General features: G+C 33.7%; 1 protein-coding gene, 1 long non-coding RNA gene and 3 other non-coding genes across 7 annotated transcripts; 4 read left to right on the forward strand and 1 right to left on the reverse strand.

Annotated features, from left to right (window-relative positions):
- Positions 1-17,251: 17,251 nt before the first annotated feature.
- LOC143240623 (sushi, von Willebrand factor type A, EGF and pentraxin domain-containing protein 1-like) lies at positions 17,252-195,838 on the reverse strand. Of its 3 annotated transcripts, XR_013021864.1 has the most exons (21): positions 195,586-195,838; positions 177,374-177,601; positions 170,206-170,379; positions 164,336-164,509; positions 156,135-156,314; positions 128,226-128,317; positions 123,545-123,698; positions 110,322-110,504; positions 109,201-109,271; positions 101,027-101,141; positions 93,134-93,397; positions 81,122-81,298; positions 67,754-67,876; positions 59,856-60,146; positions 56,674-56,832; positions 51,606-51,737; positions 44,253-44,435; positions 39,649-39,828; positions 24,577-24,765; positions 21,564-21,651; positions 17,252-18,289 (listed from the first exon to the last, which is right to left on the reverse strand). XR_013021864.1 is itself a non-coding variant. In XM_076483363.1 (20 exons), exons 1-20 carry the CDS (start codon positions 195,644-195,646, stop codon positions 18,078-18,080), a joined length of 3,342 nt encoding a protein of 1,113 aa, XP_076339478.1. In that variant the 5' UTR covers positions 195,647-195,838; the 3' UTR covers positions 17,252-18,077. The 3 variants fall into 3 exon arrangements, 2 of the variants coding, with proteins under 2 accessions (XP_076339478.1, XP_076339492.1); XM_076483363.1 differs by lacking the exon at positions 21,564-21,651; XM_076483377.1 differs by lacking the exons at positions 21,564-21,651; positions 170,206-170,379; positions 177,374-177,601; positions 195,586-195,838 and adding an exon at positions 169,888-170,024.
- A 10,245-nt stretch (positions 195,839-206,083) lies between these two features.
- Positions 206,084-236,889, forward strand: LOC143240631 (uncharacterized). The gene is made up of 5 exons (XR_013021868.1): positions 206,084-206,284; positions 209,174-209,303; positions 215,775-215,930; positions 225,875-226,030; positions 235,936-236,889. It is a non-coding gene; the product is annotated as an uncharacterized LOC143240631 (long non-coding RNA).
- On the forward strand, positions 219,991-220,182 carry LOC143245703 (U2 spliceosomal RNA). The gene has a single exon (XR_013025682.1). It is a non-coding gene; the product is annotated as a U2 spliceosomal RNA (small nuclear RNA).
- On the forward strand, positions 230,090-230,281 carry LOC143245714 (U2 spliceosomal RNA). The gene has a single exon (XR_013025688.1). It is a non-coding gene; the product is annotated as a U2 spliceosomal RNA (small nuclear RNA).
- A 3,267-nt stretch (positions 236,890-240,156) lies between the features above and the next one.
- Positions 240,157-240,348, forward strand: LOC143245670 (U2 spliceosomal RNA). The gene has a single exon (XR_013025653.1). It is a non-coding gene; the product is annotated as a U2 spliceosomal RNA (small nuclear RNA).
- Positions 240,349-245,833: the final 5,485 nt, after the last annotated feature.

The raw sequence follows: 245,833 nt of genomic DNA on the forward strand, positions 1-245,833 counted from the left end.
GACTATTAAAGAAAATAAGCGGGTCCAGTGAGCCTACCTGCCTGCTGAAAATATTGTAAAATGACCATTTGTTTCAATTAATTTGCACAAGGATGTATCTTTCAAATTTGTTTGTCTACCTCTAGTCAACTTTATACTTTAAATATTTTGTCAAAAACACACAAAAAACGCAAATTCCGTGGCATTAATTCAGTTTTAAAGGGAGATAAATTTTCCCAAGTGGTGTGTTTAGGGATTTTAATATTCCTCTTCGTCCCACTTGTAGTAGAATTTTTTGTCGTAATTTTCGAGAATTTGGGTTTGATTTTAGGTCTGGCTTGTTTTAGTGTTGCTTGGTTGATATTTAAGGTTGTATTTGTTTCAAAGAAATGCGGATGGAGGTGTCAAGTCAGTTCAAGGTAGCCGAGGGAAGGCGATCAGGGCTTGTGGCATGACATTGTTCATGTATGGTCGATGACATGATTTGACGGAAGATAGAAAAGAAGGAAGACGACGAGCATTCATCAAACATCCTGTGATAAGGGTCACGGAGTGGCTGGGATTAGCAAATCCAATACCACAGCTAGGATCAATAAATCCCAGTGCCTCAGAGTTTGCTGTGGGAAGAAAGGGGAGTACCTCGAGAAAACCCACTTTCACAAGACTGGTGCCGAATGTTCTACCTGTGCCCAAAGCTGAAATGAAGGAGGACATAAATAATAATTAGTACCTTAAAATTGTATGTTTGTAAAGTGTGGTTTGTTGTTATTTTATAATGTCTTGGAAGCCATGAATATGTTGTGTGTGGATATTATTTTGTGTGGGGAGCTTGTTATGCTATGCAACTTGGCAGTTTAGGAGTTTCGTTTCTCTGCTATTTCATAATAATTGCGAGCTAATGTTGTTAGGTGGTCCTTGAGTAGTGGTATGTTGCAAACTTCATGCATGAAATTGATTGGAGTGAATTTGAGTAGCCTAAGAGCCATTCTTAGGATTGTTTTGTTGGAGTTGGAGTGTTTTGTATTCTTTGGATGTTGTGCGTGATTTGAGAGCCATATATGTAAGCATTATATATTTTGATGACGGTATTGGGTGTGCATCCTTTATTGTTTCCTGTAATAAGTTTTAAGTAATACATTCCCTTGCTAACTGATTTGTTTATGATTTTGAAGTGTTGTGTCCAGGAGAGTCGTGTGTCAAACGTTATACCTAGAAATTTTGCATAAGAGCTTAACTATATTATGCTGTTGCCTAGTTTTAGATTTTTTTTTAGGTTCTTGTAATGTTTGTTTAGGCCGCGTGAATGTGATTGCAGTGGTTTTGTGCGGATATAGAAGGACTCTCCTATCGTTACACCAATTAAAGTTAGCATTTGTAGTTCTTGAATTCTGTTGCTTGCAATTATTGGGTTGCGTGACACACTCCAGGCAGCTACGTTGTCAGCGTACCGCAAGAAGTAGGTGTGAGTCAAGTTCTGGAAAGATATGTTGTTCACAAATATTATGTACAGTAAAGGTGGTGGGACAGATTCTTGAGGAACACCTGCAGTGATATTGAAGGTCTTGGATGGAGTGTTGTTTATTTTAACCACTGCAATGCGGTTAATTAAAAAGTTAGAAATCCTTCTGATGATTCCCTGGTTAGCGTTTAGGGAGTATAAGCGATATCCAATGGCATTGTGCCATCTTGAACCAAAGGCTTTTTTGACATCTAGGAGCACTGTAATTGTTGTCTGGTTGTCATTGGATGACTTATATACAGATTCTGTGAGTCTGGTTAGGTGATAAGTGGTCTGTTTTCCATTCTGTGAGAACTTGTTAATATCGGGGTTAAGATGATTGTTTTTACAAAATAGGAGCAAATCTTCTTGAGATTATTCTTTCTATTAATTTTCCAATGCAGCTTAGTTGACTTATCGGTCTGAACTTATTGGGGTTAGAGTTTCCTGTGTTTGTTTTAGGAATGACAGTTATTCTTGCTTTCTTCCAGGCGTCGAGGAAATATCCTATCAGGAGGAAAAGATTCATGATCTTGATAAGGTGTTGGTAGAGGTTATTGGAGGCCTTTCTTAAGATGATATTTCTGATGCTGTATTCTCTAGGTGAGGAGGTTTTTAGTGTTAAAAGATTAGTTTTTAGTTACCCATTGTGATTTGTCTTCCAAAAACGTCATGAGCGTGTGTTACAGTTGAGTTTGCAGTAATGTCAGCCGGAAATTTGTGTATAAGATAGGTCTAGTTAAGACGTGGTTGTCAATACTTTGTTTCAAAGGTTGGTTGAAATATGGTGAGTTTATATCAGTGAATGAAGTAGCGTAATAGTCGGCAAGTAAGTTTGCTTTATTGATGTCGGTTTTAGCGGTTATGTTGTTATTTTTAATGTGCTGGAAATTGTTGTTGTTATTTTCCCCCATGAGTGATTTGAATCTTTTCCAGAATTTTTTTTTGGCTTGTCGTTACTGCTGTCTAGTGTATGGCAGTATTTTAGCCAGTTTTCATTTCATTGGATGTTTATGTTGGGTTTAATTAGCTCATGTGTTTTATTTATTTTTCGTTTTAGCGATTATTTTCTGGTATAAGTGCCTGAATCTTCTGCATTTCTTAATGTGTCAGTGTCCGGTGTTGTACGGAAGTGTTTTTGTAGGATGAAGAAATTACTGTCTCTGTGGCTTTCGAGATGGCAGTAGTTACGTCATTAACGTACTTATCAAGGTCGTGTTTGTGACAATTTTAGTTTCTTCTGGTAGAAATGTGGCTAGGGTGCGGTTGAAAATTGTCCAGTCAGTTCTTGTGTAATTGTAGACCTGTGGGAGGTCTGTTTCTACTTCCCGTTTGTAGTGCGAAGTGTTGAAAGAGATTGGAAAGTGGTTGCTCGTTAAGTCAAGGTGGACCTTGATGTTCCGAGAATAGATAGCATGAAGTAAAGAGTATTAGTAAGGTCAAGAACGTTGTAGGTGTCTGTAGCTGCATGACTGTGTGTGGAAGTGCTGTCTTTGATGACGTGCATGTTATTGTTCTTGAGCAGCGTGTGGAGGCTAGAGCATCTGGAGTTTGTTCTATGGCAATGGGAGTCTATGGGGAGAGGTTAAAATCACCAACTTAGGCGATTCTGAAATTAAAGAAATTAAAGTTAAGTTGTTTGCTGGGAGAATCATACATGGTAAGCATGGAAATGGATTTGTTGTTGTTGGTCCAGAAATTACATAAAATGCTTTCGTTAACAGTTGAGGAAATGTACAGGCTAATATTTTGTTTGAAATAGATGGAAATAACTCAGGTTTCACTAGTTCTTGTCGCGAGAATCAGTTAACCTGTGTTGTTAGATGTCGAGTGGATCGTTCGCCACGCTGGCGGGTGTTGGGTACATGGAGGTGAGCCCGAAACACTCAGGTCAGTGATGGAAGCCGACTCTTTGAGAAAGGAAAGACATACATGGTCAAGTACTGACTTGTAGTCTGGCGACCACACAAACTTGATAACCCGAAGTAATGATCCGAAGTCGCCCAATATAGGTAAGAGTTTAAATTCCGAGCAGAAATCGAATATAGACTACAGCCAAGTTCCAACTGCAAAGTCAACACGTAAAGTTAAAACATTGATATCATTGGCAAATGTCATACATAAAATAATGATATGTAATAGTTCCTCTAGAACAGGGTTCTGGGTGATAAAAAGCTATCCTTATCACCCAAGCCCTTATCGTGCTTAGAGCAAACATCTGTGGGAAGATGACGTTTAAAAAGTAGGAAAATAATAGGTAAATTTTAGGTAGGGTTACGTAAGCGTGTTGCCCACGAGAATCAGTTAAAGCAAAAACAAATAGGAACAGAATGCACACAATAGAAGAATAACTTACAGGAATAGCTAGGTTCGCAAATGGAGACAGACTTCATGGAATCAACAGAACTACTAAAGCATGAACTAGACCAATTATATAGTAAGAGATTGGAAAGTTTAAAAATAAGAACAGGTATAAAAGACGGAAAACGAAGAAACATTTAACGGTAATTTCTACAAAGAGTTCAAAAGCAAACTAAACAAATCAACAATCAGTGATATCAAAAATAGAGAAGGTACAACAGTTATAGTATACAAAATGAATGAGTAAAATAGTCATAGATACTATAAAGAATTATACAGCACCAATATAATAGAGGAAAGTAAATAGGAAGAAGTTACGAAACTTCTTCCCACACTTCCACCTGAAGTAGACTATATAGCTAAATCACTGACAATAGCAGAAATCAGTTATGCAAATCCTAGGGAAGAAAAAAAAGCCCCAGGACCAGATGGACTCCCAGTTGAGTCCTATGAACGGTTTTGGGACATAATAGAAACACCATTTGTAACTATGCTAAACAATAGTGTAACAAACAATAACTTACCTCCTTCCTAACAGAAGGTATAACCAGTTTGCAGTGTAAGAAGGATTCTTCAGATTTAATCAAATATTACAGAACTCTTACACTCAGCAAAGTTGATTATAAAATACTTACAAAATGCTTAAACATTAGAACAATAAGCGTTCTAAATACATGCATTAAATTAGCAAAGACAGCTGCAGTCCGGGAAGAGATATTTTTTTTAATGTCAACATGCTCTGGGAAAATAATACAAATATCAAACAGCAAGGGCTCTCCTACTGGTATGATCTCAATTGACCAGGGAAAAGCCTTTGATAAAGTAAACCATAGCTTTTTATTTTATGTACTAGGAAAATACAGATTTCCACAAGAATTAATAACTTGGGTTAAACTAATATATAAAAATGTCATTGCAAAAATAAACATTAATTGACACTTGACATACAAGTTTAAAATTGAATTGGGAATAATACAAGAGCGTCCCTTTTCCTCTATACTCTATGTGTTACTCATTGAATGTTTCCTGAGTAGTGTTAACTGATCCGAAAATAGTCAGAGTATACATTCCACGTAACTATGCCATTCAGCAAAAATGTCTTGTACATACTAATAACGTAACTATAACACTAAATGCAGAAAATTCAATAACTCAAAGTATGGACACATTAAATATATTCTGTAGTGCAAGTTGTACCAAAATAAATAACGGAAAATCAAAAGGATTCTGGTTAGGAAGATGGAGAATCAGAAATGACTCTCCAGCAGACATCAGTTGGATCAAAAATCTCATAAAAATATTAGGTATCTGGTTAGGTCCCTACGACCCAATAAGCTATAACTGGCAATTAAAAATAAAAGAAATAGCAGAAAAGATAGAGGAGTGGAAGGAAAATGACTTATCTCTAATAGCAAGAGCACAGACCATAAAACAACTAATATGCCCCAAACTAACATATCTAGGCAGAACACTATCCCCTTGTGAAACATATTACAAAACAAATAAACAAAATAATATGTAGTTTTATATGGAACTATACGACTGAACGCCTAGCCAGAGAAATAGTAAACCTCCCGATCAATGAAGGAGGCCTAGGTTTACCCAACTTCAAAAAATGATTTAATAGCAATTACAATCACTAACATGTGCAAAATCATGGGGTCTGAACACAACTGTGCATTGTTTTACAACTACACAGTTGGGTTCAACGACAAACATTTTGCAAGTAAAATAAAGCCACTAGCACTATACGCAGAAAAACCACCTACCTATCTAAGCAAAACAATAAACATGACAAAAATGTGATGAAAGAAAACCGCGGAATTAAATTATATGACATGAAAATAGAAAAGACATATGAAACTATAAATGAAAAACAAAAGAAAAAATAGTAATAGAAAACCCGCAAATAAATTAAGAGACTTCATAGCAAAAATAGAAGCAAGATTTAAACTATAAAACAGCACACAACATAGTAAGTACAAGAGACAGATTAAAAATAGGCAAAAACTAACAACAAATAAATGCCCGTACTGTCAGTGCATAGAAACAGCAAAACATTATTATCCTATATAAAACCTTTTTCCCAGTAAAATATAACCAAAAAACTTTCATTTCTCTTTCTTGTGAGTGAATTTAAATATCAGACCTGGTTCGCAAGATGCAAAGCAGTGTATGAAGACACAAAGGAAAGCATACTGATGGTTATGAGATGAATAAGATCAAACGCCAGAATAAGGTTAAAAATCGACCAATGTCGATTAACAGAAGAGGAGTTTAGCAAGAGATAGCTCTGGAAGAGTCATGGATATTCGAGAAAAAGGATGGATTCATCGACCTCAAGTTCTAAATTCACAACATCGAAGCAGACATTACTTCCTGACTTCAAGTGGACGATGGAGCAGATACCCACGGCGGACCAGCCAACACTGGAAATGCAAGTCTGGTTGTGAGTGTGTTTGGGTATTTAACCTGCGCAGGTGCTAAGACAAATGACTCGTGGCCCATAAGAATAGTGAGTTTCACTGCAAAGGCTGAGTTGTGTCTTGTGTTTTCCAAATGTGCTTTCTATCTTAACGATATCAAACAGGAAAACCAGAGGCAACTAAAACAAGGAATCACCAAAAGTAAGTTCCGAAGAGTGACACCACCCAAGGTAAGTAAAACATTTTTAATACTAAGTAATTATGACTGTGGTTGCAGGGTAAGGTGGTGACATGCTCTGCTCTCCTCACATAGTAATAGTGTAACTAGGCTAGTTATTGTGTTACCTGAACCTCTAGACAGGAGACGGGCTGCACAAAATAGAGTTTGGAAGCCTACTCCAAAAATACAAGGAAAATCCTGCATCATTCGGGGCCAGGGGCAGTGTGATTTGTCCTTGGTGACGGACTGCACAGGTGCGATCCCTGTACGGTTGGCTGCTGAGTCGACAGATCACCATGCTATCTGGTACTGGGTGTACGGAGGTGAGTCCGAAATTTTCGGTTCCGCGAAAGGAAAGACCCCCTGTGCTCGGCTGTCTCTGCTCCTGTCCACTGTTTTGGCTTATAGGGCTAGAACACCAAAAAGAATATGTGATTTCGATGGTGCCAAGAATTGAATCAGAATATGGTAACCTGGCGAGCTCGATAGTTTGGAACAATGATCTGAAGTTACTTAATATAAGTAAGAGTTTAAATTATGAATTCAAATCGAGAGAAGACTGCGAACATGCACCAGCAGTAAAACTGAGAGTTAAAGTTAAAAATTGTAGGTCATTGGCTCAAAGTGTAACAGATAATATATTTTATAGAATAAGTGACAGCATAAGATACTGGAGGATAAAGAAGAATCTTTATTCCCAAGTATCAATAGTGCTTACAGCAAACATCTACAAGAAGATAGCAGTTTCAAGTAAATAAAAGATAGGTAAAATTTAAGTAGAAACAAGTGAAGCGTGTTGTCCACAGAAACATCGAGAATCAGTTAAAATCAGGTAAACTAATGTTATTTTTTCTTTCGCCAATGTTTGAGATACGATTTCTATGTATGGATTAGCTGAGGTTGACAATTTCAAATTTTTTGGTGTGAAGACCTCCTTGACAGTTTATGTGTAGGATGCTTAGTTCGTTACTGGTTGCTCAGTTTTCCGCTTTTGAGCTCCTATGAACAGTGTGATGTGGTGGAGTTTTTAATTGGGTATCATGAAGTAGTGTTTTGCTGTTTCGCATATGTGTGACATCAGTCCATCGAATTCTGCTAGTGTCATTGTGCTTAGGGGAGGAATCATGCAAAGTCGGTTATGAAGGCTATTAAGTTGACTGTGTAGTCACCCAGGTTAAAGTGGTTGTGTTTTGTTGATTCCTTAGTGTCTCCAGATATTGTTGATGCTTAGGTGCTAATGTTATTTTTGTGTTTGTAGTGAAGGTTTCTATTCCTATGAAGATAAAGGGTTTTGGATATGTGTGTTGGGTAGGTATAGGTTGTTCAATATTGGAATTTGAAAATAGATTTATTAAAAGAGGCAAAGTTTCGTACTGTGAAATATAGTTGTGACAGTTGTGTAGTGTTGGGTGGAGTGAGTATTGGTCTGAAGGAGATAGTGTTATGCTCAGTGGTGGTTGTGTTGTTTAAACGATTTCTGGTTCTTTGATATTTAGGGCATGCCTTGTAGCTAGCGGCATGTGTTCCATGTCAATTAGCGCACCTTACTTCTTCACGGGGTTTGGAACAGTTTTCTACCTCGTGGGTTCCAGCGCATCTGACGCAGCTAGCATTGGCCGTGCAGCTAGATTTCGAGTGCCCGAATGTTTGGCACTTGAAACACTGCAAATCTGTCTTGGGAGGAAGGTTTGCAGTTCCAGTCCAGTAAGTCTGGAAAAACAGGACACAGTCATTTGCAAGTAGAGAGTCGTATTATTTTTAAATTTCAAAGTTGATTTGAACAAGAGGTGTTGGTTGTTTTGTTTTAAATGAGATAATTATCTCTTCTCTCTTGGGGTGAACCTGCAACTTCTGTATCTTCTCTGGGGGAAGGGGGTGGTTGACTCCCGGAACTGCAGCGGACTGACGTGTGATCTCCCTGTCTATCGTCGGTGCTTCAAGGCGGCGTCAACCAGGCACCTGATTATCACTTTGCCTTTTGTTACATGCCATAATTTCTCGTACAAAGTTAACTAATTTCGTGAATGGGGTGAAGATAAACTGAAGTTTCTGACCATCCAAGGTTATTCCTTCTAACCCATTCATGGCCGTAAAGATCTGAAACCTAAATTACTGCCCACGCTTGCTTTTCACGACACTTACCTTAAAACAGAAGGCTTTCTAAACCTCTTCTTCTACACTTGTGGTTGTTTTTCTTTTATTAATAAGCAGTTGTTATCCGTTCTAGTTTACTAAAAAATAGTGATTTTTTGGGGACCCTGTATAAGGTTGTATCTTTTACAAAAACATCATAATGAAAGTATAAGAACAAACACATAATTATATCATATCATTGTAAATTTAATACTAAATTGTAAAGATCATTAATTTATACTAGACTGTATATAAGCTAATAGCTATGTTGTATACTGGGATTGGATCTATCTTTTAGTATTAATTTAAAATTGTTTTCTCAGTTAATATTAACTCTTGATCAAATGAACAAAAAACTACCTACAATAACTTTATATACTCGTTTCTCCTCTGATTTCTCTAAGCCTGCTCCCATGGCTGTGGTTTCGCTAGATAGTAGATAGGGACAGTGGGAATCTCGTTGATCCATTCATGCATGTCACTAATTAGATGGCGAGGCATTTGGCTACTTTAAGATGTACATGAATACTGAAAGTAACAAGTCTTTGCGAACCAATGGGCTTATTAGATAAATCAAAATTCTATGATATATACATACTTAAGAAATAACTTTTTTACAATATAATAATACGTACAGAAAAACAAAATTAAATTTCAGGCTTAAATATCCCTTAACATTTTAGCAAATTATTATAAAAAGAAAAGACAAAAAACAAAATGTTATTTAGCAGAAGTTATAAACATGAGATACATCTTTTAATTACACATCGAGTTTAGAAGCATTTCATGATAAATTGTATGAATGAAAGCTGCGTAAAAATTTTAATAAGAGAACAGTGACTGTGTTTGTATTTTATATTATTGCTTTGATGTCTTCCACGAAAAACACATCTCAAAACTGAAAAACATATTACAAAAAATATATCTCTACAGGGTGGCCCGTAAGTCCCTACCCATCCATATGTTATATTCAATTACGCATGTATTATAAATTTGTTTCTTTTTTTCAGAGAAATATGGCCGATGTAAGCCCATTTACATTTGAAGAACATGGCGTCGCATAATATTATGCGGCGAGAATGAGGGACAGCACACAGATACACTGGATACATAAGATATATAGATGGGTAGGGACTTACGGGCCACCCTGTATATTACTTAACCCAAACCAATTTTACTGTAATTAGATAAATAACTGTATGTAAAATATCGTGGTACATTAACAATACTATGAATAGATATATCTTGAAACTGCACGTTCCATCTAAGATGATGCTAACGGTTTTGGATCAGGATTAACATGTTATAAAACGTACAAGTTAAACGGGTTGTGGTAAGAACAAAGAATGCCATATCTCCAAACAGGTCAAGGCCATGTTGTTTTTTTTTATCTAGTAATATCCGTAATAAGTTAATAAACTTGCTCATTGTCACGCAAAATAATAACAATTAATTATACTAATGCTGTACACTAAAACACAATTTATGATAACATAAACATTGTCCTCGTAAACGTTTATGATAAATGCGTATTTGTATAATTTAACAAAGACAACGTGTAGTTAAAATGTCCATCTAAACAACGTTAGTGCCAACTGCAAAAAAATATTTAAGGTACAGGGAAAAGTCATATATATATCCTAAAAACGAATTTAAGAAGCCTTACAAGTTGTATGACATATCCACTGAGAGCACTTCTTATATCCTCCAGTGTGTTTTGTAAGCAACGAAGCACAATTGATTCAATATTTTACCACTGTTCATTGGTAATATATTTCGCAAATATAAGGGAAAACATTTATTACTAAATTTTGTTTTGCTTATTTATTTGGAAGTAAGCACAAAGCTACACAATGGGCTATCTGGGATTTGCCGATTACGGGTATCGAAACTTGGTTTCTAGAGGTGGGAGTTGGCAGACATATTACTATACCACTGGGGAGCTTATCGCTAAATAAAACCGTTATGTAGTGCTAGCTATTGAACTTGCAAAAAAGACAACAAAATAGGGATGCAAATGCACATATGGTTTGTTCATCTAATGATAACATAGCAGCCTTAGCTCTCTCGTCTATAGACAGCTTGGTATTTTAATAGAATCTCAGCTTTTGTCATTATATCTCTTCTTTAGTTTATTTTATAACGCTACTTTTATAACAATGTGCAATATAGTAAAATTTTACGATTGGAAATTGTTTGTTTTGCCATTAGGTTGCTAGGCCTGTTTAGAAAGGTTAATGATGATAAACAAAATTTATTGGTTATTTGCTGGTTTGTTTTTAATTGGGATTCTCTGGATAGCTGAAAAGCGACATATATGCTGTAGACATATCTAGTTTCTGATGACCCTTATGCGTATTTATTTTATTTTTTACTCCTTCGCTTGCAAAGATTTACTAATGTATATAAGATTTCAATATCGATGTTGTTAAATGTGTATTACCACCTATTCTCTAAATTTGTAACAGATTCTCGAGCGTAAGAATCAACAATGTACAATGTATCTAAAATACTAGTGATTTCCGGTATTTTTGCCAGTTGAACTTTCTAGAACCTCGCCTTAAAGTTGCAATGGGCTCCATATAATATACACGAGTTTGCTCACACATTTCCACATGTTAAGTATTAGCAGTATAACTTTTCATACAGCATGTGTATCGTCAGAGAATTAGGTAGACGTTTAGTAAAGGATACAAGTTTTTTATACACAAAAAATGAGAATTTTTAATGAAATATTCGAAGTGATTTCATATTATGATCAAAAACTATTATTCTTTAAAAAAATCTCGGATATCGTTTGCGTAATCTCTAAAAGCTCTTAAATGAATTTCAAATGTTTGTTTTCAGTAAGACCTAATATTTTACGTTATTTTCTTTACCCTAATTTTTTAGGGTCTGTCACTTGACAAACCTCGTAGCCATTATAAAAAATTAGGAAATAAAGGTAAATTATACTTTTTTGTGTTAGAATGACGACATATTATAACACGAAAATACAAATGTTTAGTCTAAGTACATTAAATCCCATAACGCTATATATTTATTATATTTTATTCCATTAATCTTCCAGTCATGAAAGCTAACATTACATAACTTGCACTGACGTGATGCACGTGTACCCATGTTACATATCCAACAACAAAAAACTGACTTTAGTCTTCCCTGTTTTGGCTGTGTTTTAACGGATTAGTATTTTGCAATATTCAGTCACATTTAAATTATTATACATTATATACGTATATAGATTATTAATATTTAGAGATAAAATATTCAGATTATTTTTCTTAAAATATGGAACATTAAATAAAAAATAAAGCAAACAATTATCTCCTCTAACTGCGACATTTGAACTCGGTTGCTGCAGAACATAGGTTGCTAAGTCTTTTAAAAATTTGCATATAGCAGATATCAAACCTTTTTTTTAAGGTTTCGTATATACAGTTGAATAACCAAAAAATAATTAATTACTATACTGATACCCTAGGATTCCATAATAATTCATTAAGCTTAGTAAGTATGATGTATTTACGTTTTAAAAATATATAAAACTTCGAGCAGACTGAAGACACTTACTTTCTTGAAATCTTGGTTCGAAAGAACATAATTTTTCAGAAATTAAAATGGCAAAGAAAACCACTAAGGTACATTCTAAGCTGTCGATTGGTTATTCACATGCCATATATTGAAATAAATGTATATAAGGGGCCATTTCCAAAAGTGGAAAGAAGTAAACTGTGTTTGATTCAGTACATAAAACTTATCTCAGCGAAATAAAGAGATATAAGGTTCTTATTTTATATTCCAGCTTTTTAGTACTGGCAATTTGAGTTTCTAATTTGTATAAAACTATAAACTTAGTATTTTGACATAACAAACATCTAATTTTAAATAGTGCTGCATTCAACCTACCACGAGACTCACTAAAATGTATATTTGTGTTTTTTAACATTCACTTTTGAATTAGAAAATAATTTATATTTAATATTAAAGTTTCAATTATAATCTACAATTTGATTCCAAACTTACTGACATAAATTCCTAAAATAATAGTTCATTAAACTTTGGAATACAAGACAACAAACACAATGGCATGCCTTTGACCCATGACTCATATCACGGGTTGGGCAGTACGAGAAACCGTTTGGAGGTTGGGCCGCGTTCAATTCCCAGCATGGGGATTAAACTTTTTCTTGTTCCTCAGGGGCATCAACCCAACCATTCAACTAGAATAAATCAAACAAGCCATCGAATGTCAAACCCAGACCAAGGTATACACTGTACATCGAATATTTTCCAGACAGACCAACCTGCCCACTTATTTCATGAAGATAGTGACAACTTCGAAGTATAGTGCTGACTGTATTTTGCATAACGGGTGTTACTATCACATATTTCACTTCAGTGCCGAACACCCGCATCGCCGATCCTCCAACTCGTGGTCTAATAAATTGTCCAGACAACATAGACAATCAACGGAGAACTTTCAACAGTCAACCACTGAAATAACACCAGATCCAGAACCAGCCAGGAAAAATATGAAAGCAGATTCATGTAACTCAACTTCCACGTCTACAACTTCCACTGCCAGCAACGTGCCAAGACTTAATTATCCAAGGAAGACAAGCAATAGCTCCTGCCAGACCTCAGTTCTAGCTTCACGAAACACAACCACCAGCCAGACTCAAACCATTCACATTACAACTATCGATGCATCAGTTCAAACAGAGAACCAGTCCACAAGCACTCAAAAGACACAAACGAAAATTGAAAGAAGAAACAAATCATTACAGGCCGATAAAGAACAATTAACCGAAGAACAGCCAGTCGACTCACCACCATGCTCACGTTTTTCTCTATCACCTCTGGGCATCAGGTATTAACACAAATTCAACCTGAAGTTCCTACCTGTTATACAAGACCACAGCTAGTAGTGTTCCAAGTCACCAGACAGCAAGCCACTTCTATATTTTTGTTACATAGTGTTACCCTTGTCATGTTTCAAAATGAAACATATATAAATTAGGACCTCATAAAGATAGTCATGATATGATTGTTCATGATTTTGTTTTTAAACATTTTAATGTAAATACATCCATAATAGATGTGTCTTTCTGAGCAGATCAGGTTGCAAAATCTTTATTATGAAAAAATAAATTAAAAAAAAGAATTATTTTGTCCAGCTTTTTTATTATAACAACGTTACTGGGTTAATATTTTTTTGTTAAGACATGTTTTGAACTCATGGTACTATTGAAACTATGATATTATGTAAAAACACATTCTCTACTTTGTAACATCCTTCATGGTAGCCTATCGTGATGGCGTAGTAACTCGTCACTAAAGACAAGCTCTTTGGCACCAAACTCAGAACTATGGCCTCGTCATCTTTGATGACATCACCCCTTCTCTCCCTTCCATGAAGAAGCCAATCAGCGCGTGTGTCTGAAGTGTGGGGCTTACTATTCTCCAATAAACACGTGATATTAGTTTGTTTGTTTGTTTTTGAATTTCGCACAAAGATACACGAGGGCTATCTGTGCTAGCCGTCCCTAATTTTGCAGTGTAGGACTAGAGGGAAGGCAACTAGTTATCACCATCCACCGCCAAATTTTGAGCTACTCTTTTACCAACAAATAGTGGGATTGATCGAAACATCATAACGCCCCACAGCTGAAAGGGCTAGCATGTTTGGTGCGACGGGGATTCGAACCCACGACCCTTCGGATTACGAGTCAAACACCTCAACCACGTGGACATGCCAGGAATTCGTGATATTAGAGGGGAACCCCCGAAGTGTGTGTGTGTGTACAAAAGGCAGAACAAATAAAGGAAAGCTATTAGTAATGTGAAAAGTGAGCATCCATTGGAGATAAATTTCAATGTTAAAAAATGTCAACTTTCGATGATTGAAAACAGCTACAGAAAGTAATTCCTATGAATAAATTGAGCATACATCCTTGACTGGATTTAGTATATTCCAAAGTACAATTTAGAATAATTTTAATATTTTTTATAATATATAGGCACATGAGATATGCAACATTTGGAGTCACAATTGATAATAAGTTATTAAAAAAATCATCCTATTTAAAAATAAAGGCAATATTTGGAATACTTGACTTGTAAAACGAATTTCTTCTAACTTTGAAAAGTGAAATATATGTTGTAGTAGCATTTTGTGGCATACTTCTAACCTTCCTTCAGCTGGAAACATTTTTGAATTGTTCAAAATATGTCACAAAATTTCGTCAGACTTCATTTCAATTACTATAAATTCAATACCTTTTCAAAAATATCAAATTAAAACTCAAAAAGACAATAATGCATGGGAATTAACAAGAAAATGGTAAAGACTAAGTTAACTATGTGTGCAATTAATCTTAAAGTGTGAGCATAAGAGTGAAATGATACAAACTTTGTTTACATGTATTTGTAAACAAGTACAGATCATTTAAATATATTTATAATACTACAAGAGATTTATTTAATCACCAAAATTTAGTACATCACACAATATTTATTACTGTTTTGACAACCTGTAGTTCAAATCTTTCTCAATGTTTATGTAATCTAGATTTATCAGTAAGAGTGTTGGACATACACAACTGTTTGATGTAAATTCTATATGAGAATGATGATTTAACTAGTTTTGAAGCAGAAATGTTAAATTTAGTATTTTCAGAATGGATAATTTATTGCAGGTTTGCTCACATAACTGTTTACAAATCTATTATTCTGTAGTTCAATTGCTGTGAATTTATGTGATGCTCCTGGAATATTCCAAACTGCTCATTGCTTCATGTGTGTATTGTTAAAATCATGAAGTTTCATCATGTGCAGAAAGTTCTAGACTTCAGTTGGACAATATATATACACTGCTGGCCAAAATCTTATGGCCAATGAACATAAAGAAAAAATATGCATTTTGCATTGTTAGACTCAACCACTTATATGAGTAGAGCTTCAAAAGATGAAAATAAGAAAAGGTAAAATAAAAATAAAAAACTTTTTTTACCATGTAATAGGGAAAATGTGAACACTATGAAATTAGACTAAATACTAGCTAGTCAAAAGTTTAAGACCATACTGAAACGAAGCATTAATCAGTAAACACGTAACGAAATTTAGTCATTTGTGTTCAAGTATTAGCATTATTAACATCTCCCACTGACATCTCCTGTGTTACATTGGGTAAAAAGATGGCAAAGGCTAAAAAGTTGACAAGGTTGGAACGTGGCAGAATTGTGGAGTTGCAAAAGCAAGGTCTCTCTCAACGTGCCATCGCTGGTGAGATTGGGCATAGTAAAACTGCTGTTGCAAATTTCTTAAAAGACCCTGAGGGATACAGAACAAGAATTTCAAGTAGTCTGCCCAAGAAAATTTCGCCAGCATTGAGCAGAGGATTTGACGGGTTGTCTGGTAAGACACCAGCCGATCGTCAAACCAGATTAAGGCCCTTATGGACAGAGAATGCAGGTCAAGAACAATAAGATCACATCTATGAGAGAAAGGTTTTAAAAACTGTAAATGTCTTCAAAGGCCAAGCCTCCTTCCACACCACAAAACAGCTTGGTTAAACTTTGCTGAGAAGCACCAAACATGGGACATAGAAAAGTGGACAAAGGTTTTGTTCTTTGATGAGAAAAAGTTTAACTTGGATGGTCCAGATGGCTTCCAACATTATTGGCATGATAAGGATATCCCACCAGAGAAATTTTTTACATGACACAGTGGAGGAGGTTCCATCGTGATCTGGTGTGCTTCCTCCTTCCATGGAACAATGGAGCTTCAGGTTATACAGGAACATCAAACAGTGACTGGCTACATGGGCATGTTGGAGAGAGCATCCTATTTGACTTAAGGCCCTTGCTTGTGTGGAAATGACTGGATCTTTCTGCAGGACAAAGGACTCTTTCATGGTGAACAACGTGATTCTTTTGGACCATCCAGTGTGTTCGCCTGAACAGAACCCCATTGAAAATGTTTGGGGGTGGATGGAAAGAGAAGTCTATAGAAATGGATGTTAATTCCAAACAGTGCATGATCTTCATGAAGCCATCTTCACCATTTAGAATAACATTCCAGCCAGCCTTCTGCAAAAGCTTATATCGACCATGCCAAAGCGAATGTTTGCAGTTATTCGCAATGACAGCTGTGCAACTCACTACTGGGACCTCTTGTTGGGCATTTCCTACCCTGTTTAGGACTTCTTTTTGGTATGGCCTTAAACTTTTGCCCAGCTAGTATTTAGGCTAATTTCATAGTGTTTACATTTTCCCTATTAAATGCTAAAAGAAGTTTTTATTTTTATTTTTATTTTTCTTATTTTCATCTTTCGAAGCTCTACTCAAATAAGTGGTTGAATCTAATAATGCAAAATGCATATTTTTTCTTTATGTTCATTGGCCTTAAGATTTTGGCCAGCAGTGTATATATATATATATATATACACATGTATATACATACATATATGTTTGTTTGTTATTTTAACTCAAAACCAAGTCGTACTGTACTGTTCATGTATTGTTGAAATTTATCAACAACATTACACAGACATCTACTGTAAAAATTAGCCTCCTATAAAATTGACAAAGAGCTTTAGATATATAATAAAAAAGGCACATTGAGAGCCAATGATCTTTAAATATTAGTTTTTATTATTGATACATTTTATTTCACAATTAAAAGTTTTGAAATAAAGTGAGGAATATGTTGTTAAAATGTTATTTATAGATTACTAAAAAGTGTTTTTCTAAATTTTAATGAAATGTTGTCCATACAATTAATGAATACTTTTGGTAAACATTCACATTCACTCATTTTCAATTATGGCTGAATAATCAAATAAAATAAGTAAATGTAGAAGCTAATTTATGTTCATGTATTAAAACCATTCCTTAACACTTATTTTATAAAATATTAAATACATATATTTCATTAAAAGCTAGAAAATTGCATAAGAATTCTGACCTTGCATTTTAAACTTTAAAATTTTAACATTAAAAACTACTTGGAAATATTCAGTGAGTTCAAGTACCTTAAATGATCTGTAAAACAATACAAAAATGAGATCTGTGTTCCTAAAATAACTAGCTATGGATATTTTAGTTCAATATTTCTATTCATGTGCAATGTAGTTACTTAATCAATTGTAAACTTGTGTTTCAGAAAACAGTGATTGCATATTCTTATAATCTATAAACAGAGAGAAATTAGGTTCATAAAATCAAAACTTAAATGTATTCAATGATTTTATATTTACCTTTTTTAAACAATTTTCTATTTGTGAAATAAGCACTTAACTCAAGAAAATACAATTTAAGTTTTTAAGAAAAAGAAATTCTTCTAATTCATAAAAACTTTTATGAAAATACAACTGGATATTTGAAAGTAAAAAAAGAAGAAAACTAAATGCAATCTATTAGTATTAATGACAAATACCTCTCAAATACATAATATATCAAGACATATTTGTTTTGTTGACACAGTTAGGTAGAGAACTCTGTGACCAGGTGAAGGACAAACAGATAATCTGAAAAACATTATTTTCCACATATTGTCCTTCAGGACATTCCAAGATCATAGCTTCACCAAAGAGGTAATATGGTTTTGGATTTTTAATGATAACAGAAGAACCAGGGGAACTTCTCAAAGGTCGACATCCCCGTTCACCTAATGGAAAACAGTAAATATACAAACACTCCTATAAAGAATAATTTCTAAACAAATTTCATGTATATTTATTTTATTAAAAAAATACACAAAACGTTCTGGAATGTATTGCTTTCTTAATTTATGTAACATATTTTTATACAAACATTCTAAAAATCTAAGTTAAAAAAATTTAATACAGTAAAGGTTAGATTCCACACCAAAAATTGTAAATCTCATTATTTACATGGGTTTATGAAATATACATTTTACAGAATTTCCATTCTCATTGTATAAGATACATACATGGCTATTACACCTGGTTCATACAATATATTCCTACACTTTTAGTATACTTATATTTGCTTATGGATACTGATGCATATTTTAAAAGAAAATCCTGAATGCAATTTGTTTCATTATAAACATGGCTGTTTGGTTATTACAATATACTATTTATAAAGTTTTACAATACTATTTATATTTGTTCGTGGATACTGATGTTTATTTTAAAAAAAGGATTCTTAAATATCATTTAAGTCATCAAAAAGATGGCCATTATCCTTGGTTAAAATATCATTTACATATATTTATAATAATATTTGTATTCTTTAATATATCTTGAGGAAATACTATTATTTGTCATTTGATTCACTATAAACTTGGCTATTGTACCTGATTAATACATCATTTACACACTTCTATAATAGTATTCCAATGTTCATATTTATTGAAGGATACAGACACACTTTTCAAAAATCCTAAATGCCACTTGACTGAAAAAGACTAATAGAAATTCTACTGCATTATATATCATAAAAACAAACTTTAGTAAATACACTAAACAAAACTATAATTTTTGTTCAATCCAAGCCATTTAAACCAATATTATTAATTGAATAAATAAAATGTTTAAGACCCTTTTAAGCTTTTCAACAACATATATCCCACATGTTTGTGGAAGAAACTAATATTATAAAGTTTATGATTAGATATTAACTTAATATTTAGGGAAATCAAGGAACTTGTTGATCCATCTCAGTTGTTCAATTATCTAAGTTATCATAAATCAAGAATAAAATTCATTAAAGCCAATATCTTATATATTTATCAAGCTTTCTCTTAAAACTAAGTTAAATTTACTATCTCCGCATCATTTAAAGGCAACCCATTCCAGAGACCAGTTAACAAAAGAAAACCTTTAACTAAAAATGACTCCAACCTTGCAAATATTTCTATAGTTGTACTTTCTTGTAATTAGATATAAAAAAATGAAATATGAACACTATCAATTCCATTTACATTCTTAAATGTCTCAATCAGATCCCCATTCTCCAACTCTTCTTGGTTCAATAGAAAAGAATTTCAAATAACTTAATAACTCTTAGGTCAAATCCTCCATCCAAGACACCATTCTAATAATCCTCCTCTGAACTTTATCCAAAAATTCAATGTTCTTACTAAGGCAAGGAGCCTAAGACTGAGCACAGAACTCCAAATTTGGCCTAACCAGTGACCTATACAATGAAATTATAACATCTTTAGGTGTGTATTCAACACTTCTGTAGATACAATCTAAAATCCTGTTTGCCTTACCTGTAGCAACAACATACTGTTTGGATGGCTTAAGAGACTGATCAACCAATACACTAAGATCCTTTTCTTTCATGACATTAAGATTATTCCAATCAAAATTATTCTTAAAATTCAAATAATGAAAATCCAAATCTTGCATTTATTATAATTAAATTCCATCTGCCATTTGTTTGCCAAACTTACCAAATGATATAAATCCTTTCATAAAGCAGCAGCATCTTCTTCACAACTAACAGCACCCAAAATCTTTAATTAATTTATTAGTCATTCATTTATCTATGACATTGATAGAGACCAAAAAGAGCAAAGGTCACAAGACTGAAACCTGAGATATCTCACTTGTAACATTAATCCAGTTTGACTGAACTTTATTTATAATAACCCTCTGCTTCTTATATCCAGTTAATCTTCTATTCAATTAATTAAATAACTTATCCCATGCCTTACGTGCATGGGAGGTCAAATGACCCTCCACTCTGGAGAAATCCATATGCTCTCAGAGGGAGATTAAAGAAAAAAAAAGGGGGTAAGGAAAGACGAGGAAAAATACTATATTGAAGGAAAATGGAAGAAATATGGATCGGATAGAGAAACAGAAAAAATCACTGTAAGAATATCAAAATTAAGATTTGACTTTTGTTTCTTCTTCTCTCATTTCCTTACCATTGAAGCATGAATGCATGCACATCAGTAAACAATTGAACAGGGGATCAAGCAAGATGATGCAATGACCAATGCAATTCTGTATCAATTTTTTTTCTTTAATGTATCGTTACAGCTGAGTAATGAATATACAGAATAAAGTTTTCTTCTTTTTTTTTAATTAATATCTATAAGTTGTTACTTTTTTCTGAGAATCATCGCACTGAAAATTTATGTTTATGTTTTTTTGATTCTTAATAACAAAGACATGATGTTACATTTTTGTAGGGATCAGGGTACTAACCCCCCAGTTGGGAAAACTGTCCTGCATGCCTGACTTATCCCTCACACCTAAGGAGATAATTTATTTTACAAGCCTTTTATGTAGTACTTTGTCAAATGTTTCAAAATCCTGATATCATACTTTCCAAAACTTTTCCCAAAAATGAGATAAGACTAATAGGCCTAAAATTACTGGAGCAATTTGCATTACCTTGCTTGAGAGGAGGAGTGAAATTATATAATTTTCAATCATTAATCTCCTTCAAAATCCTTGGGGAAATATTATCTAGTCCAGGAGCCTTATTTATTTCTAAATCTTCCAAAATATTCTGAAGAAATTAAGAATTAATACAATCGTATTGTCTAACCTTGTTTCCATCTATCAACTGTTCAAGATGAAGAAAACTACTAAATCAGAAAGAGGCAGAATAACCTGGCTATGCAATCATCAGGTATAAGCCTTTGTTTATTGTCTCTCAAGGGTCCTATCTTTATCCTAACATTTTGTTTATACTTAATGTATGTAAAGAAATCTTTACTGATAATTTTAACACCTTTAGCCAACTTTTTCAAACATCATTTTAGATATTCTGATTTCAAGCTTGACCAACTTCTTTTTTATCTCAAATAGTCTTCAGTATCTCCCATGAAATCAGTTAATAAAATGTTTTTAAATTTATGATGTTTTCCTCTAATTTCATCTCTCATACTCTTTGTGAGCCAACCTGGTTTTTACTTGCAGCCACCCTTTTCTTTCAAAAATAAATATATTTACCTTGAATATTTAAAAATTTTCCACATTTGATCAGTGTCTTGAAGTAACTCAGCTGCCCAATCCACTACAAATAATTCTTGTTGCATTTCTTCAGTTAATTTGAAATTTGCAATCAAAACATTATTATTCCTGATCTTCATATACAGCAAAACATTGAACCTAATAAAACAATGATCACTTGCACCTAATTGTTCCTCAATTTCCATCCTCTCAACAATTTCTGTATTGGAAGTTAAAAATAAATTTGAAATAGCATTATTTCTAGCAAATTCCTTGACTAATTGTAAAGAAAACCATCTTGAAAGGTTTTCAAAGACCTTACTCCCTCATGATTTGACTCTCAGCATTTTCCAATCTATATGCCTAAAATTGAAATAACCCATAATTATGACTTCATTAACAGCTAAAACCTTAATCCCATTGTAAAAGTTTTCTACTAATTCCATCTGTATTATTTAGTGACTGTAACAAATTCACACTTAAAGCCTTTTCTTTTTATATCTACTAATAAAGACCGAAATGGATTCAATCTCATTGCCTTATCTTTTATATACTCAACTTCAACAAGAACTAGCTCACATTTTGCATATAAAGCCACTCTTCCCCTTCTCTCTTGTACTCCATCCCTATTAAATAATCTATAACTCTTATTTCAAATTAATTTCTGTCATCAAAATCATCTACATGTAATCATCTTTCAGTTATTCCCATTATATCAAAAACTTCCATTTGTACTTGTGTCTTAAAGCAATCTATTTTATTTCTTACACTTTTAGCATTACAACAGTAACAATTAAGCCTAACCTTTTCTCTACATTTTATATCTTTTGCATTAAATTATCCTGGCTATTACCACTGTCTAGCTTTAATTTAAATTTTCCCTTAAAGCTGAGGTAAGAGCCTCCACAAATCAGCCATACCCAATAACATTCAATACCGACATTGCTATACCAGTTTATTTCTACATTAAAATCTGATTCTTATACTTCACGCATAGTCTTGTACATTTTCAATTCACTGTGCAGTCTGAGGAAAACAACAACCAACAACCATATATTGGTCACAAATGTAAACATTTCTGATTTATTTGATCTAATATATTACAATAATAATTATAACAGCTTTAATAAATTGAACCTCAACCACATTCTTGTTTTGTATATTCCTATACGTTTACATTTTATAGCACATTTTAAAATATAAATGGTGTTTCAAATTCATAAAAAATTCTAATTCTTATTATGCAGTGTGTAAAAATGTACATGTGTTTAAGACATTTAATTTATTCTATCTCAAATAAAAAGTCTGGTATAAATGTATTAAAAATTAAGATTAAAAACTGCTAGATATGTACAACTGTTTTAATTAAACTATAGTCAAAGTGCTAAATTTAGTTATTTTTAGATATGATAGTTTATTGCTGGTTTGTTTATGTAATTGTGCAAATCACAATTTTAGTTCAATTATTGTAAATTGGTGCATGTTATATTATCGCTTCATGTTACTAGAACCTTCTAAGTTTTTCTTGAGTATTACTGGATCATAATATCTTGTAGTATGTGGAAAGTTCTAGGCCTCAGTCTGGCTACATATGTGACTCAAAAACAGTCAGAAGTAAAAGAAAAGAGCAAGTATGTTAGTGAGAGATACATTTAGATAGATCTAGACTTTGTGATTGCAAGTTAAGCTGAAAAGTGTGTATAGTGGCAATATTTAATATTTAAAGTGAAATTATCATAACTGTATTGCATTAACAGTGTAGAGAAGAATAATTTAGCTTGTAGGTTGGTTCTAAGGTGACTGAACCAGCTGTGTGGACATTTGACAAAATAAAGACAATTATTTAAAGCTCTGGATATAATTATGATAACCAACAGTGTAACTGACATTTGCATGCATGTTTGACTTATTTTAATGGTATTATAAAACAAGTTGACTATGTGCCATTTGTTTAATGTTGAAATTTATCAGCAACAGGTCATAGAAATCTACTGTAAAGAATCTACCCATATACAACTCCTGAAAAAAATTAAATTACTGGTAATTTTTATATTTTTCATTTACTGAATATAATTAATCTCTAACCTTTCCTTCCAATAATATTTTTCATATAGAGGAATTCACTTTTATGAACTGAAGTTATTTAACACCTTGTTTTTGTATAGACAATTTGAAAATACCAATAGACAAATGCACTAAAAATTCAAACAGTGAAACATTTCAGAATATATAAATAATTCACAAATATGATAATTTAACAAGTATTTAACAGAAATGCTAAAACTTAAATTAAGTTAATAAAAATAATGAGCAGTAAAATACACACTGTAAAAAACCATTTTAAAGTAAATTTTATAAAAAATTAGGATAATATTAAAATAAATGTGGCCACAAATAATTTGAATGCATAGTTATAATGATGGTTAAATATAAATGTACTCTAAGAGGGTACTGAGCATGACAGAAGTAACTAAACTTTTGACTTTCTTTAATACAAACAAGGCATTCCAATAAAAAATAAACTTACAATGTGATTGATGTCTCCAAAAACTATGTATTTTCAAATAAATTGTCACAAATTGAAAATTTGGTTTACAGAATTTCTCCAAGTAACTCAAGTTAAGTAGTCAATCTAATTGTGTTCATTTTGAAAGTGATCTGAAATTAATTTGACCTGTATGTTTTGTCATATTTTCAATGTTGTTAATGGTTGTATTTGGTTTTATTTTCTTTGAAGTATATTCCTCTAACATTTGTAGTATAGGTCTTCCCATGAACTAGTCTAAACTAATTGCATGCTGCAGTACAAAGTTATCAATATAATAAACGTTTATATGATAAAAATGAGATAAAAATCAATAATATTGCTAACATACTTTCAGAAACAACTAATTTTAAAGAATTTAATAGTTACTATTATATTACATTATTTACACAAGCATATTTGTCAATAAAAAAAAACAATTTAATACCAAAAGAAATGCAACTCAAGTGCTTTTGTAACACAACTTACATTTCAATTCAGGTACATGCCAGTTACCTCCTGCTAAACAATATACAGCTGTGGGTTCCACAATTATAAATTCTTCATTATGACAAAACACATCTACCTCTTCATTTGTGTCATAAAACATCTTGGTGACATTTGGAGTTATATCTGGGGGTAGCTCCTTATACAATGTTTCTACTTTGCACTTGGAACCTATCACATGGGAACCAAATAAACTACTTGTTTCAGATGTACTACAAAATGCTTGAAATTAAAAAAAAATGTTATTTCTGGTAAGGAGCTTTTTATTCTTTGTTACAAAACTGACACAGGTGATAAGACACTTCAGAGAATTTTATTTAAAAAGTTACAATGAATTTACTAATTTATCAACTGTATATAGCATCTTATATAAAATAATGTAACTATATATGAATTATAAAATTTTAAGAACAATGAAAAAGATATTCCAACTTAGAAACACATTTCAATATTAATTACATGAAAAGTTTCAGAATTATAGAAAAGGTACATTCTGATTTAAATTTATAATCCTTCTTAAAGAACTTCAGAGCTCATATGTGACATCAGGTTCAAAATACTGCTTAAGAAAATTACATATCACATCTGATGTTAGATTTATAATCCTGTTAAAGAACATGAGCTTATCTCCAATTCATGTACATTATGGTGTCAAGTAATTTCTGGTAATTCATATCTTGTAAAATTATTCATCATTATTATCATTTATTTATTTTTCATCAATAAATGATCACACTTCAACCATCTGCTTTTACTTAATGATATTATAAGTGAAGTAACAAATTAAAACCAGCAATTTTTATTTAATTTTTCTAAATTTAATGACATGAAAATGTTATCTTTTGACTTGCTTTTTAATAAGTTGCTTGGAACTATATATGTAAAAACTTCTCGTTTGGATTGAGAAAATTTTTTTTCCTAGAGGAGTGAACAACATTTCGATCTTCTTCGGTCATCATGAACCTGACGATGAACGAAGAAGGTTGAAACGTTGTTCATTCCTCTACGTAAAAAACATTTTGTAAACCCAAATGAGCAGTTTTTACATATATATATTTCTCTATAAGTGGGTTTTCTCAACATCACTGATTTGCTTGGAACTGTTTAATTATTTAGTTGTCTTTTCAAACAAATACACAATCTTTGTATCCTCTTGTTGACAAATTGTTAGAGCTGGAAGCTAACAGTTTCCTCTTTTCCAGTTCAAAATTCTTCTCTTGAATAATTTTTAGATTTCAGATTTGTGTGTAATAGGTTTAATAATATTTGGGATTTGCTATTTTCCTATTATATTCAAAAAGATATTTCCCTCTTTCAGTAGTTCCTCCATATTTTGCATTTTAGGCTTGACTTCACTCTTTTACTTCAACAACTTACAGCCTCTTAGTGGCATAATAGAACGTCTGCAGACTTACAAGACACTATTATTGGTGGACAGAGCACAGATAGTCTATTATATGGCTTTGTGCTTAAACAACAAACAAAACAACAACTCATTTTAATTTACCATAAATTCTCCACACACTCATTTCATATTCACATTGGAGATTTTGAATTTCCAAGACTGGATTATCACTTGTACTTAATGGCATTAGAAAACAAATGAATATGGATCAACTAATTGTAAAGGAATCACCTAAAAAGATACCTACAGCATGTTATAAATCAGCTGCACACTATCTTGTAATGTGTGGATGGGTATTCAGTGGTAAAAGCTATCCACATAACCCAGGCAAAAGTACACAATATAATGAAGAACACTATACCTGAAAAAGCAGCAAAAGTTGTTTCTGTGACATGTCCAGGACCAACTGTAGAGGAGAACACTAACTGTATGGATGGGAAGATAGAAAATGGCAGCACATGTTGACAATCAGAACTGTAAAAACTCTCATGCTAGTTTTTACTGGTCAATGAGTATAAACCTTTTCAATAGTGGTAAAAGACACTTTATTAAACATTTTTTTAAGTGATTCATGATCATTGCTGGGCACTACATCAGAAACAAGTTAGGGAGCAGAAAAGCACATACAACGGGCTTAATATAGGACCAATGCACCCTTTGTACCACACAGAAAGGTGGGATATGTACAAAAGCAAGGCCAAGAGATGAAGGTTAAATGGAAAATAAAATGCATATTCATACTATTCCATATAAGAACATACTATTCAAGCCACTAGTTTGTTTATTTTTTCTTATAACAAAGCCACATCAGGCTATCTGCTCAGCCCACCGAGGGAAATCGAACTCCTGATTTTAGCGTTATAAATTCGGAGATATATCACTGTACTAGTGGGGGGCAAGCCACTAGATACAATACCTATAGAGTTTTGTGATTATATTATTAAAAAAGGTGTTGGAAAACTATCATCCTTTGGCACTATGTGGTTACAGAAAGCACGTAGTGAGTGTAGTATGTTTAGTCCTGACAGCCTTCTCACAGATCCTCTTAGAATAAAAGCTATGTTGCTGGGCTGTTGTCAGTGTGCTTATTCATCAGATAGAGTATAATTGAATGATAAGATGATAACATATGAGGCTCAAAGATTGCTTTAATATAATATATTCAACTCTCTGTATTTCTATGATCATAACATCAGTATTTATAGAAATACTTATCATACTCGTGTAATCTAGAAACACTTTAATTTTCTTAAAACAAAGGATAACGTAGGATATAATAAGTGCAGTTATTATATTTCAATGCAAAATTCAATTTTTCAAAGCCTGAAAATTACACTATAATCACTGATATCAGCTACTATACACAAGTTAAACACATTCTATTTTTTACTTGTGTTACAGAAATGCTATATCTATAGAGAGCATAATCATGAAAATACTTTTATTACTCCATAAATGACTATTAAAATAAAAAGAGAAACAAAAAGTAATAGAAACTGAAAGCTAAAGACTCTGAGTTATAAGTAAAATTAGTATCCAGATACAACAAGTATATATTGCTTATTAGAAAAGGAGAACAACAACACAAGTCACAATAAGTAAAAAAAAAAAACAGAAGTATGATTTGTTTGTATCATGTTTTTAACAAACTTCCTTAGGAAAATTTGTTTTTGATTACTCAGCTTCTTAGCTCATTGAAACACCCAAAGTTCCAAATGACTTATCCAGAAATTGAATAATAGGGAATCAGTACAGAAATATGACAGAGATATACATAAATATAAATAAAAAAGGAAACAATATAAAAGTATCATTAAAAATATTTGAAAAACTCTTTATTGCTGTTACTTTAAAGAAAATAAATAAAATCATAGATATACAGACATTGTTGATGGCCAGGGAAAAACTATATGCAAAGAGAGTAAGATGCAGAGAAAACTTTAGCAAAGGAAATGAGTATAGAAGTAGATGTAGGCTTAATTGTTGCTTTTGTAATCTTAGAAGTAAAGCAAATAAAATAGATGGTTTTAGAGCACTAGTAGGAATGTAGGGTTTTGATGCAATATGAATAACTGAAACATGGTTAAACACAGATGATTTTGATGACAGAAATTTCTTTGAAATACAGGGTTACTGGCTATTTAATATGGAATGTAGGATTTTGATGTAATATGAATAACTGAAACATGGTTAAGCACAGATGATTTTGATGACAGAAATTTCTTTGAAATACCGGGTAACTGGCTATTTAATATGGAATGTAGGATTTTGATGTAATATGAGTAACTGAAACATGGTTAAGCACAGATGATTTTGATGACAGAAATTTCTTTGAAATACAGGGTTGCTGGCTATTTAATATGGAATGTAGGATTTTGATGTAATATGAATAACTGAAACATGGTTAAGCACAGATGATTTTGATGACAGAAATTTCTTTGAAATACCGGGTAACTGGCTATTTAATATGGAATGTAGGATTTTGATGTAATATGAGTAACTGAAACATGGTTAAGCACAGATGATTTTGATGACAGAAATTTCTTTGAAATACAGGGTTACTGGCTATTTAATATGGATAGAGTATTAAAGACAGGGTAGGAGTGGCTTTACATGTAAAACGTTTTATCCTGTTTAAATTGGGGATATCAAAGATAATAGAGAATTAATTCATTTGAGTTTCTATCAGTGGATACAAAGGGAAAAGGCTTTTAGTGGAAATTTGTTACAGACCACCAAATGATACTGATGAAATTAGTGAAAAACTTTCACAATGAGATTAAGATTTCAGCAGTTAATGAATTCATAATTAATTTTAGGTATTTACGTTGGGAACTGCTAGAGTCAAGCCATAGGAAAGGAAGGTTTCTAAAAACTGTTCATGATGGCTCTCAAAATTAATTAGTCAAGTAATTTACCAGAAACAATGCTATGTTAAATTAATTTTTAACTTCAAATACAGAAATGATTGAGAGGGTACAAACTGGGGAAAATTTGGGTGCAAGTGACCATTGCTTTATTAGGTTTAATGTATTACTACATATGGAGATAAAAAGTAACGATATTTTGGTTACAAATTTCAAAAAAGCAAATCTTGAAGGGATGTGACAAGAATTATCTATTGTGAATTGGGCAACTGAGCTATTTGGAGACTTTGATTAGATTTGAAAAAAAATTTCAAGATAAATTTTTAAATATTCAAGGTAAATATATTCCTTATATAAATAAAAGGGTAGCTGCAAGTAAATATCCAGGGTGGCTCACAAAGAATTTAAGAGATAAAATAAGATAAAAGCATCATAAATTTAAGGCATTTAAATTGACTGGTATGACAGGATACATAGTAGATTATATAATATCAAGAAAGTGGTTTAAACAGAAAATTATGATGTATTAGAAAATGTTGCTGAAAATGTAAAACTTAACAGTAGGGATTTCTTTAAATGCATTAAGTGTAAACAAAATGTTAAAAAGGGGGTTGGGCTCTTGAGGGATAATAAAGGATGACTGGTATGGATGGGTTATTAAATTTGCTTTTCCTTTGGTTTTTACTAATGAAGATTTAGCAGTATTCCACATCTTGAACAGTTGATGAATGGAAACAAGATGACTGCATTAAATTGGGAAATATAAAAACGATAAGGCTCCTGGACAAATTAATATTTCCACAAGGGTTTTCAAGAAGGTTAAAGATTTAATATGCGAGTCACTTACTAATATTTACTGTCAGTCTTTGAATAGTGGGCAGGTATCAGAAGTTTGGAGGTTAACTAATGCAACTCCTCTTTCAAGGGAAGTGAAAAAATTGTTTCAGTAATTATAGACCCATTAGTCTTACATTAGTTATAGGAAAAGTTCTGGAAAGTCTGTTAAAAATGCTTTGCAAAGACATTTAACAAGTTTAGAATTTTTATTGGATAGTCAACATGGTTTCACTAAGGGAAAACCTTGCCTTACAAACCTTTTGACATTCTTTATAAAGGTTACTGGTTACACAGATGAGGGCAAGGTTGTAGATCTGGTGTATCTGGATTGTCATAAATTAAGTGACAAGGTGCCATAAAAAAGCTTTGTATAAATATTATCTCTACAGGTGTATGAGATAAGTTGGTAAATTGGATAGAAGAGTGGCTAGATGGAAGAAGGCAGAGGGTTATTATAAATAAAATTCAGTCAAACTGGATTAATATCACAAGTAGGATACCTCAGGGCTCAGTCTTAGGACCATTGCTAATTTTGATTTACATTAATGATGGAATGGCCAATAAATCACTTACATTTGCTGATGATATCAAGGTCTTGGGTGTATCTTGCTGTGAAGAGGATGATGCTGATTTACAAAAAAATTAGAGGATTTATGAGTTGGGCAAGTAAATGACACATGGGTTTTAATTATAATAAATGCAAGATAATGCATGTGGGTTATAATTTGAATTATAAGTTTAACAGTGTCATGAAAGAAAGGGATCCTGGAGTAATAGTCAATCAGTCTCTACAGCCATCCAAGCATTGTGATATTGCTAGTAGTAGAGAGAATAGGATTTTAGATTGCATATACAGAAATATTAAATACAAGTCTAAAGAATTTATAATTTCATTGTACAGATCACTTGTTAGGCCTATTTGGAACAAAGTGTTCAGTCTTGTGATTCTTTCCCTGAGACAAAGATTGAATTGTTGAAAAAAGTTTACAGAAAGTTACTAGAATGATGTCTGGGTTTGAGGGGTTGTCACACAAGAAGGTAAAATCTCTTAAATTGTTTTCTCATGGGGAGGGGAAGAAGAGTTAGGGGGTATCATACTGAGGTGTTTAAGGTTTTAAGGTGAATTAATGGTGTTAATGTACCATCTTTAATGTTTAACAACAAGAAGAGAGGGACTAGGTGACAAATGTAACTTCCTGCAGGGTAGGAGGTCCTCTTCAGCTGAGATAGTTTCATTTTTCTAACAGGGTGGCTAACATTGTACCCTGGGATCTTTTTAATTAGTGCAGTGTTTTTTGTTTATTATTTTTTAATTTATATTTGTTTTGGCTTGTTTTTAGGTTATAGCAAACTAATATACACACACACACATACACACCACTGGATAAAAGGCTTGTGGTCTTACAGAAACACCTCATCTTCAGATAAATCATTATAAAAGCATACAGATAGTGCTAAGATATAAAATTCTTCATACCTGACCAGACAACATCTACTACCAGGTGGGATCCTGAATTATGGTGTATATCAAGAAATAAGTCACACACACATAAAAAAGTGATGATTTATGCCAGCCAAAGGTGAGCAGACATATTTAGAATTACCAGAGGAAGAAGAAGACACCTACCCAAGGAAGACACAGCCATGTTGTGTTGCAAAAGAATGACAAATTTATTTGGAGTTGTTAACACATACCTTCCTGCATGACCTCTTCTGAATGACAGTAGTATCAAGCAGCTAAAGATTTAGTTAGATGATGAATTTGATATGAATTACAATATGTAGACAGAGATCTGCCAGGAACAAATCAAAATATACCAGCCATATGAACTGAAAAATCCAACCTGTGAGCATAATATGTGAAAGATAACAGGAAACATTGGAACATTATGGAACAATTAGACAGGAATAAGAACAATACAAGCCAAATAACATGGCAGTGGACAAACTGGATGAGAATACAGGTGGGAAAAGGAAGGTAAGAAAGTAGGCAAAAAAGGCAAAACAACCTTCCCAGGCAACCAAGGGCAAGGAAATGAATGCTTGATCCCAACAGTGAATGACATTCAAGGAATGATAAGGAATATCATAAGTATTGCAGTAATAATAACCATATGTCAAGAGAGGAAGGATTTAGGCCTTAAGAGAAAAATGGTACAAAAAATAAATTGCAATGAGTTCAAAGGGAAGACGAGACATGAAGAATAACAAGATTGCAATCCAGAAGAACAAAGGAAAGTGGTGATTGAACCAAACAAAAGTAATGGGAAAACCAAAATAAAGAGCAAGAGTTGAAACAGACAAACCCTGATAAAACAGCCAGATGAAGAACTGGGACAGGTGAAGAACAGAAGTAAAGGAGGGTTGATAGCAATGGGAAATAGACCAAAGACAGAAGCAAGACCTGTGCTTCTTGTACATGAACAAAGAGGAAGGTCAAATAGTACAGGAAAAAATAGACATGACATGAAGAATGAGTCCCTAAGCTGAGACATGGGACCAGATAAAAGTCGCATAGAACAAAGATGTGTGGTGACGTCAGGACAAAAAATGTCAGATCGTGGTTGATGGAGTAGCAAACAGGATAGAGAAAAGGGCAGGGTCTGTTGCTCCAGCAAAGGCCAGAGCATAGGAAACTATGTCTGAGCCAACATATCTGGAACAACCAACAGAACACAACAAGGATTGGTTGAGATAAGGGAAAAGACCCAGAAGAGGAGTCAAATCAGAAAGTAGGCATAGAATTGGATAAAAATCACATGGAAAGATGAATGTGGTGACAATGGAATGAAAATATGTCGGATTGTGATTGATTGAGGAGCTGGCACGATGGCTGTAGTCATTGACCCAGTACACAAAATCCAGAGTCTGAACAGACAGAGAAAGGTATTTGGTTTCCCCTTGCTTGGTGATAAAGCTGAAGACTGGTGTTCTCCTGAAAATTTTAGCAAAGCTTAGAGGGCAAATGAATATAGAGACAAAGTTGTACCATTTCAGAAACTATTATTATAAACTGTAAAAATAAGTTTAGAACAGACTAATATTTATGAATATAATTTTATGTACACATTTGAACTGGTGTATTTATTGACAGTTTAAGTTACAAAAGATGAAAAATTATGAATGTCACCAAAACTATTATAATATCTATTTTTGTACTCACCATTATTAATTCTATAAATAACAGCTGGGTGAAATACCCCTGCTCATAACCATAAATATATCCATGGGAGTAATTATACTATAATTTTTGATAAAGAATGTGCATCTTTACAAATTTTCACAGGTTATTGGTACAAAGCTTTTGTACAAAAAAAGTCAGTTTTTAGATTAAGTATAAGCATTTTTATTTAAAAAGTTTCTGATGAAATGTTTTACTTCCATAATGTTGACTATGCACTAAGTAAAGAATTTTGATTTTATGGTTCAAAATACTTTCTTTTTGTCTGAAAGTTGTCAAATTTTGTTTGTGCAATTTCTATGTCCTACTAAGTAGCCATCAAACATTTTAAAAATAAAACTTTATACTTATTTCTTATTTTATCAATCTTAATTTTTTTATGGTGTTGATTAATTTGATCAAGCTTGTAACCATTACAAAAATTAGGAAATAAATATAAGTTACCCTTTCTTTTATTCTATAACAGGGTTCGAAATTTTCTATTTAAAGCCAGACATGTCCGTTAAAAAATCAAGTTTGCCCGGCACTTTCCTGTCTATCACCGAACATCATGACCGGTGGTCATATTCCTAACATATCAAATACAAATACATCGTTCCCTCAAAAATAAGTGAGGCAAAAGCGGTGTATGCACAGCCCAAAGATTTTGCTTAAAAGTATATTCTATAATGAGTGGAAAATAATACAAAATGTGCTTTTTAGGTCGTCTTATCCATGTCGACTCGGAAAGTCATGTGACTGACAAACATTCATGACGATCTGACCATGGCGTCTGATAGTAAAAAAATGGGAAAGTCTCACGATCTATTTCAGTTTGGCTTCATGAGCAAGACTAACGAATCAGAAGACAATACTATGGAACCATGAGTGAAAAAAACCCAAGCTTGTTGACCCAAGCCCAAGTGTTAGAACAAAAACTGTTACTGCTAGTACTGGCACTAAGCCTACTCGTCATTTCCAGGATGAATGGAATAGAGGCCGACCATGGCTGGAGTATAACAACACTACCAGACTGATGTTTTGCTCCATTTGTCAGGAATATGACCAAAGTAGTGGAAGGCAGAAGAACACCTTCATAACAGGATCTTCCAACCTGAGACAAGTTCTGTTAAGGAGCATGAAAACAGTTGCACCCACAGTCTAAGTTGTCAAGCTAAGACAGCAAAAGAAACACCTGATTTAACTCCCATGATGAAAGAATTGAGCAAACTTAACCAGACTGAGAAAGATCGTTTGCTTGTGCTGTTCAGGACTGCCCTATATATGGCTTTGAATGCCAAATCATTCAGCGATTTTCAAGAGCTTCTGTTGCTACAGGAGCACAACTTTGGTATGAACTTAACAGAACATTATGCCAATGACAAACAAGCAGTTATCTTTACGAAGTATATTGCAGAAACAATTAGAATTAATGTCAGATCTCGTATGCACACCTCATTATTCTTTGGCATTATGACTGACGGCTCAACAGACACTGCCAACAATGAGCAGGAGATAGTCTATGTAAGATATTTGGACAGTGACTGTTACCCAGTAACCCACTTCCTGTGTCTGCAGTCAGTTGAGAAGGCTGATTCTGAACACTTGCTTAGTTCAGGTAAAGGTTTCTTAATTACCTGGGATGAGAATTTTCTGGATTTATCCTGAATTCCTAATTAAGAAAAATTAAAATGGACAATATTTCATGTACATTTGTGTTTTAATTCAGGTTTACGTAGTCATTCCATTATTAATATACATCAGTGCAAACTCAAGCATTTTTCAATTGATTTAAACCAAGAAGAACTATGTATTTACCACTGACAGAATTGGAGCTTAACCTAGCACAACTAGCATAACAGATAATGGAGCAATTGAATTTTCCAAAGTACAAATTTACATTTTGCTTTTTTTTTTACAGAAAATAACTAATATTGGGTACTAATTTTTTGTACTTGCAGCATTATCCATATATAGCAAGTTTCCCGACTGGCTTGAATCAATTGTATGCCTGACAGCTGATGGGGCAGCTGTCAATTTTGGCACAAATAAAGTACTTGTCAAAAGACTGAAGGTGCAAAAACCTTATATGATAGGGATCCACTGTGTTATTCACAAATTGGAACTTGTAATTAAGAAAACCATCAAGGATATCCCTTACCTTGATAGTATCTGAACCTTTTTAGAAAACCTATGGAAGTTTTATGACAATTTGCCACAGAACTGGGCTGGCCTCAAAGAAGCTGGTAAAGCCAACAACATTGTTGTTAGAAAGCCAACAAAAGGGACAGGAACCTGGTGGGTGGCCTACAAAGAGCGAGCTCTGGAGTCAGATTCTCATAATTGGCCAGCTCAGTGGAGCATTTGTATCAAGTAAAGCTACATGACAAAGGGGAACATGGACAGAAAGCTGCAGGATTATACAGTACTTTGACAAGCCTTAAATTCATCCTGTACATGTACATACTCTTGGAAGTTCTGCCTGTTTTGACATCTCTTAGTCTCAAAATGCAAGACAATTCTGCTACTGTGAACATTGTTTCTGACAAACTCGCTGTTTCCAAAGAGAAGCTGGGCAATCTGAAACATGTTGAGAGATCTCAGAAAATTGTTAAAGTGATCACAACATGTGAACAAACTGGCAAGTGGTTACTTAGAGGAAAGGTGATTGCTATTACTGGTCAGACAAGGGCCAGAGGCTTAAAAAGTGCCACAAAAGAAACAGTTGCTCAATCTATGGCTGAAGAAACTGCCATCTTCATAGGTAAAATTGTCACATATCTGAATGAGAGATTTGAAGAATTTGATAAGGATTTTATTGGTGCCTTTCAAATTTTTGAACCAAGCAACTGGCCTGAAAGCAAGGAAGCATTGTCATCTTATGGCCATAATGAACTCCAGACACTATTGGACCACTTTGATGCTCTGCTAGAAGCTAAGGGTTTCAACATTGTAGCTGATATTTGCCAAGCTGACTTACACAAGACACTGCTCAAAGCCACAAGATTTTCCAAATCAGATGAGTTCCTGGCTAGTAGTGCAAGTGGATTGTGGGCCCACATGTTAAGTCAAATTACTGTTGAGGACAGTAAACCTTTCCCTGAATCAACAGTGTTGGCCTTGGTATGCCTCATGCAAGTAATTTCCGTGCCATCTGCTGAACCAGAATGTGGATTTTCCCAGATGGCAGTTATTAAGGATGACTGGCTGTCCAAACTAATAAATTATTCTCTTAATGACTTGATGACAATAAAATTAGCTAAGAATAAGACCTGTTATCTTGCAAGCACAGAATTACTGTGCAAGTCTATAGAATCCTGGTGGAAGGAAAGTAAAAAAACTAGACGATTTGTGAGTCCACATGGAACTCACACACGTAGAAACAATAGAGATACTGAGTCTACATCAGCTGATGTCTTAGTGCTGGATGACTAAATCTACCAGTTTGATTGATGTGTCATTTTTAATGAATACAAGGTTTGTTGCCACTTGCTTTGAAATAATGTTTCAGTGCCATAAATAAAATGATTCTGTTTTATATAATAATTGTCTCTACTTGATTTCTTGTTTTCGGTAATGTCTGGTGACAATTTTGAGGTGTCCTGCTAAAATTTCAAATGTCTGGCAAGTTTCACTGTCCAGCAGGACATGTATCCTGCTGAAAATTTAGAATATTTCTACCCCTGTATAATGACCGCAAATTGTGAAAAGAAACAAATATTTACTCTAAGTTGTTTAATTCTCATAAAAATATACATCTATTTTTATCTATTAATTTTTTTGCTTTATTGACCTTTGAACTGTGTCCAACTAGAAATAATCCAACACAAGTTGAAAATCATGCAGCATGCATGCAGTTTGTATTACCATATCAAATAGCACAATGCTTATTTTGCTTTCTAGCATACCCTATGAAAGATATTATTTAATTTTATTATTTTACCTAAAACATATTTTTATGATTGATTTTAGTTACTTTTATAACAATAAATAAAGAAAACAAATAAAAAATAACCTCAAAATTAAATATCAAATACCCTTTTCAGTGATGTCGAGAAAACCCACTTGTAGAGAAATATATATGCAAAAATGGCTCGTTTGGGTTGAGAAAATATTTTACGTAGAAGAGCGAACAACGTTTCGACCTTCTTCGGTCATCGTCAGGTTCACAAAGATGACCGAAGAAGGTCAAAATGTTGTTCGCTCTTCTACGTAAAATATTTTCTCAACCCAAACGAGCCGTTTTTGCATATATAAATACCCTTTTCATTGAAACTTTATATTTTATTTGTTATTTCCTCTACTGTAACATTATACTTGATTCTTCAAATTGTATAAAGAAAATAAAGGTTTCAGTGTGGAAAATAAGACTTAGTACTGTTATATTGATCAAAAGTTTAAAATAGACTATACTTCTCACCTTTTCACACTTATTTTCAACAATTTTATTATTAGAAGCTGACCTAAAAACTGGATGAAACAGTTTGGACAACTAACTTCCAAAGTAAAATTCCTTAGTTTCTTCTAATCTTTTGACATCTATTTCTTATGTTTATCCACTGTTACCAACTGAATTAGAAACCTGCTGATTATATAGCAATGAATTATTACTTCTTACTTAGTTTGATCCTGTCAAAACCAAAGAAGCTAATGTCACATAATTTCCAAAACTTTCCCTGGTTTGAAAATACAGTGGCAAAGGATTTAACATGTTGACAGTATAAGTGTCTTAGGTACTATAAAATGTTTATGTTATCACACTGTGGAAAGTCTGTGGATTGATCCAATAAGTTGATAAGCAGATGCATCTTGTAGATTCTAATCAAATTCTGATCCGGGAATAAGGTGGTGTACAATTTGCTGAATTCTTTATAGTACAATTTTTGTCATAAGAATTTTCTATAGTACTTTATAAAGGTGAGAGAAAATATCTATGATATGGCTCTGTACAAAGAACAAAGTTGTATACAATCCAATAAACTTAAGTATTTGGATTCTAGTTATCTTCTTGGGTGGTTGGGATTTGGTGTTAGAATAGGTGTAAATTTGAGTAAGTGCTTATGAACATCTTGTTTCCTATATTACCATGCTTACACTGCATCCAGTAAGTGTGTAGCTTCCAGTAATATAGATATAACTTCTTTTGATTGGTTAGTATTCTTGCTTTAGCCTTCTTGATTGAAAAAAAAATTACTTACCAAAAACCTGAGAATACAACCAGATGTTTATGAAGTATTACCTGCAAGGAAATACTCTTGACTACCATACATTGCATGTGTGTATTTATAATTTGTTATAAACAAAAACAAGCCCAAACAAAAATAAAAATGTTGCACTAATCAAAAAGATCCCCAGGGTATAGGATATAATGTGGGATATATTTGATTAGAGGAGTGATTTTGAATTTTGTTTCAGCTTTTTTTGTTTATAACAAATTATCATCAGTCAGAAATTTGTATTTGCCATTTTTAATGCACTCCTTCCTTTTGATTTTATTATACTTGACTATGTAGTATTAATATTCTATAAATAATTTTAAAATGAATACTTATATATTAATTTTTCTTGAAACATAGAATAGTAAATAAAAAATATTCAGAAAAAATAATCTATACTAACAATGCTATGAAGTCCTTGTTTGCACTCATTGGCCTTACTTGCTAAGCCTCATTCAAATTCACATATGAAGATGGAATTAATAATAATTTTCATAGTTTACACAAGCATCTTGGAATACAAACAATTATGTATTACTATACTGATGCCCCCAAAATCCACTGTAATTTAGCAGATTTACAAGCTAAATTGTATTTGGGTCTAAAAAATTAAATTTGTTTTCAGAAAATAGCCTTGATCAGAATACTCCAAACTTTCCAATGATACAACTTTTTTCTTATAAATAACTTAAGAAAATAGAAGGAATTGTGTAGAAAAAATGCATAGCTTTTGATTCATTATAAAGTTATAGGTATAAAAAGCAGGCATAGATAAACAAGTCTTCTCAAATGATGAGGTAGTGAGAGGAGCCAATATGGTGGAATTGATAAATATTATTATTTCTCAGCCAATAGAAAAGGTAAGAGGTTTTATTATACCTTTAAGCTTGCCAATATCAAAATTTGAATGAAACTAGAGACATTTTATTGCAACCACTATCATAAAATACCTAGAAGATGAAGTACCAGTGTGACACACACAAAATTGATATTTAGCTTTTTTTTTACATTACTTTCAAATTAAAAAATTAAATGTGCAATACTAAAATTTGAAATAGAATATACAATTTGACACTAAGTTTATTCACATTCATTCATAAATAGTAGTTAAATAAATTTGTAATGTAAGCCTAGAAACATGATGACATGCTTTCTAACACCTAGATACCCATAATGATTGGGTTAAGTCTAGATGATTAAGTTAAGTCTTTTTTTTACATTACTTTCAAATTAAAAAATTAAATGTGCAATACTAAAATTTGAAATAGAATATACAATTTGACACTAAGTTTATTCACATTCATTCATAAATAGTAGTTAAATAAATTTGTAATGTAAGCCTAGAAACATGATGACATGCTTTCTAACACCTAGATACCCATAATGATTGGGTTAAGTCTAGATGATAGTAATACAAAACTTTGAAGTTTCTTTAAAACTCTCAACATTTTGATTTTTCTTGCTATGTTGTGTTATAACACAATTATGGTTAAAAAAACATTTCCATTTGTATTCATGCTGAACACTATTTTGAAATTTAACTTTTATTAGAAATTATTAATGATTTACCATGAATACATGCTGGTGGTATGCCAGACCATCTACCATCATCTTGACACGTTAAACGCTGTGGTCCATCGAGTTGCAAAGGCGGTTCACAGGAGAAAACAGCCCAACTTCCTTTGTTTTGCTTATTACTGTATCTGATGACTAAACCTTCTGACATCAACACTGGAGGACAGAAATCACCTAAACCAAAAACAATACTGCACATTGTAATATAAAAACATCTATAACAGAAGCTATTAGACTTCAAGAACAAACCATACAATATTAACTAAGACACTGATTACACCACTAAAGCTGTGACAATGTGACTTAAGTTCAAATATAGTTCCACGTGTCTAACTGTATGTAAAAAAAACAACAAACAGTTTGCATGTTTTTAAGGTTATATAATTTTTTTTCAAGAAAATAGAAAATGATTAATCATCAAAGCATCATAAGCACATGAAAATAAATTATGTGAGATATTAGTAAATGTTTTAAGTAAAAGTTTTAAAGCAGTAAAGTGAACACAAATTTAGGGAAAACAGCCACATATTTTCTCTGTTGTAAAGATATGAAAAATTACTCATTAACCTAAATGCAGGAGGAACCAAACTTTATGTTAACTACACAATAAAAAGTATAAATTAGAAGCTATCAGTGAGCTATAATTTTTATACTATTGTGGTATAAATATATACATATATATTTACAAGAACTTGACAGATGAGTTTTTCAAATGAAAACATTAAAAGTATACAATTCTCTCCTTCGTTCAAATTAGTATGTCACTTCAATATGAAGGGAAAGCTATAAGGGATATGTAATAAGTAACAGTCAGTTCCTGAATTGTGAGCAAGTATTAGAGGATTGGAATTTAGCTAAAGTAACTACTCTTTTCAACAAATTATCCCAGTAATTGTAGATGCATTAGTCTTACATCAGTTGTGGGAAAAGTTTTGGAAAGCCTGTTAAATGATGCTTTGCAAAGCTATTTAACAAACTGGATAGTCAGTTTCACTAAGGAAAAATCTTGCTTTATGAATCTTTTGATATTCTTTGAAAAGGTTATTGCATAGATGAGGGTAATGGTGTAGATTTGTTGTGTATGAATTTTCAGAAAGCATTTTACAAGGTGTCATATAAAAGACTTCTAGCAAAAAGATGGGATTTAATTATAATAAATGCATGTAGGTTATCATAATTTGAATTATATATGTAATTTGGACGAGAATAACCTTAACAATGTCATGAAAGAAAGGGATCTTGGTGTAATAGTTGATTTGTCTCTGAAGCTAAACAAGCAGTGTATTGTTGCTAGCAGTGATGCAACCAGGATCTTTAGGTTGTATCTACAGAAATACTGAATACAAGTCTAAACATGTTATAATTTCATTGTATAGGTCACTGATTAGGCCATATTTGGAATACTGTGTTTAGTCTTGCTAACAAAGACATTGAACTGCTGGAAAGGATTCATAGGAGGATTATTATAATGGCATCTGGGATAGAGAGGTTGTCATACAAGAAGTTGTAATCTCTCAAACTGTTTTTTCTTTATTTAAAGAACAGTCAGAGAAGATCTGATTCAGGTATTTAAGATTGTAAAGGGAATTAATAGAGTTGATGCATCATCTTTTTTAATGTTTAATAGTGAGAACAGTGGGACTAGGTGACACAAATGTAAATTTTTGCAGGGTAGGAGTCATCTTCAGCTGAGATGGTTTCATTTAACAGGGTGGTTAACCTTTGGAATTGGTTGCCTTCAGATGTTATAGAGGCAGTAAATTTAAGTGAGATTATGAAAATGATTGATAAGTATATGAATGATAAGGACTGGCTTTAAGATTGCTTTTAATTATTTGAATTTATTTTAGAAGACAGAACTGCTAAAATGGACCAATAGGATCCCATGTTGTTCCCATCAGTAAAGTTAAGCACAAAACTTAAATACCATATTTTGATTAAACCAGTCAAGTATTTGTTATATTTTTGTTAATCATAATTTAGATTCCTAAATGATCAATATAAAAAAAACTTTATTTAGATAGCAATCAATATAATATAATGTATTCAAATGTTTTAAGCATACCATGTCTAATAACATGTTTAAATATAATATAGGGAAACCTTCATGCCTTATTTATAGCTAAGGTGTACTTAACTCTAAAATAATAAAATTAACAGATGTGCCATTATAGTCAACCAACACAACCTGGGTATTTTATTATCTATTTAGTAAAGTATATAGTTATATTTAATTAATTAAATCTATAATTTAGATCTACGAGATATCATTGTGAATGTGTATATGACACTTTATGTTATCATTAGAGTACATATGTTTATTTATGATGTAAATAAAAAAAGGACACTATGTAGTTTATCAAGAGAAAATGAAGTAATAAGTATGGTTTCAAACTTAATTATATATTCACATTATGAATATAAAAACAATCTCTACCTTGAATTAAAATATACCAACTCTAGATACATCTATAACTGCATAAAATACCAGGGATAGAGGCAAGGAAGGTATGAATTTAATAAGACATGATTATAATTTATGGCCACAAAATCTGAATGTTTTCTATAATTGTATATATATATGTACATGATTTATTTTTACTGTGGCAAAAAATAATCTCCCAGTTATCAAATTTGTTGGCTCTAACTATTATCAGTGTTTGTTAGCATATAATTATTAGGGGAAATTGTGTGAAAATGAGGTTGTTACTGTTTTATATATAGTTCTTACAAATGCAAGAAAAAGAAAGAAAAGTTCAAAAATTAGAGGAAGAAGAAGAAACTAAGTCCTATCTTCACTTGAACTTGTAAAGGATGCATAAATATTAATGAACTTGACATTAAGTATATCTAATTATAAATGTGGTTTGGCACAAATGTCAGAATACGATGTTCCAGTGATGGAATATCAAGCTGATTGTTACAAAACTTCCACAAGTATGATATTACAATGTAATGAGCTTTCAAAAAGTGTAAAAAATGATGTCAGGAAAGTTAATCTAAATGTAAAGCATAGGTCATGAATTATGGAAAACCATTGCAGAATTTGTGGATTACTGAAATAAAAAGATTTTGAAGCCAAAATCATGATGATGACCCCTAACAATCCCAAAATTGAGGAAAATAATATCTGAGGGGGCATTTTCAATGAAATTTGGCAAATAGATACAACAGAATGTGAACTCGTACTGACTGATCTACAACTGTTAAAGCTGAGAATTATTGGTTTTCATGCATGATTTCAAAAATCTGACCTCAATAATTAGAATAATTCAGTGGAAAAGGTCATATCATGAGCTCTTATGCAAAAAGACAAATGAAATGATGAATTTTATTACCAAATAAGAATAAAAACTGAAAATGTGCATTTTTAACTTAAAAAGGAAATGTAGATACACATTCTGAGGCAAATAGCTACAGTTATCAATTTTATAAAAGTACTAGATATGCCAATATTTGTCTAAGATAAGATATTTCAGTTTTTTATAACAGAAATTTTTGAGAAATGATGAATGTTAGCATAATTAAGTACCTCTTTTTAGGAAATCACATTGGGAAGTGTAGTCAAATGGGAAAAAAAAACATTTCACACCTTTTACATAAAATATGCAACTAACAAAACATGCAAGAAAATAGTTAAAGATACATCAGGCAAAGTGTTTCATTTTTGACAGCATATCGGGGTTTAGCCACATTGATACAATGTTGTTCGTTATTCATGCTATTCAATAATATTGTGAACCTGTAGAAAGCTTAGTTTACTATATGCCAAGTGTCAGCCACCATAGTCTTTTAACTTCAGATAGCATCTCAGACTTCAAAGATAAATGCAACCATCCTAATAGGAAATCAGATTAGTTAAGAGACGCTATTTTATATTATTCTTGCTGGACACCTGTAGAAGGCCACTAAAGAGAGCTGAAACAATTATCTGCCTCATTGTGAACTAAAATCACACAAACACTAAACTATCTCATTTTTAGTTATTTTTTTTAACATCTTAGTTAGCATATATCAAGCAACATTTGTTACCCTACAGTTAAGACTCAGTTTAAAAAAAAGTGTTGTAAAATTCATAAACTATTTTGTTTATACTAGAAATAAGTGACCTATAATTTCTTCTACTTGATGCTAAATCTCTATCAAATTACCTTGACATTTTTTAGTATGGATTCATTAACAATGTGAATTAAATTTTCTGTAATTTCTCAAACAATCACGCTTAAATCCTTGAATGACATTACATGTGGCATCTTTAAACATGTACACTAAAGTATGTTTACAATACTAGTTAAGCAAAGGAGTATCTCTACTTGTTATGAAATTACACTACTACTAGCTTAAAAGCATATTCTTTCAATGAACTGATATTACCATACTAATTATAATATTTCAACATCTTTTTATTAACAATTGCATTTCTACTGCTACAATTATAATGTTATTTAGTAATAAATATTATAAAACTTCTTAATTCATCAATACCAACACCTAAGTGACTATATCAGAAATATTAAATCTTCTGATACCACAAGTCACTTTCATATGCTAATTTACTGACACAAAATTTTCTTTTCCCTCAGTAACTGCATGATTACCTTTTATATAACAGAAAGGAGTTTGTTCAGACCACTTTCCTGTTGTTAAACATTTTGCTTCCTTGGTTCCAATAAGATGCAATGGTTCTTGGCAAGTAAAGCTAACAATACTATTAAATTTTCGATTATTTTCATAATTGACTTCCAGTCCTCTGCTTCTTGGGATCTCTGGACATTCTGTCTCTGAACATTAAAAAGAAATATTTTCATACAAAACCCTTCATAGAATTTCTCTCAAATTAACAGTACTACTTTTGGATATTACCAAGTTTAGTGAGTGATAATACATAACATGGTGATTCAGAAATCTAAAACAGGCAAATAATTCCAAAATGAAAATATATAGGAAAAAACTGTTATGGTAAAAAATTTAAATCATGATAGAACGTTTATAATAAAAGTGTCAAAAATGTAGGGTAAAAAGACATAATAAAAATTATTATATATAAACAATTCTATATTTATGTTTTTTCAATAATTAGCACTTTTATACTTTTGAATAATATTTATTAAACTTTACTCTTCTTTCCTTATATATATAAGAATATAAAATATTCCAACTGATAAACATTAATGTTGTGACTGAAATAAACATCTATACAATGCTTTAAAACTGAAACCTAATGAACAGCACCATAAAATATTTATTAAAGCAAATAAACAAAATTAGCTTTCTCAACAAACAACAAAAATAAAAAAATTGCTTTATTGTTAATATCAATATTTGTCAACTAACTTTTAACACTGAGAACTGATTATTTTTATAATTAAATCGTATAGAAAATTTGTTCAAACTGCAATGTAACCACAGAAAGACATTCTGTTGAGAAGATATTAGCAATTTCAAATCATACATGAAGCTGCTGAAAAAGAACATTTTAAACTATGTAAAAGATGTGTTTTCAATTTTGTGTTTTCCATCACATTTAAGAAACTAAATAATACCTTTTGCTCTACCAATTTAAGTATTTTACATTACAGCAAGTTACATAAAATATAAATATCCAACCTGGAAACAAACATTTGAGGACCCAATAATAATACAATTTAGGTTGTGTGATATTCTTTTACAATCAACAAAACACCTCTTATTTGTTTCAATTTGAATTTCAAAAATGACATTCCTTAAACAAATTTTCAGTAGCCATGCTTTTAACTTCTACATAGGCAATGAATTTATTCATAGAAGTTCATCCTAACTAATTCATGACAAATCTTAATGATAGCAACCAAGCTGCTTCTTTGTAAAACATTTTCCAAATGTGATTATCCTCATTTGCAGGTTCAATGCATCAGTCATTGTAGAGTTCAGGAAAGAGCAAGTACACAGTTATCTGACATTCAGAGTGAAGAGATTAAAGAAAAAAGTTTAATAATTTGTTATAGATGGAATGAAAAAAACCAAGACAATGCTCATTAGAGAAAAAATACTTTATTTTTGAAAAGCAATATTATAATACAATTCGGGCTGATGATTTAGTTTCAAGAACTATAGCATGTGATTATGGATTTAACTCAAAATGGTATAGCTATAGAAATAAAAAGGAATAAACTTTATTTAAATGGAGAATAAATACACAAAAAATTAAATAGCTTCACTTTGGAATGAATTAGAAAATATTTGGTTCACTAACTACAAACTAATAGGCAAAATGGACTGAAAAATTGAAACAAAACAAACAAACCAAAAACATTTGAATCTTTACAAATGAAATCATTCTACTTGAAAAGGCCTGGCATGGCCAGGTGGGTTAAGGTGTTTGACTCATAATCTAAGAGTCGTGGGTTTAAATACTCGTTTCACCAAATATCCTCGCCCTTTCAGCCATGGGGGAATTATAAGTGATGGTCAATCCCACTATTTGTTGGTAAAAGAATAGCCCAAGAGTTGGCATTGGGTGGTGATGACTAGCTGCCTTCCCTCTAATCTTACACTACTAAATTAGGGACAGCTAGCACAGATATCCCTCATGTAGTTTTGTGCAAAATTAAAAAACAAACTACTTGAAAATATCAAACTACTCTCACAATCTACATTCTCACTGTAACCTACCAATGACAAAAATCAGATCACAATGCTGGGATGTGTGATTTATGTGACAGTTGGAAAACAATGTAAAATAACAATTTTGGGAACAATAAATGACCTACTTGTGCAAACACAAGTAGAGTTTCTCAGTCACATTGCAGTGGGAATAGTACAACCAGGGGACACATATACACATTTTGGCAGGGTAGGAGTAATCTTGAACTAAGTTTTATTTTCTTAACAGGGTGGTTGGTATTTGGAATGGGCTGTCTTCAATTTCAAATTTGCCTACCATATCTGCTGAAGAGTCATGCTCAAGTTTTCAGCATTATACTGAAACACTGAGGAAATCAAACATCAAGATGTTGTCTACATAAACATCTCTCATACTGCAACCCTCTGAATGCAAGTTTCATAAACTACTTAAAAGAGCACATGTATTATACAAGATATATATTATGATGTGGGATCCTTACAAAGTATCTAGCATTCTGGAAACAATCTTGCATTTGGTCTCTTATCCACCTCACCTTATTACAACCCAGAAACAGGTTAAACCAGTGACATCTGTGGCAGCAGAATGTTATCAAACTGGGCCAATACTCACTTACCTAAAGTCAATACAAAACCTTTATTAACAAAATACTCTTCAATAGTTATGATGTCACTCCAACTTCCAACAACTGTTTGATAAGATATACATCTCCTGTATTTATCTGGTGGAGAGTTATTACTACCTTATTCAAACAGCCATCTGGTACTTGAATATATATAAAAATTATTCATCTAGCATTTCAATGAGTTTCTGTCAGTGTGCTGTATTCAAATAACTTATACAGTCCTCGATCATTTATCTCAAATTTGCTTATAGCTATGCAGATGCTCTTGAATAGAATGAGAATGAATCAAACATAGCTGAACAGCAAGTAACAACACTTGTACTCAATTCACCATGCTAATGATCATCCCAACTGAAAGTCAAACAGCCAGATTTTCATAATTACAGATCAGCACTGTATCTCTGCCATTATTTGAACACACAAAATCTGAGCAAGCCCAGGTTACTTTCTGAACAAGAAACTATGTTACATGCACTGGTTCTATCACAGCAGCAGATTATAGTTTATTAAACCAAATGCCTGGTGTATTTTCATAGAACATCACTTTACATTAGATGGCACTAATATTTTCTCTTCAACATGTATTTGTGTAGATCACTGTTCCCAGGCTCAAGCTGGCAATCTAGTTGGCACTGTATAGTTTTCCAAAATATCTGCAGTTCACTTGTTGCATAGATGAAACTGTGTGATAATTTCAACAGTAGGTCTATCTCTAAGAAACAGCATTAGGGTTATTCAATCTATGAGTGAAAGAATGAAAACAATATCATGGATGTACTTCTCCATTCACATCTAGTTTGCCGTATTACGTATTATAATCTATCCTGTAGGAGTCTAATTTATTATGTTACATATCATGTGTTCAAAGAGATGGAATTTTTAATTTTAATACTAACATCCAAAGTTAATTCAGTGAAGCTAAATGATTTGTAATGATTGAGACCTATGAATGTTACTGGTCAAGAATCTGCAGGTATCTGATTAATAAACATTAATCACAGTTATAGCTTCCAAGGTTTATGGTATACTAACTGAAGAAAACCAACAATATATAAAAATTCTCTCTTCATGTTGTGTTGGTTACTTTTTATGAGCTTGAGAGATTTTATAGAAATTTCAGCTGAGGCAACAATACTGGTATTTACATACACACACAGTACACTGTTGATTCTTACCCTTGAGAATCTTCTACAAATTTAGGGAATGAATGGGAATTTTGCAATATACATTTAACAGTTTAAGTTATATGCACTTCTAAATGTATATTTAATGAAAACAAACATTGATATTAAAATAAATATAATAGTAATTCCTTTATAGATAATACTGGCTAGAGTGAAGTGTGTTTCAACAGGCTGAAGTAGTAATACTGCTTAAAGTGACAACACAAGTACATTCTGACAACTCCAATGAAAATCAAAAACCCAACCTAACTTCAGTGTACTTTAATTGACATATCAAATCCCATCTAGCCATGTATATTATAGCTGGGCTGATCATTTTGGGTGTAAAATGACTTCTGCACTCCTAGTGGTAAAACTGACCCATGGAATATTAGTTCAGTGGAGTCTTGGCAAATGCATTTTGCTGTTAGGCAGAAATGTACTTTTCTCTTATCTTGTAAACAAGATATTGGTGATTTTGTTTGATATGCACCAACAATCCACAACTGAAAAAGACATTTTGTTTTCCCTTTCCACATCACTGCTCTAGAGGGGTAACTGCTCTGCTGTGTCAAAATCATCATAGAGGCCAGAAAAAGTCCTGACCACTCACTGGTATCAATTGTAGCTGTGCTAAAACATGGAAAGGTGCTTATGACAATAGAACTTTGGGTCAACAATATGTTTCAAACAATGTAGACGATTCCAAAGGTTAATCTGGTTGATGTAGAATCATCATAGATTTCTTTTTTAATTTTCACAAAAGCAACTAAGATGATATGCAGGTTATTTGGGCCTTCCTTGCTTGAGCTTGAACTTAGCTCAACAAATCTGCTCAATTCTCTAACAAAACTGGGTCAAAAGATTAGCATACAACAGTATCCTATCAACTGAAGCACTCCTCTTCAAAATCCCCCGATGAATCAAACTCTAAGCCATTCATATACAGCACCAGTAATTGTATCTCCTGTTGTCTAGTCTATTTCTTCCAGAAAAATTAATTTATTGAAAATGTAGAAAGTAGTGCAGGTTCTTCTTCATTATCCTTTTGATCATCAAATGAGTTATACTGCTTCACCTTGCTACCAGTAGCATATCAGCTGTCTTATATGTGAGACACCCAAAGAGTCAGAGACAATGGCTTGTTTTGGTGCCAAGATTATATGAACCCTATCTTTATACATAAAGGTAGGTTATTGTTGTAGAAAACTGTTTGGTGTTGGGTCTCCACACAACCCTTAGTGGTTCTATTTATAATTCTGTTCTCATGAAGGATCAAGTCATACTATTTCCTTCAGCCAGTACATACTGTTTCTGCTGGTAACAGACATCTAATGCTGGTGGACTTCACCTTCTTCCTGACCACAGGTGACAATAATATAATGTGAGGTTCAAATCTACTGACTATCAATAATCATGGTGCTCAAGATAAATTTCTCCACAAGTTCTCAACACCTCCATAATGCAAATTACCACATGACACTCAGTAGTTCGTGTTTTCTATGAGTCAAAGTTCAGAGGCAAGACAGGGTCGAAAGCTGAGGAATTCGTGGGTCATGCTTCTCATCCATGAACTTGCTGCAAGATGAAGATTTTGGAAATAGTCCATCACATCAGTGCATGGTTGTACTTTTGCAGTCCATTATTTTTCATATCTATCTATGACATTAAATTTACAGCACCAATTAATCAAACTATATTATATAGTCATTATGATTTCTGTGTACTTGCTTGTCATTGTCATTTTATTAAGCTGCTTGAAGATCAGAGTTTGAATACTGTATGCTAAAACTGTTTTAGATTCTTACAATGTCTTACTGTCCAAACATCTGGCCATACTCTGTCTGGCAACCATGCATCTTAACAACAACCATACAGCATAGTTTTAACTGCAAAATGCTCATAAGGCTGCGATGGTAAGAGCAAACCTCTCCATCCAGCAAGTTACCATACTTAGTTTTGTGTGCAAAAAAAGACAGTTTCTTAGATACTACCTGTTTTAACAGTTTGATTGCACAGAAATCTACAGGGACTGTATCTAGTGACTTGAGCAGTATTGCCTTCATTTGAAATAGCATAAATACTTGTATCATTCTCCAGCTGCTTCAGGTATGTAATAGCTGTAATTATATATTATGAAAGTAATTAGTGTACTCATGATATATTGAGTTTCCAGTCAGAAATTATTCTTTACTGTATACAGTTGCTTGGGACACATGGATGAATTTTACCACTGACTTTTGTGTTCATGGCTTTTCACTTGTTACAAGACACTGTACTGTACTTATATGATGAAGGTTTCTTTCTGAATGGTCTTACAGTCTCGAGTCCAACCAAATTCCTTTGTTTACTAATTCTATTTAGAACAACTTGAAAATTCTAAATTCTTGATCTGAAAATATTTTTATGATCCGAGCATATGAATATTTTGTGAATGTTGCTATTTGTGGAATGTGATATTTTCAGGGAAGTGTGATTTGTATTTGGCCTCTAGCAGAACTTGAAGGACCACAGTTAAAGTGATTGAGTTTTTAGTTTCATAGGTTGAGTAATATGGGTATTATTGTGAGAGATGTTAGTAGCTTCTGAGAAAGGGAAAAATATAGAATTTGACAGGGAAGGGTAGAAAAATTGTTATAAGTATGAACATAATATGATTGGGTGACTTAGACGAGGAAGACAAGCGTAGGAAAATGCTATGGGAAATAAAGTACTTGAAGTTTGAGGCCAGGGTAAAAATATAAAAAAAGCTGAGATGAAGATCATTTCATGCAAGAAAATTAGTGAATGGTATCAGGTTTATGAGGTTAATGATGGCCAGTTGGGAGTTAAGTCTGTTTAGTTTTGTGGTTAATTAATTAAAATGTTGAATTTTGTTTTTTGAGCTGTTTAATTATTGTGCTGTTTTGTCTGTTGTAATCACTGAAAGTGTGTATGTTCACATTTCTATATATTACACTAGAGATAGTCAGTTTAATGTGTGGTCTGAGGCTGGAGATATGTGCAACTGTATTTTCAAGTTCGGAGAAGTAGTCTTATTAGATTGCTTCAGGTCGTTAGTATCAAAGTGAATTATAAGAAATCAGACAGATTTTTAGAAGAAAGCTGGTCATTGCTTTAGCATCATTTATATGAGCTCCAGTGATGAATTTTGACAGGACTGTGTGTCCATTAATAAAGGTTAAGTGTTTGTGGAGATGCTTAAGCATTAAATCACCTAAAATGCCTATGTGAGGAAATAAAGAAGCATAATCACCTAAACTGGGTCCACGTTCCTCATATGGTGGTACATTCATGATGTTAGAAAAACAGATAGGTTCAAGAAGTCTCGATAGAAATGAATTGAAACCCAACAACCTTTTTATTAATTTCTATCAAGACTTTTTGAACTGATATATTTTTATAATATCATGATTACCTTGACTGTGATGTGAATTGAGATACAGGCTTACTTCTAACAACCTAATTTATATTGTACCTAAAGTACCATATATATCTTTAATAATTAATGTAAAATAGAAAATTAAACCAAAGTCCATACTTTGAATCGAGATCTGCACTGAGACAGACTTTCCTCCTGGAATGCCACAGGTATAATTCCCAGAATCTTCCTCACTGGTATATAATTGTATGTAGACATATTTACACCTAAACCTCCAACACACTTTTGATCCTGTAAATATATAGAAAGAGAGAGAGAGAGAATTATTAACTAAGACATCCTTAAAAGCTATTATGATAACATTATTGGCAGAAAAATAAATATTTAATACTTTTTACATAACAAAGTCAATTTAAGTTATTATATTTTGTTAGTTAAACCATCTTGTTTTTTTAAAGATTATATATGAAATACCATTATTTTATACAATTTTAAACAAACTGGTATGAAAAAAATAGTACGAAAGTAAAATAAAAATAAAAATTAACTCATATGAAGTTAAAATAGCACTTCAGTGAAACAAAATAGTTAAAGTTTCAATTATTTCATACTAAATATTCTTTGATATTTGATAGGTTCCATAAATATCTCAGCACTACAGCACTCAAACCTTATAATAACTTCAGTGTTGGAGCATTAGTAATTATTGAACTTGTATGATAAGTTCAATGGTGACAAGTATCTAACTTATTCTTTGTTCAGTGCTGTGGCAACTGAACTTTTATTTTATTCATCCCACATGCCTTTCAATATGGTACTTACCTCCATTCATAAGACTAGCTAGAATCCCACAGTAAAAAGGAGGGACCAGTGCACGGGAATGACAGAAATACCCTTGAAAGCATCTGAAGAGTACCCTGACAAAGAAAGATCTGATAATCAGAAGAGGAGAATCACACAATTTTTGAACTAGACACACTCATGTATAGTGTATGTAATACACAAAGGTAGACAATATGAGGAGTAAAGTGGCTAGGGTGTGGTGGGATATACTCAGTAAGCCAACTACATCCAAAACCTCCTCACAGGGCACCAACGTCCATGCAAAAGTTGGTTGATGATCATACTGTCTTCACCTCAAACTGAATAATTGGGGATTGAGACCCACACCTATTTCTGGGTATGCCACAAGGACCATCACTCATATATATCAATCTGTGAATTGTAATCCAGTATCAAAAAAATGTCTATTGCATGGAATCAACTTATATGTGGACTTATGATGATTGGTTCACTCAAATCCAAAAACTAACTTCCATGTAGGGCAAGAGCTTCCAATCAAAGTGATGAACTGCAACTGCAATGGTCCAACTCTAGTGTCTATATCAAGAGGCCATCCATTTAAGTGATGGCTCAACTTCAATATTTGTGCAGGTAGTATTAGGAGGCCATGTCCACAAGGAATGTGACATCTCATCTCCAGCCAGTATGTTACACATATGAAAAGGCCACATCATCCAAAAAGGAGACAGCTCAACTCCAGTCATGTAAATGTGTTCAGAAAGCCATGCCAACCTACAAGGTGATGGCTCAAATCCTATAGAAATTACCAGCAGGACACTACGATGCTACTTTCAATTGAATAGTTTTAACCTGTTTATTATGGAGCTCATTCAGGAGGGTGTCTCCATGGTCAACTGCCCAAGTGGCAAGGACTCCCATACTCTGTTCGAGAAGGAAAGAGATTGACAATGAATTGGAGAGTCTGTAGGAATGTCATCAATAGAAAGCAGATCATACAAATTTATTTAACATAAGGACAAGGTATGGCAGTAATGGGCAGCAAGCTCCTGTTTTACCTATGTAGTCCATGGCCCCTGAAAGAAAAAAAAAGGATGAAGAAATTTTACCAGGTAAAGTTGCACTGAATTATTAAGAATGGTAGATTAAATCCCAATAAGGAGAAAACTACAAGATGATGTAGACAGCAGGAGATGAAAAGATACAGGAATGATCCACATGTCAGAATTCAGAAGCTCCTGCATTGTACAATGAAGATGAGAAGCAAGGGAAACAGTAATGTGTAATATTGAATGGAAGGATGAGTGAAAAAAGGTCATAAGGAAGAATTAGTTATTCAAATAAAAAGGTGGACACCATTGGTAAAGAGACAGAGTGAGAGTCAAAAGCAATGATGAAAAAGAGACAAAATAATGCATCTAAGAAGGTGGTAAAATGGGTTCAAGAAGAACAAAGAGCCTGACCAGACACACAAGTCTATTTTAATCCAATGAAGGGTATAAGATGGGAAAGAAAAGGGAATGAATAGAAGAAAAAGGAGCAACAGCCCTCCAGAGCTGCCAAGAAGTAGATATGAACCAGATATGAACCTACAGAAGGAGATATGAACCAGATAAAGGAAAGAGAAGTAAAAAAAATATATAACTGGTCATGTTCAAATGTTAAGAGAAGGAATTATGTAGTATAGGGAAGATAAAACATTGAATTGTAGGAAGTGCTACAGACTGAGCTAAAGTAAGGAAAAAGTTGAACACATGAATGACCCAATTCAGAAAGGTAAGACACTTGTGATGGTGACATAATAAGAAGAAATGCATGAGCATGGGAAGACCAGGGAAAATAGAAACACCTAGGCATTGTAAAAATGGGCATTATGTCATAAAAACCACCTGATATGCAAAAAGCAAGGAGAATGAAGAACCACAGTCCAAAAGCCAGATGAAAATTTATGCCATACAAACTAGAGTAGGCTTTTCAGCAGAAAACCCCCTGGTAGTATACCAACAGTGAAAGACCTGCCACTTACATCATCTACACTATAAATAAAATGGATAAATGGAGCTAGCTAAGAAGTAAAGTGTAAAGTGCCATACAATTTGACCACACAAGAAAAGTGTCAAAGCAAGTCCAAAGGGAAGGCAAGAAATTTATTAACCCAATCCAAGATGGACAAACAAAAGAGAAAGATGGAACAATGAGATGACAATTTCATATGAGATAAGCATAGGAGACATTCATGGATGATATAAACAACCCAGGATAAAATATCCATCTCAAGAAAGAAGGACTCCAAGGTAGACCTTGATACTCACAGGAAAAGACTGAAGCAATAACAATAAATTACCAGCTGTCAATATTTAGTTGTCTTGGGGACAACAAGAAGGCAGTTCTGACAAATGTTGGTTGACCATGGGAGTTCAAGGAGAAGGGAACAAAATGGGAAAATAAGAAGCTACAGATGGTTATTATAGGGGATGGGAAGATGAAGGCAAATAAAACAGATGGCTACAATATTTGTGAGTGTGACATATTGGTAGACTGATGACACCCAGGGCTTCATAAGTTTCAGGAGTGTATCAAAGACAAAGACACCAAAATGGAACCATACTGAAAACTCTAAGATACTTTTAGGATAAATGGACCTGAGCCAATATAGTGTCATGACCTCTGATGTCCAGAAATAAGGAAACCACCTGGGTAAGATGTATAATTCAGAGTCATCCCCTAAACAGGCAATGAGAAATCTATAAACTACTAATGTAAAACTGATAGACAACCCAAAGAGAGGAAATGGTGAAATAACTCTTAGGGGGCATCGCATGCTAATCCCCTCCACATAACAGTGAGGCTAAATTATCAGTATGAACCAGTAAATCAGGGGAGGAGGGTAAACTAAAAGAAATAAGTAAGAATTAAGTGGCATACAGAAAACATCACAAACTGGAGGAATAATTTTGTGAAGACTGAATTAGGTCTAGAAGACACTATGCAACAGGAATGGTCATGATTGGCAAATTCTGTAAATGGAAAATGATGAACAAATTCCTAGTCAACCAGAAAAGGCTCAAACTAGGAGCAATAGAAAAGGCTGGGGATAAAGTATGAACTATGTAATGTTCTATCTTTTCCATATTGTTCATAAGAGTTATGGATTGCTGATAAAAATTAAGAAAACAATATATTGCAATAATGGTATTTAGAATGGATATAGGAATTTTATACAAGAACATTGAGTTCATTTTGCAAGCTAAGGTGATATAAATCTATAAGTTTTTTGTCTATTCAACTGATGGTTTTCATATTGTAACAATGTCTTCCTCATGAGCTCTGATAGAGAAAGGCCTCATTGGCATAAGCATGGAAAATGCAAAGTGTGCAAATGGAATGTTATCACACATTTTTCTTAGTGGAAACCCATTTAAGACCAGTAAAAAGGGATGTGGATTAAATTATTTTCACTCTTATTTCATTGTCATGTTACACTAACTACTGACCAGTAAGACATGCATATATATACTCATGGTGCTAGAGCAAAAGGTCTGTCAAAATACATACAATTTCTGCAAAGTGAAAGATTACTTGACTGATGTTTTATTCACTAATTTCTTACACTGTTATTGTGAATAGCCTTATGAATTAGATTTTCCACTTTTAATTTTTTTCTGACTTACTATTATTTCTCTTACTGTTATTTTGTGCAGGTTATTAACAATAATAATACTTCATTTGTATTTCTTGTATTTGAGTTAGATTTGGAGTTTGAAATATTCATTTGGATTTTTCTGAGAAGGCACTTCTTTACTAGTGTTTAGTTTTGTAAAGCTTGTATTGTATTTAATAAATCTTTAATATTTTGCACCCTAGTACTAATTCACTGTTTGATAAATACAACCTTAGTGTTATTAACTATTACAGAGAGATTAAATAAGAACAAAAAATCTGCCCAAAGGGTTCTTTCGACATTTCATCTAACAATTGCTCATAATTATTATTAATAGATTTTCACATAAAAATTATTCCTAAACTTTATAACTTATATACACAATTTACACTTTTAGATTAATTCAAAATTTCATCAATTCCTTTTAATTCAGTCAAGACCACAGGTGGTGAAAAGAGTTTGTTTCTCCAAACTAATCAGAAAGACTAAACTGAAGTGTTGAGTACAAACAAAAAAACAATAAATATCAGCTAGTAAAAAACTGATGCCTTGTCTCAAAATTTATATATACTAATTAAAACAACAAAGAAGGACTAACATGTAAAAGTATACATGTATAAAATATGACATAAAAATGTTAGTTAGAAAAATTTGTATATGAGTGAGAAAAAAAATGCAACCTTTGCCTCATTAAGCTATATAAAAATATTCACAATAATTAGTTTCTAATAGCAAAGCAATCTTATGTAAAATTAAGCTACTTACGAACACCCTGGACATCAGTTTGAAACACTGCATTCTTGTAGTTCCTTTCTTCTACAGTATGGCAATTAAGGTATAGTTTTTTATTATGAGGAAATATAATAATTCCACCTTCAGAAACTATTCCTTCTTCACTGAAGTCAATAAAAACATCATCGAAAGCTAAACAAAATTAAATAAATGAATGAAAATCCAACTCATGAAATAGCACACGTTTGTGTTCATGGAAAAATAATCTATTTTTACAATTGTGATGTGAGAAATATATATTTCTTTAAATAGAAAGTTACAACATGGTAAAGCTTATGTGATGTTCAGAAAGATCACAAAACTGACTTTATTCTAATATAATGTGGATATAAAGTAAAAGAATGTTAGGTGTAGTAATCACAAGAAGCTCAGTAGGCTGATCAGGACAATCTATATTCATTTTGTCACAGGTTCAAAATCTGTTTTGGCATCAACCAAACCTTGAAGAAATAGTTAATGATAATGATCAAGATTATTTATTATTTTAAAAGAGTTATACTGGAAGACTAGCTGTGCTACTATTTCGTTTATTTTCATACTCCTACTTTGATTAACTGAATTGTTTTATGACAATTAGCCAAAACTGTGTAATATATCAAAATATACTGACTTATATTCTTGAAAAGTAATTTCACAAGTTACTTTATATTAATAAATATCAATCCAGATAGAAAGAATTAAACAGTGATAAATCACTGAGTTAATTTAAGGGCTTGCAAGGAAGCAAACCCTGGTTCTTTTCACTTTAGAAGTTTTAAAATGTATGCATTTTAACTGTACATCAACTAGAGATGGTGTACTGTTATTAAAGCTCAGCTTTTGGGTAACTTCTGAATTCTGAATTGCCACTCATAGGTTAGTTTGCCTTAATAAACACTATTGTGTCTTATAAAACTAAACCAGAAACTCTATAAAGTAAATTAACTATGGCAGTATTTTTAATCAAATCTTTGATATTTTGGTTTAATCACAATGTTAAAATGGTAAATGTTTTGTTTTAGTCAGAAAGTTAGCAATGAAATGCATGTCAGCTTTGTAAAAAATATTTAAATAATTTGATCTAGAGTATTCAAGAATGAACACTTAAACTACTATTACCTTCTTTACTCTCAACTCACTGAAATGTTTTGTGTAGCTTAAGTTTAAAATTGTTCAATATTCGTGTATCTCTATTTTAGAAATACTAAAGTACCATATTCTAGAAAATAACTTCAGCTGTGAAATATCACACAACTGTGGGGTTTATAAGCACACATTTTTGCCTTGATATTTGAATGTGTTCCATATCAATATTCTGTGAGGATAGCACTAAAGGTAAAAATATTAAATTTAAACAATAAGTGTCAGAGCTATAGTTCTATATGATTTTAAAATTCCTTGTATTTTTTGAAGTACCACAAATTCAAATGATCTAAATAACTCAAAGTATCCATAGATTAAATCTTAATAGCTCTTATTGGTGTGAAAACTGAAGAAACAAAACACTTTCTTATTGAGAAACCAACTTAAAAAGGTACTAATAGCTATTAACACTAATTACTGTACTTTTCATAAATAAAGATGTTCTTATAAATCTATGTGGAAAAATATTTAGACCTAACAAATGTCACCAGCAAAATGCTAATTAATTGAAACTATACACTCTAAGCTCTGTTATGATATATTTTAAAATTATCACAAATTCAAATAATGCAGAGCATATGTATAGTGCTATACAGAATTATATCTACATAAATAATAAACCAGTATTAATCAGAATAACAGATTATTTAATATTTAGTTTAAATTTAAAGTGTTTCAGTTATGTTTATCCACCTTTTCAATGTTTGTTAATTAATGAGGCTTCATTCAATTCCTTGCAAGCATTTTGTGCAATTAGCTGGAACATACAGACAAGAAAGCAATAAACAACTTGCTGAACAAACATTTTCTGTAGCTAAGGTGTATAAAACATGTGTAATACAAAATTGTTTGTTTAACATAAAATACTAATAAAGAACAACAATGGACCTTTTTGGTTTACCTAGGCTGCTGTATCTACTAAATTAAATTATTAAAAAAAAGGAAGGAAAGTCCTTATCATTCAAATGTTTATCAAGCTTTCCTTTAAATTAACTGCATCCCTCACATCTGAAAGCATTTACAAAGTTAGAAAAATAAAGCTATTTTATCTGCATATAACTTCTTTCCTCCCCAAATTTATATTTTTGTCCCAGAGTCTTGCAATTCTTACCATTAAATGTGAAAAAGATTAGTTAATATTAGCAATCTTATACACCTCAATCAGAACCCCTTCTAACTCTTCTTTCTGCAAGAAAAAGTAAGTTCAGAGATTTTAACTTCTCCTCTTGATAGCCTTTCCATCCCAGGTATTATCGTAGCAGACCTCTTCTAAACACTTTCAAACTATTGAATGTTTTTTCTGAGGTATAAAGCCCAAGACTGAACACAACACTCCAAATCTGGCTTAACCAATAACCTATATGATGACATTATAACGTGTATAGACTGGTATTCAGTATTTCTGTAGATACAACTTAAACTACAGTTTGCCATGTCATTACCAAGAGCATATTGCTTGTTTATTGAATTTGATGCAAAACTACTTGAAGGTTATTTCCAGAAACCATCCCTAATTTAGAAGTGACAGACTAGAGGGAAGGTTTTATCAAAGAATATTGGGATTGATCATCACCTTAGAATGTTCCCACAGTTGAAAGGGAGAGCATGTCTGGTGGTGGAATTCAAAATTTTGTCCACAAATTGTGAATCAAATTCCCTAACCATGAAGACATGCCACATCATATGGTGGATGTAAAAACTTCATTAATTAAAATAAGTTATAACTTCATATAAGCTTTAAAAGCTTAAATGTATATGAAAAATGAATGAGACCAAGATATTAATAACTTTAGTTAACATACTAATATATTATATTCTTATGTGCAGAACTTAAAAGTAAAAGAAAGTGAGAATGAAAGGTTCTAAGGTTTCAAATGATTTTAAACAATGGTATTGAAAACTATCAAAAAACAAGAGGAAATTCTCAATAGCCACAGCTGCTATTACATCTCATATTAGTCAAGAGATTGATATATGATCTGAATTTTTGTTCTTAAAAAAGTCAGCCATTCTATGAACTACCATAAACTTACCATTGTTAGTCTGACAAGATGGAAAAGTAATATCATTCCATTCTCCTTTATGGCAATATGTTTTCTTAATGCCAAATAAACGGCTCCTTCCAACAGGATGACAATGAAAAATAATACTGGCTCCATCTGGAATAAGATCTCCCATTTTTACAGAATGCCCTTCACTAAATATCCTCAAATCCTGATCATAAAATCCTAATTTGCAATGTTTTTGGAGCTCTTGATTCGTAGTTGGTTCTAAAGTATGATTTCCAGTAAATATTTCTGCCTCAGTCCTGTCTTCTGTTTCTTCTGCATGTAGGAAGCCCATAAATGAATATAGAAATAAAATATGTGAATATATATTTATTTATTTTAGATACAAACTTACAAAACTTTTAAAACAAAATTCATATAGAAGAACATTTTCAATAATATTAATTCTAGAAAGTAATTTTTATCTTCTAAGAAAAGTAATAAATGTGTTTTTACTATTTTTCTTGGCCCATGTTGTAGGTGTTTTGTTGGAGAAACTTTCCAGAAAATTTGAAAGTCTATGTACATCATCAACAATAAAGGTTGTGAAGAAATATCAAACAGGTTGAAACTTACATAAGTTAAGAAGAGCCACTAAGCCAATAACTTTTTATTGCTACATATCCAAAACTATACTGCACACAACAATTAAAAACTAATATACAAGCAAAATATATGTATATATATTATTGAAATTAAATAATTACATCCAAATGAAACCAAATAAGTAAACAAAGTCATGAGGATGAACTGCTTTAAAAACAGCAAATCCCAACCCCTGATTGATTATATTATAACCATAAATTTTTAAGCCATAAACAAAACACATTAAAATTAAACAAAATATGCTGCATATTTTTAAAAGATCCTAGGATATAAGTTACAATATGGGATTTTAAAATGTATTCTAGGTTTTGGAGGTGACTGCAGAATAGGACCCACATTGCAGTAGGGATACACTGTCTATCAGTCCACATTTTATAGCAATATAATAACTATAATCATCTTGCTAAGCTAAATTATAGTTTCAATTTAATATGTTACTAGTTGAGGCTATTATACTTAACTTCAGAAAACCTGAACAATGCAATGGAAGATGTGACATAGTCAGCAACCATTCACATACATTGAATAAATTTTAGTGAAATTAAATAATTACATCCAAATGAAGTCAAATAAGTAAACAAAATCCTGAGGTAGGAGTGCATTAAAAACAGCAAATCCCAATCTCTGATTAATTATATTATAACCATAAAATTTTAAGGTGTATCATTTTTTTTTACCAAAATGTCTAAAAACAAATTACAAAATAAAACTTTACTACTTCCAACTCAAACATTAATCAGTACAGGAAAATAAATACCATATCCTTCAATATAAAGTTGTACTTAATTTTCCATAAAAATTACTGAACACATTTAAAACAAATTCAAATATTTTCAACAAAACTGTTTTAAGACTAAGTAAAGATGTTTATGAAAGAAATATAATTGAACATTAAATATTCAGATTTGATATGTGAGCCAATTACTACTTTTTTTTGTCAGTCATTGAAAAATGGGCAGGTAACAGAGGATTAGAAAGTGGCTAATGTAATTCCTCTTTTCAAGAAATGTGATAAAAGTTGTTCCCATAATTACAGACCCATTATTCTTATATCACTTGTGAAAAAAATTTTGGAAAGTTTGTTAAAAGGTGCTTGGCAAAGTCATTTAACAAAGCTTAGAATCTTATTAGATGATCAACATGGTTTTGCTGAGGGAAAATCTTGCCTTAGAAACCTTTTTAAATTCTTTAAAAGGGTCTCTACTTATGCTGATTAGGCATAAAAATGTAGATTTGGTGTATCTGGATTTTCAGAAAGGAACTGACAAGGTGCCATGCAAAAGGCTTGTAAAAATAATTATCCCTACTGATGTAGGGGATAAGTTTGTTAACTGGATAGAAGAATGGCTAGATGAAGGAAGGCAGAATGTTGTTACAAATAGAGTTCAATCAAACTGGATTAATGTCACGAGTGGGGTACCTCAGAACTCAGTTTCAGGATCTTTACTCTTTTCAATGTCCATCAGTGGCATATATGAAGGAATAGTCAATAAATTCCTTAAATTTGCAGATGATATTAAGGTCTTTGGTGTTTCCAGCTGTAAAGAGGATGCTGTTGCTATACAAAAGGATTTAGATAATTTATTGTGTTGGGTAAATAAATGGCAGATGGAATTAAATTATAATAAATGCAAGATAATGCATTTGGGTTATTGTAATTTGAATTGTAAGTACAATTAAATGGGAATAACCTTAACACTGTCATAAAAGAAAGAGATCTTGGGGTAATAGTCAATTAGTTATCCAAGCAATGTGCTGTTGCTAGTAGTAGTAAGCAACTAGGATCTTAAGTTGTATCTACAGAAATATTGAATACAAGTCTTAAATAGATTGTAATTTTATTTTACAGGTCACTGATTAGGCCCTTTTGGAATTTTATGTTTAGTCTTGGGCTTACCTTAGGAAAGACATCAAACTGCTGGAAAGGGTTCACAGAAGGGAAGATTACCAGAATGGTGCCTGGGATGAAGGGGTTGTCATATGAGGAGAGGCTGAAATCTCTCAAATTGTTTCCTCTTCAAAAAATAATTAGGTGGAAACCTGATTGAGGTACTTTAGGTTTTAAAGGGAATTAAGAGTGTTGATGCATCATATGTTTTTCATATTTAATTGTGAGAATTGTGGGACTATGTGACACAAGTATAAAACTTGGCAAGGTAGGACTCAGCTTCAGCTGAGACAGTTTCATTTCTCTAACGAGGTGATTGACTTTTGGAATGGATTGCCTCAGTTGTTACAGAGATAGTTAATTTAAATGAGTTTAAGAAAATGTCTGACAAGTATATGAATGATGAGGATTGGTTTCAAGTTCTTTTTTTTTAATGCCAATTTAGAGTGTGGAATGGCCAAGATGGACAAATAGGTTCCATGTTGTCCCAAAATGTTATGTTACATTGTTTGAAATAGTTTGTGATATAGTGCATAAATCTGTTATCCTACATTTTTTAATTTGATGTTAGAGGAAAAAATTAACAGTTGAACAGACTTGTGTTATATATTATCTGTCTACAAAAACAAATCTTTTGATAATACAGAAGAAAATATTTTATATAAACAATAAGCTAAAAACATTTTTCAGTTTAATAGACACATACTGGCAAGTATCTGGCTTCAAAAAAGGAAAGTTGATAAAAAAGTAAAAAGAATTGCTTTTATAAACAATATACTACAAACATTAGAAACATGTAAAATTTTAAATATACACAAATTCATCTGCTAATTTTTAGATATATGACTGTTTAAGCTTGATATTAATGTGTGTATTACAATTTAGAAGCCTCATGTAGCATGAGTGTCAGTTATTTTTACAAGGGATATTTTGTAGTAAATTTGCTTACAATACTGTTAATGAGTTAAATGTCATGTAGTTCACTTATGAATTATGTTCATATATATTATGAACATATATGTTTGATTTGTTTTTAACGTAATATTTTTAAACAAGCAGATTGTGTTGATAGCTTGTGTTGTTTATAGCTAAATTTTACTGCCAAGTCACAGACACCTTATATAGAGAATCTGGTCTTAAAAAACCTGACAGCAGTTATAACAAGAGTAATTTACCTGTAATTGAAAAAAACAAAAATTGAGACTACCACAGATATCTACTATTTTTAATCTCAACAGCACTTTATGTTACTCATGCTAAGATTACTGTGGTTTAGGTGTAGCCATTACTAATAAAAAACCTGAGTTAAAGGAGGACAACTAATCAGTGATACCTGCCATCTATGTGGTTTTTCTTAACTGAATTATGGGATTCATTCACACAATTATAAAATACCCCAGCAACATAATATATCAGCATGAAAGTTGAATTTTTCTAAAACTGAAAATGTACTTCCATTAGCTACTTACCTCTAATCACACAGTTATCTTGACCTTCATTTGCACTATATGTATTGCTAAACGTTTAAACAGTGCAACAGTATTTTATATTGCTATATTTTTGCACCACTGTAGGAGCAAACAACCAATACAAAGGAACACCTTTATACCTATATTAAAAATAATATGATAAATAATAATAATAAAATAAATAACATAAAATTATATACTCAAACATCTAAGCACACCCTCTACATTCCGACACTCAGTTACACAACCCCTTCCAAACGTGTGGTCAGCTTCTGGTCAGTTACCTCTTTCTTTCTTTGTGAACCTGACGATGACCAAAGAAGGTCGAAACGTTGTTCGCTCTTCTATGTAAAATATTTTCTCAACCTAAACGAGCCAATTTTACATATATCTATCTCTACAAGTGGGTTTTCTCGACATCACTAAAGTTGAAATATTTGAAACTTAACATACTTGATAAATAAGTTGTAAGAAAGGTCTTATTTCCAAACTCTTCTGTAATCAGACAAACAAAGTTGAAATTATCCCCCCAATGAAAAACTTCCTCAGAAGCATGCACATGGGAAAAGGAAGAATGAGCCAAAGAAGTAGCCAAAGTGTCCAGCTCCCATCAGATTAAAACCTGCATCTCCTTAGCCAACATCAGAAACTTGTCATGCTGTGGACTAGTACAATTAGTATTGTCCATATTAGAGGAAACTTCCTCATCTGCCACAGGAAAGTTTGACTTTATAAGTAAAGGTGTACTTTCAAAAAGAAATTTAAGAAAAATCTAACAACTGTAAATGAATGATCAAATTAACAAGTCAATGAAACTGAAAACTAGCAAGGAATTACACAAGACTGTAACATGACTCACTTGATGAACAAATGAAGCACGTCTAAAAACTGTAGTGCCAATTAAGAAAGTGAAGATTGTGCTTTGATGGTAGTGACTGGTAGTATAGGATTGGTGGAGGGTAGTCACATGATCAGTACATGTTGCTGTATTGATGAATACAGAGGTATAAAAGATTGGTGCACTGTTCCAAATTCAGCAATGCTTAAATGGCAAATGAAGATTGAGATAGTTATGGGTGAGAGGCAATACTGGTTTGGAACTTAAGCTTTCCACTTGTAACCAGGCATACTTACTACTAGACCACACCTAATCCATGTAGTACAGTGCCCATCCTTGAGAAGTACACAAATTCAAGGCAATTTAAGGGGCATATAACACCATATTTTAACTAACTTTTGAACTTACAGCTAAATGATTTGGGAGCAAAGAACCATGGAATCTCAAAATGCATTCACTACAGATTCGGTCACCCCTTAAAAGTGGTCATTCAATCAGCCCCTTTTTTGTTTAAATAATCCCTAATTATGTACAGTGGAACCCCTCTAATCAGGCCAGTTTGTCTCAGTCCTGAAGGTGGCTGCTTTAGAGGGGTTCCACTGTAGTTCTGAATCATAAAGCCCAATTTCTGTAAAATTTGTCAACCTCCCTTCCAAAACTAGGTATATGAAAGCTTAATCAGGAAATGCAGTGATAATCACATCTCATAGTCTGAGAGGATCATTTGGATAAACTTTGACTCATTCATAATGGTATTGCTATTTCACTAGGCAATTCACTACTTCAGTGACCATCACAGCCTAATGAATTTCTTAAGTGGCAATAATAATGGAATATCGTTAGTAAATTAATTTTAAAAAAATCTGACTAGTGGAAGATGTTAAGATTCCTACTAGTATTCCTTCTGCTGAAACTGGCACTATCATTGGATGTCTATAATGAAGAAAAGTAGTGATGTTTCTATTGTGAGGTTTCAGGTAAGCCTGGAGAGTAGTGCTGCTACTCTAATTAGTTTGTCAGATAAAAACTACCTGTGACTGGTGTATAAGATCTTAAACCAGTAAAGACCAGCTTCAACCAAGTTATTAGGATCAAGAAGTTCCATTCCTCTAGATTTGCAACCTACTCACTTTCTAAGTCTAGCCTCCAGATTATTTGAAAAGTTGATGAGATTGAATTAACTGCAATCAGCTTTCTGGTCAGTGTTCTCATCAATGTTAATTCTGTTGTGGTTTTATACAGTTTGCTATAAAGTGGCTCTCTTTCAAAATTTATTGGTTGGGGTCCTTTACTAATAAAGTTTCTCTGTTCTGATCTTCCTCTTGTCATTTTTCATTTTCTTTTTTTCATCACTGGACTCTTGCAATATGAAAGGACACTACTGATGACTCTAGTGATGAAATATTACTAATATTACTTGTTTCTGCAGAGCAGTAATCTGCAATTCTCTGGATTCTTAGTTACTTCAACGTATTTCTGCAGAATTATTTTCTGGCAAAAATAGTGAGGTTATACAATATTCCTTATTATTATTGCAAATTTTTCATTTTCATTTTTTCTTTACAGGCCATGAATTTAGATATTTGTAATTTGTTACCAGAAAATTTTGTGCTAAATGTTAAAACTTGAGTTTTGAAAACTTATTTCATACTGCCACATCATTCAGATTTTATGTATGTAAGTATGGAATGATTTAAAATTGTTGGTAAAATTAAACTGCTCCATTTTTAGAGATTACTTTTACTGACTTTTATGTTGACTTTCAAATCTTACTTGTATCAAACTCGCACAATTGTAGAGATGTACCCACACTGGATACTTAATGTTATTAAAAGTTGTGGGGGATCTAAACATGTCTTCACATTTTCTTTGGTAGTTCAAAGTTTATTTTTTAAATGTAATTTATACTTGACAGTTCATGCAGTACAAAACTATCATTACTTTCATGCATAAATATATTTTTGCAAATTTTAGCCATTTTGTAAGATAGTTTCAATCTGAAATACTATTTCTGAAGTCATAAAATGGGTATGTATTTCTTTTGGATTTTTCTGGCCTTCTTAAAACCAGTTCCCAACTGATCATGGTTGTTAAAGCATGATAAGAAACCATCTGTATCAAATGTTATAATTTCATTCCCATGGTAATAGTAACCAAAGCAGCATAATGTGTATTGTCACCTGTATGCAGATCCTACTTCATGTAATTTTCTTACCGGGGCATATCTTTTAATGTTCTCGTTTCCTATTTCATGACAGTTCTATTTACAACTATTATGTATGTAAAATTCTTTGTTTCAGGCATGAATCTTACATTTATGTTACAAATATATACATAAATGATCATTACAGTTTATCTGACATTATAATATATTGGATATAATTTTTAAGTCTTATAAATAATATAAAGGATATATTTTGTTATTGATAACAAAATACACTAACACATACATGAAAATAATGTGCTAGTTTTATCACTTTTATTAGGGAAGTTTCCAAATACTGTTTTGTTATTCTTTAGGACTACCTTTGTTAAGATAGAGAAAATAGAAGGATGTTGTAAATCAGTGCTGTGGTGGTCAAAAAGTAGTAGGTAAATCAACCTCTTTGATACTGAGATGCAAGTGGATAGTGGAATGACACTGGAATTGAAATCATTAACTCTTGTATTATGCTTTGTTTTACCCAACACTGACTTCCTTAAATGTTATGATGAACTTAAATATATATTTTTTTAATATAATGAGAGTCTGAATTAATTTCTAATGTTGAACATGAAAGAGTAAAAGCTGTGCAAAAAAAATTCAATTCATGAATGTTTAAATTTGTTTATTATGACATTAGTATATAACTAAAACATAAGAGATGTAACTATGTTCTAAGAATAAAAGAAAGGTTAACACAACCTACCTTAAATTACTCCACTATATCAATTATAGTTGAAATAATTTTACAATTTTAACTAAAAGTTTAAACATGAATATATCCCAAGGATTTTTTTCTGGTATATACTACAGTGATTTTTGAAGCTGTTTATAAAGTAAATAGCTTTAAGTAAATATTATCATATAATTTATAATTACCTGTAACAAGCACCTGCACCAACACAGAATCTCCAGCATGATGTGAACATGTGTAGTTTCCTGTATGACTTTTTGTGGCATTAAACTCAATGGAAAGAATCTCATTTCCTTTGAAATGTATCACTAAAGAAAATAAAAGCATTAGTTTTAGTTTTATATTTGCATTATCATCAAACATAGTGAAATCAGAGTTACTAACAAACTCTTTGAAGGAGTTATACTTAAACATTCATATGTTAAAGAATTGTAACCATTAGTTTATATGTAAAAAGAAACACAATTCTCCATATGACCAGAAAAGATAGCTCATTGTGTGGGAAAAATGTAGGCAAAATGAAATCAGTATTTTTAGATTCTAAAATAGAAAATATATGATAAATCATATACTTAACAGGGCATATATTTAACTTTGAAACAAAACTTAATATGAAAATGTTCTAATTTCTATATTTATTATAATATCTCTTTATACTATAACAATCTATAAATTGTCATCAGCAGACTAATTCAACACAGCACTCATTTCCAGAATACCACAGTACTTCAGCTATTTTCAAGTTGGTAATGCAAAGAGTCAGATTTAAATTTGTACCATTATGAATTGAATATATACCTGTTTCGGTATCAGAACTTGTGTAACCAACATATGGAATATTTCATGTTTTCATCTATTAATTAATTTACTCAACAATCTCATTAGGATATAAAATATCCAATGACTGAACATCATAATGTCAGTTTTGAGGTGTGAGAGTAAAGGTACTTACACTTTTAAAATATAAATGTTATGTTTGAGTTAATTTTAACCATACAAGAGATGTAATGTTCATACTAATTAGGAGACAATAAAAATATGAAAATATACAGAATTTTGCTTGAAGTTTGGCATTTTCAAGGGAAACCAATAAGTTTTTCTAAACAGGAATCTTTCTTTACACCACCGAGTATCACCTCATAACAGACACTAACTAAACATGATAGAGTGAAAATCACAAATAATGAAGTATAATTTTCTGGGAGTCAAAACATAACAGCTTCCAGAAAATAAAAGTTAAGATTTTTCTAAATTTAAAATGTATTTCCAATAATACTTCCTCTTCTGACACTTACAGCCACCATTCAACCTATACCTATAAGGCTTCTTTTCTCATCTTAGCATTGGTCTTATTTTTGCTTGTTTGCTCCAGTATTTTGTTCCCTACTAAACTGCCCTTAGCAATACTTTTCTTGTGATAATTGCCACCTGCATCAATGCTCCTTCTGTCCTGGTTGTGCATATAAACACTTCATTCGGATAATGACTGACACCATTTAGTTTCTATCATCAGCTCTCTGTGAGGAGAAAGGGTCAGAAGAGTGTCAGCAGAGGTATTACTAGAATTACATTTTCAATTTAGGAAAATGTTAACTTCTAAAATATACTTACATCCACTGACACTTACAGTTAGAATCCCACACTGAGAAGGTGGAGGGGTCAGTGAGGGCATTATCCATATAGAAAAATCTGCATAGATCACAAGTGTACCAGACTAGATTGGTACTCAATTGGGGGAATCACACTAGATCCAGAAGAGCTATGCTCTTCACCCTGAACTAAATTCCTATATAAAGAGTAGAACTGTACACAAGTAGTCATCACTGTAGCCTAGCCCCAGCCAGATAACCAAGGTTCTACTATTTCAGTTTGGAATTAAGGGGTCTTAGTATCTATATCCCAAATTGATGGCTAGGGAAATTGGACTTCAATGTTACATAAACAGATTATAGAATGAATCCTAATCTGTAGCCAGAGAGTGAAGTATTATGAACCACTGGAATTATGATGAGAAAATAAGCAAGACTGAAGAAGCCTAAGAGGCAACATTCCAGGTTTGGAATGACAAGATCATCTATGCCTTACAAAGGAATAGAATTTATCCAATTGAGTGGGAAAAAAGTATCCCACTTGTCCCTGGAATTATGAGGAGGGCAGGGAACCATTGTGCTCAACCAAAGATCCAGGATAAGACCATTCAACATTTTGAGATAGTGTACATGAATAATGTACTGAAAAGGAATTGATCAAAAAGAAAGGCCATGTACACCTCACCTAAATAGTTGAGTATCAAATCTGACCAAGTATTACAAGTAGGCTTCTATGTGGGTTGGTGCCAGTCCCACCCATATCTTGGAAAAAAACATTCAGGGACCCAAGTAGAAGGGCTCCAATTTTGCCCTCTTCTCTGGGGACGGAGGAATTCACTCTAATAACACTCTAGAAGAAAAGTCTATGCCCACAACCTCAGTGAGCAGAAACCAGTTGTGGTGAAGACTCTCTAGCTCCACCAGTACGAACTGGGAGTAATGTGCTTTGGGGAATCCTGAAAAACAGTGCTCTAGAAACAGTGTAATAAGTAAACCAAGTTTCCTATATGTTTGAAAGAAAACCAATTTTGAATGTTGATTAAACACTAAAATATTCTTTACTGTAAAAAACTTGTGTACTTTATAATTATTGCACCAGTGATCAAACATTGTACCTAAAAACTAATCTCACTAACTGTAAAAGCTGTAAATTGTAATAAAATATATTTTAGTAGTAAGTACACTCAAAATGAAACTACTTTCAAACACACAATACATGAGGCTAATGGCTTGAACGGATGCTGAAACAAAGTATGTAATAGAATCTTAACATTCCAGATGTGTACTTGAAAAGGCCTTTTAGGACAAAGGATGCAAAATGATTTGAAAAGGCTGAATATCATTGGGAACTCAAAAGCCTTACTGTGTTTAAAAAAGTGAAAAGTATTTGACAAGACTGAGTTATTTAAGGTGACAGTAAACGAAGCTATACTTCGGTCAAAAAGCCAGATCAAAAAATGAAATATAGTGGTCTCATTTAAGTGAAATAGTTGTAATTCTCATTTGATACACCACTGACAATAAATGTGCATCTTCCACTGATAAATGGCCATTGTGGGTCTATGGAAAAACTGAGACAAATACAAAGCAATATTAGGAGTTAAACCAAATGTTGTGATAAGGTCCATGTGTCTTTCAAGCTGGAAGTTTGATCTTTAGAATGTCTGGGTAAAAAATGTCAGATCATGATTGCTTCAACAGAGATGGGCAAAGAGTAAGTGGCTGAGGTGGACACTCCTGATGATACTTAAAAAGAAGAAACTGAGATTGGGCCCACCAATGAGAGACTACTAACAGCACTCAGCAAAGAGTAGATTGAACAATTGCCAAAACTCTGAATAACAGATAAATCTGAGGGGAGGCATATAGCTGCAAACCTGTCCTGACTAAAAGGATTTTTCATCAAATCCCAAAAATAAGGTACAAGGAACCAAAATGCCTGTGGTTGAGAATTCCAATAAGTGGTGATTGCATCAATCATCAGAGTTTCATAATGAAAGCAAATTCATTGGAAAGCCTCTCATTGTGGAATTTACCTTGACCAAGACAGATGATCTGCTATTAAGGTCTTCACCTCTGTAACATGGGAAGGCAGAAAGCTGATAAGGTGGGAGTGAGTCAAGTAAAGAATATCCTAAGTTTGAAAACACAGGTCCTGAGAATGCATGCCCCCTTGAAGGGAAGTGTAAGATAATTCCATGGAAATGTCAGAATAAATCATGACTATTTCCCCTTCAATAAAGGCAGACTTTGAACAATTGCCCATTGGACAGCAAAGAGTTCGAAGATATAGCTTTGGAAGGAAAAATCGTCGACCTTGTAATTCCTGACCATTGATGTATGCCACCATTCTTGAAGTGAAGCATCTGTAAAAAGATAAATCTTGAGACAAGGGGATAATAGAGGAACACTGATTGTTGTATTGTTCCAAACCAACCACCACATAAGATCTCAGATGTTCTAGAGGATAAGAGTTTATAATCCATTGGTCATAAGTGACCACTAAAGGGATCCCAGCATGCACTCATTCCAAATAAATGAGAAATTTAAGGGATGTCCACATCCAGAAAAGGGAGAGAATCATTTTTGAAGTGGGAGAAGATGTAAGAGCATGACAACATGTTCCATCATCTGGAACCTGATGGGAGTTGGATGAGCCCCACTTAAATGTGTTAATAAAGACACCTAGATGGACAATATATTGAACCAGTAAGAGAATGGATTTCCAGCCTAGGTGGCTTCTTAAAGGTGGATCTGAGTGTATTGCTCCACCAATTGACGAGATGATACTAGAAGTAACCAGTCATCCACATAATGATGTGTGCATAGGCCCAAAGAATGATAATGATGAGGAAAAGCTTGTGTGATTCTGCAGAAGACACACTGTGTAAATACTAGCTCAAATGACAAAGCCCTGACCTGCAGAACCTGACCCCTGTGTATGAAACATAGACAGTTGCAGGATGACATCACTATGGGAATGTGGAGACATGCATTGGCAACACCAAATTTGATCACCCACTTGGTGAAAAATTCCATTGTACATTGAGAAAGGACTCAATTATGAACCTAGAAGTATTCTAGAATTACTTGAGATAAGAAAGATCAATGACCACATGCCAATATTTTGTCTTCTAGGGCACAATAAATATATGGGAATAAAATCCCAGAACTGGATTGACTCTCTTCACTCCCTCTTGACCAACTACTCCCTTGTAGCCACTGATCTGTTGGAGGCAGAAACACCACAGGTTGGAAGGATAATAGAGATATAGATGTGAACTGAATGACCAACCCTGATGCCAAACCTGGAGTATCCATTGATCTGTAGTAAAGAAAGTCTAAATGTCTAGAAAATGATGTATCCACATGTGTAATCACCAATGCCTTGAATATAAGAACATAATCTATAATGAGTACCAATGGACTGAGAAAGTGCAGTCAGTGGCTAAGACACGAGACAAGCAGACATGCCAAAACTTCCAGCAAGGGACAAAAAAAGTCGAGAGGCCAACAATCGCATCAATCCATGTTTCCAATGGTTTTGTAATGACCACAAACATCAAAGATGGAGAAAAGGAACCTCATGTAACTCAATAACACATCTCTATCCAATAAGTTCCCACAAGGACATAAGACAGGAAATCAAAGAGAGAGCAGAAGCTTACCATTGTAGAAATCAGCAAGAAACCGAGTTCATCACTGAATTGATGAGGAGACCACTGAGAGGCTTCTAACAAAATTTAAAGGGAAGATAAGTATCTCAGAACAGTACTGAGGATCAGATGAATCTGAGAAAACTGAACTGTTCAAAGTGATCACAGGCTCCAGTATGAAATTTCACATGTGTAAAACTGAATTCAATCTTTGTGAATATAAATAAATGGCAGAGATAAACAAAATTATGCTGTTCTGACAGACATGAGGACAGATGTAATGGATTTACCATTATTCATTTACTTTGGTGCCTAAACTTGTTTCTGTGTAGTTTTCCTTTTTGCTTGTGACATATATTGCTAAATATGTGTTGTGCAAGTCCCACCTGTTCTTGAGACTTGTAGAGAATTCTTGAAAGTGAGAAATCAACAATAGTTGTTTGGCAAAAGCAAGCAAGAATTTTGTCAAAATTTCTGTGATTCTCTTAAAAAGAGGCTAACTAAGAGACAGAAGAATATGATAAGACAGCTACAGTTGGTGTTTTATAGGCCTAGGGAGTTATAATTGTGATAAGGTTCTATTAATTGGAAAACTACAGAATTTGACCAAGAATGTTTATAGATTTTGAACATTACATTACATTGTGAATTACTTTGGACATTAGAATTTCTACAAGAACATTAAATATATCCTTTAGTAAGTGATGTGAGGCCAATCAAGAAACAACAGCTAGCTAGTTTAATCGAGGTGTATGACAATATCAACTCAGGATTAATTTGTTTGTTGTGGACTTAGATTATCGATAAAATATTTAATTCTAGACCAAATATAAGATTCAGTACTGTCTGTAAGTTTGTAAAAGTGTTGATAATAATTATTAGTAATAACAAACATTATTATAAACCGTACTGTTTGTTTTCTACATCATAATATATTTGTGTTTAATAATAATTATTAGTAATAAGAGTAATTATTATAAATCATATTGTTTTTATGTTTGTATATCAAAATATACTTGTGTTAAAAAAGAAAACTGTGTGTATCATTTTTGTTGGCAAATAACATTAAATTAATACATATTAATATTTAATTAACTACTAAGCTCAACTTCAAATGTCCAATTATTTGAAATAGTAATATGTTAAAATACATAACATTAAATAGGAGACTCATCTGAAATAAAAGTATAATACATAACACAAGGCATAGTTATCCTGTCACATAACTGACTGGTAAACCTCCAAGCATGTACAGCAATAGCAAATGAACTGGAAAAACTAAGTAAAGGAAAGCCTCCAAACCTCACTGACTAACTGAAAAATAGGAGTAGGAGGTGGCTGATCCAAATCAGTCATAAGAAACCAACCTAGTAAACAAATTCTTTCCAGAATGTCCTGAATAATTGGCAAAAGCACCTTCAGGGCCTCCAGGAGAGATATCCCTGCTCCAAATATATATCTCCATCTCACAATGCTTCAGATCATGGACAGCCTCAACTGGAGGTGAAGTAATAGCTATAAGTTTCAGTGGATGTAAGTATGTTTTGGGAGTCTGGTTGTGAGACACACTGATCCCTGAAAGATTATTGAAAACTTTGGGTTTGGAACATGATGTATCTTATACATCAATGATTGCCTGACTACTTCTGTAGAATTTATATTTTAGTGACAGCCAGTCATGATAAATTGCATTTTTAAATGTCATCACAGGAAATAAACGACACAATTTGAGAAAAACAATTATGTGTGTGCAAAATAGTTTTAATCAACATTTATAAAACCAATTCAAATATTCTATATATGTCTTTCAATTACAATATGTGAACCAGACAAACATAAAAAAATGATAAATTCAAAAGTTATGGATCAACACTTTCTAGTTAACCTTCATATACATTTATTCATTAAAAGACTTGTATATATTGTCTAAAAATGTTGTTTTAAATGTTGTTCACAGGAATAGTGATTGTGGACAAAAGCACAAAAATGGAGAAATGCAAATGTCCCTAACTTCTTAGAGCACTGTGGCAATATTTTAGGTCATGATTCTGCTTTATTTTGGGGTACTAAAAATTATTAAATGGTATATGTGGAACTCACACTTGGCAAAAAGTTCCTGCATATCAGTTCAAAACTAGAGTAAATGGTGAAACACAAACAGTATGAAATTTTCACACTAAAACTGCATTAATAAAACAGTTACTATTACAAGATAATAATGTCTGAAAAACCCTTTAAAAGCATGAAAAAACCCACAATAAATACCATTAAAACAAAGCCCTAAGAGAGAGTAATACATCAACATGAAAATTAATACTTTAGGAATTAACTTTAACAGTAGAAACGTTCATAACATAAGCACTATTCTGTAGAAACATATATCTTTAAAGTACATAATACCATTTTAGTTAGATCCTTTAAACACAATAATTATGAAATAACCAAGTCTTGACTTATTGTGGCTTCATTATGTACATACGCTGGGCATTCTACACACAGAATTTCTAGAAATCCACCTACATTTTTTAAGCTGTTGGCTTGGCCAGTGTTGTAAAATAATGTTATACTCCTAGAACATTGTAATCTGACAAAAAATCTCTTCCGATTCTCTAAATTCATCAGTTACTTCAATGACACATAATCTGCTGTAGCAGTAAACACCTTACAAACAACAACAAAAAAGCTTGAAGACTACTACAAATGTAAATGTAAGCAATTCTTTTGTTATTATACAGAAACGTTGTTTGACAGTTGTTAGCATTCAGCTCATTCACATCCTAAAAAATTCTTCAGCATTTTGTACTTGTAATAACATCACTCCAAATCCACTGCCACATCTGGATAACTGAAATGACTTACATGATCTTCATGCCCATTTAAAATAAGATTCACAGTAATATAATGTTGATAAACGTCCTGGTCAAAGAGAAACTAAAACTTGAAATCCATATCACTTTTCTAAAATTCTAAAAGCACTCTTGGTTCTTATTTCATCTTCTACTTTGATGTACCTAGAGCTGGAAGCAAGAATTAGTGAGTAAAGTTTTTCATTACATCAAACTGAATATGGTTATAAAAGTTATTTGGTTTTTGTTTTATTAGTAACAAAACTCTCTCAATGCTGGTTATATCCCTAGTGTAATGGTTCATGTAATGAGTGTGTGTTTTTGTTATCTACTTGATTATGGGTGGTTTTTATTCCCAACCACCTATTCCAATAAGTAGGTTCTATCAATAACCAAACTATTTTGTTGGTGGTTGTATCCCTAGTTTCATGGTTGATTTACTGAGCACATATTTTTAGTATCTACTTGATTAAGGGTAGTGTGTTTTTTTAAATCATCTGTTCTGATAAATACATAAAAAGGTTCTGACAGTAAATTTATACAATTTTTTCTGCTGGTTTAATACAAGATTCTCTGCACAATATCCAATTAGTAGCTGCTGATGTTCTGACATCCAAGAACTTGTATGATGAGGCAGTAGCAATACAGACACTAGCTACACATAAACTTCAAGACTGTTTCAGTGGTAATTTTAATTTTATATCTTTTTTTATATTATAATTACAAACATAAGTGGAATATATTGGTCTTAAAGAGGCAACTGTTCAAATAGGTGCATTATCTTTTATCAAACCATTATAATCTCAGTATTAGATGGTGGTGTAATTTAAGATTATGTTAATAAAACACCACTTTTTGCATGAGACAAAACTGGAATATCATTATCTATATATCTACATACACTACTGAAGTTAATTGTTCTTGGTCAGTATTTTATGATTTCACCACAGAGCTGCAGTTTAACTGGTACACAAGCTACACTAGTAAAAAACCTTTGTATAACTTCTAAGCCTGTATTGACAATAACCGAGTTAATCACAATTCTCATAGATATACAAATAGTGATGCAAAGTAGAGCATCTCAATTCATTACAAGCCTACCTATCACCATTTCAAAGGGAAAAAAACAACAACCTGTTTTTAGTGGTCAGAGTGGTGGTTTACCTAGTAATGCTTGAAACACTATGAGATAAAGTAAGTTCTAGATGCTTCTGTTTTAACTAGAATAGAAACTCTACTACCTTCCATCTGTTTACTTTCACAGGTATGTACAGTACTCAGACTTGCAGACAATGTATTAATTATCTCACCTGAAGGAGCAGATAAATAGCTCATTTCTCCCAAATCTGATCCACAGCTTACTAGATAAGCTAGTGGACCTGAGAGCACTTACAGCCTCTCACCTTTCTTTAACATGTTATTGACTGATTAATTTATCTAATGGATACATGGGCACCTTGCAAGTGCAGGAAAAAGACAAATATGCTAACATTTACTGAGTTTTTGCAAAGTTATAACAGGCATGTCTTCTCTCTTATTGGCAAAACTAAAAAGACAGGTTCAAGTTATTGCTGACTGCCCAAATTTGATAAACAGAAGAAAACAATATGGATGCTTTCTTGGTTTGTTTTTTGAATTTGCACAAAGCTACTTGAGGGCTATCTGCACTAGCCACCCCTAATTTAGCAGTGTAAGACTTGAGGGACAGCACCACCCACCACCAACTCTTGGACTACTCTTTTACCAATGAATAGTGGGAATGACTGTCACATTATAACAACCCCATAGCTGAAATGGCAAGCATATTTGGTGTGATTGGGATTCGAACCCTTGACCCTCATATTACGAGTTGAATGCCTTAACTCACTTGGCCATGCTGGGCTGTGCTTTCTTGGAGAAAGATAAAAAATTTGACTGAAAACAGGATTGGTATAAAGGCAACTGGGAAGTCTATCTCAACCCCCTTCTCACAGAAAAAGGCCTACAAGTTAAAAGTGGCCTTGATGAAACACTATTAACCTACTGAAGAAGATTTTTGTTGTAAGTTCAGAGAAGTCAAACCTGAAATGGGAGAAACTGTATTTCAGTTTGTGGCACATATACAGAGATACCTCACGAGATGGACTGATATATGGCTACATGTGAAGGTAGTTTTAAAGGATTAGCAGATCTACTAATATATGAATAGTACTTGATCACGTTTCATTGACACGTCGTTGTTCCTAAAGCAGAAAGAAAGACATTTACAAGATAATTATGCTGCCAGAACAGTATATGGAAGAATATATTCTCAAGACAGCTGGTATGGGTATTAAAACTTTAATTAAAATGAAGTTCAGAACAACGTTTTGATCTTCTTAGGCCATCTTCAGATTAACAAAAAGTATGTAGAAGCCAATGAAGGTAGTATAACCGACAAGTCCAACAATGGCCAGTTAGAGTTGAAAACAAAAGTGGCTGACCAGAAACAGGATACTACCAAAAATTACAAGAAGTTAGTAGACAGAAAAAAGCAGAAATGCTATGCTTGTTGATGACAGACTTGCACTCACTTGCATTGTGCCAAATTTCATTAACAAGCATAGCATTTCTGCTTTCTTTTGTCTACTAACTTCTTGTTAATCATGGTGTTAGTAGTTTCTTGTTGTTGTGAAGCTGATAAATTGTCTTGATTCTATTTCTTTTGTTGGCAACAGTATCCACAGTGACAGTCACTTTTTTATTTTTATTTCTTGCCAGCACTATCTTTCCCTACAAGAAGAAAGTACTAACACCCAAGAGTAAACAGTGCACAACTGATGGCAGATTACAGTTAATAAATGGATGAACAGTGCCAGTAGTAATTGGAGCAAGTGACAAACATTGAGGTGTGTCAACAAGTCACAACATACCAGTAGGTGAACATTATGTTGGGTACAAGAAAGCAAAAGTACTATGATAGTAACCAACATTACTTTTAGGATCACAACTCTGTTATTTGGAACACACCTATACTTACAGAACCAACCAAATTCTTTAAAATATATGATGGTAGTTTTCCTCTCTAAAACTATCTTCATAATTACCTGTATATGCATGGCATGGAAACTAGGTTAACAGTTTCTTCTCATCACCTACATGCACTTGATACACTTGTATCAAGCATCATTATTTAAATTAATTGCTTAAGCTAATATCACATGATAATAAGTGCTCTTTAATTGGGATAATTTAATAAAATTTAGCAAATTTGTGCTTAAAAGTTGGTAATGAATAATAACCATCAACTTGTATAATTCTTTTCAAAGCTTAAGTTAGAAACTGATAATCTAGTTTGCTAGACTAATCAATACTTATGTATCTGCACATCCTTTCACCCTATAGTTTTAGTGCTCTAAATCAGCCATCTTTAATCCAAATGACAAAAAACTAAACAAGGTCTACTTTTACTCTTAGGTGAAGCTGTAATTACAAACTTCAGACCAATAGTTTGCATAGGTTTTTGCTTAAGTGTGCACAAACATTTTGGTCAAATCTGAGTGGTTTTTGTTGAATAACATTGCATAAGTGATTTATATTTAGACCAAATTTGACACCTAACTGTAGGTTGTATGATCTATTGTTGTTCCAAATTTAAAAAGATCCATGAAAGTTAAGTATATTTTTCTATCAGATAAAGCTTTCATACTTTAAATGTGAAGAAACAAAAATGGGAAAAAAAAATCAAAGTTGGAGATTTTTTACAATCTTACTTATTTCTTAATGGATTGATTTGAAATCTGATATGTGAAGTGAGAAAATATACGATAGTTTGGATTACAACAGTCAGAGCTATAGAAAGTGGAAAACGACTAAATTATTAATTCTGTTAAAATAACTGTGTGGAGGTTGTTTCGGCCACACAAAACACCACCGTGTGTCTTGGTGCACCTATGGTGACTGAAGTGCACTGTGGAGTCCAAAAGTGAATTCTGAATGCCAGTACAAATGCTGTATTTGTTCCAAACAACAACCACAGTTTGAGCCTATCAAATGTGCATGGGTGCTGCAGGAATAATGCTCAATGCTGTAACATTCTTAGGAGTGGTGGAAAGAATCAATGCCTTCTCACCTTTTACTTATAGATGGAACATCCTTAAAAAAAAAAAAAAGCAATGTTGCAAGTAGTTTCAAAAAAGTCTCTGATATTCGAACAAGTGCAAAACATGATGCTGTTGCTACCTATGAGTTTAATTTAGAGGGGCTGATTGACATCTTTAAGAAGCTCAGGGATGGGATAAGTGAGAATTTGGATACCAAAGGTGGTGTGGAACTAATTTTAACAGCATTAAATGATACAGTTTCATTGCATACCTGTATATTTTGAACCCTGTGCTGAAGGAAATCATTGATGTCTAGAAAAACCTACAAAATCATCATCTCGAGCTGGATCATTGTGCAGCAAAAATTAATCTATCCTATTATTCTTTGGTAAAGAAAGGAACATCATGTTTACCCAGGCTCAAAGTCAAATTGAATTGTATTACACATTGAACATCGATGCTGACTTGTGAGTGAAGAGAAGCATAAAATGGTAGAAAAAGAGTTGAATAACAGCAGTCTGAATCTGTGAGAAGTCATCAGAAGAGAGTAACTGGAGCATACTGGCTAACTTAAAAGTGAAACTGATAGACAATAATGGCATAAGCCTCTGCTTTGGGTTTATTAACATGCAGTATGTTTTGAACACAGAAAGCAATCAAGAAATCAACAATAAAATTCATTCCATAACTATGGTCTACACCAAGTTAAATGCTATCAACTTCCAGGAAGTGAATCCAACTACTCTAATACAATATCAAAAGCTTCATAAGTATAGGACCCACGCAATATATATATCTGTATGTGCATGTGAAAAAATAATACATACTATTTAGAACATAAAGATAACTTACTGCATCCAAAGTATTGCAAAGAGTTAGTTGGAGCATCAGTGGATACTTGAAACAGATCCTGAGATGCTCTTCCTTGCTATTGTAGATCTCATGTGCACATAGGGTTTCTTCTTCACAAATTAGTTATGGAATAACCAAGTGCACAATGGGATAGTTCACAATGCCAAACCTTATGCACTCCTCCATGACACTAGTTCTACTGTTCAATAACTTCACTAACACATATAGCATTAACTTCACTCATAAACACAATAGGATAAACTAGATAAAGGTAGTAAAATAACAGAAATAGGTAAAATATGCATTACAAATGTAGGTAAACCAATTAATTTCATAGCTTATAGAGAAAGGCTGCTTTACTGAATCTCTTGTGGAACCAACATTATTATGATATAATACATACAGTATTTATGTTGTGAAAAATATGAAAAGTTATTGTAATCCTTCTGTTAGTTTAAAATTGATAAATGCAATAACAACAAGCTGATGACACATAAATGTGATAAAAAAGCTATGATTATTTTCAATATAAAGGCAGGATTTACATACAGTTTGTTTGTATATTCCCTTCCACAGTTGTAGTCCAAGTAATTCCCGGTGATCCAGCTACAGTTTTGCACATCATTTTCAGGCTTGCTGAAAGAGGAACTAGAAAAACTCCTCCTGGGCCTTCAGGAACTAATGAATCATTGGAAAAAGCCACAAACACAACTACTTGATCTGGATCTTAAATTTGGGAGAAATAAAATTATTGATGAGCAGACATAAAACATTTACATGCTGTAGAACTGGTTCATCATTTACATTGATATCTACTAGCATGTTATTGAATAAAAATAAATACGACTTAACACTGATGTAGTTAAGATGTATCCAGGTGCAGTGATTTCTGATGGAAAAGTATCAGATAAAAACAATGCAGTATGTTCTGGAATATGTAGAGATAAATTTGAACAAAATATTTATCCACACAATCTATATTGGCCAACTTCAAAGTTTATCACAAAACTTTCATTCTGTTTGCTGAGAAGAGAGAAAAAGACTTCTTACATTGTATAAGGCAAAACGAGAATAATGATGATGTCCAAAAATATTCATATTATATCCATTATTGATCATACTAATTATACATATTTAACCAATATAAATGCTCAACTCATACTAACTTGTGGACACAAGTAATTGTATTAAGCAATTACAAGCCTCACAAAGATCTCATTGTGGTGTATAAGCTTTTCTTAAGTTAAAGGGTAAGTGCAAGTTTATAACCATAGCACATATTTATAAGAATGTCAATAAGTATCAGCAGAATAAAGGCAATGAAGGTTTGCTAATGCAAGTAGATTTACAGCTATCACATGTATATTTATATATATCCTTTTAACTTAAGAGTACAGATATGACACCTTTAGTTCTAAAATAGCTACTAATATGATTTAAAGATATCAAGTAGTTTAATCTTGGGGTAGAAAAACTTGAACAGTTTATTGGGTTGAATTTTAATAATAAGACATTATTTTCTGAGAGATGAACTAGCATGTGTTAGAGGAAATTCAGAACAGGAGTAGATATTAGTTGGTGGAATATTTTTCTTGGTTAGAAAGTTATGTTAAATATTTAAGTAAATACTAAGGGTATCCTTTTTTTTTTTCTTAAAATGATCTGTAACAAGATAATTCCTTTCTTATGCAGGGTAAATAATGTATTGGGTATTATAGAAAATCACATATCTGTTGTAAGTTTTCCATGCCTCTAGAAAGTAGGGTGGCAAACTTCATGTGCCAGTTGTAGCTCATTTCTGGCATTATCTAGTGTGAGTATTGACAGTGCTGGATGCTGAGCTCAGTAAATCTACAAATTGCTATACTTTCTTGGTGGCTTTATATTCGTCTTCAAGCTTAGCTGCTTCACACTGACAGATTTTATGAGTAGTATTTGATGGACTGGGCAGTAACTGATTAGTTTAATACTCTGTCATAGTGCAGGGAAGCAATCAGCATTCAACACAATTATTTCTATATTAGTTGGGATTCCACAGCAAGTATTGACTTTCTAAAATAAATTAACTACTTTCCTCAGGAACTAAGGTAAATCTTCTATGACAGTGCCAAAATTGTATTCATATAACACCTTGTCACTGGAACTAATCAAAGCCTTCTACTTCTAAACAAAATATAAAGTAGGTAAAATTCAACTATTCTACAAAATGGTAGTTAAGATCCTAAACAAAGCAGAAAAAAACACACTATATGATATTTAGCATGAGTCCTTAAATAGATATTGTATAGTCCAAAACAGAATTAGAAAGAAAAACATCTGTGCAGAAATAATATATACACATTACAAGAGTAAGGCAAGTAGAATTTACATACTTCAAGCTTTTTGTTGCCAAATTTTATCAAGCATTAAGGTACAATTTTAAGAGAATGTTTGGTAAAAAGATCAAATTGTACTGAAAAATTCTGACACTTCATACTGCTTATTGCAGATTTTGTAGTTGTTTCTTTTTCTGTACAATGTGATATAGGTACACTAAACGATGTAATGCATGACATCAAACCCATACAACAGTCTAAAATAAAATAAAACATTTAACACTATTTTAGCTTCATATGTCTTTTTCCTTCTAATTCTGTATAAAAATACAAGCTGTACAAAAAGATGTACAAATCTTGAAATTTAAATTACTTAAAGTCTAGAAACCAAACCATACTTTACTTTACATCAGTAAATAAAATTTCCTAGTCACATTTAGAGACAGGTAAAGCAGATAGCTCTTGTGTAGCTTTACACAACATTCACAAACAAACAATCAAAACTTGGAATGAGGGGATGCTGTATGATAAGAAAGATCAATGACAAGATGAAAATTTCCATTTTTTTAAGTACAACCAATAAGATTGGAATGAAACCCTTGAAGAAATGATTTTTGCCACTGACCACTTGACCAACAGATCTCTAAGAGCTATGGAACATCGTTCTGAAAGCCGAAGATCTGAAGGAGGTGCACAGTTAGTTTAAATTAATATAAGCAATAGATTTAATTCACTGTGACAACACAAATGTTTCTTAATTCACCATTTATTACATATTTTGTTTTCAGGCAATGTTGTGTTTACTGAGAAAACTTGAGTTTTTTAACAACTGGGATACCAGGAATGTTGTACCATAATAAAGGTTATTTGCATTCATGTCTCCAAAAATATCAATATTCTCATTTATTATTAATAAGATATATACAGAATTTATCTCATCTTCTAGCTGTTATGAATATTATTTAATTAACTACTTCAAATTCTAACATTTTACTAGCAAGAGATTGGTATGTATAACTCTAAGATAATATTACTAGCTTGTCAGTAAATTTTGTTTTTCTCAAAGTTAGGATTTTATTAAATCTAAAAGTATTTCCAATAATGGCCCAGTATGGCCAGGTGGTTAGGGTGCTCAACTCATAATCTGAGGATCAGAGGTTCAAATCTCCATCACACCAAACATGCTTGCCCTTTCAACCATTAGGGCATTATAATGTTTGGTCAATCCCACTATTCATTGGTAAAAGAGTACCCCAAGAGGTGGCAGTGGGTGGTGATGACTAGCTACATTCCCTCTAGTGTTACACTGCTAAATTAGAGACAGCTAAAGCAGTTAGCTTTCATGTAACTTTGCACAAAATTCACAAAGAAAATTTCCAATAATTCTTAACTCCATTCACATACAAGTATTATTCAAATGCTGGGGTTTCTTTCCTTCACCCATCTAAGCAGTGGTCTGATTTTTCTCACTTGTTCCAGTCTTTTAATTCCCACACAACTGCCCTTGAAAATATCTGTTTCATAACACTCTCCACCAATGCTAATGTTTTCTCTATTCTGATACTGTATATAAGTATCTCCTTCAGACAGTATTGTCCTTAAAGCCTTTTAACGAAGAGAAGGTCAGCAGAACATTAGCAGAGACAAACATTATGGAAATACATTTTCAATTTCAAAAAATGCTAACTTCCAAAACATACTTACCTCCATACATTATACCTAGAATCCCACATTGATAAAGCAGAGGGGCTGGTGAGAGCATTATCTATACATAACAGATTTGTACAGACTACTGGTGTGCCAAAAGAAATAGAAAATTAACATCCTAATGGGGAGCCACCCTACATCAGAAATAGGTATAATCTTCACCTGGATCCTAACTAATGCATTATAGGTGGAATTTATATGATTTGTCATTGCTACTGGCAAGACTCCAACTAGGCAGATGAAATTTTCCTACTTGGGGTTTAAATTATAGGTACGTGGCCACTAGATAAATCCCAGGTTGGTGGCTATGGCATATGACCCACATTACACACACTTGTGGGTGGATCATAATCTATAGCTATAGAGTGATGCAATCTGAAAACTACAATCACAATGAAAATTAAGCAACACAAGAGTGGACAAACCTCTCTTTAACCTAAAGCAACCAAAATTTGGAATATGGGGATCCTGTATGATAAGAAAGATCAATGACAAGATGACAATCTCCCATTTTCTTAAGTACAACCAACAGATTGGAATAAAACCCTTGAAGGAATGATTTTCTCCACTGATCACTTGACCAACAAATCTCTGAGAGCTATAAAGCAAAGTTCCAAAAGTTGAGGATTTACAAGAGGTGTAAACACTATAGGTTGGGGAGCTAATGATGGAGGAGATGTGAAATGAATGACTAATCCTGATGCAATGGCCTGTAGTACCCAAGGATCTGTGGTAAAGTTTCCCATATCTTCAGAAATTCACAGAGCAGAGCCCCCACAGAACCAAAAAGCATTTGGTAGTCACTGTCATCACTTATGGCTTTCCAAATGAATGGAAGAACCTTGTGGATATAGATGGATTCTCAGTGATGTCGAGAAAACCCACTTGTAGAGAAATATATATAAAACGAGCCATTATGCATATATACATGGATTCTATTCTAGGACCAATGGACTGAGAGGATGATGTTGAAAGTCAGGATACTTGAATAGCAGCTGAACTATTGCTCATGTAAGAGCAAAAAAAATCAAGAAGCAAATGATGACAAAGTGCCAAAATTAACAATCAAACCAAAGTGGATGCTAACTTTGTCTGTTATCTGAAATTCTAAATATGCTTTCACCTGGCAGTGGTAAGCTGAAGCACACTGTTCTGACAAACAAGGTGGACAAGGCATAACTGTTCCTGTATGTAACTAAACATGAGCCATAATATTAGTAAATTGAGAGAGAACTAAGTATTCACTCTCAGACTTTTCCACCAATAAAATAAAGAAAATGGAGATTCAAAAGCAATGGGGAAAAGACCAAACACATCACACATCCAATTTATCAACTGGAAAAAAAAAGCCAGAGGCATCTGGTCTAAATTGGTCTCATGAGAAGCTGACAAAATAAAGGAAGATGATGGAAAAATCAAATTTAAATTATTTCCATAATGCCCAGGATTACATGTAAGTGTTGCCTCAGGGATTCCTGGGAGAATCATTACTGAACCAAGCATATGTCTTCATCTCACTATGGATAAGGTCATAGACAACTTCAACTGAGAGTAATATTGCTCCTCTCAATACTTGAGCAACACTAGACATCAGAGTGGGATAGGAGAAACCTGATTTTCCTCTGACACAGATGCATTAATCTGGGAATTCATGCTGTATGTCAGCTTGCCACATGATTGTTTTCCAGAAAACCAAATAGGTAATATGATGAATGATTGGTTGGTTGGAAAAAAAATTGCAAACAATGAAATATTATCACTATTCCTAATAGTCATACTACAGATAAACCTGTTAAAGAACATAATATTATCTGAAGGAGATGCTTATATACAGTACCGGGATGGAGGGGTGCATTGACATAGGATGAGACAGATCACCAAGAGCAACTGAGTGATAAATAAAAGACTGCAAGAAACAACCAGACCAATGCTTAGATTGCGAAAGAAATTCAAGCATCTGAATAATAACTGCTGTGTAAAATATGTTTTGAAAATAATGGAAGCATGAATAAAACAACAGAACATGACTATCACTTTATACAAGTATGAATTGAAACAAACTAATACCTCCTTCTGGTTTTTTAATTTGTTTGTTGAATTTTGCACAAAACTACTTCAGAGGTAACAGTGCTAGCTATATCTGATTTTGAAGGAAGACTGCTAATTATCATTACTTACTGCAGATTTTTGGACTACTTTTAACCAACAAATATTGAAACTGAATATCATATTATAATCACCTCATGGCTAAAAGTGTGGTCATGTCCAGTGATAGGGTTCTGTTCTGCAACTTACAGACAGTAAGTCAAGAGTCTTAACCAATAGACTATGTCAGGCCAACTATTTTTAAATAATTATTTTCAAGTCTATTTACCTTTAAGGTATAAAATGATTTACATAATCAATCAATTCAGAACAACACACAAAACAACTGACATTAAATATTAGAAATCTTAAAATTATATGTCTCATGTAGTAATAGATGTAACCATATTTGTACAAATGAAAGTTATGCACAATGTGCAGTTTAACTTTCTGAATTATGTGCTTATTTATGTTAAAATAGAAAATGAATTTAAAAACTATAAAGCTCACATTTTCCATAGCTGAAAATGTTTCAGATAAATACTTAGCTCTATGAACTCAATACAGTTATAATCTCACATATTAATGTCTTGAAATTTACTGCACATACCACAAGCTTTGATCAACTCCCATCCCTACACTTTATGTGTATTGTGCCAACCTATAAGAGAATGGTAACAATGTCGTAGCCCTCCACCAATAGAAGGGTAACATGAATTCCAAGACCGGTAATCCCCATGAGCTCCAGCTCAGGAATATAAGCTCATTTTTTACAAGGCAAAAACAATGCATCGGAAGTAGGAAGGAAGGGTAAGAAGGTGCTAAGGAATATATTAACTTTAGAAATGTTACATCTATGTTTCTGCATTACTAAGAAATAGAAAATGGTAAAGAGACTTACCAATTATAAAGATAAGAGGAGGAGCATATTTATTGGTAAATATGCATAACATCTCCTTAGATAAGACTGCACAGAGGTTGAAATGTAACATCAACCCATGGGTCCTACCACATGGAAGTGGATTGCTTCTGTAAAATACATGCAGCCTCAGAGTCTGGATAGAAATGACCAAAGCTGAGTGCAACATTAATTTCTTGGACCAATCACATAGAGATGAAGCATAATTATTTTGAAATAAGCCTAACACTATCCTGTACATTAGTTGAAGTGGATTGCCTCTAGAAAATATATATGCAACCTTGCTCTACAGATAGAGCACATGATTAAAGAATCCAACCTCATTTACACCAGTAAACCACCACTGCCATAGTCTCCACTGAATGGGTGTAATTGCAATCAAGAGATGCAGAAATTGTTAATGAAGATCCAAATTGCAACTGTAGGAGAATGTTGTACAATAGTAGCATTAATTTTCACACTAAAAAGTGACACTCAAGAAAATAATGGGAAAGCATTGAGACCACATGGAATTGGAATTACTGGTCCATTAAAAAGTTTGGGATAAAAGTAGGTAAATGGTCACAAAATGCCATACTTTCATGTAGTATTGTAACCCTTCTCAAGGCAAAAGGACACAGAAACAAGACGTTGCCACTTGAGAAAGGCTTCCCTGATCAACGTTTCAAGTCCAATCAGGCGGTTCACAGTGGAATGCTGTCATTGGAACCTACACTGGGTAGGTGAGAGGAGGTTGTTTGATTCAAGGAACCAAACAAGATAAGTATTAACCATCCTCTCTAAAACCTTATAGAGACAGCTTATCAAAGCAATTGGACAATAGTTAGAAGGAATCTTGGGATCCTTCCCAGTCTTAGATACAGGAAAAACAAAAGACCAGCATCAAGTATCAGGAAAACATTCTCCTCTCAGATCTGGTTAAAAGCAACCAGAAGAACAGCAACAGAGATAGGAGAGAGATGGCACATCATCTCATAATGAATATCATCAGGTCTGACTGATGAAGAGTAAGCTTGAGTTCCACCAGTGTAAAGAGGCAATTATAGTCATAGAGATGATCAGCCTAAAAGGAAAGAGATGATTGCTCTGCTTGAGTCATGATGGTCAAGAAGTTAGGAGGGCAAAACAGAAGTGTGAGATGCATGAGGAAAGCTCTCACCAAGAATATCAGTGATGCTCTATGCATCAGTAACTTTCAGGCCATCAAAGAGCAAGTTCAAAAGGGGGATAAAAGTATACTGCCCACTGATCTTCATGACCTTGTCCTATATGATTTTGGAACTGGTGGTAGAAGAGATGCTAGTTATGAACCTAATCCAAGATTCCTTCTGGCCTTTGCATTTTACCTGCTGAGCATTGGCACAGACCTACTGGAAAGCAATGTGGTTTGAATGTGTGGGTTACCTAAGATAGGTAACCAGTTGTTCAAGCATGTACAAGTCAGAAATAGGCCTTCATCACCCAATAAAATACACAGAGTGTTGTATCAAGACCAAATGATCAAAAGAACTCCATGGTATATTGGGGTTAGATCCAGAAATTAGTTGAGGCAGGGCAGAAGAAACAAAGGATGCCAGTCCCCTGATTTGTTTTGGGGGCAACAAAATGCCTGGAGCAAAAACCTAGAGAAGGCTCGCTTATAGGCTTGACAGATCTCTGTGATAGAAGATGTCTGCAAAGCTCTAGACAGATACAGACTGATACTAGGATCCTGAATAAATGGGAAGTAAATCAGTACAGGAGAAAACAGTGATGGGAAAAAGAAATGGATGAAAAATCCTTTTGACAAAACTTTAATCATGCAAGAATCAACAGTGAATACCCACCACTGGAGAAGAAAATTGGCCAAAGTGTTGGATGTGATGAACCAAATGTTGAGACACATGGCCAAACTTTGAACCTCTAGTGGTAGAAACTGGTAAAGAATTGAAGATTGTAGGCCAAAAAAGTACTGTGGAAGAGATCATATGATCAGAATTACATAAATAAGCAACCAAAGACTACAGGGTCACGATTTCAAATGTTCAGGAAGATCTTCAAGAACAGATTGATGGAGAAAAGAGGCCATCTGTAAGTCATGGAAAAAAGTGGAGGGTGGATAAACCTGTGACAAGACAGTATAGTTCCTACTAAGATCCCAATGGCAACAAAACCATGCATAAAGCCAAAGAGGACAATCACATAAACATGGAGGTAAGAATGGAATGATTACCTCCAAAGAAACTTTCAAAAAATCAGTGAAGTGCCCTATTAAGAAGATATATATTGATTATGTACTGTAGTAGATTTGAAAGGATAATATGAAAAGGGAAACTGGGTATGGGAGTGATGAAAGGGATTTTTAGAATCTTTTTTATAATAACAAAAGTTACTCCAACTGCTGGGAGTTAAGAGAGGGTTGATGAACATACTTATTAGCTGAAGCATCATGATCATAAGATCATGGAAGATGAGGCATACTAATACCAGTCCTCAACTGAGAAACAAAATACTCAGCATAAACCCTGATGTCAGGGGAAGGAGGGAAAAGAAATTACTCTAAAGATGGGTGTTAGTTAACAAGGAAGGAACAGTGTCCTATGAAATAAATGAAAATGTGGAAACAGAACACACCTCAGAAAGCATCTAAAAAAAGGCAGTTAGGCCTTGTAGATTCCACAGGAGAGGCAGGGGAAGGCAAAGCATAGGTAGGAGAGGGAAGAGGAGGCTGTAAAAATCCTTTTCATCATTATAAGTTTGGATGATCATGGAAGAATACAAACATTTTCAGGAGGAGGAGGACAATCACATAAAGATCAATCTCCTGAAAATTCTCATTCTATGCTAACAGACCTGAGGCCTGTGTAAAAGCACTCAAAGTAGTGGTTAAAATATCAGAAGTTGTAAATGCAAACTTTGGAATTCATTTTAAACTGTAATGAAATGAGAAACAATCAATAAACTAATATAGAAAACTAGAAGTGATAAATGAATAAATAAAGTAAATCACTATTTCACAAAAAAAAAAAGAGTTAAATGCAAACATGAAAAGATCACAATTGAACAAGGTTTACACCTGATCACTGCTTTATGAGAAGTGATAAGTTTGGTTGAACTGAACAGAGAGAGTCACATATGTTAGCAGGATGTGTCACACTTCTACACGTGGAAGGTTGCACAATAGCTGTAACATCATGAACAGACGACGTGCTCCAATTGCCATTATGACAGGCTTTCAGTAGTCTTTACGAGGAGCATCTGAACAGAGAAGTAACTTAGATGTGCACATTTATAGTATACCAACAACAAAAATTGATGTTTTTTTCCCCCTTTTTAGTTTTTGATTGTTTTTTTTGTATGGTAACTAACTATAGGAAACATGAAACTGTTAACAAGTGGAAGAAATACCAAGAGAAATGAGGGAGAATCAATCTTTATAATGGAAAACTTGAAATGTGCAGTAAAAATAGAAAAAAGTTTGAACATACATTGTTGATGAAAGAATGAGTTTATGACTGTGTGCTAGTGCTCATGGAAATTACCATGCATGGATATTATGTCACCCTTCTATTAATGGAGGACTACAGCATTGTGACACTTGTACCATAGGCTGACACAATACATTTAGACAGGTGTAGGATGGGAGTTTGTTCAAGGCTTGTAACATGTACAGGAACGTCTATGGCAGCTGTGCACCACCTTTTAGTGAAGCAGAATGCTAAACAGAATTTTTAAAACAATGTATTTTAAAATGTAATTGATCACTTAATATGAGCAAGGAAGTTAGCTTGATAGTGCAAAACGTTTGTGTAGAAACATATGGCAAGTTTCAACCATTGTTCTTAATGAAATTATTTTAACCTTTTGTGTTATAATATTAATTTTGTCATACCTGAAAAAGAGAGAAAAGTAGTTTGTCCTCCCCTCCCCAGTCAAATAAATCACTTTTTTACATTAATAAAACCATGGTTTGCCAATTTATTATTCAGTAAAATCTGATAAATTAGTATTTTTAATGATTTAGAAAGCTATACAATAAAGAATTAAGCAGGCTCACAATTATTTATATTATTGATTAATGAAAAACTTTTCTGTTTCTAAAAATAGTCAGATGAATTTTGTATTTTTCTAGATTATTCAAATATAACAGGAGTAAAAAGCAGGATATATCACATATACTAGATTTAAGCTTAAGGTATGGTGTGTCTAAAAACTACATTTGCAAATTTAATTAAATAATCTGCATTCACAAAAAATTATAATTATAGTAATTTCTTTACTGAAATAGTTTTATTAATAAATATGAAATTATAATTTAATTCTTTTGTCAATCTATAAAGTTATAGTATACAAGTATATTTGTTTTCATTGATATGGGAATTTAAAAAAAAAAAAAAAATTTCTATGCAATTTTGGCAATAAATACATGGTTTGGCAAATTACTGAAATAGGTCCACTGAAGTTGTTTTTGTTATCCTATAGCAAATAGTGTATACTTTGCTAATGAGGATGTTGCTGAAAATAAGTCTTTGACTGTTATGTCTTTTGCTGGCCAAGTGGATGGCATCTAGAAGTTAGTCTTTGTCTGTTGTATAAGGATGTCAGTTGTGTGAGAAGGTATAACTCAAGTTACCCGTTTAGTATTAGTTTCAGTCAGAACAGATCTACATACAGTTCTACTTGATTTTTGATGTGAGCCAATTAAAAGAAAGACATCTTTCAAGATACTGTCAACTGATGCACTGATTCTGTAAGAAGGTAACTCTCCAGTTTTCATGCAAGTATGCATACTCTGCATCTTTGCTTGCTTTACATTATAAATAAAGTTTGTTTGTTTCATTTTGCATTACATTTGGTTTGTTTGTTTATTAGCTTAAAACACATTTTCTTAACTAAATACAGATTTACTTCACAGATTTCTTATTCTATCCTCCTGTTATAAAGTGTACCTGTTGAGTCTTGTATGAAAACCTGTTTACTTGAGAATATCAAACAGTACTTAATCCCTATTAGGGCTGGTGGATAACTCTCAGGAGGCAAGAGGTCACCAAAGAAATGGTTGCATAAAAAATGCAAGTAAAAATAGTAATTCTAACTATTTTGGCTACTTTTGCATATAAAAATATCCAAGGAATGATATCTCACAACTTTCTATGATTTACTTAGTGTAATTTTTAAAGAAAAGTTGTAAACATATTTGTTATTTGATCTCTGCAAAGTTCAAATGAGTATTATCTATAAGAAAAAGCCCCTAACAACTGAACTATTCTGAAACATGTTGCCTGAAGGATAATGATGGTAGGTCCAAAAGTTCCATTATTTCCAAATTGGATTTCTAAGATATGTACCAAATGTGAGCAGTAAGGTCATGTAGACTCAATCTTCTTCATAACGTGAACATGTTCACAAAGCAGATGTTGTGCTTTTCTTGTACATTTATTAATACAGTGTAGATTCTAATGAAATCAGTACAATAATCTTTAAATCAAACATTACTGAAACAAACACTTTGGAAAATTCTAATCTAAATTTACTTGCATTCAAAAGTTAACCAACCTTTAGCATCAGAACAGTAAGGAAAGTCTTCACTCCATTCTCCATTAATGCAATATATCTCTTTAATTCCTATCAGCCTCTTAATTCCACCAAGATGGCAGTGAAACCTAATTTTACCTCCATTTTCAACTTTGTCTCCAGTTTTCACTTGAATCAAATTATTAAAAATAATTAAATATGTATCATTGTTCACAATCTGACATGTTGATTTTATGCTCTCTCTGCTGATAAATGTAGTAGTTGATGGGGTTGTAATTTTTTTTTCTGAAAAAGATAAACAATCAGGAAATCAGAAAGAAATCCATGTTCAACATAATAGCTACACTTGATAAAATACAGCTTTTATTATACAAGATAAATTAAGTTTTCAAAATTTTAAAGTTTCTTCTTTAATGGTCCAGGAAGTTCATTAACCTTTTTTATACCTAATTTATGAAAAAGTTTTTAAAACTTAAACCATACTTTAGAAGATTACAACCATCATTATCTTTTACTAATAACATGATATAGATTAAATCAAACAAGTTTGTGTAGCTTCTTTCTGAAAGACATGCATTAAACAGTGCTAAACAAAGGCTGTAAATAGGTGTTATTTGTTGTTTTTTTCAATTCAAGATTCATGAAATTTGCTACTGCATAAATCTCACATGTACTGAGATCAATACTTCATAGTTATTGGATGATTCTGACAAATAGTATTATTTTATGTAGTTAACTAACAATGACTAAAACATTCCTTACAATCTTTCAGTACACAATTTATTCAAAAAGGGAAGCAGTTGTTAAAGTTTAAAGTAATACTTGTAAGTTGGATTGATTCTACTGATACAAAATTTTCTCAAAGACAAAGAAAAAAGCAAAAAAAAACCTTTAGTTGTGCAATTAGGAAATTTAATGATCCATACTCAAAATATCATATGGATAAACAATTTTATCTTCCCTGCTCTTCCATAAGATTAATCCACATGAAAAAAAGGGTTGCTGCTATTACAAAATTATTTTAAAGAAATAATTACCTAAGTAATCTATAAAGAAAGAAACGATGCCATTACTAATATAATTAATAATTTAAAACTAATGCACAAAACATAACCACTAAGCAGTATTACAGTTAGTAAAAATGTGATGTCTTGTGCCTATAAATTGAAAATATTTCCATATATAAATATATAAGTAGGTGGCTGAATTCTCAACTAGTTTTGAGCATCTAGATAATTGTATACAGGTATCTATTGTTTTAATTATCTACCACATTGGTTAATATTTTTCCTTTCCAAAATAAGAAAAAAAAAATTACACTCAATTACAACTATCCCTACCCCAAAATGGAATTAAAATGGCTTGGCCACTTAATATAATAGGGTTATATTACCATGTTAACACTAATTATGAAAAACTACAATATGACAAAAACCTATTTCTCAATAATTATTTAGCCAAAAACTGGGCACTTAAATTAAGCAAGAAAAAAATCAAGACAGAAACGAATAAGAAATAATTAACATACTTTAATGCATGAACTAAACAAGTATATGTTTTTCCTCTGTGTTAATTCAAAGTTACAAACATACTTCTTACCATTAAATAATAAAAAAAAGATAATGCATCAACACTCTTGATTCCCTTCATAATCTTGAACATTACATTCAGATCCACCTAATTCTTCTTTTTTGAATATAAAACAATTTCACAAATCATAACATCTTCACATAGCAATTCTACCATCCAAAATATCAGAGTATCCCTTCAATGAGCCTTTCCCAACAATTCAATGCCCTTCCTAAGATAAGAAGCCCATGACTAATCACACACAACGTCAAACCCACATAACAATGCAAAAATCTAAGAACCACATTATTTTACATTGTTCTTGTCTTCCTTCTATTTCTAGAACAAATCACAAGCCAATAGTAGTGTAAAAAATAATTACAAAATATACCTGGAATTCCTGCCAAAATAATCATCATAGATGCATAAATCTTAAAATTTAAATTACTTATGAAACTAGACAACCAAACCATACTTTTTCTGATGTGAAATATACACACACACGTTTGAATTGAGATAACTTAATAAGGTTTAATTTTGATAGAAATAACAGTGTTATGGAAGAAATATATCTTGGTGTTCTGGTTCTTCAGTCTCTTAAGGTATCTGAGCAATGACCTGCTAGTGCCAGGGCAAAAGAGAAGTTTAGGTTGTGTCTACATAAATACCAAATACAAGCTTGAATAGGTTGTAATTTCATTTTATAAGTCACTGATTAGGCCACATTTGGAATACCATGTTCAGTCTTGGGATTCTTACCTTAAGAAAGACAGTTGGTAGGATTGATAATGTTGATGCATCATTTTTCATACTTACCACCACTGGCTGTGGTTTCACCAGACAGTAGATAGGGACAGTGTGAATCTTGTTAATCCATTCATGAGCATCACAAATTAGATGATGAGGCATTTGGCTATCAATATTTCAAATTACCCAATTTTATGTCATGGTTGATGATACCAACAGATGCCAGATGTTAAAACATAAAAGGACTTGATACGAGGATACTTTGATGAAGTCAACAATTACTATCAAGCGAGATGTTCTTCATTATTCACTTTCCATAGGATGTCAAGCATATAGAGGATTGTATGCTTACACAAGAATTTTTCGAAATACTTGGACTTAATGTCCAGGTCTGCTACAACTTTCATGTTTTCAGGCAACCAGGCACCAACTGGGAAACCATGAAATACTATGGAAGTAGCAGATCTTTTATTTGAGGTGCTAAATTTTCATATCTAGAAACCTTTGACTCATATGCTTCTTTTAACGAGTTATACACAAGTTCATAATGGACCATCATGTCTACAACCACTGCTTTATTATCACTATGGAAGATCAGATCTGGTTGTTGGCATTCTACATTTTCTATCTCAAAGGTGGATTCTTGTAGAACCTTCAACCCTTTATAGGAGGCCTATTTTACCAAGTGGTCATAGATCTTATTGTGATGGTGTATTCTCACTGACTTTAACTTTGGACATTAACTGCTAAGATGACATAGAGTTTCTCTCGTGGCTGTACAGCCCCGACATTTGGTAGATTCCTTGTTCTTACTGAGGTTACCTCTACTGATGACCTCTTTTGTCGGCTATACATTTGCTCTCAGAGCTAGACACTTCATCCACTGATGGGCTTTCATACCAACAAGCATAGGTAACCAGTGGTTGGCAGATGTTGAGCCTTTGAAAAGCTCTACAACATGTCCTTGCAGTGCTAGTCTTCCCCAGTTTCTCCTTTCCATATTTCTCCAATTAGAATGATATGTTCCAGATCTCTGGTCAGACTTAGGGATTGGGAGTCTGGCTTTTGTGTGCAGGCTGGTAGATGACACTAGTTTTTCACAACCTTTCTTATAATATTGTCCAGTTTTTTAACAATCTGAAATTAATTTTGCCCAGTTCAAACTGGTATAAAAGCCTGGGTACGGCAAATTTACAGAGCATTTCCACCCTCTGGTGTGGTTTGAAGGGTGTGTTGGAGATATTGTTTATCCACTTCTCATGAGTTGGTTTTACAGGCTCACTGTTTACCTCTGTCTGTGGACAAATGTTTGCTCCAAGACATCGATCCAACTGTTCGGATCCAATAATTGGGAGTGTGTCACCATTGACTGACCATGGATGGCTGTTGTTAATAGTGAAGGTCTTGTTAGACCACCTGATCAGCATTCCAGCACTCTTAGAGATGTTCAGACTGAGGCCATTACCCAAACAGTATTCATTCACTATGTTTAACATTGCCTGAAGACTGACATGGTCTTTTGCCAGGACTGCCGTAATATTGGCATTTGCTAGAGTTGATATTGCTTTCAGTTTCTTGCCTAGCATATGCCTTGGCCTTCTTCTTCAAGTTTTCGTAGAAGAGGGTCTATGGCAATATTAAACAAAATATGAGACAATGGGTCCCCTTGTTTGACACCTTTGAGAAAGTTTATTGGATTGGTATTTCGCATACCTACTTAAAAGGCTGTCATACCACCATGATACATGTTTTCAACAATCTGAATGAAAGGTGGATGAATTCTGAATCTAACAACGCTGGCTAAGAAATGTTTGTGGCCAACCATATTGAAGGATTTACACAAGTTAAGAAAAGCCATAGCCAGAGTCCCATGTTTCTTGGCCTTCCTCATAATATACTGGAGCAGGAAGATGTTATCTCTAAAACCAGCCTGAGGAATAAATCTGCACTATCTGGGATTTATCTGCACTGCCTGCTTGAGGTTGTGAGCCATTATCCTGGAATATAGTTGAAGCACAATGGACAATATTGTGATTGTCCTCCAGTTTTGATGTCGTGCAGATTACTCTTTCCTTTCAGAAAGATCTGAAAGCACTGATCTATTGATTTTTGTGCATTCGAGAATGTGACTAGTAAATTGCCATGCTTTAAACACATTTGTCTAGGAAACATCTATGCCATACTTGAGATGTTTGAGTAGGAATGAATGAGTGATGTTATTGGGACCAGCGGTCCCTTTCTACATATTTTTGAAACAGGTCACCTCCAGATGTTGTGGAGGCAGTTACATTAAGGAAGTTTAAGGGAAAGATTGATAAATACATGAATGATATGAATTGACTTTGATATTTTTAGTGGATATAATATCTTACATGGACAAAAAGTTTCTTGTTGTCCTTTAATATTATGTTATGTTATAAAAGTGAAGAAAAGTATATCACTTTTAAAATGAGAAACTGTATTAATCTCTGAAACTATTTAAGATTGGTAGCATGTGCTATGAAAATCTTTATCACACAAAGATGTATTACTGTTGTACGCAAATAGAACATTTTTTATTCTCTTACAAAATATATATTTCATATTTACAAAATGTTTAAAATTGTTTAAGTTTTGATTTGGTACACATTTAATATTGTTGGTTTCATGTGCTTAATTCAGCCCAAGATGTCACTTTCAGTAGTAGGCCTCGTCAAGGAACTAATCTAAAACTGTTTCCTGTGATAGTTATATTTTGCTTTACCTTCTATACAGAGAACTGTTTTATGACTGTCACCTGAAGGTGAGATACTTTCAGATTATTTTGGAATGGAATCTGATTTGTCAGTATTAGAAAAAAGTACTTTGTACATACAGTTTTCGTGTTTTCAGACATTAATATTAATCTTTGAGGAGAGAAGGCTTGTGTCTGAAAGAGTTAGGCCTTACTAGTAAAGTTCTATCTTTGGTTTAATCATTCTTTTTCAATCTTGCTGCTGACTGTTTGTGTAACTATTCACTTTAGCTCTATTACTTATCAAAAAAATGTAACCAAATTTAACACTGTGCACAACATTCTGACCACACTGATAGATGGGAAGACACCGAAAGAAACTCTGAGAGCTGTTCATGTGAGTGAGAGCAGCAGGTTTGACTATCAGACCATATAAATGCTACATTGGTTGTTTTGTGCTGGATTTTGTTGGACACATGGTGGGAAACCAATAAATATCCCACAGAGGAGGAGAAGCTATCTTTCAAACAAAATGTATCAGTTCCAACGACCAAGGAACAAGTCAGATCTTTCCAGAGGCTAGTAGGATATTATAGGAAATTCATCACAAACTATGCTGATGTTACTACACTAATGACAACCTGACCAAGAAAGGTCAATCCAATAAGATGAAATGAGCACAACCATAGCAAATTACATTCCAGAAGTTGAAGTAGTTACAAAGTTCACCAGCCCTTAGAATGCTAGACTTAAGCAAATTATTCACCATTCAGGCTGATGCATCAGACGTAGGAACTGGAGCAGTAGTTCTGCAAGAGCATGGAGCATGTACATTGCAAGAACTACTCTGCAATTAAATGAGAGTGTCTGACCACCACATGTGCCATTTGGAAATTCAATAACTTCTTCTATTGGAAAGAGTTCATTCTCAGGCCTTTACAGACATATAGAGGTGCAAAAGTGACAGTGCAAGGATCATGAGGTATGCATTGTACATTCAGAACAAGATACACCAGTCTTTGTGTGTAGTGAAAAATAAAATATTATAATAATTTTCTAGAATTGGGTTCATTTCAGGAATTCTTTAGAATATTCAGATTTTTGTATTATATTGCTAAAACTTCTTGAGTTTTGCATTGGTTTAATGCAATAATATTCAATATTATTGGTATGCAAAGTATGCAACATACTTGCATACATACTGTTGTGCCACAGGGGGTATATTCCATCAAAATATCTGGTATTCCATGTAATGTTATAGAGAGTATAGATATGTGTCAAAAGCCATTAATGAGGTTTAGTTCTGTACTGCATGACTCTATGTTTAGTGATTTTTAAAGTGAAATTATAACAGTCTATACTGCAGTAACAGAGTAGAGAAGAAGAATTTGTCTTGTTAGTTGTGTTCTGAAGTAACTGAAGTAGTCTGTGTAGACTTTGAGAAAACAAAATATAGAGAGATAAGTACGTCTTGTCTTAGATACAATCGTGGTAACAAATAGTGTAACAAACATTTGTATGTGAATTTAATTGGCTTTTAATGTATTAAAACAAGTAGCCTGTGTTGGTGTTTGTTTATAGTTGAAATTTATTGCCAACAAGTCACACATACCTCATGTAAAGAATCCAGCTTGACAAAACCTGACACAAGTACTGCTAATTATAAAGAATTTTAATATTGCAATTCTACATATACCATCAATTTTAGAGCCTGTACAAAACAACAAGAAGAGCATGTGAAGTATAAAAGGGTAGATACAGGGGATGGTTGAGTAGTCCAGTGGGTCAGGATTCCCTTTTTTAAATGAACAACCAATACTTTATGTCTTAGTGATCTATGGTAGTCTTAGACTGGTTATACTTAACTAAATTACTTGAAACTTAGCACAACGTTCCTAAATGGCATGCAGATTTTTGGTCAAGCAAAACTGATACTATTTGACTTGGTACTTCTATCATTTAAATAATATTGTTATGAGATAATGTTCCACAAAAAATATGGAAACATGGTAAATAATTCTTCCTATTTTAAAGCTTAAATATTTTATTACTGATTAAAATATTGTATTCCATACATCCACAAGTTTTATCTTATTTGATATTAAGTAACATATTGGATATGATACATTATCTTACTGGTAGAAACAGTCAAATGCTGACTATTAATTAATTCAAATGAAAATTCATATCTGATAAAAATATATTGGTGGATCATGATTTCTTCATTTGTAACTGTGTAACTAATACCTTTGAGAGGCATCACAGTGTAGCATTTTAGTAACAATATATTTGGTTATGATCAATTTCTACTCTCAAAGTTATATATAATTTTCAATAAACAAGGGATCCTTGTATTTCTGTGTTATTTGAACACAAAATCTCAATAACATATTCAATAAAATCAATAATTGTGTCATTTGAATAGTTAGCCAGCTAAAACTAAATTATCATTACCCAAAGTCTCGTTAAGTAAACATTGTTTAAGAATATTGAAATGTTAGAAAAACAAAGAGATTTAATGCTAATAACATATATACATAATGAAGTATCTGTACTGTCACCACTGCAAATATCAAAACACAATTTTCAGTATGTTAAGCCCTCAGGCTTACTGATACTCTCTGAGAAGCATTTATAAAAGGAAATTCTTCACAATGAAATATCAGTTACATTGATACCCATTTCATAAACTTCAAAAAATATCTCACTGAAAAATAACTCATTTACAAGTTCAATTCACACAACCTTTCAAAGACAACTTCTGCAGGAAATAAAAAAAAAACAGAAAAACAAACTCTTTGCAGCACTATATCTTTTACACATACAAATATAATACAAGAAACACTTACACGAAAATTTAAAAATATGAAACCAGTATTACTAACCTGAACAATATAAATCTGGTTTCCACTGTCCATTTCTGCATTCAATGATTCTTTCGTCATTGTCCATGCAGTTCACATATAGTTTTTTTCCTTCCTCATAATACTCATTCTCAGCCTATCAAAATTAAGTAAAATGCATGATATAATTTTACACATTACAATCAATCACTCAGAAAAAAAAAGTGTCTGAGTAGTAGATGGGAAAACAAACTCAAAAGTTTTTCGAGCATTTGCTACAATTTTGTCACATGGAGAAAAATGTTTGCAATGATGCTATCATAAAAGATGATAAAATGTTTGCAATGATGCTATCATAAAAGATGATAAAATGTTTGCAATGATGCTATCATAAAAGATGATAAAATGTTTGCAATGATGCTATCATAAAAGATGATAAAATGTTTGCAATGATGCTATCATAAAAGATGATAAAATGTTTGCAATGATGCTATCATAAAAGATGATAAAATGTTTGCAATGATGCTATCATAAAAGATGATAAAATGTTTGCAATGATGCTATCATAAAAGATGATAAAATGTTTGCAATGATGCTATCATAAAAGATGATAAAATGTTTGCAATGATGCTATCATAAAAGATGATAAAATGTTTGCAATGATGCTATCATAAAAGATGATAAAATGTTTGCAATGATGCTATCATAAAAGCAAACTTTAGGTACCTTTTACCAGAAACAACATAAAATATGCTAATGCAAAAGAAATATGACAGAAACCACCAACAGATAATATAATCACGTTATTTAAATAAAGTGGTAAGTGAAATTAACATTCAGATATCAGTTTGCAACCAAAATAAATTTATGATAGGAGAAATTTTTTCATGAATAAGTTGTTTGTATTTTTATTGTGCACAAAGCTACTCAATATCCTGCCTGTCTTCTGCTCACCACATTTTTAGCATTATAAACTCTTAGACTTACTACTGAGCCACCAGAGAGCAATTATTAACTTTGGGAGATAAGTTTGATAAAATGTGCATGATAGTAAATTATTATTAAAATCTCATTTTACTTTTAAATGGTAATCACCTCCTTTAATGTCATCTACTAACTTAAAAAACTGCAGATAACTCTTATTACAAATCAAGTTATTATCAGCACACCTGTCAGGGTTGTTGCTATAGTGATCATCTTGATTTAAAGGAACGTTAGTTTTGGTGCCATTAATCAGTAAGAATAGGCCAATATTTATCAAATGCATTATACCCTATTATAAGTGTATACTGAAACACAAAATCAAATAAAAGTAAACAGATAACAAAGATGCAAAGAAGAAATGTCTTTATATGTAACACGTGTATTAATTTATATTATATAAAGTTTTCATTTAAAAATATTCAAACTTTCATTGTTTATGTTTGTTATTTTTGAATTATAGAAAGGTTTACAAACAAAAAAACGTTTTTTCTAACTTACAAAAGGAAGTGGCAAAACTTTTTATGTAAAAGTATGCATTAAATTTACTATATGTTAAAAAGAGAACGTATTATTTAAAACTGATGTCAGATATTGTAGAGTCATGTTCTATTTTATTTATTATTTGCAAAGTAAGATATAATAAACTTCTAAGAATACTACTATGGATAATGAGTAGATATTTGTACCTATTTTTATCACATTATAAATAGAGTTTAACACAATATTCAAGAGTATTTTATAGTGTTTAAATTTGCAAGATTCTCACCTTCTTTTGGCTCAAGTCGTTAAATTATTAAAATATCAAAAAAACAATACCTTTTATGACAATGGACACTATGTCAATGATTATAATGTTATGACTCAAGATATGAACATTTCTTTATTAAACAGAGTAACCTCTCTTGTTTTTCACATTACCACTAAAGCTACTCTATTTATCAATTACTAAGTTTTTAAAACTGGGAATAAGGTACTAAACAGTTGTGCTCTCTAAACCAAGTACCAGTGCTGGATCATCTCAACAGGTGTCGTGGACATTATATCTGATACTGATGTTTGGGTATAGTGCTCACAAAACCCTGGCTGCAGTGTCCTTGTGTGACATTGTAGTGCATTCCCTCATAGGGTTCCATGGTGGGTGGGGTCAGTGGGCATCAAAATTTTCCTTTCTTTATTATGGATACTTCAATTAAAAATCTCAATAAAATAGTGAAAAAACAGTCTATAGGTAAACGACCACGTCTTGAAGATTCTGAGCAGCAATCTTCAACATCTGTAACATACATACCTCATTTTCTTTTATTACATTCTCTTTCAGAAACACCTGTAGAGCAAATGTCCCTCTTTTTTATTCAGAAGGGACTAGAGGGACTTGCTGGCTCTCCAAAGTCAGTAAAGAAGCTTCGATCTGGAGACATATTGGTGGAAACATCTACATCTCAACATAGTGAACTCCTGTTGCATTAAAGGCTATTGGGGATATACCTATTGAGATTACACCTCATGCTACTATCCATCACGAAGAGTTATTGTTGAAAGGGATTTGAAGAACATCCCAGAATTGAAGATTCTTGCTGATTTCTCCACCCAAGGAGTTCCTGCAGTGAGGTGTATCTCCACTCGCAAAGATGGAATTATGGTGTTAACCAATGTCCTCATTCTGACATTTATGTCACCACGTCCACCTGCCTAAGGCAGGTTATCTTAACTGCAGAATATGGTCATACATTCCAAACCCTCTCCAAAGTTTCCAGTGTCAACTGTTTGGTCACTTAAAGATGTCATGTTGTGGTTCCTTGATGTGTGCTCTTTGCAAAGGCAAGGGCCATGATGCCTATGAGTGTGAAATGGACCCTCATTGCATCAATTGCAATGGCTTTTACCCATCCTATTTTCGTTATTGCCCTAAATGGTTGGAAGAAAAAGAGGTGCAGCATTTGAAAACGATTCATAACATTACTTATCCTGAGGCTTGAAAATTGCTGTCCACCACCTCATCACAGACGTATGCTGCTGCACTTCATTCCACAGCTACTGTGGAAATGCAGACAGATCTCTCTGTGCCTCCTAAAGAATCATTCTCCAAACAAATGAAAGGTTCTTTTGACCTTCATGGTTAAAAAGTTTATGAATCAACTTCGACACCTATCTCTGTCCCTTCTATACAATCCACCAAACCCCAAGATCCACACCTTTTACTGCTCAATTTGCTTCCCTTCATTATTTTCCCATTTTTCGTGGAGGGTTGACAATAATCCACGAGGCAGTGATCATTTGCCTATAATCTTGTGAGAGACTGGCCATGGTCGATGCCACCTGACCCATGTGCACTGTGGTAGACAGATCAGGCAAATTGGCCCTCTTTCACTGCTCTCACAGAAGTTGATCCTGCCATTGTCTGTAAACCACCAATAGACGATTGTGTGGCAGCAGTAACTGACTGTATTATACAAACAGCTGCTCAATGTATTCCTAAAACCTCGACACGTTTTCCACTGTATCCTTGTCCATGGTGGAATCCTGCCTGCCATATAGCATGGAAGGCTCAAAAAACAAGCCTGAGATACTTTCCATAAATTTCCCACATTCTCAAACCACATCGATGGGTAAGACATCAAAGCCAGAAGAAATCTTGGATTAAGTTCACAACCAGCATATCCTCTACCACCAGCTCCAAAACTACATGGGACAAGATTCGAAAGGTCAATGGGCAGTATAATTCCGTCCTTCTCTCAATCTTGCTCTCTGATGGACAGGAAGTAACTGATACTCAGAGCATCACTGATACTCCAGGTGAAAGCGTTTGCCATGTATCTAGCAATCCTGCCTCTTCTTCCAACTTCTTAGTCATCAAGACTCGGGCAGAGCAATCACCTCTTTCCTTTCAAGTTGATTGTCCCAATGACTATATCATCACTTTCCACTGGTTGAACTCAAACTGGCCCTTCATCGGTCTGGTAGTACATCAGTTGGGTCTAATGATATACACTATGAGATGCTGCACCATCTATCACCTGCTTCTCTTCCTGCCCTTCTGATTGTTTTTAACTGGATCTGGGAGCAGAATGTTTTTCCTGATGCCTGGTGCCAGGCTACTGTCCTGCCTTTCTAGAAGCCTGGGAAGGATCCCAAGATTCCTTCAAACTACCATCCAATTCCTTTGATAAGCTGTCTCTGTAAGACCTTAGACTTGGTTAATGCTCGTCTTGTTTGATTCCTTGAATGAAACAACCTCCTCTTGCCCACCCAGTGTGGGTTCTGATAACAGTGCTCTACCATGAACCACTTGATTCGACATGAAACGTCAATCAGAGAACACTTTCTCAAACGCTAACTTCTTGTTTCCATATTCTTTGACATCGAGTAGGCTTATGATACAACATGGAGGTATGGCATTTTGCAAGACCTCCATATATATGGGATACGCTACCTTTGTCCATTTTTATTAAATTTTTTTAATGGACAGGAGATTCCGAGTATGTGTGGGTTCAACACTTTTCGGTTCTTTTGTATAGGAATTTGGAGTCCCTCAGGGCTGTGTTCTCAGTGTCACACTTTTCAGTATAAAAATTAATGCCATCGCTGAACAACTCCCTCTCATTGTTGCAAACAGGCTCTACATTGACGACTTTCACATCTCATGTCAGTCGTCGGACATGAGGTATATTGAGCAGCAGCTACAGAATGCCCTCAACTGTTTACTGAAGTGGACCACAGCAAATGGCTTTATGTTATCTCTCCCTGAATCCATTTGCATACACTTTTGCCACCAACGGGGTATTCACCCTGATCCTAAACTCCGTATCAGTGAAGTTGTGCTGCCTGCGGTCTCTGAGACTAAGTTCTTGGGCTTATCTTTAACCGTAAGCTGACCTTTATATCACATATGAAGCAGCTATGGGTCAAATGTACAAGAGCACTGAGCATCCTCTGTGTCATCTCTTCCACTACTTGGGGACTGGATCGACGTTCTATGCTGAAGATATATCACGTTCTTAATAGATTGAAACTTGACTATGGATCACTGGTATATGGCTCTGATAGACCATTGGCCTTAAAGATGCTGGACCCTATTCAACATCAAGAACTTTGGCTCTACACTGCTGCTTTCTGCACTTCCCCAGTTCAGAGCTTATACAGTGTCTCATGAACCTTCTTTGCACCCCTGCCGTTTGTAACTGTCTTTACTATATGCTTCGAAACTTCGTTCCTTACCAAAGCACTCAGTTTGTGTAGCACTCAGATCACAATAAGCCACATTTTACTTTCTTTTGATTGTTATGATTCACAATGATGGCACCATTTTAAGCATGTTCTGTCCCAAGGTTTTTCCATAACGTTAGACAGTGTTATTGGTGATGGTGATACTGTCCACCTTGGTATTGTTTTTAGTTTTTTAAAGGCAATTAATGTTTTTAATGCCATTTTAGTTTTTAATATATATTTTACACCTTTTTAATGTGACTCCCTTTTAAAAATCACAGTTCATCTTGTTCAATTTGAAATTAGAAACTGACTGTAACAGTAAGCAACTCGAAACCAGGACTGGAAAGGCCAACTTCAGGTGACTGACGGTGGTTTTTGTACTTACCTGTTAGTGTTCCTGGCTAGTTATGATTATTACAGATTTGCTACAAAAAGTCCTTTACAACTCGAATCCCTGTAGGTTTTCTCTTGACGTTGTAGACTGAATGTAAACATTATTTTTATGCTATTTATTTATTTATTTTTTAACTTTGTTTTGTTTCACCTTAAGTTCCTTTTATAAATTTTACTGAATTTACTTTTTCCATTTTACCTGACATTTGGTGCAGATAGCCTAGCTGCTGTGTGCCATAAAACACTAAATCAACCAACCAATGATACACTTGATCCCAATGAATGAAATAATGCAAGAATAGAACAATTGAAACAAGCAAAAGGGCATCTGGGACATCAACTTTGGTTTTTTCATAGTCTAGAACAAAAATGACTAATAGAGAAGAAGTAGAAATCCCTTCATCTTAAACCAAAGAACCACCAGATACTGCTTGTGAAAGGAATGGTTAGTGATGGGAATGCCAGTCCTCAGTCATTCGTGGGACAATAACAAGACGAAAATTAAATCTAAATGGCTCTCATTATTAAAGGTTCTGATACCTTAGCCTTAAGATGCAGATATGTTAAGGATTGAAAGGATAAGGAAAAAAAGACAGTGGAGGAAGGGATGAAAACTGAAGAGAAACTGATTAGCATATCAGTTGTCTGAAAAAAGAGTTTAAAAGACCTACAGACTAAAACAGATAAGCTACAACAGAGCCTGAAATGATCAGGTACAAAGGACTGGAGTCACCAACAAGATGTGTAATAACAGAGAATGAAGAATTGTAAAAGTAAGACATCTGGGTGTTGAGTGATTGAGAAATATGAGTGAAACCCTGAGGGTTTTGATAAATGAGAAACCAAGTAAGAGAGGAAGGACTTGTATTGAACAGCATTGGTCCGAGTCTCCAAGGCATTCAAAACATTGCAAAAAACCTTAGAACAATAAAAAAGGAGCCAGGAGGAGGTAACAATGTGGAAGACAAACAGTACAAAGAAAAGCATCATGTCCCAGAAGAACCTGAAACAGAAGAACCACGTAAGCAGGGACAAGGAAAAATAAACTGTGACCAAGATATTAAAAAGGACAGACTGTAAATCCACCAAAAAAACTACTGGGATTTTAAGAGAGAATAGGTATTAAAGGAGTTAGGTGAAAATGTGTAAACTGAACTCTAGAATGTGTTACTAGAGACACTAGGCTCAGTCATCCAAGCAGGTAGAAAGGGTTCTAGGATTGGAAATTTATGAAGAGAAAATGAGAAGGAATGTCAAAGGAGTCTTGAAGTTAAAGAGGATGAGGAATCTGAGAGTGCGAGTGAAACTGATCCAGGAGATGTCAACATGGACTCCTATGTCTGGAGAAAGAGGAAAATCAATTAATCCTTAGTATGAAAACTACACAAAAAGGAATGGGAAGAATCAAAAGACACAGAAGAAAGGAAAAGTAAAGAACACACTTGAGTAATCAAATTCACAAAGGCATTTGGAAGAGGAGCATTGTGAAAGCCACAAAAAAAAATAACATAATGAACTATGGCAATAACATCTTCCACATTCAAAAACCCATCGGTGACTAAAAATGAAGTAGGGACAGTATTGGGAACATCACTAGAACCTTGGAAGAAGGTAGTAGTAGTAGTTATCAGCATGGCTTGAGAATTTATGGTTGCTATACTAATTTTTTTTTTTATTTTAAGTTACTTAGTGGTGACTTAGCTTGAAAATCAAGTCAAAAGAAACGAAAGAAAGTTAAAACTAAAAAAAACACAAAATTTCTTGAAAATTATTAAGTTTAAATGTCAAGTAGCACATCCATTGTGGGCAGTGTCAAGGATAAGAATAAAGTTAGTTTCAAGTACAAGTGCTGATGAGATCCACCATCTTATTGGTGGAAAGTTACTGTCCATGATGATTATTGATTATGTCATGCACTTGTGCAGTTCATATTATAATAAATCTTAGGCAGGAGACAGTTCAAAATTAGTGACATGCATAAAATCTCAATGTGAGGAGTAGATACTGTGTGCAGAAAGGCAGACCTATCATCTAAGTTCATAGTAATGCTTTTGTTTTGTTTTTTTAATATCTAAAAAACATATATTTGTGTACTGGGGTTTATACAATTTGGAGTTTTGTTCACATGAACTTCTGATACTTGTGCAAGACATACAATATATGTTCATTTTTGTAAACAGAAACTCACCAAATCTAATGTTTCCTAGCTAAACACTAAGCATTTTATATTAATGAAAGTAGTAAAACATTCTAAATGCATTGTTGTTTGTTGTCTTCTAACAATAAAAGCAATCATAAATGTATTTATGATACATTTTCAAGAATATTAATTTCTCATTCAGATGGCTGATAAGTAATTTCATATGATTTTTTTAACAAAAGGAGAAAAAAAATATTAAGCATTATGCCCTTGGACATTTATTAGTTAATAAATTTGCTTGCTTTCAGCATATTAGGATTATTTTTTGTTTAACAAGATTAAACTATACTTAAGAGGCTATAACAGCTGTATGATAAGGTACATACGCCATCAAAACAAAGAATTTATGTGTATTTAGCAACCAAGGTCTGGAAAGAGCATGATAGTTGAGTTTTGTATATTCATTTAAATATTTTGGCAAAATTGTACTTACGTCTACAGTCCAAAATCCCCAACTGCTTTCCTTAACTGAGCCACCATTAATGATAGGTTTTTGACAGTAACCTATTTTATCAGATTATAATAAAAGTACATTATAGATAAATACACATAAATACTAATAAGTTTCACAACTAAAGAGTACATAAATGTATGACAATGAATACTGTCTAGTAAATACTACTCTTGATCTTACTTTTTTATCATTCCAAAAGAAAATGCTTGGTTAACCCACCTTATACATTGAATTTTAAATATATTGCATATATACTGATACTCTACAAATATTTTCACTAATTTCTACATTACTTTTCTTTAATTTAAAATTACTTCATGATGAGCTTTTATATTATTGCTTGTGGTTCAAATACAGTACTAACTTATCACATTTAAAATTCAAAGTTATTTTTAAAAATGTACAAAAATAAAATGATACATATCAAAAGTATTAAATCTTTTTTTGTTTGGCTACTATTAAATTGTGTACTTTCCACAAGAATAGGCTTTCAGAAAATGAAAAAAAAAAGTTCTGATATTTTTATAACACTTTACAAGTGAAATTAACTATTCATTCAAACACACTAATACTTAATCAGAAGACTTTACAGGAATGCATTTCAAAGGTGGCCTGTGAATACTATGCTATCTTGCACAAACTGTAGGAAGAAAAATTACATTTCTAATACACAGTGCATCACATTATACCAGAATAATTTCATTTAAAATATTCTTGATGACTGAAGTGCACAGTACAAAGTAGCACTATTTAGCTTTAAACATTCCTTTAAAACATAATAATTATGATAAAAATATAATTTGCCTTTTTGTGGAAATGTTTCTTATGTGCAAAGCTGACATTTCTGATATTTTATTCCCAGTCCTCATAATTTTTCTATGTATCTCCTACAAGAAGTTTAGAACGCACTGAGAAAAAACTAAATATACAAGATTAGTAACTATCTTAAGCATCTTAAATATGTTTATTTGATTATTATATAGCTTTATACATGCTTATAACTGTATTTATTTATTTTTTGCAAGAAATATGAAGTTATTACAATATTTTTATTTCACTTAAGACAAATGAAAGAAGTTATGTATATGAAATTAACTTACCATATTCACATGGATGTGAACCTGACAATAATTTCCAGAGTCCATAGATACACCTAATATCACTTATTTTCTTATAGCCAACAGCACAGTGAATAAATGCTAGTTCATTGTGATCATATACGTTTTTTAGTTTTCCAGTCATAACTCCTTGCCAATTGGAGAGTTGTGCACTGTTGCATCTTGCTAAAATTAAACACTGTATTATATTATATGTTGCTTAAAAGAAACAAACTGAAGTATCTGAGTTATTTAAATATAAGATTATTTTGGATTTGAGAAGAGATAGGAAAGGTCCTGTTTAAATTGTTGTTTTAAGTAAAATACATAATTACTAAATAAAACCTTTTAGAGCAGTTAGGTGTTAACAGCTACAAATCTAATTAACACATAGCGTGAACATGTAATACAACTATGTTATATTTGTCAGGTGTTTATAAGGCCAGATTTCTTTACATTAGGTGTTTGTAATATTGTTTAGGCAAAGTATTCATAATGAAACTTTGTAGAATGGACTAAAACTGCCTGTTGTGGAGACAAAAGTGTAGAGGACGACATTTCAAAAGTCTTCTGCCTTTCCTCTTCAAGTCAACATGTGTGTAAGGTTTTGTTGGTCTTTTATGGTGTCCTGATGGATTGTGGAGAATGTGTTGTGATTAGTGGAATTATTACTGTTTCTGATTGGAGGAGAGATTTCCTGTAGATTCAACCAATGGTAGCCACAGGTTACTCATCTCTAATCCAGAATCTCTGTTTAGTGAAGGTTTAATAGTGTTAACATAAAATAATACTTTGGTTTCTTCTTGTCTTCCAGAATTTGTTTATGTTGATGATTCTAGTTTTCTTCCGGTTTATTCTGTGTCCAACTGACGTGGCGTGCTCTGCAATGGCTGAATTTTGTATATTCATGAATCTTGTATTGTCCTTATGTTCTTTTATTCTTGTCACAAGTTTTCTTCCCGTTTCTCCAATGTATGTATCACTGCAGGAACACGGAATTTCATAGATGATGCTTTTTTGGAGATTCTCTTTGGTAGATCACTGTTTGTTTGTTATCAGAATGGGCCTTAAGGTATTGTAGGATTTCTACTGGACTTCTATGTTGAATTTCTTGACTATGCATTTCAATTTTTCACTGAAATGTTGTAAGTATGGTAGAGAAATGGGAATGACTTTCTGATAATTTCTTCCTGTCATGGTCTTCTTCAAGGAGTTTTTTGATGAAGGAGGAGGTGTAACCACTCTGTTTAAAACTAAAATCTTTTGGTGTTCTGTTTTGATGGATGTCTTATCGCAAATGTTTTCTGCTCTCTTGATTAGGCATTGGATTATACCACGTTTTATTGAGGTTGGATGATAGGGCTGGAAGTGTAGGTATCTGTCTGTGTGGGTGGGTTTTCTGTATACAGTTGTGGTGATTTGTCTTGCTTGTTTGCTGATGAGTATGTCAAAAAAGATTAGACTGGTTTGTTCCTTTACATCCATAGTGAAGTGGATTCTTTTGGAATTGAGATGTTCTAAGAAGGCTGGTAAGTTTTCATGACCGTGGGGCCAAATAACAAAGGTGTTGTTGACATAATGTCTGTAGAAATTTGGTTTTATAGGTGTGGATGAAAGGGATCTTTCTTCAAAGTCTTCCATGAAAATGTCTGCTAGGGTTGGAGAGTGTAGTGATTCCATGGCTAAACCATCTGTTTGTTAATAGAATTCCTTGTTGTATTGGAAATAGGTTGATTGTAGGCAAATAGTTGTTAGTTCTATTATAGTGTCTATTTTCATATCTGTTCTATGTGGTAGAGAGTTGTAATTCAGCAGTAGTTGTCTGTCGATGTGAGGGTTTCTGAGGTTGAAACATTGGTAAATAGGTCTGTGACATCAAAACTAACCATAATATCCTGGTATTTGATGTGTAGCTTTCGGAGTAGTCCTATGAAATCTGTTGAGTTTTGGATATGATATTCAGTGTTTCCTCGTAGTGGAGATAAGATAGGTACTAGGAAGGTAGCCAGTTGATGGCGAGGTGAGTTTTGAGCACTGACGATAAGCCTTAAAGGTATATTAGATTTGTGTACCTTTTGTAGTCCATAGAACTGAGGAGAGAAATTTTCTTTGGATCATACTTTGTTGATAATAAATTTCATTAAGAAATGGACAGCACACAGTTCAGTTCTTTTAAAATAATGTATTCAAAAGAAATCAAATATATGTACAAAAAAGTTCTTTACACTACAGTTTACCCCAATTGCATTCAAAGCTTTAAGTAATTGTCTCCCTCCTTTTTTTTTTGTCAAAGTCTGTACAGATGGTTTCAATTACTTCAGAACACCCTTTGACAAACCAAACTATTCTCCTCTAGTCAGTTACTACAATAAAAGCTGTGATAATTTCACTTACATTACTCCATGGGGTTATGTCAGTTGCATCCAGAGGTTTAAATAATTCTCTTTTATGCCAAAAGTCCACACAGGCTGATCTTGCAACTTTAGAACTCAATTGACAATATAAATTATTCCTCTTTATCTTTGTTCTTACAATACAAACTGTGAAACTCACTCCAAAAGCACCACTATAGCTTCTGGTTACCATAGTTGTATCTAGAGCTTTAAATAACTTTCTCCTTTTCATCAAAATCCAAACACATTGTTTTGGTTACTTCATTCTTCTCTGCTCTCTTATTGCAAAACAAATGGTGACAGTTTCACTTATGTTACACTGTTAGTTACCATAGCTGTATACAAAGTTTTAAATGATTGTCTCTTTTCAGCAAGACAGACAAAGTTTGGCTCAGTTACTTTAAAACACAATTGGAAATATAAATTATTTCTTCTATACTCTATTATAATAATACAATCTGTGAATATTACATTTCAAAAATTGCCACTATATGCTCATTAAGGCTAAACTTAATCATGTAGTCTACATCTATCTATTCTATCCAACTAACTCTGTCTTAATAGCTTCACTTCTCTTTGTATCTGCCATGTATTTATGAGAAGCAATAGAAAAATCTAGAAATATCTATCTCTCTAGAGACAACAATATTCACTGTGAGAGAAACTTAGAAGTTTTGAGTAAGACAATGCCAACAATATTACAAAAGCCTATTACAACAATTAAGCTATTAAAAAAAAAACTTGTACAGTGGTACATAATGAAACATGTTATAACTGTCACTTTTAACTAACAACATTGTTGTTATGAAAAATAAATAATCATTAAATATTACATCCCAAATTAATAACTCTTAAACTAAATATTAAATCTGTGTATTCAACAACACTGACAAAAGATTGCAAATTATACAAAGCAGTCTTAAGTTTATACATTTTTTGAATTATAATGAATTTCAAACAAAACCTTTCAAATACTAAAAGTATTTAATAACTGAGCTTGTAACTTACATTATAAATAAAACATGTCCCTAATAATTACAAATTACAATTACCTGTTTGAAAAGAATTTTAATTCTAAAACTGTGAAATTAAAATTAGGTAGACTTACCTCTGAAGTATTATATAGGAAGTGAATACAAATTAAAATCAAAGGGAACCAAAGAAATAAAACTGCAAGGTACAATTCAGGATGATAATAATGTATAATGTGAGAAATATGTAACTATGAAGACTCTGAACAGAGTCCAAAACCAGAAAATACTTTGCTTAACTGAATTTAAGAGTGACTAAGTGGAGTGTACCAGCCTTATAAAAAGAATAGACCAAGATGACACACACGAAGTTGACATTCTTGTCAGCAGTGTACTTTTTCATCAGTGATGCCCTTATTGATCATGGCACAAATAGACAGTAATAGTGTACTGAACCTGTAGAGCCACCAATGGAATACAGGTGATGGTAGCACAAATAAGTATCACGATATTAAATCTTTCTCCTGAAGCGGAAGATTCTCTAGGGATGTTAAATATACACTTCTGTTTCAGTTTAAGATTAATAAGAGCTTTATGACTTAGATAGTTTATACAGTGTGAGTGTCACAGTTATTTTTCACGATTCATAGAATGTGTAGATTACTTGTTATGAACTAGCAATTACTAACAATAGTGAGAGTATAGTATCACATCACTAGAACATTGAGTTCTCATTTGTTTAATTACTATTTAGTACTGTGTAATATGTTCCAAACTTCTTTCAGGGTATAATATGCAAAAAAGAGTCAATATTTATTTTCAATACTAGATAGTGAGTTTAGCAATAACAAATGTATAGCAGTGATTTTTAAAATGAATATATTCACAGACAGAAGTGTAATAATGAAGCAGAGAAGAATAATTAGTCTTGTCAGTTGTGTTCTGAGATAACTGAACCAGTCAGTGTGAAGTTTGACTAAAAAGAGACAATTTAAAGCCCTGATTACAATTGTGGTAACCAACAGTATAATGAATATTTGTGTATATGTATGATATGTCTTTGATATATTACTTTTAAAACACATAAACTGTGTTGTTGTTTGTTTATAATTGAAATATTTTGCCAACAAATCACAGACATCTGCTGTAAATAAAATAAAACTTGACAGAGAAGTAGTGAATACACATACTATTGTAGAAGTAGTAGCCCCTCTTCATCCAAATCACAAATAGCTCGTGTGTCACACAGCTGGCCAAATGTATGTATGCTCATGAAGTATTGAAGAATGTCCCGAGGTCCATAAGGAGAGGTTTAACAATGTGAAGTTAGTGCAACAGAAACATCAAAACATAAAAAAAAAAACTACTTGATCCCCATCCTTTATACAACAGTAGTATAAAGACAATGCCAGAACATGTGAACTTAGCTGCAATATCAGCAAGAGCTAGTTCCCACAAATATCAATATGGCCAGGTAACCAGAAAAAAATAGACAGAAACAAGATACTGTGAAAAGTGGGCCAATCGTTTCTAAATATTAATAAGAACAGGGTGAGAACTACAATTAAGTGATTCCAGGACCAATAAAGAGCTAGGAGACTTGGTGTGAATAGTACAGTTAGTGAACTGCTTAGCTTCTACATATTCCAAGGTATGAAAAATGGCATACAACTTGGCAGTGAACACAGAAACTGTAGAAAAGATTCTGAGAGCAATCACAGAACAACAGCAAACTATGGCAAAGCCCACAGTCATCTGGTTTTGAACCATCTATAAAAATGAGAACAGAAGAAGAGTGCAACACATCTTTGGCAAAGAGAAAATAGTACTTCTAATCTGGAGTTTCTGCCTTACTCAGATGACTCAAAGAAAGGTGGGGATGATAATGAGAAAGTGGCAGGAGGGGCTGATCATTAGACTCAGCAATGCCATCCAATGACAGACCAAATTCAACCAGTTGTGTGTAGATACAAATGCCAGAAGGAGGAATGGCAGATCATCTATACCAAAAGAGCATAACACTAGGTAGGATGCAGTAATAAAGATTGAAGCTTGTTAGCATATTATAAGAAAAATTGGAATAAGCAGATGTGAAGAAGGGGTTCATGGGACTTGGAGTACAGTCTTTGGAATGGCAAAGAAAGGAAGGTCCCTGTGCAGAGCCAAAACCCCAGGTGGTGAATAGGGTCCAATATTTACAAAGCAAAAAACCTGGCATAATCATATTGTGGTTTGGAACATATGAGAGCAAAATAAATCTTCAACATTGAACATTTATCCACTCCCCCAAGAGATGGAAAAGAGGACATGGAGAATTCAGTGCTATCGTACACTTGACACAAAGCTGTTTGATGTGAGAAATGAAAGTCAGCTTACAGTCAAAGATAAGCACTAACAAATTTGCTTCAGGAACCACAGGAAGTATAACACCAATAAAACAGAGCTCAGGACTGAGATCTAATCCCAGCTGATGGCAAAAATGAATACGAATGGTTTTAGAGAAGTAAAAGTTGAAGCTATTTGCTGTGGTCCACTTTAACAAGTCAGTGAAGGTAATCTTAAGTTGCTGCTCATTAAATCTCATGTGTGACCATGGACAAGAAATGTGGAAGTCAATAGCACAGAGGTTGATTGCAACAGTAGGAGGAAGATGTTTAGTTGTAGCATTAATCTAGACACAAGGGTGACACTCAAGGCACAGCTGTGAAAGACTCCTAGTCCTTATGTGATGACTTGAGAAAGAGTTGAACCCACATGGTATTGGAATTGCCTGTCAAGTAAAAAGTTATGAATAAAAATGGGTAAATAACTATGCCACCCATATGAATGAAGATTCTGCAAAATGCCAAACCACCATATAGACTTATAAGCCTTATAAAGATAAAAGACAAAAACAAGTTGCTCTCCCATGAGGAATATCTTCCATGAATGAGATATCAAGATGAATCAAGTGGTCCATGGTGGAGTGTTGCTGATGAAAACTATACTGAACAAGAGTGAGAGATGGTTTTTTGGTTCAATAATTTGAACAAGATATGCTTCAGCCATCCTCTCCAAGACCTTACAAAGACAGTACATCTGACCAACTGGAAATAATTAGATGGAATATTAGAATTCTTCCCATGCTATGATGAAGGAAGAACAATAGCCTTATGCTGACTATCAGGAAACACATTCTCCTGTCGAATCTGGTTAAAAAGAACCAAATAAAGAACAAGAAAGGTAGGGGAAAGAGAGAGAGAGAGGATACAGTATCTCATAGTGAGCATCATAAAGTCTGACTGGTGTACTACCAAACTAATGAAGAGCAAGCTAAAGTTCTAGCAGTGTAAATGAGAGATTATAATCATAGAAACGTTCAGCTCTAAAGGAAAGAGGCAATCTCTCAGGTTTAAACTTGATGGTTGAGAATGTGAGAGAAGAGACAGAAGTACTGGAAAGGTAGAAAAAGCAATCCTCAAAAGTATAGGCAACAATCTGTACATCACCAACTTCCTATAGCCATTGGAGAGCAGGATAGACAGGACATGGGAAGTAAACTTCCCATTTACCTTCCAATTCTTGTCCCTGGCAACTCTGAAAATGATAGTGGAAGAGATGCTAGTGGTGAACATAGTGCAGGATTCTTTTTTGCTTTAACATCTAATTTGCTGAGCACAAGCACAAGCCCACTATACAGCAATGTGGTTAGAAGGAGTGGGATACTTGCAACAAGTATTCCAGACCCATTTCTAAGTTTTCTGTTCCTGCTGACAAGCAGGAGATCACAATGGAAAACGTTTTAAGGTTTAAGAGAAAAAAAAACAGCTGTTTGAATTATTTAATCAGTTACTGCTTCCTTGCAGTTGTTAATAGATATAAGATTTACAACAAAAGGATCAAATCCCAAGAATGAAGTGAAAAAGAACCAAGTAGTCTGCTCCAAAATCTATCATGGCACCAAAGCCAAGTGGCATTGATTATACCCAGTCTCTCTCAAAACAATGAAAAATGATCATTGCTTCATGGGTCATTGACAACCCTCCAAGAAGAATATGAAAAAAGTGAAGGTGAATAAACAGATTAATGACAGTAAAAGACTGACTAGGTGCATGAAAACAAGCAAAAGAACCATTACTGAATAGAGATAGGTTGTGATCTGAGAGCATATGGCTCTACAGAATGACCCCTCCCATGAATAAAAGCATCATCCCAAAAGAGACTGTGTCATTTAAAATATCCCAAGATTAAAAAAGGAGATAATAACAGTTACATAAGAGCATCAAGGTTTGACTGATCACAAGCTTCTCCTGTACACAAGTGAACAAAAAAGTGATAGTATGACCCACAGAGATATAGAACACCACAGCCTCCAAGGGCATACTGAGTGGCACAGACATGGAAGGTATATGCTGGTCAACAAGCAGTGTCACACTTCCATTAACTCATTCATCTAATAACCTGTCATTTTGATATAAGAAAACTGCTAAAAAGTGATAGTATCAGCATGTTTCAAGAATGCTTTCTCTACAAGATACATGTGGGATGAAAGGAAATGATCAAGGCCTCAATGACATACAAATTAATGTGAAAAACCTTGATAGTGGCCATTTATATTAAGGATGAGGAGAAATGGACAGAGAATTCTTCTGCTTGCAACAACGACATTTTGCTTTAGTAAAAAGAAATCTGTCAACATCCATGGAACCTACCCAAGGTTGACTGGATAGTTCTCTGTTAGAATTTGAGAGTGTGGTCAAATAATGGTTTAGTCACTGGATGTTATGGTGGGGACAGAGATGGAAGTAAACAGAGACCTGACAATTTGTACAATCATGAAAGGTAAAATACTCTTCAAATCACATGCAAAAGACTTTGACAGAGGCAGAAAAAGACCTGTCTGCACTCCCACTATAGCAGTAGAACAGAATGCAGCAACATATTTAAAAAGATGGAACAAGAGACAAAACTTTTAAGCTTCAAAGTAAAAACTGCTGTTTACAGTACATAAACACTGTACCAATTTCTCTTCCACCCACTCAGGGTAAGATTGAATGTAAGAGGGGTGGGAACAACCACAGCTGACACATGACACAGTGAAGGTTCAGTTTACATTTATAGGTGTCATGTTATTTGCCATCACAATGAACACACAAAAAAGTTGCCTTAGAATGTCCAAACAGCTGATACTGGAAACACCTGAGAGGACTGAGAATATAAAGCCATATTTTATAGTTCAGATAACCTGCCTTAACAGTGATAAATGGACATGACAATGTAAATGTTGAAATAAACTCATTGGTAGGCAGCATAATTCCATCTACATAAACAGATTTATTGTATAGTAGAAACTCCTTGCTTGGAAAAACCAGTAAAGACGACTTGGGGATGTTACTTAAATCCCTCTCATTGACAACTCCCTGTAAAGAATTCAAAGTAACATGGGGTGTAAATTCAAAAGGTATATTCCCAGTGATCTTTGAATTCATGAGGAGTTTATTATATTTTGATGTAGATGTTTCCACCAAGATGTCTCAAAAATGTAGCTTCTTAACTGACATAGGAGAACCAGTAAACCCTCTAATCCCTTCTGAATAAAAAAGGAAGACATTTATCCTAAAGGGTTTATCAGAAAAAAAATGAAAAACGAGGTGTAGGAACAAAATGGGGAAGTTACTACTATTCAGTCTTCCAAGCATGGCCACTTTCCTATCGATAAGTTTTATAATATGGCTTTAAAGTACGAATTGGAATAATTAAATAATATCTGGTCAGGCACCACACACAACAAAGTGGGATCAAAGCAATAAAGATTAAAAAAAGGGAAAAGGGCCCTGAAAAGGAAAAATATAAAAAACCTGACTTATCCAGTCTCACAGAATTCTACACATTCTAGAATAGCTACAGGTGGAAGAAGATAGCCCAAAGAGGAAGCAAACTTCAATCTGATGTAAACAGTAAAAGATGAATATGTCATGGGTAGTCTGCATGCCTGATTGAAGTAGTACCTCAAAAGGGTGATGAAGATAAAAAAACCCAATGAAAAATATAAGGTGTCAAATTGGGTAAGAATACACACAGAATAAAATATAGAAAGAATACAAAGGAGAAGTGAATGAAATGAAGAGCCAAACCTAATTGGTGAAGGAAGAAGAACATGAACAGATGGCATTTACCAAGGAAGAAAGAGCAAAAACAGACACCACAGAAAACAAAAACTTACAAATACAATAACAGGGAAAAAAAACAAGTACAGGACATGAAAGTTGATGTTGTTCAAGACTAGGATAGAGGTGTGAAACAGAAGAAAGAGAAAGTGGCAAAATGAAGTAGTTATCCTCATTAGCCACAGAAATGTCAGGGAGAAAAAATGATCCAAAAAAGGAGAAGATATAAACAAGTATAAAGAGTACATGAAAAATCAATTTCAAACAGACCACTGACATCCACCTGTGAATAAGAGAAGGAAAACATAAGAGAAGATTAAACAATAAGCACTAGGAGAGTGGTTCGAATGTAGGTCAAGTGAGGCAGTGCAGGATCACATTAATATCCCTTTCTGAAAGGGCACCTGCCACATTGGATAAGAAATCTAGAAGGGACACATTCACAAGTAAAGTATAGGAAAAGTGTGTGACAGGAATGCCTAAAAATCTGAGAACGAGGTGACAGAAGACCCCCAATCCAAAAGGGAAGAAACCCACAGGAATAAGAACAGTGGGTTAGTCATGGAAAACCTTGGACCCCAGAAACCAAAAACAGAAACATTCTGTGCAAATTGAGAAACTTCCATGTATGAAGAGGAAATTAATCAGTAAAAGCTGAACCAAAGGTAAACCATTTGTGAATACAGAGGAGAGAAAGGTCTGGATGAAACACCAGTGACCAAGGTAGTAAAGAAGGGATGGAGACAGAGGTAAAGGTAACAGAGGATGAAATTGGAGCTGAAGAAGCTGAAGAAATCACAGCTGAAATAGCCAGAAAAAAGCTATTAGTAGGACTGAATACAAAATGTCAAGTATGGCCAAAATCACTTGGACAAGGAGATCAGGAAGATAGGCACATGTGAAGGTCTAATCCTGGCTGAAAACATTGATTGCCAAAGCAAGAAAATGAGAAACTAGTTACCAAAACCAAGACAATTTGTGATTAAAGGACACAGCAAAAGCTACTGGAAAAACAGAAGGAAAGCACCTGGAACATGACACACAATGATAGCAATATCAAGCCTGTGGGCCAAAAATATGATACAACAAATGAATACAGAGAGATGGAGAACTGGTGCCACCCTGGTGACTGACATAAGTAACCACTGTTGAAATGTTGGAATGCATAATTAATTGCTGGTCAGATGGAAACAAATGAACTAAAACATGATCTACAATGAGAAGCTCCAGACCAAAAATCCAAAGTTCTTCCAGTTTATCAACCTATCAATTTATGCCCCCATCTCTGAAGGGGTAGATCTATGAAATAAAGAATACCTGATGAAGAGAAGGAATTGGGGCACCCACCAACGTATGAGCCATATCAAACCACCAAAATCAACCAATGACAAAAGTAGAAGGAAGAGAAATAAAAGCTAATAAAAGATTCTTGCAAAATTTCACAGGTCCTGAAAAGCCCACATAAGAGCCCAAATATCAGCATGACCTAGGGGGATTAAGGGCTACCATGGAAGATCACATCTCCAGAAGCAATAGAATTTTGCATGCTGTAATAAAACTGTAATTACATCACATGAAATTGAAGAAGAGAAGGTTTTGTTTTGAATTTTCCCCAAAGCTACATGAGGGCTATCTGTACTAGCTTTCCCTAATTTAGTGGAGTAAGACCAGAGGGAAGGCAGTCATCACCATCCACCACCAATGAATGGTTGATTAACTGTTACATTATAATGTCTCCATGGCTAAAAGAGTGAGCATGTTCGGTAGGATTGGTTTTCAAACCTGCAACTCTTAATTTGTGAGTTAAACCCCTAACCACCTAAGCCTTGTCAGGCCCAACTGAAACGTGTGTAGAGAAACACTAACACCCAAAAGGACAAGATATTGGAGAGGTTGCAGTATGAACTTCTTCAATTTGATTAATAATCTATTATAGCCACCACAAGGAGCAGGTGATAAAGGTAATAAAGAAACAGTTGTTCAGAACAAGTGAACAATAGCCACTCAACTAAAGAAAGAGAAAAGCTCAACACAAGAGCAAATAACTGATGAACGAATGCTCTGAACACCTAACAAAATATATACAGGGTGAAGCAAATCCAGAGAGCAATGTACAAAACAGAGAAACCACCCAGTGAAGAATAAATCAAAGAGAAAGTCACGAGTAACACTCTTGGGATATGCACAAAATCATTTGCAACATTTCTCTTTGTCATTACTAAACCTGAAAAAAAGCCCACCTAAGGGTGAGAAATGATTCAAAGTCCAATCAGGGTAAATTGGAAAAAAAAATGAAGTGAGACAAATCCAGTACAGGCTACTAGTCTCCAATTTAGTGCAAGGACAACAAACAGCCCAGAGAAAGAAACAAAGAGGTGCAATGGCCTATAGAGACAGCACATCTTGTACCACCTTGAACAAATTCTATTACAGTAACAGGAATAACAGAGTAGAGAAGAATTTTTTTTGGTCAATTGCATTCTAAGGTAATTGAACCATTCCATTTATACTATGATGAAAAATAGGTAATTATTTCAAGCTATGGATACAACTAAGTTAACAAACAGTTACAGTTGTGATTTTAATTGAAAGTATTAGACACTCTATTCTAAGAATAAACAGTAAGAATAATTCATCTTATCAAATGCTGAAAAAAGTGCAATAATATGAACCAACTTTCCTTAATTTTTAAAAGCAAACTGACCCTGATTTAATCATCTAATTAATCAACAGGATGAGCAGAATCTTCTTATCCTTTACATGAATTTAATTTGATATTTTAGATTACTTCATTATTTACATTTTAAGTGAGATAATTATAAATAATAAAATTCTTGAGTTTAATACCCATCTTTTTATATGGTTATGGTATTTATGTCAATGCTGTGTTTCTGTCATTTATGTCATTTCAGTAACCCAGTTAGGTTTTTGCTTATATGTTCAACATAAGGAATTATCGTGGTGATAAAGTTGAAGCTATTTTTATCTTTAAAAATCTGTATTTTTTCAAAAGGTCTGATTTTTCAGAATTTAGGAATGGGCCATTTATTTTTTTAACAACTTCTTCTGGACAATTTTGTTTTAACTGAAGAATTAAGAAATTCTTTGTAGTTTGTTGTCAAAACTACTGAGCATATATAAATGCTATTTGCATGATATACTTTTCAAGGTTCCTACCTTTTGTTATATAATAATATTCTATTGACATTAGTTTACTAAAAATCTAATTGAATACTAACTACAACCTTAACCACCATGACATGTTGTATTATCTGGAATTCAAATGCCTTTTTAAATATAACTTACATAATGATGACTCCTTAGTATAAGTCAAAATAACAGTTATTAAAATCAGAACTTTTCTACTGTAAAAGTTGCTGTTATTGTATTTTAATTATGCTTATCACTGATTTTAAATGGAGTTTGCTTGTTTTATAGTTAAATTTTATAGGAAAGTTATCTGAAGATTGAAGTTAGAACATATAAAAATACAAAATATGTATCCCTATGAGACTGCAGCATAATGAAATTGAATTACAACTAAATTACAACTATTCAAATTATTTTGACTGAAAATATATTAAATATTCTTTAGTCTTTATTTTAATCACACTTAGAATACTAGTAAAAGTTAAAAACCAATTATAAATAAAATTCTTGCTGAAATAAAAATATTCTACAATAAATAAAAAAATAAATAATAAATACTTAACTACCTGGAAGACACACAGGTTCTGAACTCCACTGTCCATCATTGCAAGTTATTTCATTATTTTTCCAGGTACTGTTCAAAAAGCCCTTATACCAGTAATTACGATTACATCTGATTACAACCTTCTCCCCGTGAGCCAGTGAGGTGTTTTTCTCAATCTAAAATAAAATGCACAACAAATTCTTTAAAAAGATGTATTGGAGATTACTTTTAATCACTAAGTCCTATAACAGTCACATTTCTCTACAGGGATGGAATGTCATATACAACTATACATTGCAGAAATGTTAACCCTTTTATAATAAGTGACACCAACCAGGGCAAATAGGAATTCATAAAAGATAATCTTAAAACGAAAAACAATAAGTGTACATTTTGTAGCAAGTATCACAGTTACTCATAAATAACTTTGCAATTTTTTATACAACACTTTAAAAATCTAAATGAATACCACCTATAAACTTCACCGCCATGACCTTTCATATTATCTGAAATTCAAATGTATTTTTGAACATAACTCTTACATAATGAAGACTCTTTGATATGAGTCAAAATATTACAGTTATTAAACAGCCAGTGATGTGAATGCAATTTTTGCTACATCCATCACTTTTGTTTTCCTATATTGCTTATCACATTTGAAAGAATTCCTTACAAATAATACTCTTTTTAGCACTTCAGTATTTTAGTCTTTACATGTGTCACCTCTAAGGAAAAAGTAGATAATGAGGATGACATATATTTACATAGAAAATTTCAACTGCATACTTTGTGCTAGGCTTACATTATTATATGATCATTTATATATGGTGTGCATGTATACATATGTATAATAATATCATTTTGCATTTTTAAATTGGTTGCTGAACTAAGTTAACTTTTTGTTTAGACTGGAATCCATAATTTTCTTTTGCTTATCTTTTACCATAACTTTGAATAGCATTAGAAAGAGAAAAATAAACATTTGAATATACATTGTTCAATATAAAACAATAAATATTATAATCAAAAATGAATCAAAATAAACAACACAGCAGTTTCAAGAGAATCAATACAATTTGTGAAATACGAAGTACTACAAGTTTCTCAAAGATTCCTGTCACCAACCTACAGCAACATATTGCTATTATCAGTATAGACCGACATATCCCGTCTGAAGTTCCAATTTAGTTCAACAGATACCAACACACCTGTTAGTTTAAAAAACCTTTCTTCCAAATATCTTTGATGCTTGATATTTTGTTAGTCAAGATTTTCAATTATTTGATCACATTATTACAAAGCAGATAATTATATATCAGAAGAAAACTAAATGTTAAATGGAAAATGCATTTATAATATTATTTACTTTGTTTAACATTACAGCAATTACTCAGCTGCTAGGGATTCTTCTGTTGCCCTTCTAAGCATTGGTCTCAATCTTTATCACTTTTTCAAGTCTTGTTCACCACTTAATTGTCTTTGGCAATATCTGTCATGTGAAACTCTCCAACTACATCACTGCACCCTCCATCCTTGTACTGTATATAAGTACCTCATTCATATAATGTTATCACTTTCTCAAGACTAACCCAATCCACAGCCTCTAACAAATAGGTAATAAGCATTAACTGATATATAAATTGAAGCATGTTATTTAGAAGTGGACAGTTATTTTTTCCACTGGCAGGTCAGGTGATACCTTGAGATTACAAACTTTTAATTTTAATGAAAATAACCAACAGTCACAAGAGTGGATCATGTATGCTGAGAAGATCTGCATTTTTTAATTTAAATATTGCTCTGTTTTCTCAGCATGGAAGACAAACCTTCATTTACTTTATCCTTAGATGCTTTGAAGAAAAGGTGTTTTTGTGATTATTAAATAAAGACAGTTTCAATTTATTTTCCACTCAAACTCAGTCAAAGTCAGAGGAGGAAGATTTACTCTACTACACATTTCTGTCAAAATTTCTGTTATTCTGTATAACTTATCTTAAGGAAAAATCTGCATCTGTGAATAAAACTGATTTTTGTATTTATGGCAAAACTACTTAAGTTACCTGCTATTAACCATACTTTTGAACTACTGATCAGATGGAAGACAGCCAGTCATAAACACCTGAAAACCTACCATCCAGAGTCAGCACTGACACTCATTATCATAACAAACCCACAGTTCAAAGTACGAAGATTATTTTGTGGCATCAGATGGTTTCTAACACAACACACAAACTCCAGAGCTCAACTACACAGCTAACTCACACTCAACACTTCTGAAAGCTAAAAGACTTGCACATAATTTAACAAAAAATTTAATTGAACTGAGAAAAAGAAAACACCCCATAAAATTGATATGAATCCTCATATTCCACATAACAGTTGGTTAATTACCAAAAATTAGAATTTCTCTCCTCATTGGTTTGTGTATTTCTATCATTAAATTTTGAGATGTAGTAATTTTGGATAAAAACTAAATAATTAAAATTGGCAAAAAGCTTTATTACGAAGTTTGATGTCACATGTATTATTATTTCTTTTTAGTAAATTATTCAATTATTTAACAGATACTCTGAAATAAAAATTAGCTTCAAAAATCAGAAGAATTTTAATATTAAGCCCTCTAAAGGCATGAAAAAGCTGTTCTTGAGGTTAATAAGAGATAATAAAATTAAAAGAAGATACTACAGTTTATTTTAGTATAAACAGGAGGCATAGTAGGAGTAACAGATTTATCAGTGTTAGAATCATATAGATTTAAGAAACATTAAGCCCAGTTCTATAACAAATATTAGAAACATGGTAATATTATAAATGAACTCAAATTATGGATCTTTCAGAAATGTTTCAAATTCCTTTATCAGCATTAAAACCTCAAAAACAACATAGCTATTAAGCAAGATGTATTTGATGCAACAAAAAACTTAGAAAAAATATTAACATAATGAAATGTACAATGAAGCATGTAGCATACATATGTTCAATAATATTATTTAGAGAAAGCATTATAAGAACAGTATTGTTTGTTTCTTGAATTTTGTACAAAACTACTTGAGGGCTATCTGTGCTAGCCATCACTAATTTAGCAGTGTAAGACTAGAGGGAAGGCAACTAGACATCACCAACCACTGCTAACTTTTAAGCTACTCTAATACCAATGAATAGTTGGATTGACCATTACTTTATAACACCCCCATGGCTGAAAGGGCAAGCATGTTTGGTGCAACGGAGATTCAAATCCATGACCCTCAAATTACGAGTCGAACGTCTTAACCAACCAGGCTATGCCGGGCCATATTATAAGGAAAGGCTTAACATAAACACTGCATCTTTAAAAAAGGAAAAGAATAATGATGATCAGATATAAACACTAGGGATTTGGAAATGATTAGTTTAGTACCAAAACTGAAAATGGAAAAACTTTTCAAATAAAGTATAGAAAATATTTTGTAGTATAAAATGGATTAAAACCTAACTATTGTTCTAGAGTGGGGAATTTCAAAGTTTTCATGGAGCATAGGGTAGTTCTTATTCTTACTATATAATTAGATACAATACTCTGGTGGATTAGTTAACTAACACACACTTCTAGTTGAAATTTCAATGTGGTTGACATATACTTGTACAAATACCAATATAGGTAGTTTTATAGCTACCACAATGTACTTATATAAGACCTACAAGCGTATAAAGATCAATACAGTGTCTTTGCTTTTACAGAAGTTCAGAATTCTAAATGCTGATTTAAATATTAAATTTCACTTAATTTGTGTGTAATATGTCTTGATTTTTTTTTTTGAATTTGTAATTTGAGTTTAGAGCTTTGTTTGCTCATGAAAAGTGGTATAGGAACTAAACAGACTGTGTAGCTTCTTTGTATGTAATGTAATATTTGCTAAATATATTCATGTGATATTAAGTAAGACATTTTGGGTATAGCCATTACTTTGTAATATCTTATAAATTTTACAAATCTTACAATGAAAACAATAATATTCACAACATATATTATACATTCTAATTAGGAGAATAATAACCTAGGTAATATTTGAAAAACCTGGTAAGAAATGGTAAAAATGTAAGTAAATATTTTCATACAGTAAACAAATGTTACAAAAGTGTTGTTTATTTCGTGCTGTTGAACATTTGAAAAAGTTAAGCTATTGTTTTACTCTATCTCACATGTAGAGTCTACACAGGTATTCCACAAAAAAAAAAAAAAACATTTTGTGCAAACAGTGTTTTGAATGAGTAGAAAAGCATCATCAATACATCTTCTATACAAATGGTTAGTAAAAGAGAAAGTATACATGAAGATAATGACATCCTGAATTAGAGAAAAATATTTGCAAGAGCCAGACTGAGGAGTGATCCTTTCACTGTCTATCTGATAATAAGACTAACAATTAAAAACAAAGTGATTGCCCTTGAAAATAATTTAATAAACTCTTCAACTGTTTTCAATTAAAGTTAGATAGCAAGGCATCTTTATTTAAAATAACTGTTTAATAGTTATTTGGATTGTTCCCTTATGTGCAATGTAGTTAAATAAAAACTTGGATATCCTAGAGTAAAGAAAAAATACTTAAGAGTAATTTCATTCTCAGTTAATATTTAGCAAGTTTGTAGATGTAGGAATTGAGAGTAGGAAAAATATTTCTATTTCTACAAGTCAGTTCTTATGTTTAAAATAAATAACGACTTACTTTATCAAAGTGCAATATTTCATTTTCATCCCAATAAGTTATTCTTTTCTTCCCTATGTTTCCATTATTCAGATGTGGAAGAACACAGTTTTCTACAACATTCAGTAACAAAAATATAAATGTTAACATTTTCAGGTTATTTCAGACAGATTCTTACCACTCTGCAATACTAAGAAATATTATCTCGTGCACATGCCATTAGCCATGAAGAAGCTTTTATTCCTGTGTGTGTCTACATGTACTGTGCCAACCTACAACATAATCATTATAATGTTATAGTTCTCCACAAATATCACAGCCGTTGTTTATGATATTCCCTGTGGGAACCAGCATATCATCATACTCATTCTTTTTCAGCACTGCTTATGTTCAGATGTATTTTCTTCTGCACTTCTTTGATTTTTAAGACTTCTCAGTCAATTACTTTTCTTTCTTTAAAACAAAATAATAGGCTCATTTTTGATGAGGCAGAGATAAACATACTAGAAGTGGGGAGGAAGAGAAGTACCTTTCAGAAATACATCTTCAGGTTAAGAAAAATGTTAGCTTTAGAAATGCTACTTATATCTCTGCGTACTAAGATCTAGAATTCTACACTGAAAATGGTGGAGGAGCTAATCAATTAAAAATATCAGCTTCTTTCCAAAACAGTGACCAGAAGGGAAAGCCCATGGGATGTGACTTTCACAAGATCATGGGTCCTCTAGCAGAGCAGTATCTGATAGAAGATCACATCCTTCTCATGCAGGGAATATTCTTTGTCCAACTCATTATTTACTCAATCATATATTGCATTTAAATCACAGATAGATTTACAGCAAAGAACATCTAGCAGTAAGGTGTGACAAAGATGAGCAAAACATGTAGTGTAGTTAGAGCATCAGATCATTCTGTTTTGTTGAAATACAAGAAACAGGTATTATAATGATAAGAAGGAGCTTTTGGATCCTCACTAGGAGACAGTGCAATGGATTACTACAACTAAAAACAGTAAAGCATAAACCATGTTAAAACATCAGTACTTTTCTTTCTTGTAAAATGTGCAGAAATGGCCAAGTCAGTCATAGATATATATATTGCCAAACCAGTTTTGCAGAAAACTCCATATCATCATGGGCACTGAGCAAGGATAAATGGATTTAATGATTTCCATTTTCCCTCTTTCTTCCTGCTGCATTTGAATTTCAAATAAGCATTTCCTGTAAGAGAAGGCCAGCCACTCGTGGGCTCAGATAGTGCCAAGTCAAAGGAATCCTGTAACATTTGACCTAATGGGTCTTGCCTTCTCCAGGTACTTTTATATTTTGCTAGGGAGTTTGCAATTTGTTAGAATGTGTACAAAAACTGTGTTACATACACAGGGAGGTGCCAAGGAATATAAGAATGGCATTATGATAACTGAAAAAAAATAAAAGGCAAAAATTATCACACTAGAGCCTCTTACTGGATTGAAAAATGGTGAGTGGAGGGAAGCAAAAATCAGAGGCACATGAAATCACCCAAAGATGTAAGTAATGAGAGATGAATGTATCAGATATAATCCACAAATTTACTTCTAAGGTTGCCTACAAAGGTCAGAAATGAAAACAGGCAAGCGAGGTTGTAATAGGCTGAATCTTGCACAAGGAGAAACAAAAGCAAAAACACACTCAACAAAAGAAGATCATGTGAGAGAGATGTGATAGTAAAGAAACAACAAGTTAAAGTGGAAAAGGATAAGGTCTGTTAAGGTAAAAATAGGCAAGAGTGATTTCTACAAAAATTGAAAGTCTGAGCAAGATAGCAATGGGCAGCCTGTACAGAACATAAAAGACAATAAGGATCAGAATGATGAGGAAATAGAGGTGAGATATATAGGAGAAAAATCTGATTGCATCCATTGACAGCCCAGGTCTTTGAAAGAAAGAGAGAAGTCCAGAAATAACATCAACTGGTCCTGAGATAGAGAGTATGAAAGGTGTCTGCAGTGTAAATGTCCAAATGATGATGACCACAAGAATAGATTAAAGAACATCTCTAGAGAAAAATGATATAAGCAGAAGGTCAAAGGCTCATAAAGAAGCATTTAAGATGCCAAAGAATCACACAAAAGTCTCAATCAAGAAATAGAACCAGACAAGGAATGTAACAAACCTTAAAGACATCTATGGAAACAGGCAAAATTAAGAAATTATCACCCAAGGTGGATTGTTGTGGATACCACCCAATAACCTGCAATAATTGAGACAGATGTACTTGTTAAAAAACCAAGTAAAGAATGAAGTAAGATGTGGAAAAATTGGATGACAAACCAAAGAAACCAACAGAGCAGACACCCCATTTATATTGAGAGAGAGGAAATGCACAAGGCCTAAAAGAAAAAAAGAAAAAATAAGCTACTCTTTAGAAAAGTCCCATATGTCTTGCACAGGACTGAACAAATTGCACCTGTAAGGAAAAAGGCATAACACCCATTGTAAAAAATGAACAACTGAGATTGACAGAGAAGGGGCTTCCAGAAAAGGTTTCCTGGTCAGCAGACAAAGCAGGAGAGGAAAATGTCACTAAACCAGCCATTCAGAAGAAATAAGAAGAGCTTGTCATGGGATGTCAAATGATAGCTTGGTTTGACTTTTGCACAAAGCTACATGAGAGATACATGTGTTAGTTGTCCCTAATTTAGTAGTGAGGAACTTGAGGCAAGACAGCTAGTCAATACCACCTACCATCAATCTTGGGCTACTCTTTTACCAATAAATAGTGAGATTAGCCATCACATTATAATGCCCCATGGCTGAAGGGTGGGTATGTTAGGTGTGATGGGTATTCGAACCTGCAGTCCTTGGATTGTGAAATGAACACCCTGACCACCAGGCCACCATTGATAGAATTAGCTGATTGATAGAAAAGCTTTTTATTTGTGTATGCATTAGTAAAATTATAATTACTTAAACAACATGTACAAGTACAAGATCTACTTAATTATTAAAACAAAGTATAATTATAAGAGAGAAACTGATCCTGACTAAAATGTAGTTGAAAAAAATATTGCCTGTATCAGTGTAGGCCTAAGATAAGAGTTGTATCTATTCTGGTGAAAATTGTTACCGTTCAGTGTTTTATGCTTCTGTTTTTTGTTTCAGAATTTTGCACAAAACTACACAATGACTATCTGTGCTAGCTGTCCCTAATTTAGCAGTATAAGACCAGAAGGAAGGCTGCTAGTCATCATCACCCACTGAAAACTCTTGGGCTATTCTTTTACCAGTAAATAATGGGATTGACTGTCACATTATAATGTTTCCAGGGCTGAAAGGGTGAGTGTGTTTGGTGTGAATGGGATTCGAACCTGTGACTCTCAGATTACAAGTTAAGCACCCTAACCACCTGGCCATGCCAGGCCATATTTTGACTACATAGTTGCTCCACTGAGTAAAAATAACTAACTGATGAAAATAAAACAAGTTAGTTGAACATATAAATGACATAGAACTTTTTAATCAATAATATTCAAATTAATTCCAGTTTTCTTTCTTTCTTACATATTCTTAATATACATTTTCTTTGAACGTAAAAGCTTGTAACAACATGAGAAAATGATTGCTGTTATAAGAACAATATAAATACCAATTTTATTGAAAAATCAACTCTATTGAATATATTTAAATTGTTTTAGGTACACAAGAAAAATCAAACCTTAAGGTGAAAGGAAGTATTTTTAATGTGTTTTTAAAACAACATTTCCCAACAAAATGTCTAAAACTCACAGCTTAATAATATTATAAATATTCAAAACACAATCATAAAACTTTTTTAAACATAAACTAAGTATTCTGTGAACAGGGATGTGTTAAGAACATGCTTTTTAAGTAGTATATATTAAGTTTGTATATAGGTGTGTTGGGCTCAAAATTCTTCTACAGTAGATGTCTGTAACTTGTTGATAAATTCAACAATAAAATGATCAGCATGCAATCTGCTTGTTTTAAAATAATATATTCAGAATAAGTTAATGGTTCATACAAAAATTGTTTATCTTATATGTATCATAGTTGTATCTTAACAGAAATGAAATAAAACCCCTATTACCCAAGTGCTTTCAAAAGGTGGGCCTTTCTCCTTCAGGGGTGCTTGGGTAATAGGGTTTTTATTTCATTTCTCTCAGGACTTCTTGACCCTAGATGTTTTTCTTCCAACAACAGAGTTGTATCTTAAATACTATACAATTCTCTTCTTGTCAAAAGTCCACTTAGACTAATTCAATGGCTTTAGAAATCAGATGACAAACCAAACAATTTTTATATATTTTTACCTTACACACTATCACTGTATAATTCACTTTTCTTTTCTCTCTCTTTTTATTTTTTATCACAACCATATCAGTGTATAATTCATTTATGCTGCTTCACAAGTTACTGCAATTGTATCCTGTCTACTTTTTTCATATTTAGGCCTACTTCCAAATAACTATCTTTTCTTGTTTTGTCATAGTCCACACAACAGGTTCTACTGTTGTAGAACACTTTTTGACAAGACAAATTATTCTCCTAAAATAACAGAAATCTGATAATCTCACTTTAACATATCAACCATTAGGCTATTCACTCCTATGAGAGTTAACTTTACATTTTCTAGCTTTTTTCTGACTGCAACTCTGTTTCACTCAGCTTTACTTTTGGATCTCTTCCCACTCCCGGGTCTCATCACCACTATATATAACTTTTACTGAGGCATTCTATAAATCTCCATAGCCTTGACATCATTAACTTACAAACACAACTTTCAATAATTGTCTGCTTTTAACTCTCTTATCATAAAAAAATAACAACTAAACAATCATGAAACATTAACTCACAAAATAAATACATTAATACTACCTACACGTAATAGAGTAGAACTATAATAAAGTGACCAAGAATAAAAACGTAACCTCTTGAGAAATATGAAAATGCTTTTGTAGCTTATATTTTGACAATACACACATACACTATAAGTATAAAACAAATATTCATACATAACATAAAGGAACAAACACATCCTATGCACAATAATAGCAAAAACTTAACTTTAGAAAAGGCACAAACATAAATTAGAACAATTTCCCAAACAAAGAATATGCTACATGTGAGTCGTCTGCTCCTTTGCTCTCAAATTAAAACTCTAAAGTTCCTATTGAGGCCATATGAAAATGAAGTTCAGATACATGTAGGACTGATAAAACAAGATATTTTTTGTTTGTAACAAACTGCCTAGCAATTGTTTTGAAATTGAGTTTCTAGGATTCTTGATAAGCAAGATAAGCTCAATGACCTCCCTTCACTTGTAACCTTTCTTATATTATTATCTATTAATTTAGTCCATGACTGAAGGTATTCTTGGCTTTTTGAACTTAGCCAAATTGACTTGTAACTATACAATACGTAATGGACACTTTGCTCACTCAATACTTCTTTACAGGATTCTCACTTGCACTTCTTGCAAATACATCTGTAAGAGAGCTCCTCTATACAGATACTTTTCTCTTGTATGTTCCTGTCACTATTTGTCTGAACTTCAGCACAGGATTAAGAACTACAGCCTTGTTTCCTAAATGGTTTCTTGCTAGAAAAGTTTGGTTACTTAACTGGATAATAGACATGCATGTTCCTCATGTGGTGGTACATTCATGATATAACCCAGTATGAGTTTATTCATTTCTATCATGACTTCTTGAATCTATGTTTTTCTAAAATAATGAATAATATGACATGCAGTCTGTTTTTCTTATGGTGTTTATGAAGAACTTTGACACTGTGTCCATAATAGTGGGTACAAACAATACAAAAAACACTGTCAGGGAATGTCATTTTCATATACACTGTTCACATAGCTTATCTAAACAGTTTCTTTCTTAGCACCACTGCCAATGCTTTTTATTTTTCACATATCTTTCAATGAGGGCTATGTCATCTCAGTATTAAAAAAAACCAAAAAACAGCTCAATGAAATCTACATCATAAATCCACACACTTAAGAATAATGTGGTTTCAAAAAAAGCAATAAATGATAATCAAAATAAACCATTTGCCACTTAGTGTCGCATTATAAAACTACTGAAAAGTTTGTAAAATTTATAGGTACAGTAATACAAGAAACATCCAGCTTGATGTTTCACAGCTCCCTCGCAAAATTAAAATGGAATATCATCTAAAGAAAGAAAATATTCTTGTGTAGAAAGTGTGTACTAAATTTTGCACTAACATGTTTAGCATTATTAGTGTGAGAAATAAAAATGTGTGACATGACCTCACCCCACCTGTTCAAATAGTTAAACATAAAGGGAATAAAGATCACATGAAACTGTTGTACAGAGGACTGATCCACCCTCCTACCACTGAATGCTTTTGCAATATAGTCATGATAACTTACGATCTGTGGTTTTCAGGTTTTATGTATTTATTCAGAAGGCTGGATTCTTTTCATTGGGTAACTATGTCTTGTTAGCAATAAATTTCAACAATAAACAAACAGCACACATCCCACTTGGATCATTCCATGTCAAATCATCCACATTGTGGAAAATTTTCCAGGTGACCCCCTCAGAATGCCTTGAAAAAATTCACATATGCTCATCTACCCATATAATGAAAAATTGCCAAAGATTAGATCAATATCTCTAGTAGTGTCTGATTTACAGCCCTGTAAAATTTGTTTTTTTTTTTTTGGCAAATTCATTTTTGGGCAACTTTGGCTACTTAAAGTTGCAAGAGTAATAGTGGTAGAAGGCTAAAATTTGCTACACTGACTGAATTAATCACACAGAATTCAAAAATGGTCTCAAACTGAGTTTATCTCACTTAGGATTTTCATAGTGAGGCTGTAAAAGCACCTAAAACCCAAAATCATAAAAAAACATTGGTTTACTTAATAAGCCATAGCTCTAAGACTTAATATGATATAAAGCTGAATTTTTTTTCACATTTCCTATAACACATCAGTTGATAAATCAGCAATTCTTGTAATTTAAAGTCTGTTAGATCTCCTGTAAAAAAAATTTAGCTGCATAAAACTTATGATTTAGCTAAAAATAGCCCTACTTCAGGCCACAGTTTGACTATGTCACCAGTTATTCAGCCTTTTCAGATTTTTACCATATATTCTTACATCTCTGAGTATGATCTACAAAAAAAATCAAGATGGTGTTCAACCTACCATTTTGAGTTATAATTTTTTAAAGTATCCTGTGACCATACATTTTTTATTTAAAAAAAAATTCAGTTCAGGTGTGTTACTGTGTGCAAATATATCCATACAATTTTGAAAAATACCTGTCAGAATGTTATAAATCCCACGGAAATATTCTAATCAGCCTTTACCATATATTCTTACATCTCTGAACATGATCTTAAAAAAATCAAGGTTGTGAAAAATAATAATTTAACAGGCAGCCTAAATAAAATAATTGGTTTATCTGAATTACATATTTGTAAAAAAAAAAAAATTGGTTGTTTGTGGATGTTGAGATCTTATTTCTGCCTATAAATAATCAAATTTTAAGTGTCTCTGATATGTACCATTGGGCAAAGGACCACATTCAGGGCATTCAGTTCTTTCTTGTCAATCAGGAATCAGTCCTGCAGAATTGTGTAAAGTTTGATCTACTTGAGCACTATGAAAAACACAAAACTGTGACAGGTATTAGGTCACATCATAACTTTATTCTACCAACAAATTGTATATGAGAAGGCTATCAGATGATGATGTGTACACAGTTGTAACTGTTGGTAGTAGCAGTGAAAGTGATGCTACAGCAGCTCAAATAGGGTCTAATGATAACAATGACAATTATCAGCCATGAAAATATGTGGCATACATATACAATCATGAATGGTATGTGGGAAACATAAAAGATCAGATGAACATTCCGATGTGTTAGTGTCATTTATGAAGAAATCAAGAAACAAACTGTTCTTGTGGCCTGCAAGGTCACATAAAGATGAAAGCTGGATTCCTTTCCAACATATTCTTTGTCTGATAAGTGCACCTACCATGCAAGGTAGTAGTGCTAGCCACTATGTTCTAACTGAAAGTGATCTCAACATAATCAAACTCGAATTTCAGAAATTTATTCAAGCTGTCTGAACAAAGCAATGTTTATTTGATGTCGTGAAAGCTACTTTATCGCTAAAGCAGATTTTGAAACATTTCATTGTCACGATTATTGCAGTTTGGTGTGCCTATAATCTTTCTCAAGTATCCCCTGTTGTAGCACTGTGCTTTTTGTGTCTGTTTACCTTTGTATTTATTATATTATGAATCTTAAACTCAGCCATATCTGCATAACTGTAATGTATACACAATATATTTGCATTGCCATGTGATCTAACCAGTTATGCCAATAAACTTGTTCAGAAATGAATTAATTCTTTGTTGTTTCTTACAACTTCATTATTTAACATTGTAAAAGGCTGGTTAGAATATTTCAGTGGGATACATAAACTTCTGACAGGTATTTTTCAAAATTGTATGGATATATTTGCACACAGTAACACACCTGAACTAAATTTTATTTTAAATAAAAACGTATGGTCTGAGGATACTTTAAAAAATTATAACTCAAAACGTAGGTTGAACACCATCCTGATTTTTTTGTAGATCATATTCAGAGATGTAAGAATATATGGTAAAAATCTGAAAAGGCTGAATAACTGGTGACATGGTCAAACTGTGGCCTGAAATAGGGCTATTTTTAGCTAAATCATAAAAAGATTGTGTGTCCCAAGGTGTATAGGTGCTAAGACATGACAGACTGCACTTGGCAAGTCATCTACATGCCAAACCTCTCTTACTGGATATCTATGACCTTGCAAGGGAAGAAAGAGGATCTAATCGTAAAGTCTAGCAAAAACCTATCAGATGACTAGGAACATCTTTATGTATGAGACCTAATAATATGTCATCTAGACTTTGAAGGAAGTCCATCGCAAGCACTTGACACCATGACTGTGAACAAGTCCAAAGTGACCCAGATCGTTAACAATCTCGTAATAAGGGATAGAAGCAGAAACATCCCACAACGATCTTCTGTGGCCCATTACACAGAAGAGCAATCGAGAGGAAGATGGACAAACTAAAACATGTGAGGACTTATGATTGGTTCATTCAATCTCTGAAACCTCACTTCCTTGGTACTGATACCCATGCAAAGGTAGGAAAAAGGCATCAAATTGGAAGTGTAAACTGCATTTGGGCATCTCAACTCCATAAAAAATCCTCCATCCGGAGGATCTTGTAACTCACTCTATATCAGTAGAACACTACTGCCCTACTCTAAACTGAATGGTTATATCCATTTTTGTGGAACCCATCCAAGCAGGTTGCCTCCATGATCAACCACCCAAGTGGCTTAGAACTAGTGAGTAGAAGTGCATCATCATTTCTGTCTTTGTAGATGGCTTTAATGAATAAATATATGTAGTAGGACATGTATAAAATGTTCAAACAAATAAAAGAAACTAACCTAACTCCACTTTTTCAGATCATTAATAAAATAAACCCTTATAAAGATGGATGTTTCTGAGGCACATTAGGCATATAATGCTTTATGAGTTTAAAAAAGGTAATAATGCAGCAGAAACTACATGAAACAATAAAGGTGTTTATGGTGCAGTCTCTCTCAATGAAAGAAAATGTCAAAAATGGTTTCAGTAGTTCAGATCAGGTGACTACAACTTAAGTGATGTGCCACATTCAGGTTATCCTGTTGAGTTTAATGATGGCTTGCTGCTGGCTGCATTTAATGAAGACTGTGCTATAACAGCTGAACTAGCACAGATGCTTAATTCAACCCATTCAACAGTTCATCATCATCTGCAACAGCTTGGAAAGGTGTCAAAACTTGGAAAATGGGTCCCCCATGACTTGACAGAAGTCAATGTTAGAGCAAGAGTGCACTTCTCTGCACTCTTGTGAACATAACTCAGCTTTCTGGGACAGGTTAATGTCTAAATGTGAAAAATGGATATTTTATAAAAATGTTAAGTGCCACAGACAATGGCTCAGTGCAGGTAAACTGGCTAAGCACAGCCCAAAATGGACCTCCACCCCAGAAAAGTCTTGTTGAGTGCTTTGTGGGATATTGTTGGTGTGATTCACTTTGAGTTGCTGCCACTCAGTATAATGATTACAAGACTTCTATTGTCAACAATTAGAGCACTTGAATGTTGCACCGAAATATAAGGTGCCTGCTTTGATCAATTGTAAAGGTGTTGTGTTACACCAGGATAATGCATGGCCCCATACAGCAAGGATCACATCTGCAAAGATTGAAGAGCAAGACTGGGAAAAACTTCTGCATCCTTCTTATTCTCCAGATCTTGCCCTATCTGATTTTCATCTATTCCAAAGTTTGCAGAACTATTTTGATGGAAAAAAGCTTGGAACACATGAAGATGTCAAAACTATGCTCTCTACATTCTTTTCCACCAAACCCCAAGAATTTTATAGAAGTAGCATTCAGAAGCTTGTGAATCATTGGCAGAAAGTAAGTAATAATAATAGAACATACATTACTGATTAAATAATCTTAAAAGCATTTGAAATCCTTTCTATTTTTCTGAACCCAAAATCTAAAATAACTTGAGGGATGACCTCATAGTTAGTCACAACTCCCATATAGTCATCAATAAATGGCAGACAGATAACATCAACATCAAGTTCCAAGAGAGTGGTGAAAGAGAGCCAGACAACCTGCTCCAACTTATACTATGCCAATGGGTCAGGTGACATCAAGTCACTTTCTCACAAGATGATGGGTCCCTCTCCACACTTCAAGAAAAATTGAAATAGTGTGTGAATGAGCAGATAGACAGATATATAGCATTGAAAGACTGACTGTGTGCATGAAAGGAAGTAAAAGAACCATCAGTGAATAGAGAGATTATGATCTGAGAACATTGTTCCACAAATTGATTCCTTCCATCAATGTCAGCACCATTACAGAGGGGGTTATATCCAATAAAATCACCTAAGAGTAGAATGAGAGATGACAACTAATCTAAAAGAACATCAAGGGCTAATTTATTGTAACCTGCTCCTGTAGATAAGTAGATGAAAAAATAGGGATGGTATAACTCCAAGAGAGATAAAATGCTAAAGCTTCAAATGGCATGGCTAGAAGCACAGATTTTGAGAGCACATGCTGGGTAACAAGCAAAGCCACACCCCCATGGATGTGACCATCATCCCTATAGAAGGAAAGCTGCCAAAGTGTGATGGTATTGGCAGGATGGAGGAAAACTTCCTGCATAAAAAATAGACTGGACAGTATGAATTGATCAGGGCCTTAATATTATCTAAATTGGAACATAAGCCTCAATAGTTCTACTGTATCAGTGTGACCATTTTTATTTAATAGGGAATGAGGGAAGAGAGTCCTTTGGTTTGCAACCACACTATTTCTGATTAGAAGACAGAGGTCTGTCAACTTTCTTAGATTCTGCCCTAGGTCAAGGGGGCAGATCTTTGTCAGAATGTGGTGAGTCTAGTCTAGTGATTGTTGATGTGACCTATAACAGCTTTGCATCTCAAGGCCAATGGAGAAGGACTCAAGTAGAAACACAAATAGAGGTAGAAACAAAGACAGGGGTTGAGATGGATTGTTAATTCCCTTTTTCACAGACAGCAACAAACTCTGAAGACAAGATGAAAAGGACTTTAGGAGGCATGGAAAAGTTGATCTGCATGCCCACTGAGGTGGCAGAGTGGAAGATGGTAGCATATGTCTTTTACAGCATGGAAGACAAAGGTTTCTGTGCCTCACAACAGGATGTGTTGTTAACAGTCCTCAACTGCTGCATTCTTTGTCCTTGATACACTTGGGACAAAAATGTGAATATTAGAAGTGTGAGCCATCACAGCAGATGCAGTGAGGTTCCTGCTCACATAAATCTGCCTTGTGGTTTTACTGTCACAATGGGAGTAGCACAAAGAGCTGTGGTAAGAGGCCTTATAGTGAACAAACCATCAGCATTGATAACCCCATACAAGATTAGTGATATAGTGTTAAACCTTACAATGTAAGTAACCTACCTTCACAGACATAGGGAAATGTAGAGAAGTGAATGTTAATATGAGAAAGAAGTAGGATATAGTACTCCATCTGTGCATGGAAAAAACTCGTTGGCTGGTAAAACAGGTAAGAATCTCCAACTTATGGATATAAATAACATCCCTCTTAGCAATAACTCCATGAAATGTATTCAGGGTAGCATAGAAAGTAACCAGAATAGACAAATCCCTAAAAGTCTTGGACTTCAAGAGGAGTTCAGTATGTTTCAGATGTATCAACCAGAATGTCTCCAAATCCTAATATTCTCCCCTCAGTGTGGATTCCTCTACATGGTGAGGGGACATCCCAGGGAAGGTTCTGTTCTTTCAGGTTACCTCCTCTGGGATCTAAACATCCACCCATGTGTTTGCCGTGCATGGTGACCCATGAAGGGGAGGAGAGGATCCTGGTGGTTGAGGGGTCCAACCCTAACACACCACTTTGGTCTTGAATTCCTGTAGATGGGCTGCCTTGGGGTGGTCCCCTAGAGTCAGTCGGCTAGTCCACATGGGCTAGGGTCAACCAAGTACCAGTGCTGGATGTTCTCAACAGGAGTTGTGGACATTAGATCTGATGCTGGTGTTTGGGTATAGTGCTCACAAAACCCTGGCATTGCTGTACTATCCTTGTTTGACATTGTAGTGCATCTTCTCATAGGGCTCCTGGTGGGTGGGGTCAGTGGGCATTGAATTTTTTTTTTCCTCTGGATCCTCCAAATAAAAATTTAAATAAAGTAGTGAAAAAACAGTCAGTAGGTAAACGACCATGTCTTGAAGACTCTGATCAGCAATCTTCAACATCTGTACCACCAGTTGTACCTCATTTTCTCATCCTACATTCTCTTTCAGAAAAACCTTTAGGGCAAATGTCTCCCTTTTTTTTTCAGAAGGGACTGAAGGGACTTGCTGGCTCTCCAAAGTCAGTAAAGAAGCTTTCATCTGGAGACATATTGGTTGAAACATCCACATCCCAACACAGTGAACTCCTCTTGAATTCAAAGGCAATTGGGGATATACCTAATGAGGTTACACCTCATGCTACTTTGAATTCCTCATGAGGAGTTATTGTTTAGAGGTATTTGAAGGACATCCCTGAGCCAGAGATTCTTGCTGGTTTCTCCACTCAAGGTGTTTCTGCAATGAGGTGCATCTCCACTCGCAAAGATGGAGTTACACTGCCAACAAATTTCCTTGTTTTGGCATTTACATCACCATGTGCACCTGCCACCAGCAAGGCAGGTTATCTAAATTGCAGGGAATGGCTGTACATTCCAAACCCTCTCCGATGTTTCCAGTGTCAGAGGTTTTGGCCACTCAAAGACGTCATGTTGTGGTTCCCTGACATGTGCTTGTTGTGATGGCAGGAACCACGATGCCTATGAGTGTGAAATGGACCCATATTGTGTCAACTGCAATGGTTCTCACCCTTCCTACTTTCATTCTTGCCCTAAATGATTGGAGGAAAAAGAGGTGCAGCGTCTGAAAACAACTCATAACATTACTTATCCTGAGGCTTAGAAATTGCTGTCCACCACTTCATCTAGGACATATGCTGCTGTACTTCGTTCCACAACTACAGTGGGAGTGCAGACAGATCTCTCTGTGCCTCCAAGAGAATCATATTCAAACCAAATGAAAAGCCTTTTGACCTCCATGGTTAAAAAAGTTGATGGTGAATCAACTTCTACACCCATCTCTGTTCCTCCCATACATTCCAACAAACCCCAAGATCCATATCCATTAGTTCCAGGTAGAGCATTTCTTCAGATTCATCTTTTTCTCCCACCCCAAGATGCAAAACAATCATTAGCTCGCATCCTCAGTCACTGGATTCCCCTTTCAATAACAAAAACCTGCCCACCTGACCCAGAGCAGGATCCATGGAGGTTGATAGACCTCCCCCAAATAAGGACACTAAGGAAAAGAGACGTGGTTGTAAACAAAATGGTTCTCCAGCCAATTTGACTACATGTCATTAAAAATGGCTATTTTGATAAAATGGAACTGTCAAGGTTTACATTCTAATCTGGATGACATCAAAACACTTATTGCTTCCTACCATCCTGCATGTCTTTTCTTATACGAAATATTTCTGAAACCTGCCAATACAGTCACCTTTCGGCAGTTTTCTCTGTACATAAATGATAAGCTGTATGATGGACGAGTATATGGAGGATTGGCACTTTTGGATAATCGGCATGTGCCCACTCTGTCTTTGTCACTCAACACACCCTTAGAGACCATAGCCATCCGTGTTTCCTTGGGTCATACCATCACTGATTATTCTCTCTACCTGTCACCTGATGAGACATATGATCAATCAGACCTTGATACTCTCAATAAACAGTTGCCATCTCCATTTCTAATCCTGGGGGACTTGCTGCTATTGATAGGAGAGGGTCGATCTGTAGAACATATGCTCTCTGATTACAACCTTTCTCTTTTCAATACTGGTTCTTCCACTTATTTTCATGCACCTTGTCAGTCCTCTACTGCTATTGATCTCTCAGTTTGCTTCCCTTCATTATTCTCCCATTTTTCATGGAAGGTTGACAATAATCCACAAGGCAGTGATCATTTTCCTATTCTTTTGAGAGAGACTGGCCGTGGTCAATGCCACCCTACCAATGTGCCCCAGTGGAAGCTAGATCAGGCAGTCTTGTCCACCTTCACTGCTTTTGCAGAACTTTATCCTGCCATCATCTGTCAGCCATTAATAGACGACTGTGTGGTAGCAGTAACTGACTGTATTATACAAGCAGCTGCTCAATGTATTCCTAAAACCTCGACACGTTTTCCGCTACATCCTCATCCGTGATGGAATCCTGCCTGTCACATGGCACGGAAGGCTCAAAAACGGGCCTGGGATACTTTCTGTAGTTATCCCATACTTTCAAACCCCATCGTTTTCCAGCGAACCTGTGCACATGCTAGGTGGGTAAGACGTCAAGGCCAGAAGGAATCTTGGATAAAGTTCACAACTGGCATATCTTCAACCACCAGTTCTGAGGTCATATGGGACAGGGTTTGAAAAGTCAGTGGGTGCTGCAATTCTGTCCCCCTCTCGATCTTGCTCTCTGATGGCCAAGAAGTAGCTGATGTCCGGAGCATCCCCAATACTTTAGGTGAAAGCTTTCGCCGGGTATCTAGCACTTCTGCTTGTTCCTCCACCTTCTTGGACATCAACACTCAGGCAGCGCATTCACCTCTTTCATTTCGAACTGACTGTCTTTATGACTATAATCGTCCCTTTATATCGATGGAACTGAAACTGGCCCTTCATCGGTCTGGCAGTGCATTGGTTGGACCAGATGATGTACACTATGACATGCTGCACCATCTATCTTCTGTTTCTCTTGATATTCTTCTAATTGTTTTTAACCAGAACTGGCAGGAGAATGTTATTCCTAATGCCTGGGACCAGGCTATTATCTTACCTTTCTCTAAGCCTGGAAAAATCCCAAGATTCCTTCAAACTACCATTCAATTGCTATGACGAGCTGTCACTGTAAGACCTTAAAGAGGATGGTTAACGCTCATCTTCTTTGGTTCCTCAAATGAAACAACCTCCTCTCACCCATCCAGTGTTGGTTCCGACAACAGCACTCCACCATGGACCACCTGATTTGATATACATGGGTTACGTGGCCATTTACCCATTTTTATTAAACAATTTTTAATGGACAGGAAATTCAAAGTTTGTGTCGGTTCGACACTTTCCCATTCTTTTCTACAGGAAATTGGAGTCCCTCAGGGCTGTGTTTCGAGTGTCACACTTTTCAGTATAAAGATTAATGCCATCACTGAACAGCTCCCTCTCACTGTTGCAAACAGGCTCTATGTCGACGACTTTCACATCTCATGTCAGTTATCAAATATGAGATATACTGAGCGGTAACCACAAACTGCCCTCGATCATGTATTGAAGTGGACCAAGGCAAACGGCTTTAATTTCTCTCTCTAACACCGTTTGCATGCACTTTTGCCTCCAATGGAGTATTCACCCTGATCCTGAACTCCGTATTGGTGAAGTTTCACTGCCTGTGGTCCCTGAGACCATGTTCTTTGGGCTTATCTTTGACCATAAGCTGACCTTTATACCACACTTTAAGCAGCTACGGGTGAAATGCACAAGAGCACTGAACATCCTCCGTATCCTCTCTACCACCAGTTGGGGAGAGGATTGATGTTCTATGTTAAAGATATATCGTGCTCTTATTCGAAAGAAACTCGACTATGGATCACTGATTTATGGCTCTGCCAGACCCTCAGCTTTAAAGATGTTGGACCCCATTTATCATCAAGGACTTTAACTTTGGACTGGGGCTTTCCGCACCTCCGCAGTTCAGAGCTTATACGTAGAATCTCATGAACCTTCTTTGCAGTTTGCAACTGTCTTTACTATATTCTTCAAAACTTTGTTCCTTACCAAAGCATCCCAACTGGGGTTGTGTTTTCCTTCCTTGGTGGGTCATAATTTTTCAGAACAGACAATCTGCCATTGCTCCTTTTAGTCTTCACATCCAGGTGCAATTGGATGAATTGGGTCTGTTCTTGGATAACATTGCAGAATTCACTGATCAGCCCATTCCACCATGGCTTATTACAGTCCCCAAATGTGACCCTTCTTTAAGTCATCTGAGAAAAGCAGATACTCCTGACTGGAAGTACCATCTTTTATTTACTGAACATCTTTCGAACAATTTTTCCATTCCAATTTAAACAGATGGTTCAAAATCAGGTGACTCTGTGGGTTCTGCCATGGTTTGTTGAGGTTCGGTGGTTGCATGCAGAATCCCCTCTACAGCTTCTGTGTTCACTGCTGAACTGTACGCCATTTCTCTTGCCCTGAATCATATTGAAGCTAAGCAGTACTCCAACTGCACTATTTATACTGACTCGCTTAGTTCTCTACTGTTCTTGGAATTGGTTCACATCCTGTTCTTGCTGATATTCAAAACCGACTGGCCCATTTCTCATTAGCATCTACTTCTATCCAGTTTTTCTGGATACCAGGCCACGTCGGTATTCGCAGGAACAAGCTTGTAGACACAACAGCTAAATCTATCTGCTCTGGCACTATCACTACAGTGCCAATTCCATACATGGAATATGGTCCTGTATTCAAGGCTCGGCTCTGTGCCAGTTGGCAGTAGACTTGGAGTGAGCAACACAAAAACAAGCTTTTCCAAATAAATCCATATTTTGGATTTTGGCTGTCTTGCTTCCATTAGGATCGGATGGAGGAATTTGTTCTAACTAGACTTCGCATTGGTAACAGTTTTTTAACTCATCATTTTCTTTTATCTGGAACTAATGCACCAGTATGTAGCTTGTGTAACACTCAGATCACTATAAGCCACATTTTACTTTCTTGCCATTGTTACGACTCTCAATGATGGCACCATTTTAACATCGTTTGGACCCAAAGTTTGCCCATTACATTAGACAGTGCCATTGGTAATGGTGACACTGTCCACCTTGATAAAGTTTTTAGTTTTTGAAAGGCCATTAATTGTTTTAATGTCATTTAAGTGTTTTAAATTTATACATTAAACTTTTTTAATGTGGTTCCCTTTTAAGAATCACAATATCTCTAGTTCGATTTGAAAAGCAGAAAATGGATGTAACATTAAATAACTCGACACCAGGACTGGAAAAGCCAACTTCAGGTGACTAATGCTGCTGTTTGAACTATCCATTTGAACTACCCTTTAGTCATGCTGGCGAGTTATTTTTACAATTTTACAGCATGTCTTTTAAAATTTATTACTTTAATTTTTGAAAATGGCCATTGTGTTGTGTTAATTACCATTATGCTACAGAAAGTCCTTTACAACTTCTCTTACTGTAGTTTCTCTCTTAACATTGTAGACTGGATGTCAACATTAGTTTTATGCTATTTATGTTTTTAAATGCTGTTTTGTTTTACCTTCATTTCCTTTTAAGAATTTTACAACATTTATTTTATTTTTACCTTTTTACTGGACATTTGGTGCAGGTAGCCTAGCTGCTTTGTGTCATAAAACACTAAATCAACCAACCAACCAACCTAATATTCTAACAAATTTTGGAGAACAAGCAAGCCCTTCCAATTCCCTCAGAATAAAAAACAGTGACATCTGCTCAAGGTAATTTTCAGATGTGAAAATAAAATTAGGAATCAAGGTATGTTATCAAATGTAGCTTGGGATTGAATAATAGAGCCCTCCAAGCATGGTCCCATACAGATCAAAAGGTGTTTAACCTTAGCAGTGAGTGAGTGAGTGAGAGGTGTAAGAAACCATGAGAAAAAGAGAAACATTCAGTCTCCACTGACCCCACCCACCATGGAGTCCCTATGAGGGTACATGCTACAGAGCCAAAAGCACAAAACATGGTAGTAATGCCAGGGTTTTTGTGTACACTATACTCATTTACTAGCATAAGACATAAAGAGTTCACAACACCCACTGATAACTTCAAATACTGGTACTCAGTTTACCCTAGCCCTTGAGGACCAAGTCAATTAACCAGAAGACTGTTCCATGCCCTCCTGTCTTCAGGAAATTGGGAAAATAAAAGGTATGGGATAATTCCACCCACCACCTGAAATTTGAATGACCAAAGAACCCTCTCAAAGAGCCATGTGAGACACTCACATAAAAACACTCAGATAAAAACAACCACTGGAGAAGCCCAGAAACCCAAAATCAATGCCCATAGCAACAAATGCCCCACTTGTGTAAATATATGATTAAAAAAGGGCAAATGGAACAGACTAAATTTGAAGCTATTCTGTAAGAGTAACTGGAGAATCTAGCCAAGGACCTGACAAAAGAAAGGTGAAAAGAGTGAAAACAGATGGCATGGGATGGAGCAACAATGACAGAATGTATGGAACAGGTTGGCATAAAAAGGATCACTTGCAGTTGGGTTAATTGAGGGAGTCAAGGTTCAGTGGGCTAGGTAGGTAGGTATTTCATGTTTATTGGAACAAAGCTACTAGGCTATCTGTGCCAAACAAGATGTAGTATACTATAATAGTATATGGAACTAAAGGTAAAAATATGTAAAATTAAGACCTGCCAGAAAGACTGAAACATTAAGTTCAAACTTGCTGTCAGTCACCTGAAGTTGGCCTTTCCAGTCCTGGGTTCAGGTCAAAATAAAATTAAAATGTGTAAAAGAAATAATGCTAAAACAGTATATAGTCCAATGAAACCCTAAGTAAAGTTTAAAAGACCAATGGCTCTTAAAAATGTAAAAACATGAGTGAGACAGCCAATATCACCTATGACATTGGCTAATGTCAAGGGCAAACTTACCTTAAAAATATGTTTAAATTCCCTTGTCGTTCTTGGATGTAATGATAGCATGATAATAAAATATGTACAATTGTGACCTGAGTGCCACACAGACCACACACTGATGCATCAGTACCAGATAAAAGGAAGTGGTGAGTTGAAAAACTGTGACCAATGTGTAGCCCAGCAAAACAACTTCCATTGTTCACTCTAGGTCAACTGCCAACTGGTGTACAGTCGGGTTTTGATAACTGGACCATTGTCCAAGTATGGAACAAGTATAGTGATGATAGAGCCAGAGCAGATGGACTTTGCCGCTCTGCCAGCTCACTAATTCCCACAAATACAAACATTATCTAGTATCCAAAAAATTGGACAGAGATAGATAACAGAGTGAGATGGGCCAGTTCGTTTTGGATATTGATAAAAATAGGGTAGTAACTAACATGGAATGATCTCAGGGCCAATAGACAGCTGAGTTAATCAGTATAGATCGTACAATTCGTACATTGCATAGTTTCAATGTGATTCAGGGCAAGAGAAATGGCATACAATTCAGCAGTGAACACAAAAACCATAAAGTGGATTCTGTGTGCTACAAGAGAACTGTAACAAACCATGGTAGAGCCTACAGTCACCTTATTTTGAATCATCTGTATATATGGGAATGGATGGATCATTTGTAAGATGTTCAGGAAATAAAGAGTGATATTTCCAATCAGGACCATCTGCCTTCCTCAGGTGACTCAAAGATAGGTCACAGTTGGGGATATTAATTAGCCATGGTGGAAAAGGCCAATCTGTGGATACTACTATGCTATTCAAAGATAAATCCATTTTGTCTTATTGTACCTGGATATGATGGCTGAAAGGAACAATGGCAGATTTTCTGTTATAAAATAGTGTGGTCCATTGAGGGTGGAAAACACAATCCCAAATCGGATGCTGTGGTAAAGAGTGAAGTTTGGAAGCATACATAAGAGACAGAAGGGATTCATGGGACTCCACACACAAATTTTGGACTGGAGAAGTACAAAAGACCCCAGTGCAAAGCCAAAGCCCCTGATGGTGGATAGAATTCAGAATTTTCAGTGCTGAAGATTTGGCAGAACCACAAACTATAGACCCATAGTCATGTTTGGATCGGATAAGGACTCGATAAATTTTAAGTATGGAGTATCAATCCATTTCCCAAAAGGTTGAAGGGATGATACGGAGGATGTTCAGTGCTCTTATACATCTGACATGACGTTGCTTCATATGTGAAATAAAGTTTACAGTCAAGTATAAGAACTTTGCCTCTGGGACAACAGGAAGTACAACATCCTTAGTACAAAGTTCTGGATCTGGATGAATACTACAGTGGCAGCAAAAATGTACACAAATAATTTTAGAGAGAGTGAAAGTCGAAAACCATTTGCTGTGGTCCACTGAAGTATATGATTGATTGCAGTTTGTAGCTCATGTTTGATGACTTACATGAGATGTGAAAGCCATTAACAAAAAGACCATTTGAAATTGTAGGGGCTAGTTGTTCACTGATTGCATTAATCTTTTCATTATAAAGTGTAACACTCAGAACACAGCCCTGAGGGACTCCAAGTTCCTGTGGGAAAAAATTGGAAAGTATGAAATTCGCAAATTGCCACATAATTAGTATGAGTGAAGGTCTCGCAAGATGCCATATCCCCATGTTCTATCATAAGCTTTTTCTAAATAAAAAAATAAAATAGAAACAAGATGTTGTTGCTTCAAAAAGGCTCCTCTGCCCGATGTTTCAAGGCAAATTAAGTGGTCTATTGTGGAGTTTTGTCTTCAGAACCCACACTGAGTGAGTGAGAGAAGGTTGTTTGATACAAAGAACCAAACAAGACGAGCATTAGTCATCTTCTCTAAGATCTTACTGACACAACTCGTCAAAGCACCTTGATGGTAATTCAAAGAAATCTTTGGATCCTTCCCAGGATTAAGAATAGGGAGTACAATAGCTTGGCACCAAGCATCAGAAAAGACATTCTCCTGCCATATCCAGTTAAAGACAGCTAGGAGAAAGAAGGCATAGCATCTCATAAAGTATATCATCAGGTCCAATTAATGTACTGTCAGGTGGATGAAGTGCAAGTTTGAGTTCCACCAGTGTAAGAGGGCGATTTTAGTCTTGGGGATGATCAGTCAAAAAGGAAAGAGGCAGATGTTCAACTCTTGTTTTAATAGCTAAGAAGGAAGGGGGTGAGTTTGAAAAGCTAGATACATGAGAAAAACATTCACCAAAACATTGGCAATGCTCTGATCATCAGTAACTTCATGATCATTAGATACTATGTTTGAGAGGGTGGAAGAAGTATATCATCCACTCACCTTCTGGATCTTGTCCCATATGACTTTTGCATTGATGGTTCAAGAAATGCTGGAGGTGTACCTAATCCAAAGTTCCTTCTGGCTTTGATGCCTAACTCACTGAGCATGTGCATGGGCTTGCAAAAATGCAATGCAGTTTGAAAGCATGGAATATTTATGAAATTTATTCCAAGCACTCTTCTGAGCTTTTTGTGTTATAGAACAAGCAGAATTCCACCATGGTAAAAATGTCTAGATTTTTGGGATGCACTGAGCAGCTGCTTGGACAATACAGTTAGTTACTACTGCTACACAATCATCTATCAATAATTTACATAAGATGGCAGGATCAAGTTCCAATAGAGTAGTGAAAGAGGGCCACTTGATCTGGTCCAACTTCCACCAAGGCACACAGATCAGGTGGTACTGACCACGGCCAGTCTCTCTTAATATGATAGGAAAATTATCACTACCCCATGGATTGATGTAAACCCCCCAAGAAAAGCAAGTGAAAAGCAAAGAGGAGCAGATAGAAAGATCTATAGCAATAAATGACTCACTGGGTGCATGAAAATAAGTGTAAGAGCCAGTATTGAAGAGAGAGACAGGTTGCGATACAAGAGCATATGCTCTATAGCACGACCACTCACATCAATACTAAAACCACCCCAGAGGGATTATGCCCATTCAGATTCCTCAAAATTAAAAAGGGGTTGGTAGTTGCTCAATGAGGGCATCAAGGTCTGATTGATTATAATTTTTTGCAAGTATAAGGTACAGAGAGCAAACAGTGATGGCATGACTCAAGGAGATACAGATGGCTGCAGCCTCCAAGGACATATTCAATGACAAGGATCAGGTTGGCACATGCTGATTAACCAGCAGGGCTACTTCCTCATGCCTTATCCTACACATGACCTATCATTTCAGTATAAGGAGTATTGTCGAATAGTGACTATATTAGTAGGTTTTATAAATGTTTCCTGAAAAGAAACATTTGGGATGATAAAAGTCAATCACATCCTTGACTCATTCACCTTTTATTTAAAACCTCGACACTTCCATTGGATTAGTGTGGCCATTTTTATTTATTTTGGAGGAGAATATGGCACAGAGATCTTCTGCTTGCCACCACATTTTTTTTCTTTACTGGATTTGGGCCTGTCACCCTCTATTGATTCTGCTCTGGATTGAGTATGCAGGTTAATGTTTGTAGACATATGTTCCAGTGATTGAGGGCATGAACAAATGGTTTGTTTAATTTTGGGGTGTCAAGAGAGGAAGACCCCATAGAAACACCTGGGCTTGAACAAGGTGAGGTTGGGCAATAGCTGTAAAATTTGGTAAGGACAGAGATAGAAGTAGATACTGATTTGTTAACTTTCTCGATTTTGGAGGGTACTAGATTAAGATGTACTCTTAAGGATTCTTTAGGAGGCACAGAAAGGTCTGTCTAGACTCCTACTGTAGCAGTGGAATGGATTACAGCAGCATAAGTCCGAAATGGAATTGGATATAGCAATTTCCAAGCCTCCGGGCAAGTAATATTGTGGACTGTCTTTAGATGTTGTACTTCTTTCTCTTCTACTCTTTTAGGGCAAGAATTAAAATAGGAAGGATGTGGGCCATTATAGATAATACAATGCAGCTTTAGTTGGCATTATAAAGCATCATGGTCTTTACCAGCACAACAGGCATGTGTCAAGAAACCTCAGCAAGATGTTTTCAAATGACTAAATCATTGACAATGAAAACATCTAACAGAGTTAGGAATATAAGACCATACCTTACAATTTAGATATCCTGCCTTAATTGTGGTGGGAGGATGTGATGTTGTAAATGTTAATATTAGAACATTTGTTGGCTCCATCATCCCATCTTTATGAGTAAATATTCGGGACATGGCTGTAACAATTTGGCTGTTGAAACCTGCCAGGATCTCTGACTTACGAATGGTCTTTAAATCCCTCTCAACTATAACTTCTCTGGAAGAATTCAAAGTAAAATGAAGAGTAACCTCAATGGGTATATCCCCAATGGCCTTTGATTTCAAGAGGAATTTGTAATGTTGTGATGAAGATGTTTCTACTAAAATGTCCCCAGACCGTAACTTTTTTACCAATTTAGAAGACCCAGTAAGCCCTTCCAAATCTTCCTGAATAAAAATGGAGATATCTGCCCTAATGGTTTTTCACTTAAAGAATGTATAATTAAAAATAGCAGGATAGATCCCAGTTGTGAGTTAGACCATACAGAGTCATCAATGCGTGGTCATTTGCCAGTAGCTGAATTTTTTTTAGGTTGTCATGCTTGTTTATTTATTATTTGAGGTGTATCTGTAATAAAAAAGAATATTTTGGCACCAACTAACACCACCAACCATGGAGCCCTACAAAGGGATGCACTACAGTGCCATATAAGGTCACTGCAGCAGCGCCAGGGTTATACAAGCATTATACCCCAACAACAGTATCAGACATAATGTCCACTACACCTGTTGGGGACGTTGTATGATGGCACTCTGATTGACCCTGGCCAAAATGGACTAGCTGATTGATCTTGGGGGGCCACTAAGACTGCTCATCTACAGAAATTCAAGGCCAAAGTGGTGTGTTGGAGTTGGAACCCTCAACCACCAGGGCCCTCTTCTCCCTTTCACGGGTCACCACACACAGCAAACACGCAGGTGGATGTTTAGATCCCACAGAAGATAAACTGAAAGTATAAAACTTCTCTTGGGGGTCCCCTCACCATGTACAGGAATCCACATTGAGAGGAAGTGAGCTAGAAAGGAGCAACCAAAGTGACTGTGCTTGGAGTGGCATGGATAAAGGACCCCTCTAAAGGAAAAGATGAAAGGGTAAACATAAAGGAATGGATGAGACTAACAATAGCTGGAGGAAGGGGGAACTATGGACCAAAACTTAGATACTTGGGATTGAGGGTGGTGACAAAGGGATTTATATTAATGTACCCATATGAAGACAAAACAATTACAAAAATGGTAGGATGCATGAACCACACCTGAGAGAAAAAGAGATTCAGACATGAGAGATGATTGACAAATAGAGAATAGAAAGAAGACCCACAGTGCAAAAACACAATAAATGGGATCTTGTGCCTTCTGGATGATCAAAATAAGCCACCTGGAGAAAATGCGAGAATTATTTATAATCTGCTGGCAGCTGGCAAGAGAAAACAAAGGGAAGCATACACAAACAATGTAACTCAGACTGCAGAGATGGAAATGGAGCTCTCACCAACAATATAGGCTTTGTCCAACATTAATGAAGATCAACAAGCAAGGGAGGGGAAGTTGAATAAAAGCATCAAAGTGATCTTGTGCAAGGTTCCACTCGTCATGAAAGGTACACTGAAGCAAATGCATACAGCCCTGACAAGGGGTACAACAGGCGTCACAGACTACCACCACCATAAAAAAAACCTACAGAACCTTGCTAATAGAAAGTAAAGGAGTAGAAAGGGGAGTCCTAAACAGCAAGTTCCATAGAACAGAGTCTGAAAGCAGAAGGTAGAGCCTGGTTGAGACTGATGTTGAATAAAACACACAGATGTACAGTGTATTGAGTAGGATGAAAAAAGGATCTCTTCAAAGTGATCAACCATCCCACATGAACATCTTTGAGAAGCAGCTGATGAGAAGGACTTGGTGACTTACATTCAGAACCACACCTGGAGAACACTGGATTTCTTGCAAAGAAAGGCAGAGCCCTATTGGACAGAAATCACCCATGACAACAAGGACACAGAAAATGTGTCAAACTCAAAATGTCATAAAAACAGGTCCATAAGAATGACCCACATATATGGAACCAAGCAACAGAACCAATAAAATGTACAGTCACAGTCCATAAAAGACCTGAAAAAAATGAACCATGTGTATAGGGCCATAACTAAAGACAACACATCACCAACAGTAGAAAGAAAGAAGTGAAAATATCCCCAGAAACCCCTTATGATTCCCCAAAAATTTTCAGATAGGAAGAAGAAAGCTAATAGTGGAAAATGAGGCAGAGGTCAGATGAACAGGAAATTTTTAAGACTTGTCCTCACCAACGATGTACATTGAACCATCAAAAGGTGGTTCAGAGTGTGGTAGCCCACCTAAAAAGTCACAAGGACAGATAGTCTGAAGCCCATGAGAGACACACATATCAGAGCCATCACCAAATGGAGAAGCAAAAGCACAGTGTAAACCCAAACAAAAGTGAATGTATAAACAAAAATCCAATAACACAAAATTAAACATATCTGAGATATAAAGCTCTGAGAAAACTGATAAGAGTTGAAAAGGACCCTCAAGACAGTGTGAGAATGCACAGCCAACTTGGGGAAAGAGATCAAAATTATAGGTAGTAAATACCAACAAAAGGTTTGAAAATTACAGGAAGTATATGGGCACAAACAGGAGACAACATGCACTTGATATATTGTTTCATCTCCCTGTGAACAAAGGCTATGAAATCTCCTCATAGGTCACCCATGCCTATACCAGAAAGTGCAAGAACAAACAAGTATTATGCACCTGATGTAGTAACAGTGACTTTGGGATTCATGCACGACATGAAACCAGTGAAAAATTCACAATGAACACCAAAAAACCAAATACTCTCAAAGAAAAGTGAAATTAGTTGAATGAAATTAATTTAAACTAAGTTAATGGGAATGAAGTTAAAGAAAGTTAGCTACTTCTGGAGTAATAATTGTTCTGTAGAAAAACATCTGAACTTCAGCACTGCCAAATGATATTTCACTGGTGGCACATACAGAGTCACACATGTGATAATAGTGGTTTCCTATTACTCGAGAGGCAACATATAGTGATTTACACAAGACACACATGGGAACTTTAGATTCTACAAGAGGGAGGATGGAAGATTCTTGCACCTGTTCAAAATGGGTTCACAAATACTGGGCAGCACAAAACAAGAAAAAGCTAATCTTTTGAGAAAAGCTAGCATACCATATCAAACAAACTTTAAGTAAGGTGAAGTTTACAACATTACAAATGCCTACTATAGAAATTAAACTACACACACAAAACATACAGCTTGTACAGAGTTACATAATGAAATTTATCATAACTATTTCTTTTAAAATAAGTATCTTTTAACACACTTGTTATGAAAACTAAATAATTGTTAGATATTAAATAATAAAATAAACTAATAACTCTAAAACTTATGATTTGGTATATCCAACAACAGTTACTGACAAAAGACTGCTCATAATCATTCAATATATAACCATTTAACTATGTCTGTCTAGCTCTTGAACTACATTTTGGACAAGCATTTATAGCCTGACGAAGATCTAGAATGTTGCACACACACTAAGATATTATGATGCAATAATACTTAATGAAAACAACCAGAAAAACTTAATATTTTCTAGTATGTTGATGCAATAACATAACAATCACAGGTTAATAGCCAGTAAACTACACAACATTAATTTGTAAACAGTGATATAAACAAACCTGTAATAAACCATCGTTTCTAGAAAAACTAAATTTAATACTTGTACTAGGTCAACTATCTATATCATAATACTAGCATTAAACACAACTATAAACTCATATGTTCAAGTGGCATGATCAAGTACTGTTAAATACATAAGAAATACTTACTATGCATAAAAAACAAACAAGATGCACTTCCAGATTTGGATTTTAACTAAGGTTTGATCACCTAAAACTAGGCTGATGCCTCTTGTCTTTAAGAGAATCACCACAAGAATAAGCATTACCTTCATCTCAATTTGCAGTTTAAAAACTGGTTGACTTAAACAATTATTTCACATGATTTGTCTGGATATTTAATGGCAACATGCAAGAAATCATTTATAGTTATGAATTAATATGACAGATACTGTGAAATGTGCCAATTATTGCATGGTCCAGTTAGAATTCGTTTGCAAGATATCAGTATCACAAAGATAAAATTGTGTTAAACCATCCTAAAATCACAAACTCAAAGTTGTTTATTTACAAATATATTTTAGAATCATTAATAAACATACTTTTTCATTTGTGGAAAACTGCACCTAACAAATTGATACAAAATTCATCTTAAGTTTAGTCTCTAAGTATGGGGATATTACCACAAGTTTTGTCTAATTATGTGTACAGAAATATAAGCAGTTACAACATTTTGCCAATTTAAAAAAACAAAAAAAATGATAACAATACTGAACTTACTGTAGCATTTTGGTACATCAAATGTCCACATTCCATTTTCCATACATTTCAAGATATGAGACCCCACAAGAGTTCTCCCTACATCACAAGAAAATACTGCAATACTTCCACTAGTAATTTCCTCAGAAGTCAAAACCATCTTTCCACCAACAGGTGCTTCAAGTATTTTACAGGTCATCTCTACAGAAATATATTAATTTTTAGTTAATTTGCACTGCACTCACACCTCAAACAACACAAAAACTTATACAACTTGTTAATTAATTCATGAGATAATAAAAATGAGGGTTGTACGGTAAGTCATGACAAAAATAAGTTATAAAAAAGAATAAATGTAACTTAATGACCATGTTTACAGTTAACAGTATTCAAAACAGTAATACTGAATAATTTACATTACTATTATTATCATTACTACTCTTTAACTTATTAAAAAGTTCAAACTGTGACACATTTTATTAAATCAAATTAATTAGTCAAACAGTAGTTAATCACAATACTATTAGTATTTCTTTTAGCATGTCTACTTATATTCTTTCCTATAAGGAATACATCATCAGATCATACAGTTTGCAATGACTAATCTGTAATATCTGACAAAGAGTGCTAGCTTTAAATATCATCTTTCTTTAAAGAAAAATAATAAAATTTGTTGTTCAACCTGTAATTTAATTTAGACATTTTACTGCATGTGAGGTTTTAACTATACTTGTCTAGTGTGCTGTCACCTAATGTTCAGAATGACAGATTTAGTGATTTGTTACAGATGTAGTAAAAGAAACAAGATATAAAGTTGAAGTAAAAGTGCAATGTACAACAGTTTACTTGTGAAAGCAGAAGAAATTGAAGGATACAGATGGTTGCCAGAAACAATTTTAGAAGTATTACAGATTAAATAAAAAAAAGAGAGACCGATAACTGAGCAGGATTAAACTACAGCATACACAACCAACAGTTAAAAATGCAGTGAAATAAAGACCTATGAACCTTAGCTTTCTCAGCAGGATGAACTGAACTAATCTACAAGAATGAGATCTAAGACTGTAAAACATACAGCATAACATAATATAAACTTTAAGGTCCATCTATGTTGTTGGTCCACTTATACTGCCATATCTGTCCACTAAGAAACATTAAACTTAATAAAATTAAATTATCAAAGTCACCTGTTATTCTTTATATATTTATCAAACCTACTTTTAAACTCCCTTGTATTTATTACACCTAATGCATCTGAAGGCAACAAATCAAAAACAAAAAAACCAACTTGTCAGAAATGTAAACTTATTTTTGCTGGAGATGGCTGTATTCTGCCAATGTTTCTATTAACCACTAAGTATGAAAAAGAATGAAACAAACACAATCAATTGTTTTAACAATCTGAAATACATTAATCAGATCCACTATAACTCTTCTTTTATTCAGGATATAACAATTTCAAGATCTTAATATATTATCATATGATAGCCTTTCCATCACAGATATCATCTTAGCAGTTTTACACTAAAACCTATCCAACATCTCAATGTCCTTCCAAATGTAAGACATTCAAGGGTATTTCAATCAAGACTGAACGAATTACCTCTACAATGAAATTATAGCCTCTTTAGGCTTATTTTCAATACTTTTGTCTATATAATTATGAATCCTATTCGTCCTACCAGTAACAAATGCACAGTACTTAGATGGTTTAACAGACTGATCAATCAGAGCTTCTAGAATCTATTCTTCTATGACATTTTTAATACTAACTCCTGAGATACTCTTAGTGGCATTGATCCAGCATGACTAAATTTTGTTTATACCAACACTTTACTTTTCTCAATCCAGTCATTTTTAATAATAAACTAACTTAACCCTAACACTTAAACAGTTTTGTTTATGTCCTTTATAAGGCACATTTTGAAATCCAGGTACTCTAAATATATATCCTTACCCCCATCTACATAATCAGTAGCTTCTTCAAAGAACACCAAAATATTTATTAAGCAAGTTTTTACTCTCATGAATCCTTGTTCACTATGAAACAAAATCTTAACTTTTGTTAAATGACTTCTTTTAACATATTTTCAAACACTTTTCTAAACAATCGTATATAAGACTAATAGGTCTATAATTACCTGGATATTTTTTATGTCCTTTGAAAATTGAAGTAACATTAGTCAACCTCCAATATTCTGACATTTGTCTACTATTCCAGGACTTAACAAAAATTATTTGTATGACTGACACACATTTAACATGGTTCAAAACATTTTAAAAATATATTATCTGGCCTTGGAAGCTTATTATTTCTTAAACTTTCAAGTTGTTCATTAATAAATTCATAATTAATGTGATAATCTTGTTTCCATCTAGCAACTGTTCATGATAAAAAAAATCCCTTAAATCATTACCAGTAGTTTTTAACCTAAATAAAAAGCAGAATTCAGTTACCCAGAACACCAGAAATTGAGTTGGACCACTGTCATCAGGTACACTCATCTGAAATCGAATCTGAATCAACATACAGAGCAATGGGCTACAATGATTAAAGATAGCAAGCATGCCAGCTGTAAGGGTAGGATCACATCTGGTGTTATCTGTTTTGTTTTTGCCATTTTTTTTCTTGTAAATAGTGTTCAGATAGCCGTACCATTTATACAAATATATTGCCAAAGCACTCTTTTATAAAAAACATATCTCAATGGTGAGTACTGAACAGGGACAGGTGAGTTTAATGATTTTTGTACTCTTCCTTTCAATAAAAATTTTGGATAAGTATTCCCTGTGATAGAACACTGGCTACTCTGTACATTCCAATGGCACTAAGCATATGTAATGTACAATATAGTTCCTTAATGAACATTTGATCTAGTGTCATGTCTTCTCATATTCATTTTATGTTTTGTTTTTCTTCTGTTTTAGTATTAGTTATAGTTGAGGAACATGCATTTTGTTGGAATGTCTATAAAAATCATAGTTTATACAAACAGGTGCAATGAAAGGTATGAATGACATGGAAATGAATGAAAAACACAATAGGCAAAACTCACCACACTGAAACCTCTGAGTTGACTGGAGATTTGCAACTCGAAAGAGGACCCTGAAACTGCCCAATGATTTAAGTAAAAAAACAATAAACATGTCAGGTGTAGTCCACATATCAAATTGTAAGACATCTTCCAAAGGCTGGTGACAAAAAAAGAGGTAACAAAGGCTATGATATGCCAAATTTGGTGGGGAGGAACACAAAAGAACATAGTATCAGAGTTACTAAAAAGAAGAATGTGTAAGACAGATGAGCTGTAAAACCCAACCAGTTAAAGGAAGAGGATAATTCCCAAGAGAGGAAGGTCTGCAATGGTAAAAATAGGTGATGGAGGATTGCATGAAAAGAGATGGTCTGAGCAAGACAGCAACAAACAGCTTGTACTAGAATGAAAAAGAGGTCATGGACTAATTTAGTAGATAGTTTGTTCATAGATGGCCTTATAAGAATGAGACAGAAAATGGACTACTCTGCAGAAAAATCTTGTGTGTCACAAAAAGGATTGAACAAATTGAATGTTATGAAAAGCAGAAAACTGAAGCTAACCAATAAAAGACTACAAAATGAGAGTTGCAAAAGCATCCATCTCAATGGCTCAAAATGAATAAACATGATATTTTATAACAGTTTTAGCACTGTAAGTCCATAAACATACAGTGTGAATATGGTGATTAGAGGCCCAAGGAAGGAAATCAAAAGAAATGTTGACTGACTAAAATTATTTTCACATGGGAATGGTGATGTTGAGAACTGTTCCAACCAAAAAGAGAAGCACTAGTGTAAAGAAGCACATTGATTTGGGGAAGTGGTATATCTGAATTGCAGTGGAATGATGAAATCACTGTGACAGAGAGATTCAGAGAGATAAAGACATAAGGGCAGATAAGGATTACAGGACATATTCCAATGAGTGGAAGAGGAGTTACCAGTTCTTCAACAGTTAAACAAAACCACCCATAACTGAAACAGGTCAAGAATGCTGATAATTATCCATGATATCAAAAAATACCTAACCATGGAATGAATCTGAGACCTGTTGCATGCAGAAGCATTCTCTAGTAAGTGAGATAAGGGATAAAAACTGAATGTCAAATCGTTAGATAAATCATTGCCAGTTTCAACTGCATCAAGTGGGAAAAAAATGTGTGAAAATTAGTACCTGGGCTTGTTGACCATAAATGAGATAGCCAACAACAAGAACAAAAGCACTGTAACATTTAGAAAAAAAAAAAGGCAGTCTATTAAGGTAACTGAAAACTCAACAAAGCATGGGAGAAAAAAAAAAAGTCTGAACGTGTTTAGAAATAACATCAGCCAGTAGTTATGACACAGAGTATGGGATGCATCAAAGATATAAATGTCTTAATAATGACAATCATTCAAACCAAGAAAAATATAGTTCTAAACATTCAAAGGTTTTGAGAGATTCAAATATTGTACAAGAAGCAGAAACTGTTTGACATCATTCAAATAGTAGTACACTTTAAATGCCATTTATATGGAAAATTTGTTCTTTTAGTTAGTATCATGCAGATTATTTTAAAAGAAAGTTGTTGCATTAAAAGAAATATACCAACACCATCATGACATTATTAGTAGCAGCTCCTTCAATGAATTGAAGCAGACCATTATGGTTAAGCACAAGAAGTATTAAGTTGTCCAGAAATAAATGTCAAAATTCTTACAATAACATTTAGAAGCTGAATATTGAGTAACTTATAATTTGTTGGTTGGTTTAATCCAACGTTTGTTGCTTACTTGTCTACTGTATTTATTCTACTCAGAGTAGGCTTTGCAATCACAAAGAGAGCATGGACAAAAAGGACTTTCATCTGATTTTCCTCTATGACTTCAAACTTGGACAAAGAGCTACCAAAACTAGACGGAACATCAACCAGGAATTCGACCATGGATCTGTTATTGAACATACAGTTCAGTGTTGGTTCCAAAGGTTGACATGGAGATGAAAGTCTTGAAGACCACAAAAGTCATGGAAGAAAGCCATTCTTAGATGAAAACACATTAAGGGAAGCAGCTGAGAAAGACCATTACACAACAGTATGTGAGCTTGCAGAAAAGATAGGCATAAGCAAATCAAGGATTGCCAACCACCTGAATGTGATTGGAAGGACAAAAAATTTGGATAAGTGTGTTCCGCATGAGCTGACTGAAGATCAATAAAATAGGCATTATGAGACCTGTTCATGATGACGTTCCAAAATTGAATAAACTGTGAATCAAGATTCTGCCTCATCCACCTTATTCCTCAGACCTTTCCCTTACAGATTTTCATTTTTTCGAGCATTTTGACAACTTTTTGAACATTAAATGCTTTCAAAACCAGGCAGCTGCAGAAGAAGCTTTCAGGGAGCTCACTGACCATAGAAACTCCGATTTCTACAGAAGGGGCATAAACAGCATTGTTACATGTTGGCAAACATGTGTTGACACAAATGGTGCTTACTTTGGTTAAAGCATATTTTACAACCCTGGTTTATGTTTTCCAAAGTTTGCAGTTCAAAAACGACATTTATTTCTGTAAAACCTAATAAATTTAGCAGATGCATTGCTTTTATAAAATTTATTGAATACACAGTTTGCAAGATGTAAAAGAAGTATTATGGCAGAATACATATAGAACATAAGATGTATTAAGACAAAAAAATTTAATATTGAACAAGAAGCACAGGTATAACTACACACACACACACAGTGCCAATATAACTAACCAACAATGTTATTAAAATATGTAACTGACAATAACTTTTCCTTTTCATACTAGTTAAAAGTCCATACCTATTTTGTAACTGAACTGTTAGCATTATTAGATTCTTTTTTTCTTTTTATTTACTGTTAGGTTTATTAGGTATGGTCAGTTATATCAATAATTTTGCATTAAAAAGATTTTGGCTGTTTTAATCTCCTTAGATTGATGACTGTTAAATAAATACTTGTTTTGTTTAGGTTATCTGCAAAGGTTTTAATTAGCCACAACAGAATGCTTTTGCAAGGCAAACACGAGTACCATGTGTAGTATTAAGTAAATATGCACAAACATCATGAATTTTATATGTTTATTTATAATATAAAATTAATTACTCTTATATATAACATATTCTTAAATTTCACGTGAATATTTTATCTATATGGATAATCTGTAAAATAAAAGGATTTTCTATCAGATATAAACAAACTGTTATTTTGAAATCATCCACATGTCATGCAACTTAGTACCACAAAAGATTCAGACCTTTGTTTGATAACGTTAGCTATTTTTGTAGGTTGAAGTCTATGTTTTGTTACAGCTACAAAATTTTTAAAACTAAATCTCATTATTCTTGATCTCAATATGCAGTAAAACATCAAACCTAATTGAGCAATAATCACTTCAATCCAGTTTTTCCTTATCTCTACCCTTTCAACCATTTTTATATTAGAATTCTAAAAGCATAAGTGAAAGGAAAGGAGAATATGCAGTATGTCTACCACACTGCATTTGCTATTAAGAATAAATCTAAAATAGCATTTTTCATAGTATATTCTTCAACCAGTTACTAAAGAAAACCATCTGTTTGGCTCTAATATTTCCCAATTCATACACCTGAAATTAAAACTTTTCCCCATAAATATTACGTCATTAACAACTGTAATCTTAATATCATTGTAATTTTTCTTATTTAACTTCATCAGTTTCATCAATTTGTTTCTAAATTCTAACAAAAAAAATGTTCTCATTCTATATCCACTAAAAGATATCTAAACAGATATTATCTCTTGGAGATTTTCCACTTGAACTTGATGCAACTCCCATATTGCATATAAAACCACACCTCCCCCTATTTTTAATACTCTATCCCATATTAAACAACCTATAACCCTGTATTTTAAAGAAATTTCTGCCATTAGAATCATCTACATTTAACCATGTTTCAGTTTTTCCTATTCTATCAAAGACCTTTCTTTTGATTATGCTTTAAGATCACCTACTTCATTTCTTATACTTCTATCATTACAACAGTAACAGTTTAGCTTTCCTCTAACATATGTCACTACTAGTATTACAATAGTAACAATTTAGCTTTCCTCCAAAATAATTACTACTTTAATCCTACAATATAGTGTTTTCTAATCTTTTTTTTCTTTTTTTTACTTAATTTTTCTGGCTCTCACCACTGCACAGTCCTAGTATAAAGCTTCCTTTATTGTTGAGTAGATGGCCCTTGCAAATAAGCCAGCCTTACCCTATTTAAATGTACAACATCCATTTAAAAAAATATAGCACATTTCAAAGTTCAGTGATATTTATCAGCATTGGAACTACTATAACACAACAGAATGCAAGTATCACAAAAATGACAATAGAAATAGCACTGAATGACACCTCTGAATTCTGGAATGCACCCACAGCTTTCTTTTTCTATCAAACTGATCCCACAAATCCAAGCAACTAATATGCTATTCTTATATGTTAACCTTCATTTAGCATTCAGCCCTACTGACCATTTTAAAACATATGCACCTTTTCTTATTATGTCCTAAAATCAGAGAAATTTAAAATTAAATTTATTCATATAATTATATGCTATACCACAGACCACTATGTAGTACTTGTATAGTACACTGATTAAAATTTACATTTTCCTCTTTACTTTGAGTAATCTCAAGTTTAAAACTATTGAAAAAAAACCCTCAGTATACCCTTTCATCTTCCATTGGAGGCTTGTATTTCCAAAGAGAAAACATTTATCCATGAGTGGCTGAATCTAAATCTGATGTTTTTCTTTTTAATTCTCAAGTTTAGAACATAATGTCTTCCAAATGATATACCATTTCAGAATGCCATTTTTGTTAAATTAACTATAAAACTGACAAACGTATAGTAAAATATTAGTTCCATAAGTTCTGTACTACATTATAAAGCAACTCAAAAAATTTATGTTTCAAAATTTATTATTATTCCAGAAAAACTAAACTACTTCAATTCATAAAACTCTTCTCCTCAAACATAATATTAACATAATAAAGATAATTTTGCAGGTTAAAACCATGCTCACAAACTACTTAATACATCAACTATACGTATTCACAAAAAACTAATATTTCAGTATCAATAACATTTACCTGTTGTGGCCTGAACAGTCTATACTCTGTAAACTAACAGTAAACATACCAACACAAGAAGGTTCTTCATCACTCCATATTCCATCTTCCAAGCATTCCCGCTCACTTGGTCCAACCAATCCATATCCTTTTTCACAGAGATAATCAATCACTGACTTATATGTTAAACTTTTGAATGATACCTTTCCATTTTGTGGATCTAATGGCAACGGGCATTCGACGACTGAAAAACAAAACAAAAAATATTGTAAATGTTAACTAAAACAACTTAAGAATGTGCCTACGCTGTTTTATGTCTTGAAAGCTGTTTGTATTAGGTCTTGAAGAAAACTGTTTAACCAAGGCCATTTAATCCAGTTAAGTTGTTAAAATGAATTTTAGTGTTTGCTAACAGAAAAGCTTTTTGACAATACAAAAGTTAACATGTTTATTACAGTACCTGATGAACAAATGAGTAATTTTTCATTAAATTCGTATTTAATAATATGGTCATATGTAGGCTTATCATAATTTCCAAGCCTCAAACTGGGACAGTTTTCAATTGTTATTATAGGTACCAGCATTGATATAATAAAGTTTTGTTTGTTTTGAATTTCGCGCAAAGCTACACAAAGGCTATCTGCACTAGCCGTCCCTAATTTAGCAGTGTAAGACTAGAGAGAAAGCAGCTAGTCATCACCACTTACTGTCAACTCTTGGTCTACTCTTTTACCAACGAATAATTGAATTGACCTTCACATTATAACACCCCCACGGCGGGGATTTGAACCCGCGACCCTCGAATTACGAGTCGAGTGCCTTAACCCACTTAGCCTTGCTGGGCCAGGTATAATAAAAAGTATTTTCATAACCTAATTTCCCTTAAGCTATAATGCTGCCACAAAAAAAAAGGAATACTGGTAGTTTATATCTCTAACATTTATTTAAATTCAGCAAAGCAAGGAACATCAATATTTCATTAATTTTTCACTGGACAATTTTTTTCGTGACCATTCACATTTTTTACTTGAATGAACTTTCTTCAAAAAATCTTTATTAGTTTTTATTTTTTCAAAGAACTCCCTGCAACTCAAGTTAACATTGAGTTTACAATGCAACAGTCCTTTCACTGTTGATTCATTCATTAGACCTCTTCACTCAAAAAACTCTTTCAATAGGGGTAGAAATGCTTGGTTAACAAAAAAAATGTACTCCATAACTTCCCTGAGATTAGGAACAGAAATACTATGATCTTTCAAGTGGTTGAAAAGTTCTGTCCATTTTTCTTCACAACTTATTTCTTTTGCTTTCCATGCGTCACATTCTGATGACCATAAGGATTTAGCAACAACAACTTCGTCAAACAGATCATAAACATTAATTGCAGCATTTGCAAACGTTGCATTATTTTTTCAGCAGCTGCTTCTATATGAGGCCACACGAAAACAGTTTTTTATTCAAACAAAGTATTCCCCACCACCAAAACTGTTTCCCCAAAACTCCATAAGACAAGCAACAGTCATAGAAACTGGTAAATTCCTCCCTCTTCCTCTGGCACATTTTTTTTTTTTTTTTTGCACAAAGGAGAATAAACTTATTATCTCGTCTCTTTTTCAGGTTGGTTTTCAACTTAAGTTCTGCAACAATGTCACTAACAGTTGCTTTTGTTTTCTCCATGGCTAAAATCACTTTGTTGAACAAACTTAGTTGTCCATGAACATAAATACTTTTCTCCACATTTACTCTCAAAAACTGTTTTTACCAATAATGGGTACTGTTCCAGTGAACAAAAATATAGCTTCAGTCCTTCATAAGTCTGGAGAATTCTCTCAATAGCTGGTAACAAAGACGGAAATCGCGTATTTCCATATTAGAAAACCTTCTTGTACTCAGTTTCTACAAATTCGCAGAATTCTTTTAGATGTATAACATGCACAGTGTAAATGTACAAGTACTTGTAAATTTTGACCACCAAGCTATCCACTTCAATTGGAAGGACATCAACTGCAGTTTGGAGACAGTTATATACAATATGAGCACCACAACCAACACCCACAATATTTCTGCAAAGTACCTTCTTCAATCGACTATATACATCGTTTTTTCCCTTTCTCTTTACACCTCTAAAATTTGTATTTCAGTTGTTACCAAAATAAGCAACCTTTTTTTTGATAAATCATGTTTTTTGCAAAGTGGACATCAAGCAATTCGTCAAAATTTCTGATATAACTCCAGGAACCGACTGAAAGTCTAAACGTTTTACTTTCACTCCTTCCGCTAACAAAAAAATATTGCACCATGACAGGTATAACTGTGGCATATTTTTGAGTTTGAAGCATCTGCTGTAAGTGAAACGAATTGGACTTCCATTAAGTCTCTCTTCAATTCTTCTGCTGCTAAAGGAACAATTGCATTCAAAATAATGCCTCATTCTTCGTTCTGGCAGAACTGAACTTTGGTTCAAATAACTTTGCTATCAGTTTGGAAGAGCAATCAGCTGTTTTAAAGCTTATGTTATGGACAGCACTGTGGTAAACAAATGTTACTTCTTTGACAGCTAATAACAAGTCACTCTCTTCAGGCAGAGGTTTTTTGAAGAACAGATCAATTCTTGAACTTTGAGCAGCTACTGAAAGACTAGCTGCATGTTTAGCACTTTTTTAAATGGTCTTTTATGTCTGAGTGGCCATCATGTGAAACAGAGAACTCAGATGAACATTGCAAACATTTGACTCTGTCCTCCTTGTCATACAGTTTTTTTTCAAGAATGGATATTCTTTTTATAATTCTGTTGCATGTGCACTTTCTTTTACCAGCTTTGGACAAGGATTAATTTCTAAAATAAAAAACGAAAATAATTCAGCATGTACCGTATAACTAATATAATACTGTAATGAATAAAGCACAAACACTTGCTCAAAAAAACTTTGCATATGCTGCCGCTCTCTGCTTGTGAAGCTGCCGTTACATGCACATCCCCAAAGCAGCCCACTGATGAATCATTATACTTGTACAGGTACAGTGTCAGCTGTCTGTGAATTTCATCTAATGCAATACCTTTCAAGATTTGCATGCTACAGCACAATGGCTTCCTCTACCCATCAACTAATAAAATGAAAACTCAAAAATTATTTTTGTCAACACCAAGTCAGGCCTCTAGGCAGATTTTAACATTTTCCGTTTATCCTTTTTGAAGTTTATGCCTTTTCATCAAAAATTGGGACATTCCGAGACAATTCAGTGTCAACCGGGCCAAATTAGTAAACCGGACGGGACACAAAGATAGACCCCTCAAACCGGAATGTATGGTAAGCATAGTCATATGGCTCTATGCATGTTTGAGGGCCCGGCATGGCCAGTTTGTTAAGGCACTCAACTCGTAATCCGAAGGTCGAGGGTTCAAATCCCCGTCACACTAAACAGCTCACCCTTTCAACCGTGAGGGCATTATAATGTGACGGTCAATCCCGCTGTACGTTGGTAAAAGAGTAGCCCAAGAGTTGTCGGTAGGTGGTGATTACTAGCTGCCTTCCCTCTAGTCTTACACTATTAAATTAGATAGCCCTCGTGTAGTTTTGCGCAAAATTCAAACAAATAAACAAACCAGCAGGTTTGAGATAATACAAGGAATAAAAAACAAAAGAAGTTTTGAATTTACCAGTAAGAAATTAGGTTTACGTTGTAACCTTGCCCTAAGCTCTGGTAAGAGTTCAATTAAAAAGTCTGAAATTTTGGTATGATAAGAACAACGCATTAATAAAAAGTATCATATCAGTATATCATGTACTGATGACTTATCAAAAATTCGAAAGATTTAATTTCCTAGAAGCGACTGCATGTGTTATTATAGCAAAGCCACATCGGTCCATCTGCTGAGTCCACCGAGGGGAGTCGAACCCCTGATTTTAGCATTATAAATCCTTAAAGTTACCGCTGTACCAGCATAGAACCCCAGAAGTAGGGAAGAACTGGCTAAATAATGATGTATATATTTAAAATTGTGAGAGGGTTAAATTATTCATATGCATGTAGTCCATTCAATTTTCAGTGATGTAATGAAAGGAGTTGAAAATATTAAGCACTTGAAAACTGAAGTCAAAAATACTTTGCCTTTTTAGCCAGAAGTCCCAGTTTTACCCAGAGCAGTCCTCCCCTCTCCATTTTTTTGTTTTTGTAATTTGTTTGAGAGTCCGGAAAAAGAGATTTGGAGATATAAAAAACATGCCAGTTTAATGATAATAACATCAAATTGTCAATGGCATCGAATCACTTATGTAATAGGCTAACATTCTAGTAATATATACTCTCCTACCACCATACTCACTGAAAATTTCTGTCTGTTCTGATAGGAAAGAGCAGAGAGAACGTGGTAGGTGTTTCAGTTTGACATTATTTGGCCCCATGTTGGAGACGCTTAGAAATTTTCTTTCTCTTCGCCCCACACACGATTTTAAGCGTCTTGGTGGGCTTAATGTTAAAATTTATCATGATAAAAGGAAAAAAATATTGGACGCCAAAGATGAGATGAAGGTTTACTAGGGCGAGCAAGCGAAGGCAAAAAATCCAAGGGCAAGTTTTCACCATTGCACCACAAAATTAACGACCATTGTGGACGGCGGGTGATATATAGATCCTATGCCAAGATTTTGATGTGGGGGGAAACGGGAAAACCCCGAGGAAACCCACTTTAACCACCTGGTTTTAATATTATCAAATAGTGGAAAATACATATGCTCCCTGGCAGGATATTGAACCCCGTCCTCTAGAGTGACAGCTGAGGATACTCATCACCATACAACAGAGAAATAGTAGGAAAGTTCAGGCCTGCACAGTTTTATTACTTAGTGGTACTGTGTCGATATATAGCAGTTGGTGAGCTTGTGTCTACTGAAAATGAAAAGAAAAAAAAGTAGTTATAACTATTTAAAAGTAATGGCAATGTTAATATATTTGGAAACATTGTGGAACAGTTCAGTAAATTGGAACTCATTTACTGGAATGATTTTATTTTCGTTATTTACCTGCTACTATGCCGTGATTGGTGAATGTTTATGACGCCATAGTTATATCAGACAGTGGGAGTTGTTGAGCAAGGAATCTCCATCTTGAAGCTTCTGTTTGAGAATTGGCAATAATTTTATTTCTTTAGAAGAAGTTGAATAAATCGTCCATGTAGAAATACAAGTAAATTTTTTTCCAAAAATGCTAAACATGACCTGGGTTAAAACGCTGTACAAAAACCAAAACAAGGGATCAAAGTTCAACATTAAAATTGTTATATATATTGTGTGCGTAGTGTAAAAACTTAGAAAAATGCTGTTTTTGATACAAGTCCCGGGTTAAAATAGCTATTTATTAAAAACGTTTGTTCCTTAGTCCAGTATATAGATTTCAAAAGTTAAAATATTTTAGTTTTATTACTCCTCTGGTACGGTGACATATTGGTATCACGTAATGTCACAGCTATTTGTAAATCACAGTATAAAACTATAATGTCGGAAGTATTTGAATTTCCTGTGACGTTGAATAAACTTTACAACAGTAAAGAAATCCATAAATGATTAATAACACTATTAGTTATTCCTAAGAAATCCGAGCTTTAAATAAAAAAAAAATACGTACTGTAAACTTGGAAAAACAAATAAACATCATAGTAATATATTTGTCCCCCGCCGGCACAGCGGCAAGTCTACGGATTTACAACGTTAAAATCAGGGGTTCTATTCTTCTCGGTGGACTCAGCAGATAGCCCGATGTGGCTTTGCTATAAGAAAACACACATACACATACAGTAATATATTTAATTAACGTAAGAAATTACTTATATAAGTTTATTACAATCCAACTTTTTGGTTACTTGACAGAAAATGTTATTTTTTAGTGTATAATAATTTTTTATAATTATTGAAATAATTATCTACAGCATAAAATTCATCTCACGTTCACAGTCTGGAACCGGGCTACTCCATTTTCCATTTGGAAGACAGAAAGTCTCTTTCCTTCCTACAAGCTTGTAACCTTTATTACATTGAAACTTCACTCCATGTGGAAATGTGAAAACATGGTCTAGGTATCTGCCATTATTTGGAACACCCGGATCACCACACTTCACGGCTAAAAAATTTAAATCATTATTAAACTTTTATTACAAGTAAAACTGTAGCAATGAAGGTAACTTACATTATTGTAATAACTAAATGTGAGAAATTTATTTTAAATAACTATTTGGGTGAAATCTTTTGGAATGCTATGTTTTTCTATAGTACTGGGCTGTATGTACTGCATGTCTTCCACTCCTTTTAGTTTATGATATAGTATGGCCTGGTAGTTAGGGCACTCAATTCGTAATCTGCATATCGTGAATCGAATTCCGCCACTAGACATACTTACCCTTTCGGATATAGGGTCGTTGCAAAGTCCTATCAATTCACTATTCTTTGGTAAAGAGTAGCCCAGTATATGGTAATGGGTGGTTTTTAATTCAAAATTAGGGGCAGCTAGCACAAATAGCTTTCGAGTAGCTTTACATGAAGTTCAACAAACAACCTTTTTATTTTAAAACTTTACTAAATTCTGATATTTGTCTACAGTTCCCTAGTTGGAGCATGACATTGCTCAAGTTCAAGTTATGTTTATGACATCACTTACTCGATATATTTAATTTTCATGAACAAGCTGAGTGCCTGATGACGCCACGTTAACAATTATGAAACTTTGTTTTTAAGTGTGATATGTTTTCTATTCCATTTTTTTGTTTTCTAAATTTCAAAATTTTGTTGAGTGGGAAATACATCTAACATTTATGTTGCATAAGCAAGTTTCTGAGTTTAACTTTCCATAAAAGCTAATTGGACCAAGTGAAGATTATATACCTTGTTTTCTGATTCTCTTATTTTTTACTTATCACACCAAGTTACACTTATCAAAGAATGAGACGGTAGTGTCAGGTAGACTCACCATCGATCTTTTCTGCCTGTTGACCAACTGACTTAACAGGATCTAATCACTGCTTTCTTTATCAGAAACTTAAGAGTTTATTCCTGTGTTTAAAACATCGTTAAAGCCTAGAAAGGGAGCTTTTAATGAGATTATCAGCAAACTTCCACTAAACTGTATGTATAACTGTAATAGTTTTGCACAATTTTCTTCCTTGTTTTTGGATTTCACTTTGTTGTTAAGTACAAAATTACACAACAGACTGCACATCATGAGTATTGTAGTCCTGTTTTAGCATTATAAGTCTTCACACTTACTGATAATCGACTGTGGAGCATTTAGGCTTGAGTGCTTCAAATAATATAGAAAAACTCCTACAGTTCTTGTCTTCCACAGTGAAAGTTGATATATTATTTCTGTACTGTTTATTAGTGGAAATATTCGCAAGGTATCTTGTAATTTTGAAACTAACTTTTATGTTCACTTATGTAGGCATTGGAACTGTGCTCATAGGTTTGTAAGTAATAGTGTAAGTTCACCTGTAAGGGAATATAAATAACTATTTATTATTATTGTTGTGGTTGTTAAATCTGGGTGAGAACTTGGATTTTGTAGAGATTAACGTGAGGGTTGAAGTCGTTGTTTACATTTTAACTTGGCAATACTCATTATTATTATTTTTGTAATTCTCTCTTATATGTTCATCTTGGTTAAATGAGAACGATAACACCAAAAGGAGTGTCTTCGTTTACTAAATAAAGTCTTTGAACTTTAACTGATTACACTTTTTCTTTTATTTTACACACAAGAACACCATGACTTGTGCTTTTATAATCTGTTGTATTGTGTCGAATTGTGTTATACAGTATTATCGTTTGTGCTGAGTTTTGGAGATATTCATTAAGCATATTAAAACTGTAAAATCTATTTCAGCTCTATTATTTGCGACCTAACTATCACGCCCACCGAGAAACACATACACTAACGTAAAAATAGTTACTTCAAATAACTTTAAGGCTGATCAATAACAAAATAATTTTAAATCATTAATATAGTTTACTTTTTGGTAAACAGTTTTAAATTATGTATCCAGTAATATGTAATGCTTTGTCTTCATTCTGATATTAATTCTTTAGTCGCTATTTGTGTAATAAATAATATTCGAGTGAAAAACTATAATTTATTTCATACTGTACATCAAACAGAACATTTATGTTTTATACTTTTTTATATGAGGCTGATATTAATAGTATCAAAGCAATCTAGGCCTTTCTGTCTCGGGACTTATATTATACTTTTTCCTCCCATTACTGTTCATCAATACACTACGATTAGCCCACTTCGAAAATGTTTCAACAGATTGTTCATGTGTTGGTGTATGTTTGGCGTATGCATTATTTTGACAAGGATACGCATCTAAACCACTTTCATGTGACAACTGGATGTTCAGTTGCCGAATTATCCTGTGCATTAAAAACAGGATTTCCAGTTGACGAATTACAACCCTTGGATTCAGATACTGTGTCAATAGACCACCATAATTACAACCAGCATCTTTCTCTCTGCCAATACGACAAATTCAAAAGACATGTTAAAGTTAATATCTGTCATAAAATTGTCAAGTATGTTGACGTTATTTTTTTGAAAAACATATCCACATGAGTATACTGATTTTTTTAACATGCATATTTCTTTCACAATTAGGATAAACGGTATAAAAACTTTGGCCAGGGTTCCTCTCAATGTCTCCACAACAAAGGAGACACAGAACAAACATGGCATTATCAATAAAGCTCTCTGTACTGCAATATTCTATACACTTCACTTTGTGGGTAACATACAATGATGATCACCAGCTATGTACGTTGTTATGCTTAGAAGTACCAAAGTTTAATTAATGAAACTTTAAAGTTTCCATTAGCAACCTGTCATTGCTCAGTAGAAATCACCACCACATGATTTGGCAACTGCAAATAAGTTTTTTTTAAATACTTATATATACCTTTATTATACATATAAATATATGATATACATATAAATGTTATATGTATAACAACGATAAAATTGTTGGTAATGTTGGCACCAAGAACACAGTAAGTTGATATAACATTTCAATAGCAAGTAGCACTCAAAACTAGGACAAGTTTTACCAAATACTGCTGCTTACAAAACTTACATATTAGTAGGTACGTGTAAATAAACTACAAACAGTATTCACACACGTCCTCACATTATGAAAAGTAAATACTACTCATTATATAATTAATACAAGCTACAGTGCGCACGAGAATATGGGATTATGTCTTTTTTGTTGCTCTTGCTTTTTGGCGCAAAGTTACACAAGGGGCATTTCTAACTTAGTGGTATAAGACTAGAGTTAACCGCCCGCGTCGCGCTAAACATGCTCGCCCTCCCAGCCGTGGGGGTGTATAATGTGACGGTCAATCCCACTTTTCGTTGGTAAAAGAGTAGCCCAAGAGTTGGCGGTGGGTGGTGATGACTAGCTGCCTTCCCTCTAGTCTTACACTGCTAAATTAGGGACGGCTAGCACAGATAACCCTCGAGTAGCTTTGTGCGAAATTTCCAAACAAGCCAAACCAAAAAAGACTAGAGTTAACACCCCCGCTGCCAACTCTTGGACTCTCCTTTTATCAACGAACAGTGTGATTGCAGAAACGTTATACAACACTCCCATGGCTGAAAGGACATGCATGACTTCTGATTTTCAAGTTAACGATCACATTGGTAGGGACCACCTTTTGGATAATTCTACTCGCTCTCCCCCTCCCACATCCCCTACCCTTAACTTTTCTAATACCAACTGGGATGTTTTCAACTCTATTCTATCTAACACCCCCTTCTATGTTCCTCCCTTAATCTCTGGTCCCCAAGTCCTAGACGATCTTGTGCTTAAATGTACTAAGTCTATTACTGATGCTCTCCATTCTGTCACTCCCACTCAAGCCCGCACTTTGCCGTTAAACCATTGGACTTTAATCCCTGAAATCCATAGTCATATTACTGAAAGACGCTGCATACGCAGACTTTTTATCTCTACACGCAACCAACATCTTAAAACTTAATCAAACAATCAAATAATATCATTAAACGACTAATAAAAAAACAACAACAAATAATTAAGTGGGAAAACTTCTGCGCCTCAACAGACAATTCCCGCAACCACCCTAAATAATTCTGGAAGAAAGGTAAATTTGTCTGTAAAACATCACCAAACCTTAACTCTCATAATTTGGTATATAACAACCAAACGGCTTCTACAGTTAAAGATAAATGCACCATTTTCGCCAAAGTCTTCCAGAAATCATTCACAACACCTAACATTCCCACTTATGACAGCACTCACCGTCTCAAAATAAATAATTTCATATCCCAACACCACGAATTATTAAATCCCAACTTCAGTTTAGACCATCCCATCCATAACTCCTATATCACCAAACCGCTCACGTTAGCCGAACTCAAAATTTCCATTAAACGACTCAAAATCAATAGCGTTCCAGGAGAAGATGGCATAAATAACCGCGCCATTAAACATCTACCCTTAAACTTTCTAACTCATCTACTTTCTGTTTACAATTATTCCTTTTTTCATGGCTACTATCCTAATTACTGGAAAACAGTCACTATAACTGTCATCCCCAAGTCTTCAACTAACTTGTCTGATCCTTCTCATTACAGATATATTTGCCTTATTAACACCCTAGGCAAATTACTAAAGAAAATCGTTACTAATAGACTTATTTTCTTCTCTGAGACTAATAATCTCCTATCATATATTCAGAGCGCCTCCCGGCAAAAACGTCAAACTGCTGACCACCCCGTTAGACTTACTGGAATCTCTATTTCAAGCTTTTAACCGGAACCAGGTCGCCGTGGGCGTAGCCCTTGATGTCAGACGAGCTTTTAATTCAGTGTGGCATAACACTCTCCTCTATAAACTATTCTCCATGAACATCCCGTATACCTTTATCCGTTGGATAGCTAGCTTTTTAAATAACCATTTCGCCAGAGATAAAGTTAACAATGAACTCTCTCACTCGTTCCCTTTATTAGCGGGAGTCCCCCAAGGCTCTGTACTCAGCCCTTTGCTATACATTCTCTTTGTAAATGAATTCCATGATACTGTAATCCCCTTCTCAAAATCTGTTAAATTTCTAGGTGTCCATTTTAATTCTAAACTTACCTGGTCAACCCATATTAGCATAATTGCATTACGTATCAGTCAACGCATCTCCTTCCTTCGAAAGATTAGCGGTATAAACAAAGGATGTACCCCTTAAACTATTATGTTCGTATACAAAGTATACATTAGACTCCTGGTCGAGTACGGTTGCATGCTACTCTGTGACATGCCCGACTCTCTCACCAAAAAATTACAAGCATTACAATACACGGCTATCAGGACTGCCTTCCGTTTACATTGCTACACTCTCCATTGCTACCTAGATAAAATATACGACATACCACCCATTAAAACACGTTTACTTCAACTAGCCACTAAATTTTATAAAAAAAAAAAAAAAGCAGTAAACCCTAACTCGTTTACAGCCCAGTTTATCGATTTATCAGCTACCCCCTCCTCTGGCAAACGCACATTTCACCCATTAATATACTCAACTCTATTTACTAATGTCTTTTATCTCAATTTAGTTATGATTATCTTGCCTAATTATCTTTTTTGTTTACAGCTCAGGCACTAACCAGATATATGTTTCGGCATCTGGTTAGTGAAAGTGGGTTTTTCTTGGGGTACACCCACAGCTAAATTACCGGGTATCAGGATTTACAGATCCTGACCCTCGTGCTGTGTTTTTTTTATGGAGTCAATATTTAACCTCTCGCAAAACACCAACGGACCTTTGCCACCAGTTGACTGCATAATCTCGTTAACTTTAAATTTTGTAGGCATAGCTGTTAATCACCAGCTCAGCTAAATCTAACTTCGCGTGTAGGGCGAAGAGGCCTCTTCTGAGCGTCCTCGATTGCTTTGCATCTCAAGAATATCTGCAACGAATTTTATTTATTATTTATTTAGGACAAGCATGTTTGGTGGGACGGGAATTTGAACCCGTGACTCTCAGATCGTGAGTCAAGCGCCCTAACCGGCCATGACGGTTAGCTTATGTTTTTGGAAAATAAAGTTATGAACTAAACACATTTATTAGCTTTTACAAAGAGATAATGGCTATCAAGAAACAATTAAAACTCAAGAGTCTCCAAAAAGCCAGTCTAAAGTCTATACGTTGGCACGGGCTGTTTAAAATTTTACAAGCTCTGTTAAAAAAACCATTCGTCAGTATTCTACAAAATTTTGCACACAAACAAAAATAATGGTATTTTTTAATCCCTGTAACATTTAAATGAAATTCAAAATCTAGATTTAGTTTTAAATAAAACCACCTCTGTACCCCCACAAAACTTATTATTTCGAACCGCAAATGCTATTGCTGGTAGGGTGAATACGAAGGGCGAAGTGATATTAATTTTGAAGCAATCAAAGACTAAGATGATGGCTGAGATTTGAAAATTAAACAAGCGTGCCGTAAAAATAAACTAGGTGTGCGAAAACGAAGTTTGATCAGATTAGGGTAGACTGTATCTCGGCAATGATTCCAAGGATTCGTTTAATTTAATTTGTATGTGCTAACTGCTAATATTCTGATGATTTACAGTTTCGAATATCTATAGACTATAGTTGAATGCGAGTTTAAGATAGGCTGATTCTCTACACAATCATATCTTGTAAAAACACGATCGGAAGCAGCTGCACGTTTTGAGTGCACGTGCTTGCTTTTTCCTTCGTTGTACGGGTCACTGCCGTAAACCTTGATATCCCTCGAATTTTCTAGAAAATCTGACGTCAACAATTTTAGAAGCTTCTATTGACGTTTTGATCTTAATGTGATGTGTCTTCTGGCTATCACCTAAATAACAACATTAAAAATACAACTTATAACAAAAAGTAAAACTTCATCTATATTTTTTCTTAGTAAAGTATGATTTTTTCTAAGTTAACTTTATAAACTACCTAACAGACTTTTCAAAAAAATTACTTCAAATGTAATTATCTGGTGATGTCACATAATTAAGACAGTTGAGACTGATATACCAGAACAATTTTTGTAATGTATAATAACAGACGAAATCTTACGTTTGCAATCCAATGATGGCTTTGTCCAGTATGGGTTTTCATTTTTATTCATTTGACATTGAGATAGAGATGCATTGCTGGCTTCACTCAGTGCACGTGAAATAGTAGTTTTATAACCATATTCACAAGCATACGGCACAATAGTTCCTACATCATAAGACTCCTGTTCCTGGGCTTTAGCGACAGCGTTTTTTATTTTTGGAAAAGGACCACATTTGGATACGGCATCTGTTTTGGTAGAAAAAAAAATAAAGGAAAATTATATGTATCATCTTGTTCACGTAATACTTCCATACAGGGCACATTTATTAACTGAATTAATTTGCATTTTTTATAAATCACTGAGCTTCTACTTAGGTGTAGATTACATATATTGAAAATACATGTCTTATTCAATAAGAAAGTAGTACATTTTATGGGTTGAAAACTCAGATCTATCATACCTTTTTGCCTTAAAGAGTTATATTTACGACTTCAGTCTAAAACCGCATTATCGTTTCATAAAACTTTAAAAAAATCTTGCTTTTGTGAACAATGGCATAAACATCTTACCAGAAGCTTATATATTATTTCAAAGTAAATGCATTTTCGTCAATCAGTTTCAAGATGTACAGTCATAGTTACATAAACGAATCAGTGATTCAACCCAGTATAATACAGTACCACCTGTTTTGCAGAATTCAAGACTCATAAACGTTTGACTACATGTCCCAACAAGTTGTACAGTTTACACTGTAAAGTTCGTTCTAGTAAAGGAAGAGCATACGAGAGGGTATTTTCATTGAATAGTTTGTGGATGGGTCTTCTAGAGAATCCACGTGACACTATTTGGGTGTTAGAGATATAACGTTAATTGAAGCTGTTTTCTGACGATGTGGTATAATATTGTAGCTTCAATAAAGTTGCTGAAGTCTAAATAAACCAGCGACAACAAATGGTGATAAACCTGCGAAAGTTGTATGGAAATTTGACTTGAATAAGTAGCTGCAACCCAAGATATAAAACATGCCGTACCAGGTCTAACAAGAATATGAATGGAAAAGTGTCCTGATTTGCAGAATTAATAAAACAATCACTTTTTAAATCCGTTGTTTGGTAATCTCTCCTTTGAGTAGACAGCTGGTATTGCATAATACAAAAATATACAAAAATTACTTTGATACTATTTATTATGTACAGTTTATCATTTAAAAGCAAAAATACCTTTTAAAAGTGAAGCAACACATACTAAGAAAAACCCTTTGACATATTAATAATACATTAAAACAAAAAGGACATATCAAATTATTTATACCAACTTAATTTACAAGAAACAAATACCAATTTGAAAGAAAACCAAATTAAGCCAAGGAAAAACAAAATCAAGAACACGAAAGAAACCCTTTAACACAACTAAATGAAATAGAACATTCTAAAGTCAATGATATTGGATAAACATAATTAACTATATACCCATACATTAAAATGAGTCCTTTAACAACACCTTTAATTAAACCAATGAAGATGAAAAAAACAACAACAAACACGATTAATAATTAGCAAACAAATATAAACACTGACAGGTGACTAGAAAGAGTGCACTTAAATCAACAACAATAAAAAGTAAAGAGTGAAATAATATTATCTGTAGGTTCGTGCAAAGTTACACGAGGGCTATCTGCGCTAGTCTTCCCTAATTTAGAAGAGAAGATAGTCATCGCCGTTCACCACCAATTCTTGATCTACTCTTTTACCAGCGATTATAGCGACCCTACAATGAATAATTAAAGTAGGTACATTAAACTGATAAGGAGGAAAAAAACAGCAAAATAAGAACAAAAAATTAAAAGAAACACCCTAAAAACAGTATTGAATAATAAACAGAAGCTTAGTTACACTTGATTAAAAAGGAAAACAAACTTTAGAGTATACCCAAAACACAGATAAAATAAATTATAACTGTAAAAAGGAAAATGCAGAGATACACATAAGACAGATATGACACAGTCAAACATGCAGATATAAATATAGAACATGCAAAATATAGATGCAAGCACAGTTATATAAAATTTATATCTAATTTAAAACAATATACAAAACCTACCCCTAGCTCAATGGTAGTAATGTAATAAAATGTTTAGAGACAACAAGGGATCTATTAATACATTTCAGCTGTTCCATCTTCTAAACCAGAACTACTAAATGAAAACTAAAAACTCTTAAAGCCTGTCCTTATCATTCATATATACATCAAGCTTTCCCTTAAACTCAATTAAATTTATTGCATTCTCAGCATTTGAAGCAATTCAGTTCAGAGACCAACCGCCCTGTTGAAAAAATGAAACTGTCTTAGCATAAGATGACAACTACTTTGTCAAAATCTACATATGTGTTCTCTATTTTCTCCACTCCGTCATCTCTTGAATGTGCTTCTTTTGCAATTAAACAACAATCAGATGATATACACGGATACCTAATATCTGATAATTTTCTTAGTTTGGGCCTCTGGCTTACTTTCACTGAAGCTTCCAAGATGTTATTTGTGATATCCATCTACTATTGGAATAATCTCTTTTATAGTTTGATATCGGTATTGTAGAAATGACTACACTTTAACATAAAGTCCAAAGTCAAGGCATTAAACGAATGAAAAGAACCTTACCCTGTGGCAAGACAGCAAATGGTATTTTTATGTTGTGGACTTTGATGAAATAATACTCTTGAATTTTATTCAACATGCAATCAACTCCTGTCGATATTTGAACTTCATCAATCAATTCAGCAGTGCACTTTCTACCCAAATGATGAAATTTCTTTTATACAAGTAATGTCAATAGGTTTTCATGAAGACAACAACTGGAAGAAGTTATTTAGTTTTTGTACATTAGATTTAGGATCCATGAGTGTATGGTTAGCACATGCAAGTTTATTTTATATATTTTATTAATACTACACCTCTAATTCCAATAACATTGGCATTAGTATCCAACAAAAAAAAAACTCACATTTCTGTCTTGAATATGCCAGCATTGAAAATTCCTCGAAAGCTCTAGGCCTTTGAATGTTTGTTCCCATTCCCGAATTTATCTGAAATGCATATTTAGTTTAATAATGGCTAGTAATGGTGTTGTGAGTTTGAAGCAGTTTGCAGCAAACCAGCAATAATTCTGTGCAAAACAAGAGAAACTACAGACTTTCTCCTTCATCGCAGAAACATAATTTTAACATGGCAAATAAATATCATTTCTGTGCTTATAAATGCACATTTTCATAGTTTAATTCCTGGAATATCATATTCAGGTTCTCAGTTACAGATATAAAGATGTGGTCAAACACAAACATTGTTGATATAGACCAGACATAGTCCCATTACATTCCCTTTAAAGCAAACTCCATTAACCTCTCAAAGCAATAAATGATATAACACAAATCTCATAAAAGCCATTTGCCATGATAAATGCTGTTTAGGTCTGCTTTTGTTTTCCAGCTAGTATTTTCAATATCCAGATGCCAGAACTAGTTTGAATCAATGAACTCCTCCCAACATCTCCAGAAATTAATCTCTTCATGGCAGCGGAAAGATAACAATGTGAGTTTCTGTATTCATCTGTCTGAATCAACTTTGAGCCTTGGCATACCTACATTCTTTCTGATAATTACCACTGGAGACAAACAAGCACTCTTTATATCTGAGTGCTAACTACATCCATAGTACTCAAGGGTAGCCTATGCCACGATTACTTAATTGGATATACATTACTCTTATCTATTTAATTGTGAGTTCCTTTCATTTAATGTAATTGGTCGTCTGGTCCCACGAAAACATTATCATATTCAATCAACAATTCATTGAGTTTTTACAACTGCATTGTGTTTAGATGTTGGCCTAATTCTCAACTAGTGACTTCAGACATGTGACAAACATAACTCTAATGTTCGTTTCAGTCATTTCCCCTTCAGTTACTCTGCCAACAACTGTTCAAGCAGGTAGCTGAATAAATAATCACCCATAACTGCAAAATGACAGAGAGCCTGTCCTCGAAAAATAACCACCCAAGCTAATGCTACTTGCTCTCTGGGCAAGAAAAATTTCATTTGATGTGTGGATTTTACTATTGTGCTACATGGTACCCCATTAGGCATTGTCTGTAGTAAGCCATGTACAGTTATATATATAATGATATATGCAATACACTGTTTCTGGACTGATTCAATTGCATTGAACAGATTTCCTAATAGTTTTCACAGTATATTTATCCAGAATATTTCAATGTCATAAATGAGGCCTGAAAAATTAACTTCATCCTATGAATGGCTACTTGCCATTGGTACTAGTGAACAGTTAACTCTTGACCAACTTGCTGTATGTCGTCTTACCAAGGAAGGACCAGAATATTCCCCCTCCTTTTCAATGTAAATTAGTTTAATTGACTAAACTGTTGCGATTTGTAGAAGGTAAATTAACTCTTGGAGAATAGTTCAAGCTCTTTATGATACAGATGCTTAGATAGAACAGTCTATTAAAATTGTCAACACAGCAACTACTGAGACAAGCTTCTTTATCTCTTATGTGTAGTACAAGTTAGCCATATTATACCTTGTTGTGACAGAAACCACTTCTACAAGGAGAGAATTATATTTCATCAATTCTTTGGGTAGCTCTTAGCTTATTGACAAATTTGTCCACAATCTTCTAAAACTATTAGAGCCAACAATTTTGCCACATTGGGTCACGATTCATAAGTAGCCAAGCTTTCGGTTGTACACCTCCCATGGCTTGAACTTGTTCTGATAAATTTCTTAATTTTATACTGGGCTAATCGATCAAAGAAAATTTTCATTAATTTTATCCCAGTCCTAAAATTATGTTTCACTCAAGTGCTGAATGTAATCTAGGGCTGGACTTTACAAGCATTTACCTCCCTGAAATGCTTCAGGAAGTGGTCCAGACATTCTTTGTTATGCCTTTGAATGTTGGGTGAGCTATTTTTCCACACTTAGATAAAACTGTTGATATGGCTAAAGCCTCTCCTTTATAGGCTCTCAGATGACACTTAGCTGAGGTTCCCTAGGCAATACTGTATAATGTGGTAAGCAACTTAGATGAGCTGTTTGTTCCTGCTGCAGGATGATGAGTTTCTTTTGGCAGTTCATCCATCAGCTCTGTGAGATCCCACATTTCTCTGATTGTATAATGCCCTGACAGAATACATCTTCACTGGAAGGAGTTTAAAAATGCCCATGGCTCATCATTTTTATCAGTTGGTGCACGTTCTATTGCCTACCAGTTAAACAGCTCTTGCTGTTGAACATTTTTCTTCAGCAACACTTTAAGTTGGGTGTCTTTGACTTGATAACTCTCTTGGAATAATGTGACCAGCCTTTCCTTTTAGTTTTGAATACTTTTACTTGTGGTAACTGTCATTTATTTTAAAACAATAGCTTTTAAACTAAATAATATGAAACTGAAACTCATGTCAGTACACAGTTCATCATTAAAAACGTCTCAGAGTTTTACCTTCTACCTAAAAATTACCCTCCCCAAAAAAAAGGATAAGTCGTCAGAATAACAGGAGATTCCACCAAGAAATTGACTGTTAATTAATCCTGATGACCCTGAGGTTGACTGAGTTTGAGATATAAAGAGACTGGATACAAGGATATAAACCCAAGGTGTTTATTAGTAAAAACACAGTCACCTTTGTTGGAGAAGTGAAAATTAAATGTTTTCCAATCTAATATAGCTTATTCCACACTAGAATCTCCTTAAGTTAGTATAAGCTGTTCTAAACCGAAAAAACAACATGATGAATATTTAAAATTATTTAAAACTAATGTGTTGTATGAAAACCATAAATAATTTTGAATAAATAAAACAGTGAGACGTTCTATAGCATATAATTATATCTCCAAAAGTATGATGTATGTTGCAATTACGATTTGTAATAATGAAAGGGAAACAGTAGAAACACTAGTTGGAATGATAACACGATGATGAAAGAAGGTCAAGTAACTAATCTACTCGCTCAACTAGCGACAATTTACTGAACTAGAAGTTTAGCTAATGTTACTTTGGCTACACTATGCTTACTAAGAAATATTGAGATATTTGATTAAATATTATGCAGATATCTTAGTTCAGACCAGCAGCAAGAACTCAGAAGATTTCTGTTAGAGTTTCCTGACGTATATATGTAAGAATAGATGGTTGACGCAGACTGGAATTCACTAAAGTTAAATCCCAGCTCAGATGAAATGAAGACTGAGTATAGCCATTCCAGTCACTACAAATGTGTCTTAGGTATGAAAGTAGATATGTTCTATTTACATTTCATATGGATACCAGTTACAGTATAACTGGAGACTGTTGTCACAAGTGCAAAATGGTGTAATGTGTGTCATAGCACAAGCAAGTCATAAGCTTATTCTCACTGTCATATATTATTATATTATTAGCAGCAGCAATATTTACTAAATACTTTTGGCACTGTTTGTATGGCCATGAATGCAGACGCGGATCTAGGAGGAAGGGGTTATGTAAGCTGCAGCCACGGCACCCGCATTTGAAGGGGCCCTCAAATTTCCTGTATTATATCTATTTTAATTTTAAGTTTTTGCATTTATTATTACATTTACTAATTTCATTTATTATTATTTCAGATTTTTTATTGTGAGGTGAAATGTCTAAACGACCTTACAAAATGGAAGTAGCAAACGAAAGAAGACTACTGCAAAATGTGAGTCTCTACAGAAGGTCATCACAGAAACAAAGTATATTAAGCAGTATTTTGCGACTACAGCCACTACGTCTGGTTCTGAAGATTCTGGTTCGCCTGTCACTAAAAGTGCTACTTCATCTACCCATGAAGCCGCTACTTTATCTACTATCCATGAAGTTGTTCCAGTGTTTGTCCATATAAATGCCCCTTCATCTACCTTGGAAACAGAAGGGGCCTCAACGTCGTAGCATTCCGAAACCGCTAATTTTGCGTTGGTGTTGGACTATGGTTGCAGCCTGTACAATCAGAGATACAAGGTCAACTAACTGATTCTGAATCGGGAGAAGGAAAATGTTTACTTCGGTTACGCTGCCAGCATAAAGACACCAACTTCTCGGCATCAAAATGTGGTTACAAAGATCAGCATTGTTATTTTGAACAAAATGTGTTTATTTGCGTACATCCATTGACAAAGGAAAAATAAAATGTTCATGGTTTTGTTTCTCACCTGCAACTGGTAAAGCTTTTTGCTTCTACTGCCGCCTATTCTCAGCTGGAAATATTGATTTCGTCGATGGATTTGATAACTGGAAGCATGCTGGTCTACTCGTAATGATGGAACAACATGAAAAAACACAAATGCACTAGAATTCTGCAGTTGCATTTGCACAACGTGTTTCTGCGCAAGGCTGCATTGATGAAAAACTTGAAACAAGCCTCAGGATGGAGAAAAGCTGTTGGGTATCTATTCTTGAGCGTTCGCTTTATGCGATTTTGTACTGTTGTGAACATGGGTTGCCTTTTCGTGAGGAAGGTGAGGGTTTTGGTAGGGAGAATAATAGAAATTTTATGAGACTACTGGAGTTGATTGCAAAATATGATAGTTTTTTTGGCGATTCACATTGCTAAATATGGTAATCCAGGGCGAGAACGATCATCATACCTGTCATCAACAACCTGTGAAGAGTTGATTGATTTACTGGGATCACCAGTTCTTTATGCAGTGGACCAGGAATTTAAAAAAGCGAATACTACTCGTTGTCAATCAACTAAACTCCAGACATTTCGCATATCGATCAGTTGACAATTGTCGTTCTCTACATGACATCAAAAGGGCCTGTTGAAAGAAATTTGACATTTTACGGCCCACACACGCCAAGTTTTGGCGAAACGTTTTTTAGATTATCCTTAGAGTTTTCAAACTCACATTTTCGATTGTCGAGGGCAAACTTATGACAACGTTGCTAACATGTCAGGCGTGTACAATGGTCTTAGAGCACATACTGAAGTCATCAATCCGCTAGCTAATTATACTGCATGTGCTACACATTCACTCAGTCTTGTCGGCAATTCTGCATCTCAGTGTTGCTCAGAAGTGCGCGTTTTTTTCGATTTCATCGAAAAACTACAGACATTTTTCAGCAGTTTAACTAGTCGATGAGATTTATTGGCAAAAGATCTTCCAAAAGCTGTGCCTGTCCCGAAGCATCTCTCTGATACTTGCTGGTCTCTACGAGCTGACGCAAGGTACGCTCTTCGTACGGGCTATGGAGGAATTCGTGTGGCATTAGAAGGGTTTCAACAGATCGATGACTGGCATTCACGTACGACGACCAGTCGTTCCAAAGCAACTGGTTTGCTCTCGGAGATGAATCAGCTTGAAACAATAATTCTTACTGTCAGTTGGGATACAATTCTGAACATCTTTAACCGAATAAACATACAACTCCAAAGTGCAACATTAGATACGTACAGCACATACATACTATTGGATTCTTTGGTTAACTTTATGAGGTCAGTGCTCAACAACTTTGAAGAGTATGAAGACGAGGCTCTGTTGCTGACTAAACGACGAAAGCGAATTCGCAAGGCAGCATTTGATGAATGACCCAGCTCGGAAACGTTGCGCACTGAGCGCGTGAATTTTTGCGTAGACGTCTTCATTGTGATGATCGGCCAGTTGAAGTCAGAGTTAGAGTTTCGCAAGAAAGCATACCCAAACACAAATTAAATATTTGGTGTTTTAAACAAAATCCGTGACAGCGAATATACAGTGCTTCGCAAAGGCTGCCAAAATCTGGTCTTTTCGTATCCCAATGATTTAGAAAAATCGCTTGACGATAAAATTATCCAATTTGCTGCTTTTTTTCCGCCGTTCTGATGACGCAAACGATTTGTTCAGTGTAGAGCTTCATGTATTCAATATGCTTATGCAGCATCAGCTTGGAGAAGTTTTCCCCAATGTTTTAAATGCATACAGAATGTACTAGTCATTGATGGAGACCAATTGTACCAGTGAATGGAGTTTTTCTAAGTTAAAACGAATGAAATGTTGCACACGTTCAACAATGAAGCAAAAGCGATTACAGCCATTGGCAATCCTCTTTGTTGAGCATGCTCTGCCAAAGAAGTCGATTTTCGAAATATCATTAACGAACTTGCATGAAAAAAGGCTTGTCGGTTCAATCGGATGCCAGTTCATAATCAGTAGCTGGCGTGTATAAAATTATTAATTCAGGAAAATATAATATGTAAAATAAAGTGAAATATTTGTAAAGTAATATGTTAAATAAAAATGTTTATATAATAAAAATTGTAGTCAAATGGGGGCCCAAAAATTTGCCATGGATCCCCATTCTTCTAGATCTAGGTCTGCATGAATGACCACTTTATTATTTCAGAATGTATCATTAATATGGTTGATGAGTAAAATAATATATAATAACATCTATTATCACAGTGTTGAAGGTGTATAATTTTACTGTACAATATGGAATAAGCCAAAAGAATACAGATGCAGATGAGCTTCCTCGTCAGCAGGAGAAACTTGTGTGTTACAAGAATGTCCCAGTCATGGATCTAATTCTGCAAAAAAACCCATTGTCTATCCAGGAGAATTATCCATGCAAACAGTTTAGATTATATTTATGAATGGGTCTCAAATGAAATGAAAGAAAAGCTATTTGAAGAACAGCTGAATGATTTATTCAACAAGTAAAAGTATGACCCTTACAATTTAGTGAACGTAGAACAGAAGCATATAACCTCTGGTAATTATTTTGATCAATTTTTGATGTGAGAGTGAATGCAATACTGTTAGTACAGACCCGTGGTATAAGTAGTAGTTCCAGCATCTTTCTGAACAAAATTCTCTAAACGTTTCCCAATATATATATGAGAGGACACCAGGGAGTATTTTCGCCTTCAAGAGAAAAGATATTACTATCCACATTCTCACAATAGTGTATAGCTATGATATAAACATTATACTTCTTTTGTAGTTCAGAGAAAGAAACATTTGAGCTATCAAAAAATTTTTCAAAGAGTTTTATGATTTCATTTTCAAAAAGTAGCGCTAGATATTTGGCGTTTTGAAAACTCGTATAACACTTCATCATTCCCATTATAGGGGGTTTAGTAATTTGTTGAAATTTTGTGGTAAGTGAAGTTAAATGTAAAATAAGTGTTCAAATAAGGGATGAGCAAACAAAACCGTGTAATAAATGGAAACGTAAATACACTGTTTAACTGTTAATAAACTTATGAGTATTGGTATAAATTATAGAAACAATTATTTTCATGATCAGCAGGCTGGAAAATATAGACAAAATAGTCAATACTTCTACACCACGTTCTGACTCTCTCAAGCCAGAAACATATATAACTAGATATAGCATTCCCTACTACATATATGTATATATATAAAATAGAGTAATTAGCACCTGCAAATATCAATGCCACATGTGTCAGTTTTAGGGTAGTCTGACATACGTCAGGTAAGGTAAGAAACAATACAACTATCACTTAAAACAACAGATAGTTTCCAAGACTGGGTCCTCTTGTTGAACGTAACACTCATAGCTGAATTAGAGATGACGTTCACTAGATTGGGTATATCCTGAATATTAAGTTCAGAAAAATATACAAACTTTGTAAAGGTGAAATATATATTAGAGCAGAGCGAGATGTGTTGTATTTGTATACCACACAAGTATAATCATTATGCTTGTTCCTTATGTAAGGCCCCTTTGAGCTTTGCACTCAGCTCCACGGATTGTTAGATTCTTCACAGCCTTAAGTCTGTGGCACAACTCACTTACAACCATCCTGCTGCCTTTAAACTGCTCCTCGTCATAATACTCAAGGGAATTGAAAGCCAGACTGTTTGATAACGATGTCCTTGTAGGTTTTCAGGATGGATAAACCATGTCGCTCATCTTCGGAGATGTTAAGCCTTGTATTAGTATTTTACAGTTTAATAGCATTGATTTCAACACGACATTGAATGATAAAAATATCAAGAATTGGGAGATTTCCCTGTGATGATGACCAGAAATATTAGAACATAAACTTATGTTTAAACTAAATTCTCTCTTATCACACAGAATTAACGCACGTTTTTTTATTTTTTAAATTAATTACAGCTTGATTAATGATTATTATTAAATCTCTATTTTTATTATTTTTCGAATTCATATTTGTTATTTTTGTGCCATTTTAATTTCTAATATCCAATTTCTATCATTTTAGAGGACTAGCATGGCTACATGGTTCGGGCGCTGGACTCACACGTAGTATGTGGGTCGTAGGTATGAATCTCTACAATAGGAACATTATTATGTTACGGTCAATCGCACTATTCGTTGGTAAAAGAATTGTTCCAAAGTTGAGGGGAAGTGGTGATAACTAGGTGCCTTCCCACTAGTCTACTGTTAAATTAGGGACGACTAGTGCAGATAAACCTTGTGCAGCTACGTGCGAAATTCAAAACAAACTATCACTATATTATTTGTTTTCCATTTTAAAATTGTCTTTACAAACGCTTCAATAATGTTCCTTCTAACAATATTTTTGTTAGCGTGTTCCATGTAGTACGTTTGTAACTTAGAATCTCTGTATGTTTTAATTTAACCCTTCAATGATTTTGTTTAAGTTTTTTTTTTCCAGGAAACAGCCTGATGAACTACTCAAAACTTTGCAAGTAAAAAAAACAAAAAAAAACAAAGAATCGCTTTTGTTATGCGTTTTGTCAGTTTGTTTTTAATGTTTTCATTATTTTTCCACGGCTTGCGATCTTTTGTACTGTGTGTCATATGTCTCAATAGGCTAGTAATAATGTCCGTTTTTATCTCTTTCTCTCCTTGATTCATTATTAGATGGTGTTCTTGTCTCAACCCTAGCGTTTCCTCTCCACAATAAGTTCATCAAGATCTTAGAATTAGAAAGAACTCTTTCCTGATTATATCCTATAACCTTAACAGTACTAGAGAGTGAAATGAATAAACAGGTATGTTCAAATAAAAAAGTAAAACGTAACTTATACTACAGTCAAAATACAGTCAGATACACTTATACGTGACAGAAAAGTGTTAAATATCCACAATAAAGTAAGTTCCAGGAAAATAACAAACAAACAAGCATCATAAGACAATATCTTCTTTCATATATATATCAAAATATCATAATGAAATTTCTCTCTTATTCTTTTGGCCCGGCATGGCCAAGCGTGTTAAGGCCTGCGACTCGTAATTTGAGGGTCGCGGGTTCGCATCCCGGTCGCGCCAAACATGCTCGCCCTTTCAGCCGTGGGGGCGTTATAATGTGACGGTCAATCCCACTATTCGGTGGTAAAAGAGTAGCCCAAGAGTTGGCGATGGGTGATGATGACTAGCTGCCTTCCCTCTAGCCTTACACTACTAAATTAGGGACGGCTAGCACAGATAGCCCTCGAGTAGCTTTGTGCGAAATTCAAAAACAAACAAACAAACTCTTACACTTGTCAGCTTCTAACCTTGTTGTTGAGTGAACTAGCTTCTGTGGTAAGAGAGCAAGTTACAAATAAAATATCTGGAAAGGACTGAGAAGAGTTTTTTGTTTTGTTTTTTTAAATTTTGGGCAAAGGTACACGATATGCACTAGCCGTCCCTAATTTAACAGTGAAAGATTAGAGGGAAGGCAAATAGTCATCACCACCTCTTGGGCTACTCTTTTATCAACGAATAGTGGGATTGACCGTCACACAATAACGCCCCGACAGTTAAAGGGCGAGCATGTTTGATAGAACGGGGGATTCGGATCCGCGACCCTCAGATTATGAGTAAAGCGTTCTAACCACCTGGCCATGCTGGGCCCAACTGAGAAGAGACCTGGAATAATACGACATCTCAATGGTATATGAGACCAAGTGATAGTGTGGTATCGCAAAATCGTAAAATTACCCACATCATTGAATATTCCCACTGCATATGTTAAAGAATGCCGAACACCCAACGTATAAAAACTTATGGAAGTATCTACATCATCCTTGAAACGGGTATAACCTCAATAATGAAACGGATATAATCTCATTCCAGATGAGTGTCATAGAACCAGGGCTAAGAGAATATAAGCCTCATTGAACAACTCTTATTTTAGGCAATATTTACGAATTTGTAATTCTGATTTCTGAGAGTATTACTATCTCGCTGTACGAAGTTGTTCAAGAATATTCCAGAATAAAGACATGTTATTCGCCAGTGACAGCTGGTGAGGCTGAAGGTTATGCTATACATGGTTAAACTTTAAAATAATTGAACTCAGATAACGTCCTGCAGCATCTAGTTTCTTACTTCGTTGTTAGACGTTAGCATGAAACAGACAGTTCTTCCATAGTGTTTTTTGAATGCACTTAATGTTTCATTGTGCAGAAATATGAAGCCGTTATTGAAGGTTTATCAGCAATTAATTAATGTTTTATTGTATTATCATATATTATTACGATTAAATATAAATAGTAGTAAAAGTACATTTAGTTTAAGTGCTTAAATTAGGGTTAGGTGATTCCAACTTGTTTTAATAGAGTTTTAGGTGCGGGTACGCTCTATGATAGAACTCTAGATTTAAGAGCTGGCGACCTGGGTTTGAATCTATATGATAAAATAAAATATTTTAATTACTTTAAGCTGTGGGTACGTTCTAAAAGTGACAGTCAATCCTTTAACGTGAATGGTTGGATGCTTAATGACTGTCTATCATTATTTTGATCAGTATTTCAAAACCACGGAAAGTAATATACAGATTTAGTATCAAATTTAGTATTAAATTTAAACACAAATACATTCACATTTTTTATTGTTAGTTGATTAGGAAGTTTTTGGGAACGGGTAAGTGTGACTTTTTACAATCTTTGTCTTTACCTTCAGTGATGTTTTTCTTAATTATAAATTAGTTTAAAATGGAACGAAATACTTTATAAAGCCTGTTATATTTTCTTGTTTTGGCTCATCAATACCTTGGAATTACAAAATAGACTTTCTCATTAAGTTTAAAAAAACAATAATTTCATTTGTTCATTTCATAACAACACAGAATTACCAGTTCTAGACCAAGAGAGTTATTACAGGCTTCCATGTGGTGGGAAGACCAATTTTTATTCAAGATTCAGAAAAAATAGGTTTCTAAATGATTTTGAATTCTTAAAGGTAAAAACGAACAAATCAATCTGCTTATTTGGAACTGATTTTTTTGCTATTATATTTAATAACCAAAAAGCGCAAACTATGCGTTTGATATACATATTTTGTTTTAAAAAGTTATATTAAATACATGTGTGTTTAGGATGGGACTACCTTCCTGCTCAATTGTCTATTATAAACAGTGACAATAAAAATGCCTTCTTCACAGTCTTAAATTCAGCTTCTACTGGAAGATAGAGTATCGATAGAACTGTCACTTGAAGTATCTTTGATAATCAAAACTTTGATTTCAAAATATTTATTATGTGGTATTTCAATCCTAGGAGACACGATTTGATTTGTACTACTTCTATTAGGTATATTACAACTACCCATACGATTATAAGCTTTATTGGTGTGAAGAACTTTCTGACAACCTCGATTAAAATCAATTAAGACTATTAAAACGTGAGTGACCCTGGTGCAGTTGTTTTGACATGATAAGAGGGAGCATTCCCGTAGTATTTGTTTTTTTACCCTTTTTCTTCATAATTATTTCTAATACTACACCAATACACCCAAGATATATATATATTTCTAATTTAGACATCTGTTTTCTTTCATTCTTAATTTAAGGGAATTGTGATCCCAGTTACACAACTTGAGGAAATCCAGAGAAGTTAAAAACTTTATTCTCAATATATGTAAACTTGAACAAAACTTAAGAAATTTAAAAACTTGTATAGAGACATTTCTTAAACAATTATTACTTAAAGTATTTCTGATATTTAAGATTTAAAACAAGCACAGCATGAAATACGCTCAGAAAAGCCACTGAAAACTTTGATTTCAATCATATTCAGAATTTTCAGGTATGTCGTTAATTACCAGCATTGATTTTGGAGGTTATAAATATGTTGTAAATTAACGGTGAGTTGTTTAAGACGCAACTTTTAAATTAGGTGACCATTATGATTCATCCTTATTGTTTTATGCATATATTTTTTTCACATAATTTCCAGGTTATGCATTTAACATTTTAATCTGAAAAGAAAGTTCAGACGTGGTTTAACTTTTTTTAAATAAAATGATTATGTAATGTAACATGTCTGAAAGTGCTGTATTTTCTTTTGTAAAGAACTAGAGCAAATTATAAAACGTGCTATTTAAAAACGTTCTCTACATTCAATTGTTGTTCTATTGTAATCATATTAAAATAATATTCGGTTTCGGTTAAAAAACAGAATAAATGAAGATGATATGTTAATGAATCTTAAAGGTTTAAAAACTGTCATACTTTACACAAGTACAATGAAGTTTATGCAATCAAAGGTACACGAAGTATCATTTATGGAACATTATGAAGCTATTTTTTAAATCTGAAAGTTAATGGTGGTAAATTGATAATATAAACAAATAATGTTTCTTGGTCATTATTTTGTCATTTATAGTAATTTATCTCAACCATTAAATTATTTAATTGGTGAAGTAATTGATAAATGATATAGTACTTTTATTTTGTAATATTTTACAATTAATATTTGATTTCTAACTCAAAACTGCCATTCTATAACTAGAATGAAAATATATTTCTATTCAAGTATCCTCAGGAAATGTTTCAAGTTTATTAGCCTCGTTTTCTACACTTAATTATATATGTGGAATCAAAGTTTAAGCAAGTAATGGTCTTGCACTAACTATTTCCTAAGATCAAGGTTCAATACAATAGTGGTCATTCACGAGTTTATACTCTCGTCATCAGGTTACTATATCTATTATTTTTGCCCTATGGCATAAACATGTCCAAGTAAAATAATAACGTTAGGGTTTGTACAAATTAAGTATGAATTTGTTAATCTCGTTGAGTGTTACTGGAATGTAAGTAAAACAAGACTGTGAAACACGGTATTACCACTATGCAATTATGTTGCAGCCGTAGAATTTGTCTATCACTATTTTTGTTGCAAGAAGTTTACCGTTAATTCGGGTTAATGTTGCAGGAATAGCCTCATAACACTGGAGTATTGCACCAAGCGGTAAAACCTTGCCTGTTCATAGAATGTCCAGCTCCTGAACATCAATCAGCTGTAAAGACAATTACAACAGCAGTGATGATGAGTTACGTTGTAGGTGACGAATCACAGAACTGGATCAGAATTTTCTGAGAGTGTCTTTGCCAGTATCACAATCATGATGTAAGGTAGAATACATTACAACCATCTTATAAAACAGTAGATATTTTCCTTGCTATAGAAAGTAACATTCAGTACCAAATCACCTTATGAATTCGACGAATTTTTCATGCCTGAATACCAACTAAAAAAGCGATAATTAATGCAACTTTTTCTAAATATGAAATGTATACTTCATGAGAGTGAGATCATGTTTTTCATCATTACAGTACATTTATTCCAAAATAATTTATAGTATTCGACCAACGCTTAAGTAATTTTGCTTTGTGTTTTTTGTCTATTCTATTAGTGACTAAGAGAAACAATCATTGTCAATCACCTCATGATATATGAATAACAGCCCAGAGATTAACAATTTTACAGTATTAGAATATGTTTCTTACATCTTGGAAAGCCTGCATATCCAACACACCCAAAAGACGTTTAACTACATACATGACTTTACAGCAGCTAAGCCATACTCTAAATATTAATGCATAGTAAAAACTCACAAAAAGGCATGATACGAAACATATATTTACAACAAAGAAAAATTATGTTTGGGCTGATGATGAAATTTTAACAATATACGATTAAAGTACTTGTAAAACAATTAGCGTATTACAATAAAACATATAGATTACAACAGCTAAAAGTTATGAATAAACTCTTATTATAAAGTACAACAATTGTGTTATTATAATTTCAGATCACATACTAGTTGATCAGGTGACTGATTTGAACAGAAATTAACAGGGAAAGGATTTGCTTCACGACAATCATTTGTTTGTTTATACGTAAAAGGGCTCGTTTGGGTTGAGAAATTTTTTTACGTAGAGGACCGAACAACGTTTCGACCATCTTCAATGACCGAAACGAGCCGTTTTTAAATATATATTTTTTCTACAAGTGGGTTTTCTCGACATCACTGAATTTGTTTGTTTGTTGTTTTTAATTTTGCGCAAAGCTACACGAGGTCTCTCTGCGCTAGCCGTCCCTAATTTAGCAGTGTAAGACTAGAGAGAAGGCAGCTAGTCATCACCACCCACCGCCAACTCTTGGGCTACTCTTTTACCAACGAATAAGGGGATTGACCGTAACATTCTAACACCTCCACGGCAGAAAGGGCTAGCATGTTTGGTGCGACGGGGATTAGAACCCGCATTTGGAGTCGAACGCCTTAACCCACCTGGCCGTGCCGGGCCAATCTATTGTGTAAATTTGAGCTGAAACAATTTGTTTTCTCTTATTATAATATTGTTCATATATACAATATCACTACTAATCGCAACTAGAGTTTTAACCTTGCTTGAATAGTGTACTAAGAGAAAAGATGATGTTAAGCTTGCAGGTGCAACAACTTTTGAATTTTAACAATATTTATACTTTAAAATAACTTTCAAATCATCTCACAATTCGAGACATTCTAAGTAAATGAGATCTATTAGGTTGAGGAATAATTCGTGAGCGTTTTTAAATAATTTCATTCAAGCATTACATGCAAGACTATACAATACTTCAATGCATGAACACATTACACTCAAAACATTTATTATGATACTTTATTTCATGTAATACCTAGGTATATAGTATGCATTGTTTTAAACGAAATTGCAAGAAATTAAATGCGAAAAGCAGATGGTGTCGAAAATGCTCGATTTTGTCCACTTGACATTCCATTTAATGAGCTGAAAATGAAAGCAAAAATTAAAGACATATGAAAATCAAACACACCATCTATTAGAGCAAAATCTTATCTACCAAATGACATAAAATATTTTGCGAAAGCGTTTCATTTATGAATATATTTTTTAACTTGAAAAAACGCTCACGAATTATTCCTTAACCCAATACAATTTAAGATAATTTTTTTAGGGTTTACACTATAATATGAATAATTATATACTTACGTACGATCGTAAAGCTTGCTATTCCACTAAAAAACAAAAAGAGTTTTAATAAATTCCACATAATTTTAGTCTTTCCTATAAAACTATGGATTATATTTGTAGCACACTCGGCCTTAGATTATAGCCTCAATGGACTTTGGAACACGAGATGTACATATATAATAAAGTGATTAGCTTGCCCTTCTTAGGTAATTCTTGATCCACACAGTGTACAGGCTTCAACTGACTTGTTGAATGATGTTATAACATTAGTATGGCAGTGTGATTCCACGAAACGTGTATACGTGTTGATTCTCAGAAACTAATGGCCGGAAGTATATAAGACGTGATTTCCTCCCTCTCTCTTTCCTGTTGTAAAATGTTATTGTTTTTGTATAAGTTTATAGCGTCTCGAAATATAAACATCTGCCACTCACCCTTATCTTATTCTCAGTACGTTATTAGAATTTGTTGGTTTGCTTGGTTTTAGCATAAAGATAAATATTGGATTATTTGCGCTATAGACACTGAGGAGTTGAATCTCGTATGTTAGCGTTGTAAGTCTTTACGCTTACCGCAAATCAACCGGGAAACTTTTGTGTGTTATGTGTGTGTGTATTAACTCTGGCTGCTCTAATCGTGATTGGAATATTTGCATGTCGTTTTGTTTTTAGAATTTCGCGTAAAGCTACACGAGGGCTATCTGCGCTAGCCGTCTCTAATTTAGCAATGTAAGACTAGAGGGAAGGTAGCTAGTCATCACTATCCACCGCCAACTTTTGGGCTACTCTCCACAACCTTACCTTAAACAGAAAGTCAAAGTAAAGATGTGTAAATTTAGATTTTCCTTAAATCTTGGAGAAAAATGTTCCATCTTGGAATACTTCAGTTATATCAATGATTATTTCAAAACCATAGATGAGACTTAAAGAGCACCCAAGCTTGTTCATTCAACAGTTACACACTTCACCAGTATTAACTGTAAGTTGAACTTAGCTTCAGGGCACTAATACCTGTTCACATCCCATCAAGGCATTACAAGCTGTGATTACAATCAGTTTATATGAATTCAGTATGTTTTATTGTTTTAATAATATTAATATTGTTTTATCTAAATAAATTTTATTTTTACATGCATGAGATTTTGAATTTATTCTGTATATGATTTTAATCTAATGTCTGTTTTCAAGTAGTAGCTACTTGTTTAGGATTTTAAAATTGCACTTTGAAGTGTGAAAGTGTGTTTGTAACTTAAACATTTGTATTTTCTTTTACCAAATGTAGATATTATCTAAAGAGATAAAACCTTAACCAGTTACTTATGTGCATCTTTTAAACAAGTTCCAAACCACTGGGTCCTCTGGTAAGAATCCACAGACTTGTTTTTTGCCAGACTGTAGAAGCATATAATGAAAAAAACAGTAGGTAGAAGAAAAACATCTTACGAAAGTCTAAATTTTCAGTAACATTCATAATTTATGGATACATTAGGAACAGGTGAGATGTTTTGTTTCCTTCTTGATTCTGTGTAAAATGTGTAAACATATTAACTTGTACTCTGAAGCTTTCTCAAGAAACTGAATTAGGAAATGACACTATTAGCCCAAATACTCCTAATGGTGTGTAAGCTTTTCACAAAGATCTTAACAGACTGCAGGGTAAGAAAATGGTTGATTGCCACTGTATTAGATCCACAAACTTGCATGTATGAAAACCTATTCTTCTGCTAAAATGACTATTGTAGATTTTGTGCAGATTTCTAATGTGTGTGTGTGTGCAGTACAATTCATGTACTCCAGTAAAGTTCTTATCATGTTTTGTTTGCATCTCTTGTGTAAATTTTCAAGTAACTTTCCATTAGTTATCTTACTGGTGTTCTCTGGACTTTTAATGTTTTGATTATTTTGAAGATAATATTTGTTCAACTTAAAGGAAAAGTTTCTTCATTTAAGAAGAAAATAGCATAAATATTTTACTTACTTATGTTACTTCACTTATGAAATGAATTGGATAGATTAGTCATTACTGGATAAACAAATTCATTAAAATAGAACATCTTCAACTGTAAATAAGATGGGTATTCTACTATACATTCAATACATTATACATTGGGAAAAAAGTTCAAGCTAAGGTCAAATTATAGTCTTGAAAAAGAAATTATGACATAGTTTCTTATGGTACAAATCAATGGCAGTATTAATGAAAAAAATAAAAGTTAATTATAGTGATAGATTGTGTTAAACTCTGTGATCAACTGTAAAATAAATCTTCCATGTTAAGACTTGGAAATAAGTTTTAAATCTGGTAATATCTTTCAGGAGTTTTTCCATATCATCCTTCCAGTTAGAACCTTGTTGATATAATGCAGTGAAATTGAAGAATTCTAAAGAAATTTTAATTTTTACAGTTGTTGTTGTATAGGTTCAACAAAGGTTACATTTGAGTATTGTTTTGAAAAAACCTTACTTTGTTTGTGACTTAAGTAATATTCCAAAGTGACTTAATAACAACTGTCTTTTTTTTGTTATTTTCTTTTGTCTTCCATAGAGTTAATTTGATATTTTGTTTGTTGTTCAATAAAGAACGTTTCTCAAACTGAATATTCCTACTGTCACTTTTTTCTTTGACTGTTAACAATATGTATGGATCAACAACCTGGAATAGTTATCAAAACTGAGATAAATAAACAAAGAATAAATTTAGTTTTTATTTACAGCAGTTCATGAAGCATACATTGATGATGGATTTGATCTAACTTGACTCCTGAGAGCTCTGGATTAACTTTCTAATTGAGAACAACTCCTGGTATTGATAAGAAAATTTATTAGGTCATTACTCACCAACTGAAAGATGTAAACAATGTTTTGGTAAGTGCCAATGATAAAAGGTGGTTTTGGGTTCAGTTAAGAAACTGTTAATCAGTATCAAATTTGATTAACAATTAGCAAATACTGCATAGCACCATCATTTTAACACATTATGTCAACTAAATCTTAAATCTTTTTAAAGACATCTGCTATTGAAAAGAGGTAAATGATATTTTCTATTATAATAGCACTTTTATTCAGCATCAAAACCTAATATTTAACTGTACCATACATGACGTTTCATGAACAAAATATTTTCTGGTAAAGTAAAACTTCACAATTGCAAGAAATGCCAAACACCTCATACGTCATAAAATAATGCAACAGATGATTAACCAGAGAAAGAAGTGACTTGAAAATATTGCAACTGAAAAGGTTGCCACAAATACTTTTTCAAATTAGTATAGACATCTTTTTATATGACCTTGTTACTTTTCATAATGTGGTCTTGTTGACGTTTAAAAGAAGAAAATGTCTCATGACTTTTTTAGTAGTAATTACCCCTCTTGATACAGACATCTCTTACTGTTTATGTCACAAAGATTTTAATGAGTTGCATTCAATATGTGGTTAAACAACTGTTCATTCATTTTATAACAGTTAGTATAACATAAAATTATAGATAATAATCCAGATGTTGATAGTACACAACTTTTATGTTTGTAATTTTTATAAAGCAGTATTTAAAAAAAAAAACCTTGAATTTCCTTTGGTGTGAGAAATATGACATTTTTTCTTTAGCCATTCTCTCAAGTATGAAATTTAATGTAAGTTACTTATCATAACATATTCATTGCTCAGATAGAGCATAAGTTACAAAGCCTTCAATCCTGTTTAGTTACAGATCTGTCAAATACTGTCTGTTCTATGTCCATTTAACTATTCATCTATATGAATGTAGTAGTAATTTATTGTATGTTCATGTAACTGCTCATCTATATAAATATATTAGTATTTTCTGTTGTATGTCTATGTAACTAATTATCTATATAACTATAATAGTACTGTCTGTTGTATGTGTGTAACTACTTATCTGTATAAAAAAAATAGTACTCTCTGTTTTATGTCTATGTAATTACTTTGCAGGGTGTGGATGGATCTACACCGAAATTGATATTGGTATTATATACTACATGTTAAATAAAAGCTTCCAATATTTCCATGAAGACACACAAAACAAGATTAAGTTTATAACATGATCGTATATTGCAGCGTATCCCAAACTTTCTTGGTTCATGGCGCTCTTAGTGCCTCAACAATTTTTTTTCACGGTGTCCTTAGATAAAAAGAAAACCTAACAGTTTCGTTTATTAAGTAGTTAGGTCCAAGCAACTTAATAAGTATTTATGTCTCAACAACTTAGTAACTGCTTGAAAGAATAATACACGTAAATTGAAAGCAAAAACAATATTTTTATTTCACTTTTAAATAACCATAATTACTAATGTGATGTGTGCACCTGTTGGTCACTGAACAGTTTCTCAAACCTTGGAAACAGATTGGATACCACCACCCTCATTTCCTGTTCCACATTGATTTTCGTGCGGTACTTAATTTTCATCACAGCAACTGCCGAAAATCCAGCTTTGCAGGGATATGACGTCGCAACTGGAATTAAGATTCCCTGAGCTTTAGCACGTAGTAGCAGATATTCATCTTTTACTGGTATTCAAAACTCATTTAGTTCCATGCTGCCAAATTTTGTTTTTAAAGTCTTGTCACAAGACAGTTCAATAAGATTTTCTTCTTCTGCAGAGATAAATGCAGATGGGGCTTTAGCCTCAAATGGGTCTTGAATCCATTCAAATTTCTCCATATCTTCTAGAAAGTAGTTTTCAAACCAGTTTCTGAGCTGTGTTAGGTGTTCCTGAAAAACAGATTTTAGTTCGCGGTTCAAATCGACTTCATTGGATGTAACAAACTGCTGCAACAGGGGGAAGCAGTCTTTGCCACCATCTTCATTCACCTTTTTTTTTCCATAGTAGTAACTTTTCTCTAAAGGCTGAAACCTTTTCTGTGAGTTTCAGAATATGTGTGTTGCTTCTCTGTAGAGAAATATTCAATGCATTTAGTTTTTCCAAGAGATTGCACAGGTATGCTAATTTTGACAAAAAATCAATATCCAAGAAGATTGTAGCACATTTGTGTTCTTCTTCGAGATTAGAGTAGAGTGTCTGTCGTAATTCGAACATACAGAACAGTACATTCCCAATGGAGATTCATCACGAGCTACAGTAGTACAACAAAGATGTGTGCTCAGATCCCATATTCTCACACAGTTTTTAAAAACATCACCTTTGGCTGAGTTTTTATAAAGTCAGCCACTTTCAACACACTTTACAGGACTAGGTTCAGTAGAGGACTCAGGTGCTTTGACGCAAGGGCTTTCCTGTGGATTATGCAGTGGCTCCACAGTGCATAAAGAGGTTTGCATTGTATGAATGTCTGCAATCCTCTATGATAACCGGACATAGATTGATCACCACTGGTACAGACGCCAATGCACTTAGTCCAGTCTAAGTTGTTTTCACACATAAAAGTGTCAAGGATCTCAAACAAATCTTGAGCCTTTGTACCGGCAGTGGTACTTTAACAAAAGAGAAGGTCTTCCACAATTTTGTCACCATCCACGAACCGTGTGTATCAAATCAAATGAGCATTTTTGTTGCTCTCCGTCGCCTCATCTAGCTTTCACTCGAATTCCTTCCCTTTCACTTTTTAATTAGCTGATCATTGAGGTCCTTCGCCATTTGATAGATTCTATAACTGATAGTATTGATGGATAAAAGCACCTTTGAAAGCAGTATTCCCGCAGATTCATCATCCGTAATGTTCAGCAAATCCACTGAAGCCGGTAAAATCAGTTCTTCTGCGATGGTGTGAGGCCTTTTACATCTTGCGACTCTATGTGCCACCTTGTAGGATGCTAACAAAGAATTGCTTGATATTGATGCTTGTTTCAAAAATGCACCTTTTTGTTCCTTCAATTCTTTTAACTTTCTGGTAAAATAATCATGGGATTTACTAGCCATGTTAGGATGATTGGTCTTAAAGTGACGTTTTAGTTTATTTGTAAACAAGCACTCTGGAGCCAAACCTTTCAGACATAATACTGACTGCAGACACTGTTCGTGATTGACATTTACCAAATTAAAACCAAAATCTAGATAACTATCGTCATATTTCTAATATTTCCGTTAGTTCACAACTTTGACATTGGTCTGTGGTTCGGCATCCTTTTCTTCACTCCCACACTTCTTACTAATATTCAAAAATCTTTCAATTTGTATGCACAAGGACTAAAAATCAACAAAATAATTCATTGAACTTCGCTAGACCTCGTAGACACTTGATCACAACATCCTTCAGTTATTTCGATTACTGACGGACAAAATCTAAGAAATGAGAAAGTTCGAGATGTTAGTGGCGTAGCCGAAAGTATAAGTAAACAAAAACATCTGAAACATTCGAGAACATCATCGAAAGGAATGTAGCGTGATCTGATGTTAAAAATGTGAACAACCTCGAGCTAATAGTTCACGCAGTGTCCGACAGATATCGATATTGCTGTATTTCCCTCGAAAATTTGAAATATCCCGAGGTGCCGCTGGGAGTTCGTGAACCAGTTTGGAAACCACAGACATATAGTAAATGTAATTCACCAAAGCAGTGGCATTTTTTGCTAGTTTCTCTGTCATTGGTGCTAGCATTTTTTCTTCCTAACTATAATGCTGCACATTGCACTACAAATAAATGACCTAAGTATGTGGAATCCCATGTCACCAGTTCTAGTCATCATTTTCGTGACACAGATTGAATAACAAGCCATCAATTAGGCCTTACACCCACCACTATACTAGTACAGGTATGCTGATGATACAATAACTAGATTCACATCTACAGAACACACACTTAGTTTTTTAATCGCGTTAACTCGATACACCCCAACATTAAGCTCACCTGTGAACAGGAAGAAACTAACCAAATAGCATTTCCCAACCTTACAATCACTAGAACTGATACACATTTGAAAACAGAAATTCACAGAAATATCACCCATACCGGATTATACATTCCCTGGGTCCCAGCACATGAAACAAAAACTCAACATATTAAGAATCCAAATAAACACAGTCACAAAACTTTGCTCACCCGATAAAATTAACGATGAAACCAGCAAAATAAAACAACACTTCATCAACATCAACAAATTTCCTCAAAAAACCATAGAAAACCAAGATCAACAACAAAAAAAAAACAACAATAAATCTCAAGATTCAACAAACTCAAAACCTGACACTGCTGCATACCATATGTTCCCGACATCAGCGAAAAAAACCAACATTTGGAAAACTTATAACAAAAACCAACATTCCAGCAAACACCAAATTTATTCATAAACCAGGTACAAAACTGAATTCCATACTATGTACAAACTACACTGTCAAACACAACACTAACATAATTTATAAAATACAATGCAACAACTGCAACGACTTCTATGTTGAAAAAACAAGCAGAAAAATGGAAACTAGATCCAAAGAACACCTTCACATGTTTTTGAACACTGCAAATCAAATAAACAAAACATAACTATAAAAAACACCCAGATATTAAGTAGGGAAACAAATATAAACAAACGCAAAATCAAAGGATCCCGAATTATACAGTAACAAACACCAAAATTAAACCAATATAAAGGAACACCTTTATACTTATACTAATTAATTAATAACCTAGGATTTAACTTTAATGTCTCCTACAATCCCGTCCGTACACGTTTATACTCTCGTCCCTAAGACATGTATCCAGCAACAGTTACATTCAAACTCTCTCTTTCTTAACCTGAAGATGACCTAGGAAGGTGGAAACGTTGCTTTTTTCCTCATAAAAAAAGTTTTAATTCCCATACAACCGTTCTTAGATACGTTTTTATTTCAAGTGGGTTTCTTGTCATCAAGAAGAACAGTAAGCAAACTATTAAAAATTTTCAATCATGGACATCAAAATCTGATAAATTCTAAACTGTTTAGTTATAATATTTTTTATCGATATTAATATGTTTAGACAACCAGTTATCCAACGTGTTTATTTGTTTGTATGTTTTTTTTTTAATTTTGCGCAAATCTACACACTAGTGCTATGTGCGTTAGTCGTCCCTAATTTGGCAGTGTACGTGTAAAACTAGAGGAAAGGCAGCTAGTCATCACCACCCACCGCCAACTCTTGGGCTCCTCTTTTACCAACGAATAGTTGGAATGACCATCACATTATAACGCCTCCACGGCTAAAAGGGCGAGCATGTTTGGTGTGACGGGGATTCCAACCCGCAACCCTCGAATATTGAGTTAAGTGCCTTAACTATTTGTCCATACTGGGGCCCGACGTTTTTAATGTTTCTGATTCAATAATATTTTAGTTTTTAAAACATCATCTCGCGTCTACGAAACTTCTATCATTTTTACCACAAAATTTTTAACGTTCTCTTTACTTGCTTTAGTATATTAAGGTGAAACTGGACTTTTAGGAATAAAAGAAAAGGACTACAGAATAACAGGATATTCGTCTGGATATTAATCATTGAATAGTTCTTAATTTTTCTAAATAGATGAGTTCGTGGGAGTGAAATAAAGACAGTGGATACAACGTAAAGAATCAATGAATAAATTTGACTGTTTACAGTAATACAAACAAACCTAGTGTGGACATTTGCTTGTTTCACTACAAGCAGTTGCTTTTACTGGATAAAATATAAATTCTATCAGACTGATGCGGCAGACATTATTTATCAGTTTAAAATAATTTATCTTACTTCAAAGGTAAAATCTAATTAACCCAGTACTGCTAACGTTATCCACGTTACTGATAATTTTCTATGCAATTTAAGTATGGGTCATGATCTAACAGCATCACTTAATTCATCACTCTTGTTGACATCTTTACACGATCTACATCATTATAACCATTACATCCACAAACAAAATAGATGTTACTACAAAAGAATAACAAAGAACAAAATAAATTAAAACAAAAGCAACATGATAGAACTTCCTTAATCTCATAACATAAAACTACAACAACAAAATAATGAACTAATTTGGAAAAATACTTTGCTAATAAAAGAAGTCATAAAATACATCGAATGTTTTTCTTCAACACACTCAAGAAAATCACTGATGGTATTGCGTGGTTAATAATAACAGTTATTTTTATAAAACACACTAAATTCGGTATTCATTAATATTTTCTTTGATAGTGTTCAGATCCTTATTGGCTAAATTTGATATTTCTTTAGTTTTAATTGATTAAGAAGCCTTTCCTCCTTTAAAAAACAATTGCACAGGCTTTTTCCTGATTACATTGACGAAGAAACCATAGAGGAAAACTGTTTATAATATATCTTAAATATGGAGAAGCAGAAACTTGTTGGAGGCGATTAGAAAATCCCTGATCGAATTTTAATGCTTGCAGAAAGAAGTGGTCAGTTCCCTGCCAATCAAAACATGGTGAAGACTTTTCAACAAATTATTGTAAAGAAATTGTTTCTTTATATTTAGCGATTGCCGTAAGTTTCTGCTGCCACATAAATTACATCTTACACAAAGTTTATTGCACATAAAAGTTAACGTCAGAGCCAGCCTTACAATTTTCGAGGTCCAAATTCAAAATAGTTCCCAGCGCTCTCTTCTATAAATCAAATACCTTAATTAATTCATTCATTTCGCCTTAACTTCTCAATACTGATTACGTCAAGGCTCTTTCTTCTAAACCCTGTAGAATTTGTGTCCCCATTTAACTCGCACTGTGGCTTGATCCATCATGGATACTAAAACAATTCATGTTGACTTATTTTTATTTCTGTCAACCTTTACTGATGATTACTGTTATGTGGGTAGTTATAAGATATAACGTGTCATCTTTACTTGCGTTTTAAAGAGTGTCAACGATTATTAAGAAGAATGGTATCTGTTTCATTCCACAATATATTGAGACCTTAGTTAAATTATTTCATTTTGAGGGTAGAGTTTAAGTAGATTTCTTAACATTTCGGTTTCTTAAGAAGCTCTTTAAATACTGGATTTTATTTATTCAATAACTCAACTATAGTAAGAAAATTGTCACAGTCCTCTGCAAACTCCTCTTTGTTCCCTCTAAAAAGTTGATATGGCATTACTAGAGACAAAATTATATTGCCAATGCGATCAAAAACACATGATGCCAATAAAGTGCTTGATTTTTTAACGTCTAAACTTGCATCCAAATTACTATGAGATCACCATTGTTCATAAACAACACAAGACAGTGTGTCCACAAGAGATGTTTCACGCTTTTGAATGTGGATCAGTAAAACCTATAATCCAAATACAAGAAAGAAATATTCTCTTGTGATATCCAAACAATCAACATAGTTCACAATTACATTTATTCAATGTCGAGAACACGTTATAATCCAGATTTCATTTCGTAAAAAAACAAATTATAAACATGTTCCTTATCTCAGTTGTTATCATGTGGACCTTTTTAAATTTACGTCGATTAGGGTCTCAGAACGTCAAAATTTGGAACTAGAAATTAGCCTTGGGAGTACATGGTCCCATTTTCAAAACAAATTATACCTGTACAGTATTTAAATTATCTTTAGAGCTTGTGTATCATGCTGGATATTTATCGTTTACAAACTCACTGATAAAGAAATTAATCTGTTTTAAATTCTTAATATTTATTATTATTATTACTTTATTAAGTATTACCGTTAGTAGTAGAGGGTTCTTGCTGAATGTGGTTAAAAAGAGATTTGTTAATGTCGAATACGTCGTGATTTTCTAGTATAAAAATCTAAACGTTTGTGTGAGGTAGGTCTTCTTACAATTTCTTTACTAGTGAAAAATAAGTAGTTTTAGGAATGTTTTCAATTTGTATTTCTTTTCACGTCGTATTTCATTGTTAACAGAACCATTTAAAACATGTTTTTGCCATTTTGTAATTCCAAACTGCGACAACTTTATTGGCTATTATTACCATAATGCAGTGTACCGTATACACAAGGCTGCGTGGAACGTATAATTTGTATTCATTCTGAAATCTTATTAGAAAGAGGAACTTTTAAGACATTTACAATAAATTGAAATATCACATAATATTAACTGAAAACAATAATGTTACTGTTTATGATGTATTTAAATTATTAATAACTGTTCAGGTGCCAGCATTGTTATGGCCTAGCGCGTAAGGCGTGTGACTCGTAATCCGAGGGTCGCGGGTTCGCGCCCGCGTCGCGCTAAACATGCTCGCCCTCCCAGCCGTGGGAGCGTTATAATGTGACGGTCAATCCCACTATTCGTTGGTAAAAGAGTAGCCCAAGAGTTGGCGGTGGGTGGTGATGACTAGCTGCCTTCCCTCTAATCTTACACTGCTAAATTAGGGACGGCTAGCACAGATAGCCCTCGATTAGCTTTGTGCGAAATTCCAAAAAAACAAACAAAAAACAAGCCAGCAGTGTTTTCTGGTTTTTTCAGCGCACAAATATATAAAAGTAATAGTAACTCGAAACAAATTGTCAACGTTAAAACCGAACACATCATTAACGAGGGGCTTTGGTGCATTAGCACCAACTACATTTTCTGTAGACACGGCCCTGATTATGTTCGCCACGCTCAGGGACTTTTATGTCTTTCTCTGAACAGTCTAGCGACCTCAGTATTTGGAGAAATTTATCGAAGTTAGTTATTATTATGGCGAACATAATGTCAAAATACTACTTTAGACTCGTTATTGGTAAACCTGAAAATATTGAAAAAACTGTTGAAATTATAAGAGACCTTATGACAAGTATAATTAAAAATTATTTTCCTGTGTAACCTAAGAATCTATAATTAATTTCATTCTCCTCGAGTTTTCTTATCTTTGTACTTAAGTTATTAACATTTTATTGTTTTGTTGTGTGAATATAGATTTTTTTCAGTTTCTTTGAACGTTGAATTTTTACCCTATATTTTATATGTATTTATTAACACGTTTAAAAACATATATACGGTTTTGCTGCTTTAAATTGTTTAGTAATCGTTATTTTGTGCATTTCACAAGCTGTAGTATACCTTACAATTATTAGTGTGCTTTGTAAACTCTATGCCTAAATATGGTAGGTCTTGTACAGTTTACTTATTTGTGCATGATAATCATCGTCGTATAATGTACTTGTTAGTGAAAGTTAAACACGTTTATAGCCTAAGAAAATTTGAACAGTAACTTGCTTTACCTACAAATGTTTTACCTAAAACAAATCTATTCAAGATTTTCACAACTGTCCCTATCGATAATATGAACCAACTGATACAGTAATCAGTGATGACGAGAAACCCACTTGTTGAGAAATTTATATGCAAAAACGGCTCGTTTGGGCTGAGAAAACACTTTACATAAAAGAGCGAACAACGTTTCGACCTTCTTCGGTCATCGTCAGGTTCACAAAGAAAGAGGTAACTGACCGGAAGCTGACCACATGTTTGAAAGGGGTTGTGTAACTGTGTGTCGAAATGTAGAGGGCGGTATTAGATGTTTGAATATATAATTTTATTTATTATACCAAATACCAAATTTATTCAAAAACCCGGCACAAAACTGAGGTCTATACTATGTAAAAACTACACTGACAAACACCACACCAACATTATTTATAAAATACAATGTGATAACTGCCACGACTTCTATATTGAGAAACAAGTAGAAAAATGGAAACCAGATTCAAAGAACATAAAAAGTCACCTTCACACGTTTTCGAACACTGCAAGTCAAATAAACACAACATAACCATAGAAAACACTCAAATACTAAATAAAGAAACAAACATAAACAAACGTAAAATTAAAGAAGCCTTACTTATACAACAACTTAAACCCAAAATAAACCAATATAAAGGAACGCCTTTATACCTATATTAATATAATAAATAAAATTATATATTCAAATATCTAATACCGCCCTCTACATTTCGACACACAGTTACACAACCCCTTTCAAACATGTGGTCAGCTTCCGGTCAGTTACCTCTTTCTTTGTGAACCTGACGATGACCGAAGAAGGTCGAAACGTTGTTCGCTCTTTTATGTAAAGTGTTTTCTCAGCCCAAACGAGCCGTTTTTGCATATAAATTTCTCAACTGATACAGTCTTTCCATGTTATGTACTGAAGAAGCCATTCGTCTTTTGTTTAATGCCCAACAATTAGTCCTCTTGATTAAATAGTGTATTAGCCTGATTAGAAGTAAACTGTCTGTACAAGGCTTCAATAAACCTAAATTATATGTGGAAAACATTGTAATTAATACTTTTTTGTTAGCAGTTAGTTAATTTGCCGTCTTTTCAGTTAGTGCAAAAGCAAGTGCAACTAATAACTATACATAATATTTCACCCATTATACTGGACAAAGTATGGATGATAAATAGTTGAACGTTCTTATCCACGATGAAAACATAGTTAAAACTTACCCTCTCGGTGAGCTGTTCGATTTTGATATTTTGAGTGGTAAGTTCTCTTTATGTTAGGCCTAGTTTCAGTTATCTAGAGTGTAAGTTTTACCTATGTTTTCATTACTGCTCTAGGCCTAATTTTTTGAGATAGTATTTTTAGCTGTTGAGTTTCCTTTTTTTTTAAATTATTCAGTTAACTTGTTTGTGTGTTGCACTGCAAAACATTGTCATAAACGCACTAAAAACATCCATTGTTCTAATGTTTCCTTTTGATAGAATTACTAATGACGTTTGTGAAGCCTTTCACGAAGAAATCGCTAAAAACTCGATTGAGTTCCTTAAGAAACACTTTTAGATGGTGGTAAAATGTGTTTAACCTTTGCAGTTTTTATCAAGAAAGCTTCAGGTAATGTTGTTATTGTTGTTAAACTCATGTTTTTTCTCGTGTTGTCAATATATTAAGTGGGTTCACCTTAGACCACTTCCTCATGAAGTATAGTATTAAGTTTTATATATGGGTCGAATTCTTTACAGCAGGTGTCTGTGACTTGTTAGCGATACATTTCAACAGTAAACAAACGGTACACATTATACGAAAACAAGTCAAGCAGTATATAAACCGTCTGTTATCACAGTTATACCCAGAACTTTGAATAATTTCTCATTTTCGTCAAAGCTATACAGACTGGCTGAGTTACTTTACAACAAAATCAACAAAATAAATTATTCTCTAATTTGTTATAACAGTACACTCTGTGATAATTTTTCTTCCAAAATTGCCATTATATGCTCTTTTTTCATAGCTAATCACAGAGTTTAGATCTATACTTTGAAGTATGTTTTCGACGTGTATTCATACCGCGAGAGAGGTACGCGCTACTAGATGTTATGATACAATTATCTATAGCCCATCAGAAATGACAGGGCAAGAATACCCTAACCTCACATTTCACGGCTAACTGAAATAAATAATTTTTTCGAAATCAAACTCAACCATATTAGAGGGTTAAAAGTGCATTTGATAGTCAAACTTCAATAAATTTATTTCTGACCCAATCAAAATTAAGATAATATGTGAAGTGAATTAGTGGTGTATTCATGGATTAATACTGATAATAATTTCTTAGATTAACAATTTTAACATACAGAAAGCCAGTTCATTTTGATAACACCAGGTTCCAACAAGAACTATCACATCACGTTGCTTACCAACAAATGTATAACATAATTTAGTTGTTAGTCTATGTTCTGAAAGTATAAAATAAAATGTAAAGACAACTAAACTGGAAAGTATATGCTAGTTTCTTAATTAAGTCTACTTTAATTAAAGATGATTGTTTTTATTTTATTAAAAGCATTGGCGTTGTAACAGAAAGTTGCATAATTCATAACTGGTGATATGTTCTCAACACGGTTGGTATAGGTATTAAAACTAATTAAAATAAAATATAGAATAGTTTTAGTACCCATACAAGTCGTTTTAAACATATATGTTTACTTGAAGTGGATTTCTCGTTATCATGAGTCATAATTATTGAAGTACACAAGGTATGATTCGTAAGTAGTTATATAAAAAAAGCCTACGATAAACTATCCTTTCTAAAAATAATTAAATTTAGCACTAGTGTTATATCTAAATCAAAACACTCAAACTGAAACAATTGTGTATGTCTAATATATAGCATGGAATAAATGTCTGTTCTCTTGTTCCTTGTATCAAGATGAGTATGTCAAAACCAGTTCTAAAACTATCGCTAAATATTTACTATTTACTATACTAGATGATAGGCTGTTCAAGTAAACTCAACATTATTAAAAGTTGGGAATGAGAATCATTGTTCATAATGGGTAGTATTGTTTTGAATGGTGAAATTCGTGTTTTATCTCGTGTTCAATTACTTTAGAACAAAACTGAGAAGACAAATTACAAAATATGTCATAATATTATTTCAAAAATCGCAACTATACGCTCTTTAGAGTCAAACTCACATTCACAAAGTTCAGATCTATATATTAACCATATTTTAAACGTATTTAAAACCCGAGACAGGCACACCTCTACTTATACCTTAATATTTGATAATGTTGCACAAGCTATTTAACTTGTACAGGTATTAAGCGCCGTTTCTTCCATTAAAGTATGATAGCAATGAAATATATATTTTAGAACTAAAATCAAGGTTTAGTTGCAAAATGAAAAACAGTATTTTCTATATATTATGTCTGTCGTCTGATATGTAACAGGCTGTTCAAATCAACTAAACTAAACGAAAAGTTGAGAATGAGAGCCATTGTTCATATTTTTTACAATATTTTGATGATTTAATATCTTTTACTTAGAAAAAAAAATTTTGACAAATTATCTTTGTTCAAAACAATGAAGACTCTTTACCGTTAGATAAATTTTGTATGATTGAAATGCGATTAAACTGTATTTACACCATTTAAACGCATGAGATAAAAAATGTATATAAATCTTTTTCGAAAATCTTTCGAATTTTGGACGAAGAGGAACTACAACGTTCCTGAACACCCGAGTTGGAGAGAGAACTCTTCTGATTTCTCTCTCTCTAAACTAAACCCCTGCCACGTTAGTTTGCGTTTGCGTTTCGAATTTCAAAGTTCTGACTGTTTTTAGTTCTGGCCGTTTTCTCCGGTGCTACCTTTACCTCGTTCGTGAATAATATTAATTAAGACTAACTTCACTCCTTCACCCAAAAAAAAAAAAGAGTTAAAAAAAAACCCAGCTAAATTCAATAACCTTCCACGAAAGGGGACGAAGAGGGACCACAACTTTCCTGAACACCTTAGTTGGAGAGAGAATTCTTCTGATTTTTCTCTCTCTCTAAACTAAACCCCTGCCACGTTAGTTTGCATTTGCTTTCAAATTTGGTAAATCTTTCGGCACCTGTTCTGTGAAAGTGGGTTTTCTCGGGTATTCCCGTTTTCCCCCACAGCCAAATTTTAGGCATTGGATCTTGAGATCCCAACCAAGGCAACTTTATTGCCATGCCCTGAATCAGGTCGTTTCGCATTTATGTTCATATTTACTTTGACATCTGCTTTTTGGTATCTGGTCTGGCTGGTTTTCTGGTGCTACCTTTGTCTCGCTCATCAATATTATGACCAACCTCACTCCTGCACCCAAAAAAAGAGTCCAAACAAAAGAAAAACAAAAAACCTTTGCTAATTTCAATAATCTTTCACGAAAGGGGACGAAGAGGAACCACAACGTTCCTGATCACCCCAGTTGGAAAGAAAATTCTGCCACATTAGTTTGCGTTTGGTGCTGGTATTTAGGGAGAATAGTCTGTCTGAGACTTTATGGACACTGAGTGTTCAGCCTCCTCTCACCTATTTACTCGGCGCTCCCGGGTCTTGTGGGCTGGTTACGATGCGTTTTCACACAGGTGATGAGTATTAGCGAAAACGACTGCCGAAAGTATATGAAAATGGCCGAAAGAAATCAAATAAATACTTCTATCGATCTATGCTCAGCCCTGAATTGGCCCGTTTGATTTAATGTATCGTTCATATTTTATTCGCATATTAAATTGTGAAGTTAACATTACATATATGTTTCAGATGTGAATTAAATTTGTACAGTTTATCAATGATTATTTTAAACTAATAATTCTCTTCATCCAACACTTTCTTTATGATATTCTACTTTCAGAAAAGTATATATAATTATCATAACAATAGTTATTACACTTCCTTTGTATTAAAATTTTTGAACATTACAGTTTCATGAGTATGATCATAATGCACATTTGGCTATATATATTTAAACTATTCTAAAATATAGGAAGTCATAAATACGTATATGGTTGTAAGAAAAAAAATCACAATTCTAAAATTTATGCTTATAATTTAGCAAGTTCACAAAGTTAGATTGCTGAAGAATTCCTGTCATCCTAGTGATGATTGACCTTGTATATGCCTCTTTCCATATAGATAGATATCATACTGTTATTGTAATAAGTAACTCTAAATTATTTTATGTTCTATTACTTTAAGTTGTGATTTGGTGTTAAACAGTTTTTTCATTTTTTTCTTTGGCAAAACTGGAATTCTTTGACTTTATTTCTGGTCGACACATCTATTTGAAATTCATAATTTACTTTCCTTATCCAACTAAATTTTCACCATTATGTTTAAATAACCCTTAGTACTTTAATGAATGAAAGTGTAAAATGAACAACCAGTAATGTTGAAATTGCATATAATATAGAAACTACAGCACTGGTCAGAAGTGTAAGTGCACTTATGTTATATGTTTCATTTCAGAAAGTCAATAAAATAGATTTTCTGTGATTTTATTTTTATTTATCCATCCTTGGAACAAAAAAGTTGAAGTTTCTAAAATAATTTTGGTACTGTTTCGTTGGTCCTCATCTAAATATTATGATTGTCTCACAACATTTAGGGATTAATGTCACAAAGTTCTCCAGAAATTTATCTGTAGTTGTACTAGCTTCAACATTAGAGAGTGGTTTTATTTCTCTAACCAAAAGGACTTCACCCATTAAAAACAACTGAGATCTGGACCTTTGGAGGCACAGTGTAATTACTTTCGTTCCATATACTTTGTGATATATTTAATGTTACTGATTCAAGCAGTGTGTTTTGGGTCACTGTGTTGCTAAGATTCAGTGTTCTGGCCAATGAAATGGAGAGACATGGAGGGCATTGTTTTTGGAGTGCTATTCCTTCATCAAAGTTTCTTCAGTTTTCCTTGGTTTTTAAAGTACACAAATAAACAGCTCAAAACCATCACTGAGCCTCTGCCAGGTTTAATGTCATCATTTTGTTTATCCATTCTTTGAATTTCTGACAAAGAACTTTTAGTATGTTCACAAAATTTATTGTGGAGATCTACACATAGTCACTGTATGAAAATTTGTTGTTCTATGATGTCTTGTTTGAATTAACATTGGTCAAAACACTATTGACCAGTAACTGCATTTGCTATAATTGTTCTGACAAAATTTTGCTTTTTCTCTTCTTGTTTTTTTTTTTTTTTTACATGTGATTTACCCAAGAAGATGTGCATAAAATGTTTCCTATCTTTGTAAATTTTAATATATAGCTCAACGTTTGCAAAAGCTTCTCAATATTGATCAGGCACAAAATTACTTTGTTCACTGTTTTAACCTAACTGTATTAACCACTAACTATTACTGAATTGAAATATTAGTTTACTTCATGTACATAACACAGCATAGAAAATGTTAGTTTATCTTTGCTACGTGCTTGAAGTCAGTTCTATAGCAATAGAAATGATGTAGTGTAACTTTCTGTTTCACATAATACTGAGATAGATTTTATAAATAGTATGTAATTGTAAGACAGTGTGGTTGTGGTTCATATTTGTAATAAGGCATAGTGTTACACAGCGTTAACCATGATATTTTATCAACAAAACACAGCTTTTTGCTATCTCTGTCACTCCAAAGAGAGTAAGGACTTTTTTTCTTTTTTTACCAGTTGCTGTTTCTTACATTATAGTCCTTTGCACATGACTAAAAGAAGTACAACCTTATGTAAAACAACCAAAAACAAAACAAACAAGCACCAACAAAGAATGGGAAAAAAACAACAACAGTGATGTTTAAACCTATCAGCAATGAGTCAGGATATAAGACAAGTAGCAAGAATACCAATCACTGACAGATACTAATGATAAATAAATTATTAAACAGACAAAAATGAGAACTACACATATTTTAGTATGGTCGCAGAAGTTTCAAGCAACTTTTTTGCATGCTAGGAGAGAAATTATAATTTATGTCAACTGTAGATCTGGTTCTCATTTAACGAAATGTAATTTAAGTGAAGGGTAAAGCCTTCTGATCAGAGAAACTAGTTCAGAAAATAAGTATTGATGTGTACACTTTCCCATTGAAAGCCAATTGAAATCAATTATAACAAAAGGAATGTAGCACCTTAAGTACAACAATCAGAGCCATTCTCAGTGTAACAAATCAATACAAGACTTACAAAGTGATTGAAGATGGTATGGAACATATTATGCATGTTAACAACACTGTACATACAGTGGAAATTTTTGTGTGAAATATTAAAGCAGCGGCTGCTTCCTGTTGTTCTAATGTAACAAACATGGTGATGAACCAAATGCTTAATAAATGTTCAAATTCTTTGGGATAAAACTGGATAGTCCAACTATGTCTCTATTTTATATATACGTGTACATCATGTTAAAAGTGCATTTAAAATTTAATGCAGTTATTAATAAGGAGTTCAGATCATTGTGTAAAGTACTTCATTTTGTACCTTATACCTAATCTATGTTTTATTAAATTCTGTGGACAAATTAAAATATTTAGAGTTGAGTTCAGTGATATTGTTAAGGTGAAGCTACAGTTACTCTTACACATCTGTTTTATTGTTATCACATAGAGGGGTTGTTTAGAGAAACAAATGTCATATTTCTCCCTCTAGGAGAAACTTCTTTTTTTCTTTTTTTGGTATTCTTCAGTAAATTTAAAATTCAAAATTTCAGACACATTCTGTAATGTTATTTGATAACATTTACATAAGTTGATATAAAAATCTTCATCGTTCCTGATAAGTGAGGATATTATTTGTAGTTAGCTTTCACAGTATAACCATATACACCTATCAGTTACTGTATTGTTACATATTTGATAGAAAGAAATAGCCAGTAATATAAAATGATAGTATTTACTTACACTGAAAATGTGTTTCTGATAGGTTCTTGTCTATTTTCACTCAAATCTGTCTCAACTTTGATATAATCTATTATATCTGTACATATAATACAGATAAAAATTGCTATAAAACTTTTCACTAACAGTGCATCAGTCTAATATACACCCCTTCTTTTTTGTAGTACTTGAGAAAGTGGACATCATGTGACTTTCCTTCACCAATCATAGTGCACAACCTCTACTATTCTAGCACAATCTACACTTTCTAAAATTGTCAGTTACAAACTAAAACACTGGCACACCAGTGGTGCGGAATGGTGGAAAGTTGTTTAGAGGAGGTAAGTACCTATTGGAAATACATTTTCAGTGGAGGAATGTGTTAACTACAGAAATGGTTCTGATTATTCTTACTCAAAGCTAGAATCTCACCTTGAAAGATGGAGAGGCTTCTGGAGGAGTGCCAGTATTCGAACACGTAGATGAAAATCACTGGAACCGGTGTGCCAGAAGAAAAAAAAAAGTGTGGCACACCTGTGAGGTATAGTACTGCTTCTGTAGCAGGTATGATCGTCACCTGGTAATGAAACAGTGATATATGTATATAGGACAGAATGTATGAGGCAGGCACCATATATTCAACAAAATGATGTACATCACTTTGTTTTGGAGCAGTACAGTATAGCTATGATGGGAATTATCAAAGAGTGGAAACATTTAGTGTGCAATCAACAACGGGCCTGAATAATTATGTGCCAACGGAAGAGTCCTAGGGCACAATTTAGCAAATCCACCAATGTCTTTTTGAGGGCACTGGTAGCAACAACTACAATCTTTTTTTTCAAAACAAAAAAAAAAGAAGGGAAACATCATAAGCAAGTAGTGAGATGAAATTTTTGCTGATAATTTGGAATCAACCCATTATCAACAGATAGTGCATTAGTTTTCTGCATGTGGTGTACATCATGGTATGTGATCTAGAAATAATTAGTCACAGCAAGGTGCCAGATAATGTGACCTCGGCATAAGTGGCTGGGGTTAAACTACCATAAGCTTTATATGAATAGACCAAATGCAGTACACGTTTGTAAAAATATCCAGTAGAAGCACCTTGAGATATGTCATATTATGCCATTTGTAGCCCATCTGGGCAAAAACAACATTGGATTCATCTTGCTTAAGTTTTGAGGATCAACAATTGCAGCCTACCTAGGCAAACAACATCTTTGGAAGTTACCTCGATTCTATTTTGGAGTCATTTGCAGTCCAATCAGCCAAATTGTCCAGGTTAAGTGCCGTGGTTCCAGAATAGTATGTGATTGTCTGTTCAGCAATTATGATGCTGACAATCCTCTTCTCGCTGAGTGGGTATTTTTATAAGTTACGAGTTTGATTCATTTCATTCAACAACCTCATTCAGGAGGAAACCTCCATGGTCCTCCACCCCGGCAACGAGAAACCTGAGTAGTAAGAACTCACGTGCTCCACTACAAGAAAAGATATTCGGGAGAATACGTATTGGGGAATCTAGAGAAATGACACACTGGAGACAGTGCAATGGGTGTTTGTGATTAACTGTTCTGAAAACCAGAAAGACACGGGTTGTAAAAATCATGGGTCAGTTGAGATTGGCAAAAATACCTTCTTTTCTGATAACCAAAGAGTGATGTATAGATAGACAGATATACCACACTTGAGAAGCATCCATTGGTTGTATAAAATCACCTCATCTTTAAAGTGAGCATTCAGAAACGTGCAGATATAGTGTAAAGATCTAATACACAGCATATCTGATGATCAGGCAATGTTTGCTACTAGGTGGGATCCAGAAATATGGATATCAGCTGAACATAATAATAACAGGTAAGCATAACCCACTTAAGGAGAACATACATTTGGATAATTCTATACAAGAAGAAATTGACACCCAGTCAAAGAAGGCAAAGCTAAAACATGCAGAGAGAGTGCAACAAATGTATTGGTAGAAAAGTGATGATGTGGTGGGATGAAATATTGTAGTTGACGACCTTCCATGGGCAAGTCAGAACATGAGTTGCCTTACCCAACCAGGATGGGTAATAGGAGGTAGGACCTGGGAAACAGTGAGATTTCAGAGAATAAATAGACAGGAATGGAAGGCACAAAAGTAAAACAAAAAGGGGAAATACACAATGACAGAGGGAAAGCACAGGTTAAAGAGACCGTTCTCGATCTGAATGTGAGAAAAAAGGTGAAGGAATGGAGAGAAAAAGTGAAACAACATTCATAGGTAGCAGCTGTCTTCGGAAGACTCAGTCCAGATAATCGATAACAGAGGAGGAGCAGTAAAGGATATAGGAAATATTAAGGGCATATCCATCAGAATGAGCATGACCACGTGTCAGGAAGAGAGAAATAGGTCTTAAGGAAAGATGGCACAAGGAACATGTATCAGTGAGTTCAAAGGGAGTACCAGATGGGACATGAAGAACAACTCGAAGATCCCAATCTGGAAGAACAAAAGGAGTTGGAGAATGAATAAGATGAAAGGAGGGAAATAAAGAATGAGGCAAAAGCTTTATGGAATTGGGAGAAACAGAATGTGTGTGCAGAGTTGTCTATACATTGATTAATTGATTAAAATTTAGACCAAAACAAATTAGTTTCTTGGTACTGCTCAAGAGAAGCCGTATTGACATCTTGCTTAAGCAGAATATCGAAAACGGTGAAAAATGTCGTAAGCTTTTCTTGATAGATAGTGGAAAGATTCTTTGGTAATTTGCTTCATCACAACGGCTACAAGAATCTGTCAGCTATGTGCATATTTCTTGAACAGAGATTTACCACTGGATGTTTGTTATCATATCTTAACAACAATCTCACTATTCATGAAATTTTCTTATCAGTTAATAATATGGTTTCATTTAAGTATACTAGTCATACAGGATTTGGTTATGTTGAATTTAGTGTCAGTTATCTGGAGTGAGGGTTTTATTTTTATGTTTTTGTTGCCGCTTTATGCCTAATGTTACAAAAGAATATTTTCGTCGATTGACTTTTCCTTTTTTGGCCTGGAATTATTTAACTATCGTTGTAAGTGTATTGTACTGCAAAACGCCGACATCAACTAGGAAAAACGCGTTATTTTAACACATGCTGTTGGTACAATTCGTAAAAAAGCTTTTCACGAACAAATTGGCTACGGACGGATCGGCTGATTATCGTAAGTAACAGTTCGATATTGTTTTCCTCGGCAATTTTTATCACGAAAGCTGTAGGTAATGGTGGTATTATTTCTAAGGGTCAAATCTATGTTTTATCTCATGTTGTGAGTATATTAAGTGGGTTCACGTTTGGCCACCTCCTTATCAAGTGTTTTATCAGTTTTTTTTTTAGCGATAAATTTCATTAAGAAACAAACAGCAAATATTCCACTTGTTTTAAAATATTATAGTAAAACAATTGAAATGTACATGTAAATGTTCATTACCTGTTGTATCCAGAACTTTCAATAATTAAAGTCGTACATGCTGGTTCAATTACTTTAGAACAAAAGTGAGAAGTCAAATTATTTTATATGCAAAACGGCTCGTTTGGGTTGAGAAAATATTTTTTACATAGAAGAGCGAACAACGTTTCGACCTTCTTTGGTCATCGTCAGGTTCACAAAGAAAGAGGTAACTGACCGGAAGCTGAGCACATGTTTGAAAATATTTTCTCAACCCAAACGAGCCGTTTTTGCATATAAAATTCTCAACAAGTGGGTTTCTCGACATCACTGAAGTCAAATTATTCTCTATTCTGTTATGACAATTAAAATGTGCTAATGTCATTTCCAAAATCGCTACTATAAGCTCTTTAGAGCTGAACTCACATTAACAAAATTTAGATCTATATTTTAACTATATTTTCAACGTGTATTTATAACCCGAGAGAGGTATACCTTTATTTAGTAACGCTGCACAGACCAACTATTTATAGCAAACATTAGTTAAGCTGTTTAACTTGTACAGTTATTAAGCGCCAGTTTTGTCATCAAAGTATGACAGCAGTAAAATATACGTTTTAGGACTATAATCAAGGATTAGATGTAAAATGAAAAACGATTTTCGCTAAATATTTGCTGTTTACAATGTCTTTCTCCGCTAGGTGACAGACTGTTCAAGTAAACTCAACTGTACGAAAAGTTGGGAATGAGAGTCATTGTTCATGTTTTCTAAAATGTGTTTCATTATTTAGTTTCTGTTTCTTAGGAACAAAAAAAAAAGACAAATGTGTGTAAAATTATCTCTGATCTAAATCCTAAAGGATCTACATAATCGATAGCCTTTGTATGATTGACGTGCAAGTAAACTATATTTACGCCATTGCAATAGAAGAGGTAAAAGCTGTATATAAGTATTCGTCGAAGGCAGAAGTAGTATCGCTTCTCGGCCTTTTGGCTAAGATCAAAGTGTAGTATCTGTTCTTATCAGCTTAATATCTGATACGGTTCCCATTGGGGACCATGATATTAAACTTATTTTTGTAAGGCGGCGGGGTGCTTGGAGCTTGCTCCACTCCTGCCACGGGTTGGCCCAGTATTGCAGTACTTCTGGGATCGGCCCACTCCCTGTATGATTCTAAAAATAGAGTATTACGAAGTTTGAAGTAAAAGTGTACAATAATAACATGCCACACGTTGTTACGAAGTTGTTTCTTTTATTCCTTTAGTAGATGATAGTAACTTAAGTACAGCGGCGATAGTTTTTAAACTTTCATTGTAAACGTCAAAGGTTTCTATTCCTTTGTATTACGATATGGTTTTGAAAAATAATACACCAAACACAGAGTTGAATAGTTTTATTGTCATTTTAGAGAACGACAAAATATGTTTGTATCGATTTTGTTTCTTTGACGAACAAACTGTTTCTGTTAATTCGTAACTACGTATTGATACAAGAATTATTTATTCCACAACTACATGAAGTTTCGGGCTTGTTAGTTACAATGAGTTTGATACCTTCCAAACATTTCCACTGAATTATATAGGTAGGGGAGGACCTATCAAATGCTCGTTCGCACTGTTTAACCTTGTCATCTCTGAGGCTTTTGAAAACAAAATTCCATTATTACAAACCAAAAGAACCTGAATAAGTAAAACATCACATTCATGATGCTGTGCTATCCATCCCTACTGCTTTCTTGGAAAATGTTTTGCCAGAATTTAAGTACAAAATTTATTAAATACTGTAAAACAAATCTATAACCAGTAAATGAAATAAACGAATCAACAAAAAATTCAAACTATATTTAAAATAATATATTCTGTGTCTGATTTAAAAATCTAACATTTCTATGAAATCACTGAGAACATATTTGAAATTTACTAAAGATACATTTCTACTGCGAAAATAATGTTGCTTGCTGCAATTTTTGTCTCCAGCGAATTGCTTTGATATGCTAGACCTGTGTTTTAATTATAGATGAAATGGGTGTAAGAAAACATGTACGTGTAGTGAGATGTAATATCTTCACTGTGTTGATTTGCAGAAATTATCGTATGTTAAGATTAAAACTGTGGCACTTGTTTCTGATAACTTTCACATTTTCTTGGTGAAAAAAGTGAGTGCCAATGTTTATGGTTTTTCCGCTGTAACAACAACAAATAGAAAACTTGTGTTATATTTGATATATGTTAGAACTCATTAAAATCATACTTAACACATCAGAAAACTTTAAAAGGTGGATATATTAAATAGTAGTTTTCACAGATTACTAGAAGAAAAAGGCTTACGCCAAGAAAATAAATTTCAATCAATACACATTCAAAGGCAGAAGCAAGAGGTGAAAGTGCCGCAGAATTATGTTACAAACATTTGAACGTACCTAATTTTAGGTGAAGTGAGCCAACAGTTAAATACATAAAACAAAATTTGATAGACTCTGATTTGTTAAATAAACTTAAGAAACCCACTCATTGGTTTCAAAATAACAAGTTCCAGTATCTCATTTTGTTAAACCTTTACAAGTAGGGACAGAAAATGTTGTTATTTTTCACGAAATATCACCAAGCAAACAATGTATGCATGTCGACATAAAACAACAAACCTGTACAGCAGACTTATGAAACTTAATTGCCATCACCATCATTATTCTTGAAGTATTTTTGAAGTATCAATTACGCAGGTATTGCTTGGAACTTTTTTTTTTTCTGCTCTTAACTCATGTGGCAGTTGCAATAAAAAAGTTACTTTTTAACAGCTATGACTGCACATTAAGTATTGCTGATGGACCATGAAATAAAACCACACTGCCCAGAACAAAACCTCAGTTTTGCATGTTACAATAGTTCACCTGGACTGTGTGGTCATTTATGTGTTCACAGATACTTATTGTTTTTGTAATCCAGTGAAATAATGGTGTGTTTGTAATTTGTTTCAGCTTTCTTCCTTACATTTTGTAAAAGTAAGGTATTTCATGATGTCAAGAGGAACCATATGGAAACTTGTTAGTATTTAGTATTCCAGACCAATACCCATGGTCAGCTTTTGTTAAATGAACTGGGTTGTGGATGTTTACATTTAACACAAATTGTAATGGTACAACATGGGTGGTTCTGTCGCACCACACATGACTGTTGACTTTGTCCGGAATCATCATTACTTCAGCAGCATATCTCAGTGTAATTTTAAAACTAGGTTGTCTACAGGATGTCACATGAATTTATGATAAAATTCTTAAGAATGGATACTCACCATACACGACAGACATAGCTATTACATTTAGAAACTCTTCGCCAAGTAAGTCATAGTACAGTATTTTGATGGCTGATATATCTGTATCAAGTGTGCTCGTAGTTAACAGAAGTGAGTCAGTGTTCAGCATGTCAGTTCTCCATTACTGATGCATTCTGACACTCTGCTGATTCAAAAATGATGTAACCACGTGTGACTCACGTTTTATCTTTCATTTGTATCTAACTCACCCCATATTAAATTGTGAAGTTAACATTACATATATGTTTCAGATGTGAATTAAATTTGTACAGTTTATCAATGATTATTTTAAACTAATAATTCTCTTCATCCAACACTTTCTTTATGATATTCTACTTTCAGAAAAGTATATATAATTATCATAACAATAGTTATTACACTTCCTTTGTATTAAAATTTTTGAACATTACAGTTTCATGAGTATGATCATAATGCACATTTGGCTATATATATTTAAACTATTCTAAAATATAGGAAGTCATAAATACGTATATGGTTGTAAGAAAAAAAATCACAATTCTAAAATTTATGCTTATAATTTAGCAAGTTCACAAAGTTAGATTGCTGAAGAATTCCTGTCATCCTAGTGATGATTGACCTTGTATATGCCTCTTTCCATATAGATAGATATCATACTGTTATTGTAATAAGTAACTCTAAATTATTTTATGTTCTATTACTTTAAGTTGTGATTTGGTGTTAAACAGTTTTTCATTTTTTCTTTGGCAAAACTGGAATTCTTTGACTTTATTTCTGGTCGACACATCTATTTGAAATTCATAATTTACTTTCCTTATCCAACTAAATTTTCACCATTATGTTTAAATAACCCTTAGTACTTTAATGAATGAAAGTGTAAAATGAACAACCAGTAATGTTGAAATTGCATATAATATAGAAACTACAGCACTGGTCAGAAGTGTAAGTGCACTTATGTTATATGTTTCATTTCAGAAAGTCAATAAAATAGATTTTCTGTGATTTTATTTTTATTTATCCATCCTTGGAACAAAAAAGTTGAAGTTTCTAAAATAATTTTGGTACTGTTTCGTTGGTCCTCATCTAAATATTATGATTGTCTCACAACATTTAGGGATTAATGTCACAAAGTTCTCCAGAAATTTATCTGTAGTTGTACTAGCTTCAACATTAGAGAGTGGTTTTATTTCTCTAACCAAAAGGACTTCACCCATTAAAAACAACTGAGATCTGGACCTTTGGAGGCACAGTGTAATTACTTTCGTTCCATATACTTTGTGATATATTTAATGTTACTGATTCAAGCAGTGTGTTTTGGGTCACTGTGTTGCTAAGATTCAGTGTTCTGGCCAATGAAATGGAGAGACATGGAGGGCATTGTTTTTGGAGTGCTATTCCTTCATCAAAGTTTCTTCAGTTTTCCTTGGTTTTTAAAGTACACAAATAAACAGCTCAAAACCATCACTGAGCCTCTGCCAGGTTTAATGTCATCATTTTGTTTATCCATTCTTTGAATTTCTGACAAAGAACTTTTAGTATGTTCACAAAATTTATTGTGGAGATCTACACATAGTCACTGTATGAAAATTTGTTGTTCTATGATGTCTTGTTTGAATTAACATTGGTCAAAACACTATTGACCAGTAACTGCATTTGCTATAATTGTTCTGACAAAATTTTGCTTTTTCTCTTCTTCTTGTTTTTTTTTTTTTTTTACATGTGATTTACCCAAGAAGATGTGCATAAAATGTTTCCTATCTTTGTAAATTTTAATATATAGCTCAACGTTTGCAAAAGCTTCTCAATATTGATCAGGCACAAAATTACTTTGTTCACTGTTTTAACCTAACTGTATTAACCACTAACTATTACTGAATTGAAATATTAGTTTACTTCATGTACATAACACAGCATAGAAAATGTTAGTTTATCTTTGCTACGTGCTTGAAGTCAGTTCTATAGCAATAGAAATGATGTAGTGTAACTTTCTGTTTCACATAATACTGAGATAGATTTTATAAATAGTATGTAATTGTAAGACAGTGTGGTTGTGGTTCATATTTGTAATAAGGCATAGTGTTACACAGCGTTAACCATGATATTTTATCAACAAAACACAGCTTTTTGCTATCTCTGTCACTCCAAAGAGAGTAAGGACTTTTTTTTCTTTTTTACCAGTTGCTGTTTCTTACATTATAGTCCTTTGCACATGACTAAAAGAAGTACAACCTTATGTAAAACAACCAAAAACAAAACAAACAAGCACCAACAAAGAATGGGAAAAAAACAACAACAGTGATGTTTAAACCTATCAGCAATGAGTCAGGATATAAGACAAGTAGCAAGAATACCAATCACTGACAGATACTAATGATAAATAAATTATTAAACAGACAAAAATGAGAACTACACATATTTTAGTATGGTCGCAGAAGTTTCAAGCAACTTTTTTGCATGCTAGGAGAGAAATTGTAATTTATGTCAACTGTAGATCTGGTTCTCATTTAACGAAATGTAATTTAAGTGAAGGGTAAAGCCTTCTGATCTGAGAAACTAGTTCAGAAAATAAGTATTGATGTGTACACTTTCCCATTGAAAGCCAATTGAAATCAATTATAACAAAAGGAATGTAGCACCTTAAGTACAACAATCAGAGCCATTCTCAGTGTAACAAATCAATACAAGACTTACAAAGTGATTGAAGATGGTATGGAACATATTATGCATGTTAACAACACTGTACATACAGTGGAAATTTTTGTGTCAAATATTAAAGCAGCGGCTGCTTCCTGTTGTTCTAATGTAACAAACATGGTGATGAACCAAATGCTTAATAAATGTTCAAATTCTTTGGGATAAAACTGGATAGTCCAACTATGTCTCTATTTTATATATACGTGTACATCATGTTAAAAGTGCATTTAAAATTTAATGCAGTTATTAATAAGGAGTTCAGATCATTGTGTAAAGTACTTCATTTTGTACCTTATACCTAATCTATGTTTTTATTAAATTCTGTGGACAAATTAAAATATTTAGAGTTGAGTTCAGTGATATTGTTAAGGTGAAGCTACAGTTACTCTTACACATCTGTTTTATTGTTATCACATAGAGGGGTTGTTTAGAGAAACAAAATGTCATATTTCTCCCTCTAGGAGAAACTTCTTTTTTTTCTTTTTTTGGTATTCTTCAGTAAATTTAAAAATTCAAAATTTCAGACACATTCTGTAATGTTATTTGATAACATTTACATAAGTTGATATAAAAATCTTCATCGTTCCTGATAAGTGAGGATATTATTTGTAGTTAGCTTTCACAGTATAACCATATACACCTATCAGTTACTGTATTGTTACATATTTGATAGAAAGAAATAGCCAGTAATATAAAATGATAGTATTTACTTACACTGAAAATGTGTTTCTGATAGGTTCTTGTCTATTTTCACTCAAATCTGTCTCAACTTTGATATAATCTATTATATCTGTACATATAATACAGATAAAAATTGCTATAAAACTTTTCACTAACAGTGCATCAGTCTAATATACACCCCTTCTTTTTTGTAGTACTTGAGAAAGTGGACATCATGTGACTTTCCTTCACCAATCATAGTGCACAACCTCTACTATTCTAGCACAATCTACACTTTCTAAAATTGTCAGTTACAAACTAAAACACTGGCACACCAGTGGTGCGGAATGGTGGAAAGTTGTTTAGAGGAGGTAAGTACCTATTGGAAATACATTTTCAGTGGAGGAATGTGTTAACTACAGAAATGGTTCTGATTATTCTTACTCAAAGCTAGAATCTCACCTTGAAAGATGGAGAGGCTTCTGGAGGAGTGCCAGTATTCGAACACGTAGATGAAAATCACTTGAACCGGTGTGCCAGAAGAAAAAAAAAAGTGTGGCACACCTGTGAGGTATAGTACTGCTTCTGTAGCAGGTATGATCGTCACCTGGTAATGAAACAGTGATATATGTATATAGGACAGAATGTATGAGGCAGGCACCATATATTCAACAAAATGATGTACATCACTTTGTTTTGGAGCAGTACAGTATAGCTATGATGGGAATTATCAAAGAGTGGAAACATTTAGTGTGCAATCAACAACGGGCCTGAATAATTATGTGCCAACGGAAGAGTCCTAGGGCACAATTTAGCAAATCCACCAATGTCTTTTGAGGGCACTGGTAGCAACAACTACAATCTTTTTTTTCAAAACAAAAAAAAAAGAAGGGAAACATCATAAGCAAGTAGTGAGATGAAATTTTTGCTGATAATTTGGAATCAACCCATTATCAACAGATAGTGCATTAGTTTTCTGCATGTGGTGTACATCATGGTATGTGATCTAGAAATAATTAGTCACAGCAAGGTGCCAGATAATGTGACCTCGGCATAAGTGGCTGGGGTTAAACTACCATAAGCTTTATATGAATAGACCAAATGCAGTACACGTTTGTAAAAATATCCAGTAGAAGCACCTTGAGATATGTCATATTATGCCATTTGTAGCCCATCTGGGCAAAAACAACATTGGATTCATCTTGCTTAAGTTTTGAGGATCAACAATTGCAGCCTACCTAGGCAAACAACATCTTTGGAAGTTACCTCGGGATTCTATTTTGGAGTCATTTGCAGTCCAATCAGCCAAATTGTCCAGGTTAAGTGCCGTGGTTCCAGAATAGTATGTGATTGTCTGTTCAGCAATTATGATGCTGACAATCCTCTTCTCGCTGAGTGGGTATTTTTATAAGTTACGAGTTTGATTCATTTCATTCAACAACCTCATTCAGGAGGAAACCTCCATGGTCCTCCACCCCGGCAACGAGAAACCTGAGTAGTAAGAACTCACGTGCTCCACTACAAGAAAAGATATTCGGGAGAATACGTATTGGGGAATCTAGAGAAATGACACACTGGAGACAGTGCAATGGGTGTTTGTGATTAACTGTTCTGAAAACCAGAAAGACACGGGTTGTAAAAATCATGGGTCAGTTGAGATTGGCAAAAATACCTTCTTTTCTGATAACCAAAGAGTGATGTATAGATAGACAGATATACCACACTTGAGAAGCATCCATTGGTTGTATAAAATCACCTCATCTTTAAAGTGAGCATTCAGAAACGTGCAGATATAGTGTAAAGATCTAATACACAGCATATCTGATGATCAGGCAATGTTTGCTACTAGGTGGGATCCAGAAATATGGATATCAGCTGAACATAATAATAACAGGTAAGCATAACCCACTTAAGGAGAACATACATTTGGATAATTCTATACAAGAAGAAATTGACACCCAGTCAAAGAAGGCAAAGCTAAAACATGCAGAGAGAGTGCAACAAATGTATTGGTAGAAAAGTGATGATGTGGTGGGATGAAATATTGTAGTTGACGACCTTCCATGGGCAAGTCAGAACATGAGTTGCCTTACCCAACCAGGATGGGTAATAGGAGGTAGGACCTGGGAAACAGTGAGATTTCAGAGAATAAATAGACAGGAATGGAAGGCACAAAAGTAAAACAAAAAAGGGGAAATACACAATGACAGAGGGAAAGCACAGGTTAAAGAGACCGTTCTCGATCTGAATGTGAGAAAAAAGGTGAAGGAATGGAGAGAAGAAGTGAAACAACATTCATAGGTAGCAGCTGTCTTCGGAAGACTCAGTCCAGATAATCGATAACAGAGGAGGAGCAGTAAAGGATATAGGAAATATTAAGGGCATATCCATCAGAATGAGCATGACCACGTGTCAGGAAGAGAGAAATAGGTCTTAAGGAAAGATGGCACAAGGAACATGTATCAGTGAGTTCAAAGGGAGTACCAGATGGGACATGAAGAACAACTCGAAGATCCCAATCTGGAAGAACAAAAGGAGTTGGAGAATGAATAAGATGAAAGGAGGGAAATAAAGAATGAGGCAAAAGCTTTATGGAATTGGGAGAAACAGAATGTGTGTGCAGAGTTGTCTATACATTGATTAATTGATTAAAATTTAGACCAAAACAAATTAGTTTCTTGGTACTGCTCAAGAGAAGCCGTATTGACATCTTGCTTAAGCAGAATATCGAAAACGGTGAAAAATGTCGTAAGCTTTTCTTGATAGATAGTGGAAAGATTCTTTGGTAATTTGCTTCATCACAACGGCTACAAGAATCTGTCAGCTATGTGCATATTTCTTGAACAGAGATTTACCACTGGATGTTTGTTATCATATCTTAACAACAATCTCACTATTCATGAAATTTTCTTATCAGTTAATAATATGGTTTCATTTAAGTATACTAGTCATACAGGATTTGGTTATGTTGAATTTAGTGTCAGTTATCTGGAGTGAGGGTTTTATTTTTATGTTTTGTTGCCGCTTTATGCCTAATGTTACAAAAGAATATTTTCGTCGATTGACTTTTCCTTTTTGGCCTGGAATTATTTAACTATCGTTGTAAGTGTATTGTACTGCAAAACGCCGACATCAACTAGGAAAAACGCGTTATTTTAACACATGCTGTTGGTACAATTCGTAAAAAAGCTTTTCACGAACAAATTGGCTACGGACGGATCGGCTGATTATCGTAAGTAACAGTTCGATATTGTTTTCCTCGGCAATTTTTATCACGAAAGCTGTAGGTAATGGTGGTATTATTTCTAAGGGTCAAATCTATGTTTTATCTCATGTTGTGAGTATATTAAGTGGGTTCACGTTTGGCCACCTCCTTATCAAGTGTTTTATCAGTTTTTTTTTAGCGATAAATTTCATTAAGAAACAAACAGCAAATATTCCACTTGTTTTAAAATATTATAGTAAAACAATTGAAATGTACATGTAAATGTTCATTACCTGTTGTATCCAGAACTTTCAATAATTAAAGTCGTACATGCTGGTTCAATTACTTTAGAACAAAAGTGAGAAGTCAAATTATTTTATATGCAAAAACGGCTCGTTTGGGTTGAGAAAATATTTTTTACATAGAAGAGCGAACAACGTTTCGACCTTCTTTGGTCATCGTCAGGTTCACAAAGAAAGAGGTAACTGACCGGAAGCTGAGCACATGTTTGAAAATATTTTCTCAACCCAAACGAGCCGTTTTTGCATATAAAATTCTCAACAAGTGGGTTTCTCGACATCACTGAAGTCAAATTATTCTCTATTCTGTTATGACAATTAAAATGTGCTAATGTCATTTCCAAAATCGCTACTATAAGCTCTTTAGAGCTGAACTCACATTAACAAAATTTAGATCTATATTTTAACTATATTTTCAACGTGTATTTATAACCCGAGAGAGGTATACCTTTATTTAGTAACGCTGCACAGACCAACTATTTATAGCAAACATTAGTTAAGCTGTTTAACTTGTACAGTTATTAAGCGCCAGTTTTGTCATCAAAGTATGACAGCAGTAAAATATACGTTTTAGGACTATAATCAAGGATTAGATGTAAAATGAAAAACGATTTTCGCTAAATATTTGCTGTTTACAATGTCTTTCTCCGCTAGGTGACAGACTGTTCAAGTAAACTCAACTGTACGAAAAGTTGGGAATGAGAGTCATTGTTCATGTTTTCTAAAATGTGTTTCATTATTTAGTTTCTGTTTCTTAGGAACAAAAAAAAAGACAAATGTGTGTAAAATTATCTCTGATCTAAATCCTAAAGGATCTACATAATCGATAGCCTTTGTATGATTGACGTGCAAGTAAACTATATTTACGCCATTGCAATAGAAGAGGTAAAAGCTGTATATAAGTATTCGTCGAAGGCAGAAGTAGTATCGCTTCTCGGCCTTTTGGCTAAGATCAAAGTGTAGTATCTGTTCTTATCAGCTTAATATCTGATACGGTTCCCATTGGGGACCATGATATTAAACTTATTTTTGTAAGGCGGCGGGGTGCTTGGAGCTTGCTCCACTCCTGCCACGGGTTGGCCCAGTATTGCAGTACTTCTGGGATCGGCCCACTCCCTGTATGATTCTAAAAATAGAGTATTACGAAGTTTGAAGTAAAAGTGTACAATAATAACATGCCACACGTTGTTACGAAGTTGTTTCTTTTATTCCTTTAGTAGATGATAGTAACTTAAGTACAGCGGCGATAGTTTTTAAACTTTCATTGTAAACGTCAAAGGTTTCTATTCCTTTGTATTACGATATGGTTTTGAAAAATAATACACCAAACACAGAGTTGAATAGTTTTATTGTCATTTTAGAGAACGACAAAATATGTTTGTATCGATTTTGTTTCTTTGACGAACAAACTGTTTCTGTTAATTCGTAACTACGTATTGATACAAGAATTATTTATTCCACAACTACATGAAGTTTCGGGCTTGTTAGTTACAATGAGTTTGATACCTTCCAAACATTTCCACTGAATTATATAGGTAGGGAGGACCTATCAAATGCTCGTTCGCACTGTTTAACCTTGTCATCTCTGAGGCTTTTGAAAACAAAATTCCATTATTACAAACCAAAAGAACCTGAATAAGTAAAACATCACATTCATGATGCTGTGCTATCCATCCCTACTGCTTTCTTGGAAAATGTTTTGCCAGAATTTAAGTACAAAATTTATTAAATACTGTAAAACAAATCTATAACCAGTAAATGAAATAAACGAATCAACAAAAAATTCAAACTATATTTAAAATAATATATTCTGTGTCTGATTTAAAAATCTAACATTTCTATGAAATCACTGAGAACATATTTGAAATTTACTAAAGATACATTTCTACTGCGAAAATAATGTTGCTTGCTGCAATTTTTGTCTCCAGCGAATTGCTTTGATATGCTAGACCTGTGTTTTAATTATAGATGAAATGGGTGTAAGAAAACATGTACGTGTAGTGAGATGTAATATCTTCACTGTGTTGATTTGCAGAAATTATCGTATGTTAAGATTAAAACTGTGGCACTTGTTTCTGATAACTTTCACATTTTCTTGGTGAAAAAAGTGAGTGCCAATGTTTATGGTTTTTCCGCTGTAACAACAACAAATAGAAAACTTGTGTTATATTTGATATATGTTAGAACTCATTAAAATCATACTTAACACATCAGAAAACTTTAAAAGGTGGATATATTAAATAGTAGTTTTCACAGATTACTAGAAGAAAAAGGCTTACGCCAAGAAAATAAATTTCAATCAATACACATTCAAAGGCAGAAGCAAGAGGTGAAAGTGCCGCAGAATTATGTTACAAACATTTGAACGTACCTAATTTTAGGTGAAGTGAGCCAACAGTTAAATACATAAAACAAAATTTGATAGACTCTGATTTGTTAAATAAACTTAAGAAACCCACTCATTGGTTTCAAAATAACAAGTTCCAGTATCTCATTTTGTTAAACCTTTACAAGTAGGGACAGAAAATGTTGTTATTTTTCACGAAATATCACCAAGCAAACAATGTATGCATGTCGACATAAAACAACAAACCTGTACAGCAGACTTATGAAACTTAATTGCCATCACCATCATTATTCTTGAAGTATTTTTGAAGTATCAATTACGCAGGTATTGCTTGGAACTTTTTTTTTTTCTGCTCTTAACTCATGTGGCAGTTGCAATAAAAAAGTTACTTTTTAACAGCTATGACTGCACATTAAGTATTGCTGATGGACCATGAAATAAAACCACACTGCCCAGAACAAAACCTCAGTTTTGCATGTTACAATAGTTCACCTGGACTGTGTGGTCATTTATGTGTTCACAGATACTTATTGTTTTTGTAATCCAGTGAAATAATGGTGTGTTTGTAATTTGTTTCAGCTTTCTTCCTTACATTTTGTAAAAGTAAGGTATTTCATGATGTCAAGAGGAACATTTGTGTGTGGTCAGCTTTTGTTAAATGAACTGGGTTGTGGATGTTTACATTTAACACAAATTGTAATGGTACAACATGGGTGGTTCTGTCGCACCACACATGACTGTTGACTTTGTCCGGAATCATCATTACTTCAGCAGCATATCTCAGTGTAATTTTAAAACTAGGTTGTCTACAGGATGTCACATGAATTTATGATAAAATTCTTAAGAATGGATACTCACCATACACGACAGACATAGCTATTACATTTAGAAACTCTTCGCCAAGTAAGTCATAGTACAGTATTTTGATGGCTGATATATCTGTATCAAGTGTGCTCGTAGTTAACAGAAGTGAGTCAGTGTTCAGCATGTCAGTTCTCCATTACTGATGCATTCTGACACTCTGCTGATTCAAAAATGATGTAACCACGTGTGACTCACGTTTTTATCTTTCATTTGTATCTAACTCACCCCATATTAAATTGTGAAGTTAACATTACATATATGTTTCAGATGTGAATTAAATTTGTACAGTTTATCAATGATTATTTTAAACTAATAATTCTCTTCATCCAACACTTTCTTTATGATATTCTACTTTCAGAAAAGTATATATAATTATCATAACAATAGTTATTACACTTCCTTTGTATTAAAATTTTTGAACATTACAGTTTCATGAGTATGATCATAATGCACATTTGGCTATATATATTTAAACTATTCTAAAATATAGGAAGTCATAAATACGTATATGGTTGTAAGAAAAAAAATCACAATTCTAAAATTTATGCTTATAATTTAGCAAGTTCACAAAGTTAGATTGCTGAAGAATTCCTGTCATCCTAGTGATGATTGACCTTGTATATGCCTCTTTCCATATAGATAGATATCATACTGTTATTGTAATAAGTAACTCTAAATTATTTTATGTTCTATTACTTTAAGTTGTGATTTGGTGTTAAACAGTTTTTTCATTTTTTTCTTTGGCAAAACTGGAATTCTTTGACTTTATTTCTGGTCGACACATCTATTTGAAATTCATAATTTACTTTCCTTATCCAACTAAATTTTCACCATTATGTTTAAATAACCCTTAGTACTTTAATGAATGAAAGTGTAAAATGAACAACCAGTAATGTTGAAATTGCATATAATATAGAAACTACAGCACTGGTCAGAAGTGTAAGTGCACTTATGTTATATGTTTCATTTCAGAAAGTCAATAAAATAGATTTTCTGTGATTTTATTTTTATTTATCCATCCTTGGAACAAAAAAGTTGAAGTTTCTAAAATAATTTTGGTACTGTTTCGTTGGTCCTCATCTAAATATTATGATTGTCTCACAACATTTAGGGATTAATGTCACAAAGTTCTCCAGAAATTTATCTGTAGTTGTACTAGCTTCAACATTAGAGAGTGGTTTTATTTCTCTAACCAAAAGGACTTCACCCATTAAAAACAACTGAGATCTGGACCTTTGGAGGCACAGTGTAATTACTTTCGTTCCATATACTTTGTGATATATTTAATGTTACTGATTCAAGCAGTGTGTTTTGGGTCACTGTGTTGCTAAGATTCAGTGTTCTGGCCAATGAAATGGAGAGACATGGAGGGCATTGTTTTTGGAGTGCTATTCCTTCATCAAAGTTTCTTCAGTTTTCCTTGGTTTTTAAAGTACACAAATAAACAGCTCAAAACCATCACTGAGCCTCTGCCAGGTTTAATGTCATCATTTTGTTTATCCATTCTTTGAATTTCTGACAAAGAACTTTTAGTATGTTCACAAAATTTATTGTGGAGATCTACACATAGTCACTGTATGAAAATTTGTTGTTCTATGATGTCTTGTTTGAATTAACATTGGTCAAAACACTATTGACCAGTAACTGCATTTGCTATAATTGTTCTGACAAAATTTTGCTTTTCTCTTCTTCTTGTTTTTTTTTTTTTTTTACATGTGATTTACCCAAGAAGATGTGCATAAAATGTTTCCTATCTTTGTAAATTTTAATATATAGCTCAACGTTTGCAAAAGCTTCTCAATATTGATCAGGCACAAAATTACTTTGTTCACTGTTTTAACCTAACTGTATTAACCACTAACTATTACTGAATTGAAATATTAGTTTACTTCATGTACATAACACAGCATAGAAAATGTTAGTTTATCTTTGCTACGTGCTTGAAGTCAGTTCTATAGCAATAGAAATGATGTAGTGTAACTTTCTGTTTCACATAATACTGAGATAGATTTTATAAATAGTATGTAATTGTAAGACAGTGTGGTTGTGGTTCATATTTGTAATAAGGCATAGTGTTACACAGCGTTAACCATGATATTTTATCAACAAAACACAGCTTTTTGCTATCTCTGTCACTCCAAAGAGAGTAAGGACTTTTTTTTCTCTTTTTTACCAGTTGCTGTTTCTTACATTATAGTCCTTTGCACATGACTAAAAGAAGTACAACCTTATGTAAAACAACCAAAAACAAAACAAACAAGCACCAACAAAGAATGGGAAAAAAACAACAACAGTGATGTTTAAACCTATCAGCAATGAGTCAGGATATAAGACAAGTAGCAAGAATACCAATCACTGACAGATACTAATGATAAATAAATTATTAAACAGACAAAAATGAGAACTACACATATTTTAGTATGGTCGCAGAAGTTTCAAGCAACTTTTTTGCATGCTAGGAGAGAAATTATAATTTATGTCAACTGTAGATCTGGTTCTCATTTAACGAAATGTAATTTAAGTGAAGGGTAAAGCCTTCTGATCAGAGAAACTAGTTCAGAAAATAAGTATTGATGTGTACACTTTCCCATTGAAAGCCAATTGAAATCAATTATAACAAAAGGAATGTAGCACCTTAAGTACAACAATCAGAGCCATTCTCAGTGTAACAAATCAATACAAGACTTACAAAGTGATTGAAGATGGTATGGAACATATTATGCATGTTAACAACACTGTACATACAGTGGAAATTTTTGTGTGAAATATTAAAGCAGCGGCTGCTTCCTGTTGTTCTAATGTAACAAACATGGTGATGAACCAAATGCTTAATAAATGTTCAAATTCTTTGGGATAAAACTGGATAGTCCAACTATGTCTCTATTTTATATATACGTGTACATCATGTTAAAAGTGCATTTAAAATTTAATGCAGTTATTAATAAGGAGTTCAGATCATTGTGTAAAGTACTTCATTTTGTGCCTTTACCTAATCTATGTTTTATTAAATTCTGTGGACAAATTAAAATATTTAGAGTTGAGTTCAGTGATATTGTTAAGGTGAAGCTACAGTTACTCTTACACATCTGTTTTATTGTTATCACATAGAGGGGTTGTTTAGAGAAACAAAATGTCATATTTCTCCCTCTAGGAGAAACTTCTTTTTTTTTTTTTGGTATTCTTCAGTAAATTTAAAATTCAAAATTTCAGACACATTCTGTAATGTTATTTGATAACATTTACATAAGTTGATATAAAAATCTTCATCGTTCCTGATAAGTGAGGATATTATTTGTAGTTAGCTTTCACAGTATAACCATATACACCTATCAGTTACTGTATTGTTACATATTTGATAGAAAGAAATAGCCAGTAATATAAAATGATAGTATTTACTTACACTGAAAATGTGTTTCTGATAGGTTCTTGTCTATTTTCACTCAAATCTGTCTCAACTTTGATATAATCTATTATATCTGTACATATAATACAGATAAAAATTGCTATAAAACTTTTCACTAACAGTGCATCAGTCTAATATACACCCCTTCTTTTTTGTAGTACTTGAGAAAGTGGACATCATGTGACTTTCCTTCACCAATCATAGTGCACAACCTCTACTATTCTAGCACAATCTACACTTTCTAAAATTGTCAGTTACAAACTAAAACACTGGCACACCAGTGGTGCGGAATGGTGGAAAGTTGTTTAGAGGAGGTAAGTACCTATTGGAAATACATTTTCAGTGGAGGAATGTGTTAACTACAGAAATGGTTCTGATTATTCTTACTCAAAGCTAGAATCTCACCTTGAAAGATGGAGAGGCTTCTGGAGGAGTGCCAGTATTCGAACACGTAGATGAAAATCACTGGAACCGGTGTGCCAGAAGAAAAAAAAAAAGTGTGGCACACCTGTGAGGTATAGTACTGCTTCTGTAGCAGGTATGATCGTCACCTGGTAATGAAACAGTGATATATGTATATAGGACAGAATGTATGAGGCAGGCACCATATATTCAACAAAATGATGTACATCACTTTGTTTTGGAGCAGTACAGTATAGCTATGATGGGAATTATCAAAGAGTGGAAACATTTAGTGTGCAATCAACAACGGGCCTGAATAATTATGTGCCAACGGAAGAGTCCTAGGGCACAATTTAGCAAATCCACCAATGTCTTTTTGAGGGCACTGGTAGCAACAACTACAATCTTTTTTTTTCAAAAAAAAAAAAAAAAGAAGGGAAACATCATAAGCAAGTAGTGAGATGAAATTTTTGCTGATAATTTGGAATCAACCCATTATCAACAGATAGTGCATTAGTTTTCTGCATGTGGTGTACATCATGGTATGTGATCTAGAAATAATTAGTCACAGCAAGGTGCCAGATAATGTGACCTCGGCATAAGTGGCTGGGGTTAAACTACCATAAGCTTTATATGAATAGACCAAATGCAGTACACGTTTGTAAAAATATCCAGTAGAAGCACCTTGAGATATGTCATATTATGCCATTTGTAGCCCATCTGGGCAAAAACAACATTGATTCATCTTGCTTAAGTTTTGAGGATCAACAATTGCAGCCTACCTAGGCAAACAACATCTTTGGAAGTTACCTCGGGATTCTATTTTGGAGTCATTTGCAGTCCAATCAGCCAAATTGTCCAGGTTAAGTGCCGTGGTTCCAGAATAGTATGTGATTGTCTGTTCAGCAATTATGATGCTGACAATCCTCTTCTCGCTGAGTGGGTATTTTTATAAGTTACGAGTTTGATTCATTTCATTCAACAACCTCATTCAGGAGGAAACCTCCATGGTCCTCCACCCCGGCAACGAGAAACCTGAGTAGTAAGAACTCACGTGCTCCACTACAAGAAAAGATATTCGGGAGAATACGTATTGGGGAATCTAGAGAAATGACACACTGGAGACAGTGCAATGGGTGTTTGTGATTAACTGTTCTGAAAACCAGAAAGACACGGGTTGTAAAAATCATGGGTCAGTTGAGATTGGCAAAAATACCTTCTTTTCTGATAACCAAAGAGTGATGTATAGATAGACAGATATACCACACTTGAGAAGCATCCATTGGTTGTATAAAATCACCTCATCTTTAATGTGAGCATTCAGAAACGTGCAGATATAGTGTAAAGATCTAATACACAGCATATCTGATGATCAGGCAATGTTTGCTACTAGGTGGGATCCAGAAATATGGATATCAGCTGAACATAATAATAACAGGTAAGCATAACCCACTTAAGGAGAACATACATTTGGATAATTCTATACAAGAAGAAATGGACACCCAGTCAAAGAAGGCAAAGCTAAAACATGCAGAGAGAGTGCAACAAATGTATTGGTAGAAAAGTGATGATGTGGTGGGATGAAATATTGTAGTTGACGACCTTCCATGGGCAAGTCAGAACATGAGTTGCCTTACCCAACCAGGATGGGTAATAGGAGGTAGGACCTGGGAAACAGTGAGATTTCAGAGAATAAATAGACAGGAATGGAAGGCACAAAAGTAAAACAAAAAAAGGGGAAATACACAATGACAGAGGGAAAGCACAGGTTAAAGAGACCGTTCTCGATCTGAATGTGAGAAAAAAGGTGAAGGAATGGAGAGAAGAAGTGAAACAACATTCATAGGTAGCAGCTGTCTTCGGAAGACTCAGTCCAGATAATCGATAACAGAGGAGGAGCAGTAAAGGATATAGGAAATATTAAGGGCATATCCATCAGAATGAGCATGACCACGTGTCAGGAAGAGAGAAATAGGTCTTAAGGAAAGATGGCACAAGGAACATGTATCAGTGAGTTCAAAGGGAGTACCAGATGGGACATGAAGAACAACTCGAAGATCCCAATCTGGAAGAACAAAAGGAGTTGGAGAATGAATAAGATGAAAGGAGGGAAATAAAGAATGAGGCAAAAGCTTTATGGAATTGGGAGAAACAGAATGTGTGTGCAGAGTTGTCTATACATTGATTAATTGATTAAAATTTAGACCAAAACAAATTAGTTTCTTGGTACTGCTCAAGAGAAGCCGTATTGACATCTTGCTTAAGCAGAATATCGAAAACGGTGAAAAATGTCGTAAGCTTTTCTTGATAGATAGTGGAAAGATTCTTTGGTAATTTGCTTCATCACAACGGCTACAAGAATCTGTCAGCTATGTGCATATTTCTTGAACAGAGATTTACCACTGGATGTTTGTTATCATATCTTAACAACAATCTCACTATTCATGAAATTTTCTTATCAGTTAATAATATGGTTTCATTTAAGTATACTAGTCATACAGGATTTGGTTATGTTGAATTTAGTGTCAGTTATCTGGAGTGAGGGTTTTATTTTTATGTTTTTGTTGCCGCTTTATGCCTAATGTTACAAAAGAATATTTTCGTCGATTGACTTTTCCTTTTTTGGCCTGGAATTATTTAACTATCGTTGTAAGTGTATTGTACTGCAAAACGCCGACATCAACTAGGAAAAACGCGTTATTTTAACACATGCTGTTGGTACAATTCGTAAAAAAGCTTTTCACGAACAAATTGGCTACGGACGGATCGGCTGATTATCGTAAGTAACAGTTCGATATTGTTTTCCTCGGCAATTTTTATCACGAAAGCTGTAGGTAATGGTGGTATTATTTCTAAGGGTCAAATCTATGTTTTATCTCATGTTGTGAGTATATTAAGTGGGTTCACGTTTGGCCACCTCCTTATCAAGTGTTTTATCAGTTTTTTTTTAGCGATAAATTTCATTAAGAAACAAACAGCAAATATTCCACTTGTTTTAAAATATTATAGTAAAACAATTGAAATGTACATGTAAATGTTCATTACCTGTTGTATCCAGAACTTTCAATAATTAAAGTCGTACATGCTGGTTCAGTTACTTTAGAACAAAAGTGAGAAGTCAAATTATTTTATATGCAAAAACGGCTCGTTTGGGTTGAGAAAATATTTTTTACATAGAAGAGCGAACAACGTTTCGACCTTCTTTGGTCATCGTCAGGTTCACAAAGAAAGAGGTAACTGACCGGAAGCTGAGCACATGTTTGAAAATATTTTCTCAACCCAAACGAGCCGTTTTTGCATATAAAATTCTCAACAAGTGGGTTTCTCGACATCACTGAAGTCAAATTATTCTCTATTCTGTTATGACAATTAAATTGTGCTAATGTCATTTCCAAAATCGCTACTATAAGCTCTTTAGAGCTGAACTCACATTAACAAAATTTAGATCTATATTTTAACTATATTTTCAACGTGTATTTATAACCCGAGAGAGGTATACCTTTATTTAGTAACGCTGCACAGACCAACTATTTATAGCAAACATTAGTTAAGCTGTTTAACTTGTACAGTTATTAAGCGCCAGTTTTGTCATCAAAGTATGACAGCAGTAAAATATACGTTTTAGGACTATAATCAAGGATTAGATGTAAAATGAAAAACGATTTTCGCTAAATATTTGCTGTTTACAATGTCTTTCTCCGCTAGGTGACAGACTGTTCAAGTAAACTCAACTGTACGAAAAGTTGGGAATGAGAGTCATTGTTCATGTTTTCTAAAATGTGTTTCATTATTTAGTTTCTGTTTCTTAGGAACAAAAAAAAAGACAAATGTGTGTAAAATTATCTCTGATCTAAATCCTAAAGGATCTACATAATCGATAGCCTTTGTATGATTGACGTGCAAGTAAACTATATTTACGCCATTGCAATAGAAGAGGTAAAAGCTGTATATAAGTATTCGTCGAAGGCAGAAGTAGTATCGCTTCTCGGCCTTTTGGCTAAGATCAAAGTGTAGTATCTGTTCTTATCAGCTTAATATCTGATACGGTTCCCATTGGGGACCATGATATTAAACTTATTTTTGTAAGGCGGCGGGGTGCTTGGAGCTTGCTCCACTCCTGCCACGGGTTGGCCCAGTATTGCAGTACTTCTGGGATCGGCCCACTCCCTGTATGATTCTAAAATAGAGTATTACGAAGTTTGAAGTAAAAGTGTACAATAATAACATGCCACACGTTGTTACGAAGTTGTTTCTTTTATTCCTTTAGTAGATGATAGTAACTTAAGTACAGCGGCGATAGTTTTTAAACTTTCATTGTAAACGTCAAAGGTTTCTATTCCTTTGTATTACGATATGGTTTTGAAAAATAATACACCAAACACAGAGTTGAATAGTTTTATTGTCATTTTAGAGAACGACAAAATATGTTTGTATCGATTTTGTTTCTTTGACGAACAAACTGTTTCTGTTAATTCGTAACTACGTATTGATACAAGAATTATTTATTCCACAACTACATGAAGTTTCGGGCTTGTTAGTTACAATGAGTTTGATACCTTCCAAACATTTCCACTGAATTATATAGGTAGGGGAGGACCTATCAAATGCTCGTTCGCACTGTTTAACCTTGTCATCTCTGAGGCTTTTGAAAACAAAATTCCATTATTACAAACCAAAAGAACCTGAATAAGTAAAACATCACATTCATGATGCTGTGCTATCCATCCCTACTGCTTTCTTGGAAAATGTTTTGCCAGAATTTAAGTACAAAATTTATTAAATACTGTAAAACAAATCTATAACCAGTAAATGAAATAAACGAATCAACAAAAAATTCAAACTATATTTAAAATAATATATTCTGTGTCTGATTTAAAAATCTAACATTTCTATGAAATCACTGAGAACATATTTGAAATTTACTAAAGATACATTTCTACTGCGAAAATAATGTTGCTTGCTGCAATTTTTGTCTCCAGCGAATTGCTTTGATATGCTAGACCTGTGTTTTAATTATAGATGAAATGGGTGTAAGAAAACATGTACGTGTAGTGAGATGTAATATCTTCACTGTGTTGATTTGCAGAAATTATCGTATGTTAAGATTAAAACTGTGGCACTTGTTTCTGATAACTTTCACATTTTCTTGGTGAAAAAAGTGAGTGCCAATGTTTATGGTTTTTCCGCTGTAACAACAACAAATAGAAAACTTGTGTTATATTTGATATATGTTAGAACTCATTAAAATCATACTTAACACATCAGAAAACTTTAAAAGGTGGATATATTAAATAGTAGTTTTCACAGATTACTAGAAGAAAAAGGCTTACGCCAAGAAAATAAATTTCAATCAATACACATTCAAAGGCAGAAGCAAGAGGTGAAAGTGCCGCAGAATTATGTTACAAACATTTGAACGTACCTAATTTTAGGTGAAGTGAGCCAACAGTTAAATACATAAAACAAAATTTGATAGACTCTGATTTGTTAAATAAACTTAAGAAACCCACTCATTGGTTTCAAAATAACAAGTTCCAGTATCTCATTTTGTTAAACCTTTACAAGTAGGGACAGAAAATGTTGTTATTTTTCACGAAATATCACCAAGCAAACAATGTATGCATGTCGACATAAAACAACAAACCTGTACAGCAGACTTATGAAACTTAATTGCCATCACCATCATTATTCTTGAAGTATTTTTGAAGTATCAATTACGCAGGTATTGCTTGGAACTTGGTTGGAACTTCGAACTCTATGTTTCAGTATGGTCTTAAACTTTTGAGTAGCTAGTATTTAGTCTAGTTTCATAGTGTTTCCATTTTCACTGTTAAATGCTAAAGAGTTTTTTATTTTTATTTTTCCTTTTTTTATATTCATCTTTTGAAGCTCTACTTAAATAAGTGGTTAAGTCTAACAACGCAAAATGCATATTATTTTTTCATGTTCATTGGCCTTAAGATTTTGGCCAGCAGTGTATTTGTTTCAGCGAAATAAAACTTCTTTGTTCGATCTGGTTCCTTGCTTTTCAAACGTTTATCACCTCATTAATATAATGTTAATGGTTTAGAAAATACCACATTTTTCATTAAGCAAATTTCAAGTATATAGAAACAGTTTTTTGTTTTTTCTGACACTATGCATTAATACAGGTAGCTCATAATAAATGATGTATACCAGCTGATGACATGCAAGCCAAGGAGAGACACCCTATAGGAGATGCAAGGTAAACAAAAACATCCTTATTAAAAATTCAAAAAATAGTAATGAAAACAGAGTAGAAGAAAGAGAAATCAAGCCTGGAAGAAACAAAGTGATGACAGTTTGAGGCAGTTGTCAAGAACTAGCTATGCCAGGCCTATTTCATCAAAGATATGCCTAACATGGCCAGGTGGGTAAAGGCACTCCACTCGTAATCCGAGGGTCGCGGGTTCGAATCCCGGTCGCACCAAACATGCTCACCCTCCCAACCGTGGGGGCGTTATAATGTGACGGTCAACCCCACTATTCTTTCGTAAAAGAGTAGCCCAAGAGTTGGCGGTGGGTGGTGATGACTAGTTGCCTTCCCTCTAGTCTTACACTGCTAAATTAGGGACGGGTAGCGCCGATAGCCCTCGTGTAGCTTTGCGCGAAATTCAAAAAACAATCAGTCATCAAAGTAATTTATATAACGCGCCAGTATAATGCTATTTAGTTGACAATAAAATGAACTTTCAGTATTTTTGTTACTGAAATCACTGTTACAAAAATGCCAACTTTTGAGACTAAAAATGATTACACTGCTCGTTGTTTTGAGCATTTTAATCATATATCAGTATGTTAAATCACTCAGCTTCATTCACACTAAATTAAGTAACTCGTAACTAAAGAGTGCGTTATTATGGCTTCGAAAATGTTTTTTGTTCCTTAAACAGTCCACTGAGGATGACGCGCCACCTTCTTGTTGTAAATGTAGAAGAAATTCATGATACAGGATTTAACACATCTTCTTTCGATCAATTTCTAGAAAAAACTGAATGTGACAGCGCAAAGCAAGTTGATTGGTCAAAGGTATCTTTGTGAGATGACAAGAACTGGAAGTTCTGAATTTTTCTAAAATGTGTAAACATGTTTCTAAACGTCACTTTCTTATAAAGATATGTTATCTATTTAAACTTATATATATATATATATATAAATTTACTAAGAGTAAAAATAGTGTTTATTAGATATTTCAAAGGATTACTTACCACATGAATTTATGTTTCATTTTTGTAATGTACAAACTATTGTATTCTCTTTTCAAGTTACGTGTACAAATTGATTAATATTAATAAGTAAGACATTATAGGTTGTAAAGTACAACTATACAAATTTTATTACAAGTACACCAGACTATTAATTAACAGTTATAATTTGTTGATGTTATTACAAGAAAATAATGTTATTTTATTTTGTCCTGTCACTCAGTGTGTATATCAAGGTGATATAACTGGTGACAGCTGTCAAAATATACCTGATAAGCGTTGGCTGTCGTACTGTTTTGTTAGACTGCCACAAAAGGGGAGCATTTCAGTGTTTTTGTTGCACCCCGCTATAAGGAATGTGTATATCAACTCGGTGAGGTTGATATTGGTAATTTGTGGAGAACCATAGCAAGTGAAATAAACTGTCCAAAGTCTTAAACTTTTGCAATATCTACAGTTATGAACATTTATTGTATTTACTCTAGTTTTTCACTAATTGCTACAAACGATATTGTGTTATTTTATTACAATAATATTGATACATGTTACTCAACATTGAATTTTATAACGTGCTATAATGTCGGATTGCCATAAACGCTATACATAATATACTCATCTATGTAACTCTTAAGCAACATTTTTCTATTAGAAAGTTTCAGATGAGACACCAGTAGGGAATGACCTGTAATAAAAAGTAACCAACGTTAACCAAAGTATTTGCATTCCGGAACATATGTCCAATTTGAAAACATTACGCGAATGTTGTCAATACTGAACATTTTCGGTGAACAATGAATGCTTAAACGAAAAGAAAAAGTAACATTTAGATCAGCAGATTGCAAATCATGTCTATTTATACTTACACAAACAGGAAAGTTATCTATAAACAGCGTGTTTAACACACAAGTTTTATCCATAAAATACGAGCAGTAGATAATTTAGCTGATTTGTATGCAGTGTAATTTAGATTATTATTTTTTGATATGATTAATTCGATAGAAATATATTTTACCCTAGATAATATTTTTTCTTCCTGACTATACTACGTTATTTTCTCAAGGACTGTGTGTATAACCATCATTCTTAAAATGTCAGTCTTTATATATGTTATTATTTAACTAATTTCCTTGTTTCAAATTTTAACATGTATGTAAATTAAATATGTTATTGCCATAAATCATAACAAAACCTTCAACGGTAATACCTCTTAAAGGAGAAGTTGACGAAGCCACCTTTGAGAAAGAATTATCGAAGAAGAAAGAAGGTCAGGACTTCATAGCAGAAAATCTTTTAAGCTCAAATAAAAACAGTTACCCTGTAACATCAAATATTAAAACAATACCACTTGAAAGAGAAATTGACAAGACACCTATGAGAAAGAATTATCCACGGGTGTAGAATGTCGAGAGATCATAACAGAGAAACCCTTAGATTCAAACAAAGAAAGTTACCATGTGATAGCGAATATTAAAACAATAGTAGATGAATATATAAAACATTATAATAGGGAAGAAGAAATAAACAATGACATTGGACACAGTGAAATTTTATTCCAAAAACACCGAGAAAATAAACATAACCTAAAACGTAAAAAGAGACATGCCAATTTAAATAGTAATGTAAATACAATGTATACATTTAAAGCGCCCCAGGAGATGAATGTTTTCTACAATGTAAGAAAAAAGTGAAGAATTATACTTGACAAACCTGGAAGTTCATCCCACGCTACATTTGTTACTCCTTCGTTTGTTTTGCTGTTTTTTTCTTTAGTTGTAATATATTTTAAAATTATTATCACATAGTGTTTTATATCTTGCATCCTTTTCATTATAATAAAAGTTTGTGAAAGTCATTATACAGTGTAGAAGTGCATGTATATAGGTCTCATGATTTATATTAAATAACGAACTACCTAATCATGTCTGTTAAAGGTAAATGCAATATAAAATAATATAGTTAGTCTAAAAACAACCCACAAATAAGATCTGATGTCAAATTATGTTGCGAATTTTAAACATAAAATTTATTTTTGTTGTGGTGTATTAAATATAATTGCTTATTTTTTCATTTCTGAGAATAATATAATTTAACTTTAAACATTTTGAAAGTGTCCTGTATATAAAACATCTCTATTCATTATAACATATTACAGAAACCAAATATTTTTGGGACGTGTAGAAAGGCTATGTCTTCCTACTTCCCGCTAGGCCCATAATTTAAAGTTATTACCATTAACTTTTAATTGTTTGATATTTCTTATACGTGTTTAAGAATAAGTTAAAAACTTGAAACGAGACTATTATAAGGTTTTCTGTAGCTATGGTCTTACATTGCGTCAAATGTTTCATCTACAAGTTGACCTAAAACCGTAACATGGGTTCTGTTCTCCAGGTATCTTGCTACATCCATAACCAAATTCGTACTAATC

This window comes from Tachypleus tridentatus, chromosome 2, assembly GCF_004210375.1.
Source record: "Tachypleus tridentatus isolate NWPU-2018 chromosome 2, ASM421037v1, whole genome shotgun sequence".
Lineage (NCBI taxonomy): Eukaryota > Metazoa > Arthropoda > Merostomata > Xiphosura > Limulidae > Tachypleus > Tachypleus tridentatus.

What these genes read in the sequence shown, in the direction of transcription:
- LOC143240623 (XM_076483363.1), bottom strand. Translation starts at nt 195,646, where the DNA reads ATGTGGAATTTATTAAAACTCTTTTTGTTTTTTAGTGGAATAGCAAGC. An exon ending in TTCACATCCATGTGAATATG is followed by an intron (nt 109,272 to 110,321) that starts GTAAGTTAATTT and finishes CTGATAAAATAG; the next exon opens with GTTACTGTCAAAAACCTATC. An exon ending in AGGGAATATACAAACAAACT is followed by an intron (nt 67,877 to 81,121) that starts GTATGTAAATCC and finishes TATTTTCTTTAG; the next exon opens with TGATACATTTCAAAGGAAAT.